The sequence below is a fragment of the Aquarana catesbeiana genome, linkage group LG08, assembly GCF_042186555.1.
Source record: "Aquarana catesbeiana isolate 2022-GZ linkage group LG08, ASM4218655v1, whole genome shotgun sequence".
NCBI lineage: Eukaryota > Metazoa > Chordata > Amphibia > Anura > Ranidae > Aquarana > Aquarana catesbeiana.
Genome location: NC_133331.1, coordinates 144,720,315 through 145,008,672, shown reverse-complemented (window position 1 = coordinate 145,008,672; position 288,358 = coordinate 144,720,315). Strand labels below are relative to the sequence as shown.

General features: G+C 43.0%; 2 protein-coding genes across 5 annotated transcripts; both read left to right on the top strand.

The window, feature by feature from the left end:
- The first annotated feature begins 59,791 nt into the window (after positions 1-59,791).
- On the top strand, positions 59,792-182,977 carry WASHC2C (WASH complex subunit 2C). 4 transcript variants are annotated; one of them, XM_073596527.1, is made up of 30 exons: positions 59,793-60,115; positions 78,697-78,861; positions 79,933-79,998; positions 80,612-80,785; positions 84,521-84,614; positions 87,197-87,282; positions 87,602-87,649; positions 97,059-97,148; positions 100,362-100,449; positions 101,242-101,313; positions 102,864-102,976; positions 103,147-103,216; positions 103,338-103,397; positions 106,969-107,124; positions 109,604-109,722; positions 111,063-111,155; positions 115,865-115,975; positions 130,438-130,560; positions 133,994-134,142; positions 136,870-136,978; positions 138,332-138,469; positions 138,690-138,860; positions 142,712-142,843; positions 143,613-143,705; positions 150,441-150,545; positions 153,964-154,026; positions 154,347-154,550; positions 170,775-171,371; positions 172,032-172,212; positions 176,065-182,977. In XM_073596527.1, the coding sequence occupies exons 1-30, from the start codon at positions 60,005-60,007 to the stop codon at positions 176,202-176,204; spliced, it is 3,921 nt and encodes a 1,306-aa protein (XP_073452628.1). In that variant the 5' UTR covers positions 59,793-60,004; the 3' UTR covers positions 176,205-182,977. The 4 variants fall into 4 exon arrangements, with proteins under 4 accessions (XP_073452630.1, XP_073452629.1, XP_073452631.1 ...); XM_073596529.1 differs by lacking the exon at positions 150,441-150,545 and having other exon boundaries at positions 59,792-60,115; XM_073596528.1 differs by lacking the exon at positions 153,964-154,026 and having other exon boundaries at positions 59,792-60,115.
- A 19,538-nt stretch (positions 182,978-202,515) lies between these two features.
- Positions 202,516-278,540, top strand: ZFAND4 (zinc finger AN1-type containing 4). The gene is made up of 10 exons (XM_073596526.1): positions 202,516-202,823; positions 223,197-223,476; positions 246,013-246,088; positions 246,180-246,247; positions 259,047-259,233; positions 262,179-262,326; positions 266,696-267,793; positions 272,646-272,700; positions 275,231-275,348; positions 278,320-278,540. Exons 2-10 carry the CDS (start codon positions 223,299-223,301, stop codon positions 278,453-278,455), a joined length of 2,064 nt encoding a protein of 687 aa, XP_073452627.1. The 5' UTR covers positions 202,516-202,823; positions 223,197-223,298; the 3' UTR covers positions 278,456-278,540.
- Positions 278,541-288,358: the final 9,818 nt, after the last annotated feature.

The window sequence follows — 288,358 nt, the reverse complement described above, 5'->3', positions numbered from 1 at the left end:
GTGTATTCTAATTTACATGGTTATTTTGCTGTTATCTTTACATCAGAATCATAGCCTGTGCCATTATCATTTATCTACAAAGCTGTCCAGAGCTACTTATTGCTTGGAGACCGGAATTGTCTGAGGCCTCTGCTATGTCCCATACACATACTCAACTCTATTTGTGTTAAATACCTGAATATTCACCTGACCACCAATATTGGTACAGCTGTATTTAATTTTTTCAACTTCAGATGGTAAATTACTGTTTTATCTGTGTGAAAATAATTAATTTCATCTAACCCCATACTATCAATTAACTATATATATACTTATCCGTTCCTTATTACATTATATACCGGCCCAGATTTATATCTGTAGCGAGTGGACAATGGAGATCCACAATAGAGATACTATGAGGGAGGGCATATATATATATATATATATATATATATATATATATATATATATATATATAATATATATATATATATATATATATATATATATATATATATATATATATATATATATATATATATATATATATATATATATATATATATATATATATATATATTATTTTACCTATACATTCTATTTAAAAATGACTACTCATTAATATTTTTTATGACCTCTATACACTTTACCATCTTTTTGTTTGTTTGTATATCCATCCCCCAATGGTGGAATCACAGGTGGGTTGCTGTACTGTTTCTAAAAAATCTTTTTCTATGTATATCCATCAGAATTACCTCTAGCTCCTGAGGAAGCGTTCTACAACGCGAAACATGTTGAGCATGAATACATCAGTATACTGAGAACATCCACAAGTGGATCACTGTACCTGCAATCCAACTTATTTACGTTGATACAGTTTCTACGATTATATATAGGGAAAGTTTTTTCTTTTTCCTTTTTTTTTTTTTTTTATGATTGTATATTGAAATGTCTGTATCACCAACAGGACCTTAAGATACCAATGCAGGGAAGTGCCCATTTGATATGGTTGGAACTCTATCAATATATGTAGTTTGTATTGTTTTTAAATCAAATGTCCAATTTTGCAATTTTAAGCTAATAAAACTTTAAAATTTCTATTTTTTCATAGTTGCCCTCAAAGTCCCAATTTTTTGTAGTTTTCCTTTTCCAAATAAATATATATAGGGACGTTGGCACATTTTTTGCCAGTACCTACAGTGTCACCCTGGGTTGAGGTACTTGTTTAAACTAGGACCCCCTTTTTTGCATATTCCAGCTATTGGATCTGGTGAGTCAGTTTGGTACGGCTGGTGGAGGATCACATTCGGGTGCTACTGTCACGGCTTTATCAGCAGACAAGTTTCACTGCATGACATTGTTGCGGATTGATGTTTGAAGAACTGTCTTTATATATAATTTTATTGACTAGTTTCACATTTTTTGATTGACATTTTTTTGCTCATGCACTATACATTTTTGTCTTTGGAGCACATTATTTATGGACTTTATTTTTCATATTGTTTTTTTTGGATTCATATTTGCAGTGGCGGCTTGTGAAGTATTAGAATGGGGGGGCAGACCCCGCCCTTCCTCTTTGACCCCTCCCACTTGGTGAAAATCGATGTGGTTTCAGTGAAATAGTGGGCGTGGTTTAAATGGTGTGACTCTAAGGAGGTATGGTTAGCGTCTGAGATGAATGAGGGATGGAGGTAGAGGGAGGAACAGCAGGCCCAGATCCTACACACCAATAGAAATATGTGTATTCTAGAAAGTTTAACAATCAGCAGATAAAGATACTCCAAACACCTGGTGTTAGCACTTCAATAATCCCGGCACCATGGTTGTTATGGTGTCAGGATGATTGAAGCGCATTATTTCTATTATTACATTGTAATATAAAATGAAATCATTCAACTCACCATAATGCAGAATCAGTGGGAGCTCTGAGCGTGTCACCTGCCACGTCACCTGCCACCAGATACCATCAGGTGTCCCCAGCGGAGTCCCTCCTTACATCAGGTGTCCCTAGCGGAGTCCGTCCTTACATCAGATGCCCCAAGCGGAGTCTGTCCTTACATCAGGTGCCCCCAGCAGAGTCCATACTTACATCAGGTGCCGCCAGCAGAGTCCATTCTTACATCAGGTGCCCCCAGCGGAGTCCGTCCTAACATCAGGTGCCCCCCGGTGGAATCCATCCTTACATCTGTGTCCCCATCAGCGGAGCCCCTCCTTACATCTGTGTCCCCAGCAGAGTCCCTCCTTACATCAGTGTCCCCAGCGGAGTCCCTCCTTACATCAGTGTCCCCAGCAGAATCCCTCCTTGTATCTGTGTCCCAATCAGCAGAGACCCTCCTTACATCTGTGTCCCCAGCAGAGTTCCTCCTTACATCAGTCTCCCCAGCGGAGTCCCTCCTTACATCTGTGCCCCCATCAGCGGAGTTGACAGGAAGATCCTGCCAGTAATCGGCGTTCCAGGCTCACTGGAGCACGGCCGAGGGCGCTACCGCGCATGCGCACACGCACACGGACGCTACCGCACACAAGCACGCGCGCACCCCCGTTGGTGCCAGGCGGGCTATTTAAACCTGCCTATCACACTCAGTCCCCGCTGTCTGCTCTACAGCGTTCCGTGTGCCAAAACCTGATCTGATCTGAACCCTTCTGTTATTTGACCTGGCTTCCTGTTCGACTATCCAGCTATCTGCCTGCATCTGACCCTTTGGCTTGCTTAGACCATTCTTCTGTCTGATCCTTCGTACCTCTGCTGTCCACCTGATACCGACCACCGGCCTCTCTGACTATCCTTCTACTTGATACCTGCTATCAGCCTGCTACCTACTGTTGTTCCTGGTTCCAGCCCAGCATTCCAGTACCCAACCTGCTACCTGCTGTTCTTCCTGGTTCCAGTCCAGCATTCCAGTATCCAGCCTGCTACTTGCTGTTGTTCCTTTTTCCAGTCCAGCGCTCCAGTATCCAGTCTGCTATCTCCTGTTGTTCCTGGTTCCAGTCCAGCATTCCAGTACCCAGCCTGCTACCTGCTGTTGTTCCTGGTTCCAGTCCAGCATTCCAGTATCCAGTCTGCTACCTGCTGTGGTTCCTGGTTCCAGTCTAGTACTCCAGTTCTCTGCCTACTTACCTGCTGCTGTTCCTGGCTCCAGTCTGCGTTCCAGTCTCCAGTCTTCTCGTCAGTTCCTGGTTCCTGAGTTTCCACCACTTCAGGACTTCTGGGTGACTGTTGATCCTGCCAGGCACCCATACCACTCCTTACTCCTGTGTCCTCTGTCCCCATTCCAGAGGGCCGAGAGTGGGAGCCGTAGGGGAGGTCTCTCTCTGCACTTCAGGCTCAAAATCTACCAGGTATGTGACAGGAGTCCCTCCTTACATCTGTGTCCCCAGTGGAGCCCCTCCTTACATCTGTGTCCCCAGCAGAGTCCCTCCTTACATCAGTGTCCCCATCAGCGGAGTCCCTCCTTACATCAGTGTCCCCAGCGGAGCCCCTCCTTACATCAGTGTCCCCATCAGTGAAGTCCCTCCTCACATCTGTGTCCCCATCAGCGGAGCCCCTCCTTACAGCAGTGTCCCCATCAGCGGAGTCCCTTCTTACATGTGTGTCCCCAGGGGAGCCCCTCCTTACATCTGTGTCCCCAGCGGAGTCCCTCCTTACATCTGTGTCCCCAGCAGATTCCCTCTGTCAGGTGAGTACTTACCAAGGCAGAGATGCTGAGAGCAGTTCGCCCTTGCGACTAAGCCCCCTGGAGGTGGTACAGGGAATGGGTGGCATGAAGAGGCATGGGCCACCAGCAGGTAGTAGAGTCCCTGAGAGAAAGCTGTAGAGCTGAACCAAGGTTTGCAGGAATACCGGAACTGGCTGAGGATTTGGTACAGGAGGTACAAGGTAAGTCCGTAAGCAGGCCGAGGGTCAAACACTGGAGAAGGCAGGCAATCCGGGTCACAGGCAGAGGGTCAGGTACTGAAGAAGGCAAGGCAAAGTCCGTTAAGCAAGCCGAGGGTCAAACACTGGAGAAGGCAAGGCAAAGTCCGTTAAGCAGGCTAAGGCTCAAACACTGGAGAAGGCAAGGTAAAGTCCGTTAAGCAGGCTGAGGGTCTGGGTCACAACAAGCAATCAAATATGGAAAACAGGAAGCAGGTACAAACAGGAAGCTGAAGACAAACCAGCAACCCGTTCCATCGGGCCGCGCACGCGCGTGCACTGGATTGCCATTCTGCCGCGCATGCATGCAGGAACACGCCGGATGCGGCTGGAAAAAACCCTTCTCTGACAATGCCCCCCCCCCGAGGGGCGGACTCCGGACGCCCAGACTGGACATCAATTCTGGATATTCCCGATGGAAGGCTTGGATCAAGAGTGGGCATGCAGATTCCTAGCGGGCTCCCAGGAGTTATCCTCAGGAGGATATCCCTTCCATTGAATTAGATATTTGAGTTGTCTGCCCTTCTTCCTGCAACTCAGAAAAGACTCCACTTCAAATTTGTTTTCCCCGTCCACTTTAACTGCCGGGGGAAGAAATTATTTTCTTCCAGGGAAAGGTCCGGACACAACGGCTTCAGCAGGGATGCATGAAATACTGTGTGTATCTTGTAAGAGTTGGGTAATGCCAGCTCAAATGCCACAGAGTTGATCATTCTCTTAATTTTAAAAGGCCCAATGAACCTTGGCACCAATTTCCGTGAGGGCAGAGGTAATCTAAGATTTGCAGTTGACAACCAGACTTCCTCGCCAACTTTGAAGACTGTGTTCTCCTTCCTTCCTCGGTCATAATGTTTCTTGTAACTGTCCTGAGCTTTCTGTAAAGTATCCTGAATTTTCTGAAGGTTACATTGAATAGAGGCTATCTGGTCTTGTACATCAGGGACAGGCATCTCAGGGATGATGAAAGGTGGATGGAACCCAAAGTTTGCCCAGAAGGGTGTTTGATTAGTGGCTGAGTGAATGGAGTTGTTGTATGCAAACTCAGCGGATGGCAGGAGAGTCGCCCAATCATCCTGAGAACCAGAACAAAAACAACAGAGATACTGGTCCAGAGCTGAATTCGTCCTCTCCGTCTGGCCGTTGCTCTGGGGATGGTACGTAGAGGAGAGGCAAATCTTTATTTCCAAGGTTTTACAGAGTTCTTTCCAAAACTTGGAGGTAAATTGAACACCTCTATCCGAGACGATGCTTTTAGGTACGCCATGAAGTCTAATTATTTCCTTAAGGAAGTTATTGGCCGTATCTGAAGCAGAGGGGATGCCCATCATAGGCAGGAAATGCGCCATTTTAGAGAAGCGGTCGACAACGACCAAGATGGTGGTAAACACCCCGAGGCAGGTAGGTCCACAATGAAGTCCATGGAAACTTCTGCCCATGGCCGTTCCTGGATGGGTAAGGGTTTGAGTAAACCCCAGGATTTGGTGTTTAGACCCTTATTGCACTGGCAAAGCATACAAGAAGAGACATAGTCCTTACAATCTTGTCTCCAACTCGGCCACCAGAAAGAACGGGAGATCAGTTCAGCAGTCTTTTTGGTTCCAAAGTGGCCTGCCAGTTTGTGGTCATGAAAGGTCTTGAGAGCCAGAGGCCTTGCTTCCCGTGGGACAAAGATTTTCTCCCGAGCCCAGAGCAGGTCATCGTGTTTTTCCAGGGAATGTGTTTCCGGATCGGAGAAGTGACTGGACGATGATTTGATGGAAGTTATTAAATCAGATTGGGTGATCACAAGAAAGTTTTGCGGAGAAAGGATAGTACTAGGTTCAACAGTTTGAGGGGTTACAGAGAACATTCGAGAGAGTGCATCTGCTTTTCCGTTCTTTGAGCCTGGTCTATAAGATATATGGAAGTCGAATCTAGAGAAAAAGAGAGCCCAGTGGGCTTGTCTGGGCTTCAACCGTTTAGCTGTCCTGAGGTACTCTAGATTCTTATGATCGGTGAAGATCATAATAGGATGAGATGCACCTTCCAGGAAATACCTCCACTCCTCCAGGGCAAACTTGATGGCCAACAGCTCCCTGTCACCTACATCATAATTTAATTCTGGTGGACTCAGTTTCTGGGATATGAAGGCTATGGGATGAAGAATGGTCTTGGGCCCATGTCTTTGGGAGAGGATGCGGTTTCCAAAGCATCTACTTCTAGTACGAATGGTAGAGCCGGATCTGGGTGCCGTAAGATTGGTGCGCATGTAAACAAGGTTTTTAGTTTGGTGAAAGCTGCCTGGGCCTCCGGTGACCATTGGAAATGGTTGTGTTAGCTGGATGATGGGTGCCACAATAGATGAAAAGCTGACAATAAATCTCCTATAAAAGTTAGCGAACCCAATGAATCGTTGTACCCCCTTTTTGTCTGACGGAGCTGGCCAGTCATGGATTGCCTTGACCTTTTCTGGGTCCATCGCGACCCCGTTGGTGGAGATGATGAATCCCAGGAACTGCACAACAGTCTTTTCAAACTCACATTTCTCAGCTTTGAGGTACAATGTATGACTTCTGAGTATTGCGAGAACTTTTTTGACATGAACTTGGTGCAGTTCTATGGTAGCGAAACAAATGAGGATGTCATCCAGGTAAACGACTAGGAAGTCGTCAAGGTATTCTCGAAAAATGTCATTGACCAGATGTTGGAAGGTGGCTGGGGCGTTACAGAGCCCAAACGGCATCACCAGGTATACATAATGTCCAAACCTAGACCTGAAAGCTGTCTTCCACTCATCCCCAGCCCGAATCCTGATGATGTTGAAGGCGCCTCGAAGATCCAGTTTAGAGAAGATTCGGGACGATCAGAACCGTTGAAATAGCTCTGGGATAAGTGGTAATGGATATCGGTTTTTGATAGTTATGTTATTTAACTGTAGTCAACACACGGCCTTAGGGACCTGTCCTTTTTTTCTACAAAAAAGATACCAGCTCCAGCTGGTGAGGAGGAAGGGCGGATGAAGCCCTTTTCTAGATTTTCGTCAATGTAGTTCTTAAGAGCTTTTAGCTCAGTTTCTGACAACGGGAAGATGCGGCCAAAAGGGACTTCAGAGCCGGGTAGCAGGTCACTAGGGCAATCATAAGGCCGGTGAGGTGGTAAGTGATCAGCCTTTTGTTTGTCAAACACATCTCCGAACTCGAGGTATATTGAGGGTACATGTTGGAGGCTGTCAGGCACAGGTGTGACAGCTGAGCAAGTGCTAAGAACCAGGATGAAGCAGTGCTGGGAGCAATATTGGGAGGAGAAAGAAACTTCTTTAGTATTCCAATTTATTTGGGGTTCATGCGCCTGGAGCCAGGGCAGACCTAAGATAATAGGAAAAATGGGTGAGTAGATGAGATCAAAGCGCAGGAACTCCTGATGGCCTGAGTCCGTGATAGTAAGGATGGGTTTGGTTTCCTGGGTGATAAGTCCAGAACGAGGGAGAGACCCATCGGCCAAATATACCTGGAGACTGTGCTTTGGATTGAAGAGGAATATGTAGTCTTTGAGCCAGAGAGACATCTAAGAAACAGCTACAAGCTCCAGAGTCAATTATAACTGGCAGGCGTGTTTCCTTTTCCGCTAGCTGTAGGGAGATAGAAAGAGTAACATAAGTCTTGGGAATACCAGTGGCTTGATAATTCACAGCAGTTTGTGGATAAGACTTACTAGGCCTCACTGGGCAGTTGCGAAGGAAATGACCGGTACCCCCACAGTATAGGCACAGGTTGGATTTGCGTCTACGTTGCCTTTCTTCGGGAGTAAGAGGAGCACGGACCAGTCCGAGTTGCATAGGCTCGACTTCAGGAGCTGAGGTGGCAGCAGAAGCCGGGGAAGGTGGATGGGAAGGAATTGGCCTGGGGAGCGGCCCCTGGAAGCATTCCGAGCGCCGCTCACATATACACCTATCCAATTTGGTGGCTGATTGAATCAACTCCTCTAGAGAGGCTGGGGTTTCTATCCTGGATAATTCGCCCTTAAGGACCTCGGACAACCCTTGACGGTATTGGTATTTCAAGGCAGGCTCATTCCAGCCAGTATCAGCTGCCCACTTAGGGAATTCCACTGTGTAGTCCTCTATTGGCCTTCTACCTTGAGAGAGATTATCCAAAATTGCTTGCTGTGGCCGTGCACTGCGGGTCATCATATAGTTTCGCCATGCTCTCAAAGAAAGAATCAGTTGAGTTTAACACAGGGCTCCTCTGTTCCATCAGACTGTGTGCCCAGGCTTGTGGTTCTTCAACTAGAAGGGAGATAACAAACCCCATCTTTACCACTTCAGAAGAAAAAGTCCTGGGCTGAAGAGCTAAGTAAAGAGAGCAGGCATTCTTAAGGGCTCTGTATTTCTTGCGATCACCTGAAAATCGCTCCGGTGTGGGGACCCTGGGCTCGGGAAGTGCTATTACTATGGCTGGATTTGCAGAAGTCTGAGAGGAGGAGGCCCCACTGGCAGTTGCGGGAGCTGCGGGTAAGGGTGGTCTGGAGAGCTGCTGAAGGTGGCTATCAATTTGGGTATAGCCTTCTTGCAGTTTTTGGACTGCATCTGTGAGTGCTGAGACCTGCTGGCACAGGATCTCGAGAGGGGAATGCGCTCTGTTGGCCTCTGACATCTGGCTGGTTTGTACTATCAGGTGAGTACTTACCGAGGCCGAGATGCCGAGAGCAGTTCGCCCTTGCGACTAAGCGCACCCCGCCCCCTGGAGGTGGTACAGGGAATAGGTGGCATGAAGAGGCACGGGCCACCAGCAGGTAGTAGAGTTCCTGAGAGAGCTGAATCAAGGTTTGCAGGAATACCAGAACTGGCTGAGGATTTGGTACAGGAGGTACAAGGTAAGTCCGTAAGCAGGCCAAGGGTCAAACAATGGAGAAGGCAAGCAATCCGGGTCACAGGCAGAGGGTCAGGCACTGAAGAAGGCAAGGCAAAGTCCGTTAAGCAGGCTGAGGGTCAAATACTGGAGAAGGCAAGGCAAAGTCCGTTAAGCAGGCTGAGGGTCAAATCCAGGAGAATAGCAGAGTAGTCAGGAACAGTCCGGGTCACAACAGGCAATCAAATATGGAAAACAGGAAGCAGATACAAACAGGAAGCTGAAGACAAACCAGCAACCCGTTTGGACGCAAGAGCCGTTTTAAATAGCCCCGCCAGAGCATCACGTCGGGTGTGCGCTATTGCGCACACGTGTGCGCCGCTCCATTGGGCCGCGCGCGCACGTGCGCTGGAGCGCCGTTCTGCCGCGCATGCTTGCAGGAATACAGCAGATCTGGCTGGAAAGAACCCTTCTCTGACACCCTCCTTACATCTGTGTCCCCAGCAGAGCCCCTCCTTACATCTGTGTTCCCCACGGAGTCCTTCCTTACATCTGTGTCCCCATCAGCAGAGCAGAGTCTGTCTCACATCTGTGTCCCCAGCAGCATAGCCCTCCTTCATGCCGCGTCTGTCTCTCCCCTTCAGCTGCAGCTAGTTCCTGTCTTTCTCCGTGTGTTCAGTGGAGAGGGGAGGGGCCTCCCCTCTCCACTGTACACAAGGGGATTAGGCGGCGGCCTTCTTTTTGTAGCCCGCCGGGCACCGGAAATGACTCACACTGAGAACAAAGCACCTGGCCGTAGTGATATACTACGGGAGCAGGGCGGATGCTGCTTGGCGCGATGGATTGCGCCACAGAGCAGCTTCAAACCCGCCAATGAAGCACCTCGTCTGCAATTTTGTGATTGCACAGACGTGGCGCTTCCCATAGTGCGCCTGAACACAGTGCACTTAAGGACTTTTTTTTTTTTTTTTAAAGGGCCATGTTTAAAAATATATATTTTTTTTTTGGTGACTGCCTGGGGGGGGGGGGGGGGTCGCCCGGGCGCCCCTATGGACGGGCCGCCACTGCATATGTAGTTTATCCACAAGCACTTTAATGTTTTGTATATATATCAATTGTCTCACTAGAAGTTGTATGAATAGTTGGTTGTAGATTATATATTTTGAATAGATTTTCTCACTAGAAGATAATATAGGATATTTTATTAGTTTGATCAGCGCTGCTTTATCACATTTTTTAACGGTAGTTTTTTGGTCCTGCCACTAATTAGAGCAGCTGCGATCCACAGGCCACCAATCATTATAGCTTTTTTATTATTCTATTTTAGAAGTCTTTGGTGCTATGTTGCACTTTGTTCTTAATATTAGGTTCTGAAATACTTTACTTGGACCAGATAAAGAAAGTTATTGCACAGTCAGAGGTAATGAATCTGCTGAGCCGGCTTAACAGCACCAATCCAGCAAACCAATTCCACCAAATGACAGGAACAATGGTTCAACAACGAACAAGGTTATACACACATATACACACTATATTTAGATCTGAAGTCACCTCCTAGTAGATGTTTCAGTTATTTACTTATGTGGCTACTTTGAGAGGGTTGTAATCTAGCCAGCCTATGCTATCCCAATGAGAGAGCAGGTCCACTAAAGGTAATATATATATACTGTATATATAGGTTTTCCGTAAGTAATGACAAAAAGAGTTCCTTGTTGCAGATCTGATGTTCTTCGTTAGCCAGGTGGAGCTTGTTAACTGTAATCCGTTTGGTTTCAGATAAGGCAATAGCTTCCTAATGGTGAAGATCTAAGGCATCTGAGCACAGTGTTCAAGCAATGCAATAAAGTGGTCTTGGGGTAAAGATGTCTGTGCACAGTGTTCAGGCAATGCAAAAAATAGATAAAGGGGTTGAGCAGTTTGCCCTCTCACCAACGACAAACCCGATTTGAGGACTTCTGGATAGGAACACATGTAGCAGTACTCAGGCAGCAGAACCGCTGTCTCGGTCTTCCGAAGTGAAACTTGGCTTACGCACCCATACCAACAGGCATGCGATCCAAGTGATGTTAGTGACAGGATGTCCGACAGCTGATCGCAGAGCTAGGCCTCTCAGGCCTCGGGTTGGAAGTACGGCTCCGCGTGGTAGGCCATGACCTCTCTCTCCCTGTTACACAGAGAGGTCCGTCTTGAGTCCCAGGAGGAAGAGAGTTCTGCGTGGGCTTCTCGCTCCTTTTATGGTCACTCCCAGCAACCTTCATGTTACCACGAAGATCCCTGGGATGTGAAGTCTTAGGGTACATGGTGGCACAGTAATAATCTGAAGGAGAACTATACGTCCCAAAATTCACTTGGCTGGGTGCACAGATATGTGGTCACTGACCAAAGGGACAAGCGATGTCCAGAAACACCAAAAGGTACGATGCTTTCTGCTGACAGTCCATATCGCTACATCAGTGATACCAAACAGGAGCAGAGAGACAGGTCGTGTGATAGATTTATTAAAGGAGAAGTACAGCCAAAGCCTGTTTGGTTGTACTTCTCCTGTTGATCACATCAGTGCAGATTGTTTTGCACTTCTGTGGCCCATTTTCAGCTGACAACGGGCTTAAGGCCGCTCTCGGCTGATGTCACAGAATCGGTCCAGGCTGGGGAAAGATCACAACCATATGGTTGGGATCTGCTCACATGCCTGGACCAGCATATACAGTATATCACAAAAGTGAGTACAGCCCACACATTTTTGTAAATATTTTATTATATCTTTTCATGTGACAACACTGAAGTCACCATATATATGTCATTTACTTTGCTTATTGTATACCATGATACCCTAGGTCACTGAGTAAATTGCTGTCATACAACCTTATATACTTTACATAGATATCTGGACTCTATATATATATAATATTTTGTGATATCCCTGATCCCTACCTATACAATGTACTTCCGGGGTACACATCCCCCGTGTTCGTTTATATAATTACTGTTGAATATTATGTGTCCCTCCATGGGGACTCCGTCCCAACCTGTATAATGCTGCCCATCAGTACCGTTTCCCCTGGAATACATATGTAGTTTTTTTCTTCTTCCACAAGAGGCACAATTTATGTGCTTTAACATTTCCTGTATTAGCCCTACACTTTGATCTATGTTTCCGCCCGGCACACAAAGCCGCTTGAGCGATCTCAGCTCATGGCGGCGCTGTGTGAGGTACAGTGTTATTCACACTGTCCTCCATCTTGCGACCCCAGCGGACACGCGCAGTCCGTTGGGGAAGCTAGACGTGCCGGCGGGTGTAGTAGGCATGGCCACGCCTCTCGACGTCTGCGCACGCATGCGCTGTGGAGGCCTGGCAGCGCTCGCTCCACCCGGGGGGCCAGTCAGAGCGCGTCCGTCCCTCCTCCACCACCCACGATCAGCTGTTGTCTTTTTTCTATCAACAGCTGATTGGTGGGGAGGGCTTTATGTACTCAGCCTTGGCTCACACCAGGCGTCATCTGCCTGGAGCAGGACGCTGTTGGTGTGAGCTGCTGTTACAAAATTGTAAGTAATCCAAACATACTTATTGACTGAGATTCTATTACTGAATATCACCAGCCACCAATCTGAACTGATACCTGCACCTTTATACATTTCTTTCTCTTCCCTACTGCTTTCTCCTTGGTTTTCCTTTCCTGTTTTCCCTCCTTCCCTCTTTTTTTCCCCCCTCTCACCCCTTCCTTTCCCCCCCCCTCTCCTCTCCCTCTTTCCTCCCCCCTTTTTCTCTCTCCCCCCCTTTTTTCCCCCTTCCCTTTCCCCGCGCCTTCCCCCTCCCCTTTTTTCCCCCCTCCTCCCCCCCCCTCTTTTTCCTTCCCCCCAGGCTTCCCCCCCCTTTTCTACCCCCCCTCCCGCCCTTTCTCTTTCCCCCTTCCCCTCCCCCCCCCAACCCCCCCTCCCTCCCCTTCCCTTTTCATTGCTTTCGTTTTCTCTCTGTTTTTTCCCCCCCTTTTTTCCTCTCACTTTCCCCTCCCCCCCCTTCTTTTAGAAATACACAATTAGGGCTTTGATATATCCCCTCTTTCTTTGCATGTCGACCCTCCAGATTTGGGCTTCACCGGATCTAGTTCCATCACCAGCTGCTGATCCTTATACTGTAGGCTGACCAGGTAGGATACATTTTAGGATTTCCTACCCAATATCCCAGCCTCTTATATGTTTTACCTACATGTACTTATCTATATATTTTCATAATCTACAGGATCCGCATTTGGCCTCAGTGTGATCTCAGATCCAAACTCTTGTACGCCCTTGATTAATGGGCCTTTATTCCTATTGAAAGGAAGTAGAACTACCCCATATTTGTCTACCTATTTACCTCTACCTCGATGGAGGCTATATAAATACTTTGGAGACACTCCATCAAAGCTCTATACACCATGCTCAGGGGACGCGTCTGATGGGCAGTATGTGTCAACATGTTTGTCTTCTTTTAAACCTCTTGGAATGCATAACCAATAACTATAGATACCAATGTAAGTGTAAACGAAGAAATGTATATTTATGTATTTCTACGCTCTTTGGTTTGATTTTTACGCATATTTACTATATATATGTTTTATATGCCATTTCCCACACAGAAATCTCTGTTTAAAGCTTACAATCACCCCTGAAGAAGGAGGCAAAAAGCAACTCCGAAACGCGTCGGGTACAAGCGTATTGGTATCACTAGTTTTATATCTATAGAACTGCATTCCCTGTTTTTACTTATGTCATTGATATTTACTTGAGAAACTTTTTTGTAACGAATAAACTGGCGTTTTACTCTACATACTCTCCTAAATATTCCTTTATATGTGCCTTAAAAGTCCACTAGGGGAATTTTCTCTGTCTCAACACTGAAGTAATGACACTTTTCTACAATGTAAAGTAATAAGTGTACAGCTTATATAACAGTGTATATTTGCTGTCCCCTCAAAATAACTCAACACACAGCCATTAAGGTCTAAACCGCTGGCAACAAAAGTGAGTACACCCCTAAGTGAACATGTCCAAATTGGGCCCAAAGTGTCAATATTTTGTGTGGCCACCATTATTTTCCCGCACTGCCTTAACGCTCTTGGGCATGGAGTTCACCAGAGCTTCACATGTGGCCATTGGAGTCCTCTTCCACTCCTCCATGACAACATCATGGAGCTGGTGGATGTTAGAGACCTTGTGCTCCTCCACCTTCCGTTTGAGGATGCCCCAAAGATGCTCTATAGAGTTTAGGTCTGGAGACATGCTTGGGCAGTCCATCACCCTTACCCTTAGCTTCTTTAGCAAGGCAGTGGTCATCTTGGAGGTGTTTGGGGTCATTATCATGTTGGAATACTGCCGTGTGGCACAGTCTCCGAAGGGAGGGGATCATGCTCTGCTTCTGTATGTCACAGTACATGATGGCATTCATGGTTTCCTCAATGAACTGTAGCTCCCCAGTGCCGGCAGCACCCATGCAGCCCCAGACCATGACATTCCCACTACCATACTTGACTGTAGGCAAGCCACACTTGTCTTCGTACTCTTCACCTGGTTGCCACCACACACGCTTGACACCATCTGAACCAAATAAGTTTATCTTATTCTCATCAGACCACAGGACATGGTTCCAGTAATCCATGTCCTTAGTCTGCTTGTCTTCAGCAAACTGTTTGCGGGCTTTCTTGTGCATCATCTTTAGAAGAGGCTTTCTTCTGGGATGACAGCCATGCAGACCAATTTAATGCAGTGTGTGGTGTATGGTCTAAACTCTGACAGGCTGACCCCCCACCCCTTCAACCTCTGCAGCAATGCTGGCAGCAATCATATGTCTATTTCCCAAAGACAACCTCTGGATATGACGCTGAGCATGTGCACTCAACTTCTTTGGTCGACCATGGCGAGGCCTGTTCTGAGTGGAACCTGTCCTGGTAAACCGCTGTATGGTCTTGGCCACTATGCTGCAGCTCAGTTTCAGGGTCTTGGCAATCTTCTTATAGCCTAGGCCATTTTTATGTAGAGCAACAATTCTTTTTTTTTCAGATCCTCAGAGAGTTCTTTGCCATGAGATACCAAGTTGAACTTCCAGTGATCAGTATGAGAAAGGGAGAGCAATAACACCTAATTTAACACACCTGCTCCCCATTCACACCTGAGACCTTGTAACACTAACGAGTTACATGACACCGGGGAGCGAAAATGGCTACTTGGGCCAAATTTGGACATTTTCACTTAGGGGTGTGCTCACTTTAGTTGCCAGCGGTTTAGATATTAATGGCTGTGTGTTGAGTTATTTTGAGGGGACAGAACATTTATACTAAGGTAATAAAGAACTAATGCGCACAACCACGCTCTCAAAGGATCATGGGTGATGGAACAAAAATTAGAGAAGCTGCCAACAAAAGGGGTGGCCTCACCCACCCTAGTAAGTAACGTAATAACAATCAAAAGTATGTGGCGCTAATCTAGGTGTACCCCTCATAATAAATCGAACTTTCAAATAACATAAATCTCAATACTTCCTTAATAGACAATACTCAATACTTCCTTGATAAGCAATACTAACTACTCCCAATAGGGGGCAGCCAAACCAACTAAAATATTAAATACTGGTGGTCATTTCAAATAGAAATATATAAAATAAATCATCCAATGGATATAATATTCCTCAACCAAACTCTGTGGAAACTGTGACCAAAGGTGATTTTAAACTCAGTGATAATGATGAAATAAAATCTTATAGAATAAAATACCAATACCTCAAAAAGTGTCATATAATGTGCATAATTTTCCTCAACATAATAAATAAAAGCAAACAAAATTATTTAAATAATATCCAAAATAAATATTGCTGGTAAGTGGATAATACCAAACAACTATAATGCAATATTAAATATAAAATAGCGACTCTATTTCACATATGTAGGCAAAAGTGATCAAGTGCAAGAAAAGTGACATTTGTGCATAGCATATATATAAATGCGACTCTGGAATGAACTCCCAAAATCCAACACCTCTCCCACTCCAAAGTATTTCTAAATATAATTAAAAAATTGTGACATAAAATGTGATCAAAGTCCAAGAAAATATTGCTTCATGCAGTGTGATTCGTAATGTCCGTACAAAAGGTTGGTAATACCATGCCAATAAGGTGACTAAGTGCTGGATTCATTCACTTGAAAACTGGTGCAGCACACAGGTGTTTCCCCCAGCCTCTCACCTCAATCGGCGGCCCCCAATAGGCCAAGTAAAGCAGAAGGTTGATGTTTCTCTGTAAGGGGTGATGATCCAACAGCTGTCCCCCTCTTCCACACGGTGTGCGTGGGTCAGATTTTTCTCTACTAATCACCAGCGCTCACAAGGACCCCAAAATGATAATAGGGAAGAAGGAGATGCTTCCATAGTGAAGTACTTTCAATACAGATTTATTGTAAAAAATAGTAACTTACATTTAAAACCAAAACTGTCAGCAGAAAATAGCAGCAGAGACGATAAAAGCTTCCGGGTACGGCCGTCCCCGAGAAACGTCGGCACCTGGCTCCTCCTACCCTGACGCGTTGCGTCACAGCACGTGACTTTATCAAAGGGATGAGGAGTCCGGTGCCTGCTAGCCAGCTTATATCAGCGCCGCCGTCATGGCAACGCTGTAAACATTGTTTGAGTCCGATCTTGTGTGTATGTTTAAAACTCGCTCCAAAACTACTAATGGCAATACATTATAAGTGCTGCTTCATACATAATAAATCAAAGTAAGACCTTCATTTGACAATATTAAAACATAAATAATGTACAAGAATTGTGTAATGAAATAAAAATAAAAATAACAGTGTTAGCTATATCATTCCTTTCGCCCATGCCATCTAGTGGTGACTCAAGAAATGGCATTTAATAAATGAATTCTCACACCTAGCAGGAAACACTAAGCATATCAAGCAAATAACAGGGGGAAAAAATCACTAGCTAAGAGGTGTCTTTCATTTATACCATCTAGTAGTGACTCAAAACATGGCATCTAATAAAAGATGTCACGCCTAGCAGGAAAACAAGAAAAAAGCATATCGAGCTAATAAATAGGGGAAAGCACTAACTTGGAAGTGTCTTGCTCTACACCTAAAAGTATTAATATATAAATGTGAATGATGGACACATTTAAAACACTAAAACAAATGTTTTGCCAGATATTTAAACATGGCAATATATATCAAAATTAACTTAAGCCATAGTTTGATCTTCATCTCAATGCCAAACAAAATATTTGCTGATTGGACCAAAAAACTCCCCAGCATGTGAACCACAAAAAAGGGACACAGTATGTCAAGCATCTAGCAAAATCATTAGCTGTTAAAAAGATTACTCCTTCAAATAAATGAAATTAAAACCACGAAATATAAAATGTATAAATATTCCAATTAAAAGTTGGAGATAAAGCAATTTAGATCGAATTCTACGTTATGTCCAGACGGCGTTAAAGTACGTAATTCATGGATCCATTTTGACTCAGCCTGACTGATCCTGATAATTTTATTGTCGCCTCTCCAATGGGCTTTATACTTCTCTATTCCGCACACTCTCAATGAGGAAGGGTCACTATTGTGATACTGTGCATAGTGCTTGGATAGACTATGTTTATCAAAACTTTTTTTGATGTTACGTACATGCTCTTTTAATCTTATCCACAATGCTCTTTTGGTTCTGCCGACATATTGAATCCGGCAGGGGCATTCCAAAAGGTAAACGACTCCCTCACTCCTACACGAGATGAAATCTTCTATCTCATAGTTCTGTAATGTGACAGTAGATGTAAAACTCAATTTCTTCTTTTTATCTTCTCTCGTGTGTCTTCAAGTATAACAATTTTTGCATGGATAAAACCCCTTACCTTCAAAGAAGGAAAACTTTTTCTTTTGTGGGGGATCTACAACATTTTTTGCCAGGCGGTCCCTTAAGGTTGGAGCTCTCCTATATACAAATTTCGGTTGGTTAGATAGAATAGTCCCTAAGTGTCGATCCATTTTAATAATATCCCAATGTTTTTTAACTATTTTTTCAATTTGCTTATGTTGGATATTGTAATCCATAATGATGGGTACATTCTCTTGTTGGTTATGAGTTTTTTCTCCATCCTGTATCAATTTTTCTCTATTCATTGCAATGACATCGTTAATTTTTTCTTCTATGAAATTGATCTCATAACCCTTCTGGACAAACCTTTCTCCAATCATTTTGGCCTGTTCTAAAAATGTTTCTTTACTGGTACAGTTTCTTCTCAATCTAACCAGCTGACCTTTTGGTATGTTCTCCAACCATATTGGATGATGGCAGCTATCCAGAGGTAGATAACTGTTCCTATCAACTGCTTTGAAGTACGTTTGGGTAAATAACTTACTTGTAGATACGTGGCTTCTTTTTTATTTAGGAGACCTTTATCCACTCCTTTCTGTATGACCTTGGCAAGTTCTTTTTTGTATCTTATCGTTGGATTGTTTAGTAATAGCTGGTAAGTGTCTTTATCATTGACCTGACGGTTGAGTTCCTCATTGTAGTCAACTTTCGATTGGACAACTATGGCTCCTCCCTTGTCAGCTTGCCTTATTACAATATCGTTTCTTGTTTCTAATTTTTTTATTCCATTCTTTATACTTCTGGACTCCCGCACATTTCTTATTTTCAATTCCTGTAGATCATTTAAAATCATTTTTTTAAAAACTTCTATGTGTCCATCATTCCCAGTAGGTGGATTAAAAAGAGATTTATTCTTCAGATTACTGTATATAATCCCGCTATTATCCGGTATCTTCGCACCTCTTTTTTCTAGTGGATTACTGAGCATATATTTTTTATGTTCAGACTCCTGATGAATTTGTTGATATCCACATATAATCTGGAGCGGTAATAGAGAAAGCCTCAGCGATTTTTGTTTTAATCTTAACACTAATAGTAAAGGTATAAAATTAACGTGGGAAATCAGTGATGAGCGAATTAACTTCCTTGATCTGCAAATAAAAAAAGAAGGAACTAAGTTATTTACCCAAACGTACTTCAAAGCAGTTGATAGGAACAGTTATCTACCTCTGGATAGCTGCCATCATCCAATATGGTTGGAGAACATACCAAAAGGTCAGCTGGTTAGATTGAGAAGAAACTGTACCAGTAAAGAAACATTTTTAGAACAGGCCAAAATGATTGGAGAAAGGTTTGTCCAGAAGGGTTATGAGATCAATTTCATAGAAGAAAAAATTAACGATGTCATTGCAATGAATAGAGAAAAATTGATACAGGATGGAGAAAAAACTCATAACCAACAAGAGAATGTACCCATCATTATGGATTACAATATCCAACATAAGCAAATTGAAAAAATAGTCAAAAAACATTGGGATATTATTAAAATGGATCGACACTTAGGGACTATTCTATCTAACCAACCGAAATTTGTATATAGGAGAGCTCCAACCTTAAGGGACCGCCTGGCAAAAAATGTTGTAGATCCCCCACAAAAGAAAAAGTTTTCCTTCTTTGAAGGTAAGGGGTTTTATCCATGCAAAAATTGTTATACTTGAAGACACACGAGAGAAGATAAAAAGAAGAAATTGAGTTTTACATCTACTGTCACATTACAGAACTATGAGATAGAAGATTTCATCTCGTGTAGGAGTGAGGGAGTCGTTTACCTTTTGGAATGCCCCTGCCGGATTCAATATGTCGGCAGAACCAAAAGAGCATTGTGGATAAGATTAAAAGAGCATGTACGTAACATCAAAAAAAGTTTTGATAAACATAGTCTATCCAAGCACTATGCACAGTATCACAATAGTGACCCTTCCTCATTGAGAGTGTGCGGAATAGAGAAGTATAAAGCCCATTGGAGAGGCGACAATAAAATTATCAGGATCAGTCAGGCTGAGTCAAAATGGATCCATAAATTACGTACTTTAACGCCGTCTGGACATAACGTAGAATTCGATCTAAATTGCTTTATCTCCAACTTTTAATTGGAATATTTATACATTATATATTTCGTAGTTTTAATTTCATTTATTTGAAGGAGTAATCTTTTTAACAGCTAATGATTTTGCTAGATGCTTGACATACTGTGTCCCTTTTTTGTGGTTCACATGCTGGGGAGTTTTTTGGTCCAATCAGCAAATATTTTGTTTGGCATTGAGATGAAGATCAAACTATGGCTTAAGTTAATTTTGATATATATTGCCATGTGTAAATATCTGGCAAAACATTTGTTTTAGTGTTTTAAATGTGTCCATCATTCACATTTATATATTAATACTTTTAGGTGTAGAGCAAGACACTTCCAAGTTAGTGCTTTCCCCTATTTATTAGCTCGATATGCTTTTTTCTTGTTTTCCTGCTAGGCGTGACATCTTTTATTAGATGCCATGTTTTGAGTCACTACTAGATGGTATAAATGAAAGACACCTCTTAGCTAGTGATTTTTCCCCCCTGTTATTTGCTTGATATGCTTAGTGTTTCCTGCTAGGTGTGAGAATTCATTTATTAAATGCCATTTCTTGAGTCACCACTAGATGGCATGGGCGAAAGGAATGATATAGCTAACACTGTTATTTTTATTTTTATTTCATTACACAATTCTTGTACATTATTTATGTTTTAATATTGTCAAATGAAGGTCTTACTTTGATTTATTATGTATGAAGCAGCACTTATAATGTATTGCCATTAGTAGTTTTGGAGCGAGTTTTAAACATACACACAAGATCGGACTCAAACAATGTTTACAGCGTTGCCATGACGGCGACGCTGATATAAGCTGGCTAGCAGGCACCGGACTCCTCATCCCTTTGATAAAGTCACGTGCTGTGACGCAACGCGTCAGGGTAGGAGGAGCCAGGTGCCGACGCTTCTCGGGGACGGCCGTACCCGGAAGCTTTTATCGTCTCTGCTGCTATTTTCTGCTGACAGTTTTGGTTTTAAATGTAAGTTACTATTTTTTACAATAAATCTGTATTGAAAGTACTTCACTATGGAAGCATCTCCTTCTTCCCTATTATCATTTTGGGGTCCTTGTGAGCGCTGGTGATTAGTAGAGAAAAATCTGACCCACGCACACCGTGTGGAAGAGGGGGACAGCTGTTGGATCATCACCCCTTACAGAGAAACATCAACCTTCTGCTTTACTTGGCCTATTGGGGGCCGCCGATTGAGGTGAGAGGCTGGGGGAAACACCTGTGTGCTGCACCAGTTTTCAAGTGAATGAATCCAGCACTTAGTCACCTTATTGGCATGGTATTACCAACCTTTTGTACGGACATTACGAATCACACTGCATGAAGCAATATTTTCTTGGACTTTGATCACATTTTATGTCACAATTTTTTAATTATATTTAGAAATACTTTGGAGTGGGAGAGGTGTTGGATTTTGGGAGTTCATTCCAGAGTCGCATTTATATATATGCTATGCACAAATGTCACTTTTCTTGCACTTGATCACTTTTGCCTACATATGTGAAATAGAGTCGCTATTTTATATTTAATATTGCATTATAGTTGTTTGGTATTATCCACTTACCAGCAATATTTATTTTGGATATTATTTAAATAATTTTGTTTGCTTTTATTTATTATGTTGAGGAAAATTATGCACATTATATGACACTTTTTGAGGTATTGGTATTTTATTCTATAAGATTTTATTTCATCATTATCACTGAGTTTAAAATCACCTTTGGTCACAGTTTCCACAGAGTTTGGTTGAGGAATATTATATCCATTGGATGATTTATTTTATATATTTCTATTTGAAATGACCACCAGTATTTAATATTTTAGTTGGTTTGGCTGCCCCCTATTGGGAGTAGTTAGTATTGCTTATCAAGGAAGTATTGAGTATTGTCTATTAAGGAAGTATTGAGATTTATGTTATTTGAAAGTTCGATTTATTATGAGGGGTACACCTAGATTAGCGCCACATACTTTTGATTGTTAGAACATTTATACTGTTATACAAGCTGTACACTCACTACTTTACATTGTAGCAAAGTGTCATAAAATATTTCCAAAAATGTGAGGGGTGTACTCACTTTTGTGATATACTGTAGCTCAGCCTCTCAGCGAGCCGTGAGAGCCTGAGCCGGCCACTCCTGCCTCCTCCACAGCCCAGTATTTTAGTAAACATCGGCGGGGAAGTGCAGAGCCACCAGCTCTCTGCTTAGGGAGCACTGAGAACTGAGTGATTGGCTGTTTGATTACTCGGTCCTCAGCCTTAGAGCTGGTGGGAGACAGATGCAGCATCTACCTAGGTAAGTATGATTCATAAATAAAATTCCCATACTTCTCTTTTACCCGACATATCCTCTTTCTTGCTATCTGGCCCACATAACAATTAGGCCTCATTTACATGGAGCATATGTGTCCATGCCCAGTGTGATGGCCGTGTACCGCGTGGGGATGCATGGTGTTCTGTGCATCCCTGTACAGGCAGTCCAGTCAAAGTCAATTGGGAACCAGCAGCTGCATGGACAGTCGAATGTCAACATTTTGCATGCAGACAGGAAGGGATGCATGCATCCAAATGCACAGTGTCTGCATTCGGATCTGTGCACCCACTTCTATAGGTGAAGCTCTCTGGTGGATGCAGATGTAGCAAAAAGTGGCTCAGCATACATGACCTGTCTGCTTAGCCCTTAGGGGAATTTATCAAAACTAGATCAGACAGAATTTGGAACAGCTGTGCATGGCAACCAATCAGCTCATAGCTTTCATTTTTAAGGCTGGGTTCACACTAGTGTAACAAACGCTCCGACATTGGGAGCTCATGTCGCATGACGTGTGAAAATCAATGTTTCCCTATGGAAGGTCTGACTTTGAACCTACTTCAGCCCATTGACTATCATTGAAGTCGGATCAAAGTCGGATCGCCGTCTTGCATGATCCTACTTTGGCATGCGACTTGTGCTCAGATGATCTTGAGGGGGAACTCTGCGCTAGGGCTGGGGAAAAAATCGATTTAAATCTTGAATCGAGTTGAGAGGTCTAATCGATTCAAAATTTAAACAAATTGATTTTTTTAGATTTTTTTTTTTTACCGCGTCTGTCCAGAGGAGCTGCGGGCAGGAGTTTTTAGGCGAGGCCGCGGCTTCGACCTAGTCCGTGGCTTCGGCCTAGTCCGCGAGGCCGGACGCCGCGGACTAGGCCGAAGCCGCAGCCTCGCCTAGAAAAACTCCTGCCTGCAGCTCCCCAGGACCAGCGTTGACACCATAGTCCCACACCATAGCAAACTGGTCTTGACACTCTGGGTCTATTAAAATCAAAAAGAAAGCATTAGCCAGGTCTATCACAGCATGATATTCTCCTGCATTTTTATCAATTTTCTCAACAATTGAGATCACTTCTGGTACAGCTGACTTCAATGGAGGTGCCACTTTGTTTAAACCTCTGTAATCCACAGTCATTCTAGATGTCCCATCAGGTTTTTTTACTGGGAACACCGGAGACGAGAAAGAACTTACAGCAGGTCTAAGGATCCCTACTCTCAACAGTTCTTTGAGTCTGTACTGCTTGAGACAGACTGCTTCTCTGGTGGAGGAATGTAGACAGGGGTCCATTTCGCATGACCTCTGACCACAGCCTTCACCGCCCTAACCAGATACGCTTTATCAGGATTCCCGAATGTTAATGTACCTCTTTCAGTCTGAATTGACCGACCATGAAGTACATCCATCCCAAGAATATTTTCGGGTAACTCTGATACCAAAACTTTTGTCATAAATCCTGATCCCTTGCCAATAGCCAATTTCACCCATATCCTAATTGCTGGTGTAGTTTGCCCTCCAAAACCTTCTACATAACTCAATTCTCCTTTGTGATGGGAAGGATTTCCTTGCAAAAGTGTAACTTCGGCTCCGCTATCAACTAAAACCATTACATGTGTAGGAGAAGATGACTTTCCCCACCATACAGTGACAGGTGCATATGGGCGTCGGTCTCCTGCTGTCACTGCCCTCACGGCTATTACAGGAGACTCACCTTCCCTTCATAAAGGATAACGAACTTCCCAATCCCCTTTTCTGATGCTCTCTAATTGCTCCCCAGGATAAAGGGATTTGGGTTTGGGTTCATGGTTTGGGGCTAACAGGAGGGGTCTGTTCTGCTTCCTCTACGTCTAGGCTGATGTTATGTTCACTAGGAGTAGTGTTTCTAACCCTGACAGTTTTCCCTACTAAATGTTTCCACCTCTTCAGCATTTCTGCAGTAGAAATCCCATCTATCCCATCTTTAGGGACGCCTCCCTTTAATAGGCCCACCCACATTTCTTTCCTAGAAATAACAAGCGTGGTTTTCTCTTCACCTCCTGTCTTCTCTACCCCATTCCCTTTCTTCTCTGTTCTTTTCTGCTTGTATTCTTCCTGTCTGGCCTTGACCTTATCTACTGCCCTGACAGGTTTTTTTTTAGTCTCCTCTATCTCCCCCAACTGGCTTAAAAGGGTTGTGGCTTCATAAATCTTGCTGTTTAATGCCAGGCCTCCCAACAAGGACAATAATGGAGCCCTGAGATTAAATGGCGCAGACTTCATCAGCTTAGAGCGCAGAGGTAAAGGGTTCCATATCTGGACCCATCCATTCTGGAAACGTATTTAATCCAGTTATACAACCCATCTCACGTAACCTGGAAATACCCTCTCCTATTGCTCTTCATGAGTAGGTATTTTCCAGGTCAGTAGGACTAGCGTATACTCGGACTATTCCATCTCTCACAAGGTCTAACAGTGAAAAATTCACGCTAAACTCTCAGGCTTTTCGCATTGCCTGACGCAATTGTGGATCATGGGTTAACACTCCCATAGTCACTGCTTCCTTACCTGACAAAACAACACTGTCCGCCCCTTCATCCCATAAGCGTAGGAGCCAGGTAAATAGGGGCTCCCCAGACCTTTGTTTGTATTGTTTTGCCAGCTCATGGAATTCAGTTTGTGTAAACTCCTGTACTTCTTCAAATTCAACATCTCTGGGGTTGCGATAATACACCTCCCCATCTGCCATATCCTCTCTATCATGTTGCCATTTCCTATGCTTAGTAATGAGAGGTCTGGCATACTTTTTCTTTCGCACTAGCAGATCATCATGGGAAATATCAAACTCTATCTCCTCATCCTCAGTATCATTTGATCATTTGAGGAGAGCACATCCTCACAATCCCAATTTTGGGATGTGACAATGGCACGTACAATGGCTTTACTAACAGGGTTACGCCCCTTCCTTTTCCTTAAGGCATTAATTGATTTAGTGATGAGGGCTGCACACCGCTCTTGCAAATCATCAGCCCGACTTGCAGTTGAATGTACACACTCTGAAGCAACTGCTAGCTCGTCTTTTAATACCTTAACTTCTGCCTCTGCCTTCTCCCTTCTACGTGATTCGGTGTAAATAGCATGAAGAAAATACCAGCCCGCTGTGGACACTGTCCTCTTCTGTTTTTTTACTTAAATCCAACCCCTTAAGGCTAAAATCTACAAAATGATCTGAGACTTTATTACCCCAAGTCAGCTTCAAGGGAGAAGCATACTTCACAAATTCTTTAGCAAGAGGCTCCCACTCATTGTCTCTGGCCCAGAAAGGTAAGCTGCACACTTCCTTCTGGCCACCCGAACCCCCTGCAGCCTTGCTTTTCCTAAACAGCTTACGCAGCATTTTACCTAGCACAAGCTACACAACACACTACAGAAAAACAGGTCTGCTTCAATTGAATTATAGCACAGATCGCGGCACGAGCCCCCAAATGTTTTGCTTGCATCTATGTAGCAAGGTTACTCTGTGGTATAAGCAAGGAAGCTGAGATTTCTGCAGTGTGTAAATGTGCTTTTACTATACAAAGATGCTGTACATACAAAACTATTACAATATTAGGAATACAATACAAGACTGACAGATATCTCTAACAAGCAAAATGCCTAGCAAACTGAACAACCTATGGTCTATAATAGTACAAATACACTTAAAGGTTACTTATCTTCTGTTACTGTATGTTCGTGATCTCCATTGGCAACGATTTTTCTGGAGCGTTAGGCACTGTTCTTCTATCATGGGTGGCTTCTGATGTTACAGCATGATGGTGTGTGTGTGTCTGTCCCTACTCACCCCTTTTATGTGTCAGGCTGTTTACCATAGTTACCAAACAACAGAAAACATACCTGTTTACTGTAGCTGTAGAAACAATGGACTGTTGCAAACTGTCAATTGAATACAAAAATGGTATCTACGTACCATTGTCTAATCAAGCCAACACCTGACAGTAATCTAACAGTCATTCTTTCAGTTTGAGAGCTGAAAGAACCTCAGACAAGTACATTTCTTACTTGTTTAATGTAGCTATAGAGACTATAGCCTGTTAATTGAACTGTCAATTGAATACAACAATGATATTTACCCCCATTGTATAAAACAGCATTTGTTTGAGAAATCTACTCAAGCCAAAAAACTGACAATATCTCTATGACCAACCACTATTGTGTAATGTTATGTCCCATGTATCTTAAGTCTGATTAATAAAAATAATCAAAGCAACACATCCGGCCTCTTCTCCGCGCTCTCCGGTTCTTCTCCCGCTCTCCAGTATCTTCTCCTGGGCTCCTCCGCTATCTTCTGCTCTTTTGACCGCTCTTTTGCTAGCAATGGCCCGGTCTTCTCTGCTGTCTTCTTCCCTCGTCTCTTCTTCCGAGGTTGACATGACTCTCTCTCCCACTGTAATGCCGTGTGCGCGGTCCGCAACGACTTATATAGGGATGGGGCGTGGTCACCGGGTGATGTCACCCGGTGACCCCGCCCCTTATGACGTCACAGTCCCATCATCCCCCAGGACTGTGGGATCATAAGGGGTGGGGTCACCGGGTGACATCACCCGGTGACCACGTCCCATCCCTATATAAGTCGTTGTGGACCGCGCACGCGGCATTTCAGTGAGAGAGAGCGTTGTGTCAACATCCGAAGAATAGAAGAGAAGAGGGAAGAAGACGGCGGAAAAGACCGGGCCACCACTGGCAAAAGAGCAGAAGATAGCGGAGGAGCTCGGCAGAAGATACTGGAGAGCGGGAGAAGAACTGGAGAGCGCGGAGAAGAGGCCGGAGAGCGCGGAAAAGGAAGAGACCACGTAGAAGAAGGAAGAGACCCCCGAAGTCAGAAGAAGACCCCCGGAGCTGCCTAATAATTTACTTTAAAAACCTGTCTAGTGTGTTTATTTATTGACACTTTTTTCCTAGGTGAATGGGTAGGGGTACGATATACCCCATACTCATTCACATAGGGTGGTGGGCCGGGATCTAGGGCCCCCAGATCAGCCCCCTGACCGCAGACCCCTACAACCAACGGCCAGGGTTGTCGGGAAGAGGTCCTTGTCCTCATCAACATGGGGACAAGGTGCTTTGGGTTGGGGGGCCTCAGGGCGCCCCCCTGTCCCAAAGCACCCACCCCCCATGTTGAAAGGCATGCGGCCTGTATGGTTCAAGAAGGGGGGGTGCTTGCTCGTCCCCACCCCTTTTCCTGACCGGCCGGGCTGCGTGCTCGGATAAGGGTCTGGTATGGATTTTGGGGGGACCCCCACGCCGTTTTTTCGGCATAGGGGTGTCCCTTAAAATCCATACCAGACCTAAGGCCCTGATATGCCCTTGGAGGGGGAATCCATGCCGTTTTTTTTATTTAAAATTTGGCGTGGAGTTCCCCCTCAAGATTCATACCAAACACAGTGCCTGGTATTGGCGGGGATCCAAGTTGGATCCCCCGTTCACTGAAAGTTAGACGCATGACGGCTTCAAGTTGGAAACGGCTTCCAAAGTAGGACGGCTGTCGTGCCGCACCAGTGTGAACCCGGCCTAAAGCTGAACAAGCTGAAGATAGAAGCTGATTGTTTGCCATGCACAGCTGTTCCAAATTCTGACTGCACCAGTTTAGATAAATTCCTCTCACTGGGTTTTACATTTCTTACTCTTGTCTACTGCATTCTAAGTACAGCAGCTCCCCAAGCCCCACCTAATCCTTACCTGAGCCCCCTCTCGATCCAGCAATGTCCACGAGAGCCTTGGCTGTCTGGGGACTCTCACTCCTGATTGGCTGTTGGCAGCATCGGGAGCCATTGGCTCACACTGCTGTCTATCTCAGCCAGTGAGCCAATCAGAAGACGGAGGGAGCAGAATCGAGCCATGTCTCTGTGTGTGAATGGACACAAGCTGCTTGCTGTGGGTGCACCCAGAACGAGGGAGGGGCCAGGGGTGCTGGCGAAGGATCGAAGAAGAAGAGGATCCAAGCTGCTCTGTGCAACACCATTACTCAGAGCAGGTAAGTATAACATGTTTATTATTCAGCAAAAAAAATAAAAAAACAAGACTTTAATACCACTTTAACCACTTCCTGCCCGGCCTATAGCAGATTGACGGCCGGGCAGTGGTTCTGTTATCCTGACTGGGCGTCATATGACGTCCAGTGGCAAAACATGCCGGCGCATGCCCGCGGGGCGCGCAGCACCGCGATCAGAGGTGTTGTGTGTCAGTCTGACACACTACATCTCTGATTGTAGTACGGAGCCTCTGACAGATCATTGCATGAACCAGGAAGTGCTAATAAACGCCATTCCTCGGTTGACGCTGACAGGGAGAGACGATCGGCGGCTCTCCCTGTCAGAGGGGGGGTCTGTGCTAATAATCAGCACATTGATTATCAGCACAGACCCCATCCGATGTGCCCATCAGCTGCCAATCAGTGCCCATCAGCTGCCAGTCAGTGCCCCATCAATAAAGTCTGTCAGTGCCAATCAAAGTGCCAATCAGTGCCCACCACAGTGCCAGTGAGAGCCCACCACAGTGCCAATCAGTGCCCAGCAGTAACACCTGTCAGTACCTCATCATCAGTGCTGCCCATCAGTGCCACCTGTCAGTGTCCATCAGTGCCACCTGTCAGTGCCAATCAGTGCCGCCTATCAGTGCCCATCAGTGCTGTCTGTCAGTGCCCATCAGTGATGCCTGTCAGTGCCAATCAGTGCCGCATATGGGTACCCAACAGTGCTGCATATCAGTGCCGCCTATCAGTGCCCATCAATTCTACATATCAGTGCCTCCTCATCAGAGCCCATCAGTGCCACCTTATCAGTGCCAACTTATCAGTGTCCATCAGTGCCGCCTCATCAGTGCCCATCACTGCCGACTCATCAGTGCCCGTCAGTGAAGGAGAAAACATCATTTTATGACAGAAACTAAGAAAACTTTTTTTTTTTTTTAGCAAAAATGTCAGTTTTTTAGTTTGTTTAGCAAAAAATAAAAACCCCAGAGGTGATCAAATACCACCAAAAGAAATCACTATTCGTGGGAAGAAAATGATGGAAATTTAGTTTGGGTACAGTGTTGTATGACCGCACAATTGTCAATCAAAGTGTGACTGCACTGAAAGCTGAAAATTGTCCTGGGCAGGATGGGGCGAAAGTGCCTGGTATTGAAGTGGTTAAGGTTAGCTGTGTGTAGCAAAGGATATGCAATTGAACAGTTTTATTTTATTAAAATGAGTATACTGCGGTTTGTACTGTCTGCTACATACTCGCTTGTGGCACAGTCATTAAAGCATATGGCCCTTTAAGCCCTTCCCACTGTTGATGCAATCTGACCACACCCACGGTTTTGGTGTGGTGCCCCTATATTGCCACATACCATTTTTCTTGGGGGGGTGCAAAAAAATGTCCACCCCCGGGTGCCAGATGTGCTAGCTACGCCACTGTTCCCAAGAAGGTGAGTGATTCTCACAATATAGTGAGCACCTGGGCTTTGCTAATGTCAGACACCCAGGGCACATCCCCCACATCTTTTTCTGGATGGTCCTGGGTTCTAACACGCCAGTTTGTCTCTCCTGAAGCTGAGGGCAGCTCCTCTAACCAGTATGTAAGAAGGGACTTGTGATGGGGCAGATGTTGGCGCCAAGATGTACCACTCTTCTTCTTGGATAGAGCACACACTCCGCTGCCTTTGCACCATATTAAACATGTTTCCTGGCCAGAGGTCTGATCACACATTTCCAGCATGAGGCCTGCACTTGTAATAAAGGAAAGTCCACGAATAAATTCAGCCCTTTACTGCAACTTCACATATTCACAGTACTTCCCGTGACATATAACATTTGACAAACTGGCAGACATTTCAGCAGGAAGCACTATTAGCATGAACAGTCATCTTGCAACAGTCATTTCAGTGCACAGCACAAGTACCATCATTTGGCAATTTGTCTCTCTCCTCTATTCCTCTCATTGGGAGCACCATAGAATTGGGACCACCTCCCCAGGTATACTAATTCTCTAAGCGTTAGGCCAACTGAGCCACAGGATTAGCATCTGAAAGTCAGGCGAGCATGGTCCCTCGATTAGGCTCTGATCCACGGAGATTCTTTTGGGGCAACAGGCGCCCCGCGATTCTGCTTGTGCGATTTTACCGCGATTGTCATACAGCGAATCATGGCAAAGTCGCGCCGTGACAGGGGTGCAATTGGAAGTGACAAGGAACGCCTGGGCGTCCTGCGATTTGCCGCTATTTTGCTATTTTTGCCGACAATTCTGCCCGTGATTCAGAACGCCAAGATGTGAACGGAGCCTTAGAATATGGCCACTCTCTTCCAAAATGTTAGCTCAGCTGGGCAATCTCCCTGATGACTTCTATTCCCAGGTTCCACTGTCACTCACGTATTAGAAGACTTTGACCAGGCCCAACAGGCCTTATGTACCATGTTACAGGACCTGCAGAAGAAGGTTAGGGGTGGACAAAGTGACTCCACATAGTCCTCACTTGATCTGTGCCACTTCTTTTGTGAATCCAGCCATGCACAGGGCTATTTAGATCAGCTCAGTACAGGTTTACATCTTTGCAGCTCTGAGGTGTCCTGTTCCCATACCCTGGACTCCTGGGCCCCATCCACAGTTGGAATTTATATGGACTCTAACTCCATCCACTACCATAGTTGCTAACATTGTAAAAAAATTTGTAGGGACACTTTTTTGGCTGTGGGCAGAGTCTTATTATAATTAGGGGCGGGGCATGTGTTTGTAGACGTGACACAGCAAAAAATAAAATGCGGCGCGCTCAGCGTGCCGCACCGAAAAATGGGCATCGTTTACTTGAAATAGTGGGCGTGGCTTATATGGGCGTGGTTCAAATCGGGGTGTGGTTAGAGTCTGAGATGAATGAGAGACGTAGAAAGAAAGGGGAAAAGAGGGAGGGAGAGAGAGAGAAAGAAGGAAAGAAGGAGGGAAGGAGAGAGAAGGAAGGAAAGAGGGATGGAGGGACAGCAGGCCCAGATACTACACCACAATAGAAATGTGTATTCCAGAGTTTAACAAATCAGCAGATAAAGATACTCCAAACACCTGGTGTGGTGTCAGGATGACTGAAGCACATTATTACTATTATTACATTCTAATATAGAATGAAATCATTCAACTCACCATAATCCAGAATCAGTGGGACCCCTGAGCGTGTCACCTGCCACGTCGCCTGCCACCAGATGCCATCAGGTGCCCCCTGCAGATTCATTCCTTGCATCAGGTGCCCCCAGCAGAGTCTGTCCTTACATCAGGTACCCCCAGCAGAGTCCGTCCTTACATCAGGTGCCATTAGCAGAGTCCGTCCTTACATCAGGTGCCCCCAGCAGAGTTGCCGCCCCATGGTCTTTTCCACAATAGGTCACAGACTGTCAGACCAGCAGCGGGGCGAGGGGTGGGTGGCGCCGCAGCTCAATTTCTATTGGCAGCCACCCGGCCTCTGTGTTCTGGTCTTCTGCAAAATGGTGGCCGGTGGAGACATTGTCTCCGCCGGCCACGAACCTCTAGCGGCGGGTGGCGAAAAAACGGTAAAACAAGGATTTCCCGGGAATTGCGAAAACCGGGAAAAGGCTCTGAATCCTGGGAACATCCTGGGAAATTTGGGACAGTTGGCAACTATGCATTACATCCCTAGAGGAGGGGTTTCTCTAAACTAACACCTGCTTTAAACTTCCCCTTACCATGCCATCATGGCAACAGAGCCATCTAGTGGCAGATAAGCTAACTGCACCTGCCAACAAGCAAACTGCTCTGAAGGCAAGCTCTGCTTGTCTCCCCTGAAACCCAGGGCAGCACCTCCACTAAACATTATTTATCAGTTTAGATATTTATTGACTTTATGCTTGCAGCTTATTTATAGGTTGTGCACAAGATCTTTTTTTTCAATATTCATTGAAGGGTATCCTGGTCAGATTAATTATTAGGATGGAGATACCATCTTGTGAAGCACACTATGATTTAAGGATATTAAAATAAATGGTGTTGCTGTGTCCCACCCATAAGGTTATTTTCATCTACTGCCATATATTGCATTGTCAATAATGTTCTGATTTATGCTGACATCTAGTGGTAGTTCAGCACTACAGAAACTTCTTATGTTCATTTGGTGTTGTCTCCTTCTGTTCTCCCCTCCTGTTCAGTGCTGGCTAGTGCAATCTCAGCAAGACCCTGTCTTCTTTCACGTTCCCTCAGTCTGAAGTCTTCATAGCAGACCCTAGACTGGGAAGATCATTGTCTTCTTACACTTCAAGAGATTGGAAAAACTTTACTCTGAGAGCTAAAAGTTAGAATCCACTTCTGTTTCCTATTGAAGAGTTAAGCTGTCTGTGGATTGTGTTGAATCAGCAGGTGACTATACTGGAGAAATCAGAAGGTCTATGGAGGCAAAATTTAAAACAGAATTGGTATAAAGCTTTCACTATATCCCGATTTTTCTGCAGAAAAATTTTTCTGCAGATTTTTCTGCAGATGTGCTAAGTTCCAGGATTAAAACACAATTTCAGAAGCTAAAAGTGTCATATTATATGTTTTAGCCACCATAGCTAAGGGTTGTTGTTATGCCCTGTACACACGGTCGGACATTGATCGGACATTCCAACAACAAAATCCATCGTTTTTTTCCGACGGATGTTGGCTCAAACTTGTCTTGCATACACATGGTCGCACAAAGTTGTCGGAATTTCCGAACGTCAAGAACGTGCTGACGTACACCACGTACGACGAGGATATAAAAGGACAGTTCAATGCCAAGCGCGCCACCCTTTGGGCTCCTTTTGCTAATCTCGTGTTAGTAAAAGTTTGGTGAGAGACGATTTGCGCTTTTTCAGACTCGTTGGTTTACAGATCGTTCAGTTTGTGCTTGTGGGTTTGTATCTGTTCTTCAGTGGGTGCAGCGAGTTCCCATTGATTTTTCATTGTGTTCTTGTCCGTTCGTTACTGATTTTCAGGTCGCTATTCACAGGCCTTGCTGTTCTTCAGTGCGTTCTGACCAGCCGACTGTTTTCAAGCCATGTTGCGTGTACGTACTCATCGTAGAGTTTGTGCTGTGCGGGGGCTTGATGTTGGAGTTCTTACTTTGACACAAGCCCACTCCATGAACAGGGCGAGGAGGAGTTCATGGACCAAGAATTGGTTGCTCCAGCGTGACCAATTCTGTCACATGCCTTTGCTCCGTGAGATCTTTGAGAATAATCCTAAGGATTTCAGGAACTTTCTCAGGATGACAGACCCCATATTTCACCGTTTGTTGGCTTTGCTGACCCCTTATATCAGCAGGCAGGATACCTGTATGAGGCAAGCCATCACTCCGGAGCAGAGGCCTGTGGCCACTCTGCAGTACTGGAGAAGACTGCAGGACCTCAAGTTCTCGACAGGCATCTCCTCCCAGGCTCCGGGGATCATTATCCCAGAGACCTGTTCTGCCATCATCCAGGTCCTGCAGAAGGACTGTATTAAGGTAAGATTCTTATCCTTTAACATCACATTTTATTGTATTTAATGTTTGCGAATATATTGTATTTCTTTCCTTATTCCCTCATTACCATGATTGTAATATGCTGTGAATGTCCCCTTTGTCCTCATGCATGCTGGTTTTTTAAAAAAAAAATGTTTGTCCTTCATACATATTTTCCTTCACTTACCTCCCCAGCATGCTCTCCTGGGCCTATATCCACCTCGTCTAGTCACTTAACAATGTATTTTGTCAGTTTCATAGCAGTGCTTTACCCTAAATACCCCCTAAAATGTGTAAAAATGTTATTTGTGCTTTAAATTCAGGCAGAGTGCCAGAGGTCTTTTTTTTTGGGTCCCAAAATGATTTGGAACCCTCCCCCCCCCCACAACTGCTAACTCAGCTGATACCAATCCTCTATCTGCTGACTTTTGCCAAACATACACACTATATACCCACCTCTTTTGTGGTCAGATTTATGGATGAATTCCCCAAAGCATGTAGTAAGAGGCCTGCCTAAATACTTTCAAATGGTACTGTTTAAAGTTTTTGTATCCTATTATTATCTTGATAGGTAATAGCAGAATGTAAAAATGTGCTAAAATGTGTACAGTGTGTATTTATATCTTTGTATTATGACACTTCTTACCTGTCCAGTGGGCTGCCAATAGTGTAAGTAAGGAGGGGCTGGCCAAAGTAATACACATTATTTAGGCATTCATCTCTCAATGAAGTGGAGAGGGTTACCTGTCCAAAACATCTCCCTTAAATTTTTAAAATGGCCTGTGAGAGGGGGGGGGAATCTGATAAGTGGACCTTTTACCTTAGTCTTTAAATACTCCCTAAAATAAATGTTATACTGATGCTGGCCAAGAATGTTTGTGTCTAATCTGCTTTCCATGTTTTTGTGCAAAATGATTCATTTTTTTCTTGTTTGACTCCACAGTTTCCTTCCAACCCACAGGAATGGCAGACTGTGGCCTCCCCAGCGGTGGGGCTTTCCCAAATGCATCAGGGAAATTGATGGGAAACACGTCCACATAGTCCCACCCCCCAAATCAGGGTCATACTATTATAATTACAAGGGGTTCAATAGTATTGTCATGTTGGCGGTGGCGTCGGCTACTTACGAGTTCCTGTATGTGGACGTGGGGAAGAATAGCCGGATGTCAGATGGTGGAGTCATCGCCCACATGGAGTTCTACAGGCGTCTCCAGAATGGCAGCTTGGTCTTGCCACCTCCAGAAGACAATGCGGAAGGATTCCCATTCGTCTTCATTGTGGATGAAGCATTTGCGCTGGGGGACCATCTTATGCGGCCATTCCCTATGAGGACCCTCACCCCGGACCAGAGGGTTTTTAATTACCGGTTGGCCAGAGCCAGAAGAGTGGTGGAGAACACGTTTGGAATAATGGCCAGCTGGTTCTGCCTATTTCTTACACCGATACACATGGCGGGATATAAACTAAGTAACATCATCCTGGCTTGCTGTGTTCTCCACAATTTTTTAAGGAGAAATTCTGTGAACTATGCTGCTCCAGTTGGGCCTGAGGCCGGAATTCAGAATGAACCAACCCTGACGGCGCTTGAAACTGGCCGTCCTGGCTTGCCCCCCCAGAGTGCCCGTGAGGTCCGTCTAAGATACATGGAATACTTTGCGGGTAGGGGGGCCATCGGTATGCCAGACAATGTCTAAGACATTTTTAAAATAAAAATATATTTTAAACTGAAAAAATATTTGCTTTGATTTACTGCTTGGCTTTCTTTTAGCTGACCATGACCGAAATTTGGGGAGTCCTGAAAATGGCATGATTGTGTAAAATTAGAAAGCACTGTTGGGTGTTATTTACTAAAGGAAAATACACTTTGTACTACAAGTGCACTTGAGACTGCACTGAAACTGCACTTGTAGTGCAAAGTGGATTTGCCTTTAGTATATAACCCTCATTGTCACTGAAAACAACAACTTTATACTCCAAAAAATGCTTTTGAGCATTGAAAGAAGAAGCCACACATTGTTGATTATCAATCTTTTTAATCCAGCCACAATCACATGTGCGTTTATAAAAGGGTTTTTTAACAAACCAAAATGTTTGTTGTATAACAATTTTTTAGGTCACATTATAATAATAAGTAGAGATTGCCTTATAAGGTAAAACAGGCATGTTTTAAACAATAAAAAAATACACAACTCTGGAACTTACAAAGTTCAACTTTTATAGAAAGTGAAGGCAATATCAGACATGAGTATTTATAAACTGTATTTGATATTGCGTTCAGCAGATGGGGTGATGTCACCCCTGGCAAAGCCAAATTTTGAAGATGCACACAAATTGCCTAATGTCAACATGTGCTATCTCCCATCATGGGGACCAATGGACGTGTTTTGTGGGTGCAACCCCTTCCTCTCAGCTACTTTATTATTTAGGAAGGGGTTGCACCCACAAAACGCGTACATTGGTCTCCCGTGATGGCAGATAGCACATGTTGACACAGTGTGTGCATCTTCAAAATTTGGCTTTTCGATAATATGTCAAAAATTAATCATAAAAACAACAATGAACATGGAATAAGTTAGGGATTTCTGGGTGTTTTATATTCTCCCTAAAACATCAATGATGTTCTTCCTTTTTGTTTTGAACATCATTGATGTTTTGCTTAATGTTTTCGAAATCCCTATTACACCCCATTATCTCCCCGATGAGGATCTGGGCACTTTCACTTGTGAAATTACATTCCTCTTCCACAACATCACAATCGCCTAAAATAAAAAAATAAAAAAAAACATGTATTATAAATATGCAGGCATCCATCTCTTACCTGAAGCTGTGGTCGCAGACACTCACCTGTTGTGGTGACAATTTCTATAACGTCTCCCTCCCTCTCCTCTGGTTGTGTTTGGGGGATTTCCACGTCTTCCTGAGGTGGGGGGTCCGTGGTTTCCTCTGATGAGTGGTGTTCTCTGAGTCTTTTCTCTCCTATGTGAAAAAAAATAGATATACTTAGCACACAGATATTTGATGGCAGAAATAGGAATACGAAACATTGCTTAGAAGTGGGGTACAATTGTCTGTTTTGGTAGAGTTCCAAGATAAAGAAATATTTTTGTCCTTTGTAAAGCTTGAATACTTACCTGTTTTGTACAAGCTTCACAGATGGAGACACCCCTATGGTATACACTGGAGCACCTGTGTGGGCCCCCTAACAAAAAGTGTGTTCTGGTGTCCCACACTAGTGCTCCTACTTAAGAGAAGTAGGTCATAAAAAATGTATTGCACTGCATCTGGACAAAACATGGTGTTTTAGTGGCCGTACGAACAATGTTTCCTACGAACGAATAATGTGTCCATGAACATAAAAGTTGCCATTTTAAAATGTACAACAGTAAAGAAAAGCACATATAGCAGCACGAACGTAATAAAAATAAAGAATAGGAACACAGGACAACTACTTACTTTTTTTGCAGCACTCTTCTGATCCTTCTATACTGATTGTGCTCCCTTAATTTGAGGTCCGATCACCGTTTCCTCCGTTGATCCTTGAATCGTCGTACCCCAAAATTCCTGTGCAGACTCTTCACAACTTTCGCCATGATCTTGGCCTTTCTGACATTTGGGTTGGGGTAAGGTCCATACTTCCCATCATAGTCGTCCCTTTTCAATATGTCCACCATCTCCGCCATCGCTACAAAGGCCATATTTGATGCCTTAAATCTTCTCCTGCGGGATAATGACGTTTCTGGCTCCGGGCATTCCTCATCCTCCTCATTGCTGTAATTATCACACACCTGCTCTGTCTCCGCCATGTGCTCTTCCCCACTGCGCCAAAAGAGAAGGGGCGGGGAATAGACTAGAAAGAACGTCAGGGGTGGGCGGAGTTTCACGCATGCGCAGTGTATATAAAGCGTAACACGCGTGCGTCGTACGTACGATCTGTGAGTGGAGGAAGGAGTATCGGAAGCGCCGATCCTGATAACGAAGGTAACATTTAAACTTGGCCTATACTGCTTATAGATTGCAGCTTATATTGGGACAAGATTAGGAGACTTTAGCCTAACATTAGTGTTTGTCTTGTGTTGTGTCTTGCAGAGAAAATGGATCTAGTCAATGATCATGACTTTATGCCAATATTCATTGATATGTTCAAGGAGCTGCCCTGTCTGTGGCAGGTAAACCACCCACATTACAACAATAAAACAAAGAGGAAGGCAGCACTGGATCAATTGCTGGAATTTGTGAAGCCGGTGATCCCCACGGCAGATATCCCCTATTTGAAGGCCATAAATGGAGGCATGAGGAGCACTTATCTAAGGGAGCGCAAGAAGGTCCAGGATTCCCAGAGATCAAGAGCTGCAGATGACATTTATGTCCCCAGGCTGTGGTACTATGACAGAATGCATTTTCTGGCAGGCCAGACTGAACCCAGGCCAGCACTCTCCACTCTTCCTTCATGCTTCCTTCCACCTCAGCTGAGGCTTATGACGCCCAACCTGGGCCTTCCAGGCAGCAACATGTGGAGGAGCCCAGCTTGAGCTAGGTATAGCATTCTTCTAAATATTTCTGTTGGTCAAATTAATGATGTTAAATATATGTTAGTTTGGATTCCTAATTTCTGATTTCACAAAGTGTTTTACATATCAATAGACAGTTGTGGCCACAAATGATTGGGACAAGAATGAAAAATGCTGGGGTCAGAATGATAGTCTTTTCTATTTATTAATATTCAATTTGCAACAGTCATGAGATGAAAATTGTGTGTGATTGATGAACCAAAAACTAAAACGATGTCCCTTTTTCATACACAGGAAAGTCTCAGCCAGGAGGTGGCCGGGCCCAGTAGCCTGCCCGATACCCAGGTCCCTCCCCTCCGCCTTTGTAAAAATGTAGAGAGAGTGAAAACCTTCTCTTCTCACAGACACGTGTTATGTCAACAGTGTCTTAGGCGTTTTGTTCAAAAGTTCAGTAGCCAGACTGTCTTAAAACAAAGTGTGAATTTATTTGGTCACACTTGGCAACAACTTGAAAATATATACAAAGTTAAATTCTTCTTACAGCTTGATGTAGTAAAACAAAAGATAATAGGAACAAAAACTTGTATCAAGAAAGTTCAAGAGATGTTTCAGCTCCGTCTGTGCTTCTCTATGTCAGAGAGATGTCTGCTCTAGCAGCTGTTTGTGAGATAGGCTGTATATAGGCCTAATGTAAACAAAATGTATTCTGTAGAGTAAGAATGCGTGTGTCCTTCCTTGTGTGTGTGAAAAAGTAGTGAAGTCCTTCTGTGTGTGAGTGAAGGACATGTGTTTTGTGGTGTGTCGTGTGTAGTGAAGTGAAGTGTCATTCTGTTTTTATACTATCTCAAATCTACTAGTCAGCAAGCTATAGCCATAACCATATATAGCTAGAACTAAAAATGAAATGATCATATTCGTGATTATTCTAAATATTCTCTTCGCCAACAGCTGACACGTCTCTTAAGCTTCTTTGATTGTCAGTAACACACAACAGATTCTTATAAAAAACTCAAGGTGAATGACCTTTCCAAATGGCCGAATTCTTGTAATGGATATACTTTAAGCTACAGAAATGCAATTCTGTACCAAACCGTACAAATGCATATTAAACTATAATTGGATACATATAAATATATATTACTTCACACTAACTCAATCTAGCTAACTAATTAAATAACTATATCACATAACTAACTATATTATAGATAATATATGTTTTTACTTTTAAAAAGATCTTTACAATAAAGTCTATGACAGATACTCCGAGTATACTCTTATCTGTGAAACCACTGACCTACTGACCTTTAGTCATTAACTCTGTACATGGAGAACAACTGGTACAAAAATGACATGCACACAACCTAGCTATTTCAAGATTCGTCTTATGCTGAGCTGAGTGAGCTTTTTCAAAGTCAAAGCATAAAAGGGAACTCAGACTGCATAAATACAGATCTTGATTATAAAGCCAAATTAATATAATTATTCTACAATTCCCCCTGAATATAATTTATTATATTAACTAAATCACACACACTCCATTTATGGCCCTTTCATACACATTTTGAATCAGTTGCTCCAGATGTACCACAGCCAATCACAGGATCAGATAAGCCAGAAGTAATTTTCCGACTAAAAATACCTGTCATAATTTTTTCACCTTTTTTAATTTCTTCCTTAAACAACTTATAAAATCGTTTCATTCTAACCATAATACAGATTTGAAATAAAATACATAATATCATGATAATAAATATAATAACTATAGGATGCAATAATATATTTCCGGCAGCAGTTGTCACTGAGGTATTTCCCCAAACTGATACAGTTTTTTTAAAATTTGACCACCATGAATTAGCTGACATTTCAGACCAATCATGTTCTATCACTTTCAGATTACCCTGTTCATGCTTAAATATTATCTCTGCTTTTTGAAGTTCTTCAGATAAAGCAATTAATAAACCCTTATCCTTTTGTATGATATCTGCCCATTCCTTCCATGGGAATTCATCTACTTGAGATATATTATATTGTATAGGAAGAACACCCACATTTCGCATAAGCATGTTGGTTAAATTTACTCTAACTCCATTAATACTGATTCCTGTAAGGTCTCCTTCTATACAATACAAACCTCGACTCAGGATTTCTGTTTGTGTGCAGGATAGGAAAAAAGCTTTAACTGTTTCAGTGCTAGTCATAACTTGAAAGCAAACCTTCCTTTTTCCTACTGAAGTTACTAAGTCAAAGAAAGTTTTTACTTTTTCAATTCTTGCCGTACATAATGAATGATTATGGAAACAAGAATGAAAAATTCCTTTATCCTGCTTAGGCAAACAGAGTATTTTAGATTGAAAATGTAAACAGGAAGATAGATCAAGTTGTTCTGGTTCTGAAAAATTATTATTCAGAGCAAAATCTGTAAACTGCAATTTATAATATAACAATTGAGTATCACTTACTGGTAATCCTAAGACTGTAATAGGAACCAATATTTGTTCTCTTCCTGCTATAGGAATCATTGAGGTACTAAAGCATTCCTGCTGATTACATCCTACCCATTTATTTACCCATTTAGTTCTTATTTTTACCATTTATTTTTATTTTTACCAATTCTTTTGAAACAAAAAATTATAATTCCAATGTACCTTAAAAATAACAAAATAATCTTTTCAATTGGCATCCCAATTGACATCTCTGTTTGCATCCCTGGTACCTTCAGATCTATAATTCTTAACCATAACTTTAGCTACTGGAATACATTACTAAACATACTCATAAGAATTAGAAATCTCATTCAAGACATCATTTCTATTTACATTTAGCAAAGGCCTAGCCATAATTTGTGAACAAACTTCTGAAATACCTGTACCTGTTTGCAACCACACTCCTTTCTATACAACAGATTATATAAAAATAACGGAGTATGCTAATCTCAAAAGACATCCTGTCATTAACTCAAAAAGTTAACAAACCCTATGTTTAGAAAATAATAAAGTTTTTAAACTAAAACTGTAGCTGTTAAATAAGTCACCCAATCTTTACCTTATTCTTGAATCATCTTACCCTATTTAGACTTTATAATACTATTCATATGTTCTACAATACCTGAGTACTTAAGATGATAAGAAACAAAAACTTTACTAAATACCTAAAATTGCATACATGTCCTATAAAATTTTAAATCATAATCTGATTCCATGGTTTGAAATCCAACCCCAGTGGAATATGACAAAAGTTCACAACAACTTAGCTTTTGTTAAAAATATTATTTTTTCTAGAATTATCTCAATTAATTTATCAAAAAGAAACATTAACTAAAAAAAACAACATCCTAATATCCTCCTTTAGCAGGTGGAAAAAAACTAATATAATCAATCTATATGGATTAGCCAAATCCCTCAATACTTTGTAGTATCAGGTTACTCTTTCCTTTTGGATTGTTCTATAAACAAATAAAACAATATTCAGAAGTTTGATGACAAAGTGTTCTAAAATGAGTAGTTCAGAATTTCTTTCATTAGCTTAAACAGAAAAATCAGTCAGTCAGGTACCTGGATATGCAAAAAGAAATATTTTCATTTAAAAATAACTCTATCCATTATTGTTGGAATCAATTATTTTTTTTTTACAATAAATTTTATCTCCATAATCAATCTGTACTGACTCTAAGACAAAATTTCATAGTCCCCCTCTTTATCCTGTAACTAATATTAAATCTTGTAAAAGAACAATCTTACCAGATTATTGTATTTTTTCCTTTACACTGACAATTTAGGTTGGGCTTTCCCAAATATTCTATTTCTGAAAGAAATTTGATCATGTTGAAATTTCTTTTCAGAACCAAAAACATTCCTCTCATACAGTATGATTGAATGAACCACACATGCCTGTCACTCTGACTGCTAAACACATGGCAGTCTTAAGTTCAGCCTTCAATGCGTCCACTAAAAGTTGAATAAGTGACTTTTTCTTTAATTTATACAACTGTGGTTCTATCCCTCACACTGCATCTATTTAATCCCCATGTATTTTTATATACCACTACAACTGATCTTTTTAACATCCAACTGCCACTAGACAAAGCTGTGTGCATTGACACCTTCTGTTTTCCTTGTAATAACACCTTTAGTGTAACATAAGATGTTTTCAAAACAAATGGTGCAAAACCTACAATGTCTCTGACCTGTAGCATTGGACAATGCACTCCTAACACATTTTTTATAAATACCAATGAATTTGTCTCATCACCCACATACACTTGAATGTAAAATGGCTGAGAGAGATCTCTATATTAATCAAAAAATACTAAATTAATAAGGGCTTTCTTTAGATCTTCAAATTATTGTATTATGTTATATTTTGTTATTAAAAAATATTTGCCCTACATTAAGCCTATATAATTCATTAAAATTTAATCAGACAGATACTTTGTCTACAAAAATCTCAATGAACTCTTAAGAAAAGTTATTAAGGCCCAAAAAATCTTATTTTTTAAAAACAATTACTTTAATAAGTAATAATACCTTTTAAAAATGTATTTTTTCTCATCCATGAACCCTCTTCCAGATATTTGGAAGACTTTGATCCACAGAAGTGAAAACTGTCATGGCATGACGACTAGTCTGTGTAACTTGATCGGCATTTCTCTGTTGGTAATACACTCCTCGCATGTCACAAACTCTTCAGAGAATGATCTGTTACTGTCAGTCTTAGCTAACATGCTTTGTATACAATACACTGTACAATTCGGTAAAAATTTCGTTTTTCGTTTTTAAAATGTTTAACCTTTTTACCACTTTTTAAACATATTTTGTTTGTACATCTGCCAAAAATCATGTACACTACGTTATATGACTTTCCTGATTATAGTAATGACAAAAAAATTGTTTAGAGGACAATCTCGTGAAACTCACAGATTGGATCCTGCCCATGACCTGTGATTGGCTATATTCCCGAGAAAACTCTTCCCTCAATCAAAATCCTTACTTTTACCAGAAATACTCATTTACAAAGACTTTTAACAATTGTTATTTTTACAATTTTTTTTAGATTGAACAAAACTTTCATATTTTAATATTTTCTCTGAGTAGTCTTAAATAAATTAGAAAAATCTACTACTTTTAATTTAATAACCAAATCTAAGTTTGGAATTTTTGTAAAAATTGTTCAATTCTTAACTTATTATTTCCTACAACCAAATCTGTAGGATTTTTGCAAAACACTAAACACCATGTTATTTTCCATAATCTCAATTTCATACAGTTCTTTCCACAATCTTAATCAATACTTTTTCTCTGAAAACTTTTTTCTGCCCCCTATATATGTGTTTTAAAATGACCACGTGTAATCACACATTTTCTGTTGTTCTGGGCTAAAATATTCATAAACATTTACATGCAGCATTAAACTTAGTTTCCTTATTAAATAACTTCTTTACACTCTGGCATTAATTAATTACTACTGCATGTATTCTTGTATTCCATCTATATGGAATGTATCAATTTCCCGATGGTACAGGAGAATACTTCTAAGCCTTGAGATGTTAACCATCCCATGTTACCCTTTTATATAAACAAACACACTCACCCCTTGTTTAGTATGATAGTGCTTGTGTGCACTTAAAAAAAAACAAGAGATGAATAATGTCCTTTAACTTTGTTGTTCGTTGCCTTTTCTTTCGTTTGTTGCTTTTTCTTTCGTTAGTTGCTTTTTCTTTCGTTAGTTGCGTTTTTCTTTCGTTCGTTGCTTCTTCTTTCGTTTGTTGCTTTTTGCCTTGTTCCTTGTATTGTGTGCTGTAGTGTGCTATATTGTGCTGTAGTGTACTTGCCTGTTGATTTTTCTTTGCCTTTTTCTTGGACTTTCCATCTTCAAACATCAAAATCCGACTTTCATCTTAGCTTACTCAAAGAGTACTTCTGCCAGTTGTACACAATGGTAGCTTTTTCAAATAACGTGAAGTCTCAGTTCCTGATTCAACATTTTTTTTTCTTCTTGGGCAACTACCCAATATTTTCTTATGTGAGACTTTCTCACCTTCTTAGGAACTAACCTTGGCAGAAATCTTCACGTACGTAACGTTACGTTTTCACAAACAAAGTCCTGGATTTCCAAAAATAACTTGAAGCATATCGTCCAAATGGCCTTGACAATCAACTTCGTAGGCTGGGTCTTCCTTTTTTTTTTTTTTTCAAAGTTACAAACTTTGGCTAGAGGTGAGAAAACAGACATAGAAAAACTCACCCTCGACTTTTATTGAACTGTTGTCCACATCTGACGCAAACGCCTCCTTCTAGGTTCTTTACCTAGTTTCTTCTTGGAGCTTGTTGTTCCTCCATATTTGATTATCAGATGCCATATCGTATTTAGAAGAATTTCTCGTCTTTAGCCGGCTCAGTTCCTTGGACCTTTCGTCCTTGTCTGATGGAACACAAACGCCTCTTTCTAGGTTCTTTGATCGTTTTTTTCCCGAGACTTGATCAATCATGAAAATGTGTGAGTCTCCCCCCTTTGTCGAGGAGCAGGGAAAAAAAAAAAACTGGTTGGCTAATGCCAATGTAAAAATGTAGAGAGAGTGAAAACCTTCTCTTCTCACAGACACGTGTTATGTCAACAGTGTCTTAGGCATTTTGTTCAAAAGTTCAGTAGCCAGACTGTCTTAAAACAAAGTGTGAATTTATTTGGTCACACTTGGCAACAACTTGAAAATATATACAAAGTTAAATTCTTCTTACAGCTTGATGTAGTAAAACAAAAGATAATAGGAACAAAAATTTGTATCAAGAAAGTTCAAGAGATGTTTCAGCTCCGTCTGTGCTTCTCTATGTCAGAGAGATGTCTGCTCTAGCAGCTGTTTGTGAGATAGGCTGTATATAGGCCTAATGTAAACAAAATGTCTTCTGTAGAGTAAGAATGCGTGTGTCCTTCCTTGTGTGTGTGAAAAAGTAGTGAAGTCCTTCTGTGTGTGAGTGAAGGACATGTGTTGTGTGGTGTGTCGTGTGTAGTGAAGTGAAGTGTCACTCTGTTTTTATACTATCTCAAATCTACTAGTCAGCAAGCTATAGCCATAACCATATATAGCTAGAACTAAAAATGAAATGATCATATTCGTGATTATTCTAAATATTCTCTTCGCCAACAGCTGACACGTCTCTTAAGCTTCTTTGATTGTCAGTAACACACAACAGATTCTTATAAAAAACTCAAGTTGAATGACCTTTCCAAATGGCCGAATTCTTGTAATGGATATACTTTAAGCTACAGAAATGCAATTCTGTACCAAACCGTACAAATGCATATTAAACTATAATTGGATACATATAAATATATATTACTTCACACAAACTCAATCTAGCTAACTAATTAAATAACTATATCAAATAACTAACTATATTATAGATAATATATGTTTTTACTTTTAAAAAGATCTTTACAATAAAGTCTATGACAGATACTCCGAGTATATTCTTATCTGTGAAACCACTGACCTACTGACCTTTAGTCATTAACTCTGTACATGGAGAACAACTGGTACAAAAATGACATGCACACAACCTAGCTATTTCAAGATTCGTCTTATGCTGAGCTGAGTGAGCTTTTTCAAAGTCAAAGCATAAAAGGGAACTCAGACTGCATAATACAGATCTTGATTATAAAGCCAAATTAATATAATTATTCTACAGCCTTCAACCAAAAAGTGACAGGAAGAGGCACATGAAGGAGGCAGCAATTGGCCTATTTTGGAAGGCTACTGCGGCCCTCAGAACCCCCCACAGTGTTCAAGAGGACTTGCATACATTACAGCCTGCAAAATGCTGGAAATGGAGGAGGGCCAACGCCTAATATGTGAGTATATCATCTTACAAGCCCTAAATAAGGGGTTGAGGGGCCATCTCACAAGCCAAAGCCAAGTTTGTGAGTTCAACTATGGTCCTCCTCCTCCAGGTCCTCCTCCTCCTCCTGCTACACCTCCAACACCAGAGCCACAGCCTGGAAGGAAGCATCTAAGGAAGACCAGAGAGTGATGGCTTGGGTTTAATCTGGTCTGACAAAAGATGCAGGCTCTTGTATGACCACAGCCTGGGGACATGTATGTCATCTGCAGCTGTTCATGATCTCTTGGACTTCTGGACCAGATTGTACTCCCTTATATATGGACTCCTCAGGCCACTAATTTTGCATTAAAATAGTTGATGTGTGCCCTGGGGGCCAAAGGCTTCGCCAATTTCAGCAGTTTCTCCAACATTGTCTCCCTCTTTCTTTGGTTATGACCCCTTAATAAAGGTATTTTTTTCCAATAATACTCGCCTATGTGTTTTCCTTCAAAAAGGACAGTTTGTTTGTGAGTAGGCAGGTACATTTCAAAAATACAATCTGAAATTAACAAGAGACACCAAACAATCTCCTTGAGATTAAATAATACAAGATAATAATTGTGTTGTGGTAGCACACAAAACACACCCAAAACTATTCTGGAGTAAAAAAATTAATTAATTAAAAAAATAACAGGAGATCAGGATTTAAAAAACAAAAAAAAAAATACAAAATCTAAAAACATAAAAAAAAAATATTTTGGGGAGATGTGACTAATCAAAATATTAAATTCATGAAATCACGAAAAATAATAAAGAAAGAAGTTTGTGAGAAGTCTGTGTGAATATGAGCAGTAAAACAACTTCATCCTTCTAGTATTATACAGAAAAAGAGAGTGCGCTGCATTAAACAATTTAAAACATTGCAGCATGACGAAAATGCTAGATCCATTACGAACATTAATTTTACCAGACCGAGCAATTCCGTCTCAAAATTTATTCTGAGCATGCTTGGCACTTTGTGCATCGGAATTGTCCACACACGGTCGGAATTTACGCGAACGGATTTTATTGTCGGAAAATTTTATAGCCTGCTCTCAAACTTTGTGTGTCGGAAATTCCGATGGAAAAAGTCCGATGGAGCCCACACACGGTCGGAATTTCTGACAACATGCTCCAATCGCACATTTTCCGTGTGTACAGGGCAATAGAGGAAAAAACACTTTGTAGATATACCAGCTGATGCAGTTTCCTGGATTGATGAAAATGGAAAATACTCATGAAATTATTGGCTGGAATAACATTGCACCTGACATTTCTAGAAAGCATTGTTTTTTTTTGGTATATTTATTTTCTTTTTTGCAGTACTTGGCAGTATGGAGCGTGTAGCGTAGACACAGGCTTTCTCTTAGGTTGGCCATACATGTTCAAATTCAGTGGCGGCTGGTGCTCAAAATTTTTGGGGGGGCTCAAACAAACTGAAAAATTCTGAAAAAAAAACATGAATTGCAGCCTCACTGTGCCCATCAAACGCAGCCACTGTGCCATCAAACGCAGCCACCGTGTCTATCAATTGCAGCCACTGTGCCCATCAAATGCCGCCACTCTGCCCATCAAACGCAGCCACTGTGCTCATCAAATGCTGCCACTGTGCCATGAAAAACGCTGCCACTGTGCCATCAAACGCTGTCACTGTACCCATCGAATGCTAACACAGTGGCATCAAATACTGCCACTGTGCCCATCACATGCTGCCACTGTGCCTTCAAATGCAGCCACACACAGGTGGCCGGCGGACGTTGAGTCTGCCGGACCCGTGGGCGAGCTCCCACGGCGTGCGCGCCCAGGGTACCACATGCACAGAATGACGTACAGGTACGTCGGTTTGCACAGCCGAGCCGCCTTGCCACAGTATATATGCGGAAGGCAGTCGGCAAGTGGTTAAAGTAAATCTAAAGGAAAATTGTACAAGAGAATTGAACATGTATGGCTAGACTTAGAGGTTCTGAATCTCTAATTCAGAGTTAATTCTTTTTCCTCCTTATGTTCCTGAGGGAAGACTTGAATGTTGATAATTTTTTTTCTACTCTCCTTTTGGTCCTTTTAATACCGAGCCTGAGCATCTATTATTGTCAATAGGGGATGATGCTATTTTCACATTATAATGTATGTACAGTATATTGCGTGATATGAATTGTGGCAAAAAAAAATGTATTCTCAATGCTGAAAATTAATCAGCTTAATTGAGTGTCATGGCAGTATCAAGCAATACAAGTACTTGAAAGCCTGATCATAAAAACTGTAGATTTGATATTTTCCTATTCAGTGTAAAGGGAGCCTCATACTGTATAAATGGATTTTGCCAGCCTCGTTTGGCACTAAAACATCATGTTCTATCAATGTCAGAAAAAAAACTCTGTATCCTATTTGGGTCCTAGGCAATCAAGATACCTAAGGATAAACACTACCAAGGGCTAGTGCTTTTTGGGTTAGGGAAGCAATTGTAGTATCAGTTACATCTTAGGTTAAACAAAAATGTGTTAAATCTGTGTAAAATGCTCAGTGACGGCATATCAAATAAAACCGTTATTACTATCACAATTTAAATATAACATACAACCCCCTTATATGTTAAAAAATATATAACATACATCCCAGCAGGATAAAATGAAATGGTAGCAGTAAAAACTTTGAAGGTAGCAGGCTAGAATTTCGAGTTACTCACATCTCACTATGAGTAAAACTGCAAATGTCCTAAACCTAAGATGTTTGTAATGATTGCCTATACAAAAAAAAACCTTATTTAGTTTAGAAATTATATTAAAATGATCCTTAATTTTGATTTAGGTGCCAGTTCTAGGTCTGCCCATCTACCCTGACATCATTATTATAAGGGAACTCAAGTGTTGAGAAAATAGCTATGAACTAAAGACATGCAAGGAAAAAAGCCAGCACACAATCAAAAATGTAAATTTTCTTTTAAATATAAATGATTAGTAAATATATATATATATATATATATATATATATATATATATATATATAAATATATATACGTAGCGGGCACCTACTTTTAAGTAGGTGACCTTTCTTGTTAGCCTTCTGTTACAGGTAAATTTAGACAGACTGATGCTATTTGCAGCAGGCCTGTTTTGCTTGATTTCCATATTTGAGTGACAGGTGGTTTATGTGTTGGTCTCAGCCAATCATTCATTTGCTTGTTAATCCCTGGACTCTCATATAAAAAGGGGGTGACGTGGTGCCAGGGGAGTTCGAGTCCAGTCCTGCTTTGAGGAGCGAGAGAGACAGCCTGGTTCCTGGAGAAGAAGTTGGAGGCTTTCCCCTCCTGGAAGCCAATGGAGCTTCACCTTAGCGAGAAGGGTGGAGATCCGGTCCTCATGGAGGAACAGACGACATCTTGCCGCGTGTAGTCGTGGATGTCGTAGGCCGCCCCTGCGGGGAGGGGAACGGGCCACAAAGAGATAGAGAAAACTGAGGATCATTGCGGATGAAGTAGCAACAAAGCAGAAGGAAACTGGGAGATCAATCCTTTATGAGTGGCACATGGACTATTGATCACGTGAGTGAAGGCCCAAGGGAAAGGTAATGCCAGAGACTGAGGGTTGTTGGCGCACAAGTCAGTGAGATGGGAAGTAATGGCCTATGACTTTGAGTTCAGCATTGCCCCGGGATCCCAATCAGTCAAGTGGGAGGAGTTATTCAGATTGGCTCTCCTTTAGCTTAATTTGGAAGTACCATGTCGGTGGGAAGTAGTGGTAAAGAGGTAGCGGTGAAGCTGCAAGCACACATGTAGAGATATGGATCGTTCTTTTAAAGTTATGCAGATGAAGAAGTTATTCAGAGTGACTCTTTATCAAGTCATTCTCTATCAAATCTACTTCCATCGTCCCTGATTGAAGAGATCATTGAAAAATGATCTTTTGACTGTCCGCAATTGTACTCAGATTTTCCTGCATGATTCATGGAAAGATGACAATGTAACAGAAGAGCATCTCATCCCAGTTTGTGTTGATGAATAAAGCATTAAGAAAAAGCATTAAGGACTGTGACTTTTAAATCTATGGGCTGCGAGGGTTGAGTAGTAAATGTGAATTACAGATATAGCAAATATTAAGCCGCTCCTTTGGGGGTAAGTGCTACATATATATATATATAGGAGCTGCTGATAAATATTCAATTCTGCACCGTGCCTCTCAACCCCAAGAACGGTATCAACCCCTCTGGCACACCTGTATGGTAATATTAGTGTGGGACCCAGCAGTAAAGAGAAGCACAGCAATGATACACTATATAGTATATTTACCGTAACCTTGGAACCCATCACTTCATCAACTGTAGTAATAGATAGAGTCTCACACAGAATGTCAATTAACCACTTTTGTTTACTAAAACAGATATTAAACACCATAAGCACTGTGATACCTCAGATATAAGGAAGCACAATAGATAACAGTCAATAATAGTTACCATAAGGCATGTATGCAGACAGGCACACAGTGAGACAAGTGTTCAATATTGCCAAGTTTATATTAAACGCCTTCCCCCTGAAACCTCAATGTACACACCAAACTGCAGTACATTACATTCATGTAACACAGAACAATGCAATGTATATCTGTATCTTATACTCGAGGGCTCCCCCTAGGCTGCAATTCAATGTTCAGATTGTAAAGTGAAACCATGATGCTTTGCAGAGGGTAGCAAGCATACACACGGTCACACAAAGTTGTAGGTAAATCTGATAGTTCTGAACACGGTGACATAAAACACGTACGTCGGGACTATAAACGGGGCAGTAGCCAATAACTTTCGTCTCTTAATTTATTCTGAGCATGCGTGCCACTTTGTGCGTCTGATTTGTATACACACAATCGGAATTTCCAACAACGGATTTTGTTGGCAGAAAATTTTATAGCAAACTCTCAAACTTTGTGTGTCAGAAATTCCGATGGAAAATGTGTGGTGGAGCCCACACACGGTCGGAATTTCCGACAACAAGTTCCTATCACACATTTTCTGTCGGAAAATCTGACCGTGTGTACAGGGCATTAGGGTAATGCACTAATAACTCCGTGGAACTACAAGCCCCACCAACAATCTGCAACCAGCTCCCCCCAGCAAACAGTACACTCTATTGATTTGGGCAAGTGCCCGCTCACCACAATAGGTCCAGATACTGTAGAACTCCCTCCGAACTCCTTTCCTGATATCTCAGTCTGATCCAAAGCTGGCGCCGTCACACCGCACCGCTCCTTCAGATGGCTGAAATGCAGGAAACTTCCAGGAGTCTTGAGTTCTTCGGTCTATCCTCACGCTGACCCAGCTGGCTGTGCTCTGGAACACCTCAGAGGCTGATCAATTCCGCACTGCGCCTTATGGGCCGCAGTCTCCCGGTCACACAGACCTCACTGCAGGCAGGTATAGAATGGCGTCCCAAGAAAGTGAAAGATGGCCACGCCGTCCTTTTTATTTCTGCTCCCAGCATGCAGCATAGTAACTTTGCCTTGTGGGTTTGTGGCTTGGCATTGTGGGTTTAGTAGTGCCAAAACTAAGTTTACACATGAGTCATTTCATCGTTAAACTACAACTCCCACAATGCTTTGTAACGCTGCTTTATGAAACTAAACAAAAGTCTGAATAGCATTAAAAGGACACTAGGGGGAGCCAAACTCTTACTTAAGGAACAATACATTATTTAGCATGATAACTTGGGTAGCAAAACCCCTGCACAACATACTCCCCCCACTTGAAGTCTTTGGTCCCCAAAGATAGTCAAAATTCATGACCTGTTGCATGATTTGCATTCAAGCGATGATACAGAACTGACAGAGGAGCCACCCACCAGTTTTCACAGGAAGGGAGACTGTTCTGTACACGTGCTAATTACACTGTGGTGTCCTGTATGTGCCAGGGGGTGAGATGGGGTTGCCTTTCACCAAATCTGTGGTGAGAAGGTCAGGCTCTCTTGGCAACCCTTGAGGGGTAAGGATAACTTCTTTGGTGCTCTCACCCAACACATCACAGGTCGGTCTCTTGAATTGGAAAATGACTCTTCGTTTCCTCTGCTTCACTTTTTCTGGCACAGTAGGCTCACTGGCCATTTTCTCCTGTTTACTCTTTTTTTCTCCTGCAGAACGGTTTCTTTTGCCTCTGCTGTGGGTCCTCCTCCATCCACTGTAGAAGAGGAAGACACTTCTGGCCCTCCTGCTGGCAAGGAAAATAAGGGATCACATCTGGGACAACAGGGGCTAACAGCCGCTTCACCAGATCTGTGTTGGTCCCAACGATCAAGGAACATCTTGTGAACCCTGGCAGCCAAGGGCAGACAATAACCAGTGTCTCAAAGTTCTGAGGCTTCCCAGCCCTCAATGGATCAAAGACAACTTGATCTGCAGATATCCATCACAATGGTAATCTTCTGCTTGGATGCCCTGAATCTCTATATCTTCCAACTTTTGCAGGGGCATGTATGACAAATACCTCTTGTAAAAGTCTTTGGTCAGCAAGGTAACCTGGGCACCTGAATCAAGAATGGCCCTGGTATAAATCCCTTCAACCAGAGCAGGCACTATAGGCAGAGGACCTACCAACTGGGCAGGAGGCCTGTTGGAAACATCTAGAACAGTGGATTGGCGTGACTGGACTTGTGCTTCCTTCAGCTTCCGGCATTGGGAATACCGTTTCTGGCGTTGTTTTGGAGGCTGATAAGCACTGCTCACTGAGACGGCATAAACTGCAGGTGTTCTCCATTGTTCCCTTGCAGATCCAGGGAACATTCTTCTTGAAGGCCCAGATCTTCTCTCCATCCTTGGGTCACCTCTCTAAAGTCCCCGCCAGTCTTCTGTCCCCTTAGGTGGACTAGGACATACTTGCTGGTAGTGACCTACACCTCCACAGTTTACACCTCCAAACTCTTTCTTAGGGAACAATACATTATTTAGCATGATAACTTGGGTAGCAAAATATATATATATATATATATATATATATATATATATATATATATTTACTGTATAAAGATATATATGTACAGCAGCTTGATTCGTAAATTCCTCCCTCCACTGCTCTGCGTCAGCACTGAAACAATATACTGCAAAACGTGAATACTTTGTAACTGTACATGTAGGGTGTCCTGTGCCCCACCCATCTCTCCCCCTGTTCCTGTTAAGAGAAATAAAACTCTCTATGTTAATTTTTAAAAGTGACAGGTGCCCACCTTTTCACCTTGCACTACACCCACCATATCTAGTAACCTGCAACCTGAGGAGGAATGTCAGCTCTCCCTATATATGGGGGTCTCCATCGGGCCTCTGAAGGTCAGGGAGACCACTACATAAGTCATTTGGTCGAAGATCTTAAAAGGAAGAAAAACAGTGTGTCCCATGACTGACCTAAAAACTTCTGAAAAAGATAAGTATAAAAAAGTAAGGTGCAGAACATTAGGGATAGGAGAGGAAGCCTAGGATCAGGTTTTGGGGACGGGGTTGGTTGGGGGTGATTAAGTTGAGAGGAAGCCTGGGATCAGGTTTTGGGGATGGGGGGTATGAGAAGATGATTAGGAGGAGAGGAAGACTGGGATCAGGTTTTGGGGATGGGGGGGTAGTTGATCAGGTTTCGGGGGGGATGGGGGTGAGATTATCAGGAGGAGAGGAAGCCTGGGATCAGGTTTTAGGGATGGGGGGGTGAGAAGATGATCAGGAGGAGAGGAAGACTGGGTTCAGGTTTTGGGGATGAGGGGGGAGTTGATCAGGTTTTGGGGGGGGGGTGAGATTATCAAGAGGAGAGGAAGCCTGGGATCAGGTTTCTGGGATGGGGGGGGTGAGAAGATGATTAGGGGGAGAGGAAAACTGGGATCCGATTTTGGGGATGGGGGGGTGAGAAGATGATTCAGGAGAAGAGGAAGACTGGGATCAGGTTTTGGGGATGGGGGGGAGTTGATCAGTTTTCGAGGGGGGTGGGGGTGAGATTATCAGGAGGAGAGGCAGCCTGGGATCAGGTTTTGGGGATGGGGTGAGATGATCAGAAGGAGAGAAAGCCTCGGATGAGCTTTTGGGGATGGGGTGAGATGATCAGAAGGAGAGAAAGCCTGGGGTGAGGTTTTGGGGATGGGGTGAGATGATCAGGAATAAAGGAAGTCTGGGATCAGGTTTTAGGGATGGGGGGGCTGATCAGGAGGAGAGGAAGCGGAAAATATGGGGTAAATTTACTAAAGGAAAACAAGCTGTTTACTTTTCCCCATAGCTTAGTTAATATAGTGAAGCTCTGTGGGCTTCCATCATCCAATCATGTGCAAGCTAAAATATGTCCTTGCACGTGATGAGGTATTCTTTGTACTTCATCATATTCACTAAGCTCTGGGGAAAAGTCCCTGGCAAAGCAAACAGCCTATTTTTCATAAGGCTCCATTTACACTTTGCGACTTGGAATCGTGGGCATAATTGGCACAATTCTGCCCAGGATTCCAAATCGCTTGGTAAGCGCTGCACAACACACAACACACGTTTGGATGCCATTATCCCTTAATGCAATGGGATTCTGCTGTGACTGAAGCGCGACAGGATTGATCGGCGATTGCACCTTTCAAAATCGTGTCAAACTTGTCACCTAAGAAGCAGGAGCTCTTTCTCATGCGACAAACCGCCTTAAGGCAGCCCATTCACGTGCCCTATGAAACACATACGTAAAATTGTGTGCAATCACTCAAAAAGGTGCAGTTGGCGTGAATCCTGTTGGGCGTCAATCGCAACAGAATCCATCACATTAAAGTGGAACTTTATTCAAAAAATCAAGTCCTGCTAGATTACTTCAGGCTGGCCCCTTTTTGAAGGTGAAGCTATGTAAACCATTAAAAATAATTGCCTATATTTTTTAACATCCAGGCTCACCCCGCTCTGCACATGCTCAGTTGCTCGGCATTTTTAGGCACTGATGAATTTATAGAGGCCGATCTGCTGACAGCCTTAAAGAGGAGTTTTTCCCCCTCTCCCACAAAAAAATTAAAAGACATCAGCTACAAATACCGTAGCTGCTGACTTTTACTATTAGGGTACTTACCTGTCCAGGCATCCAGCGGTGTCCTCACCTGAGCCAATTCGTTAATCAGGTCTCGGGTGCTTCTGCCACCATATTTGCTAAGGGAAACCGGCAATGAAGCCTTACGGCTTCACAGCCAGTTTCCTACTGTGCATGCGTGAATAGCGCTGCACATTCTTAATAGGCCTGCTGCGGGGGGGGGGAGGAGGAGGGGCGGAACTTCCAGCTCACTTCGCTGCGGCGAAGTGAGAGCGGGTACCTGTCAAAACCAGGTACCCGCTCCCCCCAAAAGGTGCCAAATGTGGCAGCAGATGAGGGGGAGGAGGCAGACAAGTAGAGCTTCCCCTTTTGGGTAGAGCTCTGCTTCAAAGTGGAATTAAACCCGCCTATCCCTTACAGCCAAGGAAGCTGCTTCTGTTTGATCTACAACTACCATGGTGCTGCACATGTGATCAGTTATGACACCAGTCATTTGATGGTTTGACAGTTTGGTTGAAGAAACAAGAAAATGTGACAGTTAGCAATGTAACTTTTTTAAACTGTTAAAGCGATGAAAAATAATTAACAAGTTAATTAAAACCGAGCTCTCTATAAAGTGCAAGTGCAAAGAACGGTTAATCTCTTAACACAGAACATACTGATAATATCTGAAATCATAAATACATTCTCAACTAAGGTCCAACCGTGAAACACAAACATAGGTGTTTCGTGGTGTGTGTTCAAAAAATATATATCAAAATCAAAAAGTCAAGTGAAATAATGTTCAAAATTAGCAAACAAATCTGAATGACTTCTGGATAAAATCCTCTTAATATTCGGCGGTCATCAGAGGGATTAATCTTCCACCACCATCACAGGTCACACAGTCTACTCACCAGAATGTAGTGACTCCCATTACAGGAGTCAAAAGCGCTTGTATGGAAAATGCCAGATGGAATCTCCAAATGCTGTGTAGTTAGCAATGCTGTGACCTGCCTGGACGCTGGATGGACTTGTTTGTGGAACCCTCAATGCGGGATTGGTCATTAAAAACCATCAATGCCATGAATTGGGGAAAAATAGATAGAATGTTCCCATAGTGAAATATGTCAAAAATGTATTAAAACCGTATTAAAACAAAGTAAAAAAACACATATATTTCATCAAGGTTTGTGCAATCTTTACACAAATGAATGCTGCTAATGCTCCAGCTGCATGGGAAAGGCGGAAGTGACGTGTCACGCTTAGTATACCCTACCGGTTTCGTCAATAGCACTTTGACGTCATCAGGGGTCGTAAGGGCGGACATGTTGCCTCCATCTAAATACAACCGCCAATTAAGGATATCAAATCCAGTGCCATCCTTGATAATTAAAGAGAGAAATGTGATTAGGATTAACTGGATGGATATAAACTTCAGCTAATATATTGTAATGTTATTGGAAAAATAAAAATTAATTTAGACTGCCATCATGAGCTAATATATTGTAACGTTATTGGTCAAATAAAGATTGATTTAGACTGCTATCATGTGGCCAAAAAGCCAAACTACAATTACATGACAAATTTATTATAAAACATCTAGACTGCCATCTTGTGGCTAAAAAGTCAAACTGCATTTATATAAAAAAGGGGGATAAGAATTAGAGCCATCTTGTGATGAAAAAAGAAAATAAATGAAAGAAATAATAATAATACAAATAAAATTATATAGTAAATTAATTACTCCTAGGAGGTATTACCTACTAGTGGCCAAATTCCAATTGCAAAGCTAGATGTCAAAGATGAGACTGGAATGGATTAACCCTTTAACAATATAATTCAATAATTAGACAGATAACAATTCAGATTGATATCAACGTTAATATCTGCCGGAGTAAGTGTATTAATTTATATATCCATTCTGTTTCATCTGGTCAAACTAGGGTCCTTGTTGTGATATATTCTGAAATGGTTAGAGAGGCTGTGTTTTAAAAACCCATTTTTTATTTTGGTGAGATGTTCATTAATACGGGTAGAAAGATTTCTTTTAGTACGTCCTACGTACTGTAACCCACAAGGTCAAACAATGAGGTATGTTACATGGGTGGATTTGCATGTAATGAATTTATCAATCCTATACTCCTTGCCTGTACTAAATGACATAAAATTTTCCACTGTTCTCACGTTGTTCCTGGTCAATTTGCTGGCCTTACACTTCTTGCAGTAGAAAAAATCCCTTTAAATCCAAAAACGTACCCACTTTCTTGGGGGGTTTAGGTACATTAGGGGCTAGTTTGTTTCTCAGATTAGGTGCACGCCTGTATATGAATTTGGGGCATTCAGGTAATAGTTTGGACAATGTTTTGTCTCTCAACAGAACTGGCCAATTTTTTAAAAAGATTTTCTCTACAGTTTTGTAGTCCCTGTTAAAATTAGTCAAAAAAGGTACATAATCCAACTCACACATCTTTTTAGTTTTTTCTTCCAAAAGTGTGAACACACACCACAAAACACCTTAGTTGGTGTTTCACGGTTGGACCTTAAGTGGAGTTCCACCCAAAAATGGAACTTCCACTTTTTGGATTCCTCCCCCTCCGGTGTCACATTTGGCACCTTTCAGGGGGGAGGAGGGAGTAGATACCTGTCTAATACAGGTATTTGCTCCCACTTCCTGGCATAGCTCACCGCGGCACTTGCGGTGACCTATGCCACTTCCGCCGCCTACCCCGTCCTCCCCCGCTGTATTCTGTGAGACACAGAACACAGCAGGGACCTGAGAGGACACGCAGCGCGGCTCGCGCGTGCGCAGTAGGGAACCAGGAAGTGAAGCCGCACGGCTTCACTTCTTTATTCCCTTACTGAGGATGGCGGCGGCAGCAGCTGAGAGCCGACGGACGGACCGGCTTCGGCTGCCGACATCGCAGGCTCCCTGGACAGGTGAGTGTCCATATATTAAAAGTCAGCAGCTGCAGTATTGGTAGCTGCTGGCTTTTAACATTTTTTTCAGCGGACCTCCACTTTAGTTGAGAATGTATTTATGATTTCAGATATTATCAGTATTTTCTGTGTTGAAAGATTAACCATTCTTTGCACTTGCACTTTATAGAGAGCGCAGTTTTAATTAACTTGTTAATTATTTTTCATTTACTTTTCTCACAACGTGCTGTTCTTATGTAAATTTCAAGTTATTAATTAATGAATTAATTAATTACTATCCCATTTGCGCGGGTTGGTGGTATTTTCCATCTATTTTCTGTTAAATCGATGGGTTTAGTTCCGCGTTATGATTTACTGCTGTCCAGGGGCTCCGGGCTTCAGCAAAATGGCAGCCTCCGGCAAAAAGACACAGGAGCAATGCTGGTGTCACGTCACATTCGGCTACCCATCACATTTTGCTACCCGCTGGAGTGCGCATGCGCGACGCCGCCATATGCTTTCCCACACTGTTGTAAGACCACTTTGCCACAGGGCCCCTCGCCACGCTTTGGGCACGGCCTCGCTTCGCTTGGCATAATTATGATCTAACTTTATGTCCAATTGGATGGTGGGGCTTGAACCTGGACTCAGGGGTGTGGCCACAAAATTCTGCGCAAGTGCAGATCGCCACAGTTTTGGAACGCATATGGCGGCATTGAGCATGCACAGTCCAGCGGGTAGCCAAATGTGATGGGTCGCCATATGTAACGCTACACCGGATTCAGTTTACAGCACACACTCATTTTGGTAGAATATGCTGAATGTATTTGTTCCTTGGTAAAGAACAATATTTTTTACTATGTTGTTAGAGCCCTTGCACACTGGGGCGGCGTCGGCGGTAAAACGCTGCTATTATTAGCGGCGTTTTACCGTCGGTATGCGGCCGCTAGCGGGGCGGTTTTACCCCCCCGCTAGCGGCCAAGAAAGGGTTAAATACCACCGCAAAGCGCCTCTGCAGAGGCGCTTTGCCGGCGGTATAGCCGCGCCGTCCCATTGATTTCAATGGGCAGGAGCGGTAAGGGAGCGGTATACACACCGCTCCTTCACCGCTCCGAAGATGCTGCTGGCAGGACTTTTTTTACCGTCCTGCCAGCACATCGCTCCAGTGTGCAAGCCCTCGGGGCTTTCACACTAGAATGAAAGCAGCGGCACTTTCGGGGCGGTTTTCAGGCGCTATTATTAGCGCAATAGCGCCTGCAAACCGCCCCAGTGTGCAAGGGCTCTTATGGGTAATGTTCGGGTCAATGGCACATAAACGCAACGCTACGGGAAAATATGAACAGGACTTTAGTAAGAGCCCTTGCACACTGGGGTGGTTTGCAGGCGCTATTGCGCTAATAATAGCGCCTGCAAACCGCCCCGAAAGTGCCGCTGCTGTCATCCCAGTGTGAAAGCCCCGAGGGCTTGCACACTGGAGCGATGCGCTGGCAGGACGGTAAAAAAAGTCCTGCCAGCAGCATCTTCGGAGCGGTGTGTATACCGCTCCTTTACCGCTCCTGCCCATTGAAATCAATGGGACGGCGCGGCTATACCGCCGGCAAAGCGCCTCTGCAGAGGCGCTTTGCGGTGGTATTTAACCCTTTCTCGGCCGCTAGCGGGGGGTAAAACCGCCCCGCTAGCGGCCGCATACCGACGGTAAAACGCCGCTAATAATAGCGGCGTTTTACCGCCGACGCCGCCCCCCGCCCCAGTGTGCAAGGGCTCTAAACCAACACCACATTTTCTTCAATAATATTTTGTTATTCTACAAACTGGTCGCCCTGCACAAGCCCTCAGCTGTGCGCGGTGTCAGCTAGGAGCGGCGGGGACGCGCTACAGGGGCGGGCTCAGTGTCGGCTAGGAGCGGCGAGGACGCGCTGTAAGGGCGGGGTCAGTGTCAGCTAGGAGCGGCGGGGACGCGCTACAGGGGCGGGCTCAGTGTCGGCTAGGAGCGGCGGGGACGCGCTACAGGGGCGGGCTCAGTGTCGGCTAGGAGCGGCGAGGACGCGCTGTAAGGGCGGGGTCAGTGTCGGCTAGGAGCGGCGGGGACGCGCTATACGGGCGGGCTCAGTGTCAGCAGCCGTCTGCATTCAGCTTCCGGTGTTCTCTCCCAGTCCTATCACATGGCGGAATCAGGTCACGTGATGCGGGTCAGCTGAGTTGCATCAACATGGTAGCTGTGTGAGAGTAGAGCGGAGTGTTGTGTAATGCGAGGCTGATCGTTGTCGGTGTGATCCGAGATGAACGGCCCTGTGAGCTCCATCGGGGAGGAGGCGGTGTGGGAGAGACCATGGAGCCTGGAGGAGATCAGGAGGAGCAGTCACAGCTGGTCACTGGGGGCCGATGCTGGGGTGAGTGCTGTGTGCCTGGACTACACCTCATCACTGCTCTCTAATCAGCCAGAAGAAAGACATTTTTATACAAATGGAACACATTCATAAAATACTAAAATGTTTCCAGTGAGGTCTGCAGAGCATTGCACCTGTGATCAGTGTATCCTGGGTGAAAGGCATTATATACATCCCAGGTGTACGTCAATGAACCGCCAGCGCGGTGACATCACAGTGCTATATCTGCTGGTCCCTCTGAATGTAAAACCACCGACTGCTTAGCATCTCATCTTTGGAGAGATATACACCGATTAGCCGAAGCATTCGAGTAGAACTATAGATAAAACTTTTTTTTTTCATTTTGGATAAAGCAAGGGAGGGTTATAACCCCTGTCGGATATTTTTGCCATCTGTGTCCCATTGCAGGGATTTCCCTTCCGGTCCCAAAGCCAATCAGGAAGTGAGAGGAAATCCGTGTAAATGAAAGAGGAAGTAAACTCTGGTGGGTTTTACTTCCTTTATTTCCCTGCAAGGGTAAAGCATAATGGGCTACTGCGCATCGCATAGTAGCCCATTATGTGTCACTTACCTGACACCAAAGCCCGCAATGTCTCTGTTGCCCCCACTAGCATGGGGTGTCCATCTTCGCCTCTCTTCCTTCCGGTGCCGCGAACTCCGGCTCTGTGACTGGCCAGAGTCGCGTGATGTCATTTCTGTGCATGCGCGCAGGAGCCGCCAGTCATTCTAAAGGGCGCATGCAGCGATGACATCAGCGCTCGGCTTTTTAGTAAATATCTCCTAAACTGTGGAGGTTTAGGAGATATTCCAAGCACCTCCAGGTAAGCCTTAACACCTTCCCGCCGACCGAACGCACATATGCGTCCTCGGCTTTCCGGGGTTATACCGGGATAATGCCCGCAGCTGCAGGCATCATCCCGGTACCGTTGTTTTCAGCGGGCGATCGGCTACCCGAATATAACAACCGATGCGGCTAAAAGCCGCTCGGCTGTTATACCGGAGGAGCGGGAGGGGACATCCCCCCCCTCCCGCCGCTGTTACCGGGCCTCCCGTGCGATCGGGAGGCCCGGTGTCCATTCGGGAATCTCCGGCGGCTGGGGGCGGGCTGGAACGAAGCTGTGAGCAGCTTCGTTCCAGCCTTCTAATTGTAAACGCGGAAGCGACGTCATGACGTCACTTCCCGTTTACTCGGCTGCCAATGGCGCCGAATTTAAAAAAGTACACAGTATTCAGAATCGCCGTTTTCGGCGATCTGAATACTTTGAAGTGTAAAGGAGGGATGGGGGGTCTTTTAGACCCCCCATCCCTCCATAAAGAGTACCTGTCACCACATATTACTGTCACAAGGGATGTTTACATTGCTTGTGACAGCAATAAAAGTAAAAAAAAAAAAAAAAATTTTAAACACAATTTATAAAAGTACAAAAATAAATAAAATAAATAAATAAAAAAAATTTTTAAAGCGCCCCCGTCCCCGCGAGCTCGCGCAGCGAAGAAAACGCATACGGAAGTCGCGCCCGCATATGTAAACGGTGTTCAAACCACACATGTGAGGTATCGCCGCGATCGTCAGAGCGAGAGCAATAATTCTAGCCCTAGACCTCCTCTGTAGCTCAAACCTGGTAACCGTAAAAAATTTTTAAAGCGTCGCCTATGGAAATTCATAGGTACCGTAGTTCGTCGCCATTCCACGAGTGCGTGCAATTATAAAGGGTGACATGTTTGGTATCTATTTACTCGGCGTAACATCATCTTTCACATTATACAAAAAAATTGGGGTAACTTTACTGTTTGGATTTTTTAAAATTCATGAAAGTGTCACTTTTCCAAAAATTTGCGTTTAAAACACCGCTGCACAAATACCGTGTGATAAAAAATATTGCAACAATCGCCATTTTATTCTTTAGACTCTCTTCTAAAAAAATATATATAATGTTTGGGGGTTCTAAGTAATTTTCTAGCAAAAAATACGGATTTTAACTTGTAAACACCAAATTTCAAAAATAGGCTTAGTCATGAAAGGGTTAATATAGACTTACATGTAGGTAAAAGTGGTTGTACAGGGTGTACAGCCGCTTTAAGTGAATTCCTTAGGGCCCCCCAGGTCACCAGAATTAATGTCCCCATTGTAAGATTTCCTCTCTCTTACTTTTCTGGGGACAACTCAATATTTGGGTTTTTACTTTCAATTAGAAGTGCACGATTCTAGATAAAATGAAAATCACAATTTTTTGCTTAGAATAAAGATCACGATTCTCTGCGTAACATCTTTCACATTAAAAAAAAAAAAAAAAAAATGGGCTAACTTTACTGTTTGTTTATTTTTTTTAAATTCAATGAAGTGTATCTTTTCCCAAAAAGTTGCATTTGAAAGAACAAATGCAACTTTTTGGGAAAAAATACACTTCATTGAATTAAAAAAAATAAAAATAAACAGTGCGCAAATACAGTGTGACATAAAATATTGCAACAACCGCCATTTTATTCTCTAGGGTCTCTGCTAAATAGTAAATATATATATGTGTGTGTTCTAAGTAATTTTCTAGCAAAAAATACTGATTTTAACTTGTAAGCAACAAGTGTCAGAAATAGTCTGTCTTTAACCTCTTGCCGACCAGTCACCGTTTAGCACGGCTGCGCAAACTGCCGTAGGTGTACGTCGGCTGCTTTAAGAGGTATAGGGGGCGCGCGCACACGGCGACGCCGGAGCTGATGCGCATGGCCGGCGGCCGTGATGTCCACTGGCCACCCGCGATCGCTCCACAGAGAGCCAGAACTGTGTATGTAAACAAACAGATCCCCGTTCTGACAGGGGAGGAGGAGGGGGAGAGAGAGAGAGATCTGCTGTTTCTAGCGATTAGGAACAGCGATCTCTCCTCCAGTCACTACACTTCCACCCCCCCCACCCCCCCCACAGTTAGAAACACCTCCTTAGGACACACTTAACACCCTGATCGCCCCCTAGTGTTAACCCCTTCGCTGCCAATGACATTTATATAGTAATCGGTAGCTATTTTTAGCTCTCAGCGCTGTATAAATGTCACTGGTCCCAAAAGAGTGTCCAACCTGTCCGCTGCAATGTCGCAGCCGCTAAAAATTGCTGATCACCGCCATTACTAGTAAAAAAAAAAAAAAAAAAAATAATAAAAATGCCATAAATAAATCCCCTATTTTGTAGATGCTATAACTTTTGCGTAAACCAATCAATATACACTTATTGTGATATTATTATTTTTTTTTTTTTTACCAAAAATATGTAGAAATACATATTGGCCTTAACTGATGAAGACATTTTTGAATATTTATTATAGCAAAAAGTAAAAGGTTTTTTTTTTTCAAAATTGTTGCTCTTTTTTTGTTTATAGCGCAAAAAATAAAAACCGCAGAGGTGATCAAATGCCACCAAAAGAAAGCTCTGTTTGTGGGAAATAAAAGGACATAAATTTTGTTTGAGTACGTCACGCAATTGTTAGTTAAAGAGACGCAGTGCCGTATGGCAAAAAAATGGACTGGTCATTAACCACTTCCCGCCCGGCCTATAGCAGATTGAAGGCCGGGCGGTGGTTCCGTTATCCTGACTGGGCGTCATATGACGTCCAGCAGGATAACATGCCACCGCGCGTGCAACGCGGCGATTGGTGGAGCGGTGTGTCAGTCTGACACACCGCTCTAAAGAGCCTCCGCCAATCACGGCTGATCACGATGTTAATAGGAAGAGCCGTTGATTGGCTTTTCCTCACTCGCGTCTAACAGACGCGAGTAGAGGAGCCGTTCGGCGGCTCTGCTGACTGGGGGGGGGGGGGTCTGCGCTGATTGTTTATCAGCGAAGCCCCCTTCAGATGACCACACTGGACCACCAGGGACGCCACTAGGACCACCAGGGAAGGGGGCAACATGTGGATGGCCAGGTATGTACCCCATGGCCATCCACATGTGCCCAATCAGTGCCCACAAATGGGCACTGATTGGCACCATTATATTTCAGTTATGCCCAGCAATGCCACCCATCAGTGTCCATCGGTGCCCACCTATCAGTGCCCATCCGTGCCACCCATAAGTACCAGTCAATGCCACCTATGAGTGCCCATCAGTGCCACGTATCAGTGCTGCCGTATCAGTGCCCGTCAGTGCAGCCATATCAGTACCCATCATTAAAGAAGAAAACGTACTTATTTACAAAAAATTTTAACAGAAACAAGGAAAAACTTGTTTTTGTTTAAAAAAAAAATTTCGGTCTTTTATTATTTGTTGCGCAAAAAATAAAAACCGCAGAGGTGATCAAATACCACAAAAAGAAAGCGCTCTTTGTGGGAACAAAATGATAAAAAAATTGTTTGGGTACAGTGTTGCATGACCGCGCAATTGTCATTCAAATTGCGACAGCGCTGAAAGTTGAAAATTGGCCTGGGCGGGAAGGTGACTAAGTGCCTGGTATTGAAGTGGTTAAGGGGGCAAATCCTTCCGGGGCTGAAGTGGTTAAAGTGGATGTACCACCACTCACCAAATATAAACTAATGGCACAGTATTAATGTATAATGTATATATACATGCAAGCCACCTGTATGTATCCCTTCCTTGCATATGTCACCCCCTTCAGCAGTAGGAGCCCTGCAAAACGCTGGAATTGGTGGTTGGGTCTCTTTGTCGGAGCTCAGTGGGCAGAGTTGTGATTATTATTATTATTATTATTATTATTATTATTATTATACATGATTTATATAGCGCCAACAGTTTACGCAGCGCTTTACAATGTAGAGGGGGGACAGCACAATTACAGTACAGTTCAATACAGAAGGGGTAGGAGGGCCCTGCTCATAGAGCTTACATTCTAAAGGGATGGGGTGGTGGTACAAAATGTAATAGATGCAGGGAATGATTTGATGGGGTTGTTAGGTGGGTGCCTGAATAAGTGAGTTTTCAGGATATGCTTTCCTGAATAAGTGAGTTTTCAGGGATCTCCTAAAGGTGGCCAGGTTAGGGGCTGATCGGATATACTGGGGCAGGGAGTTCCACAGGATGGGAAAGGCTCTGTAGAAGTCCTGAAGGCGAGCATGAGAGGAGGTAACAAGGGAGCTAGAAAGCAGGAGATTCTGGGAGGAGCGAAGGGGACGATTAGGGCAATATCTGCAGATGAGGTTGGTGATGTAGCTGGGGGCAATGTTGTGGATGGCCTTGTATGTTGTGGTTAGCATTATGAATTTTATATGGTGGGGTAGGGGAAGCCAGTGAAAGGATTGGCAGAAAGGGGCAGCAGTCACAGATTGGTTGGTGAGGTGTATTAGTCTAGCAGCAGCATTCATAATAGACTGAAAGGGGGATATCCTGCTTAAGGGTAGGCCATTAAGGATAGAGTTGCAGCAGTCAATGTGGGAAATAATCAAGGAGTGAATAAGTTTGTTTTGTGGTGTCATTAGTCAAGAAGGGTCGAATTCTGGAGATATTGTGGAGGTTAAGGTGGTAGGATTTAGCCAGTGATTGGATGTGAGGGCTGAAGGAGAGGTCAGAGTCAAGGATTACACCCAGCACCCTGAATGTGTGGAGGGACCAATGGTTGTGCTGTTGATCTTAAAGTGGATGTAAACCCAATGTCATCCTTTCTAAACTACTGCCATAGGGTTTATCTATAAGGATATACATGCCTCCTGCATGTATCCTTACCTGTCAAATGTCTCCCCTCTGTCTGTTATTAGACCCGAAAAACTGCAGATTCTGTGGGTGGGTCTGTTGTCTGGAGCTCGGTGGGTGGAGTCGTGATGTCAGTAGACTCCCCGCCCACCTCTACACTCCCCTTGTCAATATGCATTTCTCCTGTGTGTTTCTAACACTGAACTTCTACTATGATCACATGACTTCAGCATGCCAAATTATGCTGAGGTGTGGAACAGCCAATCCTTGCAGAGCTGCTGAAGAAAGGAGTGTGAGAAAATATAAAAAATAATGCATGTCTTAGGCTAGTGCACGAGATATGTAAATCACTTGTCACTCACAGCAAGGGGGAGGATTTGACAAAGTTTTTCTCAGTTTGTTAAGATTTATCTCGCTGAACAATAAGAGGATTGCTCAGAGATGGATTAACTATGTGTGGCAAGACTGGGCTCAAATGATAGGAAATCTTATACTCTACAGTATGGTATCAAAAAAAAAAAAAAAAAAAAAAAATTCAGGTTTACATCCACTTTAATGGCAAAGTCATGGGGGATGACCGGGAAGGAGGAAATATAACAAGCTCAGTTTTAGAAAGATTGAGTTTGAGAAAGTGGTGTGATATCCATACCGATATGTCATTCAGTAAGTTTAAGATCCGTGAGGAGATCGAGGTGATGAGTTGAGGAGTGGAGAGATAGATCTGTGTGTCATCGGCGTAGAGGTGGTATTGGAAGCCATGGGAGGTTATCAACTGGCCCAGGGAAGAGGTATAGAGCGAAAATAGGAGGGGCCCAAGGACGGAGCCTTGGGGTACCCCAACAGAGAGAGGCGCAGGAGATGGAGTTGTAAGTGACACTGAAAGTGCGCTGAGATAGGAAGGAGGGAGTGTAGTTTGCTTAGGAGGATCAGGTGGTCAACTGTGTCGAAGGCAGCAGAGAGGTCTAAGGGTATGAGTATGGAGTAATGGCCATTCCTTTTAGCAGTTAGTAGGGCAGTTTTAGTGGAATGTTGTGGATGGAAGCCGCACTGTAGGGGGTCGAAAAGGTTATTCTCTGTGAGGTAGCGACTCATTGACAAGGCGTTCGATGAGCTTGGAGGCAAATGGGAGCAGGGAGATGGGTCTTAAGTTATTCAAAGGTGCCGGAGGAGAGGGAGATGTTGAAGATGTGGGATAGGGAGTTTAGGATAGAGTGGGAAGGTGGTCGCAGCAATTTTGAGGGGACAGGTGGGCCATGGAGAGGAAGTTATAAACTTCATCGGTGGTAACTGGGTAGAAGGAGGAGAGTATTGAGTGTGGTGTTGGACCTGATGTATTGGGTAGGGGAGGAAGTTGAATTCTGGATATCTCCTTGCGAATTGTGTAGATTTTGCTTTTGAAATGGTTGGCAATCTGTTGAGCAGTAAGCTAGTTACTGGGTGGGGGCAGTGGGGGGGTTAAGTAAGGAATTAAGGGTAGAAAAGAGTTGACAAGGTTTGGATGAGAGTGGTGTTGTAGGTTTGTTTAGCAGTGTGGAGGCAGGAGTTGTATTTGAGAAGGCCAGATTTGTAGAGGGTAAAGTCTTGCAGGGATTTCGATTTACGCCATGCTCGCTCAAGAGCACAGCTGCATCTTTTGAGACTTCTGGTATCGTCTGTTTGCCAGGGTTGTGGCAGATGGGGCCTGGTTCTGCGTGTAGAAAGAGGAGCAAGTACATCTAGGGAGGATGACAGCGTGTTGTTGTAGATGGAAGTGGTTAGGTCTGGGCAGGACAGGAGTGCGATTTTGTTATAAAAGCCATCAGTAGCAGAATGAAGAAGGGAAGGTTTGAGGTTGCTAAGGTTTCTGCAGGTAGTGGTTTGTGGGTTGGCAGCATGGGAGGTAGGAGACAAGGAGAGTGTGAAACGGATAAGGTTGTGATCAGAGAGAGGAAAAGGGGGTGTTAGGTTGCAGGGAGTGCAGCGATGGGCGAATACGAGGTTGAGAGTATTGCCGTTGGGGCGAGTGGTGGTTTGTGTCCATTGTGTTAGGTTAAAAGAGGAGGTTAGGTTGAGTAGTTGAGAAGTGGTTGCAGTATTAACATTGATTAGAATGTTAAAGTCACCTAGGATAATGGCAGGTACTTCAGAGGAGAGAAAGTAGGGTAGCCATGCAGAGAAGTCATCCAGAAAGCGTGACACTGGTCCAGGAGGCCAGTGACTGCGACCCTCAGACAAGCTGGAGAGAAAAGATTAATGCAGTGCACTTCGAAAGGGCAGGGGGAAAGAGAGGGAGGTGTCGGAAGAACCTGGAAGGTGCATTGTGGGGAGAGGAGAAGTCCGACACCACATCCCTTTCGTCCACTGGGTCTGGTGGAGTGAGTTCAGAGGAGGCCACTTTGGGACAGGGCAGCTAGAGAGGTAGTGTCGTATTCTTGGAGCCAGATTTCAGTAATAACAAATAGATTAAGGGATTTGGAGAGGAAAAGGTAATTGACAGAAGCTAGTTGTTGAAGACTGAGTGGGCATTCCAGAGGGTACAGGAAAGAGGGGGGCTGATTTGTGGAATCAGGGGAATTGGGATGAGAAGGTGGGAGTTACGACTACTGTTGGAGGAGGTAGACAGCCAATTTTGGGGGTGGGAATTGGGTGTGGGAGGGCCGGGGTTTGGTGCGCTGTCCCCAGACATTAGTAGGAGGGTGAGGGTGGTAAGGCGGGAGTGGGATTTATAGGTGGGCAGTGGAGTGGAAGTGGTTATACTGTGTGGGCTTAGAATGAGCAGGAGGTGATAAGTGCAGTAATATTGAGTGTGCAGAAGAGAGGGAGATATGTACAGGTTTCAGGTTGAAGGGGGGGGCGGTAAAGAAATGAGTTTCAGAGAGGACGTTATAGCAAAGATTAGTATGAGCATGTTGGAGGGTGGGGAGATGGGAATAGAAGGAAGGCTGAGGACAGTTAAAGGATGAAGGGGAACAGGTGTGGAACACAAATGTCTGTACTTGCTTTTTTTGTATCAGTACCTTAGTCAAAGTGCCCTTGTACAAGTGCCAAACACTTGTCGCCGGAGTGACACTTTGAGCAAGTAGTGGTCAGCCCAAACCCTCACCAGCCATCCCAAGAAATGAACTACATTTATACAGGGTGATGTCACAACAATTATACAGGGTTATACAGTAATGTCACAAGACTCCCCACCCACCTCTACACTCTCCTACTCCTGAGTAACATCCATTCAAAACTCAGGAGAGGCACCACATGACTTTAGCATGCCCAATCATGTTGAGGTGTGGAGCAGCCAATCTGGGAGAGCTGAAGAAGAAAGGAGGGATGTGAAGCTGGAATCCTAACTCTCTCATGCTGTTCAAGAGATAAAGAAATGAGATGTCAGTCACAGCAGTGTAAAGATAAGAGGATTGCTCAGAGCTGGATTAACTCTTCATGGCAAGACAGGGCACAGATGACTTGACATCCTTTACTGTACCAGGTAGAGGTCTTCATTAACAAAAAAAAAAATGCAGGTTTACATTCACTTTAAGTGGTTAAACTGACCTCATTTGCAGACCTAAGTTCATCCTTTTGTATTCAATCTCTTTATTAATTTTAAAACACTTCTACAGATACGTATGGAGGACAGGAACAGTTTTCCCTTTGCACCACATCCCATGTAGAAAATGAACAAAGATAGGGAAAAGGGGCAGTGACGTCCCCGGGACTTTGACGGTGCTTTAAATACTGGGTGCATAAGATTAAATTTAGTCTTATGCACCCAGTATTTAAAGCACCGTCAAAGTCCCGGGGACGTCACTGCCACTTCTACAGATACATACATGTATATTATAAAATTGGATAACACTCTATCTAGTTTGGGATTATTCATATCTCATACTACTTTCTAATTTGCAATTCTATTTCTATCTTAACAATCATTTTACCCATATTTCCTCTCGTTCATACCTCTATTCGTCCACACATACACATTACACCAACACTAACACACTCCCATCTATAAATATTGTCTGATAGTTGATGAGGCCCGAAATCTTTCCCATTGTTGCCATGCTTTTTGATTTAAATTATTTAAACTTTCCTCGAAATTAATCATTTGCGCCATTGATTGCATTTTGTTCATCTCACAGACCCATTCTATTATTGTGGGACTTTTTGCTTTTCTCCAATTTCGAGTTATTGTTCTAGCGGCAAAGGACATCTGCCCCAATAGCTTTCATTGATCCAGGAATGATTGATAATATTAAGATACCAATACTTAGTTGTACCTCAGTTCCTGATACCAGCTGATGTATATTAAATATTTTAAGGCAGAAATCCTTCATCAATGGACACCTATACCATATATGTATCATTGTACCTTTTTCTTTAAGACATCTCCAACATGTTTCCATGTTATCTCCATTTATTTTATGTAAATCAACAGGGCTCCAATACCATCTCATCATAATTTTAGAGTTTCTTTCCTTATGTTTAGTCACTACCGATAATTTGTGTATTACCTGAAATGCTTTCTTCCACTCTGGCAATAAAAGTTCATCCTTTTGATCTAAAAGAACCGAATGATGCAATGGGGGTTATTTACTAAAGGGAAATCCACTTTGCACTGCACTGCAAGTGCACTTGGAAGTAAAGTTGCTGTAGATCTGAGGGGGACATGCAAGGAAAATAAAAAACAGCATTTTAGCTTGCACATGATTGGATGATAAAATCAGCTGACCTTCCACTCATTTCAGATCTACCCCTTAGATTTAGAGCGACTGCACTTTCAAGTGCACTTGCAGTGCAAAGTGCATTTGCCTTTAGTAAATAACCCCCAATGTTTCTTTTTATCTCTCAGCACTGAGCAATGTTGTGATAAACTTTTCTGGCTGCTTTTTTTTTTTTTCCCACAGCTGTGAGCAGAGATCGGCTCTGCATTTGTTAAATGAATCGTGGAAATTCTGGATTAAGATCGTGACAGGGGTTAAATCGAGATCACAATTTTTATTTTTGTATATTTTTTTTTTTTTTTTTTTACGAATAATCATGCAGCTCTATTTCCAATGATAATGGTAAACAGGTCAAATAGACAGTGTGCAAAACAAAACCAAAGATATTCCAAGCCTAACTTACCGACCAGCCTGCTAACCAAACAAATTGTCCTGTCTAACAGTATGGGTTAAAAACAGGGGTTTAAGTTTCCACACATTTGCAAATACAAGCATAAGCTACAGAGCCCCGTCAAGACATGCCTTTAAGAAAGGGTAAGCTCCCTCGAGGCTCACCTGCCCTCTGCCTATCCATTATAATGCATGTGCTTATACTGTGGAGGCTTTCTAATTTAGTGGGTAAAGTGAATTTGATCAAATTGATCGATAAAAAAAATAAAATAGACTGGGTACAAGTAAAGATCTAAGGGACTTTGGCACGGGCCACATCATAATGTCTAGACAACTGTTAGCACAACTCCAACACCACAGCTCTTGTGGGATGTTCCCGGTTAGAACCTTCAACAGGTGGTCCAAGGAAGGAGAGCAAGCAAACCAGAGACACAGGGTCATGGGCGGGTGAAGCTCTTTGCTACACATGGGCAGCGAAGGCTGGCTCGTTCAGTCCAATCCAATAGAAGTGCTACTGTAGCTCAAATTGCTGAAACACTTAATGCTGGTTCCAATAGAAAGGTGTCAGAACATGCAGAGCATCGCAGTTTGTGTATGGGCTGCATAGCCTGTGGACTGGTCAGGGTGCCCATGCTGACCTCTGTCCATAGCCAAAAGGGCCAACAAAGGGCACTAGAGCATCAGAACTGGATTGCAGAGCAATGGAAGAAGGTGGCCTGGTCTAATGAACACAACAAGTTTGAGGTGCTGACTTGTCCTCCAAATTCTCCAGATCTCAATCCAATCAAGCATCCGTGGGATGTGGTGAAAATCAAATCTGATCCATAGAGGCCCCACCTCATAACTTAAAGAATCTGCTACTGATGGCTTGGTGCCAGATACCACAGCATACCTTCAGAGGTCTAGTGGAGTCCATTCCTTGACAGGTTATGGTGGGTGGTCATAATGATATGGCTGATCGGTGTATACATAGACCATCATATTCCTTTAGGACATACCACAATGTCATTAGAGATGAGCATGGGTGTCCTCTGATCACACCTCCTAGCTAAACTTACACTTTGCGCTGTTTTCTAGTCCAGCTGCAGGTCGGGTCATTTTTCCTCCTGCACCACACATAGACAAAGGGGTGGGATGCTGGTGATTTCACTGCCCTTTTATGGACACCCTACCCATATTTTGTCAATGATATGGGCATGTGCCTATATAAGGGCACTGACATCACTAGCTTCCCTCCCCTTTGTATACTAGTGCTACATGTCAGTGAAACCAGGACAGTAGCTAATTGAACTTAAAGAGGAGTTCCACCCAGGGGGGCCGTCAAATAAAAAAAAAATTAAAAGTCAGCAGCTACAAATACTGCAGCTGCTGACTTTTAATTGGACACTTACCTGTCCCTGGGTCCAGCGATGCAGGGGATCGAAGCCCCGCTCGTCCCCCCCCCCCTCCGCTCGTCGGCGCCGGCATTTCAACTGTGGGCGCCGGGCTGTGGCTTCACAGCCTGGCACCCACTGCGCATGCGCGAGCGGCGCCGGGCGCCGTGATTGGCCGCTCAATTACCTGGGACCTGTAATGGGTCCCAGATGATTGACAGGAGGGAGGGAGCAGAGCGGAGCCCTTCCTGTGCCTGGGGGGAAGTGATGTCACCAGCCCAGGCAAAGGAACAGGCAGACTACGAGGGACCACCTAGCAACAGGCATTTAGAGGTAAGTAAAAAAAAAAAAATATCCAAATGTTTTTTTGTTTTTTGTTTTTTTTTAGAATTTTTACAGGTATTTTTGTTTTTTGGGTGGAACCCCACTTTAAGAAGAGCATGACCTTTAATTTTAAAAAGAGATGAGTTTGGAGGATGCCCAATCTCAGCTTAATTGTTACATGTGACCTCATGCACACTGGGAATTTAGCACCTGTGCATGAGATCCTGGTGTTTTAATTCAGGGAGAAGGCACAGGTGCTCCGCTGCTAGCAATTTGTAAACCTCTATGAGAGGCCAAAAGCTGTGGTACTAACTCTTATGGCATTATAATCCCCGATGTCTGTGTTATTACCATTTTATGCACTATCAAGCCGTAACAGCTATCAGCCTCTCATAGGGTTTTACAGACTGCAGACAGCATAACTGGATGGTGTGCTTGTGCCTTCTGCCTGCATGAAAACACCAGGATCTCATGCATGGGGTAAATGGCAAGTATACACGAGACCTATAGCACATGGTATATGAAATCACCACAAAAATCTAGCGACTAACTTCCCCTGGTATATGCCAGGTCCTGAATATAGCCACTAACCTGTTCCCGCCAGCTGTATGCCTATATGCTGCAGGTGGGCTTTACCACTGAGCCATCACATATATACCTCCATGAGGAATGGCTTTCCTGTGCTGAGAGTGTACTCGCTGCATACTCCCAGCACAGTGACTAAACTGTCCAGGACCATAAACAATGATTCCTCAGTGTACACAAAATTGTGTGTGTGTGTATATGTGTGTGTATATATATATATATATATATATATATATATATATATATATATATATATATATTAATATTATAATTATACACAGTGGGGACGGAAAGTATTCAGACCCTCTTAAATTTTTCACTCTTTGTTGCAGCCATTTGCTAAAATCATTTAAGTTCATTTTTTTTTTCCTCATTAATGTACACACAGCACCCCATATTGACAGAAAAACACAGAATTGTTGACATTTTTGCAGATTTATTAAAAAAGAAAAACTGAAATATCACATGGTCCTAAGTTTTCAGACCCTTTGCTCGGTATTTAGTAGAAGCCCCTTTTTGATCTAATACAGCCATGAGTCTTTTTGGGAAAGATGCAACAAGTTTTTCACACCTGGATTTGGGGATCCTCTGCCATTCCTCCTTGCAGATCCTCTCCAGTTCTGTCAGGTTAGATCGTAAACGTTGGAAGGTAGAGCTGCACAATTAATCGTTAAAATATTTTGATCTCGATTCAACCCCCTGACGATCTCTGTTGCAGAGTTTGCAGATTCTTTCATATAACAAGTGGAGAGACTTTTCTGCTCACTCAGCTGTCTCAAGAAAACATCTGGGCAGTCTGCCAAGTTTTTAAAAAGAAACATTGTATAAGGCTGGGTTCACACTGGTCCGACAAACGCTCCGACATTGGGAGCTCATGTCGCATGACGTGTGAAATTTAATGTTTCCCTATGGGAGCCGTCCTAACTGGTCCGACACAAGTCGTTCCGACTTTAGAAATGCTCCCTGTACTACTTTGGTCCGACTTTGATCCTACTTCAGCCTATTGACTATCATTGAAGTCGGATCAAAGTCGGATTGCCGTCTTGCATGATCCGACTTCGGCACGCGACTTGTGCTCAGATGTTCTTTAGGGGGAACTCCACGCCAAATTTTAAATAAAAAACCGGCATGGGTTCCCCCTCCAAGAGCATACCAGGCCCTTGGGTCTGGTATGGACCTTGAGGGGAACCCCCTACGCCGATAAAAACGGCGTGGGGGTCCCCCCCCAATCCATACCAGACCCTTATCCGAGCACGCAGCCCGGCCGGACAGGAATGGGGGTGGGGACGAGCGAGCGCCCCCCCCCTCCTGAACCGTACCAGGCCGCATGCCCTCAACATGGGGGGTTGGTGCTTTGGGGGAGGGGGCGCGCTGCGGCCCCCCACCCCAAAGCACCTTGTCCCCATGTTGATGAGGACAAGGGCCTCTTCCCGACAACCCTGGCCGTTGGTTGTCAGGGTCTGCGGGCGGAGGGCTTATCGGAATCCAGGAGCCCCCTTTAATAAGGGGGCCCCCAGATCCCGGAACACCGGGAGAAGTCGGAAGAAGATACCGGAGCTGCCCAATAAATTAATTTTGAAACCTGTGTACTGTGGTTTTTTTTTTATTGACACTTCCCTAGGTGAATGGGTAGGGGTACCATGTACCCCATACTCATTCACATAGGGTGGGGGGCCGGGATCTGGGGGCCCCCTTATTAAAGGGGGCTCCTGGATTCCGATAAGCCCTCCGCCCGCAGACCCCGACAACCAACGGCCAGGGTTGTCGGGAAGAGGCCCTTGTCCTCATCAACATGGGGACAAGGTGCTTTGGGGTGGGGGGCCGCAGCGCGCCCCCTCCCCCAAAGCACCAACCCCCCATGTTGAGGGCATGCGGCCTGGTACGGTTCAGGAGGGGGGGGGGGCGCTCGCTCGTCCCCACCCCCATTCCTGTCCGGCCGGGCTGCGTGCTCGGATAAGGGTCTGGTATGGATTGGGGGGGACCCCCACGCCGTTTTTATCGGCGTAGGGGGTTCCCCTCAAGGTCCATACCAGACCCAAGGGCCTGGTATGCTCTTGGAGGGGGAACCCATGCCGGTTTTTTATTTAAAATTTGGCGCGGAGTTCCCCCTAAAGATTCATACCAAACACAGTGCCGGGCATTGGCGGGGATCCAAGTCGGATCCCCGTTCATTGAAAGTCGGACACATGCCGGCTTCATGTCGCAGGGCAAAGTCGGATCCAAAGTAGGACGGCTGTCGTGTCGCACCAGTGTGAACCCAGCCTCACTCTTCCTAGGAAGATCAAAGGGAAACTTCTGTGTGTAAAGAAAAAAAAAATCCAGGCAGTCTGCCAAGTTTTTAAACAAGTGTAAATGCAGAAAGTTTAACCACTTAGGCTAAGGCTAAATCTTTTTCTGACACTTGTTTCTTAAGTAAAAAATATTTTTTGCTAGAAAATTACTTGGAACCCCCCAAACATTATTTATTTATTTATATATATATATATATATATATATATATATATATATATATATATATATATATATATATATATATATATATATATATATATATATATATATATATATATATATATATATATATTAGCAGAGACCCTAGGGAATAAAATGTCAATTGCTGCAATATTTTATGTCACACTGTATTTGCCCAGCGGTCTTTCAAATGCAATTTTTTGGGAAAAATACACTTCAATGAATTTAAAAAAAAAAAACGAAACCGTAAAGTTATCCCAATGTTTTTTGTTTTAATTTGAAAGATGATATTACGCCACGAGAATCGTGAGAGAATCGTGATCTATCTTCTAAGCAAAAAAATCATGATTCTCATTTTAGCCAGAATTGTGCAGCTCTAGTGGACACCCATTTTTAGGTCTCTCCAGAGTTACTCAATTGGGTTTAAGTCAGGGCTCTGGCTGGGCCATTCAAGAACAGTCACGGAGTTGTTGTGAAGCCACTCCTTCATTATTTTAGCTGTGTGTTTAGGGTCATTGTCTTGTTGGAAGGTAAACCTTCGGCCCAGTCTGAGGTCCTGAGCACTCTGGAGAAGGTTTTCGTCCAGGGTATCCCTGTACTTGGCCGCATTCATCTTTACCTCGATTGCAACCAGTCGTCCTGTCCCTGCAGCTGAAAAACACCCCCACAGCATGATGCTGCCACCACCATGCTTCACTGTTGGGACTATATTGGACAGCTGATGAGCAGTGCCTGGTTTTCTCCACTCATACCGCTTAGAATTAAGGCCAAAAAGTTCTATCTTGGTCTCATCAGACCAAAGAATCTTATTTCTCACCATCTTGGAGTCCTTCAGGTGTTTTTTTAGCAAACTCCGTGCAGGCTTTCATGTGTCTTGCACTGAGGAGAGGCTTCCGTCGGGCCACTCTGCCATAAAGCCCCGACTGATGGAGGGCTGCAGTGATGGTTGACTTTCTACAACTTTCTCCCATCTCCCGACTGCATCTCTGGAGCTCAGCCACAGTGATCTTTGGGTTCTTCTTTACCTCTCTCACCAAGGCTCTTCTCCCCCGATAGCTCAGTTTGGCCAGACGGCCAGCTCTAGGAAGGGTTCTGGTCATCCCAAACGTCTTCCATGTAAGGATTATGAAGGCCACTGTGCTCTTAGGAACCTTAAGTGCAGCAGAATTTTTTTTTGTAACCTTGGCCAGATCTGTGCCTTGCCACAATTCTGTCTCTGAGCTCTTCAGGCAGTTCCTTTGACCTCATGAATCTCATTTGCTCTGACAAACTGTGAGCTGTAAGGTCTTATATAGACAGGTGTGTGGCTTTCCTAATCAAGTCCAATCAGTATATTCAAACACAGCTGGACTCAAATGAAGGTGTAGAACCATCTCAAGGATGATCAGAAGAAATGGACAGCACCTGAGTTAAATATGAGTGTCACAGCAAGGGGGCTGAATACTTAGGACCATGTGATATTTCAGTTTTTCTTTTTTAATAAATCTGCAAAAATGTCAACAATTCTGTGTTTTTCTGTCAATATGGGGTGCTGTGTGTACATTAATGAGGAAAATTGAACTTAAAATATTGCAGCCATTTGCTAAAATCAAACAAAGAGGGAAAAATGTAAGTATGGGGACGGAAAGTCTGAATACTTTCCGTCCCCACTGTATATGTGTGTGTATATATATATATATATATATATATATATATAAAATTATACAGTGGGGACGGAAAGTATTCAGACCCCCTTACATTTTTCACTCTTTGTTTGATTTTAGCAAATGGCTGCAATATTTTAAGTTCATTTTTTTTTCCTCATTAATGTACACACAGCACCCCATATTTGACAGAAAAACACAGAATTGTTGAAATGTGTGTGTGTATAGATCTATCTATCTATCTATCTATCTATCTATCTATCTATCTATCTATCTATCTATCTATCTCTCTCCTTGGATTGTGAGTAATGTGGTTAACAAGCGTTTCGCAATACGAGCTATTATTTTTTTTAAATCCTGACTCTGCTTGCGAGTGTTGCCTCGCGAAACGAGCAGGGTTCAAGCCTCTGCGGTGTGCAGTATCGCATTTGGCCAGAGGTGCGGGGGGGGGGGGCAGTGCTGGTGACACTCGGAGCCGCTCGGAAATTCGAGCAGTCTCCGAGTCTCTGCCGTTCCCACCACCTTTGCTTTTATGCACTCACCTCACATAATGGAAGTACATAAGTAATTAGGTCCATATGAGCTTTCCCCATGGGGTATACAGACAGATATGGCGCCTGCTTTTTTCCTGGAATCTCTCTGTTAGATCTTCTTCCCTTACTAAACACCTAGTGTTTGTCTGTATAAGAGACCTCTGGTCTCTGTCTCTTTCAATATCAAGCCCCTGAGGAAGTCACGTGGGGTGTAATGTAACGTGTAGGAGGAGCCTCTGATGCCACAGGAGTGAAGGTTTGCAGCTGTACAGTGAGATTTCTTAAAGGTACTTTTACTTTGCTTGTATGTGCAATTCTTTAATAAATGCTTGGTATACATTATACTACACCATGAGAGATTGTTCTATGTCTATTTGAATACGTTGACAGCAAAGGAGACAGAGACCAGCGGCCTCTTAAAGAGACAGACATCGGGTGTTTACTAAAGGGAAGAAGACCTACCCGAGAGAGATTCTAGAAAGATTTACATTGTTTACATCAGATGAACAACTCGGGGCTTGTTCACACTATGTGCAGTGGTGTGTGTTTTCCCACACTGAATAAACGCAGATAACATAGAAAACCATTGTTTTTCTATGTGCTCTGTTTAGGCCACAACCCTGGAGTGATGTGTGGTGCAGTGTGGAAAAATGTGGCATACTGGATGGCACCACATGTCACTGGGCAGCTGTGCAAAGACACAAATGCAGTGTCACTATTTGACCCTTCAAATACAGCTAAAATTAATTAGTGCGATTCACTGAAACACGCATCAAACTGCTTGCTGTCAGAGCTCACACTGACTGCCTCTGCAGTAAAAAGCTAAAATCATACCAGATGTAGTTTTTTTGTGACTTTTTAATAAATATCTTTATTTTGTGCGTGGTCACATTAAATGCATCATTAACAGGATATTTCTGTCTTTTTTTTTTTTTTTTTTTTTAGCTCTTGAATTTTCTCAAGGAATTCTCCCAGCAAACTATATCAAGAACACATGAGATCGAGAAACAACTGGATGGACTGGTCCGGGAAGTAAAAGCTACTGACTGCAGACTGCACAATGTCTTTAATGATTTCCTTATGCTGTCTAACACGCAGTTCATTGAAAATGTAAGTGTCCTGCTCTGCCTCTTATGCAAATTGCAACATAGAAATTGCACACCACTTAAAGGCAATGTCCACATTTTGGAAACATTTTATAAATGCACCCACATAAAGAAAAAGTGTGCATTTATTAATGTTTTTACATTTGAGCCTGCAAAGCATTGCAACTACAATCAGTGGATAGTGGGTGCAATACACAGGCTCCTGCTGGCTATTCCAAATCCCAGGTCCGTATGAAGTTACTGACCTTCCGTTATGGGGCGTAGATGAAGTAAGTGATGCACTGAGAGTCTGGTAATATCACCAGACTTGTGCTCCTTTGAGATCTACCAGTCCCCCTGCTGCGGTGGAAGAAGGGACTTGTAGTCTTCTATTCACAGATCCCTGTGAATGGATCTTCAAATGTGACTGTGTAGGTTGAACCATGCCAAATAAAAAAGATAAAGAAGAACCCCATGACTTTTGAAAGTGGGTGGGGGGGTGGTGGTTTGAAGATGGGTAATGCAACCATGTTTCATGTTGCACTCTAAATTTGGGTATAGCATGAAACATCTGCACAAAGGAGAGCTTAGCCCTAAAGGCTGACATTTTTCACTGCTCTATCTAATCTAGCTACTATCATCCATCCATATATTATTCTAGTGGGTTCTATCAAAAAGGCCTTCTCTTTATTATCGTGACAGTGATATTGCAAACCTATAACTTGTACAGCTACTTATAGATCCCTAGGTGTGATCATTCAGTCAATAAGTATTGATTATTGTGTACAAATGGTAGGCAAGCCTGTACTGCAAGTAGTAGGCTGCTTTTTCCTTCTGTAAATGCTTATTGCCTGGCTGTCAAACTCATCCATTGTCTTCGATATTCTGAGACATTGACCCAAAACAAATGGGCAGATAGTGTGTTCTGAGTTCACTCTGACCTATCTTGCTGCATACTTGTTGCAGGTCAGTGAGTGGAAGTATTTAAGCCAGGCAACTAGCATTTTCAGAAAGAGGTCTACAGTGGCAACTGTCCTGCTCCCCTCAGTGCAAGGCTAACATGTCGTATGTTATCATGATATTTTTTGTTTTGCAGCGAGTGTATGATGAAGAGGTTGAAGAACATATCGTAAAGCCTGAGCAAGGAGAGAAACCTGAGCAAGTAGGTGGCATGTTTTTATCTGTGAGTATATTGTAATCATCGCTTCTGTTAGTTGACATCTCTCTATTAAAGCTGAACTCTGTGATGTGCAAATATCGTCTAATACAAAAACCATTTGTATTTTGAATTGAATTTTGGTGTGCTTTGTGTATTTATTCAAGGTCTGTGCAGTATTCCAGGTGCTTCCTGTATTTAGGACAGGTCACTGCTGTCCTCTCTCCTTGATGACTGGTCTTGCATTGGCCCCCTCCTGTAATTTTCAGCAGTAAGTCTGTAGTGGTTGGAGCCTGCTGAGTCCCTCTGTCATGCTTTTTGCACAGGCTATGCACAGAACAGTGATGATGCCATTACTACATTTACAAGGCAATATCTGGATTTGCCAAGCCATTTGGTGCACACAAAATCTTTAAATGACAGTTTTTGTGCCCAAAGTTCAGATTTAAAGTGGGAACAGTGTCTATGAAACTATCAAATAACTGCCTGTGTTGTCCACTGAGGCTCTTGGGCTGTTTTCCCAGCATATGCCAGTACTTTCCTTTTGAATACTTTTCCAATCGTAGACAAAAAATAAATAAAAATGTTCTCATATTTATTTAATTGTTTATGCCTTAAGGAGAGGACCAGAGAACAAAAGGAAGCAGAATTGATTCCTAAGATTCAGGAAGCTGTGAATTATGGATTACAAGTACTGGAAACTGCATTTGAACAGCTAGATATCAAAGCAGGAAATTCTGATTCTGAGGATGAAGAAGTAAATGAAAGGGTTGACCCTATTCTGGAGCCAAAGGTAAGTGTTACCCGTTTACTATATTTGAGATTTAATATCTCTTAGATATGATCTAGGTTAAATGAGAGTTCTTTGACCATGAGTGAAAGCTTTAACACAATAACAACTTGGAGAACTTGAATAAAATAACTGTATTGGTATATAGTAAAGTAGGCCTAGACTAATACACATCAAGCTATCTAATTGTACAGGAAAAGGGTAAAAATCATGGATTACGTGAAGGAATACAGAGTATATTCCTTAAAACATTAATCTGCAAACAGTATAAGACCAACATATTTATATACACGTACAAGGGAGATTTCCCATAATTACCATTCCCATAGAGGTTCCATTCACGTGACTGCTCTGCCAAAGAATGTGTATTTCCCTCCAATCTAGTCTGTGTATATCATTACAGGCTGATGCTTCATTGGTTGGCATGGTGTGGCTCTGATTGGTGGGCTTCCCTATTCCTGGTTCAGGATTTGCTACATCTCCAATCCCTATACTTTGCATAAGTCTTTCCCCTTTAATGCACATCCTTGTGACTATTCTGAGCAGGAGTTTAACTTTACCTTTTCCCAGGAAGTTAAGTATTGATTACGGGTTGGCCCCCCTTCATTGCATATCCAAACATGGGATCCTTTGCAGTGAATATGTGTAGAACAATGCGGTTTGGGTCCCATTGTTTAGATATACAAACCTAGGCACTGAAATGTCTGGTCTAACAGACACTCCTGTGAAGCTATGTTGCACACCCTCCATAGATACAAGCTAAATGAAATATATTCATAATTACAATATTATATATTTAATATATATATCTCAATCCAGGCTAGATAGATAGAGATATAGATAGAGAGAGAGAGAGAGAGAGAGAGAGAGAGAGAGAGATATAGATATAGATAGATAGAGATATAGATAGCTATAGATAGACTGGATTGATTCTGGGGAGTTTTTCATCTTTGGATAATCTTGTTGGCTCACTACAGCAAAAATTAAAATTGCAGAGCCTTCTAATTCCCATGTAAATATTAAATTCCACAGCCACAAGTGTATGCTAAAATTATATACAATGTTGCAAAGTCTATTATCTTTCTGTGTGACTTTCATTCACCATACAAAAAAAATGGCATTAGACATTACATTACTTAAATGCACAGAACACTATGATAACCTGCATGCAAGTGTGGAAAGCCTTGCATCTGTATTGGGTCCCACAACAACACAAATGCTGCAGCCACCCAGCTCTATTTAAACCTTAATAAATAATCCACGCTTTGGGTAAAGAGTAATACAGAAATAGCATCTGAAACACTATACCCTGATACCAGGTATTTGACATAAAGAAAACGCACAACAGTGCAGCATTCCTCTGAAATGTGAGTTATAGGCTATTAGTGATAATGATAAAAATATGATGAATAGCAGTGATAATATTCCAGTATCTTAAGTGTCCAATATAAAAGGAAAAAAAAGTGATTAAAATGTCCAAATAGGAAAAACTGCTGTGATCAATGGAGTTTTAAGTCCCACAAGCTGTGACGAGAACTGAAGCCTTTTAAGATCGTCAAGGTGACACCATCCACACTCGTGCTTACCAAAAATCTGGTGACCCCCTAATAAGAGTGGTCAATAAGCGCTTATTTACAATTGCAGAACTCGCATCATGGAAAGGATAATCTTCACAGGAAAGCCCAAAGAACACATAAGGCACAGTCTCCTCTCTGTGTCCTGCTGTGTTGCTGGATCTTCTGCTCCCTTACCAATGCTGCACTGTTTCAATAGCCTGATGCTTTCTTTCTGAACTCTGCTTCATGAGCAATATGACAGATTTTCTGAAGTCGTATGTGCTTGTTATCTGTCTGATGTTAACGGCCACTTCATCTCCAAAGCAATGCAATCAATATAGTATATTTTGTCCTAGAGTGGCTTCAAGCCACTCTGTGCAGACATGCCTAAAACAAAATACGGTACTCTATAGTGTATTACCAGAGTACTATGCGCATAGTACTTTGGTAATACGCTATAGAGTATTTTGTTTTATGAATGTATGACACTACTGTTTCGTTGGCATCAGTCTGCGTACAGTGGCTTGAAGCTGGACAAAATCTACTATATTGTTTGCATTGCTTTGAAAATGAAGTGGCCGTTAACATCAGACAGATAACAAGCACATTTGACCTCAGAAGTGTTAGGTCTATTCTTTCTTCCATATTGCTCATAAAGCAGAGTTCAGAAAGAAAGCAGCAGGCTATTGTGCAGCATTGGGAAGGGAGCAGCGGGCCAGAAACACAGCAGAGCACAGAGAGGGGAGACTGGGCCTTATCCCTGTGATGTGTTCTTTGGGCTTTCCTGTGAAGATTATCCTTTCCATGATGCAAGTTCTGCAATTGTAAATAAGTGCTTATTGACCACTCTTATTAGGGGGTTACAAGATTTCTGGTAAGCCTTGCATGAGAGTGGATGGTGTCACCTTGGCTTTCTTAAGAGGCTTTGGTTCTCGTCACGGCTTGTGGGACCTAAAGAATAAGCTTTAAAAACAATTATAAATGCACATCTTTTTGCATTTTAAATTTTTTTTTTTTTTTTTTTTTTTTTTTGGGAGCCTGCAAAGCATTGCACCCACAATCAATGCAGGGCTATTGCAGACTCTGTGTAAGCTGTTTGGCTGTACATCTTGCGGCCCAACAGTTACACGCTAACATGAAGCATCAATGAACTACCGCAGCCCGTCCCGCTGGTGCTCAGAAATTAGATGTTGGCATGAAATATCACCATCTAGTAGTATGTAGTATACTTAGAAAAATAACCTCTTGTCCAGTCTGTGGTGTTAACATGTGTGAAATGGCCTCAGTCTTACACCACTCCACAAGCCTCGCCCTTTTACATGTTTTGTCCCACCAACTGGGGCTTAGTCCTAGAGGTCTGGTATTTGTAACACATATTTGTGTTTTTAGCACTGGTTTTAAATGTGCATGTAATAATATATTTAATCGCTGCTGCTTTTCACATTATAAGAGTTGATAAAAATTGTTGATTTATTGGATAGCACGGTTGTAGGAGATATATTACTTGCCATGTACAACCACTTGCACCCACTCTCTCCTTAATCTGTAGATTTCCCACTTGTTTAATATTTTATAGTACAGCTGTTGTAGTACAACATTTAGGTGAAGATCTGGGGGTTGGCTATTTTGGGTGACTGATAAGTTGTAATATACCCCACCGGTGTCTGCCACAAACTAGCATTTGTGCAAGAGAAGTGAACTAATCTATAGCCACTAGAAATCATTTTTTTTTGTTTTAGAAGTGTCCTTTCACAGGGGCTTTGTCAGCTCAGTTCAGCATGGGCTACATGAATGGATCCCTTGCTAAATCAGATCTGAACAGGATGCCATTTTGACAGCAGGTGTCTATGGACCTGTGATGGCTGAATGTACAGCTGGATATAAATGGACTTTTACATCAGGCTGCCTCCATGCCATCATACTAGGTCTGAAAAAACAGAATAGGACAAAACAAGTCCATTTTACCTCTGCCTGCCCATAGAGCTGCATGGCGCTTTTTGATCAGGTCCACCTGAAAATCTGACAGGTGGATCTGATTGGAAAGCCTGCTTTAAAAGGGCCTTACTGTAATTAGATGGAACTGGAAACATGGTTGTTTGGTGCTTGACTAAATTGAGTTAATTAATACTACATGAAGGCACTCTTACATGGTTTTGTTGATTGGTATGCAATATTATTTCAGGATCTCTACATAGATCGGCCACTACCTTATTTAATTGGATCACAATTGTTCATGCAGCAAGAGGACGTTGGGCTTGGAGATCTTTCAAGTGAAGGTAATTTATAAATTTTACAGGAGATTCACATTCAAAAGTTTAAGTGTTTATGATTGGATGTATGAAATATTTGGTTTGCTATTTTACAAACAGAAAATGAATCTGCATCAATCTATTAATTTTCAATATATAAAAAATAAAAAAAAAGATTTATGTTCTTTACACCCTGCAAGTCTGTCATATTTCTTATCTTGTGTTAGAGCAGGATCCTGAGTCAGTTGTAACTCCTCTTTACTCTTTCTTTACTCTTCTTTATGCTTTCCCTTCCCCTTTTCCCTACTACTCCTTTTTTACTTCCCTTTGTTCTCCTACCCTGAACATTTTTTTCACTTAAAAGAGCTCCTCAGCCCCTTGAGACAGCCTACTTGGCCTGCAGTCGACCAATTCTGGTACAAACCTTGAAAGTTTGCCCCTTGGGAGTCTAAATTCCTGTTGTTGCTACTTTTGTTAATCTGTTTTCTGCAGATGTTTAGCCCCTGTGTGGGCTTTCCAGTTGTTCGAATCTCCTCTCTTGAAAAATCAATAAAATATATTGAATGAGAAAACATTTTTTTGGAACGCATAGACAAGATTCAAAAGTAATCATTTTTAGAATTGTTTGGTGGATCCATATAAAACACCCTTGCTTTCAATAGAATTGGATTTTATTTTTAACTTAATCCTCAAAATTGGATGGAAATTATCAAAATGGTTAGTGGAAATCAAAGATTTGATTGAGATGTTTGGCCTGAGTTCAAGTGTACAGCCCTGGCCAAAAGTTTTGTGAAAATTGCACAAATATTATTTGTATCTTCCGATCAGTTTTTATGATGGCAATTTGCATATACTCCAGAATGTTATGAAGAGTAATCAGATGAATTTCAAAGTCTCTTTTTGCCATGAAAATGAACTTAATCACCCCAAAAAAACATTTCCACTGCATTTCAGGCCTGCCACAAAAGGACTGGCTGACATGTCAGTGATTCTCTTGTTAACACAGGTGTTAGTGTTGATGAGGTAAAGGCTGGAAATCGCTCTGTAATGCTGATTGTGTTAGAACAACAGGCTGGAAGCATTAAAATCTTTGTTCTTCCTCTGTTAAGCATTGTTACCTACCTGCAAGGAAACACATGCAGTCATCATTGCTTTGCACAAAAAGGGACCCACAGGCAAAGATATTGCTGCTACTAAGATTGCACCTAAATCAACTGTTTATTGGATCATCAAGAACTCCTACATTTAATTCAGCTGCGGGATCAGATCACCACCAGTGCAGAGCTTGCTCGGGAATGGCAGCAGGCAGGTGTGAGTGCATCTGCACGCACAGTGAGGCGAAGACTTTTGGAGGATGGTCAGGTGTCAAGAAGGGCAACAAAGAACCCGCTTCTCTCCAGGAAAAACATCAGGGACAAACTGATGTTGTGAAATCCTTTGTCATGCCAACAGTAAAGCATCCTGAGACCATTCATGTGTGGGGTTGCTTCTCAGCCAGAGGAGTGGGCTCACTCACAATTTTACCTAAGAACACAGCCATGAATAAAGAATTGTACAAAAACATCCTCCAAAAGCAACTTCTCCCAACCATCCAAGAACAGTTTGGTGAGGAACAATGCCTTTTCCAGCATGATGGAGCAGCTTGCCATAAGGCAAGTGGCTTAGGGGACAAGACATCAAAATTTTGGGTCCATGGCCTGGAAATTCCCCAGAGGCGGGTGAACTAAAAAACCCCACAAAGTCTGACAAACTCCAAGCATTGATTAGGGAAGAATGGGCTGCCATTAGTAAGGATGTGGCCCAGAAGTTAATTGACAGCATGCCAGGGCAAATTGCAGAGGTCTTTGAAAAAGAAGGATCAACACTGCAAATATTGACTCTTTGCGTAAACTTAATCATCAATAAAAGCCTTTTACACATATGAAATGCTTGTAACTATACTTCAGTATACCATAGTAATATCTGGCAGCAGACTATGTGAAAATTAATATTTGTGTCATTCTCAAAACTTGGCCGCGGCTGTAATGTAATGTAATTTACCTGAGGAAATTGTTGTAGTTGTTTTTTTTTGTTGACTAAATAATTTTCCTAGCAAATTGACTCAAATTCATTTACAGTACATTTCATTGACTTTAAACTGAGGCCTTACTTTCAGGTGTTCTATTAAAAAAAGAAGTTATAAAATATATAACTTTTTTTTTTTTTTTTCTTTTATTATAAAAGTTATAAAATATTTAACTTTTTTTTGTTTTCTTTTAATAGAACACCTGAAAGCAAGGCCTCGTCAACTCTGGGTGTATCAATGCGTACCCCGTGCAAGGGCTGTGTTTACCTGCACAGGTGTTTGATGCCTCCTTGTGCAGGCAGTCTCACTGATGCAATGGCTCCATGGACGCAACCATTGCTCCCAATATGACATTGGTGCGGGTGCGTGTCCCTGAACAAACGCCATCTGCGATCAGGACCCTACACAGATGGCATTTGGGGAGCAGCGGCTGCACGGACACGTGTGGTATTTCCCACATCATTACCGTATACAAGTCTAGTCAAATGCATGTATATGCTTTTAGACTGTATGCATTAAAAAAGTTTTTTTTTTCTTTCAATAGAAGGCTCTGTGGATATTGACAGAGGAAGCGTTCTAGACAGTGAAGAGGAGGAGGAGGAGGAAGAAGAAGAAAAAGATAACGAGGAGGTAAACATTTTATATCTTTTAGTGACATCTATTTGAGCATCTGAAGTAGAACAGAAAGCTTCTGATCTTTATATGGACCTATTTATCATCTGGATCATTCAATTCAGGTGTCCTTTATCAGAAATATTGTATTTAATATCTTTGTGTAACTGCTACAAAGTGCTCAGTGAGAATTTTGTACTTTTCATTCTGCATTTCCTGAAAAGAAAATGCATTTCATAGTAAGTTCTGTTAGCATGGTTCTATTTTTCATAGTTTTATCATTTTAATTTTTTTTTTTTATTCAGCTCCTCTAAATGTTGCCTATGTATGTTTACAGGAGTCCGATGAGGATTTTGGCAACAACTCTGAAGAGGAGAAGAAATTGGTAAGAATACTTATACAGTTAAGTGTAAAGGAATGGTGTCTACACAGTGTAAAAAAAAAAAAAAATGCTGCGCTACCAATCCTCGGATATAGGTATGTTACCACATATTAAAAAAATTCATCACAATTAATGAGTAAATCAAAAGATAAATGTGAACTAAAATAACCACTTGGTGAGAATAGTCTAAAATTAATAAAGCATATCAAAATAGTGACAGTTCATCAAAAGTGAATAATTGTGACTTTCAACTGCAATTAATCTTTAAAACCAATTCTTCCCGATCACCACAGTGCTCTCAGTGCCCTCACCTTAATGGTGTGAAATACACGCATGTATAATGATATCCAGCTTGCTTTTCTCACATCAGTGTTTCATATCGGGGTCCTTGATACATCTGTAGTATGGTCTCCCACTTGCTAGGGTATTCTTATCCACATAGATGCTCCTTTTAAGTAATAGGGTTGTGGTCCCTTTTTAAGAGCATCTTTCCCACTCACTGTTTGATGCTCATATACCATGTGAAAACAAAGAAGGTGGTCCAATAGTGTAATATGTACATGTGACTTCTTTAGGGGAAAACATGTGATGCAACGGGTAGGGCAGAGCCTAAAAGAGCGTGGACTGTAAGTCTTGTCATACCAGTAAGAACGGTACAGGTGAAGGAAAGAGGTGGAAGGCGCGTGATCTGAAGCTTTGATCAAATTGATATTGTTTATTTATATACAGAAACAAATAAATGCATATAAAAAGTAGCTACGTATTAAAAAAAACAGGGTTACAAAATATACACATTAAAATTTTAGAAGTTGGACATGCCCATGCTAGAGCAAGTGCTAAATTGTGGCTGACACATTTCGAGGGGTTCCCCTCTTCATCAGAGCCTTGAAGAACAACAGGAGAAGTCTGTACAATATGGTAGATCAGGGATCCTCAAACTACGGCCCTCCAGCTGTTGCAGAACTACACGTCCCATGAGGCATTGTAAAACTCTGACATTCACAGACATGACTAGGCATGATGGGAATTGTAGTTTCTGAACAACTGGAGGGCCGTAGTTTGAAGACCCCTGTGGTAGATCAACTTAAAAGACAGTGGCTAGTTGGGAGGCATATCACATGGTGTGTGTGTGTGTATATGTATATATATGTGTGTATATATATATATATATATATATATATATATATATATATATATATATATATATATATATATATATATATAATTAGGGATTCCATATATGTCTGTCGGTTGTACCTGCATCCGAGTGTGTAAAGATGTTGCAGCCTGCATGCATCAATTCAAGAACAGGAGGCAGTTGCTTCAGTGTGGGTTCTGTATATCTCTTATCAGAGAGTTGCCTTGTGCTGTCCAAAGGATTGTAGCTCTCTCCAACTGTGTGAGACAACAGCTGTTGTCGACATCACGAACCATGCTCAAGAGGGTTAAGGCAGTGCTGGAAAATAAAGGTGGCCACACAAAATATTGACCTTTGGGCCCAATTTGAACATTTTCACTTAGGGGTGTACTCACTTTTGTTGACATTGGTTTAGACATTCATTTTTAGTTTAATCTATAAAGCGAATAGTACTCAAGGTAAAAACTACAAAAAAACACTAAATGCAAAAAATGCAAACCACAGCAATGGAAAAAAAAGGGGAAATTACAAAAGTCCGAGTTAATTACCTTAGACGATGAGAAAGTTAATCATGACCTGCAGTGAAGATTGTGAAGTGCATCTATGATACGGATGGCAGGACGCAAAAGATTTTCAAGCATCCGTATCTGTGTAATAATTAAAACAAAATAAAGCTTGTAGTGTTTAAAATAGTGTTTAAAAGCTATAAAAGCCTCAGAAAGGGTTTGGCACATTCCACCCACAGCACTTACTTGGTAATGAGGTTTGTTAGATGCGTCTGTATATTAGCAGCACTCCTGGGATCACTTCAGGATCCACAGGAGGCTGTGTCTTTTTATGCTATCCTCTGATTAGGTGCAGGTGCTTGCTTCCCCATAACCTCCCTCCCCCTGTGTCCTAGCCACCAACATGGCGGTCTCAGTGTGGTCTCCCCAACGTTAAGGGAATGCTGATGCCCCAGCCATTACCATCATCTCCGTGGCAACCGCCCAACACTGTGACGTCACACGCATGCGCGGTCACACCACACAGCGTTCGTGATGATCAAGGGATGCTGGCGGCACGATTAGGCTCCCTTGGACCCAAAGCGCCTGGTATGGAATTTGGGGGGGGCTTGGGGTTCTGCTTTAAGATCCTCAGAGCACAAGTTGCATGCCAAAGTCGGATCAGTTAAGATGATGATCTGACTTTGATCCGACTTCAATGATATTGAATGGGCTGAAGTAGGACCAAAGTAGTGCAGGAACCTTTTTCAAAGTCGGACCAACTTGTGTCGGACCAGTTAAGACCGCTCTCATAGGGGACCATTGATTTACATATGTCATGTGACATGTGCTCCCAATATCGGAGCGTATGTCGCACCAGTGTGAATCGGGCCTTAATCGGATTTTATTTTTTTGAAAATTTATAAAACCAAAGAAAGAAAAACATAACAAAATTATTTTTTAAACAAATAAATCGGCATCATCAACAATATTATTTTATTTATTTTGTCGTTCATTCCCTCAGAATGTGTTCAAGAGATTCGCTCTCTCTTTTTTGCTGTGTACAGCAGTACTTTATCCTCCGACATGGCTCATGGCTCCCAATGCATACTTGCAATCGGGAACTTTCCGATCATGTGACAGCCAATCACAGCAGTCACATGACCCAAATGTCTGCCTCCTAGCACTTCGAAGCTCTTAAAGGGCCAGGAGGCAGTGGCAGGAAGGGGTTAAAGAGGATTTCTTTAATGGACTCCACTAGGAGCTGCATATTCTTGATTAAGGATAAGTGCTTTTCTATTCCTCTGCACCTCCACAGCACAAACACTGTGTATAGACAAGGAAAAGAGTAGGATTTTCTGTTGTGTACACATGGAAACTGTAGATGAAAGCAGGCTTGTTAAATTACCTGTGGAGAGAAAGTCCGACGTCCCCACACTTCCTGCAAAATCTGTGCTTCTCTGAGGGAGGAGAAAGTCGCATTAAAAAAACACTTTTTCCTGCATCAATAGAATAGGGCCAAGTAAAGAGGATAGGATTGATTGGCTTGTGTGTGTGCTCCAGGCACCTTCCAGTTAAAATTATTTACTGATCCTGAGTGGACTGGAAGTTAGTGAGTTTTAGAAATATTCACGTACTAAGGACTTGCTGTTCTACTAAAACAAAGGCTTATGCTAGTGTAATTGCATTGCTGAAAAGCAGCATAGAATGAATTCAGAAATAGGAATAATACCGTTTCATCAAACTGCCTCTCATTTATTAAAAATATCTTTTAAGTAAGAAATGTCTTTCTTTCTCATACATCACGGGACACAGAGCCTCAGTAATTACTGATGGGTTATATAGGTATCACTAGGTGATTGGACACTGGCACACCCTAACCAGGAAGTTCAACCCCCTATATAATCTCTCCCCTTACAAGGATACCTCCGTTTTTACGCCAGTGTCTTAGGTGTTGGACGTGTAAAGATGTCCTGTGCTAAGCTCCAAAGGGAATATCCTATATTCTATACTGGGGCAAGCCAGGCGAACCAGACCCATTTCAAAGTGTCCTTTCTAGGCCGAATTGGATGGTACCCGGGCCTCGTGTCCGAAGAAATGAGGTTTTACCTGTAACGCTTCCTCTTTTTAGAGAGCTGGACCCCGCATTTTCAGAAAATGGTTTTTCTAGCCTTATTTCTGGCCGGGTGCTTTACAGGCCCAGAACTGTGCATCCCCCTATCCATAGGGGGCCCCAGTCTGTGAAGGTCTTTTCAAACGGAGCCCACCGTGAGAGGTGAAGATTGGGTCTGTATAACAGAACCCTGCGGCTGGATAAGGTAAGGGAAATTCCACAGACTTTTTTAATTCTAGTAGGTTTCTCCTTTAAGTAAATGCATGCTATGCCTATTGTCTCCACCGGGGGCTGCCAAGAGCACATACCTTCTCATGCTTATCGTCTGTCTCAGTTTTCACGCTGCACAGCTCCTCCAGCCGAGCTCCAGGTAGGATGGGATGGGGGAGGCTCTCCTCAGGGATATCCCCCCCCAAAAGATAGGGGGCCGCAGGTGTCTGTGAGGCGGTGGTATACCGCACCATCACCACCGCCGCCATTGGTCAGGTGCGGGCCCCATCACTGCCGGCCTCTCTCCTTCCTCCTCCACCCCCAGCCTTCCTCCATGCTATCCCAGGTGGAGAAGCGGAGGGTCGGCTCGCGCGGGAAGCGCTGGTTTCATTGAAAGACGAGGGGGGGGCGGAGCGTCCAGCGTGCTCAGACGCCCACATTGACGGCTGCAAGGCTATAAGAGGCACACTTTATGAGTGCACACAGCCTTTGGAGGGACACAGAGCTGACAGGTCGCATGTAAGGTCGGACCCAGGCATTCCCCTAGGCAGCATTTACTAAGGAAACACTAAGACTGGGCATTGGTAGCAGGGCTGTGGCTAAGACTACATCGCTCAGCAGTCAGTGTTCATTTTTTTGATACCTCCACCTTGTTGCTTTACACTATGGGTAGAAGAGGTTCAAATACCCCAAGAACCAGAGGCTCTAGGGGATCTCCTTCGGGTTCTGAGGGCCCCCTGTCTGCAGCATTCCCCCCCCCCCCCTTAGGGGCCAGGGACGGCTAGCCAGGGAGAGCCGTTGGGGTCAGGGTCTACACCTGCTTCTGGCACTTCAGCCCTGTATATATTACGCAGGAGTTTTTTTCCTCAACCATTAATGGTTTAGAGGAAAGATTAATGGCCATAATCACATCTTCACTCAGTGGAAGAAAATGCACTAGGCCTTCCTCTGCTACCCAGGACCCTCAGGCTGAGGAGCTCTGGGATAGAGGAGAAGAATCCCTTTCGGAGGATCTGGATGGGACAGATGATTCCTCTTCAGAGGAATCAGGTGGAGAAGGGCCCTCTGCAGCTTCTCAGGATGAGAAAGTCTTAGTGCAGATCCTTACTGGATTGGTCCGCTCCACATTTAAGTTGCCCGTATCTGAATCAGTTAAAGAACCCTCTTCTTCGTTGGGGTCACTGAAAAGCCTCCTCAAACAGCACATGCTTTTCCAGTTCATAATTTACTTGAAAAGCTCCTTTATTCTGAGTGGGATCACCCAGATAAACGTTTTTTTCCACCGAAAAAGTTTTCAACACTTTATCCTATGGAAGAAAAGTTTATTAAGATGTGGGGAATACCGGCCGTTGATGCCGCCATTTCCCTTGTAAATAAAAGCCTGACTTGTACTGTAGACAATGCTCAGATGCTCAGGGATCCTGTGGATAAAAAGATGGAATCCCTGTTGAAAGATGTTTTCGCCTTAGCAGGCTCAGTGGCTCAATCTGCAATAGCAGCGATTGGAGTCTGTCAATACTTAAGAGACCATGTTAAGCAGGTCATCAAAGTTTTGCCTGAACAGCAGGCCCAGGGGTTGGCTAACCTTCCAGCGGCCTTATGTTTTGCTGTTGATGCCATCAGGGATTCTATCATGCAAACCTCTTGTCTTTTGCTTGGGTTGGTGCATATGCGTAGAATCTTATGGTTAAAGAAATGGTCAGCTGAAGCACCATGTAAAAAGCTCCTGGCTGGGTTCCCATTTCATGGTGCAAGGCTGTTTGGAGAAGACTTGGATAATTATATCCAAAGGATCTCTAGTGGGAAAAGCACTCTTTTACCTGTTAAGAGAAAGAATAAGCGTCCCTCTTTCAAATGCACTCTTTCCTCAGAGCCAGGGGCATCAGCCTCCAGGCATTTGCGACGGCCTCCTCCGTCTGGGTCAAGAAACAAGAGTCAACCCCAGGGATAAAAGAAGTCCTGGGGGAAGAAGTCTACTAGACAAGACACTAAGACCTCTTTATGAAGGGGCGCCCCCGCTCACTCGAGTGGGGGGGAAGACTGCTACAGTTCTCAAGGCTCTGGCAGGAGGACTTCCAGGACAGATGGGTAATCTCCACAGTAACCTTAGGGTACAAGCTGGAGTTCAAAGAATTACCCTCTCCTCGTTTCCTCAGATCAAGTGTCCCCAGAGATCCAGAGAAGAAGCAATCGCTCCTTCTAGCGTTAGAGCGACTTTTGTCGCAAGAGGTCATCATGGTGGTTCCCACGAAGGATCAAGGATTGGGCTTTTATTGCAACCTTTTTACGGTCCAAAAGCCAAATGGGGATGTCAGACCCATTCTGGATCTAAGGGATCTGAATCGTTTCCTAAGGATTCGGTCCTTCCGCATGGAATCAATTCGGACAGTAGTCTCCATCCTGCAGGGAGGAGAATTTCTGACATCGATAGACATCAGAGATGCATATCTGCATGTGCCCATTTTTCCTGCTCATCAGAAGTTTCTGCGCTTCGAGATAGGAGGGCGTCATTTCCAGTTTGTGGCTCTGCCTTTCGGGATAGCCACTGCGCCTCGAGTGTTTACAAAGATCTTGGATCAAGCCAGATTCAGGGCTCAAGGTATAACTGTCATAGCATACCTAGATGACCTGCTCTTGATAGACCGGTTGGTAGCCTCTTTGAACGGGAACTTGAGGACCACAGTCAAGTATCTGGAACACCTAGGTTGGATTCTCAACCTAGAAAAATCTTTCCTAAAACCAGTAAGAAGACTGGAGTATTTGGGTTTGATCATAGATACAAGCCAGGAGAAAGTATTTCTACCTCAGGCAAAGATCACTGCTTTAAAGGAGCTGATTCTGGTAGTCCGGACCAAGAAGGGTCCTTCTGTCCACCTTTGTATGAGGCTGCTAGGAAAGATAGTGTCTTCATTCGAAGCATTTCCCTATGCTCAGTTTCATTCAAGACTGTTGCAACACAGTATCCTGTCGGCCTGGAACAAAAAGGTTCAGGCATTAGACTTTCCGATGCACCTGTCTCATGCGGTGCGTCAGAGCCTCAATTGGTGGTTAATACCCGAAAACCTACAGAAGGGAAAATCCTTTCTACCGGTGACCTGGACGGTGGTAACAACAGATGCCAGTCTGTCGGGTTGGGGAGCAGTTCTGGAACAGTCTGCGGTCCAAGAGGTATGGTCCAAAAACGAGAGAGCCTTACCCATCAACGTTCTGGAGATCCGTGCGGTATATCTAGCCCTAAAGGCCTGGACTCTCAGGCTACAGGGTTGCCCGGTCAGGATCCAGTCCGACAATGCCACAGCAGTGGCTTATATTAATCATCAGGGAGGCACCAGGAGCCGAGCTGCTCAAAGAGAGGTGAACCAGATCTTAGTCTGGGCAGAGAAGCAGGTGCCATGTATATCGGCAGTCTTCATTTCAGGGATAGAGAACTGGCAGGCGGACTATTTAAGTCGCCAGCAGTTACTCCCAGGGGAACGGTCTCTGCATCCCGATGTCTTTTGGGCCATATGCCAAAGATGAGGGGTTCCAGATGTAGACCTCTTTGCATCCCGATTCAACAAAAGGATAGACAGATTTGTGGCAAGGACAAAGGATCCTCTTGCATGCGGGACAGATGCGTTGGTGATTCCGTGGCATCGGTTCTCACTGATTTATGCATTCCCACCTATTCTGCTACTGCCGCGACTCCTTCGCAGGATCAGGCAGGAAAGGAAGTTGGTACTTCTGGTAGCCCCCACTTGGCCCAGGAGGACCTGGTATGCAGAAATAGTAAGGATGGCGGTGGGTTCCCCGTGAACTCTACCGTTACGCCCAGACCTGTTATCTCAAGGTCCAGTGTTCCATCCTGCCTTTTAAACGCTAAATTTGACGGTTTGGCTATTGAAACCCACATTTTGAAAAATCATGGGCTTTCAGGTCCTGTGATATCTACCTTGATCAATGCAAGGAAGCCAGCTTCCAGAGTAATTATCATAGAGTCTGGAAAGCTTATGTATCCTGGTGTGAATCCAGGGGTTGGCATCCCAGAAGATATGTGATAGGTAGAATCCTTGATTTTCTACAACTGGGATTAGAGATGAAGTTGGCCTTGAGTACCATCAAGGGCCAGGTCTCGGCCTTATCAGTATTGTTTCAACGACCACTTGCTTCGCATTCTTTGGTCCGAAACTTTGTGCAGGGGTGACGCGTCTTAATCCTCTGGTTAAGGCACCTCTAAACCCCTGGGACTTGAACTTGGTTCTGTCTGTTTTACAGAAACAGCCTTTTGAACTGATACGTCAAATTCCTTTGGTCTTGTTGACAAGAAAGTTAATTTTTCTGGTAGCCATTTCTCCTCCTAGAAGAGTATCAGAATTAGCAGCTCTTTCCTGTAAAGAGCCTTATTTGATTGTACACAAGGATAGAGTGGTACTGCACCCTCATCCTAGTTTTTTACCGAAGGTGGTTTCAGATTTTCATCTAAACCAAGACATTGTTCTGCCTTCCTTTTTTCCCAGATCCCTGTTCTTCGGAAGAAAGGTCACTACATTCTTTGGATGTAGTAAGAGCAGTCAAAACCTATCTGGAAGCAACTGCTCAAATTCGCAAAACAGACAGGGTCCCAAAAGAGGACAGGCAGCGTCAAAAGCTACCATTTCTTAATGGATTTGACAATTGATTATCAAGCTTACAGTTTGAAACAGAAGATTCCTCCGTTTCAGATCAAGGCACATTCCACAAGGGCTATTGGTGCTTCTTGGGCAGTGCATCACCGGGCCTCTATGGCTCAAATCTGCAAGGCCGCAACCTGGTCTTCAGTCCATACATTCACCAGATTTTATCAGGTGGATGTGAGAAGGCATGAGGATATCGCCTTTGGGCGTAGTGTGCTGCAGGCAGCGGTACAGGGTCCTCAGGTCTGATTGCACCCTACTTGGTGGTGGTTCCCCTCCCCTCAGATAGCATTGCTCTGGGACATCCCATCAGTAATTACTGAGGTTCTGTGTCCCGTGATGTATGAGAAAGAAAATAGGATTTTTTATAACAGCTTACCTGTAAAATCCTTTTCTTTCGATGGACATCACGGGACACAGAGGTCCCGCCCTCTTCTAATACACTTATATTGCTGTGCTACAAAACTGAGGGATTATATAGGGGGTTGAACTTCCTGCTTAGGGTGTGCCAGTGTCCAATCACCTAGTGATACCTATATAACCCATCAGTAATTACTGAGGCTCTGTGTCCCGTGATGTACATCGAAAGAAAAGGATTTTACAGGTAAGCTGTTAAAAAATCCTATTTTTGTGCCACAGCAGCCAGTGTGATCAAAATCTGTACTGGAAAATAACACTAAAGTATGTGTTAGAATATGTGATTCATTGCTGAAGGGCAGCACAGACAGTTCTTATTTACAATACTTTAATTAATGAGGTCCATCATTCTTGCATTATATTGAATAATGCATCATTATTTTTTCCATTTTACCAGCGTACAGCCCTGAGTGATGAGGATGAAGATAATGGCTCAGATCTGTTTGGAGAATCAGACAAAGAAGATGAGGAAGAGAATGATAAATCTGTAAGTTATGCCAGCTTTTTATTTTTAAATTCTTCCTAGCTAGATGTTTGTATGTTCATTGATATACTGAGATAAGCACGTATACTGTTACTTTAGTGCCCTCGTTGATCTTAATCCTTACCTGTAGTTACTTTTGTTATTGCACTGCCCTCTGGACTAGATGGCAGGTATTGCATGTATCTTTTAAAATTGACCTGAAATCTATGGCATTACATTTTATATATACTTTATATAAAATATATAATTTTATTATATGTTTACACACGCTGCATAAAGACGTGTTTTAAGAGAAACATGGGGGCTGCTATTATTGAACTTTTCCTTCTGAAAATGTTACCCAGACTTCCCCAGGTTTCATGCCAACCCTTTTGCTTGAGACATTTAAGCATATAAGAATTACTGACTTGTGTCGCAGTCTCCTGATCATCATACCTGTTCCAGGCTGCTAACTCGAAAAATTGAAGCCAGTGGGTCAGCATAACAAGCAGGCAACTTAGCTTTCCAGAAGGTCAGCAATGGCAGCTTCTGTATTTCTCTCACTGAAAGTTTACTTTAAGGGGTCATTAACCCTTCTTTGCTTTGAGGTGACATGCTCATTACTGCTGTGCACCTTAAGGCAAATTGTGTGCATTCATTTTGAATTGCACCCCATCGCATTAAGTCGACCCAGCTTTGATGCACAGGATGCACCACAACACATATAGTAATGCGCTGCCATGTGTTTTGGTGTTCTGCATCAGAAACCATGCTGCATGTCTATTCTGGTGTGTTGGTAGCTCGTTCAAAATAACTGGGATTTCACACCATCTAGACAGATCACCGACAATATACGCTTAGCAGCTAATATTATCCAAGACGCTGACATTCACTCCAATAAGGTATTACTCCTGAGCCTAGACATTAATAAGGCCTTTGACAGCGTCCTCTGGCCCTACCTGGACACCATTCTGTCTAGTTTTGAGTTCAGCTGCGAATTTATCAATGGATTTAAAGCCCTTTACAATCATCCCCGAACCCCGGATCTATAGAAATACTTCCTGGCATCTCGCCTCATCCAAATGGCACAATGGCACACCTCCCCTGCATCAATACCGTGGCTACAATTCGAGAAGATTTCAGATGGCCCTTACTACCTCCCAGGTCTCCTCTGGTTAAGCTCAGTTTCCCCAAGAGATGTTGCTCCGCTTAATGGCATTGTGGGTCAGTCCCTTTATCTCTGGTCTCTCTACAAGGAGAAATTTAAATTGCCCTCTAATCCACCAAGCCTGGCCTCTTTCCTAGGAGAACCCCAATTCCCCCTGGCCCTTGACAAAGGCCTATTATTCCACAGCTGGATCGCACAGGGGCTTGTAACCTTAGAATCCCTGCTGCAAGACATGTCCTTCTGCTCATTTGAACACAGACAGCAGACTTTTGCCCTCCATAGATCTGAATTTTATAAATACTGTCAAGTACGTCGCTGTTTTTCTAACTCCCTAGTGCAAGGGGTGGAATTGACCAAGTCACCATTTGAGAGCCTGTGTGGAGAGGCCTCCAGAGATAGATCGACTATCTCAACCTTATACAAGTACCTTAATGACCACAACACCACAACCAAATCTACAGCTATGTTTAGGCTGGGAGACAGACAGCCCAGGAGTTTTCAGGGGAGGACTGGCAGTATATGGTCTCTAACATGCATAAATGCACACGCTCAGTCTCAATCAAAGGGACGGTAGTTAAACTACACACCCGCTGGTACTACACCCCTGACAGGTTGCACAGAATTTAACCACTGGTCCCTGCCACTTGCCTTAGAGGATGTCAGGACATAGGTACTCTCCCACACTTATTCTGGAGCTGCACTGTTTTGAAACCCTTATGGCAAAAAAACCCCTCGCTGATACTCAAATTAACTGGAGTACCGGTGACCTTGATGTTTCAAATGTGCACTCTTTTTGCTGAGCTCCCAGGGGTCTCCCCCCCCCCCTCCAACAGAAGCTAGTCCATACACTCTTCAGCGATATCCAATGGGCCATCGCCCTAAACTGGCGATGCTCCTCTGTAACATGGTCACAGGTGCTCCTATGTATGGAATCCATCAGATTGATGGAGAGTGCATCACACTCTCCTAGACATTATGCACGTCTTCGACCTTAAATGGGGAAGTTGGTCAACTCAGCCAATATATGTTCCAGGCTTGGAGACCTCTTAGTCCCTAATCCCAATGATCAGATAGGTTGAGGCATCCCATATCAACATACCCAGTACTGATGAGGATTCTATTTGTTAACTTTTTGGCCTATACATAGTCATCTTCTATTTACTTGTCACACCTAGCAGATGCAATCTGGTTTACGTACATTATTACTCTTGCATTTCTCTTTCTATACATTTTCTTTTCTGGTTTTCTTTGTGTTCTTTTTACACTATTTACAGTTTTTAAGCTGTTAAAAGGCAACGTGAGAGATCCATTTGTGTACCATTTTATCTTATTCCTTGATTTCAATGATTACCTCTCTGTGCCTTGCGACTTGTATTTACCTGATATACCTTAATAAAACATTTGTAAACAAAAAAATAAAATAAATAACTGGGCTGTCTTAATGCAATGCATGTTACACATGAAACAATGCACCAGAATGGCAGAAAGCGGAATTCCCACAACAGCAAACCGTAATTCTTATCCCTTGTTTTGGACAGCAATTGTTCTTCACAAGAAATGGCGACACACTGTAAATATTTAACAATCTTCCAAGGCTGCTTTTATCCAGTTCCCACAATTCAGATAAGGCTGTGTGCATAGGGGTGGAAAAAAGATGCCTTTATTAGTATTGGCTGTACAAACAGGTGTTTTTTACGGCAATCTGACATCTAGCTCACCTATGACAAATGCTGGGGCAAACACAATATGATTTATCACTGCTTTAGCGCTTATTGAAAATGTTCCATTAGTTTCCTGTTGTCCTTTTTTTTTTTTTATATTGTTGGAACCTGGTGATCATACTAGTTTAAACTTTGCTACCAACCACTGTATGTTGCAGTACCATTTATTGAGTTGCATCGCAATGACAGTACTATCCTAAATACACAAGCTTTTTTGGATGAAATTGGGTAATTCTAGGAACTAGTACCAGTGATGACAATACCTTATCAAGTACACAGTGCAGTATTCTGGGTAATGCAATCACATAGGAAGTGGCACCAATGCTGAGTATTTGTGTTTATCCCCAGGCAAAAACTAGAACAAAATCTTTTGCTGATGAACTGGCTGCCCGGATACAAGCAGAGATTCCAAAAAGACTGGAGGCAGATGAGTCATGTGAGTACAGTTCTGTTGTTTATTAAGGCATTATATGAATAAGAGAGGTTCTTATAGGGAAAACATTCCCATTGTAATAGGTTCTGGTATAAGGCAGTGCAAAATGTAACCACTTTTAGACCAGTAAGAACAATTTAGACAATTGCAGATTTACTGCACATCGCTTATAATCTCATTTAACTTTAACTTGCTTATATTTTATGACCTGTTCAAACACACATATAGCGTTGCTGTGGCATTAAAACTCTGTTTATTGCACAATAGATATGATGACAGAATTACAAATACATTTCAGAGAGCAAGGTATGCAAGGAAATGTACATTCTCTATTATCAAAATAATGTACATATTGTGTACAATAAACATAATTGTAAATAAAAACTAGAAACCAATAACTGGCTGTCCTGTGTTTTACATAAATAAGCAAGTTGAGATAAGATAAAGGTTCTCCATACAAGCTAAATCATCTCACAACACTTAGGAAAAGGGAACACTATCTCCTTTTGGTGCCCCGGGCACAATCAGAGTTGCACCATAGATCCCCAAGTGTGCTGGAAAGGCAGAGCAGAGCGTTGGTAACTAACAGTCATGGCTCTTTGCTCAAAGCGGAGTGAAGAACTGAGCGATCAGTGGCGCTTGATCGCTCAGTTCTCACTGCAGAGGCGGCGGGAGACAGATGCAGGATCGGACTGATGCTGCATCCACCTAGGTGAGTATAAGGATTTTTTGTTTTGTTAACCCCATACTTCTCTTTTAGGGGATCTAATATGCTTTCTGTGTATTTTTTTTTAGCTATATCGTCATCAGAAGTCAAAACCAAGAAAGAAAAAGAGAAAAAAGAAGTTAGAAAACTTCCTTCTGATGGTAGGGGCATTCTGTGTATTATAGCAGGATGGACATAAATATGCATCATTCAGTTAATTAAAGATTAAAGCCTAACTCCAGGTTTTACTGAACTTTAAATAGTTTGTTTGGACTAAGCTGGTCCAAATGAACTATTTGCTTCACTAACAGATGCGCCCACTGGGAGCGCTGTATACTGTACATAGCATCAGCTACATACAATCTACAGCACTGTCTCTTGCCAGAGGGTTGTGAACTTCCTGTCCTGTTCCTGAAATAAAATAGAGTTGGGCTGAGCACTACTCAGTCATTCACACCCCCCCCCCCATCTCTCCACCTCAGCCAATCAGAGGATGCCTTGTATTAATTTATAACATATAAAGCTTCCTTCCTGTGAATGGCTGAGCAGTGGTCAGCACATCTTGATTTTGTTCTGGGAACAGGACGGGAAGTTCCCGTTCCGCTGCTGGTAAACAGCACTGTATACTGAAGCTACATACAGTTTATACAGCGCTGACAGCGAGCACATGTGTTAGGGAAAGAAATATGTTTTTGTTTGGACCAACTTTGTCCAAACTATTTAAGTTCACTAAAATCTGGAGTTCGGCTTTAAAGGATCAATATTGCAAAAACATTTGTTTTGAGATATGTATCTACGTACGTATGAAGACACTTGAATTACACTTGTATTAAAGGATAAGTTCACCTTTCTACAAAAAATAATTCACATCTTTTTGCAGGTAAAAAAAGTGCATTTATTTTTGTAATAGGAGTCTGCAAAGCATTGTACTAGATCTCTGATGACATGCAGGTCTCCTGCACACTGTCGGTGTATCTACTTGCCTGTACATCCTGTACAGGCAAACCGATACTCGCTGACAGGAAGATTCAATGAACTATCACAGCTTTACACGGCGCCGTGGTAGTACATTGAGAACTACACACCGACAGCTGCTAAGGAGCTGTGTGTGTGAATGGTGCGGCCGTGTGGGTGGAGCCCTGCACAGCCACGCTGTTTTTTAACAGTGACAGCTAGTACAGGGAACTTCTCCCTGTACTGCTGCCACGGGGGGGGGGGGGAGAATCAGCGGCTGCAGCACTGGGAACATGTTACATCTTCCACTATAAAATTGGGGGAAGATGTAACATGTTCCCAAAGGTGAACTTATCCTTTAACCCTATACATTTTACTGTGTTTTTTTTTTTTTTGTTTTTTTTTTTTATAAAAGTGATCTTTAAGAAAGTGTTACAGTAGTTCTGTTTACTGCTTTTGCTCTGGTAATTTTTAATACATTCAATAGGTAATGGTAACTCTTATTTCAGGTCTGCAGACGATAAGTGGAGAAAAGAATATAAGCTATATATTTTTTTTCCTAACTGTATAGAATTACTGTCTTATTTAATTTATATATAGTTCACTTCTTAAAAAAAAAAAAAAAAATACATCTCTCATGTTGACTGGGACATCAACATCTGTTTTGTGAGAGATGTGGTTCAGCTCCATCGCTTAATACAGCATGCGGTAATCCGCTTTCTTCTTCTCATTTATACTTCTTTACATGTGATTCTAGATGAAGATGATGACATGTTCAAACCACCCAAACTTACTGATGATGACTTCTTTGGCAATAAAGGAGGGCTCTTCAGTGGAGGAAAAGGGCTTTTTGATGACGATGATGAAGAGGTTGGTAAAGCTGCATGAATTTTATTTATTTTTTTATGCTGTAAAATCTCCAGATTCTAATAAAAAAACTATTTCCTTTCCCCTAACATCAATTCTTAAATTGGATACATTTTAATACCTCATAAATGAGATGGTTGGCTATTGTTAAAATAATTCTTATGTACCCTCAGGGCGATCTTTTCTCTGACCTCCAGACTAAAGAACACAAGCCATCAGAGCCAGCACCTGTTGCCAAACCTGGTAGGGACATCTGTTTTAAGAATACAATGTCTGTCTTCAACTACAAGAAATTGTTGGAATGTTCCTTATTAGGAAATATGTGTTTTTTCAGTTGTAAAGCATTGTTTTTATATTTTTTTAGAAACATTGCCGTCTGATGCGAAAAAGAAGCCACCATACGGAGGGGTTTCCCTTTTTCCAGGTAAGGGCGACAGCAGAGCTGTAGAGTTTGTCCAAAAAGATATGCAGATTGATTAAAAATAGTTAGATTAGATATTTCACAGGTGTATTTTCATTAACTGATTTTCCATAGTGTCTCCGTGCAGTTTTACCTTATCTGTAAAAAGCCCACCATTCATAAATCCTGGCAGTCGAGAAATATAAATTTGTTCTCTACAGACTGGGCTGTTGAGAAATGAGATTTGCTTAAAGGATAAGTTCACCTTTTCTTAAAAAATAATAAATGGACATTTTTTGCAGGTAAAAAAAGGTGCATTTATTAATTTTTTTCTAGGGAGCCTGCAGAGCATTGCACCCATGATCAGCAGATCATGGGTGCAATGCAGGGCTCCTGCAGACTCCCAAAATAGCTGTATACCCCATACTTGAACAGGCAGGCAGTTACTTGAGAGCAGGAAGAATCAATAAACTATGAAGCGCTCACCAGCACAGGAATATGAATGAATGACCTGGCCGTGTGGGCGGTTCCCCACACAGACGCGTTCTTTTCAAAAAGTGACAGCGGATGGGGGAGAAGATCCCCCCCCCTCCCACACCTGCTGCCACAGAGTGAGGGGAGATCGACAGAATTGGCAGCAGGAGCTGAAATGTTCCAAAAACACACCAGTAGTAAAATTGCGCTTGCTGTGAATAGTGAGCCGCTAACACTGCAAAAAGAATAATTGCCAAATAAATCAATGGAAACCAAAACGTGTAGCGCTAAATAAATAATGCACCTTCAAACTAATGAGGTGAATATCCAGTGCTCTAAATATAAAAAATTGTCTGAAAAGAAAACACATAAATGTCCATCACTGAATTGAAAATTGAATAAAAAATCAAAATAAATGAAAAATAAAATAAAAAGTAAAGTCCGTACACATAGCGACTCTAATAATCACCACCTGTGAAAAGTGCGTATACCATCACCAGCATAAAGCTGTATAAAAAACTTTTTGAAAATAATGCACAGCTGGTTCCTTAGTAGTCCAACATATATGTGTATTGAATAATATACAGACGGGCCAACTCTATGCATCACACCACGGTGTCTTCAAGAAAATGTGCAATTCCCGCAACCGGTGAAAGTGGAGGCTTACCGGAGGGTTTGAACCCAAGACAGTATATACTGTAAGGGTCAAACCAGCTTGTATTGCTCACTGGCAATAGGGGGAAGACCTTGATAGCCTGGAGATGAAGGGATCCCAGGGGGCTTCATAAACGTATCTTCTCCAAATATAACGATGAAAATCCCCACGTATGGCTCATAAAGGATAGAAAAGGGGCCACATCGTGTAATACCGTAAACAACGTATTTTATTGTAAAAAGAAATACTTACATTTTAAGATGATAAAAAGCGCTTGTACATAAAAAGAAGGCGGCAGTGGAGTCCTCCCGACGCGTTTCGTCTAACAAGACTTCGTCCATAACACCGCGCCTGCCCTCCGAATGATCATAGAGACTCTGGCGACCATCTGGTCCGCCGGAAATCTCTATGATCTCTATCCAGGGCCGGCGGATCCGTTCTCCGACTCACCAATGGAAGCGGTGAGTCGGTAAAAGCAGGGGGGGGGGATGTCCCCCTCCCACCGCCCGTAAGACTGATCAAACAGCGGAACAGCCGCTATGATAATTCTTATGGTCCAGGGAATCGCCGGCTGAAAAAACAATATCTGAATGATGTCTGTAGCTGCAGGCATCATTCAGATATCCCCCTGCAAAGTCAAGTACGTCCCTAGACGCCCTCCCGGCGCGAAGTGGTTAATTTGCTTCTTTGTTGCCTTGGCCGTGTATTTTGGGTCATTGTCATGCTGGAATACCCGTCCACGACCCATTGTCAATGCCCTGGCTGAGGGAAGGAGGTTTTCACCCACGTTTTGACGGTACATGGCCCAGTCAATTGTTCCCTTTGATGCAGTGAAGTTGTCCTGTCCCCTGAGCAGAAAAACACTCCCATACATTATGTTTCCACCTCCATGTTTGACAGTGGGAATGGTGTTCTTGGGGTCATAGGCAGCATTCCTCCTCCAAACACAGCGAGTTGATGCCAAAAAGCTTGATTTTGGCCTCCTCTGACTACAACACTTTCACCCACTTCTCCTCTGAATTATTCAGATGTTCATTAGCAAACTTCAGACGAGCCTGTACATGGGCTTTCATAAGCAGGGGAACCTTGCGGGAACTGCAGGATTTCAGTCCTTCATGGCGTAGTGTTACCAATTGTTTTCTTGGTGACTATGGTCCCAGCTGCCTTGATATCATTGACAAGATTCTCCTGTGTAGTTCTTGGCTGATTCCTCACAGTTTTCATGATCATTGAAACTCCATAAGGTGAGATCTTGCATGGGAGTCCCAGACGGAGGGAGATTGACAGTTATTTTGTGTTTCTTCCATTTATGAATAATCGCACCAACTGTTGTCACCCTCTCACCAAGCTGCTTGGCGATGGTCTTTGTAGCCCATTCCAGCCTTGTGTAGGTCTACAGTCTTGTCCCTGACATCCTTGGACAGTTCTTTGGTCTTGGCCATGGTGGAGAGATTGGAATCTGATTGCTTCTGTGGACAGGTGTCTTTTATACAGGTAACAAGCTAAGATTAGGAACACTCCTTTAAGAGTGCTCCTAATCTCAGCTCATTACCTGTATAGAAGACACCTGAGAGCCAGACATCTTGGTAAGTGATAGGGGATGAAATGCTTATTTCACTCAATAAAATGCAAATCAATTGATAACTTTTTTGAAATGCGTTTTTTCTGGATATTTTTGTTGTTATTCTGTCTCCCTGTTAACCTACCATTAAAATTATAGACTGATCATTTCTTTGTTAGTGGGCAAACGTACAAAATCCGCAGGAGATCAGAAATGCTTTTTTTCCCTCACTACTCAACTTGGGAACCAGAAAGGTTTAAAACGGAACTCAAACCTGTTGCTTTGTCCATTTGGGCTACTTTCACACTGAGGCGTTTTCCAGGTGCTAAAGGGCTAAAAATGGCACCTGTAAAGCACCTGAAAAATGCCTCCCCTGCAGCCCCAGTGTGAGAGCCTGAATGCTTTCACACCGGAGCAGTGCGCTTGCAGGACGTTAGAAAAAGTCCTGCAAGCAGCATCTTTCAGGCTCCTCCACCGCCCCTGCCATTGAAATTAATGGCTACTGCTGCCGAAGCGCCTGCAAAGCGCTTCGGTACTTTGTAGGCACTGTTAACCCCTTCCTCGGCCACTAGCGGGGGTTAAAAGCGCACCGCTAGTGGCCAAAAAGCACTGCCAACGCCCCCCCACACCAGTGTGAATGTTAGCCTTAGGGGAAAGTAAGCGCTTTACCTGACTGCCTGCACAGCAGCACTGGTGTTTCATACTTGGACCAGCTCTTTCAAATATGAGTGGGGCTAGACTAGAGTGAAGTTGTGAATTGGAACTCGCAAAGGACTTGCGATCATGCTCACAGTGTTCAAATTAGTCACATTGCTTGCAAATATTGGGCTGTCGATGAATGCCGTTAGCAGAACTATTTGATCATTGTTTTGCATCATGTAAGTATTTTGTTTTGTTTTCTGCAGGGGGAGAGAATGTGATAAACCCCTCCATCTTGGTAGACAAGGATAAAAAAAAGACTGCTACTCCTACAGAGGTTGCTCCAAAGTCTGTGACAAACACAAGTCTGTTTGATGATGATGATGTAATGTTTGGTGGATCAGCTCCAGCCCAACCTACAGGTAAAATTTAAAGTGATTGTAAACAATCCCCTTGTAAAACTACCCATTCAGTTCAAAATAGGAATGCAAGGGAAAACTTTTTTGTATAGATATTATACCTTCCCTTTTTTTATTTATTTATTTATTTATTTTTTTAGGTAATCACCCTCCCTCTTTTCTCAGCTGCATTAGAGCTTGGGGAGAAGAAGCAACAGTACACTGAGCTTCCCCAGTAAATGGCTGTGCAGCGAGGGCATGTCAGGGCAAGTCTAATCATGGGAGGAGAATACACTGAGTTCCCAGCATAGCTAGAAAAACTGACCACGGTGTGCTCTCCTGCTTAGTGTGATCAGTTTTTAATAGGAAAGTAGAGTGACTAGCAGGAACACCTGGGATCTCGCACAAAGGAAGCAATACAAAGAGAACAGGATACTTTCTCATACAAGTACATGGTATAGCAGGCACATATCAGGAATATGAAGTGTTGGGGTAACAAACGATTTAAACCAATACTCTGCTTTACTTTTGTTTCCACTAAATAGTTTACAGTTAATTTACATTAATTGTGGTAGATGTTGTGCTGTGTAAATATTGCCTTATTTGTTGCATGTGTACTGTACTGTTGGTGGCAAAATACAAAACTTCAAAAAGCTTCCTCTAAAATGAATTTGCTTGCTTCGCCCAAAATGTTGTTCTATTCCTAACTGTATTAAAGATGGCTCTTTTATAGGTCTCTAAGGGGGCAACATATAGATTTGATGTGTGATGGTTTTCATGGGGATAGTTTGAAATCTTTCATCCAAACAACCATTGGTCTCCTCTTTGCAATAGTTAGCACTGGCATTGCTCTTCGCAGTACATACATGCTTGTGCAAGATTGGTGAAAAAGTCAACCTTTTTTGCCTACCATGCAGCTTCCATCTAATGTTTACCAGGGACTTGACAAAGCGTATCATTAGCCAAATGGCTGAATTAACGAATGAAGTTCATAGTGTAATGTACATAGGATCTGTGTTCTCTGACCAAGAATTCATAGTGTGTGTGTGTGTGTGTGTGTGTGTGTGTGTGTGTGTGTGTGTGTGTGTGTGTGTATGTGTATACTTGAGGTCATCCCACCCCTTGCTGTGTTTACATGGCTGGATAATTTAAAGGAGTTGTAAAGGCAATAGGTTTTTTTATCTTAATGCATTCTATGCATTAAGATAAAAAAACACCCGTGTGTAGAAGCCTCCCCAGCACCCCCTAATACTTACCTCAGCCCCCTCTCTATCCAGCAATGCCCATGAATCCCTCAGCTGTCTGAGACTCTCCCTCCTGATTGACTGAGACACAGCAGTGGTGCCATTGGCTCCCGCAGCTGTCAATCAGTAAGCCAATCAGGAGAGAGGGGCGGGGCCGAACAGCAGCTTCGTGTCTAAATAGACACAGAGAGCTGTGATTCGGTTCAGGTGCCCCCATAGCAAGCTGCTTTCTGTGGAGGCACTCAACAGAAGGGAGGGGCCAGGAGAGTCAAAGAGGGACTTGAAAAGAGGAGGATCGGGGCTGCTCAGTGCAAAACCAACTGCACAGAGTAGGTAAGTATAACATCTTTGTTTTTGGGGGGTTTTAAATTGTGTTTTTAGTTAACTTTACAATCACTTTAACCAATTAAGGACCGGAAGGATTTACCCCCTTAATGACCAGGCCATTTTTTGTGATACGGCACTGCTTTGCTTTAACTGACAATTGCGTGGTTGTGCGACGATGTATCCAAGCAAAATTTATGTCCTTTTTTTTTCCCCCCAACAAATAGAGCTTTCTTTTTGGTGGTATTTGATCACCTCTGCGGTTTTTTTATTTTATGCGCTATAAGCAAAAAAAGAGCAACAATTTTTGAAAAAAAAAGCAATGTTTTTTTACTTTTTGCTATAATAAATATCCCCCCAAAAAATTGTTTTTTTATATTTCTTTCTCGGTTTAGGCCGATATATATTCTTCTACATATTTTTGATAAAAAAATTTCTAAGCGTATATTAATTGGTTTGCGCAAAATATTTATCTTTTACAAAATGGGGAATAGATTTATGGCATTTTTATTATTATTATTATTATTATTACAATTTTTTTACTAGTAAAGGCGGTGATCAGCAATCTTTTGTTTTTTTTTCCATTCATTAAAATTTATTTTTTTCCCAAAAAATTGCATTTGAAAAACTGCTGCGCAAATATCATGTGACATAAAAAATTGCAACGATCGCCATTTTATTCTGTAGGGTCTCTGCTAAAAAAATATATATATATTTTCTCTTTGGGGGTTATAAGTAATTTTCTAGCAAAAAATGCTGATTTTAAACTTGTAAACAAAAAGTGCCAGAAAAAGTCTGGTGTTCAAGTGGTTAAACCAGACAAATCCAACTAAGTGTATCGTTGACTTTCGGAACACCCACTACCACACCATTACATTTTCGCACATTACAGGTGCTCTTTAACGTCCTAAACATGCGCTTTTTTTCCTTTTCAGCTAAAGCCAAACCAGCTGCTGATTTATTTGCAGATGATGATGACTTATTTACTGTCCACCCTTCTATGCCTCCTGCAACAGTTACCAAAAATAAAGTTGCTGCAGACCTGGACAAAAAGGTTTGAATGCTGATGACTTTATATTGTCTTTAGTATCAGTTATGCAATAATTTATTGGCATCTATTGTATATGTTATGGGTGTTTCTTTTCTGCTATACGTAGTAAGTCCCCTACATACAAACTTACAAAGATGCGTTGCGAACTTTTAAAGATGGTGTTTGCACGTTTTTTTTTTTTGTTTTGTTTTTTTCAACCCAGTGGGCTGAATGAAGAAAAACTGACATCGCCGCACCAACACAAGCAATGTTGCTGCAATGATCTCCCCCGCTGTGCTGTTGTGTTCTGACGGAAACTGTGCCCCCCGCTAGAACACACTGATCAGTGTATTCGTTAGTAGGGACTTACTGTAAAATAAAGCCCCAGAATGTGGTGGCAATGTAAACAAAATATTTCCACTGAGCTGTCAAAATGCTACAACTCTGTTTATTTGCAAATGGTATTATGTAGAATCATACTGCATCTTTCCCACCTACTTCCATTCACTACACTGTACAAAACTGTTTAATCTGCATAGTGAACTTTGTATTTGAACCTTTGTAATTCCAAATTCTTTATCCAAAATAATTTTGAAATTCTGTACAGTATATGTCATTGTTATGATTTACTTATTAAAGCTTACTTATTAAAGCTTAAAGTGGTTGTTAACCCACTTCTACTAAATGCTGCCATCCTCTCTGTATCGTTATAAGAAGTTTCCCTGTGCCTGTGTTCTGTAAAAAATCTGCCCGATTGTACCTGTATGAGCTCAGCTGATTCCTCTCCTCCCTTGTCTCTCTGGCTCACAGCTGCAATGGGCGGAGCCGAGCCCTCCTGCTGACGTCAGGCGGAGAGGAGGGGGAGAGATACATGCATCAGCTGAGCGACAGGAGCGGAGCTCATACAGGTACAATCGGGCACATTTTTACAGAACACAGGCAAACCTCTTATAATGGTACAGAGAGGATGGCAGTATTTAGTAGCAGATTTGACAGAGGTAGGTGGGGGGGGGGGGCACAGGAAGCACAGACGAGATATAGACACAGGAGAGCTGCAGATAGCAGGCTGCGGCTGACGGAATCACGCAAACAGACCTCAGTGTCGAGGCGCAGCAGCCATGATTATCGTAATCTGTTTGCAGAGGGGAGGGCATAGCCAGGCGGGATCAGCCAGGTTTTTTAGGGTATACAAGGGGCCAAATGACAGAGCACAAGCGCTGTGCTGTATAATATGCTTTAAGGGAACAGAATCCTTTTTTTGGGGGGGGAGGGGGGTGGTTAACAAGCGCTTTAAGTCTGCATTACTTAGCTTTGCTTCAGTGGCCTGAAGTCCCTTGCATTTATATATTTTTGTTTGGTTCCAGAATATACAGGTGCCTGCAGAAAAACCTCAACCACCGGAACCTTTAAACAAAAGGCTGGCCAAGGGTCTGTTCTCTGATGAGGATGATTCAGAGGTAATTTTAAATGAAAAACATAGCCAGGACAATATTTAGAAGGTCTCCTGGGCAGAACAAGATAACACAATGACCATCCTTGCAGATAAACACTGCAGTCTGTAGTTGGTCAAAAATTTGTGGCACCTATGTGTATTGAACCATAAAGTCCACTGCACTTTGCAGTTCCAGACCCAACATGACTCATTCTACAAGGAACACAATATTCTTTTAATGACCCCTCTTTATTTGAAACAGTGATTTATTCCTAAACGTGTATTAACTGTTCTAAAGAGCCTTTCTTTATCATACATCACGGGACACAGAGCAGCCATAATAATTACTATGTGGGTTATACGCCACCTATAGGTAAATGGACACTGGCAGATCTATCAAACAGGAAGTCATTCCCTATATAACCCCTCCTACACAGGAAGTACCTCCGTTTTCCGTTTTGTTTTTGGCCAGTGTCTGAAAGGTGGTGGTCACTGTTGTTATACACATGCTCTTGGAGCATACATGAGGTCTGGACGGTTCTATTAAGAATCATAGACTTCAATCGATTCCATTAGAAAAAGCTGTCAGCCAAAATGGATGGTACCCGAGTCTCATTGAATAGGGGAGAAGAGTCCTCGAGGTTTGCCAGTAATGCAGCCTTACGGCACTGGACCCTGCATAATGGAACCCTGTGCAGTGTTTGTTCTGACCAAGGTACTTTCCTGCAGGGTGCTATACAGGTCCAGGGGAGTGGACCCCAAATTAAGGGGGGCCTAGTCCCTGAAGGTCTTTTATGACAAAGCCCGCTGTGATGGGTGAAGGTTGGACTCCTGTTATCTTCAGAGTCCTGCAGCAGGAATGGTAAGTCTGCATTTTTGCGGTTTCTCTTTAATGAAAAGAAAAAGAGAGAGAGAGAAATCTGACTGTCCGTTCTTCTCTCAGTGGCCACTGGGGGCAGTGTGCTGTTTAATCATGCTCTGTGTACTTCTTAGAAGAGTGGGCTGCTGTTTCTCCTCCAGCAACTAGAGGGCACAGGCTTGCTTAGTATGGTCTATTTCTATATTAGCAGGAAGTGGAGGAGGGGCGACCATGTTTACCATGTGGATGGCAGGTCCAGCAGGGCCTCTTGAGACATAACAGCAGCCTATGGATACTAATGAAGTGTGAGTTTTTACTATGGGAGAAATGTGTGGCCAGAAAAGTCATGATTTACTGCTTAATCCGGGGTGCTTGTACAACTGTAAGTCGATACACCCCTCTACGGGTCAGTGTACTGAAAAGGTCTTGTGTCAAATGTGCATTTGGTCTGCAGGAACTTACTTTCAGGCTGCTCTGAAGCAGAAAAAAGTCTGCATGGGATGCGTATGTGCTTGGCTAATCCTGCAAAACTAGTATGGGGCCAAGTGCAGTTGGGCAGGTGCAGCATAGTATACATGCTTGCAAACTTGTTGCTTAAACGCATGTTTGAATAAACACATGTTTTGCATAGATACGTGTGGCATAAGCGCATGTTTTGAAAGAACTTGGGCATCAGTGCACTTTGAGGAGTTGTCTCCAGAATAGCATGCATTTGGTCTGCAGGAGCTTGATTTTAGGCTTTTTGAAGCAGCAAAGAGGCTGCATTGGATGCCTGTGCACTTGGCTAATCCTGCAAAACTAGTATGGGTCCAGGTGCAGCATAGACACACGTTTTCAGAGGAACGTGGATGCGTGTTGCGTAGACGCAGGTTTTCATAGGCACGTGTTTGCATAGACGTGTGTACATAAATGTGTATTCATGTTGCATAGATATACGTGTTTGCGTAAACGCATGTTGGCATAGATGCACGTTTGCGTAAACGCATGTATACATGGACACGTTTGCGTAACTGCATGTTTTCATAGATACATGTTGCGTAAATGCATGTTTGCATAAAAACATTGCATGGACACGTTTGCATAGATACGTGTTGCGTAATATATGTTGCATAAACACATTTCATAAACGCATGCTTGCTTATTGCGTAAATGCATGTTTCCATGGGCACGTGTTGCATAAGCGTGTGTTTGCATAGACACGCGCTTTTGCCTAAACGTATATTTGCATAAGCACATACTTGCATGCTTCCATAAATGCATATTGCTTAAACACATGCTGGCATGTTTTTATTTGTACTGCATAGGTATATGCTTAGTTTGAACTGCATACATATGTGCTTAGTTGCAATAAACTGCATACATATGTGCTTATTTGCCCTGGGATACATACATATGTGCTTATTTGCCTTGAACTGCATATATAAATGCATGAACCACAAGAATACTTGTATACCTGCATGTTTTCATACCTAGGTACCTACATAACAGTATACCTGGGTACCTTGCATACTTGCATACCTAAGGTTTTGCATAGCGGTAACCAACGTTGTTTTGGGCTGCATCCTTGGAGGACTGTTTATTAGCTTGGCTAATATAGTTGCTACATTATTTACCTGTTATACCAGTTAAATGGTTGCAGAAAAGAGAGGCAGCCGGGGGAGGCAGATGCACCGGTCTTGGGTTCAGTGATCTAATGGTGTCCACATCTCCCGATGGCCAGTGGTGTCAGGTGCATCTGAACCACTGTGGTGTTTGGTATTGCTATGGCTGCTCTGTGTCCTGTGATGTAAGATAAAGAAAATTGGATTTTTCCTAAAGCTTACCTGTAAAATCATTTTGTTTGGAGTACAGGACACAGAGGTCCCTCCCCTCTCTTTTGGGATATTCATTGCTTTGCTACAAAACTGAGGTACTTCCTGTGTAGGAGGGGTTATATAGGGGAGGACTTCCTGTTTGATTGATCTGCCGGTGTCCACTTACCTATAGGTGGCGTATGACCCACATAGTAATTATTATGGCTGCTCTGTGTCCAGTGATTTACTCCAAGAAAAGGATTTTACAGGTAAGCTGTAGGAAAAATCTAATTTTTAAAGCTGATCTTAACCCATGCTCTAAAATCTGAGATACGTTTTAACATGTTAATGTCAAGCCAAAGGTTGCTTTTAATCCTTTTAAATCTGCAGCTTTCATTATAAGAATTAATGTGATTCTGCCATGAAAGGACTTCCTTTTATGGGGTGGCAGCTGTCTCCTCAGTGCACTTCTGCATTGTCACCCTGTCGCATGCATACAAATGAGACTACAAATGACAGTGCCAACTCACATTGTGTTGGCACAGTCCACTGTTGTGAACTATCATTAAACTGGTCCAGAACAATAATGTTTAGTCAACTTTGGCGAGAGTGCATGTAGATCTTAAAGCGGAGTTCCACCCTAAAGTGGAACTTCCGCTCATCGGATTCCCCCCCCCCTCCGGTGCCTCAATTGGCACCTTTCAGGGGGGAGGGGGGTGCAGATACCTGTATAATACAGGTATCTGCACCCACTTCCGGGAATAGCTAGCCGCAAATGCCAGCCCACCCCCGTTGTGTTCTGGGAAATACACAGTTCCCACAACACAACGAGGACCAGTGTAGACGCGCAGCGTGACTCACGCATGCACAGTAGGGAACCGGGCAGTGAAGCCGCAACGCTTCACTTCCTGATTCCCTGTCCGAGGATGGCAGTGGGGGCAGCCGAGAGATGAGCGATCGATCGGCTTCGGCTGCCGACATCGCTGGACCCCGGGACAGGTAAGTGTCCATTTATTAAAAGTTTGTAGCTGCTTGCTTTTAATATTTTTTGTTTAAGTGGACCTCCTCTTTAAGTGGCTGGAGGAGATGCAGGTAAAGATTTGGAAAAAAAAGTTATTTAATCTGGTTAGAGTTTAAATCTACTTTGAAGACGACCATTACTCATAACAATTTAATAACAATTAATGTTCTTTAACAAAAGAACAAGCATTCCACATTAGCAATTATGCTACCAAACTAGTGTGTGTTGCAAATTGCCCACCATTTTGTTGAAGCCCAATGCACTCACTTCCCTATTGGAAACTCTCCCCCTTGCCCTGGTTTTAAAAACTATATGTCATATTCTATGTGTACATTTTCAACCTTAACTACATGTCTTGGCGAAGTTATGGAGGAGTGCTGAAGTTCACAAGTTCACAGGCTGCCCCTCATGGAGAAGGGAGAGAATATCAGGGAGATGAGATAATACACTATCCTTGTAAGTTTAAATCTTTTGGGTCTTCTTCAGCAGAGTTTGTCCTGTCGCCTCTGCTCCTGCTTTTCTTTTCTCCTTCCCTAATCTGTGTTCCCTTAGCACAATCTGTCTCATTCCTGTTGCTTTCTTCCACTTTCAGCAACAGTAACTCTTAAAGCTGTTAGGTGATCGGTCTCTAGAGGCTCTGATTTTAGGCACAGCACCAGAGCAAGTGAACATGTGCAGAGCAGGGTGAGACAGTGCATTACTGGATTTTAAACAGTATAGACACTTATTTTTATTGTTTTACGAAGCTATACCTGAAAAAGGGGCCAACATGATGTGATCTATCAGGACTTAACTTTTAGACTAAAGTTCCGCTTTAACTAGAAGGTGTTTTTATATCGGACAGGTAAAGAAAAATTAAAGAGTGTTTTTTAGGTACCTTGTGGAATAGGTCATGTTTGAGGGCTCAGTGCAATGGTAAATACATGCCGGAGTTTTCAGCTAGATATTTTTAATAATTGGGAAAATCCAGAAACTCTTCAGTTTCCCTTTCATCTCTCTGTTATTTCTGCCACTATTTGTCTTTACAGTGTTCTATCTAACCACCATTTCTGTCTTACCAGTCGGATTTATTTTTACCAAGTCAAACTGGCAGCAAGCCTAAAGCAGCAACATCAGCGGCACCAGCAACCAAGACCAGTAAAGCCTTGTCTCTCTTTGATGATGAAGATGAAGTAAGCTTTTTCATTTCTAAAAATGTTTTTAAAATACCATTCAGTCAAAGCTAACTCATATAAATAATGTTATATCAACATTAGCCCATTGGTGTTATGAAAAGGGATGCTTGCTGTGTACCTGAACCTCGTTTGTTGTTTTTACAGGCACTGCAATGCTGTCTAAAGCTTCCTGTTGGGTTTATTGAACCCTATGGGCAGCAGTCCTCAGAGTTCACAGGGGCTGATGAACAAAAGGCTGAAGCCAGTGTATAGGATCTGTCATATCTAGCATTATAAAATAGAAGTCCATATAGGTTCAACCTTCAGAACATCATTATTATTTCTTTATCGTACATCACGGGACACAGAGCAGCCATAATAACTAACTGGGTTATACGCCACCTATAGGGGAATGGACACTAGCAAATCAAAGACAGGAAGTCCCCCCCCCCCTATATAACCCCTCCCATACAGGAAGTACCTCCGTTTTTTTCGCCAGTGTCTTGAGAGTTGATGGTCATGGTTGGAGAAGCTCTTCATGTTTTAACATTATGTCCCAGACAAAGATCAGTAAGGATTTAAGGGACAATATGATCAGATCCAGCCGGATGCTGGAACACGAAAGTGGATGGTACCCAAGGCTCAATTAGATGGAGCACTACGAGGTGCTGCCTGTAATGTGACCTTTTGCGGCGCTGGACCCTGGGATCCAGGCCCTTGGTAAGAAAAACTCCAAAGAAGATCCAGACCAGGGTGCTCTACAGATTATAGGGGGACCCAGTCCTTGAAGGTCCATAGGAAACAGAACCCTCCATGATGGGTGAAGATTGAAGTCTGGCTATAAGCAGAGTCCTGCAGCAGGATTGGTAAGTGATTGCTTGAAAGACATTGTGCGCTATTACCTGAAGGGAAACAAAAAAGATGGAAGACACACCAACTTACAGTTATTAGAACCGGGTGCCATATTGGATCTCTCCACTAGAGGGCAGTGATGTCACGGAGCCAGCTATGGTGCATGTATATTCTCCTCCTTGGAGACTTCCGGCCTCCCTAATTAGCCTGGCGGGCAGCGGGGATGGATTTCCCTGCCCAGGCAATAGGTCTCGCCCGCATAGACTCCTACAAACAAGCTGAAAGGGACACAGAGCATCTCCAGCTGGGCACGGGATTCACTGTGGGTGGATGGATCAGACACTGACAGGTTCGATACAGGGGTAACTAGCTGTGTACTGCCAATAGCTGATTACAGCTTGCAGGTGGATTGAGTGCACAGGTGGTATTGGTACCTCAGAGTTTGTTGCCTAGGGAAATGTCCTCTCAGGAAGAGGAGTAGGAGGGGGGGGCACAGCAGCAAGGGGCGCAAGTGTGCTGCCGTCAGGATCGGAGGATCCTAGCCGTGCATCCTCTGTGTTAAACTCCCCTGAAAGGCCAGAAGCGAGTGGGCAATCTGAGCCATTATGGTTGTCTGGCATAGTAGCTACTTCAAATGCTTTTGCCTCAGCCTACGTGACAAAGGACGATTTGGCATCAGCTTTAGCTAGCCTAGAGGGAAAAATAGCGGGCATGATTGCCTCAGTATCCCAAGGAGGAAAGAAACGTCATAGATCCCCTTCACCTAAGCCCCCCCCATTGGAACAGGATTGGGCAGAGGATGTGGAAGAAGTGGCTGTAGATGACCTAGAGGAAGGTCAGGCTGAGGATTCCACTTCCGGAGAATCTGGGTCGAAAGAGCCATTTTCAGCCTCCCAGTCCCAGAGTTTAATTCAGTCTCTTACTGAGATGCTAAGGTCTGGTTTTAAGTTTCCTCCATTAGAGGTTTCTGAGGTTTCTTTCTCTTCATTAGGCTCTTTGCGCCCTCCACAGAGTTCTCAGGCCTTATCTTTGCACCCGTTGTTGGAGCGAATTATGCATGCTGACTGGGATCACCCTGACAGGGTTTTTGTTCCTTCCAAAAGGTTTTCACTTTTGTACCCCATGGAGGAAAAGTTTACAAAGAAATGGTGTATGCCAACGGTGGATGCTGCCATTTCTTCTGTAAATAAAAGTTTAACCTGTCCTGTAGATAATGCACAAGTGTTCAAGGATCCAGCGGATCAAAAATTGGAATATTTTCTAAAGGCTTTGTTTGCTATTGCTGGCTATGCAGCACAACCGGCGGTGGCAGCTATAGGAAATTTGTCAGTCATTAAAAGACTGGATTAAACGGGTAGTTAAAGCGGTTGTATACCTTTATTTTTAACTTTTACCTACAGGTAAGCCTATAATAAGGCTTACCTGTAGGTAAAAAAAATATCTCCTAAGGAGATATTCCCCTCGCAATGAGCCGCTGTCTGCAGCGGCGCATGCGCACAGGGGATTCTCGGCTGACAGCCCGGCAAACTCCGGAGCTTGCCGAGCAGAAGTCTCCCGCGCGCATGCGCGAGAGTGACGGCATCGCGGCTCCGGCCACTCACAGGGCCGGAGCCGCGATACCCGGAAGACACGCCGAGGGGAGATGTCAGCTCCCTCGGCGTGGACCAGGTGAGATGCCGGCGCCTCGTTCTAAGGTAAGTATCTCATAATGAGCTAGTATGCGGTGCATACTAGCTCATTATGCCTTTTCCTTTGCAGGTGTAGAAAAAAAAAAGAAGACAGCGGGTATACAACCGCTTTAAGGGTCTGCCTAGGACATAGCAGATTTACCTTACGCCTTGTGTTTTGAAGTAGGTGCTCTTAAGGATTCCATTCTAGAGGTCGAACGATATGGGTTTTTCTCTGGCAGATGCCGATGCCGATATTTAGAAATCGCGGTGGCCGATAGCCGATATATGATGCCGATTTTTTTTTTTGGGCCGATATATTAGGCCGATTTTTTTTCTTTTTTTTTTTTTTTTTTTTCCCCTTCATCTCATAAAATCTAACAGTTAGACCCCTTTCACACTGGGGCGTTTTTCAGGCGCTTTTGGGCTAAAAATAGCGCCTGTAAAGTGCCTGTAAAACGGCTCCCCTGCAGTCTCAGTGTGATAGCCGAGTGCTTTCACACTGAGGCGATGCGATGGCAGGATGTTAAAAAAAAAAAAGTCCTGCAAGCAGCATCTTTGGAGCAGTGTATACCTCTCCTCCACCACTCCTGCCCATTGAAATGAATGCGCACCGCTGCCAAAGCGCCTGCAAAGCGTTTCGGCAGCAGCGCTTCATGGGCGCATTTAACCCCTTCCTCGGCCGCTAGCTGGGTTATAAGCGCCCCGCTAGCAGCCGAATAGCACCGCTAAAATGACGGTAAAGCGCCGCTAAAACTAACAGCGTTTTACCGTCAACGCATGCCCGCTCCAGTGTGAGAGCAGCCTTAAGTAATAAGTGATACAGAAAATTTTTTACATTTAAACATTTATTAAACAAAACAAACCTCCAATCAGTTCACTTGTATGTATAATTTTAGATTTAAAAAAAAAAATAACTATATCTTAAATATTAAATACACAAAAACAGGTAATCAAAACTTTTGGATGAAAAAAAATGGGCTTACTTTACTGCTTATTTTTTTTTTTTTTTTTTATTTCATTAATTTTTTTTTTTATAAATTGCGTTTGAAAGACCGCTGCGCAAATACCGTGTGACATAAAATATTGCAACAACCGCTATTTTATTCCCTAGGGTCTCTGCTAAAAAAAATATATATAATGTTTTTGGGTTCTAAGTGATTTTCTAGCAGAAAATACAGGATTTTTACTTGTAAGTAACAAGTATCAGAAAAGATTGAGTCTTTAAATGGTTAAACTGAGAACTTCTGCACACAGAGTTCAGTCTATTGATAAAAGAACTTGAAAAGATACAATGTATCTTCTTATCAGACTTGGCAGGCTGCCCAGGGAGGAGAGAATCCTCTCCACAGATAACTCCAGGAAACTTGCATTGACTTCTATTACTGAAGTCATTTGCAAGTCCTGCTGAAGTTATAATCGGCTTTTTTTATCAGCACAATCTGCGATGCCGATTAAGTAAAAAAAGACGGCAGGCCGATATATCGGTCGACCTCTATTCCATTCAGCAGGTTTCACATTTTGCTCTTCTGTCAATACATATGCACAGAATTCTGTGGTTAAAAAATTGGTCTGCAGCGTTGTCCTGTAAAAAGTTACTAACCGGTTCCCCCTTCCATGGGGAGCACCTATTTGGTGACGATCTGGATTAATATATCCAAAAGATTTCAGGGGGGAAGAGTGCGCTTCTAACAGTTAGGAGAAGAAGTAAACGACCATCTTTCATGGGGGCTAGCGACTAGCAGCCAGTGCCAAGTACTTTGAATTCCAGGCAGTTTCAATGGCCTCAGCCATCTGGGTCTAGAGGCACACCTCCAGGTCAAGGGCAGAAGAAGCTTTGGGGCCAGAGGCCTGCCAAGACTGGCCCTAAACCCACCTTATGAAGGGGCGCCCCCACTCAGTCGAGTGGGGGGAAGGCTATTACAGTTCTCAGATGCCTGGGAAGAAGTGATCCAGGACAGGTGGGTTGTTTCTACGGTGTCTCAGGGATACAGAATAGAATTCCGGGGGATTCCCCCCTCTCGGTTTTTAAGATCCAACGTACCCACAGATCCATTAGCCTTTTTCTTTCAGGCACTGGATCATCTGAAGTCTCAGGGAGTAATTTCAGAAGTTCCAGCCGACGGGGGAGTGATCCCTACATCCCAAAATGTGTTCATTAATTTACCGGCGGTGGGGTGTCCCGGACATAGATCTGTTGGCATCCAGGTTCAACAACTAACTGTGTGTCCAGATAAATTTGTGTCCAGAACCAGGGATCTGCTTGCACTCGGGGCAGATGCCTTAGTGATTCCATGGGACCGGTTGCTGCCGCCAGTTAAGACCACCTTTGTGCCCTTGGGATTTAAATTTAGTTCTGGGGGTCCTACAGAGGCAACTCTGAGCCCATTCGGCATATTCCTATGGTTCTCTTGACAAGAGAAGAGTCTTCCGGGACAGCCCATGAGACCTAGGGCTCCTCTTACCAGGACAGGAAAAACGTTAACTCCCACCAGATAAAAGGGTGGTCCTCCAGGCCCCATGTCAGTATTAGTGTTTTCTCCGGATGGGGGGGTAACATGTTTCCTGGAACTGGTTCCTCTAGGTCTCATGAGCATGGCTCCTGTGGCGTTTTGGGGTGTTGTTCCTTCTTTCTTCTTGGGTTCCAAATCGGCACATCCACTAGCTTGTGGCTGTTGTCCCTGCTTCTCAGTGCATGGGGAATGCCAGCACCGCAGTGTACGTCAGAGCTCCAGTCTGCGAGCCGCATGGTGGCAGTCGGCTGTTCTCTCCCTGTTAAACAGCGTGGCTGGAGTGTGCAGGGGAAGAGAGGAAGCTGCGCGTGTGAAGGGGCGGAACTTATGCGTTCCAAGCTGGCCCACAGGAAGTACCCGGCGGGGTCACTTCCGGGGCCTGTGACATCATCAGCTGGCGCCAGAGACGCTAATTCCTGTCTCTAAATGGTGCGAACAGGGACACTGGGAAGCTGGTGTTTAAGAGTGAAACCCGGCAGAGGCTGCAGACCACTACAGGGGCAGGATGGACTCCTCTGTGATACCTGCGCAGGCAGCAGAAGCAGGCCCTAACACCAGCACCTCACAGGTAAGCCTGAAGTGTATTTTACTTGCACATTCTGTGAGTGTTCTCCCCCTTGTAACCAGTAGGGACTAGGTGAAGGGGGCACATTTTTCCTTTCCTCCTGCACGGGGTGTTATGGGGTGTATGTGGCATAAAATGTATTGTGGTTATTTGTTCTCTTGCAAGCTAAGACTCAGGACAAGGCCCAAGCGCAGCCACCAAAAAGGAAATGTGCGGTTTGGGAAACAAATTGAGCTCCTCGTGGAGCAAAGCAGTTTGCTGCACCTGTATAGACAGCCTAGTTAAGGATGACCCAGTAGTCTCCTGTCAGAAAATGCTGACTTCTGTTAGAGATGAGCTTACGTCTACATTTAGCTCATTTAAAATTCTAATTGACAAGATTCAAGTTCCCTCAGAGGGTCCATCTCCAGTTACTACTTCAGTCGGTCCCAGCGCTCCAGAGTGCGGAGAGTGAAGACTCTGAGGTTGATGCCGGATCTGCCCAGTCTTCTCCGGAAGAATCAGGGTCAGATACAGGGCCCAGGGATAAAGAATTTGCAAGGGGCTCGAGGTATAAGTTATCATTGGAAGATGTAGATGACTTATTAAAGGCTATCTATACGAAACTTGATATAGAAGAGAAGAAGGTACAATTGTCTAAACATGACCTTGCGTACAAAGGTTTGCATAAGAAAAAGACTAGAGTTTTTCCCATGCATAGTTCCCTTCTTGATACTATCAAGCTGGAGTGGGAAAATCCAGAGAGAAAACCTTTCTTTTCTGGTAAACTTAAAGGAAGGTTTTCATTTGAAGAGGACACAGCGCAGCCATGGAACAAAAATCCTATGTTGGACGCACCTCTTTCAAAAGTTTCAAAAAACTCGGTCCTAGAGTTTGACGATATGGGCACACTTAGGGATCCGATGGATAAAAGAGGAGATGTCCTTCACAGAGCCTGGGACTCAGCCATTGGGAATCTTAAATCAGCTCTGGCCTCCACTTGTGTAGCCAGAAATTTGGAAGTATAGTTGACACAAATACAAACACATTTGTTGGCAGGTACCTCTAGAGAACAGATTCTGAAATATTTCCCTCTCTTCTTTCTTGCAGTGGGGTTTTTGGCTGATTCTTCCACAGAGACGGTAAGGATGACAGCTAGGACCTCGGCCTAGTGAATTTTGCCAGAAGAAGCCTATGGCTTAAAACCTGGTCAGGCGACACTGCCTCAAAGTTACCCCTTAAGAGGCAATCATCTTTTTGGCCCAGGTCTGCAAGAGGTGCTGGAAACACACGGCCGATAAAAGAAAGGCCTTTCCAGAGAATAAGAAAAAGCCGACAGCCAGAAAGTTTTTTCGTGGCAAAAGTAGGCAGCAAGGTCCTAGAGAAAGGGACAAAAGACCCAAAAAACATTGGACAGGGCACAAGGGCAGAGGTAGAGGGGGCGTCTTGCTTAACATTCCTCAACAACCGGCCAAGCCACAGTGACTCGTGTCTCCCAGTGGGGGGAAGATTGAGGGCTTTTCTCCCACAGTGGATAGCAGTCACCTCAAGTCCATTCATCCTGGACCTAGTGACCAATGGGTACTGGTTGAAATTTTCTTGCCAGCCACCAGAGTGATTATTGGTCACCTTCCCTCCCCAAGATCGGGTAAAAGCGAGGGCCCTGGGTCTCCAAATTGGAGACTTGTTAGATCAAAAGGTGCTGATCCCGGTTCCCCAGTCGGATCAGGGGAAGGGATTTTATCCCCATATATTTGTCATTAGAAAGCCATCAGGAAAATATCAGCTTATCCTGAACCTCCGGTCTCTAAACCGTTCGATCATGTACAAGCACTTTCGTATGGAGATGGTGTTCTCAATCAAAAACCTGCTTTACCCAAACTGCTTCTTGGCCACTTTGAATTTGAGGGATGCCTATCTACACATCCCTATCCATCCAGCCTTCCAAAGATTTCTGAGACTAGCGGTCAAAATGGGAACAGAGATTCGCCACTTTCAATTTCAAGCCCTCCCCTTCAGTCTGTCCTCAGCCCTATGCATTTTTACAAAGGTGTTGGGGGAGGCGCTGGCTCTGCTAAGGTTAAAGGCGATAACTATTATCCCTTACCTGGACGACCTCCTAGTGGTGGCGGAGTTATACCAAATGTTATTAGCGGATCTCCAGACTGTACAGGACTTCCTTCAATCTCTAGGCTGGTTAATAAAGAAAGAGAAGTCTTCCTTTATTCCGTCCCAGAAAGTGACATATCTGCGGTACGAATTTTGCTCAGTAGACCAAAACATTTTTCTCCCGCAGGAAAGGGTCTCAAAAATTATGCAAACAATGTCAGCCTTACAGACCAGTCAGTCGGTCTCGCTGAGAGAGGTTTCAAGAGCAGTGGGTCTGATGACCTCTTGCTTTCCCGCAGTGCCATGGGCAAGATTTCATCAACACCCATTACAGCTGTTTCTACTAAGGAACTGGAATGGAGACGCAAGTTCCCTGGATTTAAGGTTCTTGTTACCCTCCAGTGTAAAAAGAAGCTTGTGGTGCTGGACGCACCTGCACCTAACAAGAGGTCTACCATGGTTCTTTCCTATATCCCAGAGGATCACAACGGATGCGAGTTCCTGGGGATGAGGAGCCCACCTCAGCAACACAATTCGAGGGAAGCAAGAACTTCATCGAATCAGAGAGCTTCTAGCAGTTCAGAGAGCCTTGTCGGCATTTCAGACGGAAATCAGGGGTCATAATCTGCAGATTCTATCCGACAATATTTCTACGGTTGCGTACCTCAACAAACAGGGAGGTACGGGGAGTCAGATACTTCAATCTATCGCCCAGGAGATTTTATCATGGGCAGAAGGGAATCTAGCCTCAATTACAGCAGTGCACCTGAAGGGGACACAAAACTGTCTGGCAGATTATCTCAGCCGCTACCGGGTATGTCGAGACAATTGGTCCCTTCATCCCGAAATCTTTGCGGGCCTCACCGACAGATGGGGATGTCCCGAAGCGGACCTGTCAGAACAATCGCAAGACAGAGAAGTTCTTTTCTCTGAACCCAACGGTTCAATCATTGAGGATCGATGCTCTGGCGAATCCATGGCCATTCGGCCTCTGTTATGCCTTCCTGCCGATCAAGCTACTTCCGGAAGTTTCTTCAAGAAGTAAAAGATCTTATCCTAATAACCCCTTTCTGGCCCAAGAGGCCATGGTTCTCCCTGTTACAGACCCCGGGTTTAGGGACTCCACTTCCGAAGAGAAAATACTTATCGCAGGGTCCACTGTCGCACCCACAGGTGGTTTCCTTTTAAGCTTGACGGCCTGGTATCTGAAGAAAAGATACTAAACGCCCAGGGGTTCTCTGACAAAGTAGTCAAGACCCTAGAACCATATATTCCAAGGTTTGCTAGAAAGTTAACTCTTTATCTGAAAATCAAAGATTAACTCATGTTTCTTCAATTTTGGAATTTTTTCAGGAGGGTGTCGACAAAGGTCTTTCAGTTAGTACCTTAAAGGTACAGGCGGCAGCTATCAGTGTTTTTCTCCAATTTTCTTTCTTGGAAAATCCCACTATAGCTAGATTCTTCAAATCAATTTATAGGTCCAGGCCAGTAGTGGTTAGAAGTTGTCCAACCTGGGACCTGTTCCTGGTGCTTCAAACTCCTGGTAGAATTCCCTTTTGAGCCCCTAGAGGAAATTTCAGTTAAGTTACTTACCTTAAAAACAATTTGTGGCAATTACCTCAGCTCATAGGGTAAGTGAGTTACAGGTCCTATCAGTGAGGGAGCCTTTCCTCACAATTTTTGAGGATCGGGTTGTTTTGAAAACTGATCCAGGATTTCTGCCTAAAGTGGCCAGTACATTCCACAGATACCAGGACATTGTACTGCCAACCTTTTGTAGTTCGCCAAAGGGCAACCCAAGAAAGTTTTTTTTTAGTTTTTTAGACGTGAGAAGAATTCTTCTCATCTACCTTGAGGTCACCAAGACCTTTAGAAAAATGGACGCCTTGTTTGTCCTCTTTTCAGGAGCACACAAGGGAAAGAGTGCATCTAACGGCACCTTGGCTAGATGGATAAAGCAAGCTATTTCTGAAACTTACAAAGTTAGGGAAGTTCCTCCGCCTTTTGTCACCGCGCCTTTGCCTGAGTGGGCTGGAGCCTCACCGGAACAAATTTGCAGGGCTGCCACATGGTCCAGTTTTTTGACCTTCGTTAAACATTATCGCCTGGTTCTCCTATCCGCTCAGGAGCAGGCGTTTGGTCGTAAGGTCCTTCAGGCAGTTGTCCATCCCTAGACTGGTAAGTTCTGGCTCATTGTGTCATGGGCTGTCCTGGAAGACGTTTAGAGAAAAGCTGAGTTTGACTTACTGCTAACTCCTTTTCTGAAAGCCTTCCAGGACAGCCGGATTCCCACCCGGTTTTGTCTTGAAGTTATGTGTGTTATGCATATGTTTTAAAGGAACGTCCTACAGGTCTCGAGAATACTGACATGGGGCCTGGAGGCCCGCCCCTTTATCTGGTGGGGGTTACCGTGTTTTCTGTTCTGGTAGGAGGAGCCCTAGGTCTCATGGGCTGTCCTGGAAGACTCTCCGAAAAGGAGTTGCCGGTAAGTCTAGCTCAGCTTTTTTAATTTGGTTTAAATAACCTTGGCCAGGAGGGTGTCGAATTTGTGGCCCTTTCTTGTAAGGGGCCATATTTGAGTCTGCACCAGGATAAAGTGGTGTTGCGACCACACCCAGGATTTTTGCCTAAAGTAGTGTCCAGTTTTCATTTGAATCTGGATATTACGCTGTCTTTTTTCCCCAAAGCCACCATCTACGGAGGAGAAGTTATTTCATTCTCTTGATTTGTAGTACAAGCTATCAGAGTCTATCTAAGATTCGGAAGACTGATTCTCTGTTTGTGCTGCCAGAAGGGCCCAAAAATGGGCCGGCAGCATCTAAGCCAACTATCTCCCAATGAATTTGCCAGGTTATTATTCAGGCTTATAGTTTAAGGGGTAAGGCCCCACCTTTTCGAGTAAGGGCACACTCTACCAGAAGAGTGCTTTATGGGTTCATCAGGCTTCGATGGCTCAGATTTGCAAGGTCGCTACTTGGTCTTCTCTGCATACATGCACTAGATTTGATCAGGTGGATGTTAGGGCGCAAGAGGATATGGCATTTGTCCGCAGTGTGCTCCAGACTGCAATTTTGATCCTGTTACTCTGATGGCAGTTGTAGTAATCGCGGTCTCTCCCCTCTCAGAAGCATTGCTTTGGGACATCCCAGTTAGTTATTATGGCTGCTCTCTGTCCCGTGATGTACGATAAAGAAAATAGGATTTTCCTACATTCTTACCTGTGAAATCCATTTCTTGGAGTACATCACGGGACACAGAGGTCCCTCCACTCTTGTCTGGGAAGTTTATTGCTTGCTACAAAACTGAGGTACTTCCTGTATGGGAGGGGTTATATAGGGGGAACTTCCTGTCTTTTGATTTGCCAGTATCCATTCACCTATAGGTGGTGTATAACCCAGTTAGTTCTTATGGCTGCTCTGTTTTCTGTGACGTACTCCAAGAAAGAATGTAGGAAAATCCAATTATTCTTTCATAGACAGATGAAGGAAACTGCAGATATGACACATGCTATCATAGTCCTCAGTGATCATAGAGCACCAGATGCAGGGGATTTGTTTTGTCATGCCTGGGTGAAACTCGGGTGCACACATCAGCCTTTAAAGTATATGAAAAGCTAACTTTTTTGGGGGGGCAGGAGGTTAAAACCCCTGTCAAGATTTTTGGTTGTCTGTGTCCCATTTAGGAGAATTATTTTCACTTCCTGTCCCATGGGCACATTAGAAGATAGGGAAAAAGGAACTGCGCTATACCCTAGAACTATATATGTGAATATATGTGATAAATAATATAAAATCTGTACCTGAGTGCAATTGTGAAAAAACACACTGGTATTAAACTAAATGCATATAATCAATACTACAAAGTATATAGTGAAACCTAATAAAAAAAACACCTAGTCCATAAATCAAATGAACAGATAGTCCACTAGGCAGTGGGAAGAAGCCCCTGATCGCTGTTCATAGGGATCAATGTGTGGAGGGAGAGAATAGGAAAATACCCCTCATAGTGATCCTCCACCACCTGAAGTGCACGCTTACCAAATAGCAAGCTGAGTGAGCTTGATCAAATAAACCGGAGGTCAGATGGACATGGATCTGCAGCGTCACTCTGCGAGTTGTACCAAACAGCAGGTGGACTGGTTGGAATGAAGACCTGGATATCCAGCTAGCATTAAGACGTCCCTCTGGCGGCGTGGCCGCGGGCGGATATAGGAAAATACCAATCCCCGAATTACCACTTGCACTCGTTGTTCTGTTTATGCTCCGGGAGCATTTGTCTATTTGTCTTCCCCCATGCCAGCCCCCCCCCCGCTACATTTAGCACCTTTCAGGGGGGAGCGGATAACCTGTATTTTGACAGATATTCTGTCCCCACTTCCGGGAATCTGGGCCGCGGCGAATTATGTCAGCAGCTCGGCTCCCTCCTCCTCCCCCCACCGCCGGGCCAGTAGGAGAGTGCAACGGTGCCTCACGAATGCGCAGTAGGGACCCGGCCTGAAGTCATAATGCTACACTACCGGGTTCCCTTACCGGCAATGGTGGCAGCAGCACCCGACATTGCTGGACTCCAGGACAGGTAAGTGTCCTATTAAAAGTCAGCAGTTGCAGTATGTGTAGCTGCTGGCTTTTAATTTTTGCCGGGGTGGGCGAACCTCCACTTTAATACAAGAAAAAAATAAGAGAAATGATTACTGTAGTAGCCCTAAATCCTTAAATGGGCTGAGAAAGATTTGTTTTTCATGTTGCTGCTAATGCAAGATATATTTTATTTACCTTTTATGTAACAATTGCAAATGCAAAAAATAAGGTCAATTTATGAATTAAGCAAAATTACAATAATAATAATTTATTATAAGTGCGCTAATAATCAACTTCCGTATAAATATAGAATAAAAATAAAAAACAAGTGATACCACTTCAAAGTCCCACCAGTGCTACTAAAATGTTAAAATATAAATCTTCATACGAAACTCCAGATAAAAGTACATGAGAGAAATAGATTGTAGCAGCAAAACTTGTAATGATCTCAATCCTCTATACATCAAACAATTGTACTCCGTATGTTCAGATAAAAAAACAATTTAGAACCGTCTCAGCCAACTATCTTCAATCAAACAATCAAAACGGGACTGCAGAGTTCTGAGGTTTACTATGATGGTAGGTAAAAATCCTCCCAATCCGTTGTACAGGATATTAGGAAACAAGAGAAGAGAAAATATCATTGCGCAGTATAACTATCATATAAGATCGTCTGCAACTGCAATATATGCACTCGCATTTGAAAAGGAAAAAAACAGCGCTTCGTGAGACAATCAGGAGAGATCTCATTTTCCTTCCTCTCACCGCTGGCACTGTGTATCGGATGACGCCACCTGGCTCCTCCCGACATGTTGCGTCACGTGACTTTATCAAGGGTAGGCACATATATTTATAGTCTTTTTTTATCACAAATTTTTCATAATTTATTACACAATACACCGAGGTTATTTAGTTATCAGCGCTTTAGTACACTTCTTTCATTTTTACAATAATAATTGCTTAATTTATGCAAAAGGGTGCAGCGCATGAATTATATACTAGTGCAAACAGTCCAATATGGTCCAGCAGAAAGATGGGAGGACTACAGATCCCAGCAATAGCCAAAGAAGATTCTGCATGTCGGAGCACACTTCAGGTAAAAAATGGTCACAAATCCTCTACCTCCAAAGCACTCTCTTCACTCACCTCAAATGAGACCACTGAGCTAACAGGTGGTCAGTAAAGCAAGTCCCATTAAGGGACTATCCTCCAGAAATAGGCAGGAACTCCAGTCAATTCCCCGAGGGTGTAAAGAGGTGAGAACAAATATATATCTAAGTGCACACTGTTGGCCAGTTTAAAACTACTTTTTATTTAAAAATGTGCTACTCACAAACATCTGTTGTAAACATGCATATCCAGAGTATACTTGGCGGTGCAGGAGATACAGAATGTCAGCGAGTGACATTAGCGTGTGGCTCCTCCCCTTACGCGTTACGTTAAAAGAACTTATTTAGCGGGGCGGAGCCTGTGTGTGTCACCTGTCCTCTTATAACTTTGTGTGACACTGCATATACATGTCAGGCCGTCATGGATATCTGACGCGATCAGGAGGACAGGTGACACACGCAGGCTCCGCCCCGCTGACTAAGTTCTTTTAACGTAACGCGTACGGGGAGGAGCCACACGCTGATGTCACTCACTGACGTTCTGTATCTCCTGCACCACCAGTTATATTCTGGATATGCGTGTTTACAACAGATATTTGTGAGTAGCACATTTTTAAATTAAAAGTCGTTTTAAACTGGCCAACAGTGTGCACTTAGATATATCTTTGTTCTCACCTCTTTACACCCTGAGGGAATCGACTGGAGTTCCTGCCTGTTTCTGGAGGATATTTCCCTAATGGGACTTGCTTTACTGACCATCTGTTAGCTCAGTGGTCTGTCATTTGAGGTGAGCGAAGCGAGTGCTTTGGAAGTAGAGGGTTTGTCACCGTGTTTTACCTGAAGTGTGCTCCGACACGCGCAATCTTCTTTGGTGACTGCTGAGATCTGTACTCCCTCCTATGTTTCTGCTGGACCATATTAGACTGTTTTAACTAGTATATAATTCATGCGCTGCACCCTTTGTGTAAATTATTCTGTTTGGATTATGCGATTATCTTTTGTGCTAGCTGCATTCGTTTTTAGGGGTTTAACAAACTTTGCGCTGATTGATTTATTTTATTTATAATAATTGTTTATTGTAATACATTTTGCTAACTGAAATGTTTCAGGATTTGTTTGGTGCTGCACCAGAAAGTAAGCCAATGCCAGCCACTACTAAACCAACTCAGCAGCCTGTATTACCCACAGCCTCAAAAACCCAGAAGTCCACTTTGTTCACCAGTGTTGAAAAGGTACTGTTTTATTGTTGAATTATAATGTATCATATCATGGTGAATACATGATTATTTTTATGTGTTAATGGAATACTAAAATAAAACTTATTGTGTTGGGGTGATTTTTTTTTTTTTTTAATGTGTTCCTAATACGGAGGCCTGTAGCACTTCTTTATGTTGCGTGTAATGATGGGAAGTACACCCGCTGGCTTTCCAAGGGCAATGCAGCAATCCCCTCTAACAAAGACACGTGTAAAGAAACGTTCTGCTGTGCCATTTACTTTTATGGAGCTAATAACGCAAACAGAGATCCCAAAACTGTCGCACTGTAATTGGGCAGTGTTGAGTGCTCTTTTCAGTAGCAACTTTAAATCTCTTGAACAGTGGTTCCCAACCTCAGTCCCTAAGTACCCCCAGGAGGCCATGTTTTGGGATTTTCTCTTAGATAAAATAGATGTCATAAATACCAAGCCATTGACATTGATTTAAAGCACCTGTGCTAGGGTGAGGCAAATTCCAAAAACATGACCTTTTGGGGGTACTTGAGTATTGAGGTTGGAAACCACTGCTGTGGACCATTTATAAAGGGCACTTTTTGTTCACTTGAAAGTAATTCAAGTCAATGTGACTTTCACAATTTAAATGTTACTGTTCCATTATTTCATTGATTCCTTATATAACAAAAAGACAAAAAAGATAGGACTATACAATGGGCATCTGCAACATATGGGTCATTAATCAATATTTTATTATATTGTGTACCAAAAAAAAGGTAAAGGTATAAGTTATGCTTCAAAATAGGTCTATGTGTTTCGCAGCCACAAGCCGCTTCCTCAGGACAGAGTAACTTATTCTGCTCTGCTGGTTGATTTTATGTTTACAGCTTCCTTATGCCTAATTCTGAAAAGAATTATATCAACAAGGAATCAGATCAACAAACATATACCTAATAAATCAAACCAACTTTTTCCATATACCTGAACTACCCCAGCGTTCTAATTGTACTTACGGGTAGCATTACTTAAAAACATTGGTAGACACATGTCCCCTGGATGGTCAATACTTTGTGTGACACTGCATATACATGAATGGCTGTCGTAATATGGAAAATGCAAATGCATGGTTTCATCTAGAGCAGTGGTTCTCAACTCCAGTCCTCAGGACCCACCAACAGGCCAGGTTTGCAAGATAGCTGAAATACATCACAGGTGATATCACTTGCTGCTCAGTGATTGCAGTATTCTAGTCTGCAACTCCCCAAGGTAATACTTAAAATCTGGCCTGTTGGTGGGTCCCGAGGACTGGAGTTGAGAACCACTGATCTAGAGGAAGACAACATACGGGAAGTGAGGGCAAACTAAGAGAACAATTGCAGTGGGGGTTATGAGATGAGATAATTCTACACCCCAATGCGTGATGCCACCGTGGCATAATAAGTAACGTGGCCATGCACAGGACACACAACTGTGTCATAGTGCCCACATGGATGATGTGTAGTCAGGCAAACCTATAATCAGTCGACGAGCTTCAGCACATGGTCCCACCCCCAGAAACACTCCTCTGACACGTTTCACCCAATGGCCTTCATCATAAAGGTTCTTCTATGATGAAACCCTTTTAGTTGTGAAAGGGTTATTTTTGGGGTCTGTATCCCTGCTGGTGAGATCCACCTTCTCTGTCCAGAGAAACATTGTTCCTGTGACAGAGTAAGAAAAAATCTCAAATTTTACTCATTGGAACAAGAGAAGGGACATTTTTTATGGTGATGCATGTTTCAGTAAGAACTAAGAAGGGATTTCCTCTCACTTCCTGTTGTGTCTTTGCCATAGGAAGTAAAGGGAAATCTCCCCAATGGGACAGGTATGGCAGGACATAAACCTCACGAGTTGTAACCATTTCCTAATCTAATGAAAGCTTAAAAAGCTTTAGGCTTTAGAAGAAATCTAAAGGTAAAATGAAAGTTAATACATAAAATAAAAATATCTACCTTAAAATGATCACATTCACTTCTACATCTTGAAGAAATATTTTTCCATTAAATATTCATGCATCTTGAAAACAAGGGTTGGTAAACTACTGCTTTGGAGCTATTCACCCCTCTGCTTTTTTACAACAGAGGGTATTGGGCTGACTTCTGTCAGTGATAATTGCTCTCTGTTTAATGTGGATGTAAACCCGCTTCATGAAATTTGACCTGGGCACATATATCTGTAGTGTTTACTTATCTCTCTCCAAAGCACTATGTCCTGTGTCTTTCTGCTGTTTCATTCCTCTGTTATCAGCATGATAACTTCTGACAAGTAGATTAGAGGAGGGCTTGTCTTGTCACAGCACAGCTCTCATAAACAGGTAAAACTTATGTAGGGAGATTTGTTTAATCTCTGTGCATCATCTGAGGCTGTTCACTTCACTGGGTATAGGAGAGGGTTTACATCCACTTTACTTCAATACTGGGCACTTTCACTCCCTCCCTGCCCAGGCTGCTTTTTACCTTTCAGTGCTGTCGCACTTTGAATGACAATTGTGCGGTCATGCAACACTGTACCCATAAGACATTTTTTTCACACAGATGGAGCTTTCTTTTGGTGGCATTTTATCACCACTGGGTTTTTTATTTTTTGCTAAATAAACAAAAAAAGACCGAAAATGTAAAACATAAAACTTGTTTTTCTTTGTTTCTGTTATAAAATTTTGCAAATAAAAAATCTTTCTTCATAAATGTAGGTCAAAATGTATTCTGCTACATTAGCTGGGTGAAAATAACCCAAATCAGTGTATATTATTTAGTCTGTAGGAACGTTTTATAGAGTTCACAAACTATGGTATGTATCTAAAAATTGATCAGTCCTGATGTACCTAATTTCTTGAAGTCTAAAAATGCCAGGACAGCACAAATACCCTCAAATTACCCCTTTCTGGAAAGTAGACCGTCCAAGGTATTTAGTAAGAGGCATGGCGAGTTTTTTGAAGTTGTAATTTTTTTTGTCCCAATTTTTTAGAAATTGAAGAAATAAAAAAAAAAAAAAATTTCTCCTTTTTATTATTTTTTTTTTAACATAATCACCAGTGCAGTACAGTGTTATCATATAACTGGTGTGGTGGTCATACTGGCTACAGTGATACTGACTGGTGACAGTACGTTAAATTATACATTTTATTTATTTAATTTTTTTTTTTAACACCCTGTGACCCGAGCAATACAGTTACCGTAGTACAGTGTTAAAAAAGGAGTGTTTATTGGGTATCTGCATAAATAGAAATATGTCTGTTGTACAGGAAGATATAAAAAAATAAGGTTTGCTATAACAATTTATCATTGAGTGTATAGCTAGTAGTCATAAAGTCAATAGCACACAATGACAAATGTGGATATGTGATGTACCCAAGAGTACGAAATAACAGTAAAAATTATAAAATAAACGTTTCTTTTGTCTGTTTATCCACTGTACAGGAGCCAATAAAAGTCCCTAATGACACTAAACCCGTTGAGAGGAACAAAACGGACTTGACAGTTCCCCCAAAGCCAAAAAAGGAGGAAAAAACAGAGAAAACATCCAGCTTGTTTGAGAAAGACGATCTATTTGCGATTACAAAAGACAGGTAATTTTTAAGTATTAGTGTTGTGATTGAGAATATATAACGTATGTTATGCCTGAGCCCAATCCTAATCCAGCGCTGTGCTCAGGGCTGGACTGGGACAAAAATGTGGCCCACGGACTTCATCCAGACTGTCCCCAGAGAGCCCCCCCCCCCCTTACCTCAGGGTCCCCAGAGAGCCCCCCCCCCCCTTACCTCAGGGTCCCCAGAGAGCCCCCCCTCTTACCTCAGGGCCCCTAGAGAGCCCCCCCCCCACTTAGATCAGGGTCCCCAGAGAGCCCCTCCAAATTAGATCAGGGTCACCAGGGAGAGGGCGGGCAGTGAGAGATTAATTCCCCCATAGCAGTCGGCTTGCTATGGGGGCACTCAGAAGGGCGGAGGAGCATTAAATTAGAGCACACACCTTCTGTGTCACTGACGTTGCTAAGCCCACTTAACAGACTAGAACCTATCTGCATGGTTCCCAGTCATGACACCCAATCATGGTGAATTGCATAAGGTTTCCTTAAAAAAAAAAAATAATTAAAAAAAAAAAAAAAAATCTGCAGCTGTCACCAGTGTGTGAAGAAGGGTAAAAAATTAGAGTATAAAATACATTTTGTTAAATCACTCTTTACCTGCCAGGCAATTTCGACTTACTACTGTTAATTATCTAACCTGCTACAACTCTTGCTGCTTTTTTTTCCCCTTTTCCCTGCTCCTTACTTTTCTATTCATCCCTCATTCTGCCCCCCATTAGTTGGCACCCCTTGCCCCCCCCCCTGCCCCTGATCCTCTCCTTCCCGCCCAATTATCTACTCATTACATTTAAACCATACAGGCTGCTGTTGAATCAGTGCAACTTTAATATCCAGTTAATATGACCACTATTCGGAAAATCTTAAAAAGTATTTGAGACAATATACCAAACAAAAGCCTTATATGTCCTTTAACCACTTCAGTACTGGGCACTTTCACCCCCTTCCTGCCCAGGCCAATTTTGCGGTCATGCAACGCTGTACCCAGATGACTTTTTTTTTTTTTTTAGCACAAATAGGGCTTTCTTTTGGTGGTATTTAATAACCAGTTTTTTAGTTTTTGCTGAACGAATGAAAAATGATCGAAAATTTTGGGGAAAAAAATAGTTTTACTGGCACTTCCTGGTAACGCTGTGATTGGACACAGCTGATTACATGGTAAAGAGCCTACGTCATAGGTTCAGAGATGTGAGGTGTTGGAGCAACACACCGCATTACCGATCACCGCGCTGCGCCCCCTCCCCAGGGGCACGCACAGGCTGCTTGTTCTGCTGGACGTCATATGACATCCAGTCAGAACTGGAGAGCCACCGCCTGGCCGTCATTTTGCTATAGGCTGGGTGGGATGCGCTTAAAAAATGTTGTAAACCATTTAGTTTGGCAAATTTGTAGAGTTATATCTAAATGTATTTAATTTAAATTTTTCAAGGGTACAATACCGTTCAGTTTAAGAGTTCAGTAAACCCTAGCAGCCAGAAAAGATTGTAGTTAATCGGATCACTTTGAAAGATTGGGTTCTGAATAATATTTCCTTCCCCATGTGCCCCTTTCCCTGACTTCTCTGTCAAGATCAATGCCACAACCATCAACCCGTCCCCTGCACGCCAAGGTGCTAGGTGTAAGCCTGGACTCTAAACTCTCCTATCGACCCCACATTCAATCACTTTCCAAAGATTGACGCCTCTACCTCTGCAACATCTCCAAAATACGCCTCTTCCTATCCCAACGACAGCGCAAAGCTTCTTATTCACTCACTGGTCCTCTCCTCTCCTTACATAGGATATCCCCCCTTCAGTCCACCATGAATGCTGCTGCCAGACTCATCCATCTTACCAACCATTCAGTGTCTGCTGCTCCTCTCTGCCAATCCCTCTATTGGCTGCCACTCAACCAACAAATTAAATGCGAAATACTAACAACTTTCAAAGCCATCCACAACTTGGCCCCCAGCTATATCACTGACCTAGTCTCAAAATACCAAAAAAAAAAGACCTCCTGCTCTGTAGCTCCCTTGTCACCTCCTCCTATACTTGCCTCCCAAGACTTCTCCCGAGCCTCTCCCATCCTATGGAATTGCCTACCCCTATCTGTTCGACTATCTCCAACTCTATCCAATTTTAGACAGTCCCTGAAAGCTTTTCTCTTCAGAGAAGCCTAGCCTGCCCTCACCCAACAACTGTTTTTTAATTTTCTCCCTCAGCTCATCCTCCACAGTTATTACCTTTGTATCTCTTGACCCTCCCTTTTAGATTGTAAACTCCAACGAGCAGGGCCCTCTGATTCCTCCTGTATTGAATTGTATTGTAACTGTATTGTCTGCCCTAACATTGTAAAGCACCGCGCAATCTGTTGCCACTATATAAATCCTGTATTATAATAATAATCTCTAATTGTTTGGCGATGTAGAGCTGTATACAGTATATTAATAACTGTATGCATTTTTAAATTTACCAAAAAAAACATAGGTAGTCAGCAGGTTTTTGTACAATCTGCTTCAATTTACCAACAGGTGTGTAATATGATCAGATAGTACTTTGTTTTGCCAAGTTGGGGTATCCTGACACAGGATAGGAGGTGAATATAGCTCTCTGGCTACCATTATTTTCTAAAAAAAACCTCTTGCTGCTTTTGCACTTTGTTACAAAAAAAAGAAACTTCTGCTGTTTGGAACCAAAGCTGTGTGGTGCAAAATAACATAATATATATGTTCTAGCCAGAAGAAGCATCAGCGGGTTTCTCTGTTGTTTGAGGATGACGAAAACAGCGAAGAGCCTTTATTTTCATCAGCAGGGAGCTCTACTAAATCCACAGGCCACACTTTGGTAAGTGACAGGCAGCAAGGATGAAGGGAACTGTATTTTCTTTTTTCCCTACAGGCAATGACATGACTGAATTGGGAAGTGCTGTGAGAACAACAGAAAAGATGTATTGATGCGGGATGACACTAGTAGTTACTGGCTCATACTGAGAGATCCAATGCCATGCTAACCTAAAAGCCCTGACATCACTCTGCTTATAACAATGAATTCAATGGCCAATCAAAGACTACATAGAAAGACCTAGAAGCAAATTAGAAAAACAAAGTTTATTCACCTGTTTTTATTTTCAACATGGTCCCCATGGATTTTAATGCTTTTGTCTCACCAATGCTTTAAGGCCATTGATCCTCCAATTACAAATTGACACTAAGTGCCACTTCACACTGTTTTGAAAATGTATTTCCCCACAGAGTTGTTTCAGATTTTTAAACCATAAAAAGTCTAATCTCTGCCTCCTGGAAGTCTTTAGATTTTACTTATTTACTGCCGTTACCGTGTAACTTAATTCACTTCACTGCCCTTTATAACATTTTGCATAGAAGCTTTTTGAAGGAAAAAAAAAAAAAAAATTATTTTAACGGTAATGTGGACTACAATCCACATTGATAATGGTAACCATAAATATGAGGCAGAAGTCTAAAGTTGATAAACAACTAGGCAACCACGCTTCACTAATTCAGACCTTGTATGATATGTATGTAACATACAACAAGGTCTAAATTAGTTAAGCGCAGTTGCCTAGTTATTTATCATTACTATCCATAAAGGGTTATAGCAACTGCTGCTACGCCTGTTTTATATCTGTGGCTCAAGGTTTGTTTATATAATAATATATTTTGAGGAAATTCAGGTTGTTAGGAGTGATCCTTTAAACCTATTAACCACTCATAGTATAACTGTTAATAGCATTTATAAGATGATGTTGGTTATTGTTGTATTTGCCTATATAGCACCAACATATTCCTTATTGCTTGAAACATTGACATCAGTCCATGCCCCCAGTAGAGCTTACAACATTACTGGCTCTATTTTGTTCATACAGTTGCTCTAAGCAACTTAAATAAAAGCCGATTATCTTACTGGTATATTCTTGGACTTGGATAAAACCCACACTACAAAGAGGATATAAAAACTTATTGTTATCAGTGACGTGGATTGCCATGCCCATATTTTTTTTGTCTTTTTTTTTTTTTTTTTTTTTTTGTTTTGTTTTTTTTTAGTCTTGACCATCACAAAGAAAATGAGTAAAACCCACTATAGTTACCCTTTAATGCATTAAAATTCAGCTAAATAACACTTCAGTTGATATGCATAACTTGTGTTTTGTGATCTTTTTCTTATATTGTCTTATATAAGGAGCAATCAAAGACTCCTGTGAAAGTAGATACAGAGAAGGTATCCTTGTTTGATGACGTACATAAAAAACCCGAGTCTAAAGCTCCCGTTCCAGCTTTTGAAGATACAGTGCCACCTGCAGTGCAAAAGAATAATACGGTAAGATTGTTTCAAGCCATGTAAAAACCAAGTAAAATACTTTACTTTAATGTACAGTATTTACATATAATCTAATAAGCTTTTTTAACATTTACAGTTATTTAATCTATTTTCTTTAAAGGAATGCAGCTTTAATAAGTGCTCATATTTTATTTTTGAACAATTATGTCAATTATATGTGCTATTATGTCTTAAAGTTCTTTTCAATTTCTGTACTTAGGTAAAATCTGTTTCTGTGAAAGAGTCAGATGGTTTGTTTGCAGATACACCACCAACTCTTAAACATACAAAGCCTAAGACCACTAATGTGCTAAGTCTCTTTGGAGAAGAGGATGATGAGGATATGGAAGATCAGCTGTCAACCAGTGCCTCTTCGAAGGATTCTGAAAGGGTAAGTGCATTTCACACTTAAAGTGCTTGTAAAGCTTCAATTTTTTTTTAATTTTTTTTTAAATAACAGAAGTTTTATACTTACTGCTCTGTGCAATGGAATTGCACAGGGCGGCCAGGAACTTCCTCTTCTCAGGGGGGTCCCCACCAGCGCTTCTGACTATTCCCCTCTGGTGAGTGTCCCCAAAGAAAGCCCCTTCCTATGGGGGCACTCATGCGGGCTTGTTCCCAAGCATCGTTGTCTGCATCTATTGACATAGACAGTGGGACTCGGCCCCGCTCCCTCGTCACTGGCTTTGATTGACAATAGTGGGAACCAATGGTTTCTGCCACCTCAGCAAAACCTGTAAGACCAGGAAGTTAGGGGAGAGAAGAGCTGCAGATTAGGCACAGCGCTTGATCGAATGTGGGCTCAGGTAAATATAAGGGGAGGTGAGGAGGGATACGGATGCCTAAACATTTTTAACCTTGATGCAAGGAATGCATTAAGGTAAAAAATATTTAGGCTTATAGAAGCATACTATAAAAAGAGCCACACATTACCTTCAGATCAGCTTTAGGCCATCTGCAGTGTTATACAATTCCTAAATTTAGGGGGATTTTACTTCATTCTGATTATCTACTTCCTTGGCTGCCTGCTGCACATCTATACAGCACTATTATTGGACCTATCTTAGAGAATACAGAAGTGTCACAACCTCATCTGCAGCAATACTGATAGGTCGTCAACTCTGCTCTCTCCTCCTATCTGCATGTCACCTGTCGGCACATGTGCATGCAGCAATGTCTGAGTAGCTCCTAAAGCATTCCATTACTATCACGTCCAGTTTTTCTTCCTAGGTAAAGATAAATATAAAGAAATAGTTCACTAGTATCCAAATTAAAATCAGTGTAGCACAACACCTAAACAAATAACACACATATATGTATATATGTGTATATTTGAAAGATTATATCCTGCAACTTCCACTTTAAATATTTTTCCAAAAACGCCCCGTGTCTTCACTTTTCATGCATAGTGCACATCCATCACCAGGTGAAGGGCCTGCTCACTTCTCGTATCCGCCTCGGGTTACACAGGTCATCAGTTCCATCCACTTGCCAAAGCACTCCATAGGCTCAGCTCACATCTATCTATCATACAAGGCAGAAAGGCACAAACGTAGTGTGCTCCGTTTTTGTTTTTTTATTTAAAAACCCCGCACTAAAATACACTTACAAGATATCAGAATTAAAAGCGCTAATCCGAATACCGTCTCCTGCTGGCTCATCACCACATAAGGTGCGACTCTGGCGTGACGTCACAGGCTCGGCTCCTTCCTACTAGACTCGTTGCGTCCTGCGATTGGGCTTCTTCAGTAGGCCAACTGAGGAGGCCAAATCAAAGGGCACACATTGTTGGGCTGTGCAACACACATTTGACTATTTTTGACATTTTGACTATTTATCTGTATGATAATTGTGCTGATTGCCACTATTATATTATTAGTTCACAAGTATTTCCTGGTCAGAACATACCTAGGTTTAAAACTTTAGTCTCATAAGCCATAATTATGTCATGTATAATTTTATCATTAGGCTACAACAAGAATTCTGCCAGTACTAGTGCTACTGTAATATAACTTTTGTGCTCAAACTTGCTGGCAAGTCAACACATTTTTTACCTAATATTTAAAGCAGAACTCTGGGATCAGCAAAAAATCCCTCATTAGTACACCCCCACACAAAACACGAAACAGTTATTACCTTTGCGAAATTCCTTACCAATGAAGAGAAACGTTGAATTGAATTTTCAGGAAGTCAGCTCTGCAGTTCAAAAAATGCTGTCGGTGTTCTGACGAGAAGTGTCCTCGTATCGGATAGTGTCCGCCCCATACTGCGCAGGCGCAGCGCTTGCGCAGTATTGAGGAGAAGGAGACGCCGAAAGTGTCCGAAGTTGATCAGCTGACCATCAGCTGTATGGCGCTTGGGCACTTAATAGTGAAGGCTTTTTAAGAGGGCCCCTCGCGGGCTCGCTTCGCTCTCCACGCTTCGGGCATGGCCTCGCTACGCTCGGCATCTATTTATTCTAACTCTATGTCCACTTGGATAGTGGGGAATGAACTTGGACACAGGGCAGAATAACTGCGCAGATGCCGTGTACAGCTGATGATCAGCTGTTGAACTTCGGAGACTTTCGGCGTCTCGTTTGTCCTCCGTACTGCACCTGCGCAGTACAGGGCGGACACTATCCGATGGGGGACAGTATTCGACAAGACACCGGTTTTCTGGCAAGGAGGAGGTGTTAGAACAGGAATTGCGTCATATCCTCTCCCCTCTCTTTATACTGTCATTTAAACTACATTTCCCATCATGCTTTGCATATTGCACTGAATGTGGGAGGTACACTAGGCTTGTGTACACTAAATGTGAACATGCCCACTTCAACATAAATCTCCCCTCATTCTGCAGCCACATCACTGAGCACAACACAGACAGAGGGGAAATTCTTATAACTGTAAAGCATGTCTGTTTTCTCCCAAGTCACAGCAGGAGATAAACATATTTCCCTTACATGCTTTATGTAATCAGTACTGAACTGTATAAACATTCTATATTATACACACTGTGCTCTGTAAATCAGTATTAGAAATATTCCTCCTCATTCAGCTTTGAGATCTTTCTAATAGTAATCAGTGCTTGTATGGTGTATGAGAACATCCCTAGCCGCACCACAGAAAGAGCCGGGCCCTGCCCCTTTACATCAGCGCATGACACAAGTAAATGTCGGCATGAGAAAAAAACAAAAGCGCAGCGCTAACTTACTAATCAGTACCACAATAATGGTGGAACCCTATAATTTATGGCAATCTCAGTAAGCTTCAATATCGCCTCAATACCAGTCTCCGTGATATGTAACGTCACACATAATGCACACTAAAAATAAGACATAAAAAATGACTGCAAACTTTGCAGGGATGGTGGAAACCCCTCCTACAGATATTTGGCAGTGGATGGTGTCAGTAAAACAGTGGATGCTGTCCACTGCTAATCAGTGCAGCCTCATCAGTGCCCATATGTGTAGCCTTATCAGTGCAGCTTTTCAATGCCCATTAGTGCAGTTTATCAGTGCGGTCTCACCAGTGCCTATCAGTGCAGCTTATCTGTGCTCACCAGTGCAGTGTCACTAGTGTAGCTTTTCAGTGCCGGTGTCACCAGTGTAGCTTTTCAGTGCCGGTGTCACCAGTGTAGCTTTTCAGTGCCGGTGTCACCAGTGTAGCTTTTCAGTGCCCATCAGTGCAGTGTCACAGTGCAGTTTTTAGTGCTGGCAGGGAGGAGGAGGACACCACCTCTATGGACAGACGCACGCTGTGAGACCCCCTCCGCCCACTACAGGGAGCCAGGCAGAAGTACAAGTCCCTGTTCGCTTTCAGAGGACTACAAGGGGGCATGTCAGACTGCTGGCTGAGGTTACTGGAGGAATAGCAGTCAGCAGTCTCGCAAACAGGAAATCACCAGGCAATAACATTTTTTCAGTAAGTTCAGCAGGCTATTGCAGAGGAATTACAGAGCTCAGAAGAATATGGCTGACATAGTTGGTGAAGGTAGGAGATCAGCAACAAGAACTTGGAAATAAGTTTTTGTTCTGCTTTGAAAAGCAAAAATATATGCACAAACATATCTGCACCAGATGCAATGTGATCTGATAACTGTCCATTTCAATTTGTGCCAAATCTGTTCCTTTTTTGTAAAGTTGCTATAGTTTTATGCAATGTTAGCATGATCCTTTCATGATGTAATTGCTACAAGTGGGAACACACTTATAGTAAACACTGATGACATCAAGTAACACCTCTTTCTTTTATTTGCTAGGTCTCCACTGAGAAAAGCACACAGGCAAGGAGTACACGTGTGTTCCAAGATGAGGAACTTCTCTTCAGTCAGGAGCTACAAAAAGATAATGATCCAGACGTAGACCTCTTTGCCAGTACTAGTAAGAAGTCTGTAAGTTTTTTTGATCTTATTATTTCTGTTGAAATCGAATCCAAAATGTACTTTTCTTCTTTCTTTGTTATGCATTATATACATTTTAAGTTAGAGTGGTATATACTTACCTATTTTCAGCCCACTCTTGTCTCATGATCCCCGTGTCAGCCAGCGCTCAAACACAGCTGGTAAAACCTGAAGCCATGATGTCGCCTATAGGCTCCTTTGGCCCATTCGTGGATGGCACTTCCTCCTCTCCCCTGCAGCCGCTGCTAACTGACACGGAAGCTGGGTCATGTGACCAGACCATAGTGGTCTAAGAATAGAGTAAGTATATACATCTTTAATACACAGGTTTAGGGGGGGAGGGAGAATTTTTTAGACTAGTTATGTTTTTATCCTGGAATTCTGTTTTAAATGTGCTCTGCTCTTTTATTTGTCTGCATATTCCACATATAATGAATAAATTCTTTGGTACTAGGCAAAGCTGACTAAAGTAGAAGTAAAGGTTAAAATAAAGTTTAAAGTTCTCTAAAGGCTGATTTTTTTTTTTTTAAATTATGGATATTCAGTGTTTGCTTTAGGACTAGACAAGTTCACGTTATTTTTTTCTAAATAATAATAGTATATGTGAACAATTGTTAGGACCAGATCCTTATAAATCCTAATTTGTGATTACCTTAGTTGGCAGCATCCCAGTATGATTGGTTAAACTCTTGTATTGTCCATTTCTCTGCCATTTTCCTTTTGGGTTAGTAATGACTGATCTATGGTTTGTATATTACAGACTGAGAAACTAAGTGCTGCTAAACCACCAGATGGATTAGGATTGTTTGGAGATGAGGATGAAGATGATCTCTTTAGTACTGTAAAGCCTCTGGTAATTATGTTCCCATTGTGCAGTATAGCTAACATGAATGAACAAAGACAGATTTTTTTGCTTTTAAATTGAAAGTTTTAGTGAGTTGGGATTGGTTTAAGTGTAAAGCCCAGTGCTTCGAGTGGTCTCAAACTTAATAAATACTATGTACATAAATTGTTTAAACCATCAAACAACAATTGAAATTGTATATCAACAATTAAAATGTTAAGGATCATAATTTGCAATATCAAATAGAAGTGCAAATAAAACTGTGTATATAATAAAAAAATAGTCCACTCTGAAACAATTCCTCATCTTCCAAGACGAATATCCATAGAAATAGGATGCTTAGAGATAATTTGTTTAAACAGTTTCCAATAATTTTTTTGCCCTCCACTAATTTCATGAATTGCTCACCATGGCGCCCGCACTAAAGGATAAGCACTCACCAGATGGTATTGTTTTCAGCTGAATCCCCTCTCTTTACTCCTTTTTCCTCCTCCGAAAAAAAAAAAAAAGGGGGAAAAGAGGCTCACTTAGCATAAAACATTTTAGGACTTTATTAAAAACCAATATAATAAGAATTCCCATTTCCATGTGCTATAAAGCACTGTTTAACAAACTCCTTACTGAACACTGCTCCCTTCATGTATCAGGAGTGGGGTCCCCGATATTATCCTGTTAGATGTGAGTACATCACAGACTAATCCCATTCAATGTGTTTCATAAAAAAAGTTGGGTGAGTTGAGACTGACTACCACATTTAGATATGACTGTGCTTTGTTGGAGGGTATAACTAAGCATGTGTTGTGTATTTTTTTGTTGCCAGCACAAGCTTGCCTAGGTCTAGGTTTCATTTTATTAGTTGCAGTTTGTGTTTAGTCTGAATGTAACCAGTGTTATATTTTTCTGTAATGTAATTATAGTATTTCTCTTTTTGGCTTAAAGTTCAAGTACCGTACGTCATTTGCATTTCTCGCCCACTGGTCAGTTGTCGGGCAGATTAGGCTGCTTCAGACCTGTTGGCAATCACTCTTGTGGAGGGCAAAGATGACTCAGAAATAATTATTTGAATACTGAAATGGCAGTTGGGACACCCCAGCAATATGTTGGGTGCATCTATTAGCTTATATCAGGGGTAGGCAACCTCGGCCCCTCCCAGCTGTTTTGAAACTACAAGTCCCACGAGACATTGCAAGATCCTAACAATCACAGGCATGACTCCTAGAGGCAGAGGCATGATGGGATTTGTAGTTTCACCACAGCTGGAGGGCTGAGGTTGCCTACCCCTGGCTCCTATGGACATCATACCATCTCTTGTGTTTGCCCCTGTACAGTCCAGGCTTTCTTTTGGAGTTGAACATCTTGTCCTTTCAGATTTGTTCTTTCATGTGTATGGCTGTTAAAGCGGTTGTATACCCTCAGAAAAAAAAAAAAAATGTTAAAAAAAAATTTAAAAATGAAATAAAACCTGTAAGGCAAAGGCATAATGAGCTAGTATGCACCGTATACTAGCTCATTATAAAATACTTAACTTAGCACAAGGTCCCCGTATCGCAGGCCAGTCCACGCCGAGGGCGCTGACATTTTGCCCTCGGCTTGTCTTTTGGGTTCTCAGCTCCGGTGCTGTGAGTGGACGGAGCCGCAATGACGTCACTCCTGCACATGGGAGCCTTCTTCCCGGCAGGGTCCGGCAGCATCTGGGCATTCACAGCGCATGCGCTGCTGACGTCAGCGGCTGCATGCAAAGTGAATATCTGCTAAACATTTTGGGTGGAGCTCCGCTTTAGGTCCTGCTAGATGACTTCAGACTTTCACCTTTTGCAGGTATAGCTATGTAAAACATTAAAATAAGTGTCTATACTGTTTAAAATCCAGTAATACACTGTCTCACCCTGCTCTGCACATGCTCAGTTGCGCTCCATTTTTAGGCACTGCTGAATTTGTAGAGGCCGATCTGTTGACAGCCTTAAAGCGGAATGAAACCCTCCTATCATTTACAGCAGGAGTGCCCAACCTTTTGAAGAGTGAGAGCCACTTGAGCGACTTGGTAACCAGTCGTGGGCCACAATGAGCAGAGCAGGTGGATGACAGGTCCGTGTCTGCAGAGTGGACATGGACACAGCCCACTCTAATCTGTGGGTCCTCCGATCCGATCCACCCAGACGGAAGGGGATTGATCCTCTTCTGTTTTTTAAGCTGATCAGATTGGAGGTAGGTAGGTGTAAATGGACACAAATCTGTTTACATCTGCCGTTTTCATAGAGGTGAATGGAGGGTCTGATTGGGTCAGACCGATTGTGTGAAAGGGGCCTAGTTTTCGCACTAATGCAGTGCAGTGCACCTGTGTCTTTCCTGTGGGTTAGCTACACTTTTCCGTAGACTTCTATTATATCCTGCAGGTGTGGTGCACTTTCTGAAAGTGCAACAAACCCGCAGGTAATAAGAGATCTAGATCTATAACTGAGTGCAGGTAACCTGAAGGTGCACTGCACCTGCGGATCAGTTTGAAAGCAGCCCAGTAACCACTGCGCAGATATGCCCATACATACATTTTTTAAAAATTTTAGTAATAAACTGACCTTTAATAACAGTCTTCCATTCAGGTATCGTCTGCTGTTGCTGTCCCAAGCAGGGTGCATTTGGTATCAGTCCATCTGTGACAGGAGCCGGCGCTATACAGGAAGAATCGGCTTACACAGCTCTGCTCCACAGCCGCTTGCTTTCTCTACCGTTGGCTTCATTAACAACACAGATGCTCTGGGATGGCGGGTCCGCAATCCATGATCTGGGTTTGCCAATCCGCCATCCCAGAGAAGGAGGTCGCGGGCCACATCAGAGGGCTCCGCGAGCCACATGTGGCCCCCGGACCACTGGTTTGGGCACCCCTGATTTACAGCCAAGGATGCTGCTTCAGTTTGATCTTCAACTACCATAGTGCTGCACATGTGATTTGTTATGACACCAGCCATTTAATAGTTTTACAGTTTGGTTGAGGAAACAAACAAATGTGACAGTTAGCAATCTCTGCATTCCAGGATTGTAACTGTTTTTTGAAACTGTTAAATTGATGGGTTTAATTGCTTGTTATGAATTACTGCTGTTCAGGGGATCTGGGCTCCAGCAAAATGGCAGCCTCCAGCAAGAAGAAACAGGAGCAATGCTGGAGGCAATTTACAGCACATACTCATTTTTGGTAGCATAATTATTAATGTGGAATGTATATTTCTTGCTAAAGAACATTCTTTTTTTTTTTTTTTTTTTTTTTTATGTGTAAAGTTCCGCTTTAAGCTTATCTACATGTTTGTTTTCCATTTTCAATATATGTCTTCATTTTTCTGGAAAAGATATATTAACAGTAATGCTTATACAGGGGGGTCAAGTGTCAGCAGAAAGCTTACAGTGTAGTATGACAAAAACTGGCCAAGTGTCAGACAGTAACATTTCAGGTTTATGATGGTGAGAGGCATTGCACAATTGCATGGCTATCAGGGGGCCTTCCGCTTATGTCGAGGAACATTTATGAAGTGGAATGGTCTCAAAAGAGGGATGAGAGGAAAGTGAGTATATTTATCTTATGACTGTAATATGTGATGGCACACAGGCCCTTGTTTATCTCCTACTTTTATGTCCATCTTTTGTTCCTATCTAACAGTCTTGCCGATTTTGTTTCTTTGGTTACTGCACCCTACACTTGGCACTTCGTTGTGTCCTTTTATTTTTCCTAAATTGATTTGGGTTATGCTATGTTTGTTACAAGTTTATGAGCAGTTACTTCAAGTAGTACTAAACCCATAAGCAAACATTTATCATATTGCATTACAGTTTACCACCTTATTCTTTCCATCTAATTCTTGGATGTGATGGCTTCATTGTTTTTTCTTTTATAGGATTTGTTCTATTTTCACCTGGTGATCCGGCCAGTAAGGCTGTTGTTTTTTTCAAAAGAATAAGCTTTCCTGCGGATGCATTAGTCACAGGGATCAGACAAACCATTTACCACTGATGGATGCTTACAATGATCAGCTTTTATTTATGTAAAACAAAATGAACAAAGCTGTTTGCTGTAATTGCTTATGAAGTGTTAGCTGGAGTTTCTAAATCTGCTAGTACAACTAACACTTTGTTCCCCCTGAGGGAGCATAGTCAGTCTGTGGACTGACATTGCTGCTTTCCAAATTTGCCCTCTGTGCTCCTTCATCCAGAGTGGGGGCACTCTAATACAGGGAGTGTGCTACTGGCAAAGATCACCAGGTGAAAACAGGAAAAATGTAAAAAACAAAAACAAATTTGGCCACCACATCAAAGAATCGGTAACCTGCAATATGTTACATTTTTTGTTTAGGGCCAATTCACACTAGAAACTGCATGTGAATGCACAGGAATGCTGTGCGATTCACATTCAGTTTTGTGCAGTACGATTTCAGTCCTATTAATTTTGGATAGGCTGAAATCACACCGCATCAAAAGTAGTTCCTGCACTACTTTTTAAAAGGCACTACATTGCATGGTACTTTTGTATTATGAGATCTGTTGCGGACAGATGCACTGCATTTGCAACTCGTGTTTGGGTGTCAACTTTGCACTGACCCCCGCAGCAGCTCACAAGGGCAGTGCAATTGGAAAGCGGTTCGGGGAGCTGCAAGGGTACGCAGCTTTCCCGCACTGCAGTCAAGTGGGAACAAGGCTGTTGGGGTTTATTACCGCTTTTAGAGTTCTTCTTTAATGGGATTATAACTGTTTGGGTGTAGCGGAAGGCACCGAAGCATGCAGAAAAACAAAGAATATACTGATATTTTTAGTGTATTTCCCACCTCATCTGACTGCAGAGAAATTGGTTGAAAGTGAAACCTTCCTGTAATATATCATAGGGTGTCACTTGTATCTCTAAATAGAACAAACCTGTCTAGCTTTTGTAACAATGGAAGTTTTCTAAATGTACAAATTACAATTTTGCTTTTTAACCACTTCAGCCCCAGAAGATTTTCCCACTTAATGACCAGGCCATTTTTTGCGATACGGCACTGCATCGCTTTAACTAACAATTGAACAGACGTGCGACGCAGTACCCAAACAAAATTTACATCCTTATTTTGCCACAAATAGGGCTTTCTTTTGGTGGTGTTTGACCACCTCTGCGGTTTTAATTTTTTGCATTATAAACAAAAAAAAGACCGCCAATTTTGAAAAAAAAAACTATTTTTTTACTTTTAAAATGTTTCCCCACATCCAATTCGCATGACAGGCTCTTGCATGAGTGTGCTCGGCTCTCAAAGCAAGGTCCAAACACATGCATGAGCGAGTTTGGGGTGGATGAACTTGACTGGTCTGCTCAGAGTCCTGACCTCAACTCAATAGAACACCTTAGGGATGAATTAGAGCGGAGACTACGAGCCAGGCTTTTTCATCCAACATCAGTACCTAACCTCACAAATGCGCTTCTGGAAGAATGGTCCAACATCCCTATAGACACACTCCTAAACCTTGTGGACAGCCTTCCCAGAAGAGTTGATGCTGCTATAACTGCAAAGGGTGGGCCAACTCAATATAGAACCCTATGGACTAAGACTGGGATAATTAAAGTTCACATGCATGTAAAGGCAGGAGACCCAATACTTTTGGTAAGTGTGTGTGTGTGTGTGTGTGTGTGTGTATATGTATATATATATATATGTGTGTGTGTGTATGTTTATATTTGATTGAGTTACAAAAAAAAACGCGTGGAAAATTTTTGAAGAATCCGTGTGTGTGTGTGTGTGTGTGTGTGTGTGTGTGTGTGTGTATATATATATATATATATATATATATATATATATATATATATATATATATATATATATATATTATATTATATTATCTCCTTGTGAGGTATATCTTGTATACAAAATATCCTGAAACTTTAACGGGGTTGTAAACCATTTACAACCACTTTAAACTACAGGCAAGCCTATAATTAGGCTTACTTGTAGCTTCACTGGATATCTCCTAAACCTGTACGGTTTAGGCGATATCCCTGTATTTGCATGTGCCGACGTCATGCGGCACATGCGCACTTAAGCCAACTGAAGCAATGGCACGTATGTGCCATTGCTTCAGTTATACTGTGCTGTTCCCGGCGGCTCCCACGCATGCGCGGGACTGATGTCATCGCGGCTCCGGCCAATCACAGCGCCCGAGCCGCGATACCCGGAAGTAACCTTTGAGATAGATGTCGCCGGCCGGAGGGCGAGACAAGGACGGCTGCGGGGGCTTCGTTCTCGGGTAAGTAATTCATAATGAGCTAGTATGCTATGCATACTAGCTCATTATGCCTTTATCTTGCAGGGTTTTTTTTTTTTTTTTTTTTTTGCTTTTCCAGGAGGGTTTACAACCACTTTAAGGCTTCACATACACTGCTGCTGGTAAACAGACGTTAAGGAGCAATTGGGTGTTTTTTTCAGCTGCGCTTGAACTCTCCTCTGTTATCTTATCAGTACATGTACACAGGGTTGTTTATAGGCAGTTGAGTTTAGAAGCATTTTTTGGAAAGCAAAAAAATGCGTTCAGGACGGATGTTCAGAGGCATTTGAAACGCCAAACACCTGTAACAGCTTGTAAAACGCGGTAACTTGCTTTTAGCCGCATTTCGTCAGTTACTATCAAGTTAAATCTGGAGCGGTTGTAAAATGTTCCATGTACATTAACCCTAAAAAATAGGCAGGATTTTATTCAAATAACCAAAAGGTTGAATTCTGCTTACTTTTGCATTTGTAGAAAGAAAAGAAAACGGTAATTAAAAAAGACAATTTGGATCCATCCAAAGAACCCAGCAGTTTAAACGTAATAAAGGAGACAATCATAAAGGCAGAAGGTGGAGAGGTTTGTACAGCTTTATTACATATCATTTGGGAGAGGAAGGAACAAGTTGGAAATCATGGGGGGAAATTTACTAATACTGGAGAGTGCAAAATCTGGTGCAGTTCTGCAGAGAAACCAATCAGCTACCAGGTTTTATTGTCAAAGCTTAACCACTTGCCAACCGTGTCACACAGATATACTGCGGCACAATGGCTCTCCTGGGCAAAATCCCATACAGGTACGTCCTACCCGTTTTCGGCCACCAGAGGGCGTGCGCCCACTGCACGGAGGGGGACCTGATGCGTGTGGCCGGCGATTGCATGCACGAGTGCCAGCATGGGGATTTGTGTTGTGTAAACACACACAAATCCCTGTGCTGTCAGAGGAGAGGAGCCATATAGTTTCCTCCTATTAAAAAGGAAAAAACGATATGGCTCCTCTCCTAGTCACTCCCATCCCCACACAGTTAGAAGATGCTGAGGGAACACACATTTAACCCCTTGATCGCCCCCTAATGTTTACCCCTTCCCTGCCAGTGACATTTACACAGTAATCAGTGCATTTTTATAGCACTGATCGCTGTGTAAATGCCAATGGTCCCAAAAAAGTGTCAAAAGTCTCCGATCTGTATGTCGCAGTACCACTAAAAATCGCAGATTACCACCATACTAGTAAAAAAAAAAAAAAAATGCCATAAGTCTTTCCCATAGTTTGCATATATATATATAACTTTTGCGCAAACCAATCAATATACGCTTATTGTGATTTTTGGTAAAAAAATAAAAATATGTAGAAGAATATAAATTGGCCTAAACTGATGAAGAAATTTGTTTTTTAAATAAACTTTTGGGGATATTTATTATAGCAAAAAGTAAAAAATAGTTTTATTTTCATTATCGTTGCTCTTTTTAGCGCAAAAAATAACCGCAGAGGTGATCAAATACCACCAAAAGAAAGCTCTATTTGTGGGGGAAAAAAAGATGCAAATTTCGTTTGGGTACAGCGCCGAACGACCGCACAATTGTCAGTTAAAGCGACGCAGTGCCAAATTGTAAAAAGTGCTCTGGTCAGGAAGGGGGTAAAAGCTTCTGGGGCTGAAGCGGTTAATTGAACAAGCTGAAGTTAGAAGCTGATGGCTACCATGCACAGCTGCACTGTATTCTAAACGCTCCCGTTTTAGTAAATCTCCCCCATGGTGTACACACAGTTCTTTCACATAATGGAGACCTTATATACAAGACTTAAAGCGAAGTTCCACCCATAAGTGGAACTTCCGCTTTAAGCACTCCTCGCCCCCTTACATGCCACATTTGGCATGCAATTTTTTGGGGGAGGAGTGGGTGACTAGTTTTGAGTGGGACTTACTGTTGCACTTCCTACGTCCGACTAAGGGCCATCTAGGCCACTCCTCCTCTCCCCCTAGGTGGCCCCTCCCTCTCGGCAATCTTCTGGGACACGTCACAGGTCCCAGAAGATTGCCTGTCCACTCGGAGAGCGCACCGCAACTCGCGCATGCGCAATGCACTCCCGGCCATGAAGCTGCAAGCTGTCACGGCCGGGTACCCACAGTTTCAATGGAGGCACCACGGGGAGGAGGGGGAGAGGAGCGAGATGCAGATGCATCACTGGACTGTGGGACAGGTGAGTGTCAGTTTATTAAAAGTCAGGAGCTACACTTTTTGTAGCTCCTGACTTTTAATAAACAACAAAAAAAAACCTGGAACTCCGCAGCAGCAACACTGAATTGACCTCTATGGTAATCCTAAAACTTGTGCATCATTTCTTCTAGTTTATATAGTTTAAGCGATGTTGCAGAATGACGCTTGAAAAATGGTCTAGTTTTCTTACTATTTAATATATCCACACAACAATGTGGGTAGTATGTGAGGAATGGAAGGAAAACTCATTAGGTTAAGACCCCTTTAACACTGAGGCTTTTTTCAGGCGCTAAAGGGCTAAAAATAGTGCCTGTAAGGGCCTGAAAAATGCCTCCCCTGCCACCTCAATGTGAAAGCCCGTGTGCTTTCACACTGGGACGCTGTGCTGGCAGGACATTAAAAAAAAAAAAAGTCCTGCCAGCAGCATCTTCGGTGCGGTGGAGGAGCGGTGTATACACCGCTCCTCCACCGCCCCTGCCCATTGAAATGTGCTTTGGCAGCGGCGCTACACGGGTGCATTTAACGCTTTCTTTGGCCGCTAGCAGGGGTTAAAAGCGCCACGCTAGTGGCCAAATAGCGCCACTAAAACTAGCGGCGCTTTACTGCTAACTCTGCCCACGGCTCAGTGTGAAAGGGGTCTAAATATCCAAATCAAATTTGAGGCATTGCGGCTGTCATTTAGTTGTCAAACTACCTGCCAACTGAATTGCTAGCATTTCTCCATTGAATGATGGGGTGGAGCTTAATCTTGGCTTAACCTGCACTTCAGCACAAATTTTTCAAGTCAACTCTGTTATACTGTAACATACATCTGTAATGAAAGTGTTATGTACTCTACCATTGCTGACCTCTCCTTTTTAGGAACTCTTGCTCCCTGGATGTCAGGCTGAGGCCTTGGATTCATAATGACCTGGAACAACTATAGAGATCAGGAATTCTGATACTCTTCGACCGCTGAGTTACAGCAAGCTTGTCTTTGCCTTTAGACTAAAAGTATGCAAGTTACCCCCTTGACCTCCAGAGGATTTACCCCTCTTCCTGACCAGGGCAATTTTTGCTATATGGCACTGCGTTACCTTAACTGACAATTGCACGGTCATGCACACTGTATACAAATGAAATTTAGATAATGTTTTCCCCAGAAAAAGAGCTTTCTTTTGGTGGTGTTCGATCACCACTGGGTTTTTTTTTTTTTTTTTGCTCTATAATTGAAAAAAGACTGACTATTTTGAAAAAAAAAAAAAACAGTATCTATTACTTTCTGCTATAAAACATACCCAATAAAAACATTTCTAAAAATCTAATTTTTAAATTAATTTAGGCCAATATGTATTCTGCTACATATTTCTGGTTAAAAAAAAATATCCCAATAAGTGTATATTGATTGGGTTGCGCAAAAGTCATAGCATCTACAAACTATAGATCAGCGACCTATATCGGTACTGCGATAGAATGAGGGCAGTCTGCTACTAACTGACTAATCACAGCACAGGCGATGCGCCCCCTACCTGGAAGAGCAGAATTACGTCTACATGATTCTGTGCAGCCGGCCCGCACTGTAGCAGTAAAGCTACAGTGCGCGGACGTCAAGTGGTTAAACACAAACCGGTAAACCGGTAACTAGCCTTTTCAGAAAGGAGCCAGCAATAGTAGAAGCTGTACTTCTGACAGGTGTACTTACAGACTTAGTCCTTACTGGTAAGAACACAGTAGCATATTGTCACAGATTAATGATGCATTTCAAATGTGCAGCTGCTTTAATCTACTTTCATTTTGTACAGAAATCCACAGTGCCACCACCAGTTAAATCTAAAAGTCCCTCCACTCGGATTGGGAAACTACAAGTAACTATAGAGTTTTACATTTACTGTTCTCTCCTAATTTCTTTTGCACCAACATTTTCCGTTGAAAGAATGAGAAAATCTCTAAAAACTAAATTTCTTGCTTTTTTATTTTTTTTCTCTCACTGGTAATACTTTCATCTGGATTGGATTTACCTTGGGTAGTGCATGTTTCTTATATGTTTCTTAAAGCTCTTTTTCTAATTCTGTTTGGCTTCAGCTACAGGTCCTGCAAAATCTACCATACAGTATTTATGCATTAAGCTGGCAAGCATTAATAAAGCAAGTAGGCATCAGCTAATCCACTTCTCATTTATTTACAGGCAAATTTGCACATCAACCCAGCAGCATTGTTACCAGGTGCAGTTCCTAAACTGTCTGGTCCGAGGCATACTGTTCCAGAGGCAGATATTTCAGCTTTACCTGTTGCAGAGAGCAGTCAAAGTTTGGATGTTGGCAGTAAAAGTGTGGAAGGAGTAACCTTTGAGACCCCTGCACAGGTGGACACCCTTCATAGTGCTAACAAGGTAATAACACATTTCTCTTTTTTGCCTTTTGCCAGTAAATATGAATATGGTCACCCACACATAATGGAATTTGCCATTTCATGGTCTCAAATTTTCACAAATTTTAGTGGAACGTAAGCCTATTTTCTTTATCGTACATTATAGGACACAGAGCCTCAAGTAATTACTTGGTGGGTTATGGGCCTACCTTCAGGTGTTGACACTGGTATAACCAATACAGGAAGTTGACTCCCCTATATAACCCCTCCTCCTTCCAGGTGTCCTCAGTTTTTTCGCCAGTGTCTAAGGTGTTGGTCACGAGTGAAGATGTGCACTGAGGAGCTCCAGGGAGGGATCCATGCTGGATTTAAAAAACCTCCAACTGGATCCATCCTCGCCACTGAGGCCATAGGATGGTACCTGGGCTTCGCATTGAAGAATGAGGTTTTGCCTGTAAGCTTCTCTTTGAGAGCTGTACCCTAGGAACCAGGACTCTTTTTGGTTTTTCATATTACCTAAAGTTGTTCCTGAGGGGTGCTATACAGGTCCAAAGGAGCGGAACACCTATATTAAAAAGGACCTTAGTCTTTGAAGGTTTAACTACGCTGCACGCCGTGATGTGTGAAAGTTGGATCTGTCTGTTAAATCGGCAGTATCCTGCAGCGAGGATAAGGTAAGGGGAGAAGCCTAGGAACTGTAAAAGGTCCACCACCTATGCCTTTTTTTTCCAAAAGATACATACATACATACATGTATGTGTGTGTATGTATGTATGTGTGTGTATATATATATATATATATATATATATATATATATATATATATTATAAAATGTATAACGGTATGCCTTAAAATGTCTCCTCCTAGAGGGAGTATACTACACTTAAATAGTACGATGCCTTTTTCAGCAGCTCTGTGTCTGGCTATAGCAGCGGGTGTGGTCCCTGCAGCCAGAGGGGAGTTCTTAATTAAACAGATGGTGTTCCTCTTCTGAGGGATCTATAGGGGTTACAGCAGTAGTTTTTGAAAATACAAAACCAGCCATTTGCATTTTTTTGTATAAAGTGAAGTCTTCCTTTAAAACTAGGAGCTTAACAAACACTGCTGATAAAAATTCCCCTCCCCCTCCCCCTCCCCTCTCCTCCCCCTCCCCCTCCCCCTCCCCTCTCCTCCCCCTCCCCTCCCCCTCCCCCTCCCCTCTCCTCCCCCTCCCCCTCCCCCTCCCCTCTCCTCCCCCTCCCCTCCCCTCTCCTCCCCCTCCCCCTCCCCCCCCCTCCCCCTCCCCCTCTAATCCCCCTCCCCCTCTAATCCCCCTCCCCTCTCCTCCCCCTCCCCCTCCCCTCTCCTCCTGGAGAGGTGCGGTAACAGCTGACACTTATGTGTAATCAGGTTCTCACCTGAGGTCTAACACAGACGCTCTCAGTTCATATGCTGAAGACAAAAGTCTGTCACACTAAGAGACACAGGAGCGCTGGGCATGTAAAGGTGTGTAAACAGGCATTTCCGGCACAGGAAATATTATGGTACTCAGCATCAAAGGCTGATCCTTATGGGGACTTTGTTTTCTTTTGCTAAAACTATTGTTCAGCAAATACCATAATTTTGTTAAAGTGCCTCTGCTGTTGTGCTTAGTACATTTGATTTCCAGTGTACCACAAAGGTACCAAGGAGTCCACCCCCAGGTGCTGGGAACTCCAGTTATGACTTCACACTGTTATCCTCTCCGGAGATACCTGACATGGCAAGCCAGGGTGAGTCATTGGAAGCAATTGGTGGTGCAGCTGCTTCTCACACTTCAGCCCCTGTGTATGTGACTGAAGATGCATTCACCTCTGCCCTGTTGGGCTTAGAAGGAAGATTAGCGGCTTTAATCGCATTCTCCATCCAAGAGGATAGGAAGCATGCTAGTTCCCCCTCCCCCACCTCAAACCCCCTTTTTCCAAGGGAACAGTGGGCACAGGATGAGGTGTTATCCTCCAGGTGATCATGGGGAAACACAAGCCAAATTTTCCAAATTTTCTGGTACAAACTCTTACAGAGATGGTTCATTCCACTTTTTTTACTACTCCTAACAGAGTAAGCTGAAAGTCCAGGTCCCTTATTTGGTTTCTTTGGTTTCTTTTTTTTTTTTTTTTTAAAAAAAAAAAAACCTTTTACAGCGCTTATTTATGCTGAATGCGATCACCTGGATAAGCATTTTTTCCCTCCAAAGAGTTTTTCAGTTCTCTATCATGGAGGAAAAATTCACAAAGGTTGGAAAGTACCAGCAGTAGACGCTGTGATTTCCAGCAACAATAAAGATGCATAATTGCAATTACGCTATGTTTTGCCATAGAAGCCATAAAAGACCCTATCCACCAGGCGTCTCGCCTTGCGCTTGTGCTAGGGCACATGCTTAGGACCCTGTGGTTAAAAGGGTTGGTCAGCCAAAGCATCTTGCAAAAAACGGTGTCTGACTAGTTTCCCTTTTCATTGGGGAAGGTTTGGTGAAATGCATCCAAATGATTTCTAGCAGTAAAGTTCTTGTCCAAAAGAAGGTATAAATGTCCTTTTATTTAAAGTGAAGCCACAACAGCTCACAGGTTAAGTACTGAAGGCCAGTGCAGCCATGGGAGACTTCCTGACAGACATGGGTTCAGATCCACATGTCGGCGTTCACTAGTGAAGGAGCCACTCCTCACAGGCTAACTACTCTGACGGGCTGATTCTAGGCAGCGGTGACAGCCTCCACCGTCAGACTCTAGGGCATGATTTCCAAGGAGTACTGTTCAGATCTGTGCGACTTCAAGGTAGTCCCTGCAGTACTTTGATGCGACTTGAGGTCCATAGACCTCTAGAATACACAGGCATTGTTTCCTGTCGCATCAAAATCGCGCCCCGACGTATTCTCGGCGGCGAAAGATCACGGTAAAATCACGCAACTTTGGGGTTGCAATAGTGGAAACTGAGCCTAAGTGGAGTAAATATTCAGCCCCTGTATACAGGATTGAAAATGCGTTTTTTCCTCCGCCCTGCAGGGCCTAGATGGAAAATTAGCGACTTTAATCGCATCCGCTATCCAAGGATGGGAAGCGTGTTAGATCCCCCTCCCCCACCTGAGATCCCTTATCAAGGGAACAGTGGGTAGAGGATGATGGATTACCCTCAGGTAATCTGGAAGAAAGGCAAACTGAGTACTCCTCTGCAGAGGAGACAACTAGAGTTGAACTTTTTTTCAGCCTCGCAATCTGAGAAATTGCTGGTACAAACCTCTTACAGAGATGATTTGTGCCTCTTTTAAGCTACCTCTAGTAGAGACAGCTGATGGTTCTGTTTTTTCTTCGGTTCCTTGGAACCTTCACTGCCTTTTTCATGCGTTTCCTGTACATGTACAGAGCCATGCAGAAATTCAGCAGATCCATTCTAGATTTAAAAGAATCTAAATCAGTTCCCGAAGATCCGCTCCTTTCTATGGAGTCGATCAAGTCAGTAGTTTCTATCCTGCAAGGAGGAAAACTTCTGGCGCCTATCGGCATCAGGGATGCATATATGCATGTCCATACATTTCCCGCTCACCAGTTTTCTGCGGTTCGATGTAGAACAGCAGCATTTCGGTTTATAGCCTTGCTCTTCGGGCTAGCTACAACACCTCGAGTGTTCACAAAAGTGCTAGCCCCACCTGTAGCCAGGTCAAGGGCACAGGGCTTAAACAGTCTTGGCATACCTAGACGATCTATTGCTAATAGACCAATCGCTGTTCGGAGTAGGTGTACGCATTACAACCAGTTACCTGGAAAGGTCTGGGTTGCGTTCTCAACCTAGTAGAGTCTCCATTAATTGCTAAAAAGGGCTGCAGTATTTGGGTCTGATCATAGATACAGCCCAGAAAAAGGGTCTTCTTGCCCAGAAAACAAAAAAAAACAAAAAAAAGACACAACTCCATAAAAGAGTTGACGCGGATGGTCAGGTCAAAAGGAGATCCCTCCATTCGCTTTTGTATGAGGTTGTTAGGATGGTGGCTTCATTCGAAGCAGTTCCCTTTGCCCAGTTCCATTCGAGACTGTTGCAAAACAGTATTCTATTTGCTTGGAACAAAACGATCCAAGCTTTGGACTTGCCAATGCGGCTGTCCCCAAGGGTGTCCCAAAGCCTCAATTGGTGGTTACTAAAGAATGTCCTAAAGGGTAAATCCTTCAGACTGCTTATCTGGAAAGTGGTAATGTCCAAGGACAGTGTTCAAGAACTGAAAGTGCCTTGCCCATCAACATCCAAGAGATTTGGGCAGTGCGTCTGGCTCTAAAAGCCTGGACTTCCAGGTTAAGGGATTGTCCCGACAGGATCCAATCCGTCAATGCCACGGCTGTGGCCTATATCAATCACCAAAAGGGGCACCAAGAATCTCTCAGTGCAGAGAGAAGTGAACCATATTCTAACTTGGGCAGAAAGAAATATTCTGTGCCCATCGGCAGTCTTCATTCCGGGGAGTAGAGAATTGGCACGCGCACTACAGGTACCGCCAGCAGATTATTCCTAGGGAAACGGTCTATTCACCGCGACATGTTTCGGGCTGTTTGTCAAGGATCGGGGACTCCGGGTGTAGATCTTCTAGCATCTAGTGCAACATAAAGTTAGTCAACTTTGTGTCCACAACAAAGGATCCATTCGCATGCAGAACAGATGCGTTGGTGATACTGTGGGATCAGCTTTTACTGATCTATGCATTTTCCCCTATTCAGTTGCTGCCTCGACTTCTTCTTTTTTCAGGATCAAGCTGGAAAGAAAATCGGTAATTCTGGCAGCACCAGCATGGCCCAGAGGGTCATGGTATGCAGAGGTCGTAAAGATGGCAATGGAGGATCTGTGGTCCCTTCCACTAAGGCCAGACCTGCTCTCACAGGGGCCGATATTCCATCCTACTTTATGAATGCTAAATTTAACGGCCTGGCTATTGAGAGACACATTCTGAAGAAACGTGGGCTTTCCAGGGCAGTTATTTCTACTTTAATGCTAGGAAGCCAGCTTCTAGAACTATATATTATAGAGTCTGGAAAGCTTATGTTTCCTGGTGTGAATCCAAGGGTTGGCACCCTCAGAGATATATTATAGGCAGAATTCTTGCCTTTCTACAAGTAGGTGTAGAGATGAAGTTGGCCCTGAGTACTATTAGCGGCCAAGTCTCAGCCTTATCAATTTTATTTCAAAGACCACTTGCTATGCATTCTTTAGTCCGGGGTTTCATGCAAGGAGTGATGCGGATTAATCCGCCAGTTAAATCACCTTTAAGCCCTTGGGGCTGGAATTTAGTTTTGTCACTGTTACAAAAACCGACATTTAAACCAGTACAGCATGTTCCCTTAGTCCTTCTGACTAGGAAGCTGGTATTTTTTGTTGCTATAAGGAGGGTTTCAGAATTGGCTGCTCTTTCCTGTAAGGAGCCATATTTGGTTATTCATGAGGACAGAGTGGCGTTGGGCCCTCGTCCAGGCTTTTTGCCAAAAGTGGTTTAATTGTTTCATCTGAATGAAGATATTGTCCTGCCATCGTTTTTTCCAAAACCGTGTACCAAAGAAGAAAGGTCACTACATTGTCTTGATGTGGTGAGAGCAGTGACGATCTATTTAAAGAAAACTGCTCAGATTCGGAAGACTGATGTCTTATTTATTCTGCCAGAGGGTCCTAAAAAAGGACAGGCAGCGTCAAAATCCACTGTGGCTAAGTGGATTCGGCAGGTTATAATTCAAACTTATGATTTAAAGGAAAAGATTCCCCCTTTTCAAGTTAAGGCGCACTCTACCAGAGCAGTTGGTGGTTCTTGGGCAGTGCGTCACCAGGCCTCCATGTCTCAGATCTGCAAGGCCGCAACTTGGTCTTCAGTGCATACATTTTCAAAATTATATCAAGTAGATGTAAGATGGAATGAGGATATCGCCTTCGGGCACAGTGTGCTGCAGGCAGCAGTATAATTCTTCAAGGTCTGGGGGTGCCCTACGGGTTGTGTCTCCCTCCCCTCAAGTAGCATTGCTATGGGACATCCCACCAAGTAATTACTTGAGGCCCTGTGTCCTATGATGTACGATAAAGAAAATAGGATTTTTAAAACCGCTTACCTGTAAAATCCTTTTCTTGGAGTACATCATAGGACACAGAGCTCCCGCCCCTCTGTTTTATGGGGTAAGAGTATATTGCTTGGCTACAAAAACTGAGGACTCCTGGAAGGAGGAGGGGTTATATAGGGGAGTCAACTTCCTGTATTGGTTATACCAGTGTCAACACCTGAAGGTAGGCCCATAACCCACCAAATAATTACTTGAGGCTCTGTGTCCTATGATGTACTCCAAGAAAAGGATTTTACAAGTAAGCTGTTTTAAAAATCCTATTTTTTATGGGGGGTTGAGCAGGGAAGAGAACGCTTACGTTAGCTTATCAGAATGTTATCAATGTCGTCTTGCCTGCCCAAGTGATTATTTCAAGCGCTGCGCAAACTGTTGGCGCTATATAAATCCTGTATATTAATAGTAATAATACTTTTTTCCCCAGACAGCTGCCAGCTGGCAAACCTAAGATGATCACCAAATCCAGCGATTGTAAATTAAAACATTGATGTGTTTAAGGATTTAATAACCCTTATTGAACATTTATAACCTGAGCTTATGTTTAGCTCAAAGTTAAATCAGTGGGTTTAGTTCTGCTTTAAGTCAATTGCTTGGTTTTCGAAAAAAGGTTCTTCTGTATTATTGATGACAGCTACTCGGCTTCTTTATAAAATCAGTGGTGGCAGTTGAAAACTCATCCATCATTGCCCATGAATACTAGCCTACAACATGGTGGAATGCATTAGAAGCTATATATTGTGCCTTTCCTTCACTTGCAGCATCCCTGTATGCTTGTTATAATCGGCAATGACAGGGGAATTCTGAACTCCACTGTCACTGCCCACAGCTCGGTTATCTGTAGGCAAGTTACGCTTGTTATTGTAGTCTGTAGTCACGTTCTAGGCTATGATGATGGAACAGCAGTGGGCAGGTTTGTGTACAGTGACAAGGTAGTTGCTCTTTTCCTGTCAAAGCAGGCAGTTCTTTCACCACTAGAAAGTTATACAAGCCTTACTCCACTCATCCTAGCCACTAGACCAGGGATATGCAATTTGCAGACCTCCAGCTATTGCAGAACTACAAGTCCCGTGAGGCATAGCAAGACTCTGACAGCCCAAAAGCATGACACCCAGAGGCATGGTAGGACTTGTAGTTTTGCAACAACTGGAGGTCCGCTAATTGCATATTCCTGCACTAGACCATGCTCCTCTCTGCTCACAGTGCAGGGCATTACGGGGGATAATGTTTTGTTGATGAACAGCAGGGCAGCCAATTATGATGCTCTAAGCTCCCCTACTATGCCCTACAGACTTGGGGTCAGCACTAACAGTTATGGAAAATATAGTTTATTAGATTTAGGCAGCTAAGATAATGTATTTAGCAAAAAATATGACAATAGTGCTGGGACTTGGTATTAGTGAATAAGGTTGAACATAAACAGCTTTACAGTCCTTTTTATTGGACTGAATCTTTGTGATTGGGAATTATATGACCAGGTATGTAGAATTTGTAGAAGGAGATCCAGCCCCTGTATGTCTTTCATGATCGGTTTCCTTTAAAAATCAGGGAACACCGTTCTTGAGATGAACCAGTACAATGTATCTAATGTAAAAGCTGAACTCCAGGCACATATACAGGAACCTTACACTGAGAAAAATGCAGAGCCTGCCATTGCTGACCACCTTCCTACAGTGATTGTTCCCTGGCTGTTTCTGGCTCCAGTATTTTCACATCCTGACCTGAAAAAAGTGTGCAGATAAAAGTCTGATGGGTTTACTTCCTCTTTGTTTCCCTGCAAAGGTAAAGCATAATGGGCTACAATGCATCGCATAGTAACCCATTATGTGACACTTACCTGCAGGAGGAACCCGCGATGTCCCCGTCTTCCTCGCTAGTAGCTAGCGGCCATTCTTCACCCCTCTTCCTTCCGGGGCTGCAAACTCCGGCTCTGTGACTGGCTGTAGTCGCATGATGTCGCTCCAGCGCATGCGCGCGGGAGCCGCCTTTAACTGCATGACCTGAGCTAGAAATGGCACAGCGTGCCCTTTCTAACTCCGGTGCATGCGCAGAAGAAATCGCCCTACGGCAATTTGCAAATATCTCCTAGACTGTGCAGGTCTGGGAGATATTTCAAGCACCTACAGGTAAGCCTTAATCTAGGCTTACCTGTAGGTTCAAGTGGTTGTAAAGGGTTTACAACCACTTTAATTTCTTTTATGTATTCATCAAAATCAGAAGATGTTATTTACATGTGTAGGTTTACGTTTGCAGGTATTACATTTGCAGCCTAGGCTCCTATAAAGCCATCTTGTATACAGCACTATTGATTTTTACAGTGCTATCATTCTAATGCCCCGTACACACGATCGGACTTTCCGACAACAAAACCGCGGATTGCCTAGCAGTAATAAAGGGTCACTGGTTCGAATCCCAACCACGACACTACCTGCCTGGAGTTTGCATGTTCTCCCTGTGCCTGCGTGGGTTTCCTCCGGGTACTCTGGTTTCCTCCCACACTCCAAAGACATGTTGGTAGGTTATTCGGCTTCTCTCCAAAATTGGCCCTAGTATATGAATGTGAGTTGGGGACCTTGGATTGTGGGCTCCTTGAGGGTAGGGACTGATGTGAGTGTGCAATGTATGTGTGGAGCGCTGCGTAAATTGTTGGCGCTATATGGATACCTTAAATAGATGAGCATCTTAATGAGACACAATGTACATGGATAGGGGCAATTGTAGACACGCACCCACACTCACTCAGATTGAACTGGATGGACTGGTGTCTTTATTCAACCTTTGTAACAAATGTTGGCCAACAATTACGAACGTAGTGACGTACGGCAAGCCGATGTAATATCTCCATTACGAACGCTAGTTTTACAAGACCGATCGCTTCCAGCTCGTCCTTGCTTCCGAGCATGCATGTTTGTACTTTGGACTTTTGTCCGATGGACTGGTGTACACGCAATCGGAAAATCCGACAACCCACATTTGTTGGCAGAAAATTTGAGAGCATGGTAGCCAACACTTGTTGGCGCAAAGTCCGATAACAAATGTCCGATGGAGCATACACACGGTCGGATTTTCCGCAAACAAGCTCACATCCAACTTTTCTCTTTGGAAAATCCAATCGTATGTACGGGGTATTACATTTTGAACATGATGCCACTACTAATCACAGGGAGTTAGTGCTACAGCAGCTGCTTTATTGTCAAATCACAGGCTGAGTTTGGTCTTGAACACAGCTGTATTACTTAGCTACCGTGTAGTCTGTTCAGAGCTCCAGGTTCTACCAATGCTGTCTGCTAAGATTGCCTGGGTCAGAAGACAAGCATACACTATATTACCAAAAGTATTGGTCTGCCTGCCTTTACACGCATATGAACTTTAATGGCATCCCAGTCTTAGTCCGTAGGGTTCATTATTGAGTTGGCCCATCCTTTGCGGCTATAACAGCTTCAACTCTTATGGGAAGGCTGTCCACAAGGTTTAAGAGTGTGTCTATTGGAATGCTTGACCATTCTTCCACAAGCGTATTTGTGAGGTCAGGCACTGATGTGGATGAGAAGGCCTGGCATGCAATCTCTGTTCTAATTCATCCCAAAGGTCGGGTTGAGGTCAGTACTCTGTGCAGGCCAGTCAAGTATCTCCAACCCAAACTCACTCATTCATGTCTTTATGGACCTTGCTTTGTGCACTGGTGCGCAGTCATGTTGGAACTATTCCCACAAAGAATGAAATTGTCCAAAATGTCTTGGTATGCTGACGCCTTAAGAGTTACCTTCACTGTAACTAAGGGGCCAAGCCCATCCCCTGAGAAAACAACCTTGCACCATAATCACCCTCTCCACCAAATGATTTGGACCAGTGCTCAAAGCCAGGTCCATAAAGACATGGATGCGCAATTTTGGCATGGAGAAACTTGACTGGACTGCACAGAGTCCTGACCTCAAGCCGATAGAACACCTTTGGGATGAATTGGAGTGGAGACTGCGAGCCAGGCCTTCACATCCACGTCAGTGGCTGACCTCACAAATGCCCTTCGGGAAGAATGGTCAAAAATTCCCATAGACACACTCCTAAACCTTGTGTACAGCCTTCCCAGAACAGTTGAAGCGGCTATAGCTGCAAAGAGTGGGCCAAATCAATATTGAAGCCTATAGGCTAAGACTGGCTGGGATGACATTAAAATTCATGTGCGTGTAAAGGCAGGTGTCCCGATACTTTTAGTAATATAGTGTATGTGGCCTCACTGAAGTGGGTCTTCTTCTGTGGGGCTGTGTGTGTATATATATATATATATATATATATATATATATATATATATATATATATATATATATATATATATATATATATATGTGTGTGTGTGTGTATATTATAATGTGTGTGCGCGTGCTAGGAGTTCGCTGCACAGCATGCTCCCAGCATGAAGACCCAGCTGTCACTGACTGCTCCAGGTCTCCTACTTATGTTTGGGAGTTGGGAAGACTGGGTCTCACTCACATGATCGCTGTGATTAGCTGTCGCAGTGATCATTTCATTTAAGAGAAAATAAATAAATATAGATGAATATTTATTTATCTATATCGATCTATAATCTGAGGAAATAGCCAGGTCAGGGTTTGATCTGTGTTTTTAAGTAGGATAAAACAAAGCAAAATGTGCACTATTGTTTCTGGCCCTAATTACAGGCACAAACAACAAATTACATACACATATGTGTTATTACTGTGAATTGTCATTCAGGAGTAGAATTTATTTTGGGTTCTTTCATGGCGGGTTATGGTAATGACAACAAATCAACAGCTACAATATGTTTTCAAAAATGTATATTTTTTTATTTTACTATTTTGGGACAGATTTCCTTTGCTTATAAAAAAGAAAAAATCGGGATATATTCATTAACATTTTCACCAAAAAATGAAAGCCCAATTTGTTATGAAGTAGTTGCAAAGCTACGTTTACAGTTTTAAAACACGTGCCAAAGTTGTTTCAGACATTACAGCGGTTGTATACCCAGCTTGCACATTTTTACCTACAGGTAAGCCTATAATAGGGCTTATCTGTAGGTAAAATGAATATCTCCTAAACCTGTACAGTCTAGGAGATATTCACCTTGCTTGCAACTGCTGATGTCAGCGACGCATGCGCTCTGAAGGACTGGAAGACTCTGCCAGAAAATCAGAGCTCCTTGCCGGAAAAAGGACTCCCGTGCACATGCGCGGGAGTAACGTCATTGTGGCTCCGGCCACTCACAGCGCCAGAGCCGTGAACCCGGAAGAATCGCCGAGGCAACATGTCAACTCCCTCAGCGATGACCGGCGGCGGTGCGGCAGTTTTGTTCCAAGGTATTTCATAATGAGCTAGTATGCGGTGCATACTAGCTCATTATGCCTTTGACTTACAGGTTTTTTTTTTTTTTTTTTTTTCTAGGGCATACAACCACTTTAAAGTGGAATTACAGTTAAAAATTAAAATTTGCCCCTGCTTCGTATATAAAACAACAAAACCTTTTATATTCTTCGTTATCTCAGTTGCTGATTGTATAGCTTAGACTGCTGTTTCTAATTTAGACATTCCGCAATCTTCTGAGCTTTACCGATAATGGTGTGCCTGTACAACCGAAAGGGTCTGCTCAAAGGCACTTCCTTAAACCATTGTCCCACCCAACACTTCCATCGGCACCAACGTCGGCAATGTGCTGCAGCTCCTCTTGTCCTCCAGAAATGACAATTCTAGTAGGCAGTGGACACCAACAGCCGCCCTGTCAAACTAAAGGCAAGGGCTTTGCAATCACTTGACAAGAGGAGTTTTTAAGTCATATAAAGGTAGTAAAAACCATTTTCACAATTCAAACTAATTTTATTGTGGTATCTGATTGTGGGGAGGTGAATGAAAGAGTCTTTCTTTCCACTTAGATTTGTTTTACCTTTGTCCTTAAGGAGTTAAATGCTTTGCTTGTTTGTTGATAATCAGCTTTAAAGTGTTTAAGCCTTTTTTTTTAAAAACTGCCAGCCGCTCTATTAGAGGCTGGCATACAACACTGTGTAAATCCTTTCTAAAAACGAGCAGTGTAAATAGCTATTTAGAGCTGTCTTCAGGCCGGTCACGTGACTCACGGATGCTTTTCAGCTCCGATACACAGTTACTGCAGGAGCGACAGTGATCTCCCTCTGACGTCAGCCAGGGAGATCACGTGGCCGCTTGGCTCCTCCTGCAGAAGCCCTGTCTCGGAGCTGTAAAGCGGCTGCAAGTCATGTGACCGGCCTGAAGACAGCTCTAAATAGCTATTTGCACTGCTCGTTTTTAGAAAGGATTTACACAGTGTTGTATGCCATCCTCTAATAGAGCGGCTGGCAGTTTTTTTAAAAAAAGGCTTAAACAATTTCAATTTTGTTTTTTTTTTTTTTATAATCAAAATTTTTTTATTTTCTGTTATACTTTTCACAATTCATAATTAAACATCCTTAATTTCATATTTTACAATAATTACGCAGGATTAACATATTAAACATTAATAAGAGACCAATTGGTAACATCGTTCTCTTACAACTAACCCTATCCCCTCCCAAAAAAAAAAAAAAAAGGGGGGAAGGAAAAAACCGCTGCCTGTCTCAACCCCCTCCCTCCCCCGACATATGTTCGACAACCAAACCTAAACACTTTAAATTTTAGGATTTACACATATGATCAGGGCTGAGTAGCCCTGGTTATCATGTTCAGATTAGAGAGGGCATACAAGAAGTGAGGGATTCAGGGAGGTTTTTTTTTTTTTTTTTTTTTTTTTTTTTTTTTACAGTTTAGAGGGGGGCAGATTACACAGCACAAGCACTGTGCTGTTAAATCTGCTTTAAAGGACCATGATCTGTATATATTTTTTGGTTAACAAACACTTTAAATAATCCGATTTTATTTTACGACGTGTAGCACTGACCCCCGAAGGAGCTGCTGTTATTTTGATTGGGCCTGTACTCTGCTTTACACTCCCTATAACTTGACTCAATCCCCTTGACACAGCTGTGGTGCAGTGTTAGTGTGAAGCTAATACTAAAGGATAACCCCACAAACCTCGACCCAGTGTTGGACGATATGAAACCTAAACTCAAATCATGGAGCAATTTACCTCTATCGGTTTGGGGTAGAGTAAATCTCCTCAAGATGAAAATTATTCCCAAATTCACCTACCTTTTTTGTCACTCCCCGCAGTGGATCCCCAAATCATTCTTCACCAAACTTAACCAAAAATTCTCAGATTTCTTGTGGGGCCCCACCCCACCCAGATACAAACTGTCTACCTTGATGAGGCCAACATCTCAGGGCGGCATGGCTTTCCCAGACTGCTATAAATATTTCCTAGCCTCACAGTTAGTGACTGTGGTCTGGTGGTTAGTCCCTGACAAAACCAATGCGGCCTCAGCTTTGGAGGCTACAGTGGGTGGGTTCCTGGGAGACCCTCCAGCTTTTAATACATAGAGGACCACGCGCCCCACACCCACTAACCCCCTCCATGCACACTACCTTGCGAGCATGGCGAACGGGTCTTAATATTGGAAAGCACAAACACTCTGAACCCTCCCCCAACGCCCCGTTATGGTCAAACCCTAATTTACCACATTTCCTTCAGCTCACAGACCCCCAAGTATGGACTAAATACGGCATCAAATTAATATCACAAGTTATATCACAGACTTCGTTACTTTCCTTTGACCAGCTATCCTCAATGTACAACCTACCGAAACACTACCAGTTCCGCTATTTTCAATTAGCACATGCATTTGCTGCCCAATTTCCTCATTCCTCTTGCACCCTGACTCAATCCGAGCTGGAGAGGACGCTCCGATACGGCTGCGTTGAAAAACCTACTTCGCGTTTGTATGCGCATCTGATATTTGTGTCCTTACCATCTCTGGATGGACTCTGGTCCCGTTGGCAACGCGATATCCCGGCGTTAGATGACGATGACTGGAACGACGTCTGGGATTTCCCCTTCAGGTCACTCGTTTCCATAAGAGACAGAGTGGTACAATTTAAAATTGTCCATAGGGCCTATTTTACCCCACATAGACTACACCTGATGAACCCCCAGCATTCCCCGGAATGCTGGAGATGTGGCATATCTCCAGGGGACTTCGCACACATCTTCTGGCACTGTCCAAGATTACAACAATACTGGAGAGAGGTACTTGATCTAACTAACAAGGTGGCCTCAACCAACCTTTCCCCGTTGATGGAGATATGTATACTAGGCTTGTTAGAAAATATTGTTCCAACCATAGCTAAACGCACTTTGATCAGTTTACTACTCTTTTATGCCAGGAAAAATATCGCAATGCAGTGGAAAAAACCCAACCCTCCATCAATTACGCAGTGGAAACATCTAGTTAATGGGAACCTCCCGCTATACAAAGACACATATGCTAACAGAGGTTGTCCTTTGAAATTTGACAAAGTCTGGAGTAACTGGATGGAAAAAATGAATATCTCACAATAAACACTGATTTACAGTAATTTTCAGGTCAAAATACTGATTAGAATAGCGTGCTTCTAGGCCCAACTGTCTGTAATTCCAGGCCTGTATATGTTACTATATTTAATTGACTATTTCCCTCTGAGGAGGACCATTTGTATACGTATATTACTGCTATGTAACCTGGCAACTCACGCTGTCAAACGCTTTGTTTAACCAGATGTGGTGTTGATGTACTGTAGCAACCAAGTGTTACTGTTTTGTTTGTCTCAAAAAATCTTAATAAAAATATATTTAAAAAAAAAAAGGATAACCCCACAATGTACAATATAATAACAGTATACCTTTGTTATTACCTGGGTATCCGATGTTCCACCTGCCGGAAAAGGAACAACACTCCACACAAGTTGAACTCAACCAGAGCCGTAACTTTACTTTACATTGGTATAAAAGTAGTATTACAATATTGGTGCTGTCACACAAACATAGCATAACAGCCCAGTAAATATACACAATAGGTTGTACACATATAATTGTATTAACTGGTCTCTGAAAGCGTGTCTCCAAGTGGGACTAATGCCACAATGGGAAATACCTTAATTCTGGACACCTTCCCACTTCCAGTGCACGCTTGTAACACAATAAGACAATGTCAATAGATAAAGCACAAATGCAATCCCTAGGGAGCTCCCCCTGCTTTAGAGTGTAAACTCTCTATTAACCAGAAATAGGATGCAAGGCCTTGCAATGAAATAGGCAGTCTTTTCTTTGTCTTCTGTCTTCTGCTAGCTATTTATGATTTGTAATCCAATGGTTAAATAAACCAGGGTTAAATAAAGTAGATGCTGAAGATTATTCTTGTGGTGTAGTAACTTGTAACTGTCCGATGCAATTAACTTTGTGTAACACAGTGCTATTAGTGCAGTGAAGGATAGGCTTGAGGCCTATTTGAACTCAGTCTCTAGTTCCTTTAATTCTCCTGTGTGGGACTACAGATCCCAGCACACTGTGTTACAGATTCAGGTGTGTAAAAGTGCGTTAGGAAAACTTTGGGCAGCAGCCCTCTCACCCAACCAGGTCTGTGTAGCAGGACAGCTCCACTCCGGTGCACTTGGTCTTGCTTCCCGCCGGCCGACGCCGTTACACCGCTCCGTTCTGCAAGATAGACCAGGCCCTCTGATGACTCCGATAGTCGTCTCAGGATCCTTCTCAGTTTTGTCCCAGCGTCTCTACAGCTCGCTGATGCACAGCAGGGTCGCTGATTGTGCCGCCCTGCAGTAGGTGTAGGCCGCGCTCCCTGGAACACCTCTACACAGGTCCACACAGGCAAGCTATGTGTCCAGAAGAGATCTAAGATGGCCGCGCGGAGTCCTTTTATAACCTACCCAGCATGCATTACAGTACTTAGTGTTGCTGGGCAAAAATCACTCAGCGTTCTGGGTAGGTAAGTTAATGTGAAAAGTAAACAGTCACTTCCTGTCATATTTTCTCACATCCTTGAATAAGGAAAATAAAATACAGTCCATTCACCAATTTGACCACTAGATGGTGCCACATACTAAATTATAATACTGTTCATAGGTTAACATTGTATTACATTAGTAGGCAAAAATGCTGGCGCTACAGAAGTATTCTCTTAAGTTTTCTATTTAATCTGATTTGTCCTTTTTATTCTGAACTCATTTGCTGATTGTCTCTTCCTCAGTCTCGTGCCAAGGTTTCTGGAAAGCGGAGACCTCCTACAAGAATGGGCCGAAAACATGCATCCCAAGATTCTGGTGAAGCTGGAGATATTAGCGATTCATCAGCAATATCTCCCACACAAGATACATTATCTGAAGCAACACTTGCTCAGGCAAACTGGCTACTAGATAAAGAGGAGCCTATTCCCAGTATGAAGTTGTCATTCTCTGAGAACGATGTACAGTCCAGAACGAAACCAAAAGCTCCTGTAAATCCTCTCACCCCCGATGTCAAAGATTTATTTGGTTCAGATCTCTTTGGCAGTAGCTCCTTACCTGACCCGGTTACTTCCAGGCAGAAAGAAAAGCTTCCTGTGAATGAAGCTTTGAGCCAGCCTAGGGAAGAGGTTAATAAACCTTCATCTTCTGTCTTTGATGCTGATGGTAGTGATGATGACCTCTTTAAATCCGTCAAGGAAAAACACAAGAAGACATTTAAACCCACATCTCTGCTAGATGATGAACCTGACGATCTCTTTGGAGCCCAAAAACCCCAGAAAAAAGTAGACGTTCAGCCTGTTCCACCCAAAAACATTAAGACTACAGCAGATATATTTGAGGTATGTTGTGTTATATTCAGGATTATGATATACCAGCCTTTGACTCCGTTCATTTGAGGTTGAGTTTTAAGACACTTTTCTACCAGGGCAAGTTTACATTTTCCGCACATGTAAAAAGCAGCATTTTTTTGCTTGAATATTACTTAAAACCCCCTAAAAAATATATATATATGTTCTGATAGCAAAGTCCCTGTAGAATAATCTGGTCAAAGTGGCATTTTTTTCTATTTCACCTTATTTGCACAGTTTTTTGTCAAATGCTGTTCTCAGAAAAAAATACTCTAAAATAACCAACAAACACAATTTTAAACCCATTTTATAGATAAAATATAAGAGGGGGTTGTCCCAAATAAATAGATGCCAAGCATCTCAAGCCTTAAAATTGCGCATTCCTGTAAAAACATGAAAAATGATGGTACACAAAATTGTCCATAGGCTATGCTTTAAAAAACCTTTACAGGTTTTTGGTTCAGAGTTAACCATTAAAGTGGTTATAAAGGCAAAACGTTTTGGCAGCAACGGCCATGAGCTTGTTTTAGCCCCAGGACTTTTATAAACATACCTTGGTAGACAAGGGGTTAAAATATAGCAGCTAAAATATTTTTATTAGAACTTCCCTAATATTTATTATATCTATCCTTTCCTTTTAATATTTTTAAGGATGACATATTTGCAGCAGAAGCCATTAAGCCAGTGAAGAAGCCAAAAGAGAAGAAAACGGCATCTGAAGCAAATCTGTTTGATGATAATTCAGATATTTTTGCTGATCTCACACATAAACCTAAGGAGAAGAAATCAAAAAAGAAAGTGGAGGCCAAGTCCATATTTGATGATGATATGGGTATGTATAGCTTGGGATGTTGGCTATGTTAGAAAGGAAACCCAGGGCAAGTGCCAGGCTCAGAATGTACTGACAGGAGTTGGACATTAGGTGAGAATTGTCCACTGTAGTTAACATCAGGCAGAGTGGGGTTCTCGGCAAGGTAACAGCATTGGCCTCTCCATCCATTTGAAGGAGATGGGGATTGCAAAAAGGCACAGAAAAGCCATCCTATTTGCATTGTCTGCACTGACATGAAGCACCCCAACACCCATTGCCTCCAAGCCTATCCTTCTCTGTGAAGGGACAGGCAGATGCACAGCTCTGACCAACTGCACTATCCCCACCAATGTACTGCAGCTTGTGGCTGGGCCCCCTGGACATCTACCGGGCCTTAGGCTTCTGCCTAGGTTGCCTTGTGCATAATCCAACTCTGCTTAACGTATATCTCTTGTATTGCTAGAAAAAGTTAGTTAAAAAAATTATAGTCATTTGCATTAATTTTGTGTCTCTTTGGTCTCCCCTTTCCCAGCTTTTGTTTTTTCTGTATTTTGCTGTTTTTCTCTTTTTTTTTTTTTTTTTTTTTCTCCTCTGTGACTCTGATTTGTTCTTCGAAGGATCTGCCAAGGTGCCCCTTTTTATCTCCCCTTTATATTCAAGTTGTTTTATGACAGCTTTTTCTGTTCAATTTCCCTCATAGGCAATGCTTACACAGACTTTAGCAGGTAAAGCTGATCTGTAATGCAACGCGTACAAAAAGCAGTTTACAAAGCTTTCAGCAAGCTTCGAGAAGCCCTTAAAGGGGAACTGCAGTCTGCTCACATAATTTGTAATAAAAACATCTTTTCCATTCTGTACTTGCCAAATATGCTGCAGAAATCTCCCTCCACTGAGTCTGGCTGCAACCATTGTAACTGTGGGCAGCTGAAGCGGCTGCCTGTTCACTTCCTGGATTTACAGAGGCACACCTCCAGCTTTGCAGCCCTGCAGCTCTCATTGGCCCTCTTATGACTCACCCCCCTCCCTTCCTGGCAGAAACTCACAAAAAGAGAGCGCTGTGCATGTCATAAGCCTGGGCTAATGACCAGACAAGAAACAGGAAGTGGGCTGTATAAGGTATTTACTGGCAGAAAAAAATGTTTTCTTATCCAAAGTTAAAACGAAGGCAGAAGATTTAATAGATGGAAAGATGAAAAAAATGACTGAAGGTCCGCTTTAAATCACCCTTCAGCTTCAGTGAATTGAGATCTTATTCTGAGTGCTGTCTGTATCTTTACAACAAGCTAGGTGCAAGCTTCACTAGGGTTTTTGAAAGCTTCTGCATCTATAGAAGCTTACTTAACACCTGTTAAAGGGTAATTCCACTTTCATTGGAATAAAAATGGCAAAAAAAAAAATATATAAATATATATATATATATATATATATATATATATATATATATATATATATATATGTGTGTGTGTGTGTATGTGTGTATATATATATATATCTATCGACACAAGTCATGTTGTAATTGAATGTTATTAAAAATTGAGTTTAAGCTCAGTAATTTTCTGTAGAATAAAATGCAATATGGCTACCTGGAGCCATGCTGTACACAGATGGTATACAGACCCCCTCCCCCTGCAACAAAAATAAAATTTTTGGTGAGATGCGCTCAAAGGGAAATCACATCTAAAGCAATGCAGACCCTGCTACTACTTTCCTCATGGAGGTGCAGCAGCTGATTGATAATTATAAAACCACTTCCATACAGATTCACTTAGCACATGGACACAGACAAACAGCCATTCCTTTAGAATACAAATATAAAAGGAAAAAACCCCGCTCTAGAGAGAAAAACAAAGGGTTAACCTTAGCTGCCAGCACTCAAAAGCCAAGATACAGACTGCAAACAAATAAAATATACAAACCGTGCAGCACGAAAGGATGATAAAAATCCAGTCACATGATCTTATAAAATTATTAAAACACAAACACACTACCCAGAAACATGCAAAAAAATATTGTCCGTATATGCCCTAGAAGTAGAAAGGTCCGTGGCCCGTGTGATAGGCACAAAAGACAAGTGAAGAGAGGGTGATGATATTAGAACCAGAGAGAATCCTGCTCCACACGCGATGGGAGTAAATACAAATCGCTTACCAGCTATAAATGACCACTGTGTTATAGGGGGTCAGCAGGACACGGGGAATTAGGTCTCCCTTAAACCTTATAGAGTCTCCTCAGTCACACTACTCCAGGGGAACTCAAAGATAGAAAACAAAAAGCGCTTCCATAGTGCAGTATAAACTTCACTGGTTTATTGGTAGAATAAATAATTGTACTTACAAGAATTTCCAGATAAAAACAGCATAGGATAGAATCCAACGATCAAACAATGGTTGCGGCATCCCCCTATTCCTTTAGAAGAACAAAAGGTAGGAATCTGCACCAAAGTTTGTTAACCCCTTGCTGACCGGCTCACGGCAATATGCGTCGGCAGAAGGGCACGTACAGGCATATTAACGTACCTGTACGTTGCCCTTTAAGGTGCGGCATTGTGGGCGCGCGTGCGCCTGCCGCGAGCTCCGTGAGTGTGACCGCTGGTCCCGCGGACTCGATGTCTGCAGAGATACCCACGATTGTCTCACGGAGAGGAAGTACGGGGTAATGCTGATGTAAACAAGCATTTCCCCATTCTTCCTAGTGACAGGACACTGATCACAGCTCCCTGTGATCGGGTGCAGTGATCAGTGTCGTATCACACATAGCCCATCCCCCCTACAATTAGAACACATCCCTAGGACACACTTAACCCCTGCAGTGCCCCCTACTTGTTAACCCCTTCACTGCCAGTCACATTTACACAGTAATCGGTGCATTTTGAATCGCACTGATCGCTGTATAAATGTGAATGGCCCCAAAATAGCGCCAAAAGTGTCCGATCTGTCCGCCATAATGTCGCAGTCACGATAAAAATCACAGATCGCCGCCATTACTAGTAAAAAAAAAAAATAAAAATAAAAATAAAAATGCCATAAAACTATCCCCTATTTTGTAGACGCTATAACTTTTGCGCAAACCAATCAACGCCTATTGCGATTTTTTTTTTTTTTTTTTAACCAAAAATATGTAGAAGAATACGTACCGGCCTAAACTGAGGGAAAAAAAGGGTTTTTTTTATATATTTTTTGGGGATAGTATAGTAAAAAAAAATGCATTTTTTTTTCAAAATTGTCGCTCTTTTCTTGTTTATAACGCAAAAAATAAAAAACCGCAGAGGTGATCAAATACCACCAAAAGAAAGCTCTATTTGTGGGGGGAAAAAAGGACGTCAATTTTGTTTGGGAGCCACGTCGCACAACCATGCAATTGTCAGTTAAAGTGACACAGTGCCGAATCGCAAAAAAAACGCACTGGTCCGGGGCTGAAGTGGTTAAAATCCCTGCAATGTAAATAGATCACCCAGAGGGGAATTTTTATTCTGTTTTTCTCAACAAATGTGGAGTTACTGTTTTAAGGCTGTTAACTGTTTATCCTGACAGATACTCTGTATATAGGCACTGTCCTAATAGACATCCCCACAGATTGTCATTTAGGTTGTATTATTACCATGAGTTATCTGGTGCTGGAGATCCAGTATGAGGGTACAGCGGTCCACTGCCTGCAGCTAGTTGTCAATTCTGAATTCAAATAATCTGTGAAGCAGAATCTTACCTATATGTATATTGTTTCATCTGCTCAGGACCCATCCTTGTAGATAATGATCTTTTGATTTTAGCTGCAAAGCTATATAAAATTCATAGGAGGATCTATAAAAAGAAATCCCTACCTTTTTACTGTTGTCTAACAACACAAGTTATTCATTCTATATTTCTTCTCATGCAGATGATATATTTTCAACCTCAGCCTCCAGCACGAAGAAGAGCAAACCAAAAGCCAAGTCCACCCCTCCAACATCGGAAACAAAGCAGGACACTAAAGTTTCCTCCATGTTTGATGATCCATTAAATGTTCTTGGTAAATGAAGTAAAGCAACCCTTGCAGAGAGGCTGTTTGCTCAGTCTCATGTTAAGGCTGAACATACAATACATAATAACAGTAGTCACTATTGTACTTACAAGTTGAAGCAGAACAAAGTAACTGTTCTAGCTCTTTTGAAGCACTTATATGTCTGTGCCAAACGTTCATGCCTTGTTAAAACTATGACAAGGGTTCCTTAATGATAGGATACTGCAGGACTGGCTGGTACAGAAACCTCTCTTCTTTGAGACATTCCACTACCCATGTACTCTGTACAGGTTACTTTACTTTAGTTGCACTGATACTTTAGCAGAATACATTTTATTCTAATTGTGACCCGGTTGGATTTTATACCTCTGAGCGCAATTTACTTGTTTCTGTCACAGCACAACAGCATTTTTGTTCTCTTGTTTGTAAATTGCTTTGAAATGATATCTATAAAAATATGGATTTTTTTTTGTTTTAAGGATAAAGATGGAAACTGGAAAACATTGACATTTGAAAAGAATTGGTTACATTAGATCATTTATGCTGAAGTTTAATCTGCTTATATTTTGCTTACCCCGATACCTTCTTACCCTCCTCATCAACGTGCTCTGAAAACCATTAGATAAAATCTGTTTTCCTTGCATGCCAAATTTTAGACCCAGTGAAGTCGTCATTGGGTCTCTTTTTCCCTGAAGACAGATTGTGGCTGTTGGGAAGGACTGGTAGGGTGCTGTACATGGCTTCCTGAAAACATCATCACCCCCGTTGTGTTCCTCTAAAGCAGGGGTCTCCAATCTTTCTAAACAAGCGTCCAGTTTACTGTCATTCAGACTTTAGGGCAGGGCCCCACACAGTTACCAGTGATGGTAGAAAATGTCCTGGTGTCAGTGGGAGTAAACAATACCACATCTTTAGTGGGAGGAATAGTGCCCCATCGTGGGTGTCAGTGGGAGGAATAGTGCCCCATCGTGGGTGTCAGTGGGAGGAATAGTGCCTCATCATTGGTGTCAGTGAAAGGAATAGTGCCCCATTGTTGGTGTAAGTGGGAGGATTATAGTGCCCATTGTTGGTGTAAGTGGGAGGAATAGCGCCCCATCGATGGTGTCCGTGGAAGGAATGGTGCCCCATCATTGGCGTCAGCCGGAGGCATATTACCCCATCCTTGCCGTTAGCAGGAGGAATAGTACCCCATCCTTGCCATCAGTGGGAGGAAAAGTGCCCCACCGTTGGATTCAGAGGAACAGTACCCCATCGTTGGTGAGAGTGGATGGTGTTAGTGTCAAGAATTATGCCCCCATTGTTCGTGTTTATGGGAGGAATGGTGTCCTACCATTGGTGTCTGTGGGAGAAATGGTACCCCAACATTGGTGTCTGCGGGAGAAATGGTACCCCATCATTGGTGTCTGCGGGAGAAATGGTACCCCATCATTGGTGTCTGTGGGAGAAATGGTACCCCATCATTGATGTCTGTGGGAGAAATGGTACCCCATCATTGATGTCTGTGGGAGAAATGGTACCCCATCATTGATGTCTGTGGGAGAAATGGTACCCCATCATTGGTGTCTGTGGGAGAAATGGTACCCCATCATTGGTGTCTGTGGGAGAAATGGTACCCCATCATTGGTGTCTGTGGAAGAAATGGTGCCCCACCATTGGTGTCAGTGTATGGCATAGTGCCCCAAGGGCTGGATAAAGGCAAAGGGCCTATCTAGCCCCCGTTCTGCAGTTTGGAGACCACTGCTCTAAAGAGTCATCAGCCCTGATGAAAGCAGTGGACTTGTTATTGTGAGGAATTATGCAAATATCTATATGCATTGATGGATGGATATCAGCATAGAAGGGTTGGAGTTCCTAAACAGGCTGTATATGTTTGCAGGCTGCCCTAGATAATGCCCACATGTGATGCTGAGCCTGCATGATTTAGAGAACTGAAATCTAATAAATAAAAGTGGTGGGTCACGGACAGTCAGGCTGGAGAAGAAGAGGAGGAAATGAGGGTGGATGTCCTCCAGCCAGGATATTAGGCAGGCTGTATCTAAATGTATGCAACTATTATGACCACTGTGAGAAGTTCACAGTATGCATAGTAAGCAATTTCAGTACAAGAAAGGAGCCTGGACATCTGTGCAAGACTGAAGGTAAGGCTAGACGTTGGCTTTAAACTAAACCCAGGAGGCTGACATTGCTCACATATCGTTCTGAAAAATGTATTTGCCTAGCTGCCATTCTGGTCTGGGGGCTTTCACAGTCAGACGCAAAGTTGACTTTAGTATTTTGATTCAATGACCAGAGACAAGCAGTACAGATCAGGAAGTCTGACTTTTTCTATTCTGTGGGCTAGTTCTGGGTCAGCAGGTCAAACGATGGAAGTCAGATGCTGCATAGATGTTAGCGTTTGCAGAAAGGAGGTAGCAATGGGAGATTCTGTATGCCTTTCTGTACATGTTCTCTTTAAAGAAGAACCTTAAAATTAAGATTTTTTTTTATAGCATATATTATGACATGGATATAATTTTAACAGTGCATTGTTGTTCGTTTTACGGTTTCCCATGATTTCAGATTAAGAAATGATCTGCACATGTGTATAACTGATCAGAGGGTGATGTTTAGGCAATTTACATGCTTTTTTGTTTTGTTTTCGTGAGCCAAGCTTTTAGCTCATGATTGTGGCAAAGCCCCATTGACTTGAATGGCTGACTTTGACAGGTGGTGTAGTCTGTTGACTCGGGATGATGTGTTGACGTTTGCGAGTACAAAAAAAATATCGTCCGGCATTCTGCCCATCTGTATGTCGATCTATCTGACAGAAACCGGCCATGCATGCTGGAAAACTAGCAGCCGATTGACTCCCGTTCAGCTCAGCAGGGGAGAATGCTGAACTAATCCTGCATGATTAGTACGGTGTCTCCGACCGGAGTTGTCAGGTTTTTTTTCTTTACAAACTGTAGTGTGTACCTGGCTTAAGATGGGTGGCTGGGAGGAGTAAAGCTGCCGCTTGTCTGCCTTTTTTTTTTTTTCAACACCCCCCCCACCCCCCACCCCCCCAGCTGCCCATGTGAAAGAGACCTTAACTGGTGGCCATACTAATTTTCGAAATCTAGGTCATGTCTAAAGGTATCTTTTTTTTTTTTGATTTGTGAGAAAAGAACTGTGTTGATTAAATACAGAGCGGAGAATGTTATTTTTGAGGAATACATTGTTTTAATATCCAACTCCTCCCATGTCAGACCGATTTTCCAAATGGTAAGATCGGAGCCATATTGATTTCACACAGACTGGTTCAAAGCTGAAGTCTGGAAGCTATAAAAGACACAAACTTAATGCAGCTCCGTTTTCAATAATACATCATTAAATGTATTTTATAAATGCAACCAGTGTATGCAACCAGTGTACCTGAATCTGACTGCAGGCTCTTGCGCTCCTTGAACCTGGGAGATAGAAGCAGCACAAGAAGCTAATCGGTAGTGCTGCCATGCACATGTGATAACAAGGAACATATTGATGGGAGAAACAAAGTAACAGAGGCACAAGCTCATCAATCTGCTGCTTCTCCATTCACTGTTCGGTCATTGGTAGGGGAGAGGCAAGACCTGTAAGTGTTGCTTAACTGCAGCAGAGAAAAAAATTGTCTCCTTCCCTGTCAGACAAGGCTGTTCTATGTGATAGAGCTGTGTAAATCTGAGGACTGGATAAACAGGAGTACAAATTTGGCAGGTAAAACGGCTCCCTTTTATATTACATCTGTGTGTTTAGCTGTTTGCTCTGAGTTCTTTAGTGCTAAAGTGAACCTATGTGTTGCAAAGCAAGCAGGGTCACTTGAATTCCCCTCCCAGCAGCACATACTCCTCTTTCTTCCCACACTGCTGTATTAAGTTGATAGAAAAAAAGCCCTTAGTAGGCTTTGAGTTGCTGTATTGGATTTTTACACAGGGCTATGGACTCTCTTAACCCCATGTGATGGTGCTATGCTAATCACAATGCACTATCACATGAGAGGAGGAGGAGCGTTATGCCTTAACCAGTAGCACTGGTGTTTTGCTCACTGAATGGAGCAGCATGGGAGTGAAGGAAAGGGAAGTATGAGCTGCCGGAGGGTTGCTATTAAAGCATACCTGCTGCTTTTGCCCTGCATGTATAAAACATGGATGGCTTTAACAACAAGTAAACATATTTTATAAGAGAGATTGCCTGAAATATTTTTTGTATACATCGGTAATTAGAATGCATTATCCGTTCTGCAGCTTAATACAATTTTTAAGGGGCAGCTTCATACCATCCCTATCCCTTGTATCATGCCTCCTTTGGTATCACCCATGCCCTACTTCCCCAATATCTTACATGTTTCCTTTAGTGAGAGTTTGCCAAGTTAGAAGCATTAAAGTTGCTATTGTTGACCTGCTTAAGTAGGTGTGCAGACTCTTGGGTTGTCATTACGTTTGCTTTACCACTTTTTACTGAACAAAAACAAGCATGTACGATGTGGTACAAAAGGGAACTATGAAGTGGATAAAGGAGCAGGGTGACAACTATCAATCAGTAGTGGCAGCTTGCACATTTCTATCATGACAGGTTGTTTCAAATATCAACTTTGCAAAGCCTTAAAGAGTAACTCCACTTTCGTGGGGGGAATGGCAAATAAAGAAAAAAAACAATATAGCGCATATAATTGCGACACTAATCATATTGTAATTGAATGTTATTAAAAATGACCTTTCCTTTTCAATCTGCAGTCAATGTAATTTTCTGAGAATATATTGTAATATGGCTACCTAGAGTTTTCTGTACACAGTGTGTACTGACCACTCCCGAGAAACATCTTCCTGCTTGTGTGATTGGCCCACCAATTTTCCCAGAAGTCTGCCTAAGATACAAATCAGATTTCAGGCATCCATTGTAACAAAAATGTCATTTTTTGAGAGATACTTTCAATAGGAACCCATCAAAAGGGATGCAGGCCCAGCAGATTTCCTCATTGGTGCCCTTCAGCTCCACACCTGACAGTTAATTATGAAAACACTCCAATTAGACTCAGAACAGAGGCACAGAGAAACACACAGGGATTTCTTCAGAATAACAAAAGGTAGGAATCTGCAACAAAGTTTGTTATCCTTGCAATGTATATAGATCACCCAGAGGGGAATGGTTTTTTTTCCCTCAACAAAAGTGGAGTTGCGCGTTAAAGTATAACTAAAGGCAAAACTTATTTTTTAGTTTTGGATAGAGTGTAGAGGTATTAGAACACTTGTCAGGTTTATTGCTATCTGTGCCTCCGTTAGGGAGCTTCACCCTCTCTATTTGTCCTGTTTACCATTATCACTGAAAGTAAAAGAAAATACCACATTTTGGGTTGTCCCCAGAAAAGTAATAGAGGGGAAATCTTGCAATGGAGCACTAGTTCTGGTGACCTGGGGGTCCCCAAGGGGTTCCCTTAATTTGCAGAGATTTCTCACCCTTCCTGTTTTGACTATGGTTGCTCTTGGAGGGTGGAGATCGCGCTGGACTGACTTGATCAGTCAGTGTGTGTAAGCGGGTGAAGATGTGGGCGGGTAGGGAGAATTTCCTTCCAAACTAGTGCCTGGCTTGAAAGGAGGTGGGGGGCTCTGTCGGGGCCTCAGGCTAATGACCTTATGGTTGATTCCGTATGCAAACATAGAGAGTGAAAGTAAAGGAGTGTCCAGTAAATGTGGGTTTGAAAATACACTTTATTTAGGGTTAGAGGCAAATGGGGGGGGGGGGGGGGGGGATATGGGACTTTTCAGTTGCATGGACACATAAATACACAGAGAAATTATTTGTATAAAAATTGGATAAAAAATTTTATTTAAAAAAAAAAAATGTAAATTAAAAGCACACTGTACAGCCATATAATGTCATTCATCAAGAAAATGCGTGGTGATACTACTGGCATTTCCATGCAATTTCCATAACTTTATTTAGGGTAGCAACAAATGAAATCAAGCCAACTCATTTTGGGGAAACAAACCCCCCTCCCCTTCTTCAGGGCTGTTGCTATATGCTTTTGGAGCAAATTCTTAAATCGGGTATGCCTGTGGTGAAAAGATCAGATGGAAACATATCCGAGTGTCAGCTGTGACTGCAGAGGCAGCATTGAGCTGTTTTGCCGATGGGACAGGAAGTGAAGGGAAATCTCCCCAATTGGACACATGGCAAAAAACTGACTGGTTATATGACCCTCCCCTAGGCTGCATTCACACCTGAGCGTTTCGTTTTCAGGTTGAAAGTTGTGCGTTTTTACCGCGATGTTGCACAGGTCAAAAGGTCACCAATGTAAAAAGCAGAAAAATGCCTGTAGTCTGCCCAAAAAGAAGCTCATGTACTTTTTTGAGCTTCAGGCGTTTTGCCTCAGGCTACAGAATGCTCAGATGAACAGGGGCCATTTAATTGAATGGGATTTTGCTTATTGGATGTTTATCAGGCGTTTTTTGAGCCGAAAACACTGAGGTGTGAATGCAGCCTTACTCTTTCCAAAATGAAGAAAAAAAAAGTTTTGCCCTATAGTTCTACTTCAACGAACACTGTTAAGAAGCCTCAACCTCCTTTCCCAAGCTGTACTAGAAAATGCATCAGCCACCATTTTTGCACTTGGGAATTCTCCACTCAGAACGGCAACGTATATGGTTTACAAAAGACTTTGACGTAATATGTTTTCATCTTTATCCATTTTTTAAAAATAAAATCTACAATCTATACTGTAAATGATATTAATACAAAGTCATTCTAACTGGGTGTTAAAAAATTATTAAATAAAATGTTCTTGCTTGGTGTAGCATTTGTTTGTAACATCTGCAGAATGTTTTGTACAAAAAAAAATAAAGAATTCATATAGTTGGTCTAGAGAGGAAGATGAAAGAACACCTATACAAATTTGGGCTCATGCACACAGCCGATTGGGACCATACACCACCCAAGACAGCGTATAGTTGTTGTGGAGGGTACGGTGAAATGTTTCCAATCAGCCACGGACAGAAAGCCTGTACAAATCGATGAAAGCCTAAGGCCGTGTACACATGATTGGAATTTCCGTTAGAAAAAACTTGGATGGTTTTTCAGACGGATTTCCGCTCAAGCTTGCCTTACATACACACGGTCACACAAAAGTTCTCTGAACTTTCGACCGTCAAGAACGCGGTGATGTACAACACTACGATGAGCCGAGAAAATTAAGTTCAATGCTTCCGAGCATGCGTCAAATTGTTTTCGAGCATGCGTGTTTTTTTGCGCTTCCGAATTGCATACAGACAAACGCATTTTCGGATAGGAACTTTTTCCGACCGAAAAATAGAGAACATGCTCTCAATGATGGAGCATACACATGGTCACATTTTCCGACAAAAAGCTCTCATCGGAGTTTTGTTGGCGGCATTTCTGATCGTGTGTATGCGGCATAAGGCCCCCTTTCAAAAGATAGGCCTGCTCGGATCCGCCTGTCCATTTTCCAGGCAGATCCAAGCAGGCCACCCATTGACTTGGGCAGGCGGATGTCAGCGGAGATGTGTTCGCTGACACCCGCCTGTCATCCGACTTGACAAGATTTACTTAAAACAGATGGATGGCAGCGATACGTTTGCCATCCGTCCAGCGGATGGGATCGGATGAAAACAGACAGGCAGATCTGTTTTCATCCAATCTCCCATAGAGAACAGCAGGGCTCTGACAGGTCCATCCCTGCACAGGGAGCAGAGACAGACCTGTCATCCGCCAGCTCAGCGGGGATCAACAGAGCGATCTCCCGCTGAGTTGGCGGATCCGCTCTGTGAAAGGGGTTTAACACTTTCCGTGACTGTCTGCATGTATTTGCATCCAGGGCTGCCCCTAACCACACATAATCACTTCAGAAATAAGCTTTGTTTCTTTGGCACATGCTCGTGCACACACAAAGTGCAAAATGCAGTAAGGGCATTTGCGCAACCCTCCATGTATTGCAGACTTCAGTGGGTATTCAACTACAATAGATGGAATTTTTTTCTCATCCATTAAGGGATACAGGAAGTCTCTGAGGTAGAGTGTCAGGCTTAAAGTGGTTCTAAAGGCAGAAGGTTTTTTTTTTTTTTACCTTAACCTCTTAATGCCAGTGCCTCCCGGCCTTTAAGAGGTTTCTGATGCTGGGAGGTGGGGTTTGTGATCATGTGACCAGCGTGTTTGGCTGTAACAGTGATCACATGATCAGAAAGCTCCTGATTGCAAGTAGAGCTCTGGAGCTTTCCGCTAGTCACCAGTAACTGTGCTGGGAGCGTGCAGGGCACGCACTCTTGGCACAGTTCTGTTTACATTCTAGTATGCATATGTACTTAAGGCCCACCTGCCAAGAGGCCACACATATGTGTACCGCCAGCATGAAGGAGTTAATGCATTAAGGCAGGAATCTTCAAACTACGGCCCTTCAGCTGTTGCAGAACTACACGTCCCTTGAGGTATTGTAAAATGCTGATATTCACATACATGACTAGGCATGATGGGAATTGTAGTTCCTGAACAACTGGAGGCCATAGTTTGGAGACCCCTGCATTAAGGTAAAAAAAAAAAAAACCTTGTGTGCAGCAGACCCCTAATACCTTATCACGATCCAGTGTTGTGCATGAGAGCCATGGCTCTCTAGGGACTCTCCCTTCTCATTGGCTGAGACAGCTGTAGGAACCATTGGCTCCCATTGCTGCCAATCACAGCCAGTGAGCCAATGGGGAGAGAGGGGGCAGGGCCAAGCCACAGCTCTGTGTGTGAATTGACATGCAGAGCAGTGGCTCATGAGCGCGCCTGCTTGGGTGCCCCTATTGCAATCTGCATGCTCTGGAGGCACTGGACAGGAGGGAAGGGCCAGGAGTGCCAGTGTGGGGGGGGGGGGGGACCTGAGAATAGGCTGTTTGGGGCTGATCTGTGCAAAATACTGCACAGAGCAGGCAAGTATGACATGTTTGTTATTAAAGGCAATAATGAAAAAAAAAATTTCATTTTAATGTTTGCTTTACCTCCATTTAACATTGACAAAGCATTTCTCGACTGCTGCTCCTGCTTTGCAAAAAATCCATGTGGCACTCTGATCTCCAATATGTTCTTACTGCCTGTTAGGGACCTGCACTGCAGAGTTAATTTGTGATCTCCCCACGACCTTAAAAGAGGCCAGGCCACTGGTCACAGTGTCTATCTCTTGTTCAGATTCGAGGTCCCCACAGACTGTTTTGGCCTTTATTGATGCGATGTGTACTACTCTACAGGAGGTCCAGCCTGTTATCTTTAGCTGTGGGTCTTTCAGAGCCCTTACAGATGCAAAGACCTTTCCACTATACACAAGGACAGTTAAGGTCTCCATCTTAAAAGATCCTTCTGACTAACAGATGAAATTCCTCCTTGCAACCTTAAAGAGGAACTAAAACCTCCTATCCTTTACTGCCAAGGAAGCTGCCAACTTAGCCTGTCTGATCTGCAGTTGTTGTGGTGTTCACATGTGATCCGTTATGACACCAGCCATTTGATGGCTTTAAGCCCCCTTCACACGGGTGTTCCAATCAGGTCCACCTGTCTGTTTTCAGGCAGATCCGATCAGAAGGTCCCTAGAGCCCTATAACGAGGCAAACATAAACACAGACTTGTGTCCATTTATCACAAAAAGGAATAAAAAAAAAAGTCTCAACAAATATGCGAAACAAGAATGTGGAGGAGTTGCCGTTATAGCAAATTCTAACGAAAGAAATTGTAGCGATAGAAGCTTGGCTTAGACTCAAAACTCATTCAATTTGATAATACAAAATTATAGAGTGATGATATATGATAGTATAGATGATAATCCCACTATGCACACATACTAATTCCACAAAATCATATTTATTCTTAAAGCATAACAAACAAACCTTGTTAAAAAAAAAAAAGCTTTGGACAAAGTGTATTATTAAAATCAATATGCAGACCAGTACCATTGAAATCCAAAAAGTCTGTTTGTAGCACAATTAAATTGAATCACGTAGATAAACCCTCAGCGGGTTGTTTATATGAACTATATCCCCTGCAGGATCTTTAAAATGACAATATATGTATCAAAGGGAATCCAGTAAGAATATGTACAGCTTGTTAGTTGCTCTTCAAGTCATTCATAGATTCAATAAATGATGCAGGTCAGGATGCACGCGGGAGGCTTCTGTCCGGCAAGCTCCGGAGTTTGCTGGGCTGTCAGCCGAGAATCCCCTGTGCGCATGCGCCACTGCAGTCAGCGGCTCATTGCGAGGGGAATATCTCCTAAACCGTACAGGTTTAGGAGATTTTTTTTTACCTACAGGTAAGCCTTATTATAGGCTTACCTGTAGGTAAAAATTTAAAAAAAAAAGGTATACAACCACTTTAAGCATCACAAAGCATAAAGTGGTGGTAAACCTGGAAAGTCAAATCCAGGTGCAAAATTCACTGAGTCAGCCAAGCCTACAGAAAAAGACATCAGTGAGAAAGACTCTGTGATTAGGTGGGAGAGAATTTTTTTATTTTTTTTTTTAAGTCCATGGCGTGTGAAACACTCAAAAAATGTGCACACACATAAAGAGTGAAACACAAAAACGTGCAACGGGTGTACACAAGCCCTCTAAAATCCCCCGGGGTGTTAGGCTCCAGACGGGGACTGGGGTACTTTACACATGGTCCATCTGGCCGAAAACCGGACAGACCCCTTTCTCTGGAGGGTCTGCTAAAACAGACCCACCCAAGTACTTGGTGGGGCTCTCCCGAAGGGAAACCCCATGAGAGAAGGCAAACCAAGCCAGAAGGCCATGTCCATTCCCTCCCAAGACTTTCAGGGCAGGCCCGAGGACCTACACCCTACCAGTCACATGTGCAAAAACCATGTACAAACTTAAGGGCTTAAATACAAGTAAGTGGAGAGGAGAGTGAAAAGTGGTCATTGTGTAAAACAATGACCAGGCCCTCCGGCCAGGAATCAAAAATGTCTCCGGTCCCAGCCAAAAGGCCCAACCCAGGAGGCAGGTGGAAAAAAAAGTGACCCTCACTCAGTGATTTTACAGCACCCTTGGACTACCACTTTTCAGGTCCGGCCCTTAGCTGGACCAGTGTGGCCCTCCATCCCTGCCAGATAGAGAGCCCTTCCAGGTTTTCTCGGGAAGAGACTATAACTATACTATGACTATAAAGCAGCCCCCACCAGTACTAGCCTTTCCAGGTCCCCATCAATCTGGCGGATTTGTATAGCACCACCCTGATCCCTCAGGTCAATGCCAGCTCCTCCACCGGACGCTGACAGGAACAACCACACCAATCCTAGCCAGAAGGCTGGGAAAATCCAGCTCTTCGGCCAGACCAAATGCAGCACCCGTCCTCACCAGGAGCACCCTTCTAGCCTGCTCAGACACAAACATTCATCAGCCTTTATGACCAAAGAGCGCTGACGTGGCCCCTACCGTAACAGACCATCCAGGTATAATTGCACCATCGGATTTGCATCTGCCCTCCCCATTTGGGAGTAGCATAGCGCCTCCTCTGGCAACTGATAATAACAGATACTACACTTGATCTTAGCCAAAAGGTGGGAGAGTAGTAGTGTGATTTTAGGTCTCTACCCCCCAAGCTTTGGTGCTTTGCCACACCCACGGCAGAGGGCTACAACTGAATGAGGATGACTTTTTGAGAGGTACGCACAATGTGAATTAGGGTATAACAATATCTTCTACTAAACTGTACAAAAGAATGATATTTTGGGTTTACAACCACTAAAAAATACTTATCCGTCCACAATGATGAAAGGTCCAAGCAGGATTATCAAGCTCAAAGACGGTGATCTGGTCAAAATTTCAGCCTGACCAGTTTTGTCATTTTCCTTGGCTGCATCAGAGGCTCTATTTATTTATCATGGAGTCCACGGATAAATGTCATGAGGACAGACGCAACCTAGCCAGTGCGGGTGGATTACACAATGATGTCATGTGCGTCGTGACGACTTAATTTGCATCATGATGCATTTGCAATAAAACAGCCAGTTCAATGTATCCACAGCACATTTTCATATGGAAAATTCTGGATGTCACCTGAAACCATCATCCACCTGAGACATAAATTTGGAACATTTACAACAGGTAGTTCGCTTTAAATATAACAGCAATATTAACAAAATAGTCAATAATGCAACAAATACACAGTTGCGTTATGACGCACGGGTCACAAAATGCATTCAGCAGTGGCCACCGCAGGTAATCGGTGACTTTGCTCACAGCCATCGATAGCTGAGGCAGCTGCCAACCTGTCATTGAAATGTACAGGACTCGGTGGGCACAGCTAGCTGCTCACAAGTCACTGAAACAGCTGCAGGAATCAGATTCCTGCCGTTGTCATTTGCACTGGCGATAGTCTTTTGTGCAAATGTAGCCCTACTACAGTGTGCCATGTCAACTTTTGTTCCATCTATAAAAAAACAGCCTTGTGCTCTGGCAGTGAGATGAGAAATTCCTGTTCTACTTCCGGAACAAAACAGTCGGGCTGAGGGGTGCGCAGCTATTCAAAGCTAATAAATACAAAGCTTTCTCTGATTGGCTGAGTCAGAGATCATGATGTTATCTACCCATAGTGTAACTTGACCCAAAAAAACTAGTTAAAGGGACAGTAAACCCTGGAGATCAGTCAGATGTGTTTCTATCAAAACACCCTGCAGGACAAAGGCATAATGAGCTAGTATGCATAGAATGAATTACTTACCTGAGATCGAAGCGACCTTTGTTCACCTCCTCCGTCGCCGCCATGATACCCGGGGTGGCGTCACTTTGGCGCATGCACGTGGGAGCTGTCAGTGACGGCATAATCGCCTTCACTAACAGTGCGCCTGTGCCGGTGTCTACGGCACGCACCGTAGACATTGGTGCCCGTTTTTAGGTAAATATCTCCCTAACCATGTAGGTTAAGGAGATTTTTTCTTACACCTACAGGTAAGCCTTAATCTAGGCTTACCTGTAGGTTAAAGTGGTCTGTAAGGGTTTACAACCACTTTAATACAGTAATCAATGCAATAAAATTGCATTGATTACTGTAAAAATGTCACTGGCAGTGAAGGAGTTCACCACTAGTGGGTGGGGAAGGGGTTAAGTGTGTCCTAGGGAGCGATTCTAACTGTCTGGGGGATGGGCTAGCAGTGACACGACACTGATCGCTGCTCCCGATTAGAGGGAGCAGACGATCAGTGTCCTGTCACTAGGCAGAACGGGGAGATGCTGTGTTTACACTCGCGGCAGGCGCTCGGGCACAGCGGGAAATTCAAAGTGACGTACAGTCGTGCCATTTTGCCGACGTATATCTACAGGAGGCGGTCGGCAAAAAGTTTTAAAGATGGTGCAGCCAAAAGACAAACTATTAAAGCGCACACATGCAAAAAATGACATTTAACTCCTGCAAGGCTATTACAAAATACGAGAGTAATGCAGTATGCAATGATACCTTTCTATTGTACTAACCTAACACTTATGCCGCATACACACGATCGGAATTTCTGACGGGAAATGTTCGATGTGAGCTTGTTGTCGGAAAGTCCGACGGTGTGTATGCTCCATCGAACATTTGCTGTCGGAATTTCCGCACACAATTGTTTGAGAGCAGGTTCTCAAATTTTCCGACAACAAAACTTGTTGGAAAGTCCGATCGTGTGTACACAAGTCCGTTGCACAAAAGTTCATGCATGCTCTGAATCATGCAGAAGGCTATTGAACTTCCATTTTCTCGGCTTGTTGTACATCACCATTTTCTAGACGTTCGGAACTTCCGAACAACGTGTTTGACCGTGTGTATGCAAGACAAGTTTGAGCCAACATCCTTCGGAAAAAATTACACGGTTTTGTTGTCGGAAAATCCGATCGTCTGTACAGGGCATTAAAAGAGAGGCTTTCAAGCGTTTTCCTTTCTCCCTCAGGTATTGCTTCAGACTTGTGAAAGAGAGGAAAAATCTCCAAAGCTTTTCTTATAGTTTAACCACTTCAGCCCCGGAAGATTCGGCTGCTGAGTTTTTTGCGATTCTGCACTGCGTTGCTTTAACTGACAATTGCGCGGTCGTGCGATGCTGCACCCAAACAAAATTGACGTCTTTTTTTTCCCGCAATTAGAGCTTTCTTTTGGTGGTATTTATTTTTTCGCTATAAACAAAAAAAAGAGCAACAATTTTGACAAAAACACAATATTTTGTACTTTTTGCTATAATAAATATCCCCATTTTTTTTTTTTTAAAAAAAGCAAATGTTTTCTCATTTTAGGCTGATATGTATTCTTCTACATATTGTTGGTAAAAAAAAATTGCAATAAGCGTATACTGATTGGTTTGCGCAAAAGTTATAGCGTCTACAAAATAGGAGATAGATTTATAGCTTTTAAATTTTTTTTCTTACTAGTAATGGCGGCGATCTGCGATTTTTTTTTTTTTTTTTTTTTTTTTTTTATCGGGACTGCGACATTATGGCGGACACATCGGACACTTTTGATACATTTTTGGGACCATTGTCATTTTATATAGCGATCCGTGCTAAAAAAATGCACTGATTACTGTCACTGGAAGGGAAGGGGTTAACTGTGTTCCCTGTGTGTGTTTCTAACTGTAGGGGGAGGGGACTGACCTAGAGGAAGTGACGGATTGTGGTTCCTAGCTAATAGGAACTCGCGATCTGTCACGCCGAACAGCACAGGGATTTGTGTGTTTACACACACGCACGTCCCTGTTCTGCCTCTCTTGCCCGCTATCGCTCGTGGCCGTCGGCCACAAGCAACGGCACCCCCGCTGTGCACCTGCTATCCCGGTCCCGCGAGCCGACGTATAGCTACAATGGCTCGCGGGATCATGCCGACCTGCCGCCGTAAAATGACGGCTGGTTGGCAAGCGGTTAAAGCTATTTCAGCAAACAGTTCACGCAGTAATAGCCTCTAGTATTGGTGCCAGTTTAGGCAGTAATAACCCCTAGTATTGGTGCCAGTTTACGCAGTAATAAAAAGGAAAAGAAGGGCGCCTCTAAGTGTATGCAAAATTTAATAAAGTGTACAAAGGGTTAAAAGCACTTACAAGATCTTCGAGTGTTAAAAAGCATGGTAAAAGCAGCAGTGCTCATCTGTGGCATGTGTCCATCCTCAGCATGTTAGTAGAGAGCAGTGTAGAGCCGTCCAGCAGCTGTAAAGCCTCCTCATACGTGTTGGAGAGAGGAGGCAGCAGGGAAGCCTGTGTTCTGGGTTCACTGCGGGACACACAAGGCTGATTGTGTCAGTGAGGAGAAAGGGACGGTAACGCGTTTCGGAGCATGTGCGGCTCCTTAGTCAGACCTACGCCGATACTCCTCAAGCTGGCTTATGAATGGTGAGGGGAGTAGTATGGGCGGATGTTGGATACACAATGATAAGGGAAGTGACAGGTGTATTACGAGAACGGCCAAAATGACCGTGCACCTGCAAATTGGATCAGTAATGTCAGTGCTATATACAATGAAGTCCTGAAGGAATTTGACACAGAGGTACAGGGCACAGATGGTAGTGGTTAAATTAGCAATAATAAATAAGTATACAAACGTAAGGTTGACATTGAATCAGTATACAGGCATGTTACGTGGTCGGCCGGGCGTCTATATGCACGTGTTATAAAGGCGGCCGGGCGTTTGTACACTTTCAAATAAGGTTGTAAGTCTAATGTTGAGTTGAGAATGAATAAATATACAGCCGTGTTACAAGGGCGGCCGGGAGTACACATGTGTTACGGGGGCAGCCAGGCGTCTATACACATGCAAATAAAGTAATAAATCTGTTAAAAGGGGATTTTAAAAATAGGAATAAGCGATAGGATATAGTGGATGTTGTGTGAATTGTACCGATTATGGCTGTAACAATGATAAAACAATGCTGAATATTACTTGACTATGAATAAGTGTATAGAGGTGTTACAAGAGCAGCCGGGCATCTATACAGTAAAGAGGTAGAGGAAAGTAGTGGATGCTTATACAAATTCTACGAATTGTGCAGATTATGCCTGTAGCAATAATTTCACGGTTAGAGGTAATACTCAACTTTTAATTAGTATATAGAAGTGTTACAGGGGCGGCTGGGCGTCTATACACTACAGATGGGTAATAGGAGGTGGTGGATGCTTATGCAAATAGTACAGATTATGCCTTTAGCAATACTCTGACAATAATGGATAATAGACTGTGAATGTTACAGGGGCGGCCTGGGCATTTACACACCTGCAAATAAGGTCACAAATCTAATATAAATAATTTACTCATAAGAATACGTAATAAGATGTAATGGGTGCTCTACAAATAGTACAGATTGTGCCTATAGTTGGCGATAATAGATCATATTTGGCTGTGACAGATGGCAGATATGTACATGTATATACATGTACATATATAACAGGCAAACGCTATGACACATTAACATTATAATAAGAAGGAATGAATGATAGATGAGCAACTAAATGTAGTAGATCATATAAATTACACAAGATAAAATTAGGAGGTTAGAGGTAGATAGTATACTAGTAGTGGATAAGAAATAGACACCATAATATCACAGTCTGTACGTTAAACGTAGTAATATCTAGAGTAAGGTGCTAATTTCATATTCTTCATTAATACCCCCAGGCGAAAGTACTTCAAGAGCGTATATCCAATAAGTCTCCCGTTGGCAGAGACGTTTAAATCTCTCTGCCTCTGGGAGAGTGGCTGGTATGGATTCGATGCTTTTAGGCCTACGGTGGATTTAGGATGATGTTGGGTAAAATGTCATGGGACGCTATGGTGGTCTTTACCGGCCTCGATGAATTGGCGGTGCTCTCCAAAACGCTGGCGTAGCAGGGCGTATAGTTGGGCCTACATAGTAGAGGCCGCAGGGGAAGGTCAGGCAGTATACTACATGGTCTGTGGAACAGGTGTAGAATTCTGGAATTTTGTGTGTTTTATTTTTAATCGTGAATGCTTTTTGACCATGTTGTACAAAACTGCTTATAAGGCAAAGGGGTTTGCGGCATTGATGCATCCCAATCATAAATAAGAGTTGGAGTGAAGGTGACGTAGTTGTTTTCTTTTTAAGTTTGCTTAGGGCAATTTTTCCTTTAATGTTAGGTGCTTTCCTATATGAAAATTTAGGTTTCTTTGGTATACTGTCTTTGAGATGGGGATCCTGCAGTAGCATTGGCCAATGTTTCTGAACTATGTGTTCCATATTTTTGTATTTGTTATGAAATTGAGTTGTGAACTGAATGTCCTTTTGATTAATTTGTTTTATGCATATGAGTATCAGGATTGACGTATGTGGTGCAGGTTTGTGAGATGAAGGGTAGCCTTTTTCAATACATTTTTGTTTGAGGTTTATGCTTTGTGTCTGATAGTCTGACTGCATGGTACAATTATGTCTGAGGTGGCAGAATTGACCTTTTGGGATGTTTATTAACCGAGGGTGATGGCAGCTATTGAAATTCAGATAGGAGTTCCCAGCAGTAGGTTTGCAATAATTTTTCACAATGAATGCAGCCAGTATTATGGAATAGATCAAGGTCTAAGAATGCTAGATGTGTTTTATCATGAACAGATGTAAAGGATAGACCCATGTTGTTATTATTACAATGGGAAACGAAAGATTCAATATTATCGGTAATACTGTCCCAGATAATAATGTCATCAATATAACCGTAAAATATGATCTCTGCCATGAAAGGGTTATTCGCCCATATGTATCGTGTTTCCCAGAGACCCATAGTTAAGTTGGCATATGAGGGTGCAAAATTGGCGCCCATAGCGGTACCATGGGTTTGAAGGTAATAGTGGTCTTCAAACATAAAATAATTATAAGTCAGACAGAAGAATGTGGCATCTAGAATGAATTTAACTTGGTTTGGATGGATAGATGGGTCTTCCGATAGAAAGTGTTGTATGGCCTGCATGCTGACATTATGGGGGATTGATGTGTATAATGGACGTCCAATGAGAGCCAGGTGTAGTTGGGCTCCCATTGGTATGGACCTAATAGTTCAAGCAGGTGTATTCCATCTTTGATATGGGATTGTAAATTGGAGACAAAAGGTTGTAGAAAAAGTTTTACATACTGGGAAAAAACACTAGTAATACTGTTCATAGAGGCTACTATGGGTCTGCCAGGGGGGTTGGTAGTGCTTTTATGAACTTTGGGCAAATGATAGAAATACAGAGTTTGATGATATTTTTTGACCAAGAATGCAGCTTCATTTTTGGTAATTACAGTATCTTGGGTAGCTTGGTTAACTAGGGGGTCTTTTTGCAATTTTGTGTAGGTTTGTGAGTCTCCAAGTAGTCTACTGGCCTCTTTGATGTAGTCTACCTGGTTTTGCAGCACAATGCTACCTCCCTTATCTGCTGATTTGATAATAACATTCTCAATGGTTTTCAATAAATTGAGGGCTGATCTTTCTGGGTATATTAAGTTGTGATTTTTATAGGGGTTGTTTTGCTGTTGGCACATCAATAATAGTTCAGAGTTTACCATGCTGTAAAATGTTTAAAGGTATGGGCCTTTGGATTGTGTGGGATAAAAATTAGACAGGGGACGAAAATTGGTGTGTTTTACTGCAGGAGAACAATTTAGATGTTGGGTTAAGGAGCACTCCAGTTCCTTCCTGATATAGTTCCTCTAATACAGGGGTCTTCAAACTGCGGCCCTCCAGGTGTTCAGGAACTACAATTCCCATCATGTCTGTGAATGTCAGTTTTACAATGCCTCATGGGATGTGTAGTTCTGCAACAGCTGGAGGGCCGTAGTTTGAGGATCCCCGCTCTAATATATCTGTAACGAGCCCCTGCTCGCTCAGTTCCACTCTCCCGACACTCCTCTGCGGCTATTGAATCAGATTGCAGATCGCAACGTCTGATGGTTGGGTCATCCGATGCTCCGGGATTCGAACTACCGCTATGTGCCGTTCGAATACAGTTGTGATAGCTCAGAACAAACACCAAGCAGGCTGTATGTAAGTTCAAACAGGAATCTCACTTTTATTGGATGCACACAACACACTTTTATACATAGCAGTCTGAACACCCCGCCCCAACAACTACTTTCCTATTGGTCAATTGTAAAGTACACTCTAGTTCTCACTCAGGTCCTCTTGGCCATGCAAATCAGGACTTGAAACAGGGTCAGCAGGGATTGGTCCGATAGCTTGAATAGGAGGACTGATATGTGTAATGACACAGAGAAGCCCCAGGGGGGTAAAGTACATAAACAAACGGTCAAACACAGAACAATGCATTCCTTCCAGACCATGGAGCCGTCTGGAGGGGGTTAGCCTTAAAACAGGGCAGAAGACCCCCCCCCCCCCCACTGTGTAATAGAATAAAAGGAGAAATACTTCAGTATTCCAAGCTTCATGACAATATCCAAGGCTATTTTTTCCTCTAGGATATTTGTTATATGCTGAGGAGGGAGAGGTTATGTCGATTGAAATGATAGGTGCATCTTTAGCTGCTTTTTATATTATAAAATCTTTTGAGAGTAAGGTTTCGGATAAACTTGTTAAAATCTTTGAACAACTGGAAGGCAAAGTAGTTGCGAAAGTAAGTCCTCGTGTGAGTAGGGTCGTTTCCTGCGTTGTGAGTGTGTGTGAAGATAAGTTGAAAATCTTCACCATAGGCGTTGTTTTCTGCTGTATGGGCTTGGGTTTAAGTTTTCCTCCTCATCGCCTACAGCCTCTTTGATGTGTTTTCTTTTTGACAGTCTGGTGGGGAAGAGGCTGGGCCCTAAAAAAGAGACCGCAGGTAGTGCTGCGTCTGTAGTGAGTTGAGCACCAGTTATAGTGGAATAGTCTATGGTGCCCTTGGAGCTGGGAATGAATGGAATAGTGGAATTCACAGTATATTATTATATAATATCGTCAGAGTATTGCTACAGGCATAATCTGTACTATTAAGCATCCACCACCTCCTATTACCCATCTGTAGTGTATAGACGCCCAGCCGCCCCTGTAACACTTCTATATACTAATTCACAGTTGAGTATTACCCCTCACTGTGAGATTATTGCTACAGGCATAATCTGCACAATTCGTAGAATTTTTATAAGCATCCACTACTTTCCTCTACCTCTTTACTGTATAGACGCCCAGCCTCCCTTGTAACACCTCTATACACTTATTCATAGTCAAGTAATATTCAGCATTGTTTTATCATTGTTACAGCCATAATCGGTACAATTCACACAACATCCACTATATCCTATCGCTTATTCCTGTTTTTAAAATTACCTTATTTGCATGTGTATAGACACCTGGCCGACCCCGTCACACATGTGTATAGACGCCCAGCCACCCTTGTAACACGGCTGTATATTTATTTATTGTCAACTCAACATTAGATACCTTATTTGCAAGTGTACAAACGCCCGGCCGCCTTTATAACATGTGCATATAGATGCCTGGCCGACCATGTAACACGCCTGTATACTGATTCAATGTCAACCTTACGTTTGTATACTTATTTATTATTGCTAATTTAACCACTGCCATCTGTGCCCTGTACCTCTGTGTCAAATTCCTTCAGGACTTCATTGTATATAGCACTGACCTTATCGATCCAATTTGCAGGTGCACGGTCGTCTTGGCCGTCCTCGTAAGACACCTGTCACTTCCCTTATCATTGTGTATCCAACATCCGCTCATACCCCTCCCCTTACTCCTCCCCCTCACCATTCATAAGCCAGCTTGAGGAGTATTGGCGTAGGTCTGACAAAGGAGTTTCATCAGATTAGGCAACCCGTCAGATTTTGTAACGAAAGTGACGTTCTGTCGCCACCATCTTGCTACACCCCACACTCGTCCACAGTAAGGATACAGCGAGAAGGTAGCAAGAGGACATCTTGTTACACCCACCGGAATCTTGCATTTCACGCTTATTTTTAATAGTATAGTATAATAGTATATATTTCACTATATAAGCTGAGTTTACTGGTAAAAATTAGTGTGAAATGCATGCATGCATGCATGGGTGTGACAAGTCCACTTGCCACCTTCTCACTGTATCCTTACTGTGGACGAGTGCGGGGCGTACCAAGATGACAGCAACTGAAAGTCACTTTCGTTACAAAATCTGACGAAACAGCGACCTGGCTGTGGAATCGGAGAGGGAGGGGAGACAAATCTTCCGCAGGAGCTGACCGGCAAGGAATTGCTTGTGAAAGCCGACTCGTGCCTGTGTCAGCTCGACGGCGGCTGGGGGTAGATGCAGGGCCGCAGGTACCCGCTACAGAAAAAAAAAAGGCGTTTTAATTGGGAGTGCACAGCATAATTTTTTTTTTGGGGGGGGGGGGGGGCATGGCCCCCTCCTAGTGACGCCACTGTCCAACGGCTAGTGTGAATGAGCCTTACCCGAACAAACTGATTTTGAATGCTTATTGGTTACTATGCGCAGATGTCTACTCCAGTCTTCGTATATTCCTAAGGGGAATTTCCCCTCATAGTATATTCTTGCTGTGGTAGTTCTGTATCATTAAAGCAGAACTAAACCCTCCTATCTTTTACAGCCAAGGAAGCTACCATCTCTGTCCCTGTTTGATCAGCAGTTGCCATGGTGCTGCACATGTGATCAGTTATGACTCCAGACATTTGATGATTTGACAGTTTGGTTGAGGACACAATCAATGTGACAGCATTCATGCCTTGCATGAAACAGTGTTGGGAAACCGGTAAATCAATGGGTTTGGTTTCGCTTTAAAGCCTGTTCACATGGCCGATTATGTGCGTACCTTATGCAGGATCGTGTTTTGCCGCACAAGGATGCACAGGTGTTGTGTGCATTCCTGTGCTGGCAGTCCTATAGATGTCTATAGGGACATATGGCTGCACGGACACAACCGCTGTGCCCCCATCCATGTGGGTGCATGTCCCTGTATTCAACCTGGGTGTGCATTTGGCACCATGCACCCGCACTGATATCACATTGAGACACAGCTGTTGTGTCCATGCAGCCACATGCCCCAATAGACATCGATAGGACAGCACCTGAGCATCCCCATGCTGGCAAAACACAGCCCTGTATGGGGCACGCACATAACTCTCGGAAATCCCCTCACCTCCGTGCAATTTCAGGAACTTCCAGAGTGATAATTGCATGTACATAATACAAGGGTGTATGAGATCCCTGCGTATTACACTACATGATACTCTGTATTCTGTTTCTCCATGTGGCATGGAGCTTCTTTCATTTAAATTTTACAGTTATTTTTAAAGCGAAACTAAACCTTCCTATCTATTTCAGCCAAGGAAGCTGCCATCTTGGCCTCTATTTGGTTTGCAACTGCCACGTTGCACCTGTGATCAGGTATGACACCAGCCGTTTGATGATTTGACTGTTTGATTTGGAGCACAATCAATATGACAGTTACCTTCAGCACGTGTCGGGAATGTAACTTTTTTTGAAACTGTTAAATCGTTGGGTTTAGTTCTGCTTTTAACAGCTAAACACATTCCAGGTGCATCAAAGCAAAAAGTGTTCAATGCACTTTAACCATAGCTCCCAACTGTCCCCGATTTCAAGGGACTGTGCCTGATTTGGAGCAATGTTCCTCTGTCCCTCTTTCCCCCTCATTTTGGTCTGATCTATATAGATGTTTTAAAAATACACTTTTTATCTATCAAAAAGTGTTTTCCAGCACTAAACCTTTCATCTGATTTCTAAATTGCTGCGTTTTGTAAATTCCAAAACCAATATAAAGAAATAGTAGTTGTAAAAAAGCACTCGTGGGTTTAACCAATCTTGTTTTTTTTTTTTTGTACAATTCACCTTTAAGGGGGCATGGCAAGGAGTGTGTCCTATGCCTGCTTACTTTTGCTGATAGGTGTCCCTCATTCCCATCTCAAAAAGTTGGGAGGTGTGCTTTAACCACTTCAACGCCGGGCACTTTCACGCTCTTCCTGCCCTTTGAACGACAACTGCATGATCATGCAGTACTGTACCCAAATGAAATAATTTTTTGAGACATATCGATCTTTCTTTTGGTGGCATTTATTCACCACTGGGGTTTTTATTTTTTTGCTAAACAAACAAAAAAAGACTGAAAATTTTTGGGGAAAAAAAAAGTTTTTCTTCATTTCTGTTATAAAATGTTGCAAATAGGTCATTTTTCTTCTTCACTAATGGGCTCTGGTAAGCTGCATTGATACTGAGGGCACTGACTATCACTGTAAATGTGTCCTGTCAGCCTTGCTGGTTATCGGCTTTCCTTTCCTCACCCATTGTCAGCGTATGAGGAAAGGAATGTCGATAACCTTCAAGTTTGTTTACATGTAATTGGAAGCTGATCACATGGTAAAGGGTCACTGTGATTGGTTCTTTACCTCAATCTGTGATCAGCTGTGCCCAAAGGTCACAGGGCATGCGAGAGGTGTGTTCTGGGAGTACATCCATGGACGCCCTCCTAGAATAAGAGCCGTGCTGTAGCCATCCTTCAGCTATGGTGCGGTACTGAGGTGGTTAAAGAAAACCGTTTGTTTCTATTTAAAGATGAACTGCAGTCTGCTCACATAATTTGTAATAAAAACATCTTTGCCATTCTGAAGCTTCTCTTCAACCATTTTGCATATTGTTTTATATATACTGTGATTCTGTACTTTCCAAATATGCTGCAGAAATCTCCCTTCACTGAGTCTGGCTGCACACATTTTAACTGTGGGCAGCTGAAGCTGCTGCCTGTTCACTTCCTGGATTTACACAGACACCCAGAGGCACACTTCCAGCTCTGCAGCCATCATTAGCCCTCTTATGACTCACCCCCCCCCCCTCCTGGCGAACTTGAGAGAGAGATGTGTGGTTTGAACACCGTTTTCACATGTGGGTGGGACTTATGTATGCGTTCGCTTCTGCATGCGAGCACACTGGGACAGGGCGCTTTACTTTTTTTTTTTATTGTTAACCTTAATTTTATTTATTTTTTTTTAGTTTGACACTTTAAAAAAAAAAAAAGTGTTTTTGATCACTTTTATTCCTATGACAAGGAATGTAAACATTGTCATAGGAATATGGCATGACAGGTCCTCTTTACAGTCAGATATGGGGTCAATAAGACCCCACATCATACCTCTAGGCTGGGAAGCCTGAAAAAAAAAAAAAAAAAATCTCAGCTTCCCAGCTGAGGCAGCGCCATTTGAATGCAGAGGCCGGGGGGGGGGGACGTCATAACATCGCGCCCAGCCTCAGAACGATCATAGTAACTCCAGCGACCATCTGGTCTGCTGAAAATCTCTATGGTAAACATCCAGGGTCGGTGGATCCTGTCTCTGACTCACCGATGGCAGCGGTGAGTCGGTAGAAGCACCGGAAGGCGACAGGAGGGGGGATGTTCCATCTCGACACCTGTAAGAACGATCAAGGGGCTGAACAGCCGCTATGATCATTCTAACAGTGCAGGGAATCGCCAGGTGAAAAAGACAATATCTGAATGATGCCTGTAGCTGCACCCATCATTCAGATATACCTGCTCAAAGTCAAGGACGTCATATAACGGCCGGCGGATGGGAAGTGAAGTGCGGCAGATTTGCCGCAAGATCATTTTTTATCGGGGAGGCGGGAGAGGCCCCCCCCTGCCGTGCTCCTTTTGTCTCTGCCGCTTACCGGAGCCGATCGCGTCCTCTCCCCTGACAGGCCTGGAGCCAAGTGAGGGAAAGATGGCCCCTGCTTGGCTCCATAACATTAGATGGTGGAAACAATGTCAAATGTCAATTCCGCACAATGGTCTTAAAGGGGATTTTTTTTTTTTTTTTTTTTTTAATGACATTACATTTTTTTTTTTTTTTTTAATGACATTACATTTTTTTTTTTTTTTGTATTGCATTTAAGTGTAGATATGAGATCGGAGGTCTTTTTGACCCCAGATCTCACATTTAAAGTGGAGTTCCACCCAAAAATGGAACTTCCACTTTTTGGATCCCCCCCCCCCCCCCCCCCTCCGGTGTCACATTTGGAACCTTTCAGGGGGGAGGAGGGAGTAGATACCTGTCTAATACAGGTATTTGCTCCCACTTCCTGGCATAGCTCACAGCGGCGCTTGCGGTGACCTATGCCACTTCCGGTGCCTACACTCTCCTCCACCGCTGTATTCTGTTAGACACAGAACACAGCAGGGACCTGAGAGGACAAGCAGCGCGACTCGTGCATGTGCAGTAGGGAACCAGGAAGTGAAGCCGCACGGCATCACTTCCTTATTCCCTTAGCCTCGGTTCACACCAGAGGCGGCACGACTTGCAGGTCGCCTCACGACTGCCGGGGCGACTTGCAAGACGACTTCTGTATAGAAGTCTATGCAAGTCGCCCCCAAAGTAGTACAGGAACCTTTCTTCTAAGTCGGAGCGACTTGCGTCGCTCCGATTAGAACGGTTCCATTGTACAGAACGGGAGGCGACTTGTCAGGCGGGTAGGTCGCCTGACAAGTCGCCCCCGTGTGAACCGAGCCTTACCGAGGATGGCGGCGGCAGTAGTAGCCGCCAAGCTGAAGGATGGATCGGCTTTGGCTGCCGACATCGCAGGCTCCCTGGACAGGTAAGCGTCCATATATTAAAAGTCAGCAGCTGCAGTATTTGTAGCTGCTGGCTTTTAATATTTTTTTTTTTTTCAGCGGACCTCCACTTTAGGGGTCCTGTCGTATTTTTTTTCTCTTCCATGGGATGTTTACATTCCTTGTAATAGGAATAAAAGTGACCTCAATTTTTTTTTTTTCTAAAAAAGAGAGAGTAAAAATAAAAAGTGAAAAAATAATTTTTTAAAGCGCCCCGTCCCGCAGACCTCTGTAACTCAAAACTGGTGACCTGTAAAAAATTTAAAACGTCGCCTATGTAGATTTTTAAGGGTCAAAGTTTGTCGCCATTCCACGAGTGGGTGCAATTTTGAAGCGTGAGATGTTAGGTATCAATTTACTCGGCGTAACATTATCTTTCACAATATATTAAAAAAAATTGGGCTAATGTTACTGTTGTCTTATTTTTTTTAAGTGTATTTTTTCCAACAAAATTGCTCTTGAAAGAACACTGCACAAATATAGTGTGACATACAGTTTTGTATTTAGCTGATTTAATCATTTTAATCGCGCTTTTCCCGTTATTAAATCACAATGTAAAAAGCTCCTCGTTGGCCTATAAGCCTGGCACGCAGCACCCCGCTAACATAAGACGCCTCTGCAGCTTCCGGGCGGCCTTCACCTATCACGTGACCCGGATCACTCACCGCCTTCTCCATAGAGAAGAGAAGTCACATGAGCAAAGTTACTAAGGCCACCGCGTCGTGCCGTAACAACAACAGACCCCCACTGACACGCCCCCTTTCTGGCAACAGCCCAGTGCACTGTCTTCTTGACTCCACCCACCTCTCCTATTGGCCGCCGCTGGGGCGAGAAGAGAAAGGCCCCCGCTGTCTGCGGTGAATGGTCGGTCTGCCTGTCAGTCCAGGTCGTCACAAAGGAGAGGCGGGGCGAGAAGGCGGAGCTCCGGATCAGTCGCTGGGGCGGGGGGAGTCGTAGTGGGGTGAACTGACTGCTAACAATCGGGGGGCGATGAGCGAGTGATGGTAGCAGCCGGCAGTGTCGGGAGAGCGATGAGCCGATTACTGAGAGCGATGTAGGCGGTGTGTGTGGTGCCCCCCGCTGGGTGATCTGCAGAAAGACATGCAGAGGTAGGTCATGACCTCCCCTAACATCAGACACTCTACACTACCATCCCTGTAGCCATTGTCAGCACATCGTCCTGGGGTGTGATCACAGCACTCCATTATGGAGAAGGGTGACACATACCTGTCCCATCCCCCATAATGACATCCATGGATCACAACCTTCTCCAATCATGGTCCTCCTTGGTGGTGGGATCTCCATTGTGAATGAGAGACAGGTCTCTGGAATGGCTGGAACACATTAGGGCTCATTTACATTCTTTGCACTGAAAACAATGGGCTGCTGACACATTAAAAAAAACAGGATGAGTCAGATACTTGACACATTCCAAAATGTTACCTTGTTCATTGTGGTGCCAATCAGAATCCAGTAAATGGACCCTAAAGCATGTGTAAGCCCAATCACTTCAGTCCCTGTTATGATGACCCCGCCCCCTCTGATGCCTCCATCTTTGAAAATCCAACACAGGCACAGATGTGGTGTAGGGCTCTATCCAGTCTTCAGCACCTGGCAGAGACCTCAGGCACATTTTCGCACGCACCACATTTTCTTGCACATGTGCAGACAAACCTGAGATGTGGGACCTCCATACCGGTGGCATCTTAATGCATGCGTTGGGAAGGCCGCCATGCATGTGCGCAGATGGTCCTTTGCTGAGCCTGAAAGCAATCTGCATGCGCATGGAAACTGGTGGCACTCGTGCATCAGCACCAAATGTCATTCTCACCTAGGTGAACCTGCCAGGAAGGTCCATGTTCGGGCTTTTCCTGCTAGGGTAAGGTGACAGCACTGTGTCCCAGCTGCTCTCCTACGTTGTTACACTGGTGTCCGACGAAGTCTTGGGGGAGGGGGTGGACATGGCTTCTGGCTTGTTTCGCCTTCTCTCATGGGGTCTCCCTTCGGGGGAGCCCCACCTAGTACTTGGGTGGGTCTGTTTTGGCAGATCACCCAACGCATGGGGTCTGTCTGGTTTCAGGCAGATAGACCATGTGAAGTACTCCAGTCCCCGTCTGAAGCCTAACGCCCCGGAGGATCAGGGCTAGGGCCCTTTCTCTTCGGAGGAGGACTATGTGTACACCCTGTGCATGTTTTGTGTTTCACTTTTTTGGTGTGCACTTTTTTTTGCACAGGGTGGAGTTCGAGTGTGTTCACACACACAGCAGGCTTTAAAAAAAAAAAAAAAAACTGGTGTCAGATGAAGACTGTAAATGGCCTTTTCAGCCTACATTGGTCAAATGTCATCACCAACAAGCACGTAGAGAGGACATGTGTGAAAGGCTGCAGGAGGTCAGCCATGCTGAGAAGGAAAAAGTAGAAACAATATGTATTTTTTTTATCTATAATACTCAGTGCTTTAGCCAACTAAATCTCATTCCGTTACGGTTTGTATCTACTTTAACCTTTTTGCTTCCAGAGTCCTTTTTTTTTTTTTTTTTTTTTTTTTTGCGTATGTTAAAATAAAATAATTTTAGGCCTGAAGATTAGTTAGACCCCCCCCCCCAAACATATATTTTCTAAAAGCTGAGAATAAACTGGTGGTAAACATATACTAAGTCTGGGTTCACACTGATGCAATACGGGAAATGGAGTGAATCCTGTGAGTTTCCCACACCGCATTGAAATTGTACAGCGCTCATGCACTCAACACTCAAAAATATATTACCCCATTCTTATTTACACCCAATATTCCCGACAGCTTGACCTTGCAGATGACTAATTTCTGGATGGATAAGGCCCTATTTCGCTATGGTCAGTTGATAGACCCTAAAACCAGATTACTAAGATCTTTCCAAGACGCCTTTGATATTCCCAAACAGGCTTTTTGTTAGTTACTTGCAAATACGGCATTACGCACAATCTCTGGTAACGAATCTTCAATTTTCTCCTTTAACTGAATTAAAAAAGCTATGCCTAGAGGGCTCGTCCCCTAAGGGTATGATCTTGCCACCTATCAGCTCCTGATCATGGACTTATCGCCAGCCGGACCTCGGCATACCTATATGGGTAAGTGGGAGCAGGCCCTGGGTGTAGATATACCTCTGACGACATGGCAGCTCATATGGTCGCAGGCCTCTAAGAGCTCCATCTGTACGCTCTATAAAGAGAATCAATATAAGATTCTATTCCATTGGTACCAGACCCCTGACCTGCTCCACTCCATATACTCCTCGGCCGACCCCCGATGTTGGCCATGTTGTAAAGATAGGGGAACGTTATTTCATGTCTATTGGACCTGCCCTCTAATCATCCCCTATTGGCATATGGTGCAATCCCTGCTTCAATCCATCTTTGGTACTGGAGTGCTCCTTGACCTGAGGATCTTTTGGGCCTTCCACCTACCTCTTTCTCTAAAATATCAGAAAAACTCTTAGCACACGTGCTAACTGCAGCACGGTGTTTGGTGGCCCTAAAGTGGAAAAAGAGGGAACCCCCCTCAATATCTGAGCTACACTCCAGGATCAGAGATGTCAAAAGAATGGAGTACCTGACGGCTTCTTTAACCACTTGAGCCCCGGACCATTATGCTGCCTAAGGACCAGAGGTCTTTTTCCAATTTGGCACTGCGTCGCTTTAACTGCTAATTGCGCGGTCATGCAATGCTGTACCCAAACGAAATTTGCGTCCTTTTCTTCCCACAAATAGAGCTTTCTTTTGATGGTATTTGATCACCTCTGCGTTTTTTATTTTTTGCGCTATAAACGGAAAAAGACCGAAAATTTTGAAAAAAAATGATATTTTCTACTTTTTGTTATAAAAAAAATCCAATAAACTAAATTTTAGTCATACATTTAGGCCAAAATGTATTCGGCCACATGTCTTTGGTAAAAAAAATGTCAATAAGCGTATATTTATTGGTTTGCGCAAAAGTTATAGCGTCTACAAACTAGGGTACATTTTCTGTAATTTACACAGCTTTTAGTTTATGACTGCCTATGTCATTTCTTGAGGTGCTAAAATGGCAGGGCAGTACAAAACCCCCCCAAATGACCCCATTTTGGAAAGTAGACACCCCAAGGAAATTGCTGAGAGGCATGTTGAACCCATTGAATATTTATTTTTTTTGTCCCAAGTGATTGAATAATGACAAAAAAAAAAAAAAAAAAATTTACAAAAAGTTGTCACTAAATGATATATTGCTCACACAGGCCATGGGCATATGTGGAATTGCACCCCAAAATACATTCAGCTGCTTCTCCCGAGTATGGGGATACCACATGTGTGGGACTTTTTGGGAGCCTAGCCGCATACGGGGCCCCGAAAACCAATCACCGCCTTCAGGATTTCTAAGGGTGTAAATTTTTGATTTCACTCTTCACTGCCTATCACAGTTTCGGAGGCCATGGAATGCCCAGATGGCACAAAACCCCCCCAAATGACCCCATTTTGGAAAGTAGACACCCCAAGCTATTTGCTGAGAGGCATGGTGAGTATTTTGCAGCTCATTTGTTTTTGAAAATGAAGAAAGACAAGAAAAAACATTTTTTTTTTCTTTTTTCAATTTTCAAAACTTTGTGACAAAAAGTGAGGTCTGCAAAATACTCACTATACCTCTCAGCAAATAGCTTTGGGTGTCTACTTTCCAAAATGGGGTCATTTGGGGGGGTTTTGTGCCACCTGGGCATTCCATGGCCTCCGAAACTGTGATAGGCAGTGAAGAGTGAAATCAAAAATTCACGCCCTTAGAAAGCCTGAAGGCGGTGATTGGTTTTCGGGGTCCCGTACGCGGCTAGGCTCCCAAAAAGTCTCACACATGTGGTATCCCCGTACTCAGGAGAAGCAGCAGAATGTATTTTGGGGTGTAATTTCACATATTTCCATGGCATGTTTGAGCAATATATCATTTAGTGACAACTTTGTGCAAAAAAAAAAAAAAAATTTGTCTCTTTCCCGCAACTTGTGTCGCAATATAAAATATTCCATGGACTCGACATGCCTCTCAGCAAATAGCTTGGGGTGTCTACTTTCCAAAATGGGGTCATTTGGGGGGGTTTTGAACTGTCCTGGCATTTTATGCACAACATTTAGAAGCTTATGTCACACATCACCCACTCTTCTAACCACTTGAAGACAAAGCCCTTTCTGACACTTATTGTTTACATGAAAAAGTTATTTTTTTTGCAAAAAAATTACTTTGAACCCCCAAACATTATATATTTTTTTAAAGCAAATGCCCTACAGATTAAAATGGTGGGTGTTTCATTTTTTTTTTCACACAGTATTTGCGCAGCGATTTTTCAAACGCATTTTTTGGGGGAAAAACACACTTTTTAAAATTTTAATGCACTAAAACACACTATATTGCCCAAATGTTTGATGAAATAAAAAAGATGATCTTAGGCCGAGTACATGGATACCAAACATGACATGCTTTAAAATTGCGCACAAACGTGCAGTGGCAACAAAATAAATACATTTTTAAAAGCCTTTAAAAGCCTTTACAGGTTACCACTTTAGATTTACAGAGGAGGTCTACTGCAAAAATTACTGCCCTCGATCTGACCTTTGCGGTGATACCTCACATGCATGGTGCAATTGCTGTTTACGTTTGACGACAGACCGCCGCTTGCGTTCGCCTTAGCGCGAGAGCAGGGGGCGACAGGGGTGCTTTATTATTTTTTTGCTTTTTTTTTATCTTATTTTTAAACTGTTCCTTTCATATTTTTTTTTCAAATCATTTTTATTGTTATCTTGGGGAATGTAAATATCCCCTATGATAGCAATAGGTAGTGACAGGTACTCTTTTTTTGAAAAAATTGGGGTCTATTAGACCCTAGATCTCTCCTCTGCCCTCAAAGCATCTGACCACACCAAGATCGGTGTGATAAAATGCTTCCCCAATTTCCCAATGGCGCTATTTACATCCGGCGAAATCTAAGTCATAAAATGCTCGTAGCTTCCGGTTTCTTAGGCCATAGAGATGTTTGGAGCCACTCTGGTCTCTGATCAGCTCTATGGTCAGCTGGCTGAATCACCGGCTGCATTCTCAGGTTTCCTGTTGAGACAGGAGAGCCAGAGAAAAACACGGAAGACGGTGGGGGGGGGGGGGGGGGAGGCATTCCCTCCCACGGCTTGTAAAAGCAGTCTAGAGGCTAATTAGCCGCTAGGATTGCTTTTACATGAAAGCCGACCGCTGGCTGAAAAGAATGATACCAAGATGATACCTAAACCTGCAGGCATCATTCTGGTATAACCACTCAAAGTCGTGAATGGCGTACCTGAAGACAAAAAAATGGTTAACAATAAAGCACAGTAAACGGTAAAGTATAAAAAATTGCATACCTGAAAAGCAAACATGATAAAACATAACAACAATAAAACATTGCAGAATAGAATACAGTAAAAAAGAGCAGAACAATAGAGAGAGAGAATAGAGAGAGAGAACAATAAAACGACAACTATTTTTTTTTATTTTATATATATTTTTTTTTTTTTTTACACTTTTTTTTCTAACTAACTTTTATAACTGTAACCGGTTCCAGGTTTGGGTCTCTCAAAATGCGATGGCATCTTGGGAGACCCTGTGAAAGTGTGCCTAGTCTGTGCAATGCTGTACCCTACGCTAATACTCAACTAGTGAATGGTAGCGTTCAAAACATTCACCAATGCAAAGACCAGGATTGTCAGGACAGGAGGGACAATAATAGCGGGTGTCACGCCTATATACGCGATTGCTGCAGACACAACATCTTTTTTGGGGGGGTTCATTGGGTAGGGGTACTCGGGAGGACATAAAAATGCCTCTCATGCAGCCGACTGCATTTGGTTGGGGATGTGAATGGGGGAAGTACGGGCGCTGCAGAAGTGGTGGGTTCCCAATTAGAATTGGCGAATGCAGCAGGAAGGGCATTATGGGCACAACGGGCCTGTGTTTGTCTTTTTGGTGGCAGCGGGACACTACTTGTGCTTGCCACCTCACCAGCTTGAACTGCACTTATGGGACTCGCCACGTCACCAAGTGTTACTGCAGTGCTGGTTTGACTACGACCGGGGTGTACTACGCCGCTGGTGCTTGCCAGTTCAATAAAAATCTACCAAAAAAACTGTTAGCGATCGCAGGGATCAGGCCTGACTCTGCGAACGCTGCAGTTATGCGTTAAGTGTTTTGTAAGTGACAGTGATCGATCGATACTGCACTTGGGTGGGCTGGGCTGGGCCGGGCGGAGGGGCAAAATGCAGGTGCTAGCAGGTATCTGGGCTGATCCCGCTAACACTGCGTTTTTGGGAACCCTAAACTGCTCGGGATGCTAGTATAGATCTGATCGGATCAGATATTGATCCCTTCAGATACTATACCACTAAGGGAGGTGTACGGTGCGTGCGTGGGTGTTAGCGCTACTGGCGCTAACCTGACGCTGCCTGGGGCTGGTGCTTGCCAGTTCACCAAAATGCTACCAAAAAAACTGTTAGCGATCGCAGGGATCAGACCTGACTCTGCGAACGCTGCAGTTATGCGTTTAGTGTTTTGTAAGTGACAGTGATCGATCGATACTGCACTTGGGTGGGCTGGGCGGAGGGGCAAAACGCAGGTGCTAGCGGGTATCTGGGCTGATCCCGCTAACACTGCGTTTTTGGGAACCCTAAACTGCTGGGGACGCTAGTATAGATCTGATCGGATCAGATATTGATCCGTTCAGATACTATACCACTAAGGGAGGCGCATGCTGCATGCGTGGGTGTTAGCGGTACTGGCGCTAATCTGACGCTGCCTGGGGCGACGCATATCACCGCCGGGCGATTAGGGGGCTAAACCTTTATTCGGTAATAAACGGCGGGTGCCCGGACACTATAAAAAATAAACGAACTAACCAGCGTCAACCGTAACGGTTATACGGTGATCAGTGGTGAAAGGGTTAACTAGGGGGCAATCAAGGGGTTAAAACATTTATTAGATAGTATATGGAGGTCCCTGACGCTATAAAACGCTGACGGCGAACCTAAATATTTACCTCACTAACTAGCGTCACCAGCGACACTAATACAGCGATCAGAAAAATGATCGCTTAGCGACACTGGTGACAGGGGGTGATCAAGGGGTTAAAACTTTATTAGGGGGGGTTAGGGGGGTACCCTAGACCTACAGGGGGGTAACAGTAACTGTGCTAACACTGTAACTGTCACAAACTGACACCATGCAGTAATCAGAAAAAAAAAAAAAAAACCTGCTTGGTGTCAGTTTGTGACGGGGGGGGGGGGTGATGGGGGGGGGGGGGGGATCGGGGTGTTTTGTATGCCTGGCATGTTCTACTGTGTGTGTGTGTTGTGCACTCACATTGATGTCTTCTCCCCTCGGCGCTGGAACGGAAACTACCGAGCCGAGGGGAGATGACATCATTTCCTTTGCTGCTGTTTAGCATACAGCAGCAAAGGAATGTTCCCATTGGCCGGCGGCGATCGCGAGGGGGGGGCCACGAACGGATGGCCTCCCCCTCCACTCCGATCGCCGGGGAACAAAACGGGACCGCCTCGGGCACCGGGGGGGGGGGGGTCCGATCGGACCCCCCACCCGCGGGAGGCAAATCACGTACATGTACGTGATTTTGCCTGCCCGTGCTGCCTTGCCGACGTACATCGGCGTGAGGCGGTCCTTAAGTGGTTAAATGATACTCTTGATAAACATAATCAAGTATGGGAGCCCTGGGTCCTGTTGGAGACTCCTGTGACCTAATGCTCTGTATTTCTCGATTACCTTTGGTTGACCCCCCCCCCCCCCCCCCCCGGGTGGTCCCGGGTTTTGGGGACGGGTGGTTGTCCTCTCTCCTTTTCTCTTCCTCTCTACTTTCTTACTTTCTCAACCTTTTCACTATATCTTTCTCCTCTTTCATTTGTTTATACGCCTTTATATAGGGTAGAAATTCAAAGGTCATCAGTTTAGAGTTAACCATGAGTAATTGTCGTAAAATTATTGTTCTCACTCCAGCATGAGCGCCGTTATGTAACATGCTTAACACAATTGATGTTCTTGAATGTTTTTGTCCCTTGGGTGTACCCTCCCCTTTTTTTTTTTTTTTTTTTTAACCTTTTTCTCAAGTTGTCTTCCAGGACAGCACCCTGAGAGATGACTGGTCCCACCATTTGAGGCTTTCCTGCTTTTTGGCACGGGGTTGGATCAGGCCCTTTCTAGGTCTACAGAGACGGGCAAGAAGTTTCCCATTAAACCTAAGGACAGGGGAAATTTTTTTTTTCGAGGCCCCCAGGCTAAAAACCGGTTTGGTGATAAAAAGGGTACCATTAACAGGTGTTGGGGGCTCTGGAAAGGCAAACAGAAGGGAGGTCTCCTCTTCCACAGCCAGAAGTCTGCTGACAAGGATACCAAGTAACGTAAGGGTAGGGGGAAGACTTTCCCACTTTCTCTCTCAGTTGGAAAGGATTACTCAGAGTCCCCACATCCTCCAGATTGTAAGAGAGGGCTACAGACTAGTTTCTCAACTCTACTCCCCCAAGTTTCCTTTTAACCCACTTGCCCAAGGACTATCAAAGCAGTGGCTATCTTGCGCAGTGTCAGAAAGCTGGCAGAGCAGGGGGTCATAGTGCCAGTCCCAGAAGGACAGTGCAGAGAGGGATTCTACTCGCACATCTTCGTAGTCCCAAAGCCCTCGGGAAAGTACCGCATCATAATAAATATAAGGAGGCTAAATACGTTCCTGCGGTACAAAAGGTTCCACATGGAAAGCGTCTATACTCTCAGAAAGCACCTTCTGAAGGATGTATTTATGGTAATGATAGACTTGAAGGATGCCTCTTCACATCCCTATCTTTCCAGAGCACCAGGATTTTCTAAGGTTCGCGATACCCCGGAGCAGAGAGTGCAGCAGTGGCAGTTCTCTGCCCTACCCTTCGGACTGGCAGCTAGTCCAAGAGTGTTTACAAAAATTCTAGCAGAGGTGGTTGCATTCCTTCATCTCCAGGGGGTAACGCTGATTCCCCTATCTCGATATACTGGTTAACAACCAGAATCAAGATCTCCTTCTCTCCGACCTGGCCAAGGTAGTGAGTACCCTGGAGTCTCTGGGATGGATCATCAGCCAGGAGAAATCCTCTCTGGTTCCTGCCCAGACCAAGGTCTATCTAGGATTCCTGGTGGATTCAACAGCACAGAAGCTTGTTTTACCCCAGGTCAAAGTAGAAGGGCCTCATTTCAGCTGTAGCATCCCTTCTAGAATTAGAGGAGCCCTCTTACATAGGGGTCATGAGAGTTCTGGGACTGATGACATCCTGTATCCCAGTGGTTCCTTGGGCTCAGCTCCATTCTAGGACTCTCCAGCAATTCCTCCTATCCTCCTGAGACGGAGAAAGAGGAATGATGGACAATAGGGCCCCCATTCCAGCAGAGGTAAAGGAGTCTCTACGGTGGTGGCTCTACCCTCAGAGGCTGCAGGAGGGACACCTTTGGGGCCAACTCCAACCTCTCAGTATAACAATGGATGCAAGCGCCTGGGGTTGGGGGGCCCACTTAGAGGAACTTCGAGCCCAGGGTGCCTGGAACCAGGGTCAGAGGAGTGCTTCCTCCAACTTCCGAGAACTCCTGGCGGTTAGAGAGGCCTTAAGGGCCTTCGAGGAAAAATTCAGGGGCTGAGGAGGTCCAGATCCTTTGCGACAATGCAACCGCGGTAGCATTCCTGAATCATCAGGGAGGCGGTAGCATTCCTGAATCATCAGGGAGGCACCAGGTCTCGCTCTCTTCTGAACCTGGCTCTGGAAATCCTCGGGTGAGCAGAGCAATGAATCCCCTCTATTTCAGCAGTACATATAAAGGGGGCATACAAAGTTGAAGCGGACTATCTCAGTCGGTAGCCGATTCACCAGGGGGAGTGGGAATTGAACCCCAAGGTGTTCGCCCCTTATGTGCCGGCACTTCGGCAAGCCAGAGATCGATCTCTTCGCCCGCAGAAGGAACAGAAGAGTGAAGAGATTCTTCTTACTCGGGAGAGGGGTTCAGAGGGGTTAGACGCGCTGGCCCAAGTTTGGGACTTCCGCTTAACATATGCCTTTCCCCCCTTAGTTCTAATCCCGAGGATACTGCAGAAGCTAAGTCTCTAGGGCTGCAACTAACGATTATTTTCATAATCAATTAGTTGGTCGATTATTGAATGGGTTAATAACCTTAAAAAAAAAGTGTGATGTATAATTTAGTTAATATGTAAAGTTTTTTTTAAAAAAAGCAATTTATTCTTAAATATCTCTATGCAGTTGTAAATATAAACAACCAACTATATGGTTAGGGAGCAAAATATTGAATCCACTCTGAGAATAACAGAAGAGATATACTGTATATACACTATTAGAAGAGAAATACAGTTTTTTGGCCAATTTGTTGTTGGGCAGATTAAAAAATACAAATTGCTGCAAAAACGCATTACATGCTTTTCTGCAGCTTCTCCATTGAATGTTAAATGAACTGTAGTGTGTTTCTGCAAAAAGCACCAAAAAACACAAAGATGTGAACCAGGTCTAAGACGTTTAGTAACATAATGGGGTTAAAAAAAACTAAAATGAGCCCTTTATAGTACAAAAAAAGCAAATAATCGCTACTGTAAAGGGTTCATTTTTTTACTGTAGAACTGTGAAGTAATATTTACAATAGCCATTATTTGCTCTTTTTGTAGTATAAAGTACTAATTTTATTATTTTTAACCCCATTATATTACTGACCGATTAATCGATTCTGAAAATAGTAATCGATTAGTTGTCGATTAATCGATTAGTTGTTTCAGCCCTATAAGTCTCTCAGAGGGCAGACTGATTCTGATTGCCCCATGGTGGCCCAAGAGGACCTGGTTACCTTCCCTGGGAATTTGGTCCATAGCTCCCCCTCAGCATCTTAAAGTCAGGCCGGACCTTCTCCTTCAGGGCCCAGTCTGCCACCCAGATCCAGGCTTCTTCAGGCTACGCCTTTGCTCTTGGATCTTGAAAATCTGGGGAGTCTTCTTGCGCTGGTGCCAGGTGAAGGGGACTTCCCAACGAGAAATCCCTGCCATCCTGGACTTTCTCCAGGATGGCGCGGATCAGGGGCTGGCGACCAAAACACTTAGGGTTCAGGTTGCAGCCTTGTCCTGTTTTTTGGACAGGCTTTGGACCCCCCTGATTAAAAGGTTCTTGTTGGTCAGAGATAGACTGTCCCCAGTGCAGATGAGCAGTTTTCCACCCTGGGACCTTTCATCTCTCAGGGTGCTGTCCTGGAAGACTACACAGAAACACCATTACCGGTAAGTGTAACTGGTCATTTTTTTTTTTTTTTTTTTTTTTTAACTTAGTGTTACTAAACCCAGGACACTACATTCACTATATCTGGTCTCCCACAGAACATGGAAATGCAATTATTTTAGTAAATATAAACTGCTAAATACCTTTTCTCATCGGCAGTTAGAGCAGTCTTGTGACTTCTATCAGTGTCTGGTTAAAGGTTGTAGGAGGAGTTTTCATTCTACTCTGACTGTCCTATAAGGCTGCCTAACCCTCTGTCTGGACCATGCTGATTGGCCCTGTGCTGATCACATACACTTTCCAAAGAAAAAAAAAAAACTCTAGAAATACACACCAAACTGAGCATGTGCATCTTGTCCCCAAGCCTCTGTTTTATCAGGAGATGGTTTAGGGACTGTGAAAGAAGGAGAGAACACCGGATTAAACAGCCTTTTTACAAAATGCAGAGGATTAACCCCTTAGGTTCCACAGTGAGTATGCTTTACTGCATATGCAGACTGATTTTACTGGTGTGGGTTTAGTAACATTTTAATTTTATTGCTCTCGCATAGAGATCAAATGTGATGGCATTTTTACTTTGACAGGTTCTCTTTCGTGAGACATCAGGGGTCTATTAGACTCCTGATGTCTCCCCTGAACTCCGTTGAAGCTAATAGAGCACAGATCATGCTCCACACCAAAACAAAATCCTCATCACTTCTGGGTTCTTACTTGATAGGGGAGATTGGCAAACTTAGGGAAGATACTCGAGGGGTTTGTGGAAGTGATCGGGAGTGTGTGTGTGTGAAACCCCCCACTGCCACTGACATACATCAATGACAGTAAAAAAGGTTAAACCCCCAACTGAACTTGTAGGTTAATCCAGCTAAATACATTCCAAGTGCCTCCAAAACAAAAGGTTTTTCAAGTCTTTCAGTTTGTTTACTTTAGAAAGCAAGTATTATATAAAAGGACCACAGTCACTATACCATATCATAACCCACACAAAAAAATTAAAAACTAGACTTTACTGGTACACATGAGATGACACAATTCATAAAAATTATTACATTTATTTTTGTTTTACAACATATTTAAAAGAAAATTGTTTAAGCGTGGTTCAGCATGCAATTTCCAAGAAACAATTAGTCTATGTACAATTTACATAAGACCCCTTTCACACTGGGGCAATGTGGGCGTTAGCGGTAAAGCTGGTTTTAGCGGTGCTTTACCGCTGTTATAGTGGCACTTTTCTGCCGTTAGCAGGGTGCTTTTAACCCCCGCTAGCGGCCGAGGAAAGGGTTAATAGCGCCTGTTTTGCAGCGCTGCCAAAGCGCTTTGCAGGGGCTTCGGCGGCGCTTCCCGTTCATTTCAATGGGCAGGGGCGGTGGAGGAGTGGTGTATACGCTGCTCCCACACCACCCCAAAGATGCTGCTTGCAGGACTTTTTTCCTGTCCTGCAAGCGCACTGCCCCAGTGTTAAAGCACTCGGGCTTGCACACTGGAGTGGCCTGAGAGGCAATTTAAAGGAGCTATTTTTAGTGCTAAAATGCCTGAAAAGCGCCCCAGTTTGAAAGGGGTCTTATATAGGTTGTTTTAGATCCACAAGGTCAACGCGTTTCTCATACATAGCTTCTTCAGGACCCTCTTGGAATCCAATGAGAGAATGGAATCCAGCTAAACAGAAAACGGCTCATACGCGCATTTGTTTATTATTAATCACATATTACTCATATTTCCCCACCTTCCAATGTGCAACTCTGTTACTGGAGCGAATAGAGGAAGCAACTGGATTGGAATGAACTTCTGACCTGCATACTTATTCTTCATCATAATAAAGAAATCATTGACACCATTCAGATAGGTAAACAATAGGCATATTATGAGGAAGTCTTCAATGGCAGCCCCATATTTCTCCCATTAGAGAAACTGTTTGATGGCAAACTCTTCACAGAAGAAACACAATTTCTGTTTCCACTATTAAATGAAACCCCAAATATTTATTCATTTGTGTGAATGGGATTTCAATGCACTTTAACGCACAAGAAAAACGCACCAACATTAAAACAAAGCTAACAGATCAGAGCAGGGTTTCTCAACTAGGATTCCTTCAGAAGTTGTTGGAGGTCCCTTGAGCAATCAGCAATTTCTGCCTCTCAGGTTCCCACTTTATACCATTGATCTTAGCTACCTGTAAAGGGAGAATTCTTCCCACTGACCATCACACTAATGTATCATGAGTTGTAGATCTAGTCATTTTTAGCAGGGGTTCCTTGAAACTGGAAAGGTATTCAAGGGTTCCTCTGAGTTGAAAAGCTTGAGACAGGCTGGATCAGGGAGATGTCAGAAGGGGCGATTGAGGACATGGGTGCCTGACTAAAGATGGCCATACACTGTACGGGTTTCGTCTGCTTCATCAGTTAAATTCGCTCATTGGATGGCTCTGTTGGCTGCCTCTAGCCCAATATCCCTCAAATGAAAAATCAAAGGAACCAGACAGCCAAACGGCAGATGTGGCTGTTATTTGGGGGGTTTGGGCAGAATCTGTTAAGATTACTTTGTTCAGCCAGCAGGCTGCACAAAAAAAAAACTGTATGGCCAGCTTAAGGTGACACTAAACTCTGGTTTAAAATACATTCTCATAAAAGTACCTTCTATTGCTCTCCTCTTCCTCCAGTTTTTAGTTTTTCTGTGAGGTGAAATTTCTTTCAGCAAATTCTGCTGTGATTGTACTTCCTCTTAGAGGGTGGCTATGTTCATTCTCCATGGTCCCACTGTATGTAAGAACATAGCTTGCTTGTTCCTGAGATGGAATATGGGATTTGTATTGTGTACAGAGCAGTGCACAGACCACCAATATCGTTCACTGCTTGTTCCAAACATAAGGGGGAGAGAGAGAAGAGGTTTAGGAGCCAATAGAGGATGTTATAAGGAGGCAGAAAAACACAGTAAGAAACCATTTCATGAAAAAAAGTTTACAGGACCATTAAATAATAGATTGTATGGATGATTATTAGAGAATAAGGATGTTGTTTAGTGTCACTTAAAGCCTAAGACCCCTTTCACACCGAGGGTGTTTTGCAGGCGCTATAGCGTTAAAAATAGCGCCTGCAATCCACCCTTAAACAGCTGCAGCATTGTCTCCAGTGTGAGAGCCCGAGGGCTTTCACACCGGAGCGCTGCACTGGCAGGACGTTAGGAAAAGTCCTGTCAGCAGCTTCTTTGGAGCAGTGTGTTTACCGCTCCTCCACCGCTGCTCCCCATTGAAATCAATGGGGCAGCTCTGGGATACCGCCAGCAAAAAGCCGCTATTGAGGTGCATTGCGGGCGGTTTTAACCCTTTCTCGGCCGCTAGCGGGGGGTAAAAGCGCCCCACTAGCGGCCGAAATGTGCCGCAAATCCGACAGTAAAACACCAATATAAATAGCGGCGTTTTACCTCCGACGCTATAGGCGGCTTGGTGTGAAAGGGGTCTAACTGTAGGGATTTTAAATAATAAAAAGAAATGCAGGGGGGTGGGCCCACACTGCAAGAGTTAAATGCTCATTTTTGTATTTAGGGATGCACAATGCAGGCTCTATTACTCACCTTTTTATACCCCACTCACACATACAATACAGGGACACCAAGGAAAACGGGTGTATAGGTGCTGCAACCTTCCCACATAAAAGCCTTGCCCGGTGCTCAGACTTTAAGGCGGCTGACACCTCCAACAATCATACCAGGATAAAGGAAAGGGGTGGTCGGCACTCAGGATGACATCTAAAATAGTATTTCCTTATTAAATGCATGTACAAAGCTGTAAAACGTCCTACGCGTTTCGGACGTTAGTCCTTAGTCAGGGACACCAACTCTGTACTGTACGTTGAGGAGAGTGGAGCCAATCACAAAAACAGGTAGTAGGGGACAGGGAGCACGGCCTCAGTCCTGGAGGTACCCAGCTGGAACCAGGAGTAAAGCCTCATAAACACGTTATGATTGTTGGCCAACCGAGCATCTGATTTTTGTCAAAAGGGCGTGTGCCAGGATCTTGTCTTGCATACTAACGGTACACAATTGTCGTGCAACAAACACGAACGTAGTGACATACTATGAGGAATTTCGGCTCTTGAGCGTCACTTCTGCTAATTTCGTGTTTGGTGAGCATTGATTCCGAGCATGAGTTGACTTTTTTGTGTGACCGATTTGTGTACTGACCATACAAAAATCCAACGTCAAACCGGTGTCTGCCGAAAATTTACTAGCCTGCCATCCAACATTTATTGGCCGAAAGTTGGACAACAATTGTCAAAAGGAGCATACTAACGGTAAGATTTTAGGACAACAGTCTGTCAACAGACAATCCCCTGCCAACAATCGTACCCTGTGTATGAGGCTTAAGGTAAGAATTTACTCATTCCCTTCCTGTGCACCACCCCTGGACATAACAAGCCTTTAACCCTTGCAGTGCAGAGTGGCAGGGAGATCTGTAAGGGGGAGCTTAATTTCTAACGATTGTTTTTAGAAAATTGAAAGTGAACATAATTTTAAAAAAGTCACAATTTTTAAGTGCAAATGACATACTGTAGGGTGAATTTAAAGAAAAGATAAAAAAAAAAAAAAATATATATATATATATATATATATATATATATATATATATATATATATATATATATATATATATATATATATATATATATTATAGTATTTGTTTGTTTTTTTGTATGTGTGTGTGTTTATAGCTTGCATTGCTTTGCAGTTTAGTCATTAGTTGATTATTTATACGTTTTCATTTAGGCAAATGAGGCATAAACTACCAATTACTAAAAAAATCTCACATTCATTTTCTTTTGTTTCTGTTAAAGCCATTATATTCCGCAATAAACGTGACAAAGTATATTAGTAGTAAGCTAGTAAAGAATTGTAGCAAGTTTTTCTGCTAGTGCGACAAAGGTTTGAGCATCATTTGCAGTTTAGATAATAAACAATATAAAAAGAAACCTTTTAGGTGAAGGCTTTCATTTATCCAGTATAATTAGTAGTGGTTGGCCACATTCGACTGCCCCTGTTCTATAACGTTCAAGACATTTCCCAGCCTTTCATGGAGATGTGGCTTGGATAAGCTGTGGAGCATTTTCAATTTTGTAGAGCCAGACAAATGTATTTTACTACTACTAGCTGTTTTAGGGCACCAAATATCTGTAATCTGCCTCAGAGAAAATTTCCATCATACTGCAATTTTGAGAGTACAGGAATGTACTATAAAGCTTTCGAAGTGATCGTACAATAATCTGATCGTTGGCACACAGCATCCAAAATTTTCCAAAGGGACAAACCTGAAAAATTTTCTCGTATGATACCAGATTGTACGATTTTTGCTTAACCATTTGCAGACTGACCACCGCCGGTGACCTGCTCCCGCTGTGATTGGACACGGCGAGAGCCAATCGGCAGGTCTTGCAGACCCACCAATCATTCGGGATAAAGGCAGACCGCTGTTCTGTGACAGAGGAATGTGCTGATCCTGTGTTTCTACTCAGCAGGAACACAGATCTTTACATCCCCCCAGTCAAGGCACCCCCCCCACACACACACACACAGTTAATACTCCTAGGGAATACAGGTAACCCTTTGATCGCCCCTGACGTTAACCCCTTCCTTGCCAGTGTTCTTATACAGTGATCAGTGCTAAAAAATATACTGGTCCCCAGAAAGTGTAAAAAATGTCAGGTGTCTGATTTGTCTGCCACAATATCGCAATCCTGCTATAAGTCACCGCCATTACTAGTAAAAATAAAAATATACCACAGTTTGTAGCCGCTATAACTTTTGCTCAAACCAATCAATATACACGTATTGGGAGTTTTTTTTTATTTTTTTTTACCAAAAACAAGTAGCAGAATACATATTAGCCTAATTGATGAAGATTTTTTTTGTTTTTTTTTTTTTAGATGGGGAATGTTTTAGAGCATAAAGTAAAAAAAAAAAAAAAAATTTTTTTTTATTTTTCAGACCAGAGCACTTTTTTCAATTCGGCACTGCGTCGCTTTAACTGACAATTGCACAGTCGTGCAACGTGGCTCCCAATTTTTTTTTTTTTTTTTTACTAGTAATGGCGATCAGCGATTTTTATTGTGACTGCGACATTATGGCGGACACATCGGACACTTTTGGTGATATTTTGGGACCATTCACATTTATACAGCGATCTGTGCTAGAAAAATGCACTAATTACTGTATAAATGTGACTGGCAGTGAAGCGGTTAACCAGGAGGGAGTCCTGAAGGGGTTAAGTGTGTCCTAGGGATGTGTTCTAACTGTGGGCGGGATGGGCTACGTGTGTCATGACACTGATCACCGCTCCCAATCACAGGGAGTGGTGATCATTGTCCTGTCACTAGGAAGAATGGGGAAATGCTTTTTTACATCAGCATTCCCCCGTACTTCCTCTACGTGAGACGGTCGCGGGTATACCTGCGGACATCGAGTCCGCGGGACCCGCAATCGCACAGAGCTCGCGGCGGGCGCGCGCCCACAATGCCGCTTTTTAAAGGGGACTTACAGGTACGTTGATATGCCTGTCCATGCCATTCTGCCGACGTATATCGGCGTGAGCCGGTCGGCAAGTGGTTAAATTGTCGGTCTTTTTTTTGTATTTAGCGCAAAAAATAAAAACCGCAGAGGTGATTAAATACCACCAAAAGAAAGCTCTATTTGTGAGGAAAAAAGGACACAAATTAACGCAGTGCCGTATCGCAAAAAAATGGCCTGGTCATGAGGGGGGGGTAAACCTTCCTGAGCTGAAGTGGTTAATCAGTACAGTTTTTGGCTAGAAAATACAATACAAATCCATTACATAACATCCAAATTTTTATTCTGTTGTTTTCGAGACTAGCATGCAAAAACAAAAAAATGGACAATCATTCGTCCGATAATCTCATCGTGTGTACAGATACTCCTCATTTAACGACTTACCTGTTTGACGACCGCTCGGACTTACGACCAGCTCTCCCCACCCCAACGACGCGCTGTACTTTGTTGCATTGTACAGTACAGAATTTTTGTTTGTTCTGTACTTATGCAAATGAAAACAACGTTATTGAGTTGGAGTTTTGTGCGTTAGACCTTTTTTTCACAATACGGTACAGTAGTTAAGAATGCTTAAACAAGGAGCCAGAAGTAATCAATATTTTAACGACCAGTTCGATTAACGGCCTGGTCGTTGGAACATAACCTGGTTGTTAAGTGAGGGGAGACTGTACAAGGCTTTAGGCTGGCCATAGATGGTTCTAATCTCGGCTGGTTCAGCAGGGACTGAGCAAGATTCAAACCATGTATGGGTAGGCTGACTGTACCCAAGTCAATACATCAGTATAACCAGCATGTTGGATTTTTACATGCGATTATTGCCAGGTGCTATAGCAATACACACAGTGATGTCATGGCAGGGATGGCTGCTCATGCCCCTTCCCCGCCAGGAGAACACAATAACTCTGCAGGAGGCATTCCCCCATCAACACTGACTGTATTGATGGGGGAATCAAGCGTTTTTTTGGGGTTTTTTTTTGTTTTGTTTTTTGTTTATCCCTTTCCTGCAACCACAGGTCGCATCATCTAAGGCTTGTCTTAGCCACATCTTGGAAATGTTCCTGACCTTGTGTAGCTGATAACACTTGTAACAGTCTGCCAGGAAATCTATATAAAAAACCAACATTGCATTCTATTGTTTCAGTCCCTGCTGGTGATTGGATGTTTGCCATCTCATAGTGTTTGTTTTATTGGTTTAAAGATCTGTTCATTTATGATGTTGTGAGCATTTAATTCTTTGTACAAAGACATCAGATCAAGGTTTGAGCACCAATTTTTGCCTTCCTTTGACAATGATCTTTGATGTAAGAGACCTTCCATTCTCTTTGAATGAAGATCTGTCTGACTTATGTATATTGACAGGGAGAAACTGCAAATAGTTGCATCCTTGTGCCTGCCAAAATATACTGTGTGTGAGTGTAACCACCTCTGTTCCCCTTACAAATGAACAGAAATTCTTCTACATTGCAGTATTAGACATGTATGGGTCTGCTAGCCATGTATAGGGAGTATTACTGCTATCATCCATAGGATGGATCAGAGCGTTATACCTGTATGGTATTCTACCACTGGGGTATAATAAAAAAATAAAAAACACATGCACCACCAGTGCACATGAGTGGAAGCTGCGCTGGGATGACAATACCTAGAAAAATGTTTAAACAACTATTCAACATAAACGTGTGTGGCAAATACATGTGAAAAATGCATACAAATATTGAGTTTTCCACATGCATTTGCTACACATGTTTATGTTGAATAGCTAAAACCTTAGGTATTGTCATCCCAGCGCAGCTTCCACTCATGTGCACTGGTTGTGCATGTGAGTTTTTTGTTCATCTTTGGTAATAATGTGGGATTCCAACACCTAGTTGAGATCAGCATCTGGGACACGGGGTATTTGAACACATTTTATATTTCCCTAGTGCTGTTTTTTCACTTGCATAACTAACCAGAGGGATAGATCTATAAAAATTGCAGTAACACAAAAGCTTTTATGCACAAAAGTAGATTGTTTCATTTGAAAGAGGGAGTCGTGGAACCATATGGTACCATCTCTCTTCCTAGATTCACAATTGAGAAAAGTGCAAGCTTATTTGGCTAAGGATAGATGGGGGCTCAAGGTAAAATAATGGGCATGCAGAAAGAATCTAACAGTCATTACCAATGGAGTCTGATAAAGGGTATCCAAAGAGATATTAATGTCTTTCACCATTAAGGCCCATTAATGGGCATTCAAAGAGAACCTAATGTCTAGCACCATCAAAGTCTATGAGGTCTATTAATGGGCATCCAAAGAGAGCCTAATGTCTATCATCATCAAATCCATTATTGGGCATTCAAATAGAACCTTATATCCATCACCACCAAGGTCCATTAATGGACATCTGAAGAGAGCCAGTGTCCATCACCATCAAGGTCAATTAATGGGCATCCCAAAAAAGAGCCTACTATTCTTCAGTCAGGGATTGTTTAGCACGCCCATGCTTGGCTCCCAAAGCTCCCAAATGTCCTTAGTTCATCTACCTGTGAGTTAAAAAAAAATGTGGCCTTTGATGTCTCTAATGACTATATGTCAAGCCCATATACTACCTTCCGTCTAATACTTCCTTTTTTATATGTTTTAGGTTTGAATATTTCAAGATGAACAGCTATAACAAGCCGTTACTCCTCGGGCCTGAGGTTTCCTAAGTTTAAGTCTGCTCATTCCACATTTTATAAACTATGCAATGACACACAAAAAGGAACCTCCTTTTTTTAATGAAGATAAAGATGGATCTCTGCTCTGCAAGGGACCTTTCACCATGGAACTCTTCATTGAAACTTTGACAGGAACCTGCTTTGAGCTGAGAGTCTCACCATTTGAAACCGTGGCCTGTGTTAAAGCAAAAATTCAGAGGCTGGAAGGTATTCATCTTTTCTTGATATGATTTTATGTGATGTAACTCCTAGCGCAGATTCAGAATACAAATATCAGGTTCCTGTGAAGCTTATGTTGTACCTGATAATAAAAATCGAAAGTCTGGTACTGAACACCACTATTTCTTCTCATTTAGCTTTAAGTAGTTTGGCTTCTGCCGAACTCTGAACTCAGGCTCCCTTTTTTTTTTTAATGCTCTTAACAAGCTGAAGGCTGGGTCATCCCCACCCCACAGCTCACATAAATAGGTAGGCTGCGGGCCTGGAATGACTGTTCGCAGTATGTTGAAGTAAGGGGGAGGGGGGAAGTTTGGCTAGAAATGCTTTGAGGATGCCAAAGTTCATCTCTGGCTTATGGGCTGGTTCACATTACAAGCGGAAACGTACTACCCTCTGCAATCACGTGTGTGTACCATTAATTCTTAATGGCACCTCCTCTCATCTAGCAAACGCGGGTTCATTTGACACAACGCATTGTGCTGCAGCTTTTAGTTTGGACATTAAACCTACGGATATTTTGGCCGTCTGTGTATATGGATAGAATGTTTAGAGAAGACTACCATACATAGCAATAGGTTTCATACAATAATACATTCAGAATACATCTTTCACTGATCTAAGTAAAAAAATACTAGCTGTTATTTGGTCCTGTACTTTGTGCTCTAAATTTGTTCTATTTAGTGATCAAGCCAGTTGATGGTTTTTCCTTATCAGTAGAGGCGCGTGGATAATTCCTGTGTAAAAATGAGAGGGTTTACAGTACAAAAAAATGTGCAATTCTTTCTCGTACATCACGGGACACAGAGCCTCAGTAATTACTGATGGGTTATGGGTATCACAAGGTGATTGGACACTGGTCACACCCTAGACAGGAAGTTCAACCCCCTATATAACCCCTCCCCTTACTGGGGATACCTCAGTTTTTTCGCCAGTGTCTTAGGTGTTGGTCACGAATAAGATGTGCTGTGCTAAGCTCCAAAGGAATATCCTATACTGGGGCAAGCCATGCAACTGGATCCATTCAAAGTGCTTTTTCAGGCCAAATTGGATGGTACCCGGGCCTCGTGTCCGAAGAAACGAGGTTTTACCTGTAACCCTTCTCTTTTTAGAGAGCTGGACCCCGGGACCCAGTATTTGTTTTTTTCAGCCATATCCCTGGCGGGGTGCTTTACGGGGCCAGAACTGCGGATCCTCCTATTCAAGGGGGCCCCAGTCTCTGAAGGTTTTTTCAAACTGAGCCCACAGTGTGAGGTGAAGATTGGGTCTGTATAACAGAACCCTGCAGCTGGATAAGGTAAGGGAGATTCCTCAGGAATTTTTTAATTCTAGTAGGTTTCTCCTTTAAGTAAATGTATGCTATGCCTATTGTCGCCACCGGGGGCTGCCAAGAGCACATACCTTTTCATGCTTGTTCTGTCTCAGTGTCCACGCTGTACGCTCCTCCAGCCGGGCTCCAGGTAGGATGGGTTGGGGGGCTTTTCTCCTTGGGATACTTCCCCCCCCCCCCCATGATTTAGGAGTCGGGGTGGCCTGAACAAACAGTGGTAGTATACCGCACCGCTGCCGCCGCTACCGCATTGTTCGGCAGGTTCCCCATCCACCGGCCCTTCTCTCTCCTCCACCCCAGCCTCCCCTCCATGCTTGTCCCGAGGATCGGAGCCTCGGCCCGCGCGGGAAAGCACGCGTTTTTGAAAAAAAAACGGGGGGGGTGGTCGGAGGAGGGGGTGGAGCATTAATGCGATGTCCAGCGTGTTTAAACGCCCACATTGCTGGCTACACAGGCTATAAAGTGCACACTCTTTCAGGTGCACAGAGCTGACGGGCGCATGTGAGGTGGGACACAGGCATTCTCCCAGGCAGCATTTACTTAAAACACCAGACTGGGCATTGGTAGCAGCGGCAGTTGCTGAACTACATGGCTCTGCAGTCAGTGTTTTTTTTGTGGTACCTCCACCTTTTGTTGCTTTGCACTATGGGTAGAAGAGGTACAAATACCCCGAAAACCAGAGGCTCTAGGGGATCTCCCTCAGGCTCTGAGGACCCCCCTTCTGCAGTACCTTCCCCCCCTGAAGAATCTGGGATGGCTGGCCAGGGAGAGCCGTCGGGGTCAGGGGCTGCATCTGCTTCTGGCACTTCAGCCCCTGTATACATTACGCAGGAGATTTTTTCCTCAACCATTAATGGATTAGAGGAAAGACTAATGGCCTTAATCGCATCTTCACTTAGTGGAAGAAAATGCACTAGGTCTCACTCTGTTACCCAGGACCCTCAAGCAGAGGAACTCTGGGGAAAAAGGAGAGGAATCCCTCTCAGAGGTTTGGGATGGGACTGATGATTCCTCTTCTGAGTAATCAAGTGGAGAGGGACCCTCTTCAGCTTCTCAGGATGAGAAGGTGTTAGTGCAGATTCTTGCTGGATTGGTCCGCTCCACATTTAAGTTGCCCGTATCTGAGTCAGTTAAAGAACCCTCTTCTTCTTTGGGTTCACTGAAGCTTCCTCAAACAACACATGCTTTTCCTGTTCATAGTTTACTAGAAAAGCTCATGTATTCTGAGTGGGATCACCCAGATAAACATTTTTTTCCTCCTAAAAAGTTTTCAACACTTTATCCTATGGAGGAAAAATTTAGAAAAATGTGGGGTATACCGGCAGTTGACGCCGCCATTTCCTCCGTAAATAAAAGTCTGACTTGTCCTGTCGACAATGCTCAGATGCTTAGGGATCCAACTGATAAAAAAATGGAATCCCTGTTAAAAAATATTTTTTTCCTTAGCGGGTTCAGTAGCTCAACTTGCAGTGGCCGCGATCGGAGTCTGTCAATACTTAAGAGACCATGTTAAACAGGTCCTCAAAGTTTTACCTGAACAGCAAGCCCGGGGGTTGGCCAACCTTCCAGCAGCTTTATGTTTTGCTGTTGACGCAATCAGAGATTCTATCATCCAAACCTCTCGCCTTCCGCTTGGGTTGGTGCATATGCGTTGAAAAATTGGTCAGCCGAGTCACCATGCAAGAAGCTTCTGGCTGGATTTCTATTTCGTGGTGCAAGGCTGTTTGGAGAGGATTTGGACAATTATATCCAAAAGATCTCTAGTGGGAAAAGCATACTCTTACCAGTTAAGAAAAGGAGTAAACGTCCCTCTTTTAAACGGGCTCTTTTCCCAGTGCCAGGAGCATCAGCCTCCAGGCAGTCGCGACGGCCTCCTCCGTCAGGCTCAAGAAATAAATTTCAGAGTCGACCCCAGGGACAAAAGAAGTCCTGGGGGAAGAAGCCTACTAGACAAGACGCTAAAGCCTCTTTATGAAGGAGCGCCCCCGCTCGCTTGAGTGGGGGGAAGACTGCTACAGTTCTCAAAGCTCTGGCAGAAAGATTTCCAGGACAGATGGGTAATCTCCACAGTAACTCTAGGTTACAAACTGGAGTTCCGAGCATTCCCCTCTCCTCGTTTCCTCAGATTGAATGTCCCCAGAGATCCAGAGAAAAGGCAGTCTCTCCTTCTAGCGTTAGAGCGACTATTGTCGCAAAAGGTCATCGTGGTGGTTCCCACGGAAGAGCAGGGATAGGGGTTTTATTCAAACCTTTTCACGGTTCAAAAACCAAATGGAGATGTCAGACCCATTCTGGATCTGAAGGATCTAAACCAATTCCTAAAGATTCGATCCTTTCGCATGCAATCAATTCGGTCAGTAGTCTCCATCCTACAAGGAGGAGAATTTATGGCGTCAATAGACATCAAGGATGCGTACCTGCATGTACCCATTTTCCCTGCTCATCAAAGGTACTTGCGTTTCGAAGTAGAAAAACGCCACTTTCAGGTTATAGCCCTGCCTTTCGGGTTAGCCATTGCACCTCGGGTGTTTACAAAGATCTTGGCTCCTCCTCTGGCCAGATTAAGGGCCCAGGGTATAACTGTCATAGCATACCTAGACGACCTGCTCTTGTGAGACTGGTCGGTAGCCTGCCTGGACCAGAACTTGGTCACCACAGTCAACTACTTGGAATACCTAGGTTGGATTCTCAATTTAGAAAAGTCTTTGGGCATGGTCATAGATACAAGCCAAGAGATAGTATTTTTACCTCAGGCAAAGATTAGTGCCTTAAAAGAACTGATTCTGGTAGTCAGGACAAAAAAGGCTCCTTCTGTTCGCCTTTGTATGAGGCTGCTGGGAAAGATGGTGGCTTCATTCGAAGCAGTTCCCTATGCTCAGTTTAATTTGAAACTGCTGCAACACCGTATCCTGTCTGCCTGGAACAAGAAAGTACAGGCATTAGATTTTCCAATGCATCTGTCTCCTACAGTGCGTCAGAGCCTCAGTTGGTGGTTAATACCCGAAAACCTGCAAAAAGGAAATCCTTTTTACCGGTTACCTGGACAGTGGTAACAAGGGATGCCAGTCTTTTGGGTTGGGGAGCAGTTCTGGAACAGTCTGCGGTCCAAGGGGAATGGTCCAAAATCGAGAGGACCTTACTCCTCAACATTCTGGAGATCCGCGCGGCGTATCTAGCCCTAAAGGCCTGGACTCTCAAGCTACAGGGTTGCCCTGTCAGGATCCAGTCCGACAATGCCACAGAAGTGGCTTATATCAATCATCAAGGAGGCACCAGGAGTCGTGCAGCTCAGGGAGAAGTGAACCAGATTTTAGTCTGGGTAGAAAAGCATGTGCCATGCATATCGGCAGTTTTCATTCCAGGGATAGAGAACTGGCAGACGGACTATTTGAGTCGCCAGCGGTTAGTCCCAGTGGAATGGTCTCTTCACCCTGACATCTTTAGGGCCATATGCCAAAGATGGGGGTTCCAGATGTAGATCTCTTTGCATCCAGGTTCAACAAAAAGATCGACAAGTTTGTGCCAAGAACAAAGGATCCTCTTGCATGCAGGACAGATGCGTTGGTGATTCCGTGGCATCGGTTCTCACTGATTTATGCATTCCCTCCTATTCTGCTACTGCCACGACTCCTTCGCAGGATCCGTCAGGAGAAGAAGTCGGTACTTCTGGTAGCCCCAGCTTGGCCCAGGAGAGCTTGGTATGCAGAAATAGTAAGGATGACAGTGGGTTCCCCGTGGACCCTACCGTCACATCCAGACCTGTTATCTCAAGGTCCAGTGTTCCATCCTGCCTTACAAACGCTAAATTTGACGGTTTGGCTATTGAAACCCACATTCTGAAAAGTCGTGGGCTTTCAGGTCCTGTGATCTCTACCTTGATCAATGCAAGGAAGCCAGCTTCCAGAGTGATTTATCATAGAGTTTGGAAGACTTCTGTATCCTGGTGTGAAGCCAGGGGTCGGCATCCCAGAAAATATGTCATAGGTAGAATTCTTGACTTTCTACAAATGGGATTAGAAATGAAGCTGGCCTTGAGTACCATCAAGGGCCAGGTCTCGGCCCTTAATTCAGCGGCCACTTGCTTCACATTGTTTGGTCCGAAACTTTATGCAGGGGGTGACGCGTCTTAATCCTTCGGTTAAAGTGCCCATAAACCCCTGGGACTTGAATTTGGTTCTGTCAGTTTTACAGAAACAGCCTTTTGAACCAATACGTCAGATTCCCTTGGTCTTGTTGACAAGAAAGTTAAATTTTCTGGTAGCCATTTCTTCTGTTAGAAGAGTATCAGAATTAGCAGCCCTTTCCTGTAAAGAGCCTTATTTAATCATGCATAAGGATAGAGTGGTATTGCACCCTCATCCTAGCTTTCTACCGAAAGTGGTTTCAGATTTCCATCTAAACCGTGATATTATTCTGCCTTCCTTTTTTCCAGATCCCTGTTCTACAGAAGAAAGGTCACTACATTCTTTGGATGTAGTAAGAGCAGTCAAGGCCTATCTGGAAGCAACTGCTCAAATTCGCAAAACGGATGTTTTGTTCGTACTGCCAGAAGGTCCCAATAAAGGACAGGCAGCGTCAAAGTCTACCATTTCGAAATGGATTCGACAAATGATTATTCAAGCTTACGGTTTGAAACAAAAAATTCCACCTTTTCAAATCAAGGCACACTCCACAAGGGCTATTGGTGCTTCTTGGGCGGTGTATCACCAGGCCTCTATGGCTCAAATCTGCAAGGCCTCAACCTGGTCTTCAGTCCATACATTCACCAGATTTTATCAGGTGGATGTGGGAAGGCATGAGGATATTGCCTTTTGGCGTAGTGTGCTGCAGGTAGCGGTATGAGTTCCTCAGGTCTGATTACACCCTACGTTGTGTGGTCCCCTCCCCTCAAATAGCATTGCTCTGGGACATCCCATCAGTAATTACTGAGGCTCTGTGTCCCGTGATGTACGAGAAAGAAAATAGGATTTTTATAACCGCTTACCTGTAAAATCCTTTTCTTTTGAGGTACATCACGGGACACAGAGGTCCCGCCCTCTTCTAATACACTTATATTGCTTTGCTACAAAACTGAGGCATCCCCATTAAGGGGAGGGGTTATATAGGGGGTTGAACTTCCTGTCTAGGGTGTGACCAGTGTCCAATCACCTTGTGATACCCATCAGTAATTACTGAGGCTCTGTGTCCCGTGATGTACCTCAAAAGAAAAAGATTTTACAGGTAAGCTGTTATAAAAATCCTATTATTCACACTTGCAAGTCACTGCTTTGTAGAACCACCTTTTGTTGTAATTACAGCTTCAAGTCTTTTTGGGGATGTCTCTACCAGCTTTGCACATTTATAGAGTGACATTTTTGCCCATTCTTTGCAAAATAGCTCAAGCTCTGTCAGTTTGGATGGAGAGTGTCTGTGAACAGCAATTTTCAAGTCTTGCCACAGATTCTTAATAGGATTTCGATCTGGACTTTGACTGGGCCATTCTAACATACGAATTTGGTTTTATCTAAACCATTCCATTGTAGCTCTGGCTGTATGTTTTAGGGTTGTTGTCCGGCTAGAAGGTGAACCTTCGCCCCAGTCTTCCATTGTAGCTCTGGCTGTATGTTTTAGGGTCGTTGTCCGGCTAGAAGCTGAACCTTCGCCCCAGTCTCGAGTCTTTTACAGACTCTAACAGGTTTTCTTCTAAAGATTGCCCTGTATTTGGCTTCATCCATCTTCCTATCAACTCTGACTAGCTTCCCTGTCCCTGCTAAAGAAAAGCATCTCCACAACATGCTACCACCACCATGTTTCACGGTGGGGATGGTGTGTTCAGGGTGATGTGCAGTGTTAGTTTTCCGCCACACATAGCATTTTGTTTTTAGGCCAAAAAGTTCAACTTTGGTCTCATTTGACCAGAGCACCTACTTCCACATGCTTGCTGTGTCCCCCACATGGCTTCTCGCAAACTACGAACAGGACTTCTTATGACTTTCTTACAACAATGGCTTTGTTCTTGCCATTCTTCTATAAAGGCCAGATTTGTGGAGTACACGACTAATAGTTGTCCTGTGGACAGATTCTCCCACCTGAGCTGTGGATCTCTGCAGCTCCTCCAGGGTTACCATGGGCCTCTTGGCTGCTTCTCTGATTAATGCTCTCCTTGCCCGGCCTGTCAGTTTAGGTGGGCGGCCATGTCTTGGTAGGTTTGCAGTTGTGCCATACTCTTCTTTTTTTTTTTTTTTTTTTTTTTCCCATTTTCGGATAATGGATTGAACCATGATCTGTGAGATGTTCAAAGTTTTGGATATTTGTTTATAACCTAACCCTGCTTTTAAATTTTTCCACAACTTTTATCGCTGATCTGTCTGGTGTGTTCCTCGGCCTTCATGATGCTGTTTGTTTGCTAAGGTTCTCAAGCAATCCTTTGAGGGCTTCACAGAACAGCTGTATTTATACTGAGATTAAATTACACACAGGTGAACTCTCTTTACTAATTGAGTGACTTTTGAAGGCAATTGTTTCCACTAGGTTTTAGTTGGGGGTATTAGATTAAAGGGGTCTGAATACAAATGCACGCCACACTTTTCACACATTAATTTGTAAAATATTTTGAAAACCATTTATCCTTTTCCTTCCACCTCACAATTATGTGCCACTTTGTGTTGGTCTATCACATAAAATTCCAATAAAATACATTTTACGTTTTTGGTTGTAACATGACAAAATGTGGAAAATTTCAAGGGGTGTGAATACTTTTTCAAGGCACTGTATATATTATTAGTGTGTGTGTGTATGTGTGTGTGTGCATATAATATTTTTTTTTTTTCTGATCTATATGTAGTGCAACTTTACGCACTACATATTGCCGTTTTTAGGTGTCCATGTTCAAGAGCCCATATTGGTCAGATTTGTAATTCTACAGTTTTCCTTGTCCACAGAGGCAAATGAAATCTGTGTGTTCAATCTGTTTCATATATGTTTAAAAAATAGAAACATTCCCCCTGCCTTATAAACTGGTAAAGGCATCCTTCGTACCCCCTACCACATTGGGGGGGGGGGCTCCGCTTGTTCAGCAGAGGTTCTGTCAGCTAATCCCTGCTGAGACAGCAGATCGCTGGTCTGTTTCCACTCCGCTTATGCAGAAAAGACACAGCCCCGATCTCTTCTTCCCTTTTTTTTTTTTTTTCAAATCTTTTATTGAAAGAGGCAAAGGAGCACGAAACGCAGCATCTTCAATTACATGAAAGAGGTACAATGGTATAGGATGAGGTAAAACAACATACCATGTCATAAACAGAATTGCTAAATACAAGTAAGCATAACCCAACAAGCATATCTTTCGTTCTTCATATGTAACGTCAACCCTTTGTAGGGTCTGAGAGAATGTGGTTGTAAACCTCTACAACTGAATCATTAAATATCTATTTCACCGGGATTCAGTGTGCTGCAATGGGTGGTTTTGTGGACCCCCGCCCCAACCTTTTCAAATATTATAAAACAGTAGTAAGATATATCTGTAATCAAAATACAATAAAAATAGAAACAGAAGGGGGGGGGGGGGGGAACCATAGGTTTTCACAAGCCACGGGTCACAAGCATGAGGGAGGAAAGAGGGTATCGGGGGAGAGAGGAAGGGGGGTGAAGAGGAAAGGGAGAGTAGTGGGGGGGAATGGGGCTGGGGGGGAGTTGCAGTACAAGCAGGAAGGGTCGGTGAATAGCGTCAGCAGGCTACTGACGTCCATCATGGCTATACTAGGGTTGCACTAGTCTACCGTGTCGCTTTGAAAGAGGGCTCTTGCCAGAGAAGGCAAACATGTTCCAAAGTGTTCACGTTGATGGCGGGCTGTGAGGATAAGATCCTCCATTTTGTTGATTTCCTCCACTTTTTTGAACCATAGGCCTATGGATGGAGGTTGTGTGGCCTTTACAACATAGAGGAATGCAGGCCTTGGCCAGCCCGCTCTCTTCTTTGGGCAGTCGGATGTATATGGACCGCCATCTGATCTGCTAGATGGAAGGGGAACTGTTTTTAGCATATCGAATTAGATATCGGCGGGTGTAAACGGACACATGTTTGTTTACACCTGCCACTCCATAGAGGGGAATGAAGGGGCCTTGGGCTGCTTAGTGTTTTGTATGATAGCTGTCTTCCGATATTTTATTCTCTGACCTGAGCTGTTTCCCTTTCGGTAATGGGAAATTCCTGTGCTGTCATTACACAATACAAAATACATACATCCTACTGAGTGGTTGACCTAGTTAGAATTGACAGCTGAGTGATGACTTAGGATTCACCTGGCTGACATGCAAAACCTGGGAATCATGGTTTACTTGCTCTGACCAGAGAATGAAGATGGGACATGCCACAGTCCGTGAGATACCTCAGTTTACATCTTGGGAAAGCTAATAGTTAGGAGCATATTGGTAGATGTCTTTGTTGGCTGAAAGATCTCAGCATAGGACTCAGTGTATTATCAGGGCAGCATATTTCCCCATTTGTACTACTATACTTCATCTATACCTGTCTAATATTCAGTAGGATGTACACACTGACATTTCCAGCTTACAAAGTGTGTCTTACACAGCGGGGAATAATAGTATGATTGGCAATGGTGAACCTGTTTTTATTGCTTTATGAAATGCTTTTTTTGGGATTCAATTTGTAATTATTTTTGACAATTCGTTAGAGGCTTGCTTGAAAAATCTCCTTTCTTTATCGTACAAGGCATCTCCATCAGGCTCTGAGGATTCTAGTCATGCCTCCACAGTACCTTCCTTCCCCGGGGGGAGACCAAAGGTGGCTAATTGGGGTGAGCTGTTGGGATTGTGAGTTGCAGCTGTTTCCAATCTTCCAGCCCCTGTTTGTTACTGAAGACGTTTGTCCTCAGCTTTGGTTGGGTTACTATAGAGGTGAGCTGTTTAATCGCATCTTCTTCCCGGAGTGGAAAGAAACACGATATATCTCCCTTCCCCACACCATGCCCTCAAGCAAGAGAGCAGCAGTGATCACATAACATGATCATATAAATGCATGTTTGGATGGATATGCGCGGTGTTTACATAACCGCATAAGATGCTTGATCGCACAAGGGTGCTTAATCTCACAAGGATGTTTGATCACACAAGATGCTTGATAGCACAAGGTTTGATCACGCAGAGAGTCCTGATGGCCTGAACATGCATGGTTGCATAATGAGGCATGTTAACCACTTGCCGACCGCCTCACGTCTATATACGTGAGCAGAGCGGCACGGGCAGGCAAAATCACGTACCTGGTACGTGATTGCCTTCTCGCGGGCGGGGGTCCGATCGGACCCCCCCCCCCCCCCCCCGGTGCCATCGGCGGTCGGAATTTGGTTGGGAGCGATGAGAGACGAGGGGGAGACCATCCGATCGTGGCCCCCCCCTCGCGATCGCTCCCAGCCAATGAGAAACATCCCCTGCCTCTGTATAGTACACAGAGGCAGAGGATGTGATGTCATCTCTCCTCGGCTCGGCAGTTTCCGTTCCAGCGCCGAGGAGAGACGACATGTAAGTGCACCAACACTCACACACAACACAGTAGAACATGCCAGGCACACTAAACACCCCCGATCCCCCCCCGATCCCCCCCCAATCACCCCCCCCCCAGTCACAAACTGACACCAAGCAGGTTTTTTTTTTTTTTTTCCTGATTCCATAGTGTCAGTTTGTGACAGTTACTGTGGTAGGACAGTGAGTGTTAGCCTCCTGTAGGTCTAGGGTACCCCCCTAACCCCCCCTAATAAAGTTTTAACCCCTTGATCACCCCCTGTCGCCAGTGTCGCTAAGCGATCATTTTTCTGATCGCTGTATTAGTGTCGCTGGTGACGCTAGTTAGGAACGTAAATATTTAGGTTCGCTGTCAGCGTTTTATAGCGACAGGGACCCCCATATACTATCTAATAAATGTTTTAACCCCTTGATTGCCCCCTAGTTAACCCTTTCACCACTGATCACCGTATAACTGTTACGGGTGACGCTGGTTAGTTCGTTTATTTTTTATAGTGTCAGGGCACCCGCCGTTTATTACCAAATAAAGGTTTAGCCCCCTGATCGCCCGGCGGTGATATGCGTCACCCCAGGCAGCGTCAGATTAGCGCCAGTACCGCGAACACCCACGCACGCACCGTACACGCACCGTACACCTCCCTTAGTGGTATAGTATCTGAACGCATCAATATCTGATCCGATCAGATCTATACTAGCGTCCCCAGCAGTTTAGGGTTCCCAAAAACGCAGTGTTAGCGGGATCAGTACAGATACCTGCTAGCACCTGCGTTTTTCCCCTCCGCCCGGCCCAGCCCAGCCCAGCCCACCCAAGTGCAGTATCGATCGATCACTGTCACTTACAAAACACTAAACGCATAACTGCAGCGTTCGCAGAGTCAGGCCTGATCCCTGCGATCGATAACAGTTTTCTTGGTAGCATTTTGGTGAACTGGCAAGCACCAGCCCCAGGCAGCGTCAGATTAGCGCCAGTACCGCTAACACCCACGCACGCAGCATACGCCTCCCTTAGTGGTATAGTATCTGATCGGATCAATATCTGATCCGATCAGATCTATACTAGCGTCCCCAGCAGTTTAGGGTTCCCAAAATCGCAGTGTTAGCGAGATCAGCCCAGATACCTGCTAGCACCTGCGTTTTGCCCCTCCGCCCGGCCCAGCCCAGCCCACCCAAGTGCAGTATCGATCGATCACTGTCACTTTTTTTTGTAGCATTTTGGTGAACTGGCAAGCACCAGTGGCCTAGTACACCCTGGTCGTAGTCAAACCAGCACTGCAGTAACACTTGGTGACGTGGCGAGTCCCATAAGTGCAGTTCAAGCTGGTGAGGTGGCAAGCACAAGTAGTGTCCCGCTGCCACCAAGAAGACAAACACAGGCCTGTCGTGCCCATAATGCCCTTCCTGCTGCATTCGCCAATCCTAATTGGGAACCCACCACTTCTGCAGCGCCCGTACTTCCCCCATTCACATCCCCAACCAAATGCAGTCGGCTGCATGAGAGGCATTTTCTTTATGTCCTCCCGAGTACCCCTACCCAACGAACCCCCCCAAAAAAGATGTTGTGTCTGCAGCAAGCGCGGATATAGACGTGACACCTGCTATTATTGTCCCTCCTGTCCTGACAATCCTGGTCTTTGCATTGGTGAATGTTTTGAATGCTACCATTCACTAGTTGAGTATTAGCGTAGGGTACAGCATTGCACAGACTAGGCACACTTTCACAGGGTCTCCCAAGATGCCATCGCATTTTGAGAGACCCGAACCTGGAACCGGTTACAGTTATAAAAGTTACAGTTACAAAAAAAAGTGAAAAAAAAAAAAACACAAACAAAAATAAAAAAAAATAGTTGTCGTTTCATTGTTCTCTCTCTCTCTATTCTCTCTCTATTGTTCTGCTCTTTTTTACTGTATTCTATTCTGCAATGTTTTATTGTTATTATGTTTTATCATGTTTGCTTTTCAGGTATGCAATTTTTTATACTTTACCGTTTACTGTGCTTTATTGTTAACCATTTTTTTGTCTTCAGGTACGCCATTCACGACTTTGAGTGGTTATACCAGAATGATGCCTGCAGGTTTAGGTATCATCTTGGTATCATTCTTTTTAGCCAGCGGTCGGCTTTCATGTAAAAGCAATCCTAGCGGCTAATTAGCCTCTAGACTGCTTTTACAAGCAGTGGGAGGGAATGCCCCCCCACCGTCTTCCGTGTTTTTCTCTGGCTCTCCTGTCTCAACAGGGAACCTGAGAATGCAGCCGGTGATTCAGCCAGCTGACCATAGAGCTGATCAGAGACCAGAGTGGCTCCAAACATCTCTATGGCCTAAGAAACCGGAAGCTACGAGCATTTTATGACTTAGATTTCGCCGGATGTAAACAGCGCCATTGGGAAATTGGGGAAGCATTTTATCACACCGATCTTGGTGTGGTCAGATGCTTTGAGGGCAGAGGAGAGATCTAGGGTCTAATAGACCCCAATTTTTTCAAAAAAGAGTACCTGTCACTACCTATTGCTATCATAGGGGATATTTACATTCCCTGAGATAACAATGAAAATGATTTAAAAAAAAAAAAAATGAAAGGAAAAGTTTAAAAATAAGATAAAAAAGCAAAAAAATAATAAAGGAAAAAAAAAAAAAAAAAAAGCACCCCTGTCCCCCCTGCTCTCGCGCTAAGGCGAACGCAAGCGTCGGTCTGGCGTCAAATGTAAACAGCAATTGCACCATGCATGTGAGGTATCACCGCGAAGGTCAGATCGAGGGCAGTAATTTTAGCAGTAGACCTCCTCTGTAAATCTAAAGTGGTAACCTGTAAAGGCTTTTAAAGGCTTTTAAAAATGTATTAATTTTGTTGCCACTGCACGTTTGTGCGCAATTTTAAAGCATGTCATGTTTGGTATCCATGTACTCGGCCTAAGATCATCTTTTTTATTTCATCAAACATTTGGGCAATATAGTGTGTTTTAGTGCATTAAAATTTAAAAAAGTGTGTTTTTTCCACAAAAAATGCGTTTGAAAAATCGCTGCGCAATTACTGTGTGAAAAAAAAAAATGAAACACCCACCATTTTAATCTGTAGGCCATTTGCTTTAAAATAATATATAATGTTTGGGGGTTCAAAGTAATTTTCTTGCAAAAAAAAATAATTTTTTCATGTAATCAAAAAGTGTCAGAAAGGGCTTTGTCTTCAAGTGATTAGAAGAGTGGGTAATGTGTGACATAAGCTTCTAAATGTTGTGCATAAAATGCCAGGACAGTTCAAACCCCCCCAAATGACCCCATTTTGGAAAGTAGACACCCCAAGCTATTTGCTGAGAGTCATGTCGAGTCCATGGAATATTTTATATTGTGACACAAGTTGCGGGAAAGAGACAAATTTTTTTTTTTTTTTTTTTTGCACAAAGTTGTCACTAAATGATATATTGCTCAAACATGCCATGGGAATATGTGAAATTACACCCCAAAATAAATTCTGTTGCTTCTCCTGAGTACGGGGATACCACATGTGTGGGACTTTTTGGGAGCCTAGCCGCGCACGGGCCCCCGAAAACCAAGCACTGCCTTCAGGCTTTCTAAGGCCGTAAATTTTTGATTTCACTCTTCACTGCCTATCACAGTTTCGGAGGCCATGGAATGCCCAGGTGGCACAAACCCCCCCCCAAATGACCCAATTTTGGAAAGTAGACACCCCAAGCTATTTGCTGAGCGGTATAGTGAGTATTTTGCAGACCTCACTTTTTGTCACAAAGTTTTGAAAATTGAAAAAAAAAAAAAAATTTTCTGGACTTTCTTCATTTTCAAAAACAAATGAGAGCTGCAAAATACTCACCATGCCCCTCAGCAAATAGCTTGGGGTGTCTACTTTCCAAAATGGGGTCATTTGGGGGGGGTTTGTGCCATCTTGGCATTTTATGGCCTTCAAAACTGTGATAGGTAGTGAGGAGTGAAATCAAAAATGTATGCCCTTAGAAATCCTGAAGGCGGTGATTGGTTTTCGGGGCCCCGTACGCGGCTAGGCTCCCAAAAAGTGCCACACATGTGGTATCCCCGTACTCAGGAGAAGCAGCTGAATGTATTTTGGGGTGCAATTCCACATATGCCCATGGCCTGTGTGAGCAATATATCATTTAGTGACAACTTTTTGTAAATTTTTTTTTTTTGTCATTATTCAATCACTTGGGACAAAAAAAATAAATATTCAATGGGCTCAACATGCCTCTCAGCAATTTCCTTGGGGTGTCTACTTTCCAAAATGGGGTCATTGGGGGGGGGTTTGTACTGCCCTGCCATTTTAGCACCTCAAGAAATGACATAGGCAGTCATAAACTAAAAGCTGTGTAAATTCCAGAAAATGTACCCTAGTTTGTAGACGCTATAACTTTTGCGCAAACCAATAAATATACGCTTATTGACATTTTTTTTACCAAAGACATGTGGCCGAATACATTTTGGCCTAAATGTATGACTAAAATTTAGTTTATTGGATTTTTTTTATAACAAAAAGTAGAAAATATCATTTTTTTTCAAAATTTTCAGTCTTTTTCCGTTTATAGCGCAAAAAATAAAAACGGCAGAGGTGATCAAATACCATCAAAAGAAAGCTCTATTTGTGGGAAGAAAAGGATGCAAATTTCGTTTGGGTACAGCATTGCATGACCGCGCAATTAGCAGTTAAAGCGACGCAGTGCCGAATTGTAAAAAGTGCTCTGGTCAGGAAGGGGGTAAATCCTTCCGGGGCTGAAGTGGTTAATACATGTTTACTGAAAATATACAGGATTCCTCATGTTCGCATAGAAATGCATGTCTGCAGAGATAAGTGTTGCGTAATGTGGGTGGCATAACACGTTTCATAAACGCATGCTTACTTTGCAAAGATGCTTGTTCCATGGCACGTGTTACATGGATACGGCTGTACAGCGTGCACTTTTCACTTTTTGCCTAAAAGCATATTTGTATGGACCATGCTTCCAAGAACACACACTTCCATAAAGGCATATTGCTTTGATACATGTTGCATACATTAAAGCTGTATACGTATGTACTTGCTTCTTTTGGAACTATTTACCTATGTTTATATGTATAAAACTACGGCACCGCCTCAGGGAAGAAGCCTAAAAAACAGAATCCCAAGGCCTCCTTATGATGGGGCGCCCCCAATTGATCAAGGTGGGGGAAGACTTCTATGGCTTTTTTCAGGGGCTTGGCTAGAAGAGATCCTTGACGGATCAGTCATCTCTGTGGTAGTAGCTCTAGTCTATTTCCCAAAGACCCTATGAAAGTAAGCCTTTATGTCTGGCTCTAAATCACTTTGAGCAGCCCTCCCCTTCAGCGAAGGGGAACCCGCTCACCCGCAGACCGAGCCGGGTACTGCATGGGCCCCGCAGCCCCTTACTCGGGAGGGACAGAGGAGGCTCGGAAGGTTTGGAAGCCTCGAGCCCGAGGGGCCCTTCGTGAGAGGGACGTCCGGCCAAGCGCCCGGACGCTCAAGGCCTAGGAGGGATTGATGTCTTAGGGTGTAATCACAGAGACCCTCTCAGAAGAAGCAGGGTATGTGGTTTTATTCAAATCTCTTCACGGTACCGAAACCGATTTGGAGATGTCAGACCCATTTTTAAATCTCAAAGATCTGAATTGCTTCCTAAACATCCGCTCCTCTCACAGGGAGTCAGTCTGGTCAGTCGTATCCACCCTACGGGGAGGAGAAGTTTTAGAATCAATAGACAGCAAAGATGCATATCTATATGTGCCAATTTTCCCAGCTCATCAGAAATTTCTGCATTTTGCGGTGGAACAGCGCCACTTTCAGTTCTCAGCCTTGCCCTTCGGTTTAGCCACCGCTCCCCGGGTATTTACAAAACTTCTGGCCCCAGTACTAGCAAGACTAAGAGGCTAGGGTATAGCGGTAATGGCATACCTTGATCTACAGCAGCAGGTCGTCTGTCGTTGGCACGATTAAACCAAGGGTGTCCAGTACAGTCGGTAATCTGGAACCCTGGGCTGGATTCTCAACCTAGAGAAATCATCCTTGCGATCAGTAAGGATTATTTTTGCCCCAGGCAAAATCAAGGCTATAAGGAAGCTGGTCCAGGTGGTCAAGGTGAGGAAGGGTTCTTCCATTTGCCTTGGCATGAGGTTGCTAGGGAAGATGCTGGCTTCATTCGAAGCAGGTCCCTATGTCCAGTTTTAAGATTGGTGCAATACAGTATTCTGTCTGCTTGGAACAGGAAGGCCTAAGCCTTGGATTATCCAATGAATCTGCCCCAAGGGTGCGCCAGAGTCTCAGTTGGTGGTTGATAACCAGGGATTTTCAGAAAGGAAGTCCTTCATTCTGGTTACTTGGAAAATGGTAACAATGGATGCCAGCCTATGGGGCTGCGAAGCAGTCCTAAAAGAGACCATTGTTCAAAGGAAATGGTCAGAGTCCACAAAGTCCTTGCCTATCAACATCCTGAAGATTCGGGCAGTACATCTGGCTCTAATAACTTGAAGGTTCAGGTTGCGGAATGGTCCCGTCAGGATACAGTCCGAATATGCCACAGCAGTGGCCTATTTCAATCACCAAAAAGGGGGGCACCAAAAAACTCACGCAGCCCAGAGGGAGGTGAACCATGTTCTCTTGGGCAGAGGAACATGTTCCTTGCCTATCTGCAATCTTTATCCCAGGGGTGGAGAATTGGCAGGCAAATTTTTCTGAGCCGCCAACAGTTGTGCCCAGGAGAATGATCTGTACATCCCGATGTCTTTCTAGTCATATGCCAGAAAGGGGGTACCCCCGGACATAGATCTATTAGCATCCAAGTTCAACAAGAGGTTGCACAACTTTGTTTCAAGGACAAGGGATCTGCTCCCTACGGGCTGGTTGCTTTAATGACTCCTTGGGATCAGTTCTTACTGATCTATGCGTTCCCGCCAGTTCAGCTGCTACTGCGACTTTACGCAGGCTCAGGGAGAAATATAAGCTGGTAATTCTAGTGGCCCAGTAGATCCTTGTATGTAGGAATCTTAAAGATGGCAGTAAGAGGACCCTTGGTCTCTTCCATCTCGGCCAGACCTGCTTTCACAGGGGCCGGTGTTCCATCCTGCCTTAGAAGCGCTAAATGTGACAGTTTGGCTAATGAAACCCACATTCTAAGGAGTAGGGGGCTTTTAGGTTCAGTAGTAACTACCCTTATTAATGCAAGGTAGCCGGCCTCTAGGACCATTTACTATAGGGTCTGGAAGGCCTACGTTTCTTGGTGTGAAACCAAAAGATGGCATCCTCAGAAGTATGTCATAAGTAGAGTTCATGCCTTCCTACAATTAGGAGTAGAAATGAAGTTGGCCATGAGTACTATCAAGGGTCAAATCTCGGCCGCTTGCTTTGCATTCTTGGTCCGGGCCTTTATTATACAAGGGGTAACGCGTTTAACTCCGCCAGTTAGGTCACCCTTGTGCCCATGGGATTTGAGTGTGGTATTGTCGGCTTTACAAGGTCAGCCTTTTTTTGAGCCCTTGCGCCATGTCCCCTTGATCCTTGTGACGGGGAAATTAGTGTTCTTGGTTTCAGTAACTTCCGCTAAAAGAGTTCCAGAGTTGGCAGCTTTTTCTTGTAAAAAGCCATACTTAATCATTCTTAAGGATAAGGTGGTGCTGCATCCTCGCCCATCCTCTTTTACCTAAAGTAATATCTAGTTTTTCATATGAACCAAAGATGTTTCTCTACTTTATTTTTTTTTTTCCAGAACTCTGTTCTGCAGAAGAAAGATTACACTCTCTCGATGTAGTGAGAACGGTTAAAGTCTATCTGAAAATAACTGCTCAGATACAGAAGACTGATGCTTTGTTTATGCTGCCAGAAGGGCCCAGGAAGGGTCAGGCAGCGTCAATATCTACTATTTATTTTTTTAAATTTTTTTTTTTTAGTAGATTCTGCAGGTTATTATCCAGGCTTATGGATTGAAAAGGAGGATTCCTTTTCAATCCATAGAGCAGGCGGTTCTTCATGGGCAGTGCATCACCAAAGCCTCTATGACTCAGACTTGCAAGGTCGCAATTTGATCTTCAGTCCATACATTCACTAGATTCTATCGGGTGGATGTGAAAAAGGTATGAAGATGCCGCCTTTGGGCACAGTGTGCTGCAGGCAGCAGTATAGGTCCTCAAGCCTGATGACACCCTCATATTTTTTTTTGTCTCCCTCCCCTCAGATAGCATTGCTCTGAGACGTCCCACATAGTAATTACTATGCTGCTCTGTGCCCCATGATGTACGATAAAGAAAATAGGATTTTTCTAACGGCTTACCTGTAAAATCCTTTTCTTTGAGTACATCACGGGACACTGAGGTCCCTCCCCTCTTTTGGGATATATGTATATTGCTTTGCTACAAAAACTGAGGTGCTCCCGGTATGGGAGGGGTTATATAGGGAGTGAACTTTCTGTCTTGGGTGTGCCAGTGTCCATCACCTGAAGGTGGCCTATAATCCTACATAGTAATGCTGCTCTGTGTCCCGTGATGTACTCCAAGAAAAGGTGTAAGCTGTTGTAAAAATCCTATTTTTCATGTTGTGAGTTCTGCCTGTCTCCTGGCCATCTTTCCACAACTTCCTGGATTCCCTTCAGCCTTTGCAGCCTCTCCTCTGCTGTTTACTAATTTACTATTTCTAAGGACTACATATCCCATTATACCTTGCTGCCTGATTTCTGTACTGACTCCACCTCCTGAAACTCCTCCTCTCAACACTGTAGTTCAGAAGGCAGGTTCTGTGAAATGTGTGACACAGCAGTGCCTACTCACAGGGCATAGTGAATACACGTCAGATTACAAATACGGTAATTGTGTAGGGATCTTCACAAAGTCTGTGTATAAATGTCAAGATCATTTTGATTAATAGGAATAGGCTAGAAATAGGGGCTAAGCTAGAAAACAAATTTTTCTATCCACTTCCTGTCCCACAGCCAAAACCGTAAGTGAGTGGAAATCCCTGCAAAGGCTGATGTCCCCTCTATTAGGCTCGTTTTACATGGGTCGGACTCCACTGATCTCCGCTGAGTAGGCAAATAACTTGTACGTGTCCCCTCCACTTATGCACAGCGGATGCAGACACAGCCCACTCTCCTGTATGGGAGGTCGGATGTAAACAGATCGCCTGTCCATTTACACCCATTGGCCATCCGATCCAATTCTATCCACTAAAAACAGAAAAATCGGTTCCCCATCCGTGTTTTTAGTTTATAGGATTGGATCAGGTGTCAGAGGACACGTCTGTTGACAACCATTGCTCCATAGAGGGCAGTGAATGATCTGATCAAATCCGCCTAAAAAATGCACTGCTCCTAAAGTGCCTAAAAGAAGCTGCTTGCAGGACTTTCTTGACATCCTGCCAGCGCACAGATCCAGTGTTTAAAGCCCTCTGGCTTTCACATTGGAGTGACAGGAGAGGCGTTTTACAGGCGCTATTTTGAGCGCTATAGTGCCTGTAAAGCTCCACAGTGTGAAAGGGGTCTTAGTGATTAAATCAGCTGCTGAAAGTGCTTTATAAACTGAGATGTCAATATAAGTTTAAGCAAGACAATACAAGAGCTATGAGCTTTGTTTTTTTGTTTTTTTTTAAGTCCAATAGCACATAGAATTTACAGATAGATTTCAGTTTATTGCAATTGGATCAGTTAAGGTGAGTTCTTATTGCTTGCTATGATTTGGGAAAATTACAGTTGTCTCTGTTGGCCATGTGCCAATAGAGACCAGGGGGTTACCATTTGCACTAGGCTACATGTTGCACCCTAAATGCCGATGTAACCCGGTGTAAAATTTATGTTTAATTTATGTTTAGGTATGCTGTTTGAATGGGAACACATTGCATACAGTGGGGGTTTTCTCAATTTTGGCTGCAAAAAATTGAAAAACACTTCTACTCCGAGTCCCCCCGAACTCCTACAGAGTCATACAAATGTACGCTCTAGTTTTGTGTGCATGTTTGTTTATAGAAACCTTTCATCGGTCAGATCATATCTACGTGTCCGACTTCCCCCTGATGTCCACAGCACTTGCCCTTATTGGTAATCAAAAAAGATGCGTGGAATACATTTTGCTATGGATCATCCTTGTTTTAGTACAGAATAGGGCATGTTTAGCACATTAGTCTGAGCTGACATTTGGCAGGTAGGCTTGGCTGATCTGTTTATGCCTTTTTCTGTCACTGTGTCCTTCTACAAGCGCTAATTATTGTATTGTCACTAGGGGACATGGTGTAAACAATACTTCCAGTAAGTCCACTTTCTTTCCCCCCTGCTGAGTTCCAGCCATTGATAAAACTCAACTATAACTGACATTTTGTTAAAGGTCATTTTTGTTTTTATTGTCCATGTCCTTCATTTGCACAATGACATTTGTCCGCGTCCTTCATTTGCACAATGACATTTTTTTTTTGTGTGTTGCCGTTGAATTGTGGCAGTAGAGATTTTTCATCCAAACTACATTTTTTAGCAAAACCAATTTATTCCTTCGGTGTATAGAGTGATATGTAGGAGGTATAGGTGTAACATAACACAAGAACCTGGATTAAAGCCTAAAGAGGTTTGCCTTACATCAAAGCATTAAACAATATCTAAAGCCTGGTGGAGTGGAGAGAGACTTTATTGCTTATAATCAAGCCAAACCACACAGCCATGCTTAGGTAACCCTTGTGAAGGGTGGGAGCATGACAAAATAGTTAATCCAATGTTTCAAGAGCATGGTGGTCTCTGTCACCTTGAAAAAGACTGCCTCTGCGCTCTTGACACTTTTAGTGTAATGTTTTTATTGGTATGGGACTTCAGAAAAATCCTTTTACTGACTGGACCCGATGTGGGGGGATATAGGCATAAGCAAGTCCGCTTACATCCACCCACCATAAGGATTATATGGGTCCAGGGAAAATCGGAACGTACAGGAATGTCACAAATTTGTGAAAGAGGCCTTCGAAAGTTTTGAAGCCTTTGGATCTTTTTAATTCCAAAGAACTAGTATATTCAGGAGGAATACTTTCATACTTCAAGCATACCTACACAACATTTAAGCACCACAAACAAAATATACAATTTCATTCATTTATAATAATCAAAGCAAACTCACCCATCCAGCCATGTTTGCATGCCTAATTTCCCTGAGAAATCACTTTGAAAACCACCCCTAGCATTTCTGGCTGTGCCATCTTGAGTAAGGACAGATGTATCATGTAGCATTTACTTTCTGGAATCCATGTGTCCTTAGCTCAGGCATGCAGGAGGGTGTGCTTAGCTGAGAAAACCCCTCCTCCCCTTCTGAAGACTCCTGGGATGTATTACATCATTTGCCTAGGCCTGGAAACAGGAAGTAACTGAAGAAAGATATAAAAACAAGTTTAAAACAGGAAAGTATATCATATTCACTTATCTATTTACTAATGCTAACAGCATAAGGATTAAAAATAGTCCGTGTTAATTGAAAGCCTGAAGTTCCACTTTAAATACAGGCTTCCTTTGAAAATTTTGGTGCAAAAAAAGTTGCTCGATAACATCTGGTCATCTCACTGGGTGCTGCCAAAAGATCTCCGGTTTCTGCGCACCACAGTACACTGTACTTTTTTTTGTTATAATGTCCCAATTATCTTTAAGGTTTGTAATGCAATATTTTTATTTTTTTTTTATCCCTCCAGATAATAAATCTTGACTAATTGATGGTTTTATTTTCAGGTATTCCAATAACCCAGCAACACTTAATATGGAATAATATCGATCTCAAGGATGATGTTTGCCTAAATGATTATATGTAAGTATACTGAAATAATGTGTGCTGGCCTTTCATGGTGAAAGCTGTATTCACTGTTGAATCAAACATGGAACTGTGTTTTCCTCCCAAGGATCTCAGAAGGCTGTACATTGAAGTTGGTGTTGGCAATGAGAGCAGGCCCAATTAACACTCGTAGAGGTATGTGCAGAAACTTATATCTACTAATCTAATCTACATAAAACAATTGGTTCTGTAATAACTACTTAATGAACAGTAGTAATAAAAAATCTGCCTGTTACAAGTGCAAATGTTTGTAAAGTGCATCTCCCGACAGCCCACTACACAACGCATACTCTCCAATCGCGCTTCTTGCTGCCTCCCCGCTGCAGGAATCCATCCTGGGTAGTCTCCGGTGTTAAAGCTTACTTAGGTGATGTTACTCTAAATGGGTAAAGTTTTATTGTGTTTCTTTATTCTTTTAGGATGTTTTAGAGACTGTTCATGCTGTTGCACCACATTAGCACATTTATTAAAGTGAAAATTTGCTTCTTCTGAGCATCGCAAACCCAAAAATTATATTTTATTCATTTTTAATATTCAAAGCAAACTCACCCATCCATCCATGTCTCCATGCTTTGTTATACTCAGAAATCTCTTTGAAAAACAACCTCCCTGATTTCTTGCCATGGCCATCTTGAGTAAGGGCAGGTGATTCATGTAGCATTTACTTCCTGGCAGCCATACAGGCAGGAGGGTGTGCTTCCCTGAGAAAACCCCTCTTGAAAACTCCTGAGATGTAAGAATTTTGCCCTAGGCCTGGAAACCAGGAAGCAACTGAATAAATGTAGGGGATAAAAAAAAGTTTATAACAAGTAAATATGATATACTTTCCTGTCTGTTTACTAATGCTAGCAGCATAAGGATTAAAAATGCTCTATGTTGATTTAGAGAGTGAAGTTCTTCCTTAACCACTTCTCGACCGGCGCACACCGATGTACGTCAGCAGAATAGCACGGCTGGGCAAATGGACTTACAGGTACGTCCGTTTGAATTCCCCGCTGTGCCATTGCGTGCGCGCCGGCCGGGAGCTCCGTGAGTCGGGTTGCGGGTCCCACAGACTCGATCACCGTGGGGATACCCGCGATCGCCTCACGGAGAGGACGAACGGGGACATGCTGATGTAAACAGCATCTCCCCATTCTGCCTAGTGACAAGTGTCACTGATCACAGCTCCCTGTCATCGGGAGCAGTGATCAGCGTAGTGACACACACAGCCCATCCCCCCTACAGTTAGAATCACTCCCCTAGGACATACTAAACCCCTCCCCGCCCCCTAGTGGTTAACCCCTTTACTGCCAGTGTCATTTACACAGTAATAAGTGCATTTTTAATCGCACTGATCGCTGTATAAATGACAGTGGTGTCAAAAATGTCTGACATGTCCGCCATAACTTCGCAGTCACAATAAAAATCGCTGATCACCGCCATTACTAGTAAAAAAAAAAATTATTAATAAAAATGTCATAAAACTATCCCCTATTTTGTAAATGCTATAACTTTTGCGCAAACCAATCAATAAACGCTTATTGCGATTTTTTTTTTTTTACCAAAAATATGTAGAAGAATACGATCGGCCTAAACTGAGGAAAAAAATTTTTTTTTATATATTTTTGGGGGATATTTATTATAGCAAAATGTAAAAAATAATGCGTTTTTTTTTCAAAATTGTCGCTCTTATTTTGCTTATAGCGCAAAAAATAAAAATTGCAGAGGTGATCAAATACCACCAAAAGAAAGCTCTATTTGTGGGGAAAAAAAGGACGTCAATTTTGTTTGAGAGCCACGTCGCATGACCGCGCAATTGTCAGTTAAAGTGACGCAGTGCCGAATCGCAAAAAGTGCTCTGGTCAGGAAGGGGGTAAAATCTTCCGGGGCTGAAGCGGTTAACATGCATTGTGTATAAAGCAGCTAGACAATTTAATTAGGCTGCCTAGCACATCAAAAAAGATGCATATACTATTTCTTTCTGCCATGTTACAAGGAATAGTAGTGTGTTAGCATGCATTGTGTCTTGCAACGCACATCCATTGTCAAGCTGTGTTGGAGTGCCATTTAAAATGATTGGCACTGCATCGCACCAGCTTGTATTGTTTTGCACGTTGCCCTGAATAGTGTGAATGGGCCTATTTAAGGCTCAGTTCACGAAGCTTGCACACCAGAATGAGATTCTTTATTTTTTTTAAAAAGGCATTTATTTTGACTGAGCCCAGTGAGATTTGAACATTACAATCATATTGCTAAAATAAATATCTTTATCCTTTTTGTTAAGCTTTGCAACTTGATCCTGTAGTCTGTTATTGCATTATTGCAAGACAGGTGTGGTGTGTGGGTTTTATTTATTTATTTATTTATTTTGTGTGGTATGCAGATATTTTATATTTAGTAACAAATCAGTATATGCTATAAAACTATGGAGAAACTGGAGAAACAGGTTTAAAGTGATTGTAAAGGGGTGTGTGTGTGTTTTTTTTTTTTTTTCTTCAAACAAACCTGGTATAATTATCTGCTCTGTGCAATGGCTTTGCACAGAGCAGCCCCGTTCCTCCTCTTCTCAGGTCCCCTGCCAGTGCTCCGGGCTCCTTCCTGTCCGCCAAAACAGATGGATGGTTGTCCTATTTTCTGGATCAGATGGCACCGGATGGAAATTGATAGGTGGTCCTTTTCCATCTGATTGCCCCATAGAGGAGAGCATGATTGTGTCCATGTCTGCTCTGCATAGCGGAGCAGACACACACCTGTTATCCTCCTGCTTAGTGGGGATTAGCGGAGAGAGCCCCTGCTGAACAAGCTGATTCCGCTTAGCGGAGACGCTCGTGTGAAAGGCGCCTAAAGTAGCATAAGTCACTGGATCTCCTATCACCCCCACCTTGCTGCACTGTCCTTCCCTAGTGAGCCGCTTCTCATCACACCATCAAACCCCGTATACACATGCCGAATGCCATGCAACATTGGACGGTTCAATGAAAACCCGCTGATATTTGGCCCGTGTGTATGGTAGCTGGTTCAACAGAAGCCACTAAAACTGGAAAACCAGCAGCCGAGAGTGCTGACCAGAGTGTTTTGATACATGTTGCATATCGCCATGCACAAATTGGCGCCTAACTTTTTTAGCTGGCTCCTAGTTTCTAAACAAATTTGTCAAGCCCTGCCATAATGGCATTTAAAGCTCATTTGGCTGTACTCCTATAGATCACAGGAGTGCTTTTTGTTTTGCACTCCTGTATCCCATTTTCGGCATAGATCGGGCTGAAGTCTGCTCTCTGCTGATGTCAGAGTCGGTCCAGTCTCAGGCGTCATCACAACCATGGAGTCTGGATACAACTAGATCCCTGGACCTGCGCCCGGCTCAACCTCTCAGTGAGCTGCTGAGAGCCTGAGCTGGCCGCTTCCACCCCTCCACAGCCCAACGCTCCAGTGAGCAAGGAGGGGGCAGAGCAGAGAGCTGCTGACTGACAGTCAGCAGCTCTCTGCTCGGGGAGCTGTGAGAACCGAGCGATCGGCGGTGTTCGATCAGTTCTCGGTGTTAGAGGCATCGGAGTGATGCTGCATTCACCTAGGTAAGTATGAATCCAAAAAAAAAAAACATACTTCTCTTTTAAAGAAAAAGTGTTTTTACTTTTTTTTATAAAGTTTTATTGTATGGTCATGTGATGGCAAGCCTTCTCATAGGTTTCTGTTCTGTATAGCAGGGGGATGTCAGTATGCGGGTGTGATGACATCACATAGGCTTGGTGTTTACAGTTTGACAATAAGGGTCCTGCTAGGGGCTTCTGTCAGTCAAGACAGGGCTGGGGTAGCTGTTTACATAGTTTATAAGTTACAGGCATGGTGTCCTGTACCTCCAAGCAGGAGGTACAAAGCTGACCCTGCCAGCATGGATGTGTTTCTATGCTTGTCATGGTCAGATTAAACCTGGGCAAAGGTCAACTGGCAAGATAACCAGGTATTTATCTCGAAAATAATAAATTAAAAGAGAAAAAGTTTGTTTTATAAAACATGGACACAGTCACGTCACTTAAATATTCAATTCTGGGTTAACATACACTTTCGGACAGTCGCTAACAAAACTTTCTACATATTGCTGTCAAAGAAGGTTGATGGTGGTCTTGTTAAAGCTTTAGGCTTTGCCGAAGGACATACAAGATATTGTTTCATTATAGGTATTCCAGTTTATTTTGTGGTGCAGGAAAGCTTCCAGTTTAGAGGTATTTCAAGGGGTTAACAGTATAATGTGAAATTAATGAGGTCGAGTATTAATGTACTTGGCACTGGTGCTGCATCTCTGGGATTTGCCCAGCAAATAATATTTGGCAGCATTTTGCTTTTGGTGAGGGAATCCTTTTTCCATTTTAGTGTAGTGCTGTTTAGTCATCCAGACAGTTACATAAGCGGTGTAAAGTGAGGAGCTAAATCTGTACAACAGAGTTTTTAACAACCTACATCTAAACAAGCACAGCTAATAATATACCTATGATGCAGATGTCGATAAATCAATGTAGAATTCAGGAGCTCTAGTGCAGAATTTTATATAGCCGAATAAATATGTGCAACTACGGCAGTAGAAAAGATTCGATGTCTAGCTGATTTTTTTTTCTTAGTCCATTGGCTGTCTATCTAAATATTTAGTACCACATTTAGTGAGTGTGCACACATTTCTTTATTGGTGTTAGTGTGTCAGATGCAACAACCAGTTTCTTCAGGCCGTCTGTGTACGATATATAGAATGTAGTATTTGTACCAGTCATGTATAATACCTAACCCTTTAGAATCTTTCCTACTGATGGGGAAGCGCATATTCTTTTTATGGAGATTTTAATATGCAGTGAACTTCAAGTCAGACAACATTTTAAAAAAAAAACGACACCTCTGACTAATACTGTAATTCTGTTAGAAATTATAAAATCTGTCCCAGAGGGACCATGCTGCCCAAATTTATACAAATCTCATCTTTTGGTGTAAAATCAAATATGATTATATAATGATTATCGTATCTAAGGGAAATGATCAAAACATATCCTGTTGGGGATACTTGCAAAAATGAGGTTGGCAAACACTGCTTTTTGTCACTATGGAAGGGAAAAGGGAAGAGACCTTTCACAGCCCCAAAATATGGCTTATTTGGCTGAATTGACATTGCACTAACAAATTAGTGCATATGTTTGCAATGAAGTGCTGGTAATGTCTCCCCCTGCTTCTCTTTTTTTTTTTTTTCCTTTTTTAATTTTCAGAAAGTTCTCTTCTATACCTGCCTGGAGTATATATACGTAAAGAATTTGGTCAACTTCTTCATGTATGAAGTGATTGACTGCTTTGTCCACTTCCGTACATTTCAGATTTTTCCTGGAATTTACATGCAATGGATAGAAGTTGGCCAATTTCTTCATGTATAAAATGATTGACTGCTTTGCCCCAATGAAAACAGTAGATCTCTCTTTTTTATAGGCCTACCATTTGATGTATGTAGTCATCTGGAAAAGTTGTTCCCATGTCTAGACAAAGAGTGCTGCTTAGTATCTGCTGAAATGGATGGCGAATGACACCCTGCCAAAGCTAGACCTTTACAACTGAATCAAAGAAATTTAGTTATTTGTATCCTGGACAGTTAGAATCTATAAAAAAAGCAGAAGAGGGGTCTCTGAGATAGAATCCTCTCAAATCTTACTTTGCAGTCCACATATGGTGGGGGAAGTTACACCTACACTCTCTCTTTAGTCCTTAATTTTGTTTCAGTTTGTTCTCCGCTTTTTTCTTTTGTTCCTCTTCACCTTTGTTACCAAATACTTATGATATGACCAATAATTCTATTAAATAAATACAATCCTTACTTGCTATTTTCATTGGCTTTGTTGTATTGTTCTTATAAACGTATTAAACTGATGTAAGTTCTCTATGTGTTCTAGCCATACTTTATTCATCACCCAAGTTGGAAATGACTAAAAAGGCTCATTGTACATTGGACATTTTTCAGATTGTGTTTAACATTATACTCTTTATTATTTTCTCATGTTTTCTTGTTTCAGTACCCATAAAAGTACCATGATCCTAATTGAAAAAAAACATTTAAAAAAAAAATGAGCATGTCTATGAAACACTCTGTCCAGCAAGTTATATTTTTAGTTATACGGTACGTGGTGTGACGGACGCGGCATCAGACCATGGCCACCTTCCCCAACTTGTGACAAATGGCTGGTCAAACTCGCACTGCTCTATCACTGATATACGACAATGACACTCTCAGCCTCACCTTGCACAAAGATTTTCCAGCTTGCGGGACCGCAATCAAATGCCAGCAGACTGATCGTCGCTGGGTTTGGTTAACTAAGCAATTAACCCTTTCTACACCAATTGTAATCACTGCCACTAGATATTTTTGTTGCAAAATATCAAACGTTCACGCTAAGGCCTCTTGCACACTGCAGCTTGAAAATGCTCAGTACAGCTTTTTTTTTTTTTTTTTTTTTTTTTTTTTTTTTTTACTGAGCTAAAATACAGCCCATTAATTGTAATGTGCCTATGCACACAGGCATGTGAACAAGCGCAGTGTATTCTTCAGTAAAAAAATAAATAGAAAAATCTGCATTGTCAGTAATTTATGCCTCATGCGCACATTTGCGTGCAAATTGCACAGATTTGTCCATTGACATTGTCAATGCCAGAACAAGCTTTCGCGCATGCACGGAAATTTGTGCGGGCACATGTGCTTGAAAATACATTTAAAAAGTCTGAAAAAGTAGATGCTCAAACAGGAGTATTGTGTGCAAGAGGCCTAACAATTATGACTATAAATGTCTGTAATACCCACCGTCGCCTCAGTCAGGACTATCCAGAGACAGGGACTCTTTAAGTTCTGCGTTTTTTAGTGTGCATCGCTCATTCATGCTCCCACGGGCACCAACGGTGGGGCACTATTGCTCCCATGGGCACCAACGGTGGGGCACTATTGCTCCCATGGGCACCAGCGGTGGGGCACTATTGCTCCCATGGGCACCAACGGTGGGGCACTATTGCTCCCAAAGGCACCAACGGTGGGGCACTATTGCTCCCACGGGCACCAACGGTGGGGCACTATTGCTCCCACGGGCACCAACGGTGGGGCACTATTGCTCCCACGGGCACCAACGGTGGGGCACTATTGCTCCCACGGGCACCAACGGTGGGGCACTGTTACTGACACAGGACGTTTTCTACTCCTACTAGCCACAGTCCGGCCCCTCTAGACTCTGAAAGAGAATAATCTGGCCCTTTGTTTAGAAAGTTTAACCACTTCCTGCCCGCTCGCCATCATATGATATTGCAGATTTTGGTGATGTCTGAATGATGCCTGCAGTTACAGCCAGCGATTCCCTGCACCATAAAAACAATCATAGCGGCTGTTCAGTGGTTTGTTTTTACAGGCGGCGAAAGGCACATTCTCCCCCCACGAAAACCATCCAATACACCCCCCCCCCACCGCCGCCCTCCGGTGTTTATACCAGTTCACCCATGCGATCGGCGAGCCAGAGAAGGAATCAGCCAGCGCCGGAAGTTGATCATAATGAATCCGAGGGGCCAGATGGTCTCCGGATGTCTCTATAACCCTTCGGAGGCTGGGCGCGATGTTATGACGTCACGCACAACCTCTCCATTTGAAAAGCATCCCAGTCTAGAGGTGAGATCTGGGGACATATAGACCCCAGATCTTGCTGTAAAGAGAACCTGTTATGCCCTATTCTGATTACAAGGGATGTTTAAATTCCTTGTAATAGGAATAAAAGTAATTAAAAAAAATATAAAAAAGGGTCAAAATAGAAAAATAAAAGTAAAATAAACAATACTTTTTTTTTTTTTTTTTTTTTTTAAGCGCCCCTGTCCCTGCGTTCTCGCTCGCAGAAGCGAACACATACGTAGATCACGCCCACATATGTAAACGGCATTCAAACCACACATGTGAGGTATCGCTGCGATTATTAGAGCGAGAGCAATAATTCTATCCCAAGACCTCCTCTGTAACTCTAAACAGGTAACCTGTAAATATTTTTAAAGCGTCGCCTATGGGGATTTTTAAGTACCGAAGTTTAGCGCCATTCCACAAGTGTTCACAATTAATTTTAAAGCATGACATGTTGGGTATCTATATATTTGGCATAACATCATCTTTCACACTGTGAAGAAAAAAAAATGGGCTAACTTCACTGGTTTTTTTTTTTTTAAGTTTTAATCCATGAAACTGACTTTTTTTTCCCAAATAAAACGCATTTGAAAAATTGCTGCACAAATACCATGTGAGATAAAAAGTTGCAACGACCACCATTGTATTCCCTAGGGTCTTTGCTAAAAAAAACATATCATGTTTGGGGGGGTTATTGTATGTAATTTTCTAGCAAAAAAATATGATTTTTACATGTAGGAGAGAAGTGTCAGAATTGGCCTGGTAGGCAAGTGGTTAAAGGGGTAAACTGTCACTGACCAGCCCCCCCCCCCCCCCCCTTTACTCATCTGAGCCCCGTAATTACCACGCCAGAGACGCACTCACCTTCTCTGCCCGTTGTCTCGGCTCTTGATTGGATAGATTGATAGCGGCACAGCCATTTGCTCCCGCTGCTATCGATCAAATCCAATGACACGGGGGGCGGGGCCGAGTCCGGCATTCTGTGTCTATGGACAAAAAATGCTGGACTCAGGAGCACTTCTCCTAGGTCAGTGTTTCTCAACTCCAGTCCTCAAGGGGCCCCGACAGGTCATGTTTTCAGGATTTCCCTCAGATGAAAGAGCTGTGGTAATTACTAAGGCAGTGAAACTGATCAAATCACCTGTGCAAAATAATGGAAAGCCTGAAAACATGACCTGTTGGGGTGCCTTGAGGACTGGAGTTGAAAAACACTGTCCTAGGTGGTTTCCCAATGTGGGGAGGAGCCGCGAGCGCCGTTGGGGGACCCCAGAAGATGAGGATCGGAGCCACTCTGTGCAAAACTAACTTCACAGTGGAGGGAAGTATGATATTTTTGTTTATTCAGAAAAAAAGAGGATTCACAACCCCTTTTGAAGACCCCTGGTCTAGAGGAGTGGTTGTTTCTAGGAAGGCTGCATTTTACATGTGATGCTGAGCCTTCATGAGTGACGGAACTGAAATCCAATGAATGAAAGGGGGGTGGCTCATGGATGGTCAGGCTGGGGGGGCGGGGGAGGATGAGTTGGGTTTTATCTGACTTGCTGTAGCTTCTAATGCACACTATGAAAAGCGTGGTCAAGTGTGCAAGACTGAAGGTAAGGCCTGATTTCAAACTAAAGCAGACGATTTGAATCTGTTAAATCCTGAGCACAAGAAAAAAACAACTTTCCATTGTAAGATTGTTTGTTTCATAAATATTTATACATTCGCCGGGCCAGTTAAGTTGAATTTGTTGTTTTTATTGCCAAAAGGCGTTTCCAAAAAGGAAGCTTCCCGGAAAAGAACATCCGTGGTTCTGTACACATGAAACCACCTGAATTTAAATAGATGTCATTTAAAGCACCACTGAACTCTGAAATCCATACATGACTGTCGAATGCGGCTTAGAAAAAGTGCTGCTGAATGATACTGCAATGTTGTGGAAGAATGTTTACGAAAAATGTTTGAACACTTTCACTTCCCTAATCTTAATACACTATATATATTCTCTCATTAAAGCTGAACTCCAGGCAGATCTAAGAGACCCAAATCAATGTGGCTTTGTTTTTGAGAATACATCATTGCATGTTATTTCTTTAAATGCAAACTAAATACCTGTGTTTGAGGAGGGAGACGCAGCACAAGGGACCAATCGGCTCTGCATTCTGATGGGAGGAGAGAACAGAGAAACAGATGAGCTAATCAGTTTGCTGCATCTTCTTCTTTTATTGACCAGTCACAGGCTGGGGGTGGAACAAGACCTGTAAGTGCTACTTAAAAATCAGGTCTCCTGTCCAGCTGTGCTATGTGGCAGAGCATTGTAAATCTCAGGACTGGATGGACAGTAATGCAAATGCTTTTGGCAGTTCCTGTATATGTATTCTATCTTTTTATATTTAGCTGTTTGCCCGGTGTTCAGATTTAAATATATAGAATTGTGAACAAATGGTGTCTAGCAGTATGAACTATTATTATATCTGGTAAACTGACCTCTCCCTTCTATAATTCTTTTTGGACAATTTTCCAAGCTTTTATCTTTAAGGAGGAAAACATGAAAGCTGTAATTGCTTACCTTTCCTGAAAAGGCCAGTCACCTGGTTGCCCTGCTGATCCTTTTTCTTTATATTTTGTATCCCTGACCTGGGGCAGATATACTAATCTGGATGCTAACTGCAGGTTAGTGAGTCAGAAATTATTATGGGTCAGCATAACAACCAGGCAACCAACATTTTTGAGGAAGTAAGCAACAAAAGCCTCTTTATATATTCATTGTGACAAGTTTACACCTGATAAGCCGCTGGATTGCTTTTACAGGCTGCTGCCCACCGGCGCTTCTCCGGGCCCTCCTGTGCAGGGGGGCCCAGTATCTGATCCTACGGTGCCACTGGGTGATCAGAGCTGGCCGGGGACCAGACCAGAAAGTCCCTGGCTATCTCTATGGTCTAGGAAGCTGGAAGCAACATCATGATGTCGCTTCCTGTTAGGCAGTAAACACTGCCTTTTTTATTGATCTCATGCTTTCCAGGGTAGAGAAGAGATCTGGGGTCCTATAGAACCCAGATGTCGCCATAAAGAGGACCTATCATCCCTTATTTCTATCATAAGAGATGTTTACATTTCTCGTGATAGGATTAAAAGGGATAAAAAAAAAAGAGATTAAAGGGACAGTGTAAAAAAAAATTATATTATTTTTTTTATATATATATATATATATATATATATATATATATATATATATATATATATATATATATATATATATATATATATATATATATATTATTTTAAAGTGCCTCCATCCAATACGTAGGTTGTGCACGCATATGTAAACTGTGTTCGCACCACACATGAGGTAACGCCACGAATGTTATATAGTTCTAGTGCTAGATCTTCTCTGTAACTCGAAACTGGTAATCCTGTAGGAATTTAACCAATGGCTGATATCACTGATCAGAGTGTTCTGGCGAGAGGGGCCATCCCCCTATCAGAACACAATAGAACAGCAGGGGAGATCGCTTTGCTAACATCGGATTGTTAGTACAGTGGCTCCAACCGGAGCTGTCCGTCTTTCGTCTTTTTTTGCCAGTCTCTTAGGTGTTGGTCACGAGTAAAGATGTGCTGTGCTGAGCTCCGCTGGAATATTCCTTACTAGGGCAAGCTATGCAACCGGATCCATTCTAAGTGTCTTTTCCAGGCCAATTTTGAATGGTACCCGGGCCTCGTGTCCGAAGAAACAAGGTTTTGCCCGTAGCGCTTCTCTTTTTAGAGAGCTGGACCCCGGGATCCAGTATTTGTTTTTTTCAGCCATATTCCTGGCGGGGTGCTTTTTACGGGCCCAGGGCTGTGGATTCCCCAATTTAAAAAACGGGGTCCCAGTCGCTGAAGATTTTCTAAACTGAGCCCACCGTGAGAGGAGAAGATTGGGTCTGTTAACACAGAGCCCTGCAGCTGGATAAGGTAAGGGAGATTCCTGAGGAATTTTTCTAATTCTTGTGGGCTTTCTCTAAAGTAAATGTTTGCTATGCCTGTAGTCACTACCGGGGGCTGTCAAGAGCACGTACCTGTTCCATGCTTGTCAGTCTCGCCTTTGTGTCTCAGGCTGCATGCTTCTCCAGCCCAAAGCTCCAGGTAAAATCTTGGGAAAAGGGGGGTTTTCTTTTCCTGGAATGTCTCCACACATGGATAACTTCCTCCAGGTTTCCCCTATTTATACTTCCCTAGGTGGATGCAGCATGGGTCCGATGCTACATCTGTAACCTAGAGCAAAATATTACAGCACACATGCAAAAAAGACATTTACCTCCAGCAGGGCTAGTTTAAAACACCTAGACAATGTAAAAAAATATTATCAAGAAATATGGAGATTTGGTCACACCATGTTGCTATATGGTGCTAAGCCCACTTACTGCGTCAAAGTACCCCATGATTAGTGGGTCCTACACTATCCATAGATTGGGAGATCCTGCTTCTCTGAACCATGAGAGCAATACACTCTTCTATATGGGAGAACTTTGAGGTCTCCACCCATGACACAAGTGGACACTAATGAGAGGTACTTAATGAAAGAGTGTATTGCTCTCATGGTTCAGAGATCCCCATATTTTTTGATAATATTTTTTAAATTGTCTAGGTGTTTTAAACTAGCCCTGCTGGAGGTAAATGTCTTTTTTGCATGTGTGCGCTGTAATATTTTGCTCTGCTGTATGGTCTTATGGCTGCACCAGCTTTAATGCATCTTTTAGGGTGTGCCCCCCAAATATCTTGTTTGCATCTGTACCCTGGTGCCTCTGCACTGAATACTGAGCGATCGAACACCGCCAATCGCTCGGTTTTCACAGGTCCGTGAGCAGAGAGCTGTAGACTGCACAGCTCTCTGTTCATATCCCTCTACGCTCACTGGAGGGTTGAGCTGTGGAGGGGGCGGGGAGCAGGCCACCTCAGGCTCTCAGCTGCTCATTGAGAGGCTGAGACAGGTGTCAGTCCAGGCACCTGGAGGATCCAGACTTCCATTGTCGGGATGATGAGGTGCCTGGACTGAAATCCGTGACGTCCCGCTCTCTGCTGAAAATGGGTCACAGGAGTGCAAAACGAACTGCACTCCTGTGATCCATAGGAAAAGCCCAGCTAAACAAGCATTGGCTGGACTTCTCCTTTTTAATATTTAGCGTTAAAAAAACTATATTGGTGTGGTGATGACTAATGAGTGTGTGTTCTTAGTTACCTAAACGTCACCAACACTTTAAGTCTAATGTTTGTTCTTTTTGTCTTTTTGTTACTTTACACATGCGTTGCTTTGTTTGCTGTATCCAGTCCCTCTGGAGGACCCGATCAGAGAGCTGGCTGAATTTGTGGATCCTGTACAAGATGAAATGCAGGAAAAGCTCTCCTCTAATAAGCAGGTTACATTTTTGGTATACCGCGATGGAGATCAGATGAATTTCTTTCGCGTGGTGGACAAAAGGAACGGCGCTTTAACTCCGTTATCAGAATCTCTAAGGTAAATCATGGGTTTATATGAAGAGTCATGTCATCAGGTTCTTATTAAAAGGACTGCGTTATGAAAATTTGACTTTCAAACATAATAGTATTCCGGTGCACATCAGTCCGTTATCAGCCTGCCTATTCCTATGTGCGCTGGTAAAATGGAAGCAGAAAGGTCAGTGGTTTAAAAAGAGATTGGTTGCCATTGAAAGAAGCCATCCATTTCCTTCTCTATAGAGAATGTAATTAGGGCCCGGGACCCCTGTGGAGGTTTGGCATTTTTATATCTATCTGCACATGCCCATACAACCCTCGGCAAAAACATTACACCTTTAGGCTTATGCACTAAGCCAGGGGCAGGCAACCTCGGCACTCCAGCTGTGATGAAACTACAAATCCCATCATGCCTCTAGGAGTCATGCCTGTAAATGTCAGGGTCTTGCAATGTCTCATGGGACTTGTAGTTTTCACCACAGCTGGAGGGCCGAGGTTGCCTACCCCTGCACTAAGCTGTACAAATAACAGTTGTACAGACTACAGCATTCAGCACTGCTGCCCCAACCAGCCAGCTGTGTGTGACCTACAAGGACTTTTCATGCTTTGGTAAGCAGGGTAGACTTATGTAATTTAAAGTGTCTCTGGGGAATTCATAAAGAAGTCCATGGCACTCTTTAGGATCCTGTCATTCTTCTGCACGATGAATGTCGGTGTGCACAACAGATCCATGTACCTGTTGTTGAATTTTGGGGCATTCACTGCCTGTGGTGGTGCACAGAGACTGGAGTGTAAGTATAGACCCTATGTCCTCAATGCAGCTGAGCTTTCCTGCTGCTGCTGCTGTCACCCAAACAGCATGGTGCACAATAGGTTAAAGTGGGTGGGTGGAACCTGATCAGGAAGCTGAGACACTAGTGCCCCATCAGGTCTGCTTCCCTTCTGATTGGCAGCTGGCAGTGGTTAGATCCATAATGAATAGATAGCTTGCTGTTGGCTATAGAATCCACCCACGTGCCTTCTGTCAATCACAAGGAAGAGCAGACCTGATAGGAAACTAGTGTCCCCCCTGTCAGCGTCACTGGTTACTAGGAGGCTGTTGTCTGTAAAGCCAGTGACAGGTGGGGGAAAGGAAGGTGGTAGCGGTGACAAACATGCCACCTGCTATGCAGTGTGCAGAGACAGGCACTCTACCTGTCTCTGTACGGCAAGGTGAAGTTGGTCCTAATTACCTCCAGTTTTGTTATCTATGAACTGGAGGTAATTATTTTTTAATCTAGCTCAGTATTAGTGGCACTTTTAAAATGGCGCTATTAAGAACTACATGAATTTGGCGCACGTGTTGGTAAAGCTACTGAAACAAGTGGCAGGGATATTTAAATCTGGCGCAGGACGTTTTTAAAGGGCCATACCACCAAAAAAAGTGTCTTTGGGGTTTTATTGAATACCCTATCTGTGTCTTCCCTAAAACTTATCAAAACCGAAAACATAAATGTAATACACATTGCAGCTTACCAGTTCATTTTCTGCACATAGAGAAAAATTCTTGTAGATCTTGCCAGCCACCCAGTGTCCTTGTAATGTCTGTGCATTGAACTAAAAGCTCAAATAATGTTATCAGCTTTGAAGTAACTATAGACTTCCTCCCTATGTTATGTAGATGGGCGGGGGGGCTTGTAGTCTAAATAAGGAGAGCAGCCTAGGATGACAACACTGCACTTTGATACTTACGGTACAATGAGTGGGCGTTGTCACCCTAGGACAGGAAGCATTCCTGGTAGGATCACAAGATGAGCATTGTTCTAATGATTACAGGAACCTTTCCCTTTCTGAAAGGGAATGTATTGTGGTTATGCGTTTTATTTATTATGGGCAGAACTAAAAAAAAAAATATTTTTGAAACAGAGGGCACATTTATTCTATCTGCCATCACTATGCATCATTTCTTAGAGGAGAAGTACACCCAAAGCTTGTTTGGCTGTACTTCTCCTGTTGATCACAGGAGTGCAGTTCGTTCTGCACTCCTGTGACCTGTTTTTTTGCAGACAGCGGGCTGAAGACTGCTGTCGGCTGATGTCCCAGAGCCAGTCCAGGCTCAGGCAAGATCACGACAATAAATTCGGGTTCTGCCCACATGCCTGGACCACCACCCAGATCAGCCTCTCAGCGAGCCGCTAAGAGCCTGAGCTGTCCGCTCCCACCCCCTCCACAGCCCAGCGCTCCAGTGAGGGAGGAGGGGGCAGAGCAGGGAGCGGCGACTGACATTTACCAGCTCTCTGCACACGGAGATCTGAGAACCAAGCAATCAGCGGTGTTTGATCGCTTGGTTCTCGGCCTTAGAGCCACCGGGGGGACAGATGCAGCACTGGACTGATACTGCATCCACCTAGGTAAGTATAATTTTTGAAAAATAAAAAAAAGCCCAACTTTTCTTTTAGTAAAAAGTTTGCCCCGTAGGAAGTGAAGTGCGTTTTTAACGGGTCAGTTGACACGTGCAGTATACTTGTATTTTGAGGAGGATGTTGAATCTGTATATGCAATGAGCAAGTTTGGCTGCCTTTGTGTAGATAGTTTCAAACTAAACATACAAGGTTTTTAAAACCTTGCCACATATTGAAAATATATGGAGAGTTGATTTCTTACAATGGTAACATTCATATCCACAGATAACAGCAAAGGGACATTCTCAATATGCTTTAATTTATTCATTAATACATTGAAAATAAATACTCCCCTTTATATCTCCCACCAAAGCCATATACAAATTAAATACAACTACAGACTATAATGTTCTCTATAAAATTATGATGTTTCATGGTTAAGTCCTTAGTGGCTCTGTAATACATTTTTGAATTGCGTGAAATAAAGGTGAAGGTGGATGTATAATCCTATCTGGGAGGCTATGCTTGTGTATGTGTGCAGCTTGTGTTTCTTCTGTAAAGTGTTCTATTTTTGTCTTCTCTGTAGTGGAGGTTCGGCCAATAACTTGTACGCCGAAGATGAGGATGAAATTGAGGCTTCTCCATCTGCTGATCAAATAATAGATAATTCAATCACTAGAATCAAAATGAAGTTGTTGAAATCAAAGATGGAGAGCATGGACCTCAATAAAAAGGTCTTTAAATGTGACAGAATACATAAAAAAATTCTTTTAACTAGCATTCTTCTTTCTACATTACACACTCTACTACATGCACACAAGTTCATATTATCAGCCTATGTTTTTGTGCATTTCAACTGTCCCTTTTCAAAACCATATTTGTGATGGAGTATCTGGTTTAATTTATACATGGCGATTATTACCCTTAACAGGGTCACCCTTGTCCACTAACAATTTGTTTTGAAAAAAGAAATTGATACATTTCATACCGTGCTCAATAAACCAAATCATTTGATATAAATTACTCATATAAACATATGCATGTGACAAATATGAATGAACTATGTAAATGCGATTAATAATGATAATAAAGTCCATGAACCGACACCAAACGATTCTTCAATCCAGTGCACAGTGAAAACACAATTCTGTGAAAGGGAAAGGTGCCGTCCTCCACCAATCTAGGCAAACATCCTACTTACCGGATGGATCTGACAGGTGTCAGATAAGCAGAGAACAGTTATCACGATGTCCCAACCGATTACGGCGTCTCTCCCCAACGATATGGCCAAACAAGATGTGTAGATCAAAAAAGGAAGAAAGAGAAGCTCCTCATAGTGTAGCTTGTAGCCGTTTATTTGAAAAATGTACTCATTCCATTAAGAACACATAAAATGGAGCTGTACGACAAGTTGCGCTCCAACCACGATGGCGGAAGTGACGTATTAATATCACATGTTATACGTCACTTCCGCCATTGTGGTTGGAGCGCAACTTGGCGTACCGGCTCCATTGCCTAGATTGGTGGAGGACGGCACCTTTCACAGAATTGTATTTTCACTGTGCACTGGATTGAAGAATCGTTTGGTGGCGGTTCATGAACTTTATTATTATTAATCGCATTTACAGTTCATTCATATTTGTCATATGCATATGTTTATATGAGTAATTTATATTGCATGATTTGGTTTATTGAGCACGGTATGAAATTTATCAATCTCTTTTTTCACATTTGACTTTTATGGTACACTACGGGCTGCTCACGGTAATTATTTAATCAATTTATTTTTGTTGAGTCCAGAGTGCGCGACTAAGAGGTTATACCTTTTTTTAACAATAACATTTTATTTCACTTGTGATCTTAAAGTGATTATAACCCTAAAAGTAAAAAAAAATTCTGTTCCTTTAAAGCATGTTAAACTGCATAGTGCTTCTGCAGTGTCATCTTTACCTTTCTATGTTGTAATATACCTGGTTGATCCTGCCTGTTCCTGTGTCCCTCTTAATGTGCTGACCATGGTAATAATGGCTGCTGATACATGATACCGTGGTCAGGTTAGGTGCCTCCGTCATCCCGCTGCACTACTCTTCCCCCTTCCTCTCTTTGTCAGCTCGGGAGTCAGTGTAGTGAGCTGTCTCCTCCGCCACCCCTCTCCTCCTGCCGCTATTTCGTCTGGGAAAAAGTTAGTGATTCCAGTTCCTGCCAGCCCCTCTGCAATAACCAGATGTACTACACAGTGTGTGTGTTGGTTTTTTTTTTTCTGTTTTTTTGTCTTTTTATTATTCAGCTAAATTCCTTTGTTCACATTGCCGATTTGTGCTCACGTGACCTCCTGGCTGATGTCAGAGGGGAAACTTAGCCCCTCCCACTATAGTCCTTAGTTTGGGGAAGCAGAGCGGCGGACAGACACGTGACCGCACATCGAAGATATGACAAAAGTTATTTAGCTGCCGAATTAAAAAAAAAAAAAACACGCTTTGTAGTACATCTTGTTATTGCAGAGGGGCTGGCAGGAACTGGAATAACTAACTTTACAACCACTTTAAGAGCAGAAATTCTTCCTTCTTTCTCGGTAGACATGGTCCTGAGTACAGCAAGTCTGGTTTTCCTTCTTTTCATCTTTGTCTCTCTTCTTATGCATGGCACAAAGTCCATGAATTTTTTCTTTCCTCCTTCTTTTCTTTTTTTTTCTTCATCTTCCTCTTATTTTGTTTTGTTTCCTCCTTTTTCTTTTTTTTTCCTGTGAATGGCCCCCAGTACAACCTTTCATCTTTCATCATCCTTCCTTCTTCTTTTTTTTTTTTTTTTTTTTTTTTTTTTTTTTTTACTTTTACTTTTTTTTTTTTTTCCTGTCTTTTCTATTCCTACTTTTCTCTTTCCTCGTATCTTGCTTTTTTGGCCACATAACAGAAGACCAAAGATGACAAATGCAGCAAGCCAGTGCATTTCGGAGTCTAAAAGGGTTATCCCGTAATCAGGCCTTAGATTGCTGGTTTAGTTGGAATTTAGGTGCTTAACAGGGGGAGGTTAATCTCTGGCTTAAAAGGCTCCTTAAAGTATAACTAAAAGCAAAGGTTTTTTTTTTTTTTTTTTTCCTTTGAAAATCTATTTATTGAAGATTTGGCATCCGAAAACAGAGACCAACAACGTTTGAGAAAAAAAAAATGTTCACAGTGATGGAACTCTCGTTGGGGTAATTAGAGTAACAATACAAAGATCTAGAAATAAGGGAAGGTTGCATTTGTGAATTTGAAGGTGTGGCTCACATATCACTTTGTATTTTTCACTTGATCTACCCGCAAATAACGAAACAAGCATATAATGAGGGGGGGATGTCACTTATGGCAAAGAAAACCATATAGAATACAGGAAAAAAGGAATGAGCATTACTTCATGAACATGGCAGAAGCCGTGGAGGACTAAATTTTTTTTTTTTTTATTATTTTTATTTATTTTTTTTTTTTTTTTAATAGAGTGGAGAGGATTAGAACGCTTGTCAGTTTTTATTGCTGTCTGTGCCCCCATTAAGGAAACTCACCCTCTATTTGCCCTGGTGACCATTAACGTTGAAAGTGAAAGTAAAAGATTATTACTTTTCTGGGGACAACCCAAAATTTGGAAATGAGGGGAAATATTCCAATGGGGCACAGATGGCAAAAAGAAATTTAAAATATGATGGGTGTTCTGGTTAAGGGAGCAACCTCCCTTGCTGTAACCAAAATGAAAAAAAACGTTGCCTATAGTTCAACTTTAAATTGAAAAGCCTGCTGCTTAATCCCTTTGCGCCCAAGGGTAAAACCTTAGTTCATGCCTAAGTACAATTTTGCAACTTTTGACATGTGTTATGAAGCCACACATCGTCACAACTACTTTGTACATTCAGGTGGATTATACCTTTTTTTTTTTTTTTTTTTTTTTTCCCCAGAACAAATTGGGCTTTCATTTGGTGGTAAATGGTAATGGATATCTCCTGATTTTTTTTTTTTTTTTTTTTTTTCAAAGGAAAGCTGGCCCAAAATAGTAACAAATCATTTTTATTTTTAATTTACCTACCGTATATATTTCTTTTTTTCTACCATAACCTACCACCAAAGAACAATGCAAAACAAATTCTCTTGCTCCCTCCGATACGATCGCAGCGATAACACATATGTATTTGTTAGTTTGTACCCATAGTATGGCCCAAAAACATTAGTGCGAATTTTGCTTTTTTTATTTATTTTTTTATCCTACATAAAACACACAGATCCTAATTGACTGACCTTGACCTTTGACCCTTACTTTACCCAAACACGAACCCTGGCCTTGACCTACATCAAATCTTGATCTAGGTATTTATCTTTTTTTTTTTTCACACTTGGTTGTTAATTTATCTCTCTCTGCAAGGAGATACGATATATTTTTCCTCTCCATTCACAGAGAGAAATACAGGGGCAGGCTTCACATTGACCACTGTAATAGCCAATCAGAGCCTATCACAGCGATCAGGTGACCTGGAACCAGGAGTTTCGGGTCCCGATCGTTGGTACAGGACCTGGGGCTCCCGATGTGTATTTGTCTTTGTGCTGGGAGTGCACTGCACAAAAACAGATACGCGTATATGCGTACTGTTGGCCTGAAGGGGTTAAATTGTCTGCCTCCTATGCTCCTCTACCTATCTTGGCTAACAAACAGAAGCAGTAAATGCTGAACTTTTAGGGCTCCATCTCAGGATTTTTCCAACATGTTGAGTGCTTTGGATTCAGAATCTTCCTTATTGGTTACAAATATGTTCCACACATTGAAAAATCTCTGAAGCTATCTTAAAATCATTCTCTTTTTTGCTAATACCGAAAGTTTTCTTTTTGCAGCACATGTACATAGGTTTCTCCCCCAAGTCAGTTAGAAATGTCTAAGTGGGCTTAGTGTACAGCAGCAGCAATGATGGGAAGATCTTTTGATATCTTGATTTGTATGAGAGTTTGTCTTATCAATGGGTAGCTTTAGATACATAGAAAATTGTCGTTACCTGTTCCAGACCATCTGTGCATACTTGTTCTCTTTTTAACCTGTTCAGGAAATGTTGACTGTCTCTATTGGTTTTTTTTATTTATTTTTTTTCAGCTGAGGAGATCGTCAATCTTAAGACCACGACCCCCTATGGCTCCATGTCCCTCAAATGGTTCAGTGGTATCTGGTCGTCAGAGGATGTTAAAAGTCCTTCCGCACATTGGACAGACGTGCCTACCTCCTGGGAACCTACATGCTTCTGGGTCTTCCCACAATGCACTTTCTATTCTAACTGCTGCTGCTGCTAATACTCTAACTGAGAATGCTGGTGATGATCTTAAGGAAGAGGAGACGTTGGAAAGTTCAGCAGTGATTTCATCACTTGCGAGTATTACCTTCCCCCCCAAAGTATCCCCGATAGAACTTGAAAATGCCCGACTTTTGACAAAAACCGTCATCCCCCATATTAATTCCTTACCTAAAAAAGATATATTGGAAAAAGATAATGACTCAAGCTTGCATTCAAATCTAAACATAATTTCTTCTGAAGAAGCTTCTAGATCAGGCACAGAGTGCTTTGCACTGTTAACAGATGTGGGACCTTCAGAGCAGTATAAGGAACTGTGCAGTTTGGGGAAGGTAAAGTCAGAATTTGAACTGGCTGAAACAGAAAAAGAGGCTCCCACCATTGAGACCCACCAAGCCTCAGTCCCAAATGCTCTAAACTCTGATTTGATGGAGACTGGGATTATTAATGCAACAGAAGTGAATCCTCCAAGGAACAAATTTCTGTCCCCCATTCACTTTTATAGCCCAATCAATGATAATGTCTTCCCAAAAACACAGAGACAGCCTAAATGCTTTGATGTAGGGGGCTTGAGGCCACCTGCGTCACACAATCTTTTCCATTCTCTGCAGCTCCGAAGCATGGCTGATCCCACTTTTTCTAGGACGTCTAGATTTAGAGGGGTTAGAGTGGAATCTCCAAGAAAGAGATCCAGTGCGGTTGCGAAAGTGGAAGCTAGTGAAGTGACTGAGGTAGCCAGCAAATCATCACAGGAACCTGTGGGCTCACTTAACCTGAGATTTTTTGCTTCGCTGGCTCGAAGTGGAAGTAGGGAAAACTCCAGATTCCGCACTGTTGTTGCTCCTTCAGCTTATCTTCAGAATGAGAAAGTTGCCTCTCTTAATGACAAAGGGAGCATCTTCATTGTAAGTATTTCATTTGTTTGCTTTGTGACTCCACGGTCTCCACATGGTAATTACTGCCATGATTAACATGTCATGTGTTTCTCAAATTATTTTACATATTTTCTCTAAAAATTAATACAATTGTTTATTTTTTTTGTGGACAGTTGGATTAAAGGAAAATCCTGGAGATTGATGGGACACAAGCAGAGCACGTCTGAAATAAACCCCTAAATTAGGATAAAGACAGCTCTCTACATATACCATAAATATCAATGCATATATTGTATAAATATGTTCACAATTATAATCTACATGTATAAAGTACATTAGTATGCACTTTACTATTGAGTACTCTTAAAGGGACGGAGGCATATTCAAAAAGGCAAAGGACCCAGAGGCTGAAACTTAAAGGGACCAAGGACCATCAGTTACCATATGCATGGCATTCTAGTAAAAAAAAAAAAAGCACTATTTGACTTCATATTAGGATGTGAACAATGTCTGGTGTGTGCGGTGTATATATTTAAAGGCACGGAGGAGAGAGCACACTTTTGACTGGGCACAACGCAGGTTTGTTTATGTGGATTGACTTTTTATGCTCCGAGCACTTTATACATGTGGATTATAATTGTGAATTTATTTATACACTATAAGCATTGATATTTATGGTAGATGTAGAGTGCTGTCTTTACCCTACATTGGGGGATTTATTCATATTGCTTGACAGCAGCTTCCGTTTTGTTCTTCTTTTTTTATTTATTTTTCTTGTTCTTCATTTCTATTTTATGTTTAGCATATATATATTTTGGTTTGAGCGCGGGTGTAATACATATTCAGTTTTAAGTTAGGTTTAAGCTGTAATTCCATCTTAATGTTTTTGTTTTAAAATCCTTGTATCTGTGTACAATTTGTAATTTTACATATGTGCATGGGGGGCAGACTTATTTGTTCATTACATACACAGGCTCTGCTTTTTGCTTTGCAGTGCTACACAAGGGCTGTGCTTTACTGCTCCTACTCACAGTGCAGTTCTATGAATCAATCGTTTTATAATAACATTCTCTATGGGGCCGATATCTTCTCTCAAAAGTAGTTATAGGAAACTTGTCATAAGGGATACATGGTTGCTGTTATTGCTGACCTCTTCTTCTGGAAATTATAGTTGCACCTCTGTTCTGACCAATGCTGGTACGTTTTTCTGACCACTAATACGGGGGCATTTTTGATCCTAGAACTCCAACCTAATTTGTCATGTGCATCAATGGGCACAGTTAGGCAAGTTTTATATTAAGATGTAAATGAACAATTTAAAATGCATGGCATATTCTACGCATGGTAGCGTATTGCCATGCAATGTAAAGCTGCATTGTGCTAAATGCCTGCATGATTTTATTGCAGTGCAGCATGCAAACGAAACTTCAGGTTGGGCTTTTTCACGACATATAAGTGTAAAGCCAACCCTCTAGACTTTTAGTGTAGCTCCTTTGGTCTGAGTACCTTTTTTCCCTTTCCTGGTTTTGCTAAAAGGGACACTTTTTTGAAATTACAAATATTTGTTCCTTATTAACCTCTTCACCTCCGGAAATGTTTACTCCCACCCCCATGACCAGGCAGTGGCGGCCCCTCCATTAGGGGCGCCCAGGCACCGCCCCCTCTCTCCTCTTTTTACCCCCTATATGTAGTGGATAGATTCTTGCACAGCATGAATCTATCCACGGCTGCTGCTGTCACCCCCTATTAATGTGTCCGGCCCCTTTCGGGGGACCGGGCACATGAATTGCAGCAGCCAGGGTTTTTTTTTTTTTTTTCTTTTAAAGCACCTGATTAGAGCCATAGTCTCTAATAGGCTTCAAAATAGGGTGGGCTTGGGTCGCAGAGGATGCGTCTGGAGCCCACCCAGGTGTGTTGCAACAGCGAATAAATATTCACTGTTGCAACACTGATCCTCCTCCCAGCCAATCAGGAAGCAGATATGAAACCCATTTCCCAATTGGCCAAAACGTCATGCGATCCTATTGGACACCTAGCGCCAGGAGGAGCACACCGCGGAGAAAACACAGGAGCCCGCTACGCTGGTAGATGGTCACAGCAGCTCCGACTGGCGCTCTCGCCGCCCGCATCCACGGTAAGGACAGCGGGTGGTGGAGGGGGGTGTTAGTGCCGTGCCGCGGGGGGTAGCTGGCAGTCGTGCTAGTGCCGCTCCACCAGATGTTTGCTGCCCCCCCCCCAAAAAAATAAAAAACACCAGCCTCCACTGTGTTATTTTAACCGACAATTGCGCGGCCATGCAACGTAGTACACAAATAAAATTGGTGTCCTTTTTCCCCCACAAATACAGCTTTCTTTTGGTGTCATTTGATCACCTCTGCAGTTTTTATTTTTTGCGCTATAAACAAAAAAAGGGCCACCCTGTCGCAGTATATATGCATGGGGGGGGTCTGGAAGCTGTTAACTCAGTACAGTTTTATCGTTTAGATTTAGTAGGAATGTTTTTAGTTATGTTGTGTTTGTGTGCATTATTAATAGAGATTGAAAAAAAAAAAAAAACACAAATCATTAACTATAATGGGGTCTACAAAATCAGTAGTACCATCTATTCATTCTGTTTGTCCAGAGCTTTCAGAAAATGTATGGTCTTTTACAAACTCTGGAAGCTGTAAGTGAAAAATGATAAAGTGAAGAATTGCAAAAATGGCCTAGCCACCTGAGATGAAAAACCCAGAGCAGGGCCTGGTAGCAAAATGGTCAGATGGTACCCATGTGCTGTAAAATGGGTTGTCAAAAAAGATTGAAGTCCCCTTAACCACTTAATAACCGCGCCATCGCCGAATGACGGCTACAGCGTGGCTCGATAACTCTGGGAGGGCGTACTATTACGTCCTCCCAGAATTGTGCTCCCGCGCGCCCCCTGGGGCACGCACACAGGGCTGTCCATGCCCTCCGGGTTCACGGAACACAGCGGGTCACGGATCATGGTAAAGGGCCAATGAGAGTGGCCCTTTACCACGTTATCGCTCCATCCAATGACAGAGTGATCATTGTCAACAAATCAGCGTCCTGTCCGGTTCTCTCCGCTGCTCACATAGGTCGTGTGAGCAGTGGAGGGAGAAGCTGCAACTTGAGGCTGCGTGAGTTTTTTTTCCCCAAATTGCAAGTGTCCAGCAGTGCCCATCTGTGCCACATCATTACCCAATTGTGCCACATCTGTGCCCCAGCAGTGCACATTTGTGTCCCATTAGTGCCACGTCAGTGCCCAGCAATGCCCCATTAGTGTACATCTGTGCCACATTTGTGCTCTACAGTGCCACTAAAGTGCCCAATGGTGCTCATCAGTGCCACACTATCAGTAGATCCTCATCAGTGCCGTCAGTTCCATTAAAAAATGCATTGTAAAATGCGTTTTCATTTTCTTTCCACATTTTCCTAAAATGTATGGAAAAAAATTACATGTTCAAAAGGCCAATTATGCCTCATTGAATATACGTTGGGGTGTTTGGTTTCCAAATGGGGTCATTTTGTGGGCATTTCCATTATCCAGGTGTTCCAGGGCCTTCAAAAGTGTTATAGACTGTCAGGAAATGTCAGGCATGTTTTGCGCCTCTGTATGTGGCCAGGCTGTGTAAAAGTCTCACACGTGGGGTATCGCCATATTCAAGGGGAGTAGCAGAATGTGTTTTGGGGTGTCATCTGTGGTATGCATATGCGGTGTGTGAGAAATAACCTGCTAATATGATACATTTTTGTAAAAAAAAAAAATCTTCATTTTGCAAAGAATTGTGGGAAAAAATAACTTAAAAAAACTTACTATGCCTCTTACTAACTACCTTGGAATGTCTATTTTTCAAAAAGGGGTCATTTGGGGCGTATTTATACTGTCCTGGCTTGTTATGCCCCGTACACACAAACATTAATATTTTCCATCGGAATTTCCGTCACACAAAATTTGAGATCTGGATCTCAAATTTTCCGACAACAAAATCCGTTGTCGTAAATTCCGATCGTGTGTACACAATTCCGACGCACAAAGTTCCACGCATGCTCGAAATCAAGCAGAAGAGCCGCACTGGCTATTGAGCTTAATTTTTCTAGGCTCATCGTCGTTCTTGACGTTCGGAATTTCCGACAAGGTTTGTGTGACCGTGTGTATGCAAGACAAATTTGAGGCAACATCCATCAGAAAAAATCCATGGATTTTGTTGTCGAAAATCCTATCGTGTTTACAGGGCATTGGGGTCTCAAGAAATGAGAAAGGCCTTCAGTACATCAGGTGTGAGCAATTTTCAGTGATCGGCATCATAGCTTGTGAACTCTAACTTTCACAAAGAATTATTTCACAAAAATAATTTACACTAATTTGGGTTATTTTTATCAAAGATATATGTAGCAGTAAACATTTGGGCTAAAATTTATAAAGAAAAATTACTAATTTGCAAAATTTTATAACAGAAACGAAGAAAAATGCATCTTTTTACAAAATTTCCAGTCCTTTTTTTTTTCTTATTTATTTTTTATATTATTTATAGTGCAAAAAAAAAAAAAACCAGCGGTGATTAAATATCACCAAAAGAAAGCTCTATTTGTGTGGGGAAAAAAGGACAAAAATATTATATGGGTAAAGTGTTGTATGACTGAGTAATTCACATTCAAAATGTGAGAGCACCTAAAGCTGAAAATTGGTCTGGTTAGGAAGGGGGTTTAAGTGCCCAGTGGGTAAGTGGTTAAAGTAATATAAAACTGTTAGTTGCATAGTTAATTACGCTTTTTGCCAATTTTCTTTTATTGCCATAACTCGATTATCTTTTTGTCATCAATGTGAATATTTGTTTTCATCCTCATCAAACATGAATACTATTTTTCTTTAATCTTTCCCTAGACTTCTCATGGACTTGGAGAGAGTGAGGCCAGTGCAGATTTTGGAAAGAAAATGGGTAAGGGCTATGTGTCATCCAGTTCATAGACTTATCAATGGATGATTCTAGCAACAGGTATCAGGATGGGTCTGCAGGTCCAGAAACACTGTGCTGAGCAACTGCTGAATGAATTCCAGGGGCTTACTGATAACATACACTGCCAAAAAAAATGCCATGCATGCAGCTAATGTTACACCGTATTCATGCTGCAGCATTTCCATGTTCCATATTATTATCATCTCTCTTCTCTTGCTCTAATGGACTGAGTGACTGTGCAGTACAACCTCCCAAGCGATTCCCTTCCCACAGACATCCACAATCACCCTTCTGGATCCCCACACGCATTTGTATTGATGCTTTCCATACCATTTTCCAAAAAGGAGACTGTTGGCCTCAGTATTTGTTTTAAAGCTGTAGTAAACTGCTTTGTCACTTATATAAAGCTTACCTGTAGGTAAAATGCATATATTTCCTAAACGTGCACTGTTTTTTTTTTTTGTTTTGTTTTTGTTTTGTTTTTTTGTTCTGTTTTTTAGAGTTTACCACCGTTTTAACAGTGGGTGTATTTTTCATTAATTAATTGGCTTTTTAATTGCACCTTAGCACTTTCTTATTGGTTTTCACAAGTTGACACCATTTACTTCTTATACTTTGGTATTTACAACAGTGTATGGAGTGAAAAAAGTGTGATATATAAATAAATTAATTATATAGATAGATAGGGATGGATATATATATATATATATATATATTTAATTACACAGTGGGGACGGAAAGTATTCAGACCCCCTTAAATTTTTCACTCTGTGTTATATTGCAGCCATTTGCTAAAATCATTTATGTTAATTTTTTTCCTCATTAATGTACACACAGCACCCCATGTTGACAGAAAAACACAGAATTGTTGACATTTTTGCAGATTTATTAAAAAAGAAAAACTGAAATATCACATGGTCCTAAGTATTCAGACCCTTTGCTCAGTATTTAGTAGAAGCACCCTTTTGATCTAATACAGCCATGAGTCTTTTTGGGAAAGATGCAACATGTTTTTCACACCTGGATTTGGGGATCCTCTGCTATTCCTCCTTGCAGATCCTCTCCAGTTCTGTCAGGTTGAATGGTAAACGTTGGTGGACAGCCATTTTTAGGTCTCTCCAGAGATGCTCAATTGGGTTTAAGTCAGGGCTCTGGCTGGGCCATTCAAGAACAGTCACGGAGTTGTTGTGAAGCCACTCCTTCGTTATTTTAGCTGTGTGCTTAGGGTCATTGTCTTGTTGGAAGGTAAACCTTCGGCCCAGTCTGAGGTCCTGAGCACTCTGGAGAAGGTTTTCATCCAGGATATCCCTGTACTTGGCCGCATTCATCTTTCCCTCGATTGCAACCAGTTGTCCTGTTCCTGCAGCTGAAAAATACCCCCACAGCATGATGCTGCCACCACCATGCTTCACTGTTGGGACTGTATTGGACAGGTGATGAGCAGTGCCTGGTTTTCTCCACACATACCGCTTAGAATTAAGGCCAAAAAGTTCTATCTTGGTCTCATCAGACCAGAGAATCTTTTTTCTCACCATCTTGGAGTCCTTCAGGTGTTTTTTAGCAAACTCCATGCAGGCTTTCATGTGTCTTGCACTGGAGAGAGGCTTCCATCGGGCCACTCTGCCATAAAGCCCCAACTGGTGGAGGGCTGCAGTGATGGTTGACTTTCTACAACCGACTGCATCTCTGGAGCTCAGCCACAGTGATCTTTGGGTTCTTCTTTACCTCTCTCACCAAGTCTCTTCTACCTTGATAGCTCAGTTTGGCCGGACGGCCAGCTCTAGGAAGGGTTCTGGTCGTCCCAAACGTCTTCCATTTAAGGATTATGGAGGCCACTGTGCTCTTAGGAACCTTAAGTGCAGCAGAATTTTTTTGTAACCTTGGCCAGATCTGTGCCTTGCCACAATTCTGTCTCTGAGCTCTTCAGGCAGTTCCTTTGACCATGATTCTCATTTGCTCTGACATGCACTGTGAGCTGTAAGGTCTTATATAGACAGGTGTGTGGCTTTCCTAATCAAGTCCAATCAGTATAATCTCAAGGATGATCAGAAGAAATGGACAGCTCCTTAAATATGAGTGTCACAAGCAAAGGGTCTGAATACTTAGGACCATGTGATATTTCAGTTTTTGTTTTTTTAATAAATCTGCAAAAATGTCAACAATTCTGTGTTTTCCTGTCAATATGGGGTGCTGTGTGTACATTAATGAGGAAAAAAATGAACTTAAATGATTTTAGCAAATGGCTATTGTATCTACCCTGATGTGCTAATCATAAAGACACAACTTTGTTCCTGCCCTCAAATTTGGAGCTTGTTTTCCTGGCACAGAAATTCCAGTTTTCTCTATTGTAGCACAGGGCACAAAACCAGAGCAAATATCTTGATAATGGCATGAAGTGCTTTTTATCCAAAGAACTGCTTCTTTGTGTGTGTTGGGAGGGAATTTATTTCTTTCATGGGTACCACAGTGCTGTAAGTGACCTATAAAAGGTATTCTTCTGTCTTATTCACAGTTGAAGCAACACATCTTTTTCCTCCTGTAAAGCCTGCCTTTCGCAATAAGAAGAAAATGACTAAGCACTGTTTCCTGTGTCGTAAGAGAACCAATTTGGCAACAAGCTTCGAGTGCAGGTGATCATTTACATTCAGGGCATCCCTTTAAAAAAACGTAAAAAAAAAACCAAAATAAATTAATAACATTAGGTTGCTAAATCTTTGTCGCTTTCACCAATGATAACCATCATCAGAGTGCTATGGGTGGTTGGTACTTGACCAGATTCTTGCAGTACAAGCATATTCTTAAAATACGATCAATAACAAAAGGAGCAATTTCCCGTTTTGCATATACCATGTGTATGTATGTATATACAGTATCTGACGAGTGAGTACACCCCTCACATATTTGTCAATATTTTATTATATCTTTTCATGTGACAACACTGAAGAAATGACACTTTGCTACAGTAACGTAGTGAGTGTATAGATTGTATAACAGTGTAAATTTGCTGTCCCCTCAAAATAACTCAACACACAGCTGTTCATGTCTAAACTGCTGGCAACAAAAGTGAGTACACCCCTAAGTGAAAATGTCCAAATTGGGCCCAAAGTGTCAATATTTTGTGTGGCCACCATTATTTTTCAGGACTGCCTTAACCCTCTTGGGGATGGAGCTCACTAGAGCTTCACAGGTTGCCACTGGAGTCCTCTTCCACTAATCCATGACGACATCACAGAGCTGGTGGATGTTAGAGACCTTGCGCTCCTCCACCTTCCGTTTTGAGGATGCCCCATAGATGCTCAATAGGTGTTTACATAGTTACATAGTTAGTCAGGTTGAAAAAACACAAGTCCATCCAGTTCAACCATAAAAAAAAAAAAATCGTACAATCCAATAGACCCAATTCTATACCCACAGTTGATCCAGAGGAAGGCAAAAAACCCCAGCAGAGCATGCTCCAATTTGCTACAGCAGGGGAAAAAATTCCTTCCTGATCCCCCAAGAGGCAATCAGATTTTCCCTGGATCAACTTTACCTATAAATGCTAGTACCCAGTTATATTATGTACATTTAGGAAAGAATCCAGGCCTTTCTTAAAGCAATCTACTGAGCTGGCCAGAACCACCTCTGGTGGGAGTCTATTCCACATTTTCATAGCTCTTGCTGTGAAGAAAACTTTCCGTATTTGGAGATGAAATCTCTTTTCCTCCAGTTGTAAAGAGTGTCCCCTTGTCCTCTGTGTTGACCGTAAAGTGAATAACTCAACACCAAGGTCACTATATGGACCCCTTATATATTTGAACATGTTGATCATATCCCCCCTTATTCTCCTCTAGGTCTAGAGATATGCTTGACCAGTTCATCACCTTTACCCTCAGCTTCTTTAGCAAGGCAGTGGTCATCTTGGAAGTGTGTTTGGGATCTTATCATGTTGGAATACTGCCCTATGGCCCAGTTTCCGAATAGAGAGGATCATGCTCTGCTTCACTATGTCACAGTACATGTTGGCATTCATGGTTCCCTCAATGAACTGTAGCTCCCCAGTGCCGGCAGCACTCATGCAGCCCCAGATCATGACACTTCCACCACTATGCTTGACTGTAGGCAAGACAGACCTGTTTTTTGTACTCCTCACCTGGTTGTCACCACACATGCTTGACACCATCTGAACCAAATAAGTTTATCTTGGTCTCATCAGACCACAGTACATGGTTCCAGTAATTCATGTCCTTAGTCTGCTTGTCTTCAGCAAACGGTTTGTGGGCTTTCTTGCGCATCATCTTTAGAAGAGGCTTCCTTCTGGGACAACAACCAGGCAGACCAATTTGATGCAGTGTGCGGCGTATGGTCTGAGCGCTGACAGGCTGATCCCCCACCCCTTCAACCTCTGCAGCAATGCTGGCAGCACTCAAACGTCTATTTCACAAAGACAACTTCTGGATATGACGCTGAGCACGTGCACTCAACTTCTTTGGTCGACCATGGCGAGGCCTGTTCTGAGTGTAACCTGTCCTGTTAAACCGCTGTATGGTCTTGGTCACCATGCTGCAGCTCAGTTTCAGGGTCTTGGCAATCTTCTTATAGCCTAGGCCATCTTTATGTAGAGCAACCATTCTTTTTTTCAGATCCTCAGAGAGTTCTTTGCCATGAGGTGTCATGTTGAACTTCCAGTGACCAGTATATGAGAGAGAGAGTGATAACACCAAATATAACACACCTGCCCTCCATTCACACCTGATACCTTGTAACACTAATGAGTCACATGACACAAGGGAGGGAAAATGCCTAATTGGGCCCAATTTGGACATTTTCACTCAGAGGTGTACTCCCTTTTGTTGCCAGCGGTTTAGACATTAATGGCTGCGTGTTGAGTTTTTTTGAGGGGACAGCAAATTTACACTTATACAAGCTGTACACTCACTACTTTACATTGTAGCAATTTCTTCAGTGTTGTCACATGAAAAAATATAATAAAACATTTACAAAATGTGAGTGTACTCATTTTTATGAGACTCTATATATATATATATATTTTAGATATATGCACACACATATACCCAGTTTTTATCTCTTGCTGATTTTAGACATTTTGGTGGTATACAGCCTAATATTCAAATTCATTTTTTGCTGAGACTGATATGTTGGAGTTTATGCTGGTCATATATACTTTTGTGGGGCTCTGTAGTGAGATCTCCTGATTAGTAGTTTGCATTTTGCCTTGTCCATTATTCCCTTTTGCCTTCCAGCTAAACAATGGTACTGGATTTTTGCAGGTGAACCATAGTGATAAAATTTTTTTTTTTTCCTGTGCAATGGATGGTTCGTTCTAGCAGCAGCTGGAAATATGGGTCTCACTTTAGACATAAAAATAGTAGCCCCAATCAATCAAAAACAGTGACTATTTGGCTAAAACCCGTACAAGACATAAGCATCTGCTTTGTGGTGTAACATTGCTTGCATGGGGGAGGGGATGGGTTGGAGTTCGTCTTTAAATGTGCACAATCCTAGGCAAAATTTACTGCTTTATTCCTTCTTAATAAATGATGGTCGCTTCCTTTAAAATACTGACAATTTTCAATCAATTTTTATTTTTTTAAATTTTAGATGTGGAAATAACTTTTGTGCCACTCATCGATACGCAGAAACTCACAACTGTACATATGATTACAAGACTGCAGGAAGAAGACATCTGCAGGAAGCAAACCCTGTTGTGACAGCACCAAAACTCCCCAAAATTTAACTGTGCACGCTGCATAAGCTCCCTCTGTCTGCTAGTCACACAATTTAATATTTTTCTTTCAATAAATTTTTATTGGTTTTGGTTACTGATTTATATAATTATTATCCATGCACAATAAGTTGCCTATACTACACTTTGTTTCTTAAACATTTTAGATACATATCTATACATGAAAAGTATGAATCTGTTTTCCAATTATTTGACTTTGTAGTTAGTCTCATCTGGTTGGGAGGAAAGACCATTAATTGTGTCTGTAGTATGAAGTGGAACCAAAATATAAAATGACTACATGCCACACTGATAGGCACTTGGGCTGGAAGCAGTGCTCAAAGACCTTTGGAAACTGTAAACTGTAAAGAAAAACGATATGGGCCCATTCACACCTACGTGTGCGCATTGCACACAACAATGTGAATTCAGCTTTATTGTTTCAAGCACTGACAAATTTTCAGTTTGTAGGGCTCGCAGAGTAAAGAGCTAAACTCTTCCAGAGTTGTTATTCCGTGCAGTAGCCAGTGGCTGGGCTGGGGCATTTTGGTAACCAAGTATCCACTGAAGTCTGCAAAGAGTAAAATACTTCTGGTGTTTGCTGCTACAGTCTCCTTTTCCACCTCCTTTTCTCGCATGTATCTGGGCTGAAGGTGTACCCCTTGCACGTTATATGTCACTTAAACACTCTCATTTATGTCTTTACTGTAAAGCCTGTATTCATTTGCTGTATTTAATCAATCTGTTTTCTGTAATTCTGTTGTAGGCAACTTAAGAGGTGCAGCCTCAGGTCATGGTTTGCTTAGTCTAAAGAGAATAGGTATGAGCTTTGGGTTTAAGTGAACTCAAGTTGTACACAGTTTGGGAAAATGACGTATCGCGCATATTGCACTATAGCATCCAATCCCAATTATGCACTTTCTCCCCCTTCAACAGTGGTCATGTTATTACAAAGAAACCTAATCAGTGTGTCTAAAAATAAAACACTTAAGTGCAAGAAATTAATTCACAATGAGAAAATCAATAAAGTGCAGATACTAAAAGTGGAAATAATCTGTGCTGAAAAAGTGCTCAGTACAAGGGTAAACATCTACATCCATGAGGTGCTAAAAAATTAAATAAAATGTGTAAGTATTCCAAAAAAAGTCCATTCAAAAATCACATAAGAAAAAAGAAGTACAAAAGATGATCAAAGATGAATATTCTATCCACGTGAACTAACACAAGAAACAATGGCTGTTCAAGTTATAAACCAGCAGAAGCGCTCTGGGCAAACCAATCCAACTGAAGAGACACTCTACTGCTGCTCCTGACTCCTCTCTCAAATGTAACTCAATCATGTATGGGGAGAGGAAGGAAAATCTCCATAGCTTAAAAACTTTTAAAATTGCTTATTTATTAAAAACATTCACATATAGTATCAACCTGACACTAGGAAATAAGTATGCCACTAGGAAATGTAGTATGCCAATAGACTCGGGCTGCAGTGTACAAGCCGCGAGTGCAAACCCAGCAAGCATGGTGATCTCAGCGTGTTAGCCCTGCTCTACATGTTACGTCATTTGACATCCTCATGGAGCGGTATGACTACTAACTTGGCTTAGTCTTGCAATTTAAAATTGCTGGACTTTTTTTCACTGCTGTGTCTTCTGTAGTCTCTTAGTTTTCGTACTGAAACCCCTATCTGTGCTTTTTGTCCATAGTAATTTTGGGTGCCGAAATTGCTTTTTAAAAATGTACTGCCCTTTCACTTCAGGTTTGATAGACCTTGTTTTTAATAAAGGAGATTAAAATGAAGGGAGGTGATTTGGTGCACATAACTGTCCTGCACAAATATGTGGTGACAGGCTGCGTACAAAGGTCAACAAAAAGTGTTAAACCAAAGATGCCATGTGGGAGGGGGGCCAGCGTATGCCCTTAAGTTTTTATCCTGCAGCTATGCCTACAGTACAGTGGATCTAGACACGATCAGGTAATATTGACAAAGAGTTGCCTCTCACCACTTCTGTAGAGTGGATCATTGTGGGTTCATTCTTGGGTGGTGGCAGCAGATCCCATCAAAATCTTCTTCTTTGGTCTTGGAGGGCTAAAAAAAAAATTTCCCCCTTCTCAGTGCAGGCATCCCGACACGCCTTTTCTTTGTATCCCTCCCTAGCCCCTGCTGCCTCATGACATTTTTCAGGCAGGTGGCGGGCAGGGACAGCTTTGTGCACATAATAATGGCACTAGCTTAGGACCTCCTGGTCCAAAAAATGGAGACTGGACACCTGCCAATGTGCTGTAGCACAGGCTACAAAAATGACTGTCATGTGCCCATGAGGAGGAGGAACAGCCTTCGTAGGAGTCTATATATAAAATGGATGATATGCACATCTTTGGAGGAGGGGGGGATCAGAGCACATCAAAAGGCCAAAAAACATGACAGAGGAGGAAAAGGCTGCATTAGCCCATAAGAAATGGCATACAGTGGGGACGGAAAGTATTCAGACCCCCTTAAATTTTTCACTGTTATATTTCAGCCATTTGCTAAAATCATTTAAGTTAATTTTTTTCCTCTTTAATGTACACACAGCACCCCATATTGACAGAAAAACACAGAATTGTTGACATTTTTGCAGATTTATGAAAAAAGAAAAACTGAAATCTCACATGGTTCTAAGTATTCAGACCCTTTGCTGTCACACTCCTATATTTAACTCAGGTGCTGTCCATTTCTTCTGATCATCCTTGAGATGGTTCTACACCTTCATTTGAGTCCAGCTGTGTTTGATTATACTGATTGGACTTGATTAGGAAAGCCACACACCTGTCTATATAAGACCTTACAGCTCACAGTGCATGTCAGAGCAAATGAGAATCATGAGGTCAAAGGAACTGCCTGAAGAGCTCAGAGACGGAATTGTGGCAAGGCACAGATCTGGCCAAGGTTACAAAAAAAAATTTCTGCTGCATTTAAGGTTCCTAAGAGCACAGTGGCCTCCATAATCCTTAAATGGAAGACGTTTGGGATGACCAGAACCCTTCCTAGAGCTGGCTGTCCGGCCAATCTGAGCTATCGTGGAGAAGAGCCTTGGTGAGAGAGGTAAAGAAGAACCCAAAGATCACTGTGGCTGAGCTCCAGAGATGCAGTCAGGAGATGGGAGAGAGTTGTAGAAAGTCAACCATCACTGCAGCCCTCCACCAGTCGGGGCTTTATGGCAGAGTGGCCCGACGGAAGCCTCTCCTCAGTGCAAGACACATAAAGGCCCGCATGGAGTTTGCTAAAAAAAAAACACCTGAAGGACTCCAAGATGGTGAGAAATAAGATTCTTTGGTCTGATGAGACCAAGATAGACCTTTTTGGCCTTAATTCTAAGCAGTATGTGTGGAGAAACCCAGGCACTGCTCATCACCTGTCCAATACAGTTCCAACAGTGAAGCATGGTGGTGGCAGCATCATGCTGTGGGGGGTGTATTTCAGCTGCAGGAACAGGATGACTGGTTGCAATCGAGGGAAAGATGAATGCGGCCAAGTACAGGGATATCCTGGATGAAAACCTTCTCTAGAGTGCTTAGGACCTCAGACTGGTCCGAAAGTTTACCTTCCAACAAGACAATGACCCTAAGCACACAGCTAAAATAACGAAGGAGTGGCTTCACAACAACTCCGTGACTGTTCTTGAGTGGCCCAGCCAGAGCCCTGACTTAAACCCAATTGAGCATCTCTGGAGAGACCTAAAAATGGCTGTCCACCAACGTTTACCATCCAACCTGAGAGAACTGGAGAGGATCTGCCAGGAGGAATGGCAGAAGATCCCCAAATCCAGGTGTGAAAAACTTGTTGCATCATTCCCAAAAAGACTCATGGCTGTATTAGATCAAAAGGGTGCTTCTACTAAATACTGAGCAAAGGGTCTGAATACTTAGGACCATGTGATATTTCAGTTTTTCTTTTTTAATAAATTTGCAAAAATGTCAACAGTTCTGTGTTTTTCTGTCAATATGGGGTGCTTGTGTGTACATTAATGAGGAAAAAAATGAACTTAAATGATTTTAGCAAATGGCTGCAATATAACAAAGAGTGAAAAATTTAAGGTGGTTTGAATACTTTCTGTCCCCACTGTATATACATACCTAGCAGTGTGGGCAAGAGGGAAAAGGGGCACATTAGCAGGACTTGCAGGCAAATGGCTGCTCTGATTTTTCTTAATTCCTTCGCCTCAACAGCAGCGCCACGTCCCTCCTCCTCCTATAGTGGGGTTAGCAGAGGAGGAGGAGAAAATGGAGCATTAGCAAACCCCGCACCCCACCCCATAAATGACTGCTATGCACCCTTGAGGAATAGGAAAAAGGTGCATTAATATTCCTCGATCTAAATCTCTACCAAACACATATCTGAAGTCTATATTTTGAGAGTAAATGCAAAATATGTGATGCCAGAATGCAGTATCTATGAGAATAGTACTGTTCCATAACACCACATACAGCTTTAAAGGCATTTTCCAAGCATGTAGTAAAAAGGTTTGGTATTTTACCCATGTCACCCTTGAAGCTGCATTTAAGGTGGACCCTTTCCCCTTTTGTACAGTATGTTTTTGTTTGTTTGCATTGGTACATGCCCTCCATGACAGTGCCCAGCTCCCTGTGCCATTTGTTTGACAATGCCCTTTCTTATCAGCCTTGTAAAATGGCTAGAATTCATTTTCAAGGTAACCCCCCCCCCCCCATAGACATCAGTGGGGACCAGATTTACGTTTTCAATTTTCTAACTTTAAGATGGAAGAGAAAAAAACTTTAAGATGGAAGAGAAAGTAAGTATGGAGGTGCTGGGGAAAATCAGACCCAGATCAATGTGTCGAAGGGGCTAAGGAGTTAGCTATGGGATTTTTAATGTGAAGATGTTCATGTAATGCACTTTAAATGCAGTCCTGCTCATTCCTACATTTGCTTCATATTGTGGTGATCAAATCATTAGAAAACGCACACAACTGTGTTCTCTCTGCAGGATTCTTAAGCCCCATACACACTATTAGGTTTTCTGCAGATTAACCAAAACCATATAATATGGGGTCAAACTTTAAGGCCTTGTACACACAGTACGAAAACCAGAAGGGAACAGTCTCAAGATGAGCTGTCTGAGGATTTTTGGATCATTAGTACGGTGCATTCGACAGACGATTTGACTTTTACATCAGACAAAAGCTGGATGTACAGGCTATAAAATTTTTGTCGCATGTGAACTCAACATCTGATTTTCGGATGGTCAGTACAGAAATCTGTCACACAAAAGTCGAAAGTACAAACGCATGCTCGGAATCAAGGAACGACTGGGAAGAGTTTGGTCTTGTAAACCACCGTTCGTAATCTAGAATTAACATTCGTGATGCGGCAATTGATGATATGTCAAAATGCAGGGGTCTAAAGCCTCATACACACGCTTTGATTTTCGGAAACGTCTGAAAGTCTGATTTTTGTGGCATGCTAGTCTAATGTTGAAAGTGAAGAGGTTACTAACAATACGAGAATTTTCGTTTGACAGAATACAACGTCAGAAGTGACGGAACGTGTTGAATAGTTTTATATGTATTTTTTCATTTCCGACCATGCGTAGTCTTGCTCTTATGTTTTTTTTCGTAGGAAAACCATACTAATGAAACAAAAATCAGATGTTGAGTTCACATCCAACAAAAATTTTACAGTCTGCACATCCAGCTTTTGTCTGACGAAAAAGTGAAATCGGCTGTCGAAAGCACGTACTAACGGTAAGATTTGCGGACGATCGGTCGTCATAACACAATTGATGTCCAAAAATCAAAGCGTGTGTACGGGCCTTAAGACCCCATACACACTATCCAACTTTTGGCAAGGCCCTACCTGATTGCATACAAATTGAAACTCCTAAGGTTTGACCTCATATTATATGGTTTTGGTTAATCTGAAGGAAAAAAATCTACAGAAAATTAGATAGTGTGTATCCAGCTTATTCTTGCAGATATTTAATGTAAGTTTTTTTTTTTTCATTTTCTTCTCATGCCCCAGTCCTGTCCCTTATGTTGCAGTAGAAATGCTGGCAATCCAATACCTGCAGTCCCAGTTAACCATTAACTTAAACGATTGTGTTTAGTGGGGATCTTAGAATGGCTTAGAATGCATGTTTTGCTGCTAGCTGTACCTAACAAGTCTAACCCCTGAAGCGGGGGAGTTATTTACTTTCCTGGTTAATTGCTATGATTGCAGCGCACAGATTTTTACTTTTCAAAGGCTGAAAGAAGCCTGCTGGGAAGAGTTGGCAAAATCACCAGTAGGGAGCAATAAGCGAAAATTGACAGATGATATATGGAGAAAAAACTTTCCGTATGACGAATTGTTAGTTTCAGTTGGTAGTCTGCTGTTATAGAGTACGTAATCCTGTTTTCCTGATGCCACCATGGCAACATACTAGTGATAGAGCTCCACCTCTTAACCACTCCCTCAGGACCAGTAAATAGCATAAATTAGTCTAGCCTCCCATGCTTAAAAGCCTGGGAACCCCTTCTTGTGGGTCTTGCTGGGGCCCCTGCTGTGTTTCCTCTTTAGGAACGAAATTTGCTTTTAAAATTGGTAAATGCAGCGCTTGTGGAATATGGGGGGGCCAGCAATGCTTTATCTCTCTCTCTTGGCCCCTTGTGCCATACAGGGTCGCCTGTACCTTTTACCCATGTCTCCCTCTTTTTTCTTTCATTACCTTTTACCCATGTTTCCCTCTTTTGTATTTCATTACCTTTTCCATTAGTTCTCTCTCTCCTCCATTACTGCCCAGCGGGGACTCTGTTCCTTGCTGCCTGTGGCGACTGGGCTTACCTTTAGGGCAAGCGCGGCCGCCCAGCTCTGTTTTTCTAGGCGGGGGCGCACTCAATGACGTCATCGGAGTGTGCCGGTTCGCACATGCCTTAGTTCAAAATAAAAACTTCCTGAAGGAGACTTTGTCCCTCTCCTGAGACAGTTAATGGCTTCATTAGGTATTGGTGGCTGGGTTATGGTAGGACCCTTGACCATGGCTCCAGCCGGTATCTTTGTGTTTCCTACACAGACACACTTCCTCTGGTGCCCCCTGCTGTCCTCTGCAGGTGTGGCACGTGTATGTGTGTGTAGGTATGTGTGTATATACGTATATACACGTAAAAAAAAAAATGTATATGTGTAGGTATACATATATGTGTATGTATATGTGTGCATGTATATACAGTATATGTGTAGGTATGTGTGTGTGTATGTATGTATGTGTATATATATATATATGTGTGTGTGTGTGTGTAGATAAATAAAAAGGAAAGTGGAATCGTTTCTCCTATATCTACTCCTGCTCCTTCTGTCGATTTTCAGCTACCCTCGCCTCAGCTGGCTGTCCCATTTCTCCGCAGGTCAAGAATCAGTTACTGCTCAAACAATGACTTTCAACAACTAGGGTGGGGACCATTGCCTCGGTAAGTTTTCAGAAAAAGAGTGCCCTCTCATGCGGATTCCTTTGATTTGCTTCAGCCCCGCATGCCCACGCTTTCAAAAGGGCTGGGCCAAGGAAAGGCGGACGTTCTTTAGAGGAGCATAGCCCGTATGGCGCTCCCACTCAGGAGAAAAGTTCCAAGGAAGACGTCTTCGCTCCACTTCCCCAGAGCCTGCGCCCCAGCAACAGTCCTGCAGGGCCTGTGGCGCAGTGCCTATGCCCAGGAGGCTGGTGAGTAAACACTGCCTGGAGGAGTATGCAGCTAATCGGTAATGCCAAATGTCTTTATTATTGATAAGAGCGGCACAAGATTCTGTTTTGAACTCACCTTAATTACCCTGACCAGGGAGCCCTTCCTAGTTGCTAGTCTAACCACTGGAAGAGCACCCTGGCACCTTGGCGTCTAGGGGGGCCATATGGTTGAGACCCTGGGCTGTGTATTGCTTCCTAGAAACAAAATTGGGGTAAGTCACTTTATGGTTTGGGATCTCTGGAGGGGAACTGGAGAAAGCCATATCGGAAGTGACAGGAGGTAGGTCCGATCTGCTCCCATAACAAAAGCATGAAAGGGACCACAAGCTTTGAAGATTGCCCAATAAAGCCTAGGGCAGTTAAGGACGCAATTGCCTGGGGTGAAGTGGAGAAAACTCTCCACAAGGTTGGAAAGTACTCATTCTCTTCACTGAACAGCTGGAGGAGTTAATCCAGGAAGATTGGAAGGGGTTAGAGAAAAATGCCTGTATAAACAGGCTGTCAAAACTGTATACCCTGGAGAAGCTAAAGGTCAACCTTCTGCAGTCTCCTCCAATAGTAGATGCATCATTAATGTAGCTGGCAAGACATGTCACCTTGCTGTCACATTCCAGGAGGCTCTAGTCCGAAAATTAGATCTAGATTTAAAGTGCTCCTACATACTGTAGCATCTGCAGGTGCCGGCAGACCAGCAATAACCAGCCCATGTATTGGGTAAGTCTAATGGGTATGGTTTCATAATTATCAACCAGCTTCTGCACCTGCAGAACTCTAAGTGGCAGGGTCTGCATCCCTTTAGACGTGATTTTCTAGAAGGAGTATCTTACCAAAAATGACATTTTTGTAACAGTGGATGCCAAAAATCTGACTTGTATCTTAGTGCAGGCTTCTGGGAAAATCAGTGAGCCAGTCACACAATTGCATGCCCAGACTCTTAAAGAGCTAGAGGACACACTTCACGGGTTTCTGGACAGGATGTTGTACAGATCCTTGGATGAAGGTATCAGGCACTCATGATCACTTCAGAAGATTCCTCACTGCGCCTCCTCCAGACCATTTCTCTCCCACGGGAGGGCTGCTACAGTGCTTACAGACACTTCAGACTCGAGAGATTGCAAGTTTTCTACCCAATCCTGTTTGGAGTTCGCATAGGATGGTGGCTAGTGTCTAGTTACAGCTCAGAAGAGGTCGAACCCTTTTGGGCCCTCTTTGTGATCTTTAAGATGGAGTCCATTCAAACAGTACAACCACATGGCTGGGTGCTGTTGCTGGATCATCAGGATGCCTATCCTCACACCACGAGAGAAAAAAAAAAAGAGGGAAAGCAAAGCCAACTTTCTCCAACCCAATGCTTAGTGTACCCGGGGGTGCTCTGCTAGTTCCTGTTTTGCTTCCATCAGAGAAAGTGGTGACAGGAACAGAATTCTGAGGACGCATACTTCCGCTTGCTTGATGGCTTCTCGGTGCCTCAGTCATCTGGGCACACCGTTGTCATGCATACAGATGATTCCTGGGGCTCATGGGCACCTGCGCAAATTTCAACTAGGATTCTTAGTGCAAGGGAGGAAACAGGATCGAGCACAGTTAATAAGTGTTACTCAGTATGAGTAGCGGTCCGCGGTGATGGAAAGACCTTGAGGAAGTCACGGTCCATTAGGACCTTGTCAGAAACCTTGAAATCAGACCGAGACAGAAGTACAGTTAAATCACACTTGTTTAATAATAAAAGTAAATAGAACAAACGTAGTCAAAACATAGCCAGAGTTCAGGAACCGGAATGGATAGTCAGACAAGCCAAACGTCAGGGAGCCGGAGATGAGCGTAGTAAAACAGCAAGCAGGATCTGGAGCCAGAAGGGATGTCAGCCAAGCAAGTCTTTTAACAGGTATGCAGTAGACCGTCTCTGTGATGTTGACTAAGGCGAAGGCAGAGATCCTCTGGGCTGAACGACTTAAGTAGGCAGGACTGATGAGCAGGATATCATCAACAGCTGGGTACCTGTGGAGAGATAGGAGCTGGCAATTAGCCGACAGCTGAGCGGCCAGCTCAGAGAAGGAAGGGCTGAGCTCAGCCCTGACAGACCTTTAGACTGGAGAATTGTTATGAATCATGTCTGCGAGACAGCCGGGAAGGTGCACTGCGAGGGACTTTTGGTCAAGGCAAGCGGAGATTCCCAGCCAAGGAGGGTAGTCGTGAACGCGCTG

Coding starts and splice junctions, on each gene's coding strand:
- WASHC2C (XM_073596527.1), top strand. CDS start 60,005: ATGAACGGCCCTGTGAGCTCCATCGGGGAGGAGGCGGTGTGGGAGAGA. Junction 136,979..138,331: donor AATCCACAGGCCACACTTTG/GTAAGTGACAGG, acceptor GTCTTATATAAG/GAGCAATCAAAGACTCCTGT. Junction 138,861..142,711: donor CTTCGAAGGATTCTGAAAGG/GTAAGTGCATTT, acceptor TTTATTTGCTAG/GTCTCCACTGAGAAAAGCAC.
- ZFAND4 (XM_073596526.1), top strand. CDS start 223,299: ATGACACACAAAAAGGAACCTCCTTTTTTTAATGAAGATAAAGATGGA. Junction 246,248..259,046: donor CCCAATTAACACTCGTAGAG/GTATGTGCAGAA, acceptor TGCTGTATCCAG/TCCCTCTGGAGGACCCGATC. Junction 267,794..272,645: donor ACAAAGGGAGCATCTTCATT/GTAAGTATTTCA, acceptor ATCTTTCCCTAG/ACTTCTCATGGACTTGGAGA.